We start from the raw sequence: 288,358 nt of genomic DNA, 5'->3' as shown, positions 1-288,358 counted from the left end.
CCCCTTCTCTGGGACAATTTTGGCCCCAGGGACCTGTAGGAAAGTAGGACCTTCTTCTTATCTGTCCCCTCTGCTTTCAGGTACTCTTCACCAAGAATGCACCTTTGGATTTCAACAGACACTTTTCTTCTTTCCTGCAGTGGCCTTTCCTTGAAGTCCTTCATTGAGATCGACGGTGGTTTCCGACACTACTTCAGCCCTATGCACTCGGCTTCCCTGGGATAGGTAATTCTGGTACTACAGTATCCACGCGTGGTGTGGCTCTTCAACCTCCTATGATCCAAAGGGCTTCTTTGTAATCCAGTGGGAAGGGTCCTTAAACATTAAAACTGCAACAGCGACTCTCCCATAGAGTTGTACAGAACACGCGGTCGTGTTCCCACATTGCACCGTCCTCCTTGGGGTCCCTACGTACTCACCATGGGTGGTTCCTTGGTGTCCCAGCGATTATACATCCTCTAGACACTGTCTTGACTCGAGTCGTGGTTCTTATACCACTATTTTAGTATATGGTTTGGTCTCCCCCTGGAGTCCACTGTGTATTAGTGCTACTTACGCTTGTTTCTGTGCTACAGTACTGTGTGCTTTGTGTTTATCTGCGTTTAGCAGATACTGTGAAGTATTTAGAGTGTGTTCTAATAATAAATACATATTTTTATAACTACTGTGTGGTTCTCCTTTCATTTACGCAATTCAATAAGGTTGCATTCTGGTAAAACAAGCTGCTTAACATTCCTTCAAGACTAAGCCTGAAGACTGCTCTCCACAGTTATCACTTGGATAGTTTTCTAAGGTTATCTTTGACCTCTAAAATCACTAAAAGGGTTGTTTGGACTAGTCCAGTGTGCCCACTTTAATTAGTGGACAGCATATACCAGGCCAACTTCTCACAGGACCCTATACCAGGGGCCTGGCACAATTTTCAGGGGGAGGGGTCATGTGCCCCCTTCCCGGGCCAATTTTGGCCCTAGGGACCCCATCATCCAGGGCATTGTACCATTAAGAAGGGGGAAGGAGTCACGTGGCTCCCCTCCCTGGGCCATTTTCGTCCCTGGGGACCCCATCACCTAGGGCCCAACACTGTATTGAAGGGGGAGGGAGGCGTGTGACCCCATCCCCAGGCCAATTTCGGCCCCGGGGCCTGCATCCCCCACGGCTCTGCATAAATATTAGGGGGAGGGGGGCACGAAGCTCCTTTCCCTGGGCCGATTTCAGCACCGGTGACCCCATTCCCTGGGGCTCAGCATTAATATTTGGGGGAGAGGGCTGGGCCAATTTTGTCCCTGGGGACCTCATCCTCTGGGACTCAGTGCCAGAGCACCCACCATATCCTCAATGAGGGCTGATGGAGGACCCCCTGTTCCCTGCGGCCCCAGGCGGCTTCCTGCATCCAGCAGGTGCCGTCATTGCTCCCGCCGACAGGGAGCAGCTAATAATGTTGCTCCCTGCAGGCGGCAGAAATATTTAGATCTATTTCCCTGCCTTTTGTGATGTGGGCAGGAAAGTAGATCTAAAGTCCGCTCCCAGCAGGCGGGAGAATTTTTGAAGTTCCCTCCAGCTGGGAGCACACTTGGTGTTTGCTACCGCTTGGCGGGAGATTTAAAAATGCTCGCGCCAAGTGAAAGCAAATACAGATTTCCCTGCCCACACTGCTGCGGGCAGCGAAACCGATATGTCCTGGGGGTGGGCACCCTGGGACATAGTTTGTAAGTTGGCTCCGGGGGATGGGGTCCCCATGGGCATTTACGGCTTGGGGAGGGTGGACCACATGACCTCCTCCCATTTTAGTGACATTTTGGCCCAGGGTGAGCTCCCAGGGGCCTTTTGAGGCTCTGGCAGGGGGGAGGTCATACAAACCCCTCACATAAAAATTAATGTTGGTCCCAGGGGTGGGCTCCCCAGGGCATCTCAGGAAGGGGAGTGTAAGGAGCCGGAGGACGCGGAAAGGCGGAAGTGTGGCAGCCCGACAAACCGGAAGTGTGGCAGCCCGACAAACGATGGATTAAACAGACCGGAAACGGCCCGCGGTCTAGTGGTGCGTGGGAGGCGTGGTGACGGCAGCCAGGAACCTGAAATAGGGGAGAGCGGAACCAGGAAGATGAGCAGCAGCAGCATGGAGGAGGAGCCCGGCGGAGGAGAGAAGACGGCGAAAGTACAAGCGACCAGGAGGGAGGAGGACAGCGAGCGCGGAAGGAGAGATGGAGGCGGCGAGGACGAAACCAGGAGAAGAGCGAGATCCGAGACGGCAGGCGCCCCCGGAGAGAGCCACGGAGGAAGCGGTCTCGAGAGAGAGAGAGAGTGCACTGCATCCAAGCCCGGCGGCCTAGAAAGAGAAGAGGACGCCCCGGGTCCGACTGCCGCGGCCCGCTTCACGGGTCGTGGCCTCAGGCAAGTGCCATTGCGGGGGTCTTTTTGGTGGGGCTGCTGGGGAACCAGAGTATAAAAACACGGAGACGGTAGCACAAAGTCCGATCCCTCACCATCACTTCCTTCCTACCCTAGCCTTTTTCCCCCCCGTTTCCCTCACGAACGACCGGTGAAGGTGGCACAAAACCCTTATAATAGACCTCAGAACCTAACCCAGACGTACCTTTCTTTTTCTTTCTTTTGGCTTCCCGGTTCTTGGACCTCCCGAGAGAGAGAGAGCACACCCCGCAGAAAGAGAGAGGAAGACCAAAACCACTGCAAGGAAAGGAAGAAGTTCTAGGGACGCCTATTCCCCTTCCCAGGCGGTGAACTGTTGATTTCCGTGGAGACTAAAATCCGTTTTTCTTTAACTACAACCCTTGTCAGATCATGCCTCCCTGCCTGGGTGACACGCAATAAAACGGTCTATAAGTAGCAACTTCCTGACACTGCCTGGTTTCTGTTCCGAGCCATAGGCCACTAGAAAGGAGTTCCCTACAGGGAGGCTCCCCATATATAATAAGAGTGGCCACAGGGTGGGCTTCCTGGGGCCTCGAATGGCTCTGGGAGGGGGGTGCCTCTCCCCTTTTAGTTAAAAGTTGTGGGCTCCCTTGGGCCTTTTGAGGTTAGGGAAGGGGGGCAGGCATCCCCCCTCCCTATACAATTAAAGGAATCAGCCCCCTGGGGGTGGGCTCCCCTGAACCTTTTCTGTCTTGGCTCACGCCCCCCCCCATAAATATAAATGTTGGCCCCAGGGGTGGCCTCCCTGGGGCCTCTCAAAGCACGGAGAGGGACAATGCGACCCTCCTTCCCATGAAAATTGTCAGCCCTGGGCCTCTAATGGCTCAGGGACGGGGTTGGGAGGGGATGGGCGCATGTCACCCCTTCCCATGCAAATTGTTTTTAGCCCCGAGAGTTGGTTCCCCATGGCCCTTGGAGGCTCGGGGAGGGGGGGGGCACACAAACCACCTACCCTTTATGTACATAGCCTCGAGGTTAGGCTTCCTGAGGCTTATTATGAATATATGTGGCCCGGCTGAGTACAGTAAAACACATGAGAGGGTCCCTAAGAGAAACAATTCAAAGGGGAAGAAACCAGGGTAAACACAATAATAATCAACAAAAACACTTCCCCCACTTAATATTTTCGGTAATATATCCAGAATAATATGCCCCACAAGACTTGTAATTTAAATAATTTCTTATCAAAAAATGTATATATCATTCTTTTTGTTAAGATTTTCTTTATCCTGTAAAAAAATACATATTCAGACATTATACATATAGTAAACAATCAGTAGCATTGTGCATAAATAGAAGAAGAAAAAGAGCGCCAAAAATATGATTAAAAAAACCATACAATAGCCTCCTGGCTCCCACCCTGCCATAGCAAACTGCTTTGCTATCTGGAAGAGAGAGCAGGGAAACCTGCTCTCTCTTCCAAATAGAAAAGCAGATTGCTTTTCCACAGGGGGAGCAGCATGCTAGCTACTCCCCATGTGGAAAAGCAGTGCCGGCTCCCGCAGGAGGCGCGGAGCTGGTGGGACCGTGGGGGGATTGGGGACCCCCCACGGTCCCCAACGGAGAGGGCCAACCCCGGGGGATGGGGTCCCTGGGCCTATTAGTGACCCTGGAGGGGGGCCACGCGGCCCCCTCCTCAAATTATATATATATTTTTTTAAAACAAAGGCTGGCCCCGGGGGATGGGGTCCCTGGGGCCATAAGGAGGGGGGCAAGGCAGCCCCCCTCCTAAAATATAATATAAAAAAAGGGCCATGCCCCGGGGGATGGTGTCCCGGGAGGAGGGCCACGCGGCCCCCTTCCCAATTTTTTTTAATTTTTTAAAAAAAAATAGAGGGCAGGCCCTGTGGGATGGGGTCCCCAGGGCCCAAAAATGAGAAAAAGAAGGGGGGCTACGTAGCCCCCTTCTTAAAAAAAGAAAAAAGAAATACCGGTATCGCGCCGGAGGCCACGCACCCTCCTTGCTGCACTCTGCAAACGCGCCCCCTGGCGCGTTTGCAGGTGGGGAACGAATTCCCCTTGAATACTGGGGGTCCCTGGGGGCCAACTAGCCCACCAGGAACCCCGAGTATGCGCCAGGGGGCTGCATTGCAGAGAGGTGTTCTGAGGCCACACCCCTTTTTACACCTCTCTGCAACGCATCTCTGTGGCGCTTAGTGGAGGTAGCTGGTGGGTTAGTTGGACTCCAGGGACCCTCAGTATTCAAGGGGAGTTAATCTCCCAACTTAAAACGCGCCACGGGGTGCGTTTGCACAGCGGTGAAGGGAGGGGGCGGGGACTGAGTTCACATGTGTGCAAACACACCCTGTGCCACGGTTTAAGTTGGGGAATTAATTCCTTGTCAATTCTGAGGGTCCCTGGGGGCCAACTAGCCCACCAGGTACCTCCAGTAAGTGCCACGGAGCTGCGTTGCAGAGTTTTGTAAAAAAGGGCTTGGCCGCTGAAAACCTTTCTGCAACGCAGCCTCCTGGCGCATACTGGAGATACCTGGTGGGCTAGTTGGCCCCTAGGGACCCACAGGATTGAGGAGAAATTAATTATCTAACTTAAAACGCGCCACAGGGCGTGTTTGCATACATGTCACCTCAGGCCACGCCCCCTTCCTTCACCACTGTGCAAACACGCACCGTGGCGCGTTTAAAGTTGGGGAATTAATTCTCTTTCAATACTGAGGGTCCCTGAGGGCCAAATAGTCCAACAGGTATCTTGAGTATGCGCCAGGGAGCTGCATTGCAGACAGGTGTTCAGAGGCCACGCCCCTTTTTACACCTCTGTGCAACGCAGCTCTGTGGCGCTTACTGGAGGTACCTAGTGGGCTAGTTTGACCCTAGGGACCCTTAGGATTGAAGGGGACTTAATCTCTCAACTTAGAACGGTGACAGGGAGCGTTTACACAGTGGTGAAGGGAGGGGACGGGGCCTGACGTGATGTGTGCAAACACACCCTGTGGCGCGTTTGAAGTTGGGGAAAAAATTCTACTTCAAACCTGAGGGACCATGGGGACCAAGTAGCTCACCAGGTGCTTCCAGGAAGCGCCACTGCACTGCGTTGCAGAGAGGTGGTGCAGGCCGTGCCCCTTTTTACATCTCTCTGCTACGCAGCTTTGTGGTGCTTACTGGATGTACTACGAATTCCGATTTACTCACCTGTCATGAGGAGAGACCTCAGTGCTGCATGTTTGAGCCCAGTACTGATCCTAAAAAGTAATTCTAACCATACTTACCAGTAACTTGAATTTCCTTCCATAGGCTAACATTGACTGGTTTCACTTGGAAATTCTTCGAAGTGTGGAGTTTGGGAAATTTTAAATATTTACATAAAATCATCCGAACAACGAATTCCGATTTACTCACCTGTTATCAGGAGAGAACCCAGTGCTGCATCTTTTAGCACAGCACTGATCCTGAAAAGTAATTGTAACCGTACTTACCAGTAACTTGTATTTCCTTCCATAGGAATCCATTGTCTGGTTTTCACCTGAAAAGTTTCTAAGTGTCTATTTTCACAAACTAAAAATATTCCTATAAAATCGCCTGTATGACTTAAACGCATTCTTTCAACTGTTTACAGGAGATGCACCAGTGCTGGAGCCAGGATCCACCACTGAGTAAGAAAAAGTAACGATAACACTACTTACCTGGTAAGTGAATTTCCTTCCATAGGGTAAGATTGACTGGTTTCACTTGGAAATTCTTTTAAGTGTGGAGTATTTGGAACTTTAAAATATGCCTATAAAATCAGCAGAACTACGAATTCCGATTTACTCACCTGTTATCAGGAGAGACCTCAGTGCTGCATCTTTGAGCCCAGTACTGATCCTAAAAAGTAATTCTAACCGTACTTACCAGTAACTTGAATTTCCTTCCATAGGCTAACATTGACTGGTTTCACTTGGAAATTCTTTTAAGTGTGGAGTTTTGGAACATGAAAATATTCCTATAAAATCAGCAGAACTACGAATTCCGATTTACTCACCTGTTATCAGGAGAGACCTCAGTGCTGCATCTTTGAGGCCAGTACTGACCCTGAAAAGTAATTCTAACCGTACTTAAGAGGAACTTGTATTTCCTTCCATAGGAATCCATTGTCTAGTTTTCAGCTGAAAAGTTTGTCTATTTTCACAAACTAAAAATATTCCTAAAAAAATCGCCTGTATGACTTAAAAGCATTCTTTCAACTGTTTACAGGAGATGCACCAGTGCTGGATCCAGGATCCACCACTGAGTAAGGAAAAGTAATGGTAACACTACTTACCTGCTACGTGAATTTGCTTTCATGGGTTAACATTGACTGGTTTCACTTGGAAATTCTTCTAAGTGTGGAGTTTTGGAACTTTTAAATATTCACCTAAAATCATCCGAACAACGAATTCCGTTTTACTCACCTGTTATCAGAAAAGAACCCAGTGCTGCATCTTTTAGCCCAGTACTGACACTGAAACGTAATTCTAATCGTACTTACCAGTAACTTGAATTTCCTTCCATAGGCTAACATTGACTGGTTTCACTTGGAAATTCTTCTGTGTGTGGAGTTTTGGAAATTTAAAATATTCACCTAAAATCATCTGAACAACGAATTCCGATTTACTCACCTGTTATCAGGAGAGAACCCAGTGCTGCATCTTTTAGCCCAGCACTGACCCTGAAAAGTAATTCTAACCATACTTACCAGTAACTTGTATTTCCTTCCATAGGAATCCATTGTCTGGTTTTCACCAGAAGAGTTTCGAAAGTGTCTATTTTCACAAACTAAAATTATTCTGAAAAAAGCGCCTGTATGACTTAAACGCATTCTTTCAACTGTTTGCAGGAGATGCACCAGTGCTGGATCCAGGATCCACCACTGAGTAAGGAAAAGTAAAGATAACACTACTTACCTGCTAAGTGAATTTTCTGCCATAGGATAACATTGGTGATTCTATGTGAAAAAAAGTGTCAACTTTTAAAATACAATAATATTCCTTAAAAATCACTACTGTAACCAAAACGCTTTTACTCAACAGTTTATAGGAGATGTCCAAGGACTGAATCTAGGATCCAGTCCTGTGGTTAGAAAAGTAATCCATAAAGTAACTAATTGCATTTAACTAGAAATTCACATTGAGCTCAATGTTGCATTGTGTTTGAAATTGTGTTGCCCATTGCAACAACTGTAACTACTGTACTTAAAAGTCTATTGCCTATTTGCAAAGTATTTAAACTAAAGTAATTCATTCTGAGAAAGTATATTTTGTAATGTATAATGTAATTATAATGTAATTAAAAAAATAAAATATCTAAAAATAAATAGTTTAAAAATTGTAGTAAATCAGTATCAAAAAAATAAGTATAACAATTAATACATTTAAAAATTGTATTCAGTATTCAGTATTCAATAGCATTATTTCGATAAACAAATATCATAAAAGCAGAATTATCATGAAGACGATAAAAGTGGAACAATTATATACAATGGATCCAAAAGGAGTTTAAAAGGATGTAATTGTTTTGTTAGTAAAGTAACAATTTCATACCCAGAAAAATACCATTTATATACTTAGTTAGTTAGTTAGTTAATGACATTTGTTAAGCGCTTGGTTGCACAGAGAACAGTGCGTCCCCGCGCTGACAATCCTACCAACATCTCTTCAACTTAGCTCACAGAGGGTGAGCACTAGGGCCAGGGACATACTATGCTGAATTTGTCTTGGGGAAAAGATGGGTTTTCAGCCTCTGTCTGAACCTGGTTTCAGACGGCTCCATCCTCAATTCGATGGATAGGTCATTCCAATCTTTGCTGGCATGGTGTCTAAAGGAACGTCCTCCCATCCTTGCTCTGTGTATCCGTGGCACCACTAATAGCATGCTGCCCATCGACCTCAGAGGGCGTGAGGGGCGATAGACTGGAAGCAAGTCCTGGAGATATGGAGGTGCTTTTTTGTGAGCTATACGGTGGGTGATGCACATAGTTTTAAATTTGATTCGTTCCTTTATTGGGAGCCAGTGCAGGGAACGTAATGCATGTTTCCCAGAGGCTCTCCTAGGGAGGTTAAGGACCAGCCTTGCAGCTGCGTTCTGGACGCGTTGTAGCTGTGTTAGGCCTTTTTTGCTGAGTCCACATACGAGGGAGTTCCCATAGTCTAAATGGGAGGTGACCAAGGCATGTACCATAGTTTTTCTGGAGCTGGGGGGCAATAGGTCCAGGATTTTCCTCAGGACCTTCAAGAGGCCATAGCATTTTCCGGCAACCTTACCAACATGATTGGTAAAGGCTAGATTAGAGTCCAGAAGAAAGCCAAGGTTTTTAACTGTGTCTACCGGGGCCGGGACAGGGCCCAGTTCAATGGGCCACCAGGCAGAAGTCCAGATGGAAGGACAGGGACCTACGATAAGAACTTCCGTCTTATTACCATTAAGGCGGAGATAGTTCTGTTTCATCCAGCCGTCAAGTGCCACCAAGCAGGCCGAGAAATTCTCAGCATCCACAACTGGATCACGGGACAGATTGATCACCAGTTGTGTATCGTCTGCATAGGAGACTATTGCAACACCATATGACTCCACCAATTTGGCAAGGGGTTCCATGTACAGGTTAAATAATGTGGGGCTCAAAATCGAGCCCTGTGGAACCCCTTGCCTGAGACATCTTACACTGGATTTACATGGTGGACAATGCACTTGAAATCTCCTGTTCTTAAGGAAGGAAACCAACCACTCATGTGCAGGTCCGGTTATTCCCTTTTCATTCAGGCGGTCCAGTAATACGGGTGTGATACGGTGTCAAACGCCGCACTTAAGTCCAGTAGGACCAGTGCGGCCGTGTGACCCTTATCCGCCTTACCCCGCAGCAGTTCTGTCGATAGGAAGAGGGCGGTCTCTGTCGAGTGTTTGGCTCTGAATCCCGACTGAGACGTGTGGAGGAGCTTGTTTTCCTCCACAAAGCTCACCAGCTGTCGGTTAACCAATTTTTCTACTACCTTCGCACAGTAGGGAAGGAGGGAGATTGGTCTCAGGTTGTCTAATTGCGTTATGCTTATGTGGGCTTTCTTTTTTATTGGGACGACTTGGGCCAGTTTCCAGCTATCCGGAACAAGACATTCCTGGAAGGAAATCGAGGCCATGTCACCTATATGCTTCGCTACCTGGGGAAGATGACTGCGAAGAATCCTCGCTGGTACCGCATCTAAGGGAGAGCCCGAGTGAATGTCCGATAGGATGTTGATAAGCTCCTCTGCTTGGGGAACCACAAATTTCCTAAGTTCTTCCCTGACCTTATTTCCGCAGTTGGGGTCGGGCAGATTTGTAGCTTCAGAGTTAGTCTGAAACGATGCATAGATCTTTTCTACCTTCCCTATAAAGAAGTCTGCGATCTCATTGCATGACTCAGTTGAGGGGGGGGCTTCCCCTGAACTCGCTAGAGGGGCGGAGAGTTCCTTCAGAATCATAAAGAGCTCTTTAGATGTGTTCTCTGCACAGTCAATCCTTTTATTACAGTACTCTCTTTTAGATTTCCTGATCTGGCTGTGGTAGGACCTTAGTTCACTCTTATAGACTTCACGTAGTGAGGGGGCATATTCCACTCTCCATCTACGCTCCAAGGTTTTACATTTGGTTTTAGCGGCGCGCAGCTCAGCGGTGAACCACGGAGCGGATTTCGTGCTCCGTGTCATGGCTTTATGAGTCCAAGGGGCTACATTATCCAGCGCACCTTGAACCCATTCTTCATACATCCTGTACGCCTCAACCAAATTGTCGCTGAGCTTTGGGGGTTCCTGTCCTAGGGCTTGACTGAAGGCGTCGTGACTGAATTTCCTCCAGTCCCTGCGCCTAATAACGGGAGGTTTCTGTAAAGGCCCCCTGTTGGGCAGTCTTCTGAGTTTAAAAGGGATCAAATAATGATCTGACCACAGGATCTTAATCGGAACAGAGACACTTATATCTTCCCAGTTTGTAAAAATTGGGTCCAGCAGATGTCCTGCTTGATGGGTGGCTCTGTTGTCAGCTAAAACAAACATGAGAGCTCTAAGTTCATTAATTAGGGAAACAGCCTCTCTACAGTTGACATCATCCAAATGCACGTTGAGGTCTCCTACAATCATAAACTTATTATGGCGTAAAGCAGATTAACAATTTTTAACAGATTATAATAAATAGATTTGGTTAAAATGAGAATAAAAAAGACGTACATCATATACAGCTATTAGATGTCATTTAAAAGAATAAAAATATGGGAAAAGCCAACATAAGGAGCACAATCTCATTTCCAATTTCATTTTACACCTCCCTGCGCAGAAATTTGGTTCTGATAAACCAAATACAACCAAGATACTTCGCCACACCACATACAAAGAGAGCTCTAGAGTCTGATTTCAAAATCCGCAGGGCAGAGGTGTGAGCTGTAGTGCCCAATTGTCTACAAATTGGTTTGAGCCACTTTGATCTAGCTCTTAAATACGCTGGACACACAAACATGAGGTGAGCCACACTCTCTTTTGGTGCCTCGCAACAAGGGCAGTCCGCAAATGTCTGGCGCGGGGGGTTCCATTTTGCAGTAAGCTCACGTACCAAAAGAGAGCCTACTCTAAACTGTATATAGAGTGCCCTATCTCTTGGGATTTTGATAAAATCAAGGTACGGCTCTAGGGAAATATGTTGTTTGAACTGGTAGAATTCATCTGCCATCCTCCCCAGATTTGGATTGCTAAATTCCTGCATATCAACCCAAAGCCAGTATGCCTTTTTGAGCTCATCCTTACTAGGCGGGTTCTGGCCTTCCCAACAGCTTCTGAGACCCAGAGTGAACACAAGATTTTTGACGTTGTTGAGCCAGCTGACCCTATGATTACAATCCAGGCCAATTACCTCCTTAAGTGCGGTGGTATAGCAAGCAAGTTCAGGGGTTCGTAACAAACGGGCCCAGAAAAGCAATGGCCTTAATCTAGCAATGTCTTTAAAAGAACGTCTTCCTATATTGCTCATCAAGGGCTTGAGTGGAACATTGCAGGGGAGGGACACAAGCTCTCTCAAGAACTTATGTTCCGACCTGCTGATCTCTGGCATATTGTCAAACCCCCAAAGTTCCGCACCATACAGGGCGGAACTTACTGCCCTTGCTGCATAGCTCGTGAGCGCTGGGGCAACAGACGATGTTCCCTACCTATTGCCCCAGTCACACGCCTATGATTCAAAAGCATCTTATTGATGTGGGGTTTCCAATGCATTGTATCGGAAAGGCGAATACCCAAATAGTCAAAAGTGCTAACTCTTTCTAAAGATGCTCCACCCAAAGAAAAGATGTGCCTAAAGGGCTTATAGGGGTTGAATGTCATTAATTTAGTCTTTGTGGTGTTAATAGCCAACCCTCTTAATGAGCAGAAAATATGATACCTATCTAAGAGCTTCTGCAACCCGATCGCGGTCTTAGAGATCAACAAGGTATCATCAGCGAAGAGGAGTGTAGGTATCCTATCTCCTGCCAGGGCTGGGGCATCAGATGAAATTTTCTGAAGAAAACTAACCACCCCATTCACATATAAAGAGAACAGGGTGGGGGCCATAACACAGCCCTGGCACACTCCTCTATTCACTGAGATTCTTTCAGTTTTCTGTTATTGTGACCCCCATCTCACTTGGGCATAATTGTCCTCATGCAGTCGGACAAGCAGATTCAAAATAAACACAGGCATACCCATTTCGGCCAAGACTTCCCATAGTTGGTCCTGTGGGACCAAGTCTAAGGCTGTCTTTAGATCGATGAAGGCAAGATAGAGGCTGCCTCCACCTATCACGACTACCTTCCAGTAAATAAGAAGGAGCCTAAACACCTGGTCCATTGTTCCAGTTTTGGACCTAAAGCCCGCCTGAAATTGGGAGAGAATGGTCTCATCGTCGGCCCAGGAATGAATCCTCTGGAGTAATACCCTGCCAACTACTTTTTGAATAGCATCTATCCGGCTAATTGGTCGATAGTTGGCAGGGTCCTCCCTGGCCCCCTTCTTGAAGATAGGCACCACTTCAGCTCCCTTCCATGACTCAGGTATGGGGCAGCCATTAGCAATAGAGTTAATTAGGAGCATGATGTACTTCTCCCAGTTACTAAGACTTGCAGGGAATAAGTCCCCTGGAAGACCCTCCGGTCCTGGGGCTTTTAAAGGTGTTATTTTATTAATTGCTGCTGTCACTTCATTTAAGTTAAAATAATCTGTGATACTAGGAGTTAGGCGAGTAATTAACTTTACACAAGCTCCACCCTTATGTGTCGTGACTGTCCGAGTGTATAAATTCCTAAAGTGATCAAACCAGACTTGGCTAGATATATGGTTGGGAATTACATCTGGATCATTCCTATTAGCCCCCTTAACAAGATTCCAGAAAGAGTAGGCATTGTTTTCTAGACTCGCGTCTTTTAGGTTCTGCCAATGCGATTCGTCCCAATCTAGTTTAGCACGTCGCAACATCGCCTTATACTCCTTCCTGGCACGTTGGACACGGGAGATGTTTTTACTTTTAATAGCTATGACTAAAGCCTTCCTTTTCTGTCTGCAAATTTTCGAAAACCAGGCGTGACTGCTTTTTGGGCAAGCTTTTGCAGATCTGTGGTTAGCAGCAGTCATAAACAGGGATCCCAGCTGTTCTACCGTTCTTGTGTAGACATCTAGCACTTTCTGTGGGGCACCAAGGTTAATGGATGCTTCTTGTAGGTCTATTAAATTTTTGACCAGTAGGCGATTACTTTCGGCCATCTTGGCTTCGTTGACGACTATTTTAGACCACTTAAGATGTCTCCTACTGTTTGAGGGAACTATTTCCATGGTCATTAGGTTATTAATTGCCTCAGAAACTGGGCCAGGAGAGGACCAAAGGAGTTTAGTACTCAAACAAAGAGGATTGTGGTCGCTGTCGTTAGATGGGACAACTTCCATATCAATTATATTTCTCCATAGTCGTATATCTATTAAAATATAGTCAATACAGGATGGGCAACTAATTCTATTGTACGTGCAAGCCCCGCCAGAATCTGATATTGTTCTACCATTTGCAGCCCTAAGCCCATATTCCAAGACAAGTGCATTCAGCTGTTAAAAATTGTCATTTATAAAACCTTTGAAATTCACTGAAAAAACCATAGGTTTCAGGCCTGATATAGTTAGGTATTAGCATTTTAAAAACTTTAGAAATTCACTGAAAAAACCATAGGTTTCAGGTTTGATATAGTTAGGTATTAGCATTTAAAAAACCTTTGAACTTGTATTGGTGTGTCAATGGTTTCAAATATGGCACTCTGTATTTTACAGTGAGTGATGAAAGGTTATACTAGTGTACGATGAGGTGTATCTGATTCTATTACAGGACCGGAGGCTTCGTATTATGCTTCTCTTTCTATTTATTGCTACCCACAGCAGCCAATGAAAACTTTTGTTACATGAAAAAACAACACTTTTCTCATGATGCATATGTCACATCACTTCCTGCAGGGCCCCATAAGAGCCAGCCATACCGGAACTAGTCCTCTTTCTTTGCTGCTCACGCAGACAGTTAAGTTGAGAGCTACGATTGGGATTGTTTTAATGTACATGTGGTTTTTGCTAGCGATAGCTATTGTTGATACTAAGTGCTTATGCTATAATACTGTCTATGTTCCGGCGCGCGCGCCCTGATTTGTGTGCAACCTTTGGTTTGCCGGGGGTCTAAATCGCGCTGCGGCGCTTTGTGGACACCGCGGTGGAGCGCGGTTTTGATCGGCGGCATAGTTTGCCGGTGAGCGGGCCGAGGCGCGAAAGCGCATACTTTCAAATGTAACTGCCTTGCGCGCGGCGCTCGGCCGCTTCGCATGTCCCTGTTAGCGCGTTGCGCTTTACCGTTGTCAGCACCAGGTACCGCCCCGCCTTCGGTGGGTTTAACATTGATTGATGGGCGCTGGGCTTCCCTTGTACGCCGCTGACGCCAGGAGCCGGATAGTTGTAGTTTCGTTTGTGTTTCCACGTGCGTAGCCCAATCTGGTAGGTTTAGTAGGATTTGGGCTACGCACATCAAAACGACCCGATTAGTTTCGTTTTTTAGGCATTTTAGCTGTAGTTTTACTCGAAGGGCACTGCTGACGCCTGGCTGGCTGTAATAACGACCTGGGCCTGGAGGGAGCACACCTCCTTGTACTTGATATTTGCTCTTGGCTCCACTACGCCCTGTGGGCTGGAATAATTGTTCCACAGCTGTAGCTGAGGAGCTAGGTACCGGTGCTGCTGTGCTGTGGGTTGGCTCCCCCCTTGGATTTCCTGCTTGATATTACCTTATGAGTAATTACCGTTACAAGTGTGGTTCCACTATGGATACGTGGGTGCACTATGAGGAGGACGATACCCTTTATGAAGAGGAGGTAGGAGGACCTGCCATTGAGGACAATATTGTTGAGGCCCTGGATGCTTCTGTCCAGGAGTCGGTCAGCAAGGCCCTAGAAAAAGCAGTTCCTGGAACTGTGCAACAGGCTCTGGCGACGGCTTTAAAGCCCATCACTAAGCAACTGGAGAGGTTTGCAAAGAAGCATGGCTTCCCTAAACAAACAGAGGGGACGTCAGGGGACTCCCGGGGTCAGCCTTGGCCGCATTCAGAGTCCTACGAGGCGCTTCCGCGCCCAAATCGAGAGCGTGAGAAGGTTCAGGACACTGACACAGAGTCTACGTCCACTTCCTCGGACACCCCGGATGACTCCCCTCCTAAAAAGAAGTCCAGGAAGACTAAGCATGCGGAACCTCCAGAGGTTCCTACACCCTTTACTTTCAATCCCGCAGATATTGTGCATCCCCGATCATCGGACTGGTTACCGGCTCCGGAGGTGGCTGCGTACCTGCACGAGAACTTGCGAAAGGGATTTGACAAGGAGGTGCGCAGTAGGCTAAAATCAGAATGCCCAAGACCGGACCTCTCGGACAAAGTGGCGGAGACTCCGGACATTGACCCCAGCATGCTAACGTTTCTAAAAAAGTTCGCCAAGGATCCCAAGAAAGGGATTGATCGCGCTTGGCGGGGTTGCCAAGACAAGCTCCTAGACGTGGTCGGGCCCCTGGCAAAAATTTTGGAAATGGCCCTGGAGGCGCAGGAATCAGGGAGTGCGATCGACCCCCACATGCTAGCAGGCTGGACCCAACGAGCTATCTGCTTGTTAGGGAATGCCAACTGCGCGATATCGACAGAACGCAGGAAATCGATACTAATGCGGATGGACGCCAACCTTACTGAGCTGGCCGCGTCGGAACCTGGGCCGTTGGCGGACGGGAACCTCTTTGGGGACCGGTTTGTTAAGGATGTCGCGAAGTATGTGGGCACGTTCACTACCCTGGACAAGGCTCAAGCAGGAATCAAGCGCGTGTTTCACGCCGGTGTTTTCAATAGGGCCGGACGTGGGCGGGGACGCTCGTTTGGCCGTCAGCACTCTCAAGGTCCCCAGCGAGGTGATTTCGGACGCGGCAGGGGTGACTGGGACTCCACCCGTGGTGGCACTTTCTACCCCACCAGACAGCGCTTCAACAAGCGGCGCTTCAACAAAGGCTCCTACCGTGGAGGATTCCAAGCCGCCGATTCCTCAGGTGAGCGCTCCAGATTTATTTCCTCTTCCCTTGGGGGGGCGTACTCGGTATTTCTTTCACAATTGGGCTCAGATATCACAAGACGCTTGGGTACTACAGACTGTTCAAGGGTTCCAACTAGAGTTTTTTCAGACGCCCCGTCAGGTACAGCGTCCCAGGCAGCTTACTTTTTCCCAACTCGAGTGCGATTTTATAGATTCCGAAATAGACGCATTGCTGCAGAAACACGCGATAGCTCCTTGCAAAAGGGGCCCTCGCGGTTTCTGCAGCAATATTTTTCTGGTGCAGAAGAAAGGAGGCGGTTACAGGTTGGTACTCAATTTGAGGGATTTCAACCACTTTCTGACTTACAAACATTTCAAGATGGAGGGCATCCATCTGTTGGCGGATTTACTGAAACAAGGGGATTGGTTGGTCCGTCTGGACCTGAAGGACGCTTATCTGTCCGTTCCCATATACCGTCCCCACCGCAGGTTTCTTCAGTTTCAATGGCGGAACCGGTGGTACGAGTATTTGGTCCTTCCTTTTGGACTTTCCTCAGCACCGTGGTGCTGAAGCCGGTCGTGGCCTACCTCAGAGAACAAGGGGTTCGCATGATTGTCTATTTGGATGACATGCTCATTATGGCGCAATCTCCGGAGCTAGTGGCTCGGCATCTGCGCATGACCATTCATATTTTGCAGAACCTGGGGTTCGTGGTCAACGAACCAAAATCAGTCCTCTCTCCCACGCAGACAATAGACTTTCTGGGGTTCGTCATAAATTCTCAGACGGCCCAGCTCTGTCTCCCGAGCTCCAAGTTACGAGATATCAAGAAGGAGCTACGCTCGTTCCTGTCCAAGCAAATGGTCTCGCTCAGGGGGATTGCCCGCATAGTGGGCCTCCTTGCGTCATCCATTCAAGCGATATTCCCGGGCCCCCTGCACTACAGGGCCCTTCAACGCCTTAAGATCCAGCACTTACAGAAGGGCCTTTCTTACACAGACGTAGTCCCCCTCACCCAGGAGGTGAGGGAGGAGATGCAATGGTGGTTGGCCCACGTCGAGGCGTGGAACGGCAGAGCAATCTTCGGCTCGTTGCCAGAGGTGGTCATAGAGTCCGACGCCAGCCGTTGGGGTTGGGGAGCGCGCTGCGGAAATATTTCCACAGGGGGACGGTGGTCCCTAGACGAGTTAAATCTTCACATAAATTGTCTGGAGCTCCTCGCAGGATCCTTTGCGATCCGGACGTTGGCCCCTCGGCAGATCTCATGTTGCATCCTTCTTCGGATGGACAACGTGTCGGCAGTCCGATACATCAACAAATTGGGGGGCACGAGGTCTTCGATGCTGGTGGAGATAGCGAAAGCCTTTTGGCATTACTGCCTAACCAACCAGATATCGGTGGTAGCGGAGTACATTCCGGGTCAGTCCAACGTGGTGGCGGATTGGAACTCTCGCCACCTCAGGGACTACAGCGACTGGCAACTTTGCCCGCGAGTGGTTCACTGGTTACAGGTGATCTGGGGACGCTGCGAGATCGACCTATTTGCTTCCAGGCTGAACCGTCAAATGACGCAGTTTTTCAGCTGGAGGCCGGACCCTCTGGCGCTGGCGACAGATGCCTTGGCACAGGAGTGGACTCAGCAGTTGAACTACGCGTTTCCACCGTTCATCCTCATTCCCCGAGTGTTCACTCAAGTGATGCGTCAGAGAGCGGAGGTGATACTGGTGACTCCCCTGTGGAAGTCGCAGCCTTGGTTCCCGTTGCTGATGGAGGCGAGTTGCGACTTCCCCAGGCGGATCCCTTGGTCCTCGACCATGCTCCAGGGCCCTCAGGGGGAGACACACCCGATGGTGCTATCGGGGCACCTGACCCTGATGGCCTGGAGACTTTCAGGCAGCGTTGGCAAATGCCAGGATTTTCGGACCAGGCTGCAAGCTTTATCAATCAGGCATGGGCCCCCTCTACCAAGAAACGATATTCTTCAGCCTGGGGAGGCTGGGTTCGTTGGTGCGTGGGACAACATGTGGATCCCGTGGGGGCAGGATTACCCTATGTTGTAAATTTTCTTTCGGAGAAGGCGTCGCAGGGTTTAGCCTACCGCTCGGTTAATAACTTCCGCTCCGCCATCTCGGCAGGCCACTCTCAGATCGAGGGCAAGCCTGTCGGGATGCATCCTCTCATCTGTAAACTCCTAAAGGGCATTAGAGTAGCCAATCCTCCCAAACCAAAGTATTCCTCTTTGTGGGATGTCTCGCTGGTTCTGTCCCTCTTCAATAGTTGGCCGGACAACAATAGGTTGTCCAGGAAGCAGTTGTCGGCCAAACTGGCCATGTTACTTTGCCTAGCGGCTTGCAGACGCTCCTCGGATGTCAAAGCGCTCGATATTACAGGTAGAGTATTTACTCCAGAGGGCGTTTCGTTTAATATTACGTCTAGAACAAAAACCTTGTCACGTAGTGTGGATTATCATGCTTTTCCTGATAATGCTAAACTTTGTGTGGTTCAATGTCTCAAGGCTTACGAGGAATGTACCAGGTCTCTCAGGCCTGATGGTGTGGTACAACTGTTAATTGCTCTGCAAAAACCGTATAAACCTGTTACTGCGGCTACCATAGCCAGATGGCTGAAAGGTGTTATGCAAGAGGCAGGGGTAGATACCCAAGTGTTTGGTGCACATTCTGTTCGAGGCGCCATGGCCTCCAAGACTTTCATGCTGGGTTCTACGGTGCAAGATATCATGCGTTCTGCAGACTGGTCGTCTGAATCCACGTTTAAACAATTTTATTATAAACCGGTGGGTGATATATCCTCTGTTGTTTTTAATCAGTGTTAAACTAGCATAATACGAAGCCTCCGGTCCTGTAATAGAATCAAAAATTAGCTAGCATTCGCGCCAAGAATTTTCAATTCTATTAAGGACACAGAGGCGAGGATTATCCCACCCGGTTAAATTACTGTAATGTAATTTTTGCCCACCCGTGTTGTATATACTCTGTTTTGACAGAAGTTACGGGTTGTTCATTTCTATTCTTTCAGGATCTGACAAGAAGATGGATTGATCCGCTGTACGGAGTGGCCTGTTTCCCAGCTGGTCTGGTGTTCTTCCACGTTGGAAGCTGTTGTTGTTGAACTTTAATACTTTTGAACTTTAATACTTATTGGACTTCTGTTCGGAGCAAAGAAAGAGGACTAGTTCCGGTATGGCTGGCTCTTATGGGGCCCTGCAGGAAGTGATGTGACATATGCATCATGAGAAAAGTGTTGTTTTTTCATGTAACAAACGTTTTCATTGGCTGCTGTGGGTAGCAATAAATAGAAAGAGAAGCATAATCCTCGCCTCCGTGTCCTTAATAGAATTGAAAATTCTTGGCGCGAATGCTAGCTAATTTTTGATTGTCACGTGGATGATGTCATCAGTGATGTCATCAGTGATGTCATTTGAGATGTCATCAGTGATGTCACTGACCATGTCAGGAATGATGTAATATGTGACATCATCAGCAGTGGGTTGCGGGCACGCGAGATGCAGTTAGTACAACTAACTATATCGGAGGAATTTCAATGGTTTTGTACGAGTGAAATGTCCAGCTAACTATAACACCCCTAAAACCTATGGTTTTTTCAGTGAATTTCTAAGGTTTTTTAAATGCTAATTACTAACTATATCAGGCCTGAAACCTATGGTTTTTTCAGTGAATATATATATATATATATATCCTGATTACCGCATTTGCCAGCCTCGGTTATCCTCCGGACGCTCACAAAATACAGGTACACAAACCAAATAAAGTGCAAAGTCAATTTTATTTGCCCAGAGCGACGGCCATAACGTTTCGGCTCCTCAGAGCCTTGCTCCCATGACAGCGTCATTTACAAAGTGCCGGATTTTTAAAGTGCCAGTGCAGATTAACAATTGCATCACGTGGGGGAGACATCGTTGCCACTGAAGAAATACTACCACAGCAAACATATTTGGACCATACAAACACGTAAATGGCCCCACATAGTATATTTCACACTGTTATATCATATATAATATATACAATACTGAAATCCAATAATGGCGTAAATGCCAATTCACTCAACATGGAGTACATATAAAATAACAATATGTACAGTAACTGATTGCTGTTGACTAATGATACTGCCATCTATATGGAAATGAACACAGCATGAAATCAATAACTAGTGGTAATAGTAGTCCTCCACCTATCTGATGAGATAAAAACAGTTACCGTGCAATTTAAAGTGTAATAGTGCTTGTACTGATGGTTGAGAGAATAAAAGTATCAGAAATGTGCATCATCAAGAAAATCATGTATTCCGGTGCATCACTAAATATCTATTTTGCTAAAAACAATATCATTTCATTCATGTTCGTAAATTAAATATAGTCTATAGAGTCAGAGTTAAGTCGGGAGTCATTAATCCTCATAATGAAGGCAAATTTGGTAAGCTCCTAGGCTGCTAGTGTCAGAGTCATCACAGTATACCCCAAGATCTGATCCAGAGTATAAGGGCGGATACAAATGTGCAAATATATATATATATATATATATATATATATATATATATATATATATATATCACGTTGTAGCCGTTTGAAGATTCGTTGCTTAGTCTCTCCAAAGTAACGGACACGGACCCAAACTGGTGCTTAGAAGGTCTTTATTTCACCGTCGCCATTACGCGTTTCAGCTCCGTAGAGCCTTGATCACATGACGTGGTCGCTACCAATCATACCTTAAATACCGTAATACACAACTACTACAAGAGGTCACATGGTCATGAACATAGAAGACAAACGTCAGTATATTTTTTAAAACCAAATGTAAACATAGTTAAATAACTTTTACATTGTGACGTTTGTTAAAAAATATTTCACAATTGGTGATACATTTTTGTTTGTTCTGTTCAATTGATTTGAGGAAAAAATTATGGTAAAATACCACATGTTCTCTATCACAATTTTGGGTATCAGGTTAAATCCCTATGAACATAATGCTTCCTTGACCAATATCATTTTCTTGTATTTGTGTTGTGCAAAGTAAATGCTGTGCAAAACCGTGCTTAAAGTGCAAACTATAAATACATGAAAAAAGTAATGAGAGTTTTGGGCGTCAGTGCAAAATTTATATGACATCTAAAATATCGTTGGTTTGATCTGATATATTTATAACAATTTTAATCTTGGCATGTATTGATTTGATTTTGCCATTTGTCAAATCTGATTAGATTTAGTTTAGAGCATGGTTACATAGTGAATAGGGTTTTAAGATGTAGACATTTAAAAGACTCTAAAATCTCTAAAATCTCTAAAATATCTTAAAAGTATATATATATTAATATACCCATATATTCAGGAGTGGGCGATCTCACTGGAGAAATTACAGATGATATTACAGTGCCCTGTGCAAATTTGAACATGGTAGGTACAAAGTTAATAGTAATAAAAGACAACAACATCATTTGTATATCATCAAGTCTATAAATATATAAATATATAAATATATAAATACATAAATATATAAATATATAAATATAAACATAAATACTTTGTTAAAATTCCATACAATCGACATATAAACAACTAAATGTCTGCACATCTATCCTGCCGGAATTTAGTATGCTCATTGATTGATATGCTTTGTATAATCTGTACAGCTACGGTATTCCTTCAGTTGTTTTCTTAGCTTAAACATGTATGAAGATCTTCTGTGATGTTTAACCCTGATGGTACCTTTGAATCTAATTGTAGTATGTACCTTGTTTCAAGTTTTCTTAGTTTAGTGACCCTGTCACCCCCCCGTCTACTGGGCGGTACAGAGTCTATAACAAAATACTTGAGGGCAGTGTTATCAGAGTTATGCTTATCTTTGAAGTGACGTGCCACAGGGTATGTATTGTCCTGATTTGTTATGGCACGTAGGTGTTGAAGAATACGTTTGTGTACCTGTAGCACAGTACTTCCAACATATTGTAGATCACAGGTACATTGCAATACATACACCGCAAACTCTGTTTTGCATGTTAGCAATTTATCTATTTTAAACTCCCTATCACTGAAGGGGGTTTTGTACATGTTTTTATTAATACCATGTGTACATGCCTTGCACGTTTTACATTTATAAAAACCCTTTCTCATTTGTAACCAATTACTTCTCTCTAAAATTTCAGGATTTGTTTTGACAATTTTATCCTTAGTTGATGGTGCTCTGCTGTAGGTAATAGGGACTTTTACAGGGACCAGGGGACCAATTATGGGGTCACAACGTACCATTGCCCAATTTTTGTGGATGATTTTCCTAATTTCTTTATGTTGATTATTGAATTTAAGAATCATGCGATAGTCACTAGCCCCTTGTGTCCCCTTATCTTTCTCTACTCTGATTTCTTTAGGTTTTAAGATTTCATTCCTACTTTTTTCACCTGCTCTTTTGATTGCTCTATCGATTGTTATTTCTTGATACCCTCTCTGCAGAAATCTCATTTTACTTTCTGTCTGGGCTTTCTTTAGCTCATTGTCATTACTACATATCCTTCGTAGTCTTAACATTTCCCCGTAGGGTATGCTATTTACTAAGTGCTTTGGATGCATACTGCTTGCATGTAATGTTGAGTTCCCAGCCGTATGTTTCCTAAACAGTTTGGTTTGGATTTTGCAGTTTTCAACATATACCTGAGTATCTAAGAATTCTACTGAGTTTGAGCTTATAGTGGCCGTGAATTTGAGATTAATGTCATTGGCATTAAGGCTGGTCACAAAATCCTCAGCTTCTCTTTTTGTACCCTGCCAGATCACAAACAGGTCATCTATGTACCTTCTCCACATTTTTACATTATTCAACATGCTAAGTTTGTGTACATCCATGAGAACCAGTTCCTCCCACTTGCCCATATGTAAGCATGCATAACTAGGAGAGAAACTGGCTCCCATGGCGACTCCTCTTACCTGCCGGTACAATTGACTATTGAACATAAATATGTTATTATATAGACAGAATGTAATCATATCTATTAGCATCTTACTGTGACATTTCATGGCAATAGATCTTCTAGATAAGTAATGTCTAATAGCTGTTATTCCATCTAAATGTTCAATGCATGTATATAATGAGGTCACATCCAATGTCATTAATAAATAGTTGTCTTGCCACTCAAATTCAGAGATTTGTCTTAAAAAATCGCTTGTATCGCGCACATAACTAGGTAGATTTTGTACAAAGTCCTGAAGAAAAAAGTCAATATATCTGGTAGTATGTTCCAATAAACCGTCCATAGCTGAGATGATGGGTCTGCCAGGGGGATTGTCTCGGTTTTTATGTATTTTAGGAATAAAGTAAATTAGAGGTGTAATCGGATGCTCGTTTCTCAAATATTTATGTTCTTCTCCTGTAATTAGATTCTCTTGTCTCCACCCAGATAATTTTGCATAGAACTCTTTGTATGAACTGGTCAGTTTTGCTTGGTTGCTGCGTTCATAACATAGTCTTTCGTTTAATTGGCTGTATGCTTCTTTCTCATAGAGATTTCTAGGCCATAGAACTATATTACCACCTTTATCGCTGCCACGTATTATCACATCCTCATTGTCTTTCAATTTTTTGATTAAATTGTGATATTGTTGGTCTTTGTTGTTGGTAGCCCTTCTTTTGCTAACAATATTTTTATTCAGCTTTTTTATATCAGCTATTGTAGATTCATGAAACAAGTCTATTGCATCTCTGATCATAATGGGGTTAAAGGTAGATTTAGTTCTAAATGGCGTAGATATGATGTCTCTTGTGTTTTCCGTTGGTCTAATATCCGGTTCTGAAGTGTTTGCCAAACCACTAGCATTCTCGTTCCACAATTCTTCCATTGTTCGTAATAATTCTTGGTCTGCCTGTGATGCATTTGAACTTTTGCTGCCATCATTAGATACTGTATTGACTTCTGTCAACTTTTTTTTGGTATTATCATCATCTTTGTTGGATTTCATAAGACAGTGATATTTTTTTAATTTTAATTTTCTGACACCCTTGTAGATGTCTAATCTTGTTGAGGCATAATCAAAGTTCACTTTGTGGGCATATGATAGACCTAGATTTAGCATATTCATTTCTTGATTTGTCAAGCTGATATTTGACAGATTAATGATAGTATTGTTATCGTTTAATGATTGTTGCAATGGTGTTACCAGTTTTTCCTGCCACCTCTTCTGTAAGGTCTGCGCATGCCTCTTGTTTGCTTTGCGCCTCTGCCTCCGCTTGTAGTTGGCACGTCTTCTGTGTTGTTCATTTGTTGAATCCGTGGCCTTAGAGTTTGTCTTCTCTCTTGGCAGATAAAATTTAGCTCTTCCCCCGGGGAGGGTTTGGATATTGAGTTTAGGTCATTACTTTTACGCATTTCTGACTCTGATTCACTCTCTCCCAAGGAGCTCAAATCCGACACTGATGAGTTAGTTGCGTTTTTCTGGCTACGCACCATTTTTTTAGGCACCTCAACTTGATTAAATTTTGATGTTCTAATTGAGTCGTACCTTTTGGCAAAAGTAAAAATCTGTCCTAGTTCATAATCTTGCTTATCTCTCAAGAATTTGAATGCTTTTCTTTCTTTTATCTGGTCCTCATCTTTCTTAATTCTGGTCAGCATTTCTTTGCGTAACTTTGTTTGCTCTTCCTTGTCATCCATTTTGTCTAAAGCATCGTTAATTTCCTCTATTTCTTTCAGCAATTTCGCTCTGTCTATATCTGCATATTTAATGAGTATCATAGTTAACTTTCTTGATGACTCTAAATTGCAGTCCGCCCATTCTCTCATCAAATCTGGGTTGGGATCTTCGTAACTCGGAGCTGTGAGGATCCTTAGCCCCCTCGGTATTCTCCCAACCTCTATATACCTCTGAAGGGAACATGACTCCCACCATTTGTGCTGCTCCGCCTTCATCTTTTTCTCCAATAGTTTAAATTTGTCTTTCAATGTGTTTGAGGTATTCGATGTTGTTGCTGCCATTGTCGCGGCTCCCGTAGTTGCCGGGCTTGCATCAGAAAACATTTGCATGGCGGCTTGTTGCCTCTTGCGTACCATGTCAGCCGACATGTTGGTGGATATTTAACTGGAATTTTTATACGTATTGTGGTTTGTATTACTTGCCGCCCACTAATACGAAACGCACTCCTCCTCACCCCTTGTGTGGACAGTGTAGCCTACCTGAAACCCGCAGCCGCCACCGAGTCCTCCGACTCTGCACTCGTTGCGATGTGCCAGGTCCTGGCTTCTTCCTTCCGTCAGGGGGGTCCAGCGTTGTATGCTCCTTGCCGAGCTCTTACGTATGCTTTCAGGGAAACCCGGAAACAAAGCTCTCATTTGGATACGCCGACCGTTGCCGAGGAGGGGGTCCGTGAAGGATCGGTTTGAGAGCAGTCCGACCGATAATATCACGTTGTAGCCGTTTGAAGATTCGTTGCTTAGTCTCTCCAAAGTAACGGACACGGACCCAAACTGGTGCTTAGAAGGTCTTTATTTCACCGTCGCCATTACGCGTTTCAGCTCCGTAGAGCCTTGATCACATGACGTGGTCGCTACCAATCATACCTTAAATACCGTAATACACAACTACTACAAGAGGTCACATGGTCATGAACATAGAAGACAAACGTCAGTATATTTTTTAAAACCAAATGTAAACATAGTTAAATAACTTTTACATTGTGACGTTTGTTAAAAAATATTTCACAATTGGTGATACATTTTTGTTTGTTCTGTTCAATTGATTTGAGGAAAAAATTATGGTAAAATACCACATGTTCTCTATCACAATTTTGGGTATCAGGTTAAATCCCTATGAACATAATGCTTCCTTGACCAATATCATTTTCTTGTATTTGTGTTGTGCAAAGTAAATGCTGTGCAAAACCGTGCTTAAAGTGCAAACTATAAATACATGAAAAAAGTGCCTAGTGCTGAGTGCAATGAGAGTTTTGGGCGTCAGTGCAAAATTTATATGACATCTAAAATATCGTTGGTTTGATCTGATATATTTATAACAATTTTAATCTTGGCATGTATTGATTTGATTTTGCCATTTGTCAAATCTGATTAGATTTAGTTTAGAGCATGGTTACATAGTGAATAGGGTTTTAAGATGTAGACATTTAAAAGACTCTAAAATCTCTAAAATCTCTAAAATATCTTAAAAGTATATATATATTAATATACCCATATATTCAGGAGTGGGCGATCTCACTGGAGAAATTACAGATGATATTACAGTGCCCTGTGCAAATTTGAACATGGTAGGTACAAAGTTAATAGTAATAAAAGACAACAACATCATTTGTATATCATCAAGTCTATAAATATATATATATATATATATATATATATATATATATATATGCGGAGAGAGGGAGAGAGGGGTAGAGAGTAGTAGATAGAGAGAGTAGTAGAGAGAGAGGTAGAGAGAGAGGTAGAAGAGTAGAAAGTAGAGAGTAGTAGAGAGTGAGTAGTAGAGAGTGAGTAGTAGAGTAGTAGAGAGAGGAGTCGAGAGTGAGTAGTAGAGAGTTAGAGAGTGAGTAGTAGAGAGTGAGTAGTAGAGAGTGAGTAGTAGAAAGTAGCGAGTGTGAGTATCAGAGAGTGAGTAGTAGAGTAGTAGAGAGAGGAGTAGAGAGAGGAGTAGAGAGTTGTAGAGAGTAGTAGTGAGTGAGTAGTAGAGAGTGAGTAGTAGAGAGTAGTAGAGAGTGAGTAGTAGAGAGTGAGTAGTAGAGTGAATAGTAGAGTTAGTAGTAGAGAGTGAGTAGTAGAGTAGAGAGTTGTAGAGAGTGAGTAGTAGAGAGTAGTAGAGAGTGAAAAGTAGAGAGTGTAGTAGAGAGAGTAGTAGAGTGAGTAGTAGAGTGAGTAGTAGAGAGTGAGCAGTATAGTGGAAGAGAGTGAGTAGTAGAGAGTAGAGTAGAGAGTGGTAGTGAGTAGTAGAAAGTTGAGTAGTAGTAGAGAGTGAGTAGTAGAGAGTGAGGAGTAGAGAGTGAGTAGTAGAGAGCGAGGAGTAGAGAGTGAGTAGTAGAGAGTGAGTAGTAGGAAGTAGTAGAGAGTGAGGAGTAGAGAGAAGTAGAGAGTGAGGAGTAGAGAGTGAGTAGTAGAGAGTAGTAGAGAGAGAGTAGAGAGTAGTAGAGAGTGAGTAGTAGAGAGTGAGTAGTAGTGAGTGAGTAGTAGAGTGCGTAGTAGAGAGTAGTAGAGTGAGTAGTGAGTAGTAGAGAGTGAGTAGAGAGTGAGTAGTAGAGAGTGAGTAGTAGAGAGTGAGTAGTAGAGAATAGTAGAGAGTAGTAGAGAGTGAGTAGTAGAGAGTAGAGAGTAGTAGAGAGTAGTAGAGTAGTGAGTAGTAGAGAGTAGTAGAGCATAGTAGAGAGTGAGTAGAGAGTGAGTAGTAGAGAGTGAGTAGTAGAGAATAGTAGAGAGTAGTAGAGAGTGAGTAGTAGAGAGTAGTAGAGTAGTGAGTTGTAGAGAGTGAGTAGTAGAGAGTAGTAGAGAATGATGAGTATAGAGTTGTAGAGAGTGAGTAGTAGAGAGTGAGTAGTAGAGAGTGAGGAGTAGAGAGTGAGGAGTAGAGAGTAGTAGAGAGTGAGGACTAGAGAGTGAGTAGTAGAGAGTGAGTAGTAGAGAGTAGTAGAGAGTGAGTTGGTGAGAGTGAGAAGTAGCGAGTGAGGAGTAGAGAGTAGTAAAGAGTGAGTAGTAGAGAGTGAGTAGTAGAGTGAGTAGTAGAGAGTGAGTAGTAGAGAGTAGTAGATAGTAGTAGAGAGCAGAGAGTAGTAGAGAGTCGAGAGCAGAGAGTAGTAGAGAGTAGAGAGTAGTAGAGAGTGAATAGTAGAGTAGAGAGTAGTAGAGAGTGAATAGTAGAGTAGAGAGTTGTAGAGAGTGAATAGTAGAGAGCAGTAGAGAGTAGTAGAGAGTGAGTAGTAGAGTGAGTAGTAGAGTGAGTAGTAGAGAGTAGAGTAGAGAGTAGTAGAGAGTAGTAGAGAGTGAGTAGCAGTAGAGAGTGAGTAGTAGAGTGAGTAGTAGAGAGTGAGTAGTAGAGAGTAGTAGAGAGTGAGGAGTAGAGAGTAGTAGAGAGGTAGGAGTAGAGAGTGAGGAGTAGAGAGTGAGTAGTAAAGAGTAGTAGAGAGAGAGTAGAGAGTAGTAGAGAGTGAGTAGTAGAGTGCGTAGTAGAGAGTAGTAAAGTGAGTAGTAGAGAGTAGTGAGTAGTAGAGAGTAGTAGAGAGTGAGTACTAGAGAGTAGTAGAGAGTGAGAAGTAGAGAGTGAGAAGTAGAGAGTGTAGTAGAGAGAGTAGTAGAGTGAGTAGTAGAGAGTGAGTAGTAGAGTGAGTAGTAGAGAGTAGAGTAGAGAGTAGTAGAGAGTAGTAGATAGTGAGTAGCAGAAGAGAGTGAGTAGTAGAGTGAGTAGTAGAGAGTGAGCAGTAGAGAGTAGTAGAGAGTGAGGAGTAGAGAGTAGTAGAGAGTTAGGAGTAGAGAGTGAGGAGTAGAGAGTGAGTGGTAGAGAGTGAGTAGTAGACAGTATAGTAGAGTAGTAGAGAGTAGTAGAGAGTGATAGCAGTAGAAAGTGAGTAGTAGACTGAGTATTAGAGAGTGAGGAGTATAGAGTGAGGAGTAGAGAGTAGTAGAGAGTTAGGACTAGAGAATTCGGAGTAGAGAGTGAGGAGTAGAGAGTGAGTAGTAGAGTAGTAGAGAGTGAGTAGTAGAGTGAGTAGTAGAGAGTGAGCAGTAGAGAGTAGTAGAGAGTGAAGAGTAGAGAGTAGTAGAGAGTTAGGAGTAGAGAGTTAGGAGTAGAGAGTGAGTAGTAGAGAGTAGTAGAGAGTGAGTCGTAGAGAGTAGTAGAGAGTGAGTAGTAGAGAGTGAGTAGTAGAGAGTAGAGTAGAGTAGTAGAGAGTAGTAGAGAGTGATAGCAGTAGAAAGTGAGTAGTAGAGTGAGTAGTAGAGAGTGAGGAGTAGAGAGTGAGGAGTAGAGAGTAGTAGAGAGTTAGGAGTAGAGAGTTAAGAGTAGAGAGTGAGGAGTAGAGAGTGAGTAGTAGAGTAGTAGAGAGTGAGTAGTAGAGTGAGTAGTAGAGAGTGGGCAGTAGAGAGTAGTAGAGAGTGAAGAGTAGAGAGTAGTAGAGAGTGAGGAGTAGAGAGTGAGTAGTAGAGAGTGAGTAGTAGAGAATAGTAGAGAGTAGTAGAGAGTGAGTAGTTAGTAGAGAGTAGAGAGTAGTAGAGAGTAGTAGAGTAGTGAGTACAGAGTAGTGAGTAGTAGAGAGTAGTAGAGCATAGTAGAGAGTGAGTAGAGAGTGAGTAGTAGAGAGTGAGTAGTAGAGTAGTGAGTTGTAGAGAGTGAGTAGTAGAGAGTAGTAGAGAATGATGAGTAGAGTAGTAGAGAGTGAGGAGTAGAGAGTAGTAGAGTATAGAGTTGTAGAGAGTGAGTAGTAGAGAGTAGTAGAGAGTGAGGAGTAGAGAGTAGTAGAGAGTGAGGAGTAGAGAGTAGTAGAGAGTGAGTAGTAGAGAGTAGTAGAGAGTGGGTTGTGAGAGTGAGGAGTAGTGAGTGAGGAGTAGAGAGTAGTAGAGAGTGAGTTGTAGAGAGTAGTAGAGAGAAAGTAGTAGAGAGTGAGTAGTAGAGAGTGAGTAGTAGAGTGAGTAGTAGAGAGTGAGTAGTAGAGAGTAGTAGATAGTAGTAGAGAGCAGAGAGTAGTAGAGAGTAGAGAGTAGTAGAGAGTGAATAGTAGAGTAGAGAGTAGTAGAGAGTGAATAGTAGAGTAGAGAGTTGTAGAGAGTGAGTAGTAGAGAGCAGTAGAGAGTAGTAGAGAGTGTGTAGCAGTAGAGAGTGAGTAGTAGAGTGAGTAGTAGAGAGTGAGTAGTATAGAGTAGTAGAGAGTGAGGAGTAGAGAGTAGTAGAGAGGTAGGAGTAGAGAGTGAGGAGTAGAGAGTGAGGAGTAGAGAGTAGTAGAGAGAGAGTAGAGAGTAGTAGAGAGTGAGTAGTAGAGAGTGAGTAGTAGAGTGCGTAGTAGAGAGTAGTAAAGTGAGTAGTAGAGAGTAGTGAGTAGTAGAGAGTAGTAGAGAGTGAGTAGTAGAGAGTAGTAGAGAGTGAGTAGTAGAGAGTGAGTAGTAGAGAGTAGTAGAGTGAGTAGTCGAGAGTGAGTAGTAGAGAGTAGTAGAGAGTGAGTAGTAGAGAGTGAGTAGTAGAGAGTAGTAGAGTGAGTAGTAGAGAGTGAGTAGTAGAGAGTGAGTAGTAGAGAGTGTAGTAGAGAGAGTAGTAGAGTGAGTAGTAGAGAGTGAGTAGTAGAGTGAGTAGTAGAGAGTAGAGTAGAGAGTAGTAGAGAGTAGTAGAGAGTGAGTAGCAGAGTAGTAGAGAGTGAGTAGTAGAGAGTAGTAGAGAGTGAGTAGCAGAGTAGTAGAGAGTGAGGAGTAGAGAGGAGTAGAGAGTTAGGAGTAGAGAGTTAGGAGTAGAAAGTTAGGAGTAGAGAGTGAGGAGTAGAGAGTGAGTAGTAGAGTAGTAGAGAGTGAGTAGTAGAGTGAGTAGTAGAGAGTGAGCAGTAGAGAGTAGTAGAGAGTGAAGAGTAGAGAGTAGTAGAGAGTTAGGAGTAGAGAGTGAGGAGTAGAGAGTGAGTAGTAGAGAGTAGTAGAGAGAGAGTAGAGAGTAGTAGAGAGTGAGCAGTAGAGAGTAGTAGAGAGTGAAGAGTAGAGAGTAGTAGAGAGTTAGGAGTAGAGAGTGTAGTAGAGAGAGTAGTAGAGTGAGTAGTAGAGAGTGAGTAGTAGAGTGAGTAGTAGAGAGTGAGCAGTAGAGAGTACTAGAGAGTGAGTAGTAGAGAGTGAGGAGTAGAGAGTGAGTAGTAGAGAGTAGTAGAGAGAGAGTAGAAAGTAGTAGAGAGTGAGTAGTAGAGAGTGCTAGAGAGTGAGTAGTAGAGAGTGAGTAGTAGAGAGTAGTAGAGTGAGTAGTAGATAGAGAGTAGTAGAGTGAGTAGTAGAGAGTGAGTAGTAGAGAGTAGAGTAGAGAGTAGTAGAGAGTAGTAGAGAGTGATAGCAGTAGAAAGTGAGTAGCAGAGTGAGTAGTAGAGAGTGAGGAGTAGAGAGTGAGGAGTAGAGAGTTAGGAGTAGAGAGTGAGGAGTAGAGAGTGAGTAGTAGAGTAGTAGAGAGTGAGTAGTAGAGAGTGAGCAGTAGAGAGTAGTAAAGAGTGAAGAGTAGAAAGTAGTAGAGAGTTAGGAGTAGAGAGTGAGGAGTAGAGAGTGAGTAGTTGAGAGTAGTAGAGAGAGAGTAGAGAGTAGTAGAGAGTGAGTAGTAGATAGTAGTAGAGAGTGAGTAGTAGAGAGTGAGTAGTAGAGAGTAGAGTAGAGTAGTAGGGAGTAGTAGAGAGTGATAGCAGTAGAAAGTGAGTAGTAGAGTGAGTAGTAGAGAGTGAGGAGTAAAGAGTGAGGAGTAGAGAGTAGTAGAGAGTTAGGAGTAGAGAGTTAGGAGTAGAGAGTGAGGAGTAGAGAGTGAGTAGTAGAGAGTGAATAGTAGAGTGAGTAGTAGAGAGTGAGCAGTAGAGAGTAGTAGAGAGTGAAGAGTAGAGAGTAGTAGAGAGTTAGGAGTAGAGAGTGAGGAGTAGAGAGTGAGTAGTAGAGAGTGAGTAGTAGAGAATAGTAGAGAGTAGTAGAGAGTAGTAGAGTAGTGAGTACAGAGTAGTGAGTAGTAGAGCATAGTAGAGAGTGAGTAGAGAGTGAGTAGTAGAGAGTGAGTAGTAGAGAATAGTAGAGAGTAGTAGAGAGTGAGTAGTAGTAGAGTAGTGAGTTGTAGAGAGTGAGTAGTAGAGAGTAGTAGAGAATGATGAGTAGAGAGTAGTAGAGAGTGAGGAGTAGAGAGTAGAGAGTAGTAGAGAGTAGTTGAGTATAGAGTTGTAGAGAGTGAGTAGTAGAGAGTAGTAGAGCGTCAGGAGTAGAGAGTGAGGAGTAGAGAGTAGTAGAAAGTGAGGAGTAGAGAGTAGTGATAAGTGATAAGTTCAATTGGCTTTATTTCGATATAATGAATATCTTAAAAAGCAGTACATAGACTAATGAACAATAAAACAATAAAACAATAAAAGGAGCCAATACATAGGAAAATAAACATACATTTCATACTACAAGTGGCACCAATAAATTAAATAAAAGCAGTTAAAAATACAGATTAAACGAGATACGAAAGCCTAGTTGATCTAATACGCCAAGCCCATCCTAGGAACTTTGCTAAGCCACAAGCAAAGAGGGGCCGTGGGTCAGTTTTTCAATATACGTAGTGCCTCCTTGTAATGTCTAATTCCAAGTTCTCTACAGAGTGGCTTTAACCATCTACTGCGGGGGTCTACATAAGCCGGGCATTCGAACAACAAATGGGGAACTGACTCTGTCCTATTTTCACAGAATGGGCAGGAAGAAATTGTTTGGGCCGGAGCCTTCCACCTAGAGGTCAGTTCCCCAACGGGAAGTAGACCTACCCTGAATTGGAAATATAGAGCCCTGTCCCTGCGGTTTGTAATAACATCCAAGTATGGTTCGCAGAAAGACACGTCCTTTACCAAAAGGAAATCCAAGGTGGTCCTGCACAAATTGGCATTACTACTTCTGCCATCAGCTACCCATCTCCAATATATCTTCTTCAGGACAGACTTCGGGGGGGGCAGTTCTGTTATTCCAAGCGTCGCCAAGGCCAAAATTGGCGAGAAGACGCTTGACTTCCCTCAACCAACAGATCTTAGGCCAGCCTGGCAACCCCAACACATCAGTTAAGCCATCCGCGTAGCTAGACATTTCTGGAACTCTCCAGATTCGCGCCCATAAAAGAAGAGGGCGGAGCCTAGCCTGGTCACTAATTGACCGAGTACCCATATCTAAAGCAGTGGAAGGGTTGGGGTACTATGAGGGAGGCCCATTAGATCTTTATGGAATTTACTTTCTGAGCGGGATAACTGATCCACATTATGTACCCCCCAAAGTTCGGCCCCATAAAGTGCTGCACTAACACCCCTTGCCCTGTAGATATCTAGTATAGGCACAATGGGTTTGAGGGTTGAGGGACGTTGTTCCTTAAGAAGGGCGCCCACCACCCTCTTGTGGGTCAGCAGCATCATTTGGTGGTGACATTTCCAACTCATAGAGTCGCAGAGACGAATACTGAGGTAATCGAACTCCGTAACCCTCTCGAGGGAAACAGAATCTAAGGTCGGTGGTTTAGCTATCTTTTTCGGGGGGTTAAGGACCAGGTACTTGGTTTTCCCTGTATTAATAACTAATCCCCTGGCATCACAAAAGGATTTGAAGCTAGATAGCAGACTCTGCAGGCCTACCGGGGTTTTAGAGATCAGGAGGGTATCATCTGCAAATAGGAGGGTAGGTATTCTTCGGCCAGCCAGGGATGGTGCGTCTGCAGGATGTTGCAGCAGGTGCTCCACCACTCCATTGACATACAATGAAAACAGAGTGGGGGCTAAAACACATCCCTGGCGTACCCCTCTATTTACAGGTATTCGTGCTGTTTTTTGCCCCTGATTACCCCACCTGATCTGTGCAAAATTTTCAGCATGCAGTTTTATCAGCATGCTTAGTAAATATGGTGGAATACCCTGTTCATCGAGCACACTCCAGAGTTGGCTGCGTGGGACCAGGTCAAAGGCAGTCCGCAAGTCTATGAAAGCGAGATACAGACTGCCTTTGCCCAGTACAACCACTTTCCAATACATCATCATAAGCCGGAAAGATTGCTCTATCGTCCCCATACCCGATCTAAAACCGGCCTGGAAGTCAGAAAGAATACCCTTTTCCTCAACCCACTGCAGTACCCTGCCCAAGACCACTTTTCCCACCACCTTCTGTGAAGAGTCTAAAAGGCTTATGGGGCGGTAATTGGCTGGGTCGTTCCGGCTCCCTTTAAAATAGGGACGACCTCAGCACCCTTCCATGAGACCGGGAAAGTTGCCCCATCAAAACTAGCATTCAGTAGGGCAGCGATAAGTTTTACCCACTCCTCCGGATTAATGCGTAGCAGATCCCCTGGTATGCCATCCGGGCCTGCTGCTTTATTGGGGACAAGACATTTAATCGCCCCTACCACTTCCTTGGCTGTGAACAGGAGCTCATCATTAAACTCGCAGGACACTAAGGGATGCTGTTCTGGCAAACTTGCCCCCTTACCCGGGACCATTGTATAGAGCTGGGAAAAATGGTCAAACCACGCACCCTCCGGTATGTTACATGTTATCATTGTATCCACGGGTTTATCCCTAGCTCTTAATAGGTCCCAGAAACCCTTCGGGTCCTTCCTTAGGCTTGCGACCTTCAAGTCGTACCAAAACTGGTTCTCCCATTCTACCTTTGCCTTAAATATAACCCTCCTGTAGTTGCCCCTTGCAACACTTATCAGGGCTCCATTCTTGGATTTCACTGCCTTTATTAATTCCCTTTTGGTATCGCGACAAGCAGGTGAAAACCCCCCAGCATTGCCCTTCGTGGCGCCTCTTTTGTTATCCCTTCTTCCCGCATTATGGACTAAGAACAGTTCGCCTAGTGCATTCGTGGTTTGGGCAAACAGTGTGGGTACCTCCTGCGCACTGATAGTGGGGGAATCTAAACGAGGTACGATATTAGCCATTATGGATTTTACCTCCAAAATCTTTCCCTCATTACCAACAATGTTCTTCCATTTCAGGCGCCTACCACAATTAGAGGGACACACTTTATGTGTTGTTCTCCACACATGGGGGATTGGGGGTAGGGAACATCCCATCCACAGAGGGGACAAAGACAGAGACAGAGGGTTGTGGTCACTGTCAATAGACGGCAGGACCACCATATCCACCAGGTGAGCCCACAAACGATAGTTCAGCAGAATATAGTCAATCCGTGAGGAATGCCCTACTCTGTTGAACGTATGGGCCCCCATTTGATCTGAATTAGATCTGCCATTAGTTGCTCTAAGGCCATGCTCCAGGCAGAGGGCATTTAGATCGATGGCACTTTGGGTCCATCTTCTAATTGGCGTGATTTGCAACAGTGGGATACCTCTCCTTACATCATCATCTCTGGTGCCTAGCACATCGTCCACAGCAAGGGGTTCAAATGTACAGTTAAGGTCCCCCGCTAGCATGACGAGGGAATCAGCGCTACAAGTTCTGAGTTCCTCGTCAATGCCAGTTGAGGGCAGAGTGGACGAGCCGCCCCGTGTGCCTCTAACATAAATATTAAAGATTTCAAGCACTCTCCCTCCACATGGCCCTCTCACTGTTAGCCTCTGGAGGTCAGGTGACTTGGTAGCTGTACATTTAATGGAGTACCGCAGGGAGATGCTTACCCAGATTAATAACCCTCCCGAGGGGCGCCCCTTCCCTCCACTCGGTCGTATGGCAGGGACAAAATAGGTGGTATAACCCATCTTATGTAGGGGTTCCAAGCACCAGGTTTCCTGGAACAAGCAAATCCCAAACGGTTCTATAAATACATTCCAATCTGGTATGCTTATGTTCCGTGCAAGGCCCGCTATATTCCAGCTAGCTACCTTCAAGGACACACTGCCAGCCCCTCCCCACCCCATTGCTAATTCACTTGCAGGAGGGGCATTAGCGGTGGCAGTAGCCACCTCAATGATAGGCAATGCCACAGCATCCGAAGTTAAAATGTCCCCCTCAATTGACTCCCTACTGAGCAGAGACAGCGCAAGTGCTTCGGGGCAAGCCACCGGTGAGTGCCCCCTAGAGAAAGTTGGTGGAAAAAGGGTGCTAGTGAGAGGCCTCACCAACTCCTCTCCAAATGTTAGACTATTAATTGATGTCTCCCCAGATGCCGCGTTATGCAACTCCCGTATTGGGCAGATTGCATGTCAATAGCCTTTCCAAAAACGACCATGCGGCTGGCAAGGGATATTACTGAATAGGCTAGATTGGGAGAGGTTTACACGAGTCTGTCTGCCGTCCCAGTCCTCCCACATAGGGGTTCCGGCTGGCCTCACTGGCAAATTTGGGGGATTAAAGTAACTAAGGTCGCGAATGCCAATTGGTACCCCGCTACCCATTAGGCTATGCTCCCTCACAGGTCCACTGCATACATAGCTAGCAACCCTTGGATCCTCAAAGTTTACTATGATGCAATCCCCACTTATAGTTTTTTGCTTAGTGCCAATCCAGCCAACTCTCCTTACGTGAATGATCCGTCCCTCCCAAAATTTGGGCAAGGGTCTGTTTTCTTTAAGCCAAAATAGGGTCTTATTATACAGTTCAGCAAATGTCTCACGCTTACCCGAGCTAAGCACAGGCACCCCAGTCAACACAGCTACAAAGGGCTGACAGTCAGGGGGGAGATTAACATTGTGGGCCCTCCCACCCTTAAGACCCTCGCCTGTCTGCTGTACATGAGCCTTTGCAGGTTTAGCTGGTTTAGATATTAAAATCTCAGGTGTACTAGGGGCTAATGGAATGGCGGCTGGGGTGATAGGATTTGCTTTACCAGGGATGCCAGAAGCTGTGGCACATGCCGTCTTTTTATCTGAGATGTTATTAGCGGCCTTAGAGGGCTTTAATTTCTCTACAGGCTTAATTAGTGACGGCCCATGTTTCCTCGCTATCCCTGCAGCCGTAACGGTAGGGTGCGAGTTACGGTCAGTCACCTCGGGTGCAACTGGTATAATGCCTGCTGTGGTAGCTGTGCCTTGTTGAACTATAGGGGTCTCCCTGCTGTCGGTTCCCCCCCCCTGGCCCATCCTCCCTAATTCTTAACTGTAATTTAATAAATGATTTTAGGGAGAAAAAATTGTCTAGAGTTGCCTGCTCCATTTTATCCACCCGCTCTGATAGCCCCCTGATTTTATCTAACACCGGGAGGAGTAAAGATTGCATCATTTTCTCCATGTTTACAATTAGGAGAGAATCTGGGGGTAAAGGCGCTGCAAGGCCACCAGTCTGTTCTTTACAGACACTAGCCACTGGCCCTCCAGATGTACCCTCCCCCTTCTCTCCCTGTAGCGGGCTGGGATCCCGCCCCACTGCCTTATGTGAGCCACCCGTCCTGACGCCAACCCACCTAGGTCTCTTGTGGTCTTTAACCAATCTACCTTTCCGTGGGGTGGACAATCTTTTCCTTTTAGTGGGGACTGGATGTATTTCCGCCTGCACCACAAGGGCCGATGGTGGGGGCGACATCGGGTGAGTAGAAGGATTAGCCAGGGGCAACAAGGAGATGGCTGCCTCGCTAGCCATTAAATCTGAGGCCACATTGTTTTCAGCGTGAAGTACCGTGGCCGTCAAAATTTCCAACCCGTCTATACGAGCTCTTAGGGCGGCCACACGGGGGTGGTCCAGGGGAGAAGGGACAGGGACAGGTGGGTCCAGTGTTAGCTCTGGGGAGGGCACCAAGGCTATCGGGCCCAACGAAGACCGTCTATATCCAGAGGGACCTCGAGATAACCGCCGCTCAGCCATGGCGATTTCTTTGTCAATAACATTGGCCACACGGGTAATAAACTTGTCCATAGTGCCAACCATACCCCCCCCATCCCCCTCCCCTCCCCCCCCCGCCCCTCCTCAGGCTTTTGCCTGAGCGGGTTGACATCGCTAAGACAAAACCAGCCCAGATGTAGAAACAGAACCCCTAGCAATGACCTAAGACAGCTAGGGACAACTAATAATATGGGCTACCTGATGGCAACAGTCACGATTTCAAGGGGGTGGCCCAGTCCAACCACGTGCAGCCCCGAACGGCCACAACACTTTGCTCGGGCTCCCGCACAGCGGGGATCAAGGTCACTAAAATATTGCGTATTACAGTCTGTGGGCGTGGCCCCGAGGCAGCGCGGACCAGGTGTACGTCTAGGGCAGGGACTCCTGGGAGAGCGAGTCCCTGCTGTTGCGCCGTTCCCTCTGACCGCCTCCGGCACCACAGGGTGGCCCCACAGAGCTCAATGTACCAGGGCTGTGAGCAACTCCTGCTCCCAATAGCCTTCCAAAATCAGGGACGGGCGACGCGGCACCCAGAGAGCAGGTGCTACTGAAAGGAAATATAGAATCGATTTGGGGCCAGAGTCTGCACGCTCAGGGTGGCTACACGAGCGAACGAGGATTTATACAAACTTACAACGGCTATACAAGTTACGTAAGATAACTAGCAATAGTCTTACCCTCAACGTGCCAAATGTTTGCAGATGCAAGAGGGGGGGCCCAGCCTCCTCCGGCCTCTGACGGCCACGGACAGCCCGCGCGCGTCCCGCGACGCGAAGGAAGCAGTTTCTTTTAAAGTGCCTCCGGGCGCGCTGGAATGAGGAAGCTGTCTGGCCCCCAAGGGATCACGGGAGCTGTAGTCTCCCCCAACAGTGGCCAATGGAATGGTGTGGCGGCGGGGGAGACGTGCAGCGTAGGCACCCCGTCGATATTGCGCTGTCCTAGTCCCAGGAGCGAAGAGCGAGGAGTCCAAGTAGGTTTTGCTGCTGTGCTGCAAACTGAAGAAAAATGCGGCCCCCGCTCTGCCAAGGAAGCAGTTTCTTTTAAAGCGTCTCCGGGCGCGCTGGAATGAGGAAGCTGTCTGGCCCCCAAGGGATCACGGGAGCTGTAGTCTCCCCCAACAGCGGCCAATGGAATTGTGTGGCGGCGGGGGAGACGTGCAGCGTAGGCACCCCGTCGATATTGCGCTGTCCTAGTCCCAGGAGCGAAGAGCGAGGAGTCCAGGTAGGTTTTGCTGCTGTGCTGCAAACTGAAGAAAACTCACTCTCTACTACTCACTCTCTACTACTCACTCTCTACTACTCACTCTCTATTTGAGTAGTAGAGAGAGTAATAGAGAGTGAGCAGTAGAGAGTAGTAGAGAGTGAAGAGTAGAGAGAAGTAGAGAGTTAGGAGTAGAGAGTGAGGAGTAGAGAGTGAGTAGTAGAGAGTAGTAGAGAGAGAGTAGAGAGTAGTAGAGAGTGAGTAGTAGAGAGTAGTAGAGAGTGAGTAGTAGAGCGTGAGTAGTAGAGAGTAGTAGAGTGAGTAGTAGAGAGTAGTAGAGTGAGTAGTAGAGAGTGAGTAGTAGAGAGTAGTAGAGAGTGAGTAGTAGAGAGTGAGTATTAGAGAGTAGTAGAGAGAGAGTAGTAGAGAGTGAGTAGTAGAGAGTGAGTAGTAGAGAGTGAGTAGTAGAGGGTAGTAGAGAGTAGTAGAGAGTGAGGAGTAGAGAGTGAGCAGTAGAGAGTGAGTATTAGAGAGTGAGTAGTAGATAATGAGTAGTAGAGCGTGAGTAGTAGAGGGTAAGTAGTAGAGAGTAAGTAGTAGAGAGAGAGGAGTATAGAGTGAGGAGTAGAGAGTGAGTAGTAGAGAGTACACATATACGAAAAACATATCACACCACTTACATTACACTCCAAGCATAAACACCACACAGGCACATAAACCACCGATAAAAGACAAAATCCACACACGCACAATAAACACTCAAACACACATATACCAAAGACATGCCACACCACTTACATTACACGCCAAGCATAAACACCACACAGGTACATAAACCACCGATAAAGACCAAAACCACACACACCCAACAAACACACACTGACACATAACAAGCCCACAGACAGATGCTCATGCACATATACTACCATACAAACACACAACAGACATGCTCGCAGCCATTACACCAACTACTCGACATACGATTATCCAATAATAAAGGCCTTTGCAGTTTGACATTCCTGTGCAGTGGAAGGCGGACTGTTTCTTACGCTATCGGATGAAACCGCTTAAATTATAGAACGCAGTCCCTCAAGGGCAGATTAAAAACCAGAGTAAGGCGCTGAAAAAAAAACGGAAGACTGGATTCAGACCAGAAAATGGGTTGACGTAGAACCAGGGCTTTGAGTGGAATTAATCAATCGGGATGTCCCTTAAAAGGGCTGTAGCCGATGTAATTATGGGCGTGGCTTAAAATAAACTAAAAAAACTGCTTAGCATAGTGTGCTGCCCGACTGGTATTTTGCTGCCTCTGTCATTGCAACCAGATATATAATACAACAAATATCGTTAGACCTACAAATAGCCAGAACTATGAGCTTTGTCAACGGTTGTTAGTTGTATAAGTTAAATAAGCAACAACTACAGCTTCGGTGTATAGAATATAGAAAATGGTTCTGTTCTGAAATGATGAAACTGTGAAACAACTATAACGAGTCTCTTTGAAATTACATCAAAGACATAGGGCTGGCACTGCTGCAGAGTTAAGAGGTTTTTTTCACCCTGAGGGTGAATGCAAAAAGGGAGAGCCCGCTAGAGACCAGTCTCAGCACCTGCTTGCACCGACAGGACCTGGCCCTGCGTAGAACAACATTGTGGAAAATACAAGCAAATAAATAACGACTCCCGTCCATCCACTGACCCGTTTAAAGCACCGAATGCAGATGGCTAATAGAAAATCGGACATTTTGCTTGTTTGGAGTGTGGAATTTAGTCCAATGAGGGTGGGTTGAGAAGTCCAAGCAGACAGGGCTTTTGTGTTGACCCACCTTGGGTAAATCGGAGGACCGAGTACCTTCAAATGTAAAAAGGCAGAACAAACATTTGAAGGTACTCGGTCCTCCGATTTACCCAAGGTGGGTCAACACAAAAGCCCTGTCTGCTTGGACTTCTCAACCCACCCTCATTGGACTAAATTCCACACTCCAAACAAGCAAAATGTCCGATTTTCTATTAGCCATCTGCATTCAGTGCTTTAAATTGAAATACAGAAGCGTTGGCACTCACTCTACACAGTAACTGTTTGCTCCTGTAGCGTGAAGATACCCTGGAAATAGGATCTCCAGCCAAAACCTGAGTTGCAATTTTCCCGGAAACTCAAAAGGTTGGGAGGTGCGCTGAATGGACAGTGTGACTAGTATGAGTTGTAAAATCAATGTACGGGGAAGGTGCATTGGGCGATGTGACGATGGTCCGTGCAAAAGGAGCGGGGGAGTTACAAACATAAATTCCAAAATGTAGAATGCTGGCACAACCCATCCTGGGTGGAGGGAGTCTGAGGATAAAGCGACAGCAGTGGGCGAGTTGAGCTCGTCATTCTGCCTGGATTGGTACGTTTTTTGGTGTTACACTGTTTCAAACTGGTCTGCTTTGCTGTGGCTGCTGGAAGATGCAAATCAACACTCTTTGTTGACAAACAAACGCCTATTGTTTGGATACACTTTTCCCTACACTGGCAGCAATTGCTCTGTGCCAATCGGGCGTGCAGCAATGGCGAGGGCACTGCCATGCCGATCATGTACCTACCACCAGTGAAAAGCGCTCACATTATTTGGCGACGTGGCAACAACAAACATTCCTGTATACACACCCCCTGCAAGTCCCTGGGGACCAGAATATATTTCACGCCAAGTTGGAGATTTTGGCAGCGTACTGCGAGGCTGGAAGATTCCGCGCAATGAGGCACGTCTGCGTTAGCAAAAGAGGGAAAAGTACGCACATTCACTCGAAAAAAATGTGACTAGCTGCGCGCTTACAGAGGAGCTGTGCCCTGGTGCCGTGCTCATTGCCCTCACCAATAATCGTATGTCCGACAGACTTCTGGACGGACTTTTATCAGTAAACTCACTTCGCTGCGAGCGTGACGCAGTCGCCGATAAACAGGTACATGGACTTTGGAACAAAGCTCCAGGTACCATCGGCGACAGACCCGAGGACGCCAGGTACATAGAATCCAGTAGGGGAACACCCGTAAGAGAGGCAGCCTACACCTCCCATTTCAGGCAGCATTATATGATAAGCAAGGTCCCGAAAGCGAAAGAGGACCATGCTGCAGCCGATCTCTTGTCTTTATGGGGCCATGCGTTTAAACACATGCCCCATAAAGATAAGAAATCTTTTGTGACGCACAGAAAACAGGCGAGCCCGTCCAAGTGGGCCGTCTGAAAAAGCCAAAGGGAGGCAACCGCCACAGCTCTTTTCCAATGGCTGTCCACCGTTTAGCATAAACGGTGACGCCAGCCAATGGAAAAGAGGGGCGGGGCTTAAAGCCCTTTACTCAAACCCCTCAAAATCATTAAATCTCACCGAGCAAGCTGTGCATGTGCGCACCCACGCTAGCCGAGACCTAATTATGTCAAGAAAAAAAAGAAGGCACTAATAAAAATCTCTCTTCATTTTAAAATGCCATAAAGGTGGGTTGCACCTGCTCTCTGCCCTTCAGTGGCAAATATTTACTCAGCACATTGAGAGCCCCATACAACTGCTGATTGGGTGGCATCAGGACAGACATTTATGGTTTTACCTTTCTACGCTCACCAGTGTGTGGATTGCCACTACCACTCTCTCCTTCCCACCCTCCAACGCAAAACCACAAATGCATTTTTTTCTCTTTGTTTATTATATTTATCTGTGCTTGTTAAGTATTTTAGCTATTTGAATGCATAACCACCAACACTAACAACATGATGCTGTCTAGCTCGGTTTTCAAGAAATAGAGTGTGGATGAATACTTGCTTCGCTCCCTGGCTCCTCATTAATTGGAAACGCCAGCTTTTCTATTGTTTCTTTAGAGCAATCCTTTTACAAAGGGCCTGTGATACTGTGGGTGCAGCTGATTAATGGGAATAATGTGTTTCTACTTCATATTATTATTAGAAAGTAAATACGCTGTAAATGTGTGTTGAAGGTTTATTGAGCTTGAGCTCTTTCAAACAAGGGTGTTTTTGTTTGTCACTGGCATGACTTTTAATGTCTCGTTTAGAGGCCGCTTTAGTTAAATTGCTCCAGCATGGATGACGTGTGCTTGTGTGATATTTACTGTTCAACAATTGCCAACAGCTATTTTAGGATGGTAAAATAAAATAAAAAGCATTGACAAAGCCAGTAAGTTGTCAAGTGCCTTTTAAAGGCAAGACCTATTGGCTTTGCCAATGCTTGTCCCCCCGCTCTGATCCCGCGAGAGTCTCACAGGATTGTGGCATTATTTGCCATTTTTGCCTCTTTTGGCCCGGGGACGGAGTTCCCCTCCCTTGGGGCCTCGGGGTACCTACCTTTACCCTGCCCCAATATATCTTTTTTTTTTTTTAAAAGAACTTCAGGACAGGGGACTAAGTCCCGGAGTCCTATAATGGCTGCCAGCAACACTTTTCTTATGTTGCTGACAGCCAATCGGAGCTCTTGCAGGAGTCTGACTTTTGCGGGAGCGAGATAGCCCAAGGGAAATAAAGCACCCTAGGCCAATCAGAACGTTCTTGTTTGTAAATTGGCGCTCCGTGAGTCTCGGGTACTATCTTGAGTCCAAATATCTATGTTTTCTTTTACCCTTCATATCTAAACAAATATTGAATCCAATTACACCAAATCACAAAAAGCATAATCTGCGGACCAAGATGTAACTCTCTATCCAATTTGGTGTAATTCCATTCAGCAGTTTTTGCTGTAGCCTATCTTTAAGAAGTCTATGGAAAATGCTTGGGGATTTTGCATTCTGCCCCCCCCCCCCCCTTTTATTGGCCCCTGCTCGACAGATCTCTCCAAAACTTTCCAGGAAGAAGCTGAGGTGGATAAACATTTATTTAGGAAAGTTTAGTGAAGAATCATCAAATGGAGCAAAGTTATTAGAAAATCAAATAACACTCCTAACAAAGGGTAACTAGTGGCATTTGCCTCTAGGTTTTTAATATATATATACATATATATATTATCTACTGGCGGTCGCCAGTAGATAGTTATAGTTAGGACCTATTTTACATGGAAAATCCGCAACATTCTATTCCCAATAAGTCTGGTGCCGGTTGATGAATCCTCGAGAAATTTTCTAAACGTTTGGTCAGCTCCGCTCCTACCCTGAAAGTTTCGTGGTGATTCGTAAAGCGGGGGCCGAGAAAAAAGGGGGGTCCCAAAACACGTTTCCCCCATGCAATTTCCCATAGGATCTGTTGTCGCAGCTACAGCCCGAACCGCTGAACGGAATGACACCAAATTTGGCAAAGAGGTAGTCCTCAGTTCAGACTCGTGCCTTTTGCATAAATGGTGTGAATCCGTTGATTAGTTCCTGAGAAAATTAGGGTAAAAAAGTTAGTGATATCTATGGCCGGGGAGGATCCGCGGACCCTACCCGCACCGTAAGCGCACCCTCCCCGAATCGAGCGCGCACCCTCCCGATCGCGCGCTGAATGCTAATTGGCTGTTGAGTGTCTGTCTACATTCGAAACCAGGAACTGTTGGCGGCCATTTTCTGCCTCGGTAGAAGCGAGGCTGAAGAAGCAAGGGGAATAAGTGTGTAAAACATATAAAGGGGGCAGAGTGGAAATACTCTGACCCTCTAGAGGTGCTTAGGGGGTCCCAAAAGGACCCCCTGGGGCCCCCTTTAAAAAACAAAACGGCGAAATGCGCGCAGGGTGCGCGCATCCTATCGCGTTTGGTTCACGAATCCTCTCGCGTTGGGTGCGCGGATCCAAGGTAAAAAAATTGAAAAAAGACAAGAAATCATTGGTTGTATGACAACTTTCTACACTGAAAGGTAGGGTGTATATTTCTGTTTTTTAAACACATGATTCTTATTGGTTAACAAAAACTGATTGTAAGGAACATTATATATGATAAGCTGATATGTTGAAAAGTCAAGCACACTTGCTGTCTTGTTTAGCAACATTGTGTGCTGAACTTGTGACCTGTGTGCTCAGTACAGTGTTCCATGACGTGTTTCTATGGTAACAGGCACAAGGCAGATTGGGGGAAGGGTTGAAATGTATTTCATTTGGAAAGGGTTGAAATGTTTAACCAATAGAAATGTGTGTTTGCTTTTGAATTTATGCGTGAAGGATTGTGAATTGATGTTTACATGTATATGTGTGGAAAATGAAAGGGAAACTTTGCCATTCTTTGTTTTTGCTGAGAGGTGCTCAGTGCAGAGATTCTGTATAAGAAAATCTGGTGTGTGACTGATATCTGGTGTGTGACTGATATACTTCTTAATCTACAAAACAACTTGAAAGGTGAGTTATTTAATTGTGAGGGGATGTATGTAGACTATTTTGATTTTAATCAGACTAATGTATTTCTCCTGCTAAAGTGTAGGGTGTACTTTTTTTCTCTACAATCTTATTGACAGTGTGTGTGCATGTAGAAACCATTCTGTGATAAGTATTTGTGTTTTTCATGTCTTTGCAGACAGATAACTGTGCTGTTTTTATATTTTGGTAGAATTAGAAACCAGTCATTGTTTATGAATTTGTGAAATGAGTTATGTTTCTATACTAAAATGTAGTACTCCTTCTAGATGAAAAAATGTGTTTTGGTATAGTGCAAGGGATAGTGTTGTTTGTCTAGAATCACACAGTGAGTATGTGTGCATTTGGGAACCACTGTGAGAGAAGCATTTGGTAACATCGTGTATTTGCTGACAGATAACGGTTTTAAAACCTGTCATGTTGTCAAGTTTTAGTAGCATTAGAAGCCAGTCTTTGCTTATGCATTGATAAAATAAGTCATGCTTTGACATTAATGTGCTGTACTTTAATATGTAGATTGTGTGTAGTCTCCTTACCCCTTGCACAGTAGTGAATGAGTTTTTGTAAGCTGCTAGGGATAGTGTTGCTTGTCTAGAATCACACTGTGAGTCTGTGTACATTTGGGAACCACTGTGAGAGAAGTATTTGGTAACATCGTGTATTTGCTGACAGATAACTGTTTTAAAACCTGTCTTGTTGTCAAGTTTTAGTAGCATTAGAAGGCAGTTTTTGTTTATGCTTTGATTAAATGAGTCAGGCTTTAACACAGAAGTGCAGTCCTGAAATATGTAGATTGTGTGCAGTTCCCTTATCACTTCCACTGTAGTGAATGAGTTTTGGGAAACTCCTAGGGATAGTGGTGCTTGTCTAGAATCACACTGTGAGTCTGTGTGCATTTGGGAACCACTGTGAGAGAAGCATTTGGTAACATTGTGTATTTTCTGACAGATAACTTTTTTTAAACCTGTCATGTTGTCAAGTTTTAGTAGCATTAGAAGCCAGTGTTTGCTTATGCGTTGATTAAATGAGTTAGGCTTTGACACAAAAGTGCAGTCCTGAAATATGTAGATTGTGTGCAGTTCCCTTACCACTTCCACAGTAGTGAATGATTTTTGGTAAACTCCTAGGTATAGTGGTTGTTGTCTAGAATCACACTGAGTCTGTGTGCATTTGAGAACCACTGTGAGAGAAGCATTTGGTAACATTGTGTATTTTCTGGCAGATAACTCTTTTAAAACCTGTCATGTTGTCAAGTTTTAGTTGCATTAGAAGCCAGTCTTTGCTTATGCGTTGATTAAATGAGTCATGCTTTGACACTAATGTGCTGTACTTAAATATGTAGATTGTGTGCAGTACCCTTACCTCTTCTAGACTAGTGAATGAGTTTTGGTAAACTCCTAGGATAGTGTTGCTTGTCTAAAATCACGCTGTGAGTCTGTGTGCATTTGGGTAAGGATTGTGATAGAAGCATTTGGTAACATCGTGTATTTGCTGACAGATAACTGTTTTAAAACCGGTCATGTTGTCAAGTTTTAGTAGCTTTAGAAGCTATTCTTTGCTTATGCATTGATAAAATGAGTCAGGGTTTGACACTAAAGTGCATTACCATGTACTATTCTCTTCACTGTGCCAGAACAGAAAATTTAAAAGTTTTACCCAGGCACTGTCCTAGCAGTAGTCTGATGATTTAGTCAGTTTCCAAGTACTCATGTTGTGAACCATACATTACCACATAGACTGCTTCAAATGTCTATGCAGTATGCATGCAGTCTTCTAACATACTATACACTTGTCTTTCACACCTTCAATTCCCTAGTCAGTATCCATACAGTCCAGCAAACATCCTGTCACTCCCTTTGCACTCCTCTAGTGACCCATTCAGTACCAAGTACTAATCCATTCACTGTGTCAAAAGCCAACCACTTATAAATTCACCCAGGCAATCTCCTTGCTGTACTCTAATCATTCCGTCAGTACCCAAGTACTCATGCAGTGAGCCAGGCCTTAGCACATAGACTGCTTCAAATGCCTATTCACTATGGATGCAGTCCTCTAATCACCTACACAGTTTTCTTTCACACCTTCAATTCCCCAATCAGTATTCATACACTTCTAGCAAACACCCTGTCACTCACCCAGTGTGTCTCCTTATAGTACTGTAATCATTCAGTCAGTTAGCATGTAGTCTTTTAGTGAGGTAGGCTTTAGGGCATGAACTGCTTCAAAGTAGTATGCACTATGCATGTAGTGTTTTAACCATCGTCACACTTGTGGTTCAGGGCTATAGTTTCTAAGTCAGTTTTTATATAAAATGTGTTTGTACAGTAATGGAATAGTATACATTTGAAAGTTATTAATATACATTTATTTGTGATTCTTTTTTACAGATACTGTTTTTCAACGTAAAAATAGAGAAATCATGCCAGAAAAAAAAGAAAACGAAAAAGAAAAGAAACTCAGAAAGGCTCAGGAGCAGGAGTGTTTCTCGTCCGTTTGCACTCTTCTCGTGCAAGATTGTTCGGATGAAGGGTCCTTAGGTGTTTCATCATACTTGCCGTGCCGTACGAGTATTTCTTGTTAGGATCCCCTCGTGACAGAACTCTTTTGCAAATCTTGCACGTGATCAAGGTGGCATTGGTCTTTGTTTGCCCCTTGGGAAAAGTAAAAAATTCCCTCACCACTGAAGAAAAACGTTGTGGGCGTGATGCCTTCTGCAAAAAAATTTCCTCAGATTCAGTAAATATTTTAAGGCGGCAACATTTACAGTTTTTGTAAGTTACACTTATAAAATTTTGTTAGCTGTATGCATTTTATATATCTGTGAATTTGTTTCTTGTGGTATTTTGTTGAGAATACCATGTTGTTTTTTTTTAACAATCTTTCTGATTTTCCAGGTCTGTCGTCGACATCCATGGTCCCCACAGGAGTGTTCCGCCTTGTTGTTTTGTATTATTGTTGTTACATGTTGTTTATTAGTTTATCGTTCATATATATGTTAATAAAAAAATAAAGTTTGAAAATAGTTTATCGTTTACATATTTATGATTATATAAAAAATAAAGTGTGAAAAAAAAAATAATAACGTTTTTGGTTGTTCTCCGAACTGCTGTGTGACTCTTTCTTGTTCTTATTACTGTTATTTGATTGAGTCCACCATGGTGTTAAATTTTGGGGCACTTATCGCTGGAATACTGGTGATATCTGCAGTTTGCACCAACTTCTGAATAGTGTGTTAGATTTATCTCAACTTTCTTCCGTTAAAGTGCTGATAATGAAATGGAGACTAGCCGTTCTCGTGCAAAAAGACACGAGGTGCACCTTTCCCATTTATTCTAAATACTAATATTCTGTATTGAATTGCACTGAGGTATTGGCTGCACTTACAGTGTACACACAAAATCTATTAAGAAATCTCATTGTATTTATATTGATTGGGAATAGTGCGTCAGGTGCTGGATCTTGACGAGATACACTGCTCAGTTCGTATATTGTTCTGCATACGAAAAAAATCACATCACAACTTTGACACCAATTGCAATGCGAAACAAATTCCGGAGATAAGACACGTTAGCACCAGGGATTTTACACCTGCTTTCTGCTGGTGTTAAGCAGGACAACTACCTGCACCATTAAAGGGAACACAGCCAAGAGCCACACCAGAACACCCACAGGTTCCATAGAGTCAATGAGCATAATACAGGGATACCCATGAGGGCCAGAAGACTCATCTCAACAACTCCAGGACCGCCAATGCCCCCCAAACCCACATCTTAGCAAGTGTGTCCCTGTGGTCATTGTCTTAGCATGATAGGCACGAGCCCTGCAACATCACAGTGTGCTGTCACCTCAGCGTTGGCAGTGAGCCTGGACGTGTAGCTACGCACGCATCCTCCTGCATGCACAACTGGCGTGTGCTGGTCTGGGGTTCACAGGTCAGTGCAGGGGTGTGCCTATCCGGCAAGGGGAACGGGGTGTCTTGGACATGTCCGTGTACAGGAAGTGCGGTAAGTGTGTCTCTGTGTTCTGGTGTGGCCTGCTACAAGAGCCGCAGCAGTCGATGTTGTAAAGTGGCATGCACCACCTCCAAACGGCACTGTGATGGTGTAGTTGGAATGTAGCAGGACATGCGCAAATAGGCATTACAATGGTGTACCGTACGAGTGCACGAGATACAACAGCGCACCGTACAAAAGTGTGGGGGCTCGTGGCAGGGAGGAGCAGCCGTTTGGCAACATAACACACAGTGAACTTGACCATGTGTCACATGCTGGGCATCTCATCCATGATGACCACGGTCGCAGACATCCCACAACACCAACGACTGGCCTTTGTACACATCCTGTAATAATGCAGCGTGGTTTTCACTTCTATGCTCGTTCAGTGGTGTGATGTTGGCGGGTTGTGTGACTTGTGCTCCTTGTTTGTGTGTTTCATTTTGGCCATTGTTAGTCTATATGTGTGTTGTACTTAATTGTGCATGTGTGCCATTCTGCCCATCTCCCCCCTCCCCCCACTCCCTGCTTCTTCCTCTTCCTAGTGCTGTTGTGTCTATAATTTTGTTGCTGCACACATAAATACATGTAAAGAATAAATTAGAATAGTTCCTTGATTCTTTTAGGTTTCAAAACTTCAAATGTTATCCTATGATATGTACTCCACGTTGAAACTGCTTTTTCTTAACCAATCACAAAGATGCTTTTCAACAAAACTAATGTGCACCCTACTTTTAAAAAAGAATGCTTTTCATGATCTCTTTAGAGATAAGTTATAGATAGGAATTGGCATTTAAAAAACCTTAGAAATTCACTGAAAAAACCATAGGTTTCAGGGGCGTTATAGTTAGCTGGACATTTCCCTCGTACAAAACCCTAGAAATTCCCCTGTTATAGTTAGTTCAGCTAACTATAACTCGCGCCCCCGCAATGCACTGCTGATGACGTCACATATTACATCACTCATGACATGGTCAGTGACATCACTGATGACATCACTGATGACATCTCAAATGACATCACTGATTACATCACTGATGACATCATCCATTGAGTATGTGTTTCTGAACAGTTTTAATATGTTTAATATATATAGGGAAAGGCCTGTTGAAGAATAAATGGGTGTACAAGTGTGTGAATGGATGATTTTCTAGGTGCGTAACTGACTCTATATGTGAGTCATTAAATGTATCTTACTGCAGACTAGTGACTAAACTGTGTGAAAGTCTGTATGTGTCTGTGTGTTGGTGTATAAGTGGCTGCATGGTTTTGTGAATAGCTATATGAGTGTCTATATGGGTTATTGATTGGTTGTCTGAGTATCTGTATGGGTGCCTGAGTGTTTGTGTGGGTAGGGTGTGTGTCACTCTGTGACTAGATGTGTGAGTGGGTGATTCAGTGGGTGCATGGTTTTAAGAGTGCATCTGTGATGGACTGTATGGTTGGGTGAGTGTATGTATGGGTGTGTTAGTGATTGAATGTATATCTCAGTTGTACATGTGTCAGTAACTACATATGTGAAACGCAGTGTATATGTGTGTAAGAGTATATAACTATCTATATGTGAGAGTGTGTGATTTGGGGAGTGGCTGTATGCGCCATAGTGCAAGGATATCTGTGTCATGTGCTGTTTGTTTTTCTGCAGGAAGACACAGAATTTGTTAGTATTTTTATGAGTAAGTGAACTTGAGTGTGTTTAACTGTATAGGTGAGTAAATTGGACTGTGATTAATTATTTGCATGACTGACTAGATGTGTCAGTACCTCAATGGATGATTGGCGTTGTGCGAGTGTCTATATAGGTGTATAAATTCACAGAGTGACTGTAAGTATGAGTGACTGTACAGGTGAGTGAGTGGATATGTATGTAGACCTAAAAGTCAATGAGTGGGTGTGTAGTTATTGGTATTGGAGTATCTATGGTTGTCAAAATGGCAGTTTGAAATTTTGAGTCGGTGTATCAAAGGATATATTAGGGTGTGAGAAGATGCACTAATTTATCTCATGGATAACGTCATCAGTGATGTCATCAGTGATGTCATTTGAGATGTCATCAGTGATGTCATCAGTTATGTCACTGACCATGTCATGAGTGATGTAATATGTGACGTCATCAGCAGTGCATTGCGGGGGCGCAAGTTATAGTTAGCTGAACTAACTATAACAGGGGAATTTCTAGGGTTTTGTATGAGGGAAATGTCCAGCTAACTATAACGCCCCTGAAACCTGTGGTTTTTTCAGTGAAAATATATATATATATATGTATATGTATATATATATATATATATATATATATATATATATATATATATATATATATATATATATATATATATATATACGGAGGTGCGGGCGTTTCTGGAATAAACCTGCATTGCACTTACATTGGGTCTGCTTTTCGTCCTTTGGATGGTTGGCGTGGAGAAAAACTTAAGGATATATATATATATATATATATATATATTACCTTTTCACTTCCTCGTGCTAGCCGGGACACTCTGTAGCAGTGCGCGTCAGGGTCCGAGGCGTCCCTGTTTTTGATTCCAAACCACAACATGCACGGATGCACTCGCACACTCTTTCTGCAAAAGATGTAACTCGAACTCAAAAGCGCTTGGGAATCCTTTTTATTTTCATGGCATCAAGACAAGAAAAACCCAACGCATTTCGGCTTCAATACACCTTGCTCACGGGTGAATTCAAAGTGTTTGCTCTTAACATATATACAAATTGATCACGTAGAACGTGACCTCACCATTAACATAAAAAGTGGACAAACAGTGAAAGCGTAGCACCAAACAATGGAGAAACATCGGCCATTTTGTAATGTGTTCATAAATACATGATTAATGTTTTCAGCATTTTGAATATTTTCAATATTGTAAATATTGTTTCTCTTCTAATGATTTTCTACATGGTAGATGAAAATAAATGTAACAATCTACACATACCCCTATGGCATTCAATACAAGAATATGTGACATGCATAAAATTAAAACTCCAAAAAATGAATTAACCATATTGTGCTTCACCACAATATTCCTGGAAGATTGGTTGTACCAATTATAGTAATCTTCCCCTAATTATTAGAACCAATCATTCTAACAAACTTTCAATGAAACATCAATGTATTCATTAAATATTCCTCAAACTACTCCATATTAGTTGTATGACGGTCATAATGTATCTTTTATTTATCATCCATAATTTATACTTCTTTATTATTTCTAGAAACACAATCTGCCAAGTGCTATTATCTGATTATCCCTCTATACATCCTTATATAGAAAATTACACAAATTCATTTAACCCAAGTGGGACCCTAAATTATATAAAGGAATAATCAAAATGACCAAATATAGCAGAGAAGAGGAAATAACAAGGGAAAGATAGAGTGAGAGAAACAATAGAAAAAGAGATAAAGAAAGAAAAAAAAGAAGAGAAAGAAAGAAAGAGAAAAAAGAACAAAAGAAGAAAAAAAAACCGGACATGTTATTTTCACTGACACCCAAGTGGGAATATCAGTCAGTCATTATACACTGATAAAGGCAAGTTCCGTTTCTTTTCTTTCCACATAATTATTAAAAATTCTTTCAGATACAACCACACTTCTTCGTGAAGTATATTATCTTAATCATAATTAACAGTCAAGAAAAAAATCTTCATACTGTGTCCATATCACTACTGTCTCATCACCTAGGAAAGAAGAGATCAAACAATTTTCTAATTCATATATCGAGGCCTATTCTACCCAAATCAAATTTGCTAAGCTAAGTAATACATATGTGACAAATATAAAGTGAAAGTGCAAGTCAAAAAACTTTAGAATTAAATACATAAACACTATTTACGGATACAGATCGCACAAGCTTATAATCTCTGAAGTCAATGTAACGAGGAGAGATAAACCGTCAGATTGTTGAAATCTAAATGGAAGCCTTATTCTTGTTCTTCTTTTAATGTTAATCACCCAAGAACCAGGACAATTCTCCCTCCGAGTTCAAGCCTTGCGGGATTTTTGTATCTAGTTCCATGGTATATTTGGACTCAAGTTGGCAGAGACGGCGAATCCTATCCTCACCCCTGATATTAACCGGGATTTGGTCAATCACAAAAAAGTTTAAAAGATTGCGGTTGCTTTTATGGGATTCCTCAAAGTGGCGCGCCACTTGGGATCCTTTGTCCTTATTCTGAATTGCCCGCATGTGCTCCAACACACGTTTCTTTGCTGGAAACATTGTGCTGCCCACATATTGTTTAGGGCATGGGCATCTCAACACATACGCAAAATTCAGAAAGAGAAGTCAGATGTTTTTCTATGTATTTCTCGGTGTTGGTAATAGGATACAAGACTTTCTTTATGTTAGAGCTATGTTTACACGCCTTCCACGCCATACAGGTGAAAAAGCCCTGGATTCCTTTTTTTCAAAGTTTTAGTCAGTGAAACTTCATTCCTACAGAGCCTATCTTAGAGAGAATTAGCTTTTCTAAATGAGATGTTAGGAGATTCCTTCAACACCTCCTCCAAAGTAGACTCAGTTTTCAAAATCTTGTACAGTCAACTGTTGGCTGTACAAATTAAAATAATCGATAATAGCAAAGACCCCTGTGAGTGCTTTCTTGAAATTGAAGAGGGAAAGGGAGTGAGGGCACACATATATATATATATACAGGTATATATATATGTCCAAACAAATGCCCGAAAGCTTAAGGACGCACACAACAGCAAATGTAAACCAACCGGTTTATTTTTCAAAAGGAAACTTGCATCTTCATTCCAGCGTAATTAATCCTTTAGCCTGACGCGTTTCGAGGCTCCAGCCTCTTACTCATAGGCAGCTATGACTGTCTCACAGAGAGCTCTGATTAAATAATTAATTGCATGCTTGACCCCCAGTGGGCCTCGCTGAGTGCGCTTGCCATTAACTGCATGCTGGGGCTTGTGGTCCCATTCAGAGCGAATCTCACCCTCCAGTGGGTTCTGTTAGCACATTCATGTCTTAAAAGCATAATATTTCCTCCAGTAGGCCCCAGAACGATGTGCAGGTTTAATTTACCTCATTTGCTGTGCTGCTAAAAAGGGTGTAGACACAGTTCATACCACACAGCCTCTCCATTAAATTCCTGGGATGGTGCTGTCCTCCACGGCAGGGCAGCCGTGTCAATTGATGTCCAAACAAATGCCCGAAAGCTTAAGAACGCACACAACAGCAAATGTAAACCAACCGGTTTATTTTTCAAAAGGAAACTTGCATCTTCATTCCAGCGTAATTAATCCTTTAGCCTGACGCGTTTTGAGGCTCCAGCCTCTTACTCATAGGCAGCCATGAATGTCTCACAGAGAGCTCTGATTAAATAATTAATTGCATGCTTGACCCCCAGTGGGCCTCGCTGAGTGCGCTTGCCATTAACTGCATGCTGGGGCTTGTGGTCCCATTCAGAGCGAATCTCACCCTCCAGTGGGTTCTGTTAGCACATTCATGACTTAAAAGCATAATATTTCCTCCAGTAGGCCCCAGAACGATGTGCAGGTTTAATTTACCTCATTTGCTGTGCTGCAAAAACGGGTGTAGACACAGTTCATACCACACAGCCTCTCCATTAAATTCCTGGGATGGTGCTGTCCTCCACGGCAGGGCAGCCGTGTCAATTGATGTCCAAACAAATGCCCGAAAGCTTAAGGACGCACACAACAGCAAATGTAAACCAACCGGTTTATTTTTCAAAAGGAAACTTGCATCTTCATTCCAGCGTAATTAATCCTTTAGCCTGACGCGTTTCGAGGCTCCAGCCTCTTACTCATAGGCAGCTATGAATGTCTCACAGAGAGCTCTGATTAAATAATTAATTGCATGCTTGACCCCCAGTGGGCCTCGCTGAGTGCGCTTGCCATTAACTGCATGCTGGGGCTTGTGGTCCCATTCAGAGCGAATCTCACCCTCCAGTGGGTTCTGTTAGCACGTTCATGTCTTAAAAGCAATATATATATATATTCACTTAAAAAACCATAGGTTTCACACATGTTATAGTTAGGTGGATATTTCACTCGTAAAAAACCAATGAAATTCCCCCGTTATAGTTACTTCAGATAACTATAACTCGCGCACCCGCAATCCTCTGCTCATGACGTCACATATTACATCACTCATGACATGGTCAGTGGCATCACTCTTGACATCACTGATGACATCATCCTTGTGATAGAGTGGCGGTCGCGCGAGTTATAGTTATCTGAAGGAATTTGCAAGGTTTTTTAAATGCTAATTCCTAACTATAACGTGTGTGAAACCTATGGTTTTTTCAGTGAATTTGTATGGTTTTTTAAATGCTAAGTTATGTATGTATTATTATTTTTTTCATACATTTATTTTTCAATAAACTACGTATTAAAATTGTTTTTTTTTTTTTATGGTTTTTTACAGTTTTTAATGTTTTTTTCTGCCTTCGGGGTCCATCAGGGACCCCCTGACAAAGGCTAGGGGGTCAGGAACTCTCTACCCTGCCCCCTTTTCACGTTCGCCACCTTCCTTTTCCACTCTTGCACTGAAAACAAACAAAATGGCGGCCGACACTTCCTGATTTCGACCGATTCGAACGTTGACTGACATGTAACAACCAATCAGAATTACGCTCGCGCACGTTAGGGTGCGCGCACGGTGCGCGCACGGTGCGCGGCTATAGATATGTATGTGCTTTTTACTGCAATTTTCTCTGGAACTACTGAACAGATTGACTCCATATATGCAAAAGGCACATCCCTGACCTGAGGACTACCTCTCTGCCAAATTTCAAGTAATTCTGTTCAGCCGTTCGGGCTGTACCTTCGACTAAAGGTCCTATGGGAAAATGCATGGGGAAAACGCGTTTTGGGACCCCCCTTTTTTCTCGGCCCCCGCTTGACGAATCCCCCCAAGACTTTCAGGGTAGGAGCTGAGCGGAGCGCCCCATTCGTTTTGAAAATTTCGCGAAGATTCGTCAACCGGCGCCAAAGTTATTCAAAATAGAATTTTGAAATTTCCTATGGAAACACGGTCCTAACTATAACTATCTACTTGGCGACAAATATAAGCTAGAGTATTAGACAAAACGCAAGGACAGCTCTTGCAGTTCATTTTTTCTAATTTTAATAAAACTTTATGTAACCACTGAAATCACACGCACTCTCCTTATTAAGTCGACCGTATGTATCATTTCAACCCTAGTGGGTATAACATGATCAATTTTCTATCTAACCATCAGTAAAACTGTTACTAACTCGTAACAAAATATCTTTCAGTTAATTCCGCCCCTGTGGGCACGAGTTAATTTTGCACGATTTATTTAGCAACTTTTATCCGACTGTCAATATGTGTGTGTCCCTTATTGTATCACAGTGGTATCTGTTGTAAATATACTTATTTGTTTCTACTATGTCTAGCAATGACCTCTATATCTTAGAGAAGGTTCTAGAAACAATACAGCCCCAGTGGGCAAATATCGTTCTTAAACTGTACCTAACAAGTTAATAGCTTTTCAATTTATAATGTGTGTATCTCCCCATGAACTAACTGGATAATGTGCAATAAAACTCTAAATAAAAATAAAATGAAAAAATAGTTAAAACCAGAATCTAAGAGAGGTGCAGCTTCTATCTTTTTTGCTTAATAGCATATCTTGTACCCACAATTTTACAGGTGTGTTATCAAATCCTCTTCCATATTTAAGCCCATGGGGGCTTTTGTATTCAGTTCTATAATGTAGCGCAATTCTAATCTTCTGAGCTTCTTTTCACGATTGACAGCATTCCCAGGTAGGAAGAGCCTGATAACACAGTACGGGAAACGGGGAAGCCAGCAATAATACATAACTCTACATTAACATTGAGTTCGTAGAGACTGGCGGTTTTTGGCCATAGGCATCAGTGCCTAGGTTTATAATATACAATGTCAGCGGCGGAATTAAAAGAAAGAGAGGAGGCTGCACTTTCTATTTTTGATGACACAAATGTACCTATCAATAAAACAGGACCTCAAAAAGCCACTCAAGTAGTTTCAGATACCTTAACGCAATTGAGGCGTTTAGAGAAACTGAAGCGGAGTGAACTTTCGAAGTGGTGGGAGGCGAAGTCCCGCCAATGCTACCTTGAGGTGAAACGAATCCCCCGGGGATTGCGTATTTTAGTAGCACCAATGTATGAAGACCCGAACCCTAACATGTTACTGGAGTGGGCAGAAAACAACCAGGATGCATCACGGAAAATGCTAGCAATTTTAATCAAATATGCAGATATTGACCGGCAGAAAATCTTGGAAGAAATAGCCCAGATTTCAGAGATGCTGTCTAAAGAAGGAGATCAAAACCCTATCAATAAATTCACAAAGGAAATGTCGGAACGCTTAAAGAAACTGGAAACAACGATTAAGGAAAGGAAAGCGCAAAAATTTATAAGAGACAAGAACGATTACGACCGAGGCCAGATCTATACGTTTGCCAAAAAATTTGATACTTTGAGAAAACAGAGAATGAACCCGATGTCCCAGGCAAGAGCAGAGGTGCAATCAGAGTTGAGTAGTGTACAGAGCTCAGAAATTGATACAGATCTAGAGGAAGGACAAAGTCGACAACCAATGAAAGCTGCACCCTCTGTTATCGAAGAGTTCAGTTTTTTAGAACAAGAGAGAAAGTTCAATCTTCGACCAAGACCCAAACCTCAGTACGAAAGCAAACCAAGAGGAAGAGGCAGAGGCAACAGAGGCGCAAAGGGGCCAAACAACGCCAGCATATCCAGTGCCAAAGGGAACAAATAGAAAGTACCGACTTGATGGACAATGAAAGTTCCATAATAAATTTAACAGACGTTAGTTTAACACCAAAAGAAGAGAAGATTTTGCGACTGGGATTGTCATACTGCCCTCCACAAGATTTCAACTATGTGACAACCAGGGTAGACACTTTCACTTGAGGAAATATTTTGTACAGAGTCAAACCAAAAAAGATGTTCAAATTAAATTGATGCAAGATCCATCTATACAAACGAGCAGTCTGTCAGTAGCCGACATGGATTTGATGTTCAATTTAGGAACTATGGATCGAGAACCCGAAGTGATACAGAAACTTCAGAGGACCCAATGAACCCAAGTCAGGACCAGATTTGTTCTCTGTCTAACAGTCAAGCAATGCAATTGGCGAAAGAACAAGAACTAGACATTGAAGGAACTATAGCTACCAACTTTCGTCCCAATTCGAAATTCCTGCCTATTACTGCGAGAGACTCAGTTGATGTGTATAACGAGTTAGTCATAAATGACTGGAAAAATGCACCAGTGTTCAACATAAAAATTTCACCCAGCATGAGAAAGAGTACTCTGCATTAATTACTAAATTGAAATCTAAAGGTAACTGTATTGTGAGGAATGCAGATAAAGGTGGGAATGTTGTCCTCTGGGACAGATCCAAATATCTAAACGAAGCTCACAAACAGCTTAACAACCGTACCAATTATGTCAAAATAACTCAGTCTGTGATGCAAAGTAGTTTTGATGCATATAATGAACAACTTGATGAATGGTACAACAAATGTTTAATTACAAAAGAAGAGAAGTTGTTTCTAAAAGTGGTAAATCCAACAACACCAGTATTTTATTTAATACCAAAAGTACATAAAAATGTAGAAAACCCGCCAGGGCGACCTATTATTTCTGCAATTGGCGGGGCACTAGAAAACACTTCCAAATACATTGATTCTTTTCTTTGCCCACTGACCAAACTTTTGCCCTCATATATTCAGGACTCTGGAGATTTCCTAAAAATAATATATGACATACCCTGGGAAAATGACATGCTGTTGGTTACTATTGATGTAACCACGCTTTATACAAGCATCAGGCATGATGATGGCCTAAAGGCTATAAACATTTCCTGAGTGGACGACCAATTAAATTCTGGTCACATACCCAAATGCTACTCCAAATGATTTTGATGTGCCTGAAAAACAACTACTTCCTCTTCAACAATGATCTATACCATCAAATATGTGGAACCGCGATGGGCACCTGCTTTGCCCCCAGCTATGCTAATTTGCATATGGGCTGGTGGGAGGAGCAGGCGGTCCGGGTCGAGTTCCAACAAGAATGGGAAGAAAATGTATTGCACTGGAGTCGTTTTTATTGACGACCTGTTTATTATTTGGAAACGCACGGAGGAGTCTGTAAAGAGTTTTATTAAGAGAATACAAATAAACTCTTTAAATTTGAAATTTACCAGTTCAATCAGCAGCAATTCAGTCAACTTTTTAGATCTAACAGTCTACATAAAAGATTCCAAAGTACATACAAAGATGTATCGGAAGCCGACAGCGGGCAACACGTTGCTGCATGCAACGAGTTTCCATCCGCAAAAATCAAAAGCATTCCGTATGGTGAGTGCCTCAGGACTATTCGTAACTGTAGTGACCAACAAATCCTAGATAACGAACTTGTGAATTTGGAACGACGATTCCAATCACGGGGTTACAAAAGGGAATACATTCAGGCTTCCATTGAACATGCAAAAAAGAGAACAAGGGAAGACATTCTGTTTCATGACAGTCAGAGTAAGATCAAAAGAAACAGTACACAGAATAATCAAGTAAGAATGATCACCTCTTTTAATCGACAGCATGGCCAAGTAAGGAACATCTTCAGTAAGCACTGGCACCTTTTATTCGGAATGATGCAGTGTTAGGTAAGCTAGTGCAGCCTAGACCAGCAATTACCTTTAGAAGAGCTCGTTCTTTCAAGCAGATGCTAGTCAGTAATGTGGTTCCCCAAAAGCAAGATGTAAAGATGCATACATGGCTAAGAAGGAAGGAAGGATTTCTAAAATGTACAAAATGTAAAGCATGTAGTCATGGGAAGAACACTTCTTCTTACAAACCTGGACTCTCCAAAAGAGAGAAAAAGATCAAAGGCATGTTATCATGAAAGACAGAATATGCTGTCTACGTTTTGCAGTGCCCATGTGGCCTGCAATACGTGGGCAGCACAATCCACCCAGCACGTTAGAGTACTACAACACCTGAGAGCTATCAGGAATGGCGATAAGACATATCCAGTGGCACGGCACTTTGATTTACACCATGCTAAAAGTGTACAAGGGTTAAGCTACTTTGTGATAGACTGCGTGCCTTCTAATATTAGAGGCGGCAATCGTGAAAAGAAGCTCAGAAGATTAGAATCGCGCTACATTATAGAACTGAATACAAAAGCCCCTATGGGCTTAAATATGGAAGAGGATTTGATAACACACCTGTAAAATTGTGGGTACAAGATATGCTATGAAGCAAAAAAGATAGAAGCTGCACCTCTCTTAGATTCTGGTTTTAACTATTTTTTCATTTTATTTTTATTTAGAGTTTTATTGCACATTTTCCAGTTACTTCACGGGGAGATACACACATTATAAATTGAAAAGCTATTAACTTGTTAGGTACAGTTTAAGAACGGTATTTGCCCACTGGGGCTGTATTGTTTCTAGAACCTTCTCTAAGATATAGAGGTCATTGCTAGACATAGGAGAAACAAATAAGTATATTTACAACAGATACCACTGTGATACAATAAGGGACACACACATATTGACAGTCGGATAAAAGTTGCTAAATAAATCGTGCAAAATTAACTCGTGCCCACAGGGGCGGAATTAACTGAAAGATATTTTGTTACGAGTTAGTAACAGTTTTACTGATGGTTAGATAGAAAATTGATCATGTTATACCCACTAGGGTTGAAATGATACATACGGTCGACTTAATAAGTAGAGTGCGTGTGATTTCAGTGGTTACATAAAGTTTTATTGAAATTAGAAAAAATGAACTGCAAGAGCTGTCCTTGCGTTTTTTCTAATACTCTAGCTTATATTTGTTTCTGTTAGAACATCTACCTATTACAATGTATTAATGTATGCAATTTTTTATGAAACGATTGAAGGTGTCTAGATAAGTTCGATGCCAAAGAACTACTAGTCTTTCGTTTAATACACTGAAATTGTAGTTGTATCACGTGACAAGGTATTCATGCACTGCGGTTATAATGGCCGATTTCAAAATGGTTAAACTATTGGTGAACAAGCCTGCTGGGCAGGCGAAACGCGTCCTTCCAAGCTGTTCCAATAAAATATTTGGCCAGAACAGAGTGTTGTTGGGCGAAAGAAAGAGAATATATATATATATATATATATATATATTCTAAAGAAATAGCTATGAATATATAAAATACACAATACATTACCTAGAACAGTTTCATTTCCCTTTCAGCAAAGTGTAACTAAAAAAATTGAATATCATCTTAGATTTGTTTATAAGTGTTTAGCCCTTGGTTATATGTCTATGTTTTATTTGTTTGTGATTCACTTGGAGAGCAAAATAACTCAATCTCCCATAAATGATTTGTAACATACAGCTGTGTGAACCCTTTTTTAATGTATTATGATTTAAGTAAAAATTATGTGATACTTTTGAATTCTGGTAAACGATAGAACATACCTAATGTTATGGCTGAGAGTGTAAACAGTCTCAGGACCCTGAATTCTTGAGATACAGAATAAGTTGTGGTTACGCATACCATCCATCCCAAGGCATAAGACCTGTCACTTCTCTCAACATCTTTTCCAAATGACTGGGCTAAAACAACTCCTCCTGGAACATATATAAAATTGTTTTGACTCTTTCACTCTTTGGCTTTTTTGCAGTGATCCGAGCAAAAGCCATCATGAGCAAAGAGGTGGAGTCTGGAAATGACATCTACGGCAACCCAATCAAAAGGATCCAATATGAGATCAAGCAGATCAAGGTACCAAGACTGTCTTAACTGCAACACAATATACATGTTTGTTTCGCCAGTGTGTGTGCGTTTACCTAGTGGTGAATATTTATGAAAGGATGTCCGTGGCAGTGCTACAGGGCCCAGCACTTGGAGCTTTCTTTAGCCTTGTCTTCTCAGCTCTAGATCTCAGCCAGTGACTTTCCTCCAGAAACACCGTCCTTGATGCAGGCATCTAGCTGCATAAGCTTCCCCCAGCAATGCCCTGACAGTGCTATAGGACACTAGTAGCTTGAGCTTTGGTCAACAATGGTGGATACTTCCCACAGAGTGTGATCTCCACAGCAGTGTTACTTTCCTCTAACAGATATGCGAGTGTCTTCCTGACAGAACTGAAGGACTTCAGCAGTATCACTTGTAGTGTGAGTTCCCTCTAGTAGTATGAGGTTCCGCCGTCAGTGCCTTGTCGGGCATTGTGAGCCTCCTCAACAGTCTCAGCTTGCTTCATTCCAGCATTGCTATGCCAGTGCTGTAATATGCTCTGTCTGTAACAGTCTCTTTAGCAACAAAAGTTTCCTTCAGAAGTTTGAACTTCCACTTGTGAGGTCCCCCAGAGGTTCAAGATTTCTCCAGCTGTGGGAACCTCTCTCTCTGTAGTGTGAATTTTTCTCCTCGGCTTGAATACCCTTTCTCACTCAACAGTGCCCTTATAGGGCCCGTTCCTAATTTTGTTCTGGAGCTGTATCCTCAGGCAATATATATCTCTCCTCCCAATTATAACTAGCACAGGGTTCCTGCAAACAAGACTACCAAAGTGCAACAAGACTGAACCCAATTTTACCTGCCAGAAAATCCAGACAGTAAAATCAACATAAGGTTTGGGCTGCAAGAGCAGCCTAACCTCAGCCCCCGGCTGACCCCCTTCCACAGAACAGCAAGAACAGGCAATGCTCCCCCTTGCCAGACCACTAGTTCCTCTGTCACCTGACACTGTCCTCACATCCTCTCTGTGGTACATGGGAGCACTAATCCCCAAGGTATTGTGGATTCTGTGTGGAACTTTGCCTGTATAAAACTGATGTGCACAGTTTTTCTCCATTATGTGTGGATTAACTTCTATTAACTGTATTTATGTGAGGGGATTCTGTCTGTAAATGTTATTTCTGGTCACATAGTATCTCCTCATATAAAGCTGTCTAATTTATAATGAGGTCAATAGTGCACTAGGACGCCGGAAGGGTGAGCTTCTCTCAGCAGTGCCTAGTTGATGCTATAAATCCAAGCTTGGCAGATGCCTCCAGTATGCAATGACAGCACAATAAGATCACACGTGTGTGAGTTTTATCTAGAACTGCCCTTTCATTGCTACATAGCCCAAGCAGTGTGGATTGCCTCTGACAGAACGAAGGACGTCAGCAATGGGCGCTCCAATCTCAAGCACTGCAGTGTCATCTAGTAGGGCACTGTTAAACAGCAATATGACTCCAGTGCAATTGGACCCCCAACATATAGGGTATCTCAGTGTACTGCCAATGCAAGAGTCCTTGTAAGTACCAAATGACACCATGAGTGTAACTCCCTCACTAAAATGACCTGTGAGTGCTATCCTACTCAGCACCATCAATACTTTGTCTATGCTACAGAACTCACCTCAGTGCGAACTTCCTCCAGACATGCCTGTCAGTGCTTTAGGACTCCTGTGTGCCCTTCCAGGGACCCATACAATAATTAAAGCTTGGATATGGGTAAATAATGGGCCGATTCATGGAGCCTAGTAACAGGTCTCTTGGGCTTCTTGATTCTAGCGCATGAGATGAATATCCAGAGGATTTACCCAAAAAGGGTGGGTTTACAGAAATGTCTGCAGCTCTCCCCACAAGTCATTAGTTGTTTTTTCATTAGGTCAAGCTAGACAGCGCATGCGCTGTCTATTCGAGAACTGCTGTAATCAGTCAATGGGCATCAAGTCCATCCCCTTTTTGCCATTGCTTTTTATTTGTCAATGCCAGTGACCTTTAAAAATCCTTACTTGCTAGTCGTCAGTCCTACTCTTTGTTCCTCCTTTCTCTTTTCTGTTCCTCCCACATAGCAGGGACTTAGTACTGTCTCATTCCACTGTGGTTCTTTATCTGTTCCCTGGGGGATTCTTTTTTCCTTGGTTTCCTGCTCTGTTACTGTTTGCCTGTGTTTATCTTCAGCATCCTCTCTGCTTACATTCAAGTATACCATTCTTCCTCCCATCACAGTTTTGCTAATGCTGCCTCTTTTACTACTGCTTGCCCCACCAAGACTCCTACTCCATTGTTGGTATGTTTTTTAATCAGGCGTTTTGCACTTTTTGATCTCCACTGTCATTTGAGCTTTTTCTAGTAGGAGATTTTCTTGGTTTGGGCATATTTTAAAGGGGGTTTGGGCTTGTTTTTAGGTATGGCCTGCAAAGGCTTAACATGCCACCCCCAGTCTTTCCTTGCTTTTCATTGGTTCCTAAACGGGCCACCTACTTTTCCTGCAGTTGTACTGGCTGTAGCATATTTTCTTGCATTGACCAATGCTTGTTCGTTGCACGAGGGACTCTCCTTTTTGAAGGCACAACCTTCCTGTGACAACACGTGGGGATAAATCCCGCAGCAAGTTGAGTGCCCTTCTCTTCACAGGTAGAGGCAGCGCAGACAGAGCCAGGGGTCCACCTAGCTGGATAACCAGTAGGGAGGAGAGGAGCAGCTGCTCCCAGCCTCTGTCACTCACGGTTATGTTCGCTCACATGCTGTTCGACAGCTAATCAGCGAGGATTGTATAAACCTGGGATTTGTAAATGCAATTAAAAGATAGTGTAAATTTGTTGGGATCACCGGCGCATGATCTTGCTTCTGCCATGCACCACTGTCTCAGATGCGTGCTCGCTGTAGAACAGGGCAAAGCAGGGCTTCTGGTGTCGCATCATCACGTCTTTTTGCACTTTCAGCTTCTACCCTTACGGCCGATGTATTGACTTGCTGAGAGGAAGGGTTTTGAAAATGGGTTGACTGTGTTGGAGGCGGCTAGCGAAGGGGTTAGGTTCTTCACTGAGAAGCATTTCCCCAGTAATGTTAGGCGTATGTCAGAGGTTGCATTGTATCTGGAACAGAGAGGGGCAGCAAAATGTTACTCAGGCAGCACCCACCTAGGCACTGATGTTTAGCTTCGCGTTTAAGTTACGCCTCTTTGAGAGCTCACCTAGTTTTCTCATCCCACTTAAAGCCCTGCTGGGAACCATTGTGAATTGACAAAAGCTGATATATAAAGCATAGTGTGCTAGACCTATGGCATATACACTTCAGTTCAGTCCAATTCTGAGGCCCACAAAAAAGATTACAGCTGTGCGGCACATTACCGATAGAGATACGATGTGCCAGCAATAAAATCAAGCTATCCTGGCTGAAGAGGGGTGAAACCCCGAAACCGGTCCTAGGATGCTTGTTTCCAGTCCAGGGAGGACCTGGCTTGGCAGTTCGGGCTGGACTGTTCCCATGAGGCACAGGGTCAAGACTGATTTGCATATGGCTGGGTTCAAACTGGAATGGCATGGTGAGCAAAAAAACGATGGATTTAGGCCCAGATCTCTGTACTGGGGTGAATGTATGACATTGTTCTGCATTCTGTCCATCAATTGTTGATTTTGCATTTTGTCACCCCGAATGTGACGGGTATGCTCAGACGTGAGTCCCGTGCTCTCCATGCCACTGGAATTAAGCTATCCTGGCTGGAGAGGGGTGAAACCCCGAAACCGGTCCTAGGATGCTTGTTTCCAGTCCAGGGAGGACCTGGCTTGGCAGTTCGGGCTGGACTGTTCCCCTGAGGCACAGGGTCAAGACTGATTTGCATATGGCTGGGTTCAAACTGGAATGGCATGGTGAGCAAAAAAACGATGGATTTAGGCCCAGATCTCTGTACTGGGGTGAATGTATGACATTGCACAGGGCCAAGACTGATTTGCATATGGCTGGGTTCAAACTGGAATGGCATGGTGAGCAAAAAAACGATGGATTTAGGCCCAGATCTCTGTACTGGGGTGAATGTATGACATTGTTCTGCATTCTGTCCATCAATTGTTGATTTTGCATTTTATCAATTACAGATGCACAGCATGCAGTCTCTCTTCCCTCCAAGCTAAAGTCAATGGTGCAGCAGTGGAAATATGAGGAATCGCTCCACGCAAACCATCTATAATGCAAGGTGAGACATACGTTGGACAGAGCCTTCCAGGGGAAAGTATTATCTTAAAGGCTCCACCACCACAGGCACTTACTAGTTAGTTGATTCCATAAAGAAAAGTGTGGCAAATCCAGAACTATACAGAAAACACAGCTGCCGCAGAATCGCATTAACACAGTTCCTGCTTGTGGCCAATATGCTTTTATTTTGGCGGGAGGTTCTGGAAATGACCACGAGATGGAGGCAAAGCATGGTGAAAACAACAAAGCCCCATAGTCACACTTCAGAAGCTAAAGTAAATCACATTTCTGCATGCAACAGTGTGGGCTGCGATGAACTTGGAAGAAGACCATTTCGTACAAAGATGCAGCCATTTAGCGAACCAGCACCAGAGAATTAAATGGCGCAGGTCGCAAGTTATTTTTATGGAGTAAAGTCACGCTTTCACTTTCCGCCAAAGAAAATGCAGCTAAGTGCACATAAGGTGTTAGCTCATTTAAAAAACAACACTATATAAAAAGATTTTCTCCCATGAAATGCATCTTGTAGAAGGGCTGGTAGAGTCCTGTTGAAAATGTAAACAGTTGGCAACCAAATTTATGACTTGATTGTTATATTTATTTCCCCCTTCAGTGTTCAGCCCCATTCTCTCTGTACAGTGAGCTTTTGCTCCATGAAAAGCATTGGTAGCAAGGGATGAAGGAAAGAGCTCCCTGACAAGCATTACAGGAGTGGACAGGATGTGGTGCAGAGGTCAGAGCTGGGAAGCCCGGTTTGAGTCTGAGGGGTGCAAAATCCTGTGATTCTGGGCAAATCACTTAATCTCTCCCAAGTTGCGCTATATAAATCTGCTGCAAGACGAAAAAGCAGAAAGAGGCAAAACTTTATGAAAAAATAGTTCCACCAAAGCGGATGTTGACAATATTCCAGCTACAGGAAACTGATAAGAGAAGCAGCCTTGGAACAAGCATTGGGAAATGCAGGAAGATATGCTACAGCCAATAGAAATGGAGGAAGCGTAAGTGGCAAGCACAAGACCCAATGAAAAGCCAAGAAAGAGAGGGGGCGAGATATAAGCCCCTTTTAAGTTTATATTGAGTCCCTTTTAAGTTTATATTTAAAAAAATAATAGGCAAATTCTAATCACAAGCAAAACCTAACAACACACTTCCAACCACACGCCTACAACTTGTAGCATGCAGCTCATGTAGGCAAACGCTTAAAAGCCTCACAACACAGCAGTGCGCGCTATATGAATGTTGGACAACTGGAATAATAAGACGATTAGTACGAGGTAGTTTTCATGTAGGTTTATTTAAGTATTACGTTGTACAAAGAATGAGCCCCACCAGGAGCAGCCTCTATGCTGCTCAGCCTGTAACCAACTGACTCAAACACTCCAACATCCCACACGCCAACATTCTCACACACAGTCATCCAGGCTGAGAAGCATACTACAACATCTCCCTCCTTTACAATGGGAAGGAAAAAACTCTCAGGAGGCATAATAAAAGTTGCAAGAAATGAATTAGGCGAAAACATCTTGAAACATGGCATGAGAAATTAATACTGAAACATGGCATAAAAATTGAAGGCGGGAAAGTAGGAAATACAGATGGAAAATGAATAAGTGGGTAGGGAGTAACAGGAAAGACAGGAAGCACAAAAGACTCACTCATGCACCATCTCCCTTTCTCCCAAAAACACAACCTACACACTCCCACACCACAAGCAACAAACTAACCCAGGTACTAGGATCATGCAAGCTGGCCAGGCGAACACGAAGAAAGTACAAGAGTACCAGCAACAAGATGAAGGAGAGTACAAAGCAATGAAGGCGAGAACAAAGCAATGAAGTAAAGAGAACAGTAAATGGATGGAAGACAGCCGCAGACAGAAACAGCGAGATGATGACTGTCGTTCACACAAGCAGTATCATTGGGAAAAGTCCCCAGAACACAGCAAATAAAAAGGTTTCGAGCTCACAGAGGTAGGAAAGGGGTGTAAATGGAGAGGTGAGCTACACCATAGAACTTCCCCAGAGCAGGTTGGGGTGGAAGGTGTGGTTAAGCACCACACGAAGAAGGCAACGTATAGGAAAAACAACATTGGATATGGCAGAAAATACCACATGGTAAAATGCAATATGTAGGAACAGCACAACTAGGTGTGGTGGAAGATAGCACATGGTACAATGCAATATGTAGAAACAGTAGAACTAGCTGTGATGGAAGATACCACACGGTACAATGCAAGATATTGAAACAGTAGAACTAGGTGTGGTGGAGGATACCACATGGTACAATGCAATATGTAGAAACAGCTTAAGTAATAAGTACAATGCAATATGTAGAAACAGAAGATGTGGTAACGCAAGACATGACACTTATGTGACGTAAAAGCAGATGTGGGAAAACACCACATGGCGCTATGCAAAATAAAAGAAGATGTAGAAATGCACAACATTACACAATGCCATATGTGTAAACAGTAGAACTTACCCCAAAGCAGGTTGGGATTGAAGGTGTGGACAGGCACCACACGAAAGAAACATGCAAACAAATACAGGTTAGCAATGTGGATTACATGAAACACATTTCAAACTTATGTAAAAAAATTAAATAAACTTTGACGATAATGTCACCACATAAAAATGAAAGACAGGTACTTTAACTGCGCCAATTTGATACGTTGAAAAAGGCCCGAGTTTCATTATGCACACACAATACTTGATTTTCCATAGTGAAAGGAGATAAATTAATGAAAATTCCCTTCCGGAAACATGTAAACAAATTAATTCCCTAAGAGGAGAAATGCATGTTAGAAATAAATAACTTTGTTGTTGAATAACATGCCCAGTAGATGGTGGTCTAAGCACAGTATAAAGAACAAAGGTGACTATAACAGGAAAACTCTCACGACATTGAATGAGAAACCACTTTGTAGAAAATTTTAAATATAGCTCTCTTAACTTCGCCGCACAGATGACTGTATAAAGCCTTGATGTATGACCCAGTTATAAAGTACTCCTTCAGTATTGCCGTTTTATGGAGTGTTCAACCTTTGTTTATTTCGTTTGCTGGCTAACAATAGAATGTACCTCCAACAGATCAGGCACAAGGTGAAATGGCAGTAACGTCTTGGTGCTGCATGACGACGATGTTCAAATTAACTTTATTGTAAGGCAGAAGGAAACGTGGATGGCATAGAGAGTCATCGTACAGGGAGCTGAACAAGACTTGATGGAAAGCGCCAAACACAAGATGGCGGCAAGCACTGGTGACGCCGCGCCGGATGGCTCCCGGCATCACTGTGCACAGAACACACCCCACAGCAAGAAACAAGACTCGCAGACGTCACAGTGGAGTGAAAGGAGGCATTACAGGACAGAAGGAAGAAGGTGAGAGCGCACGAGCTCTGTGAGCGCACGAGGCATGTTTGAATAATTGGCAGCGGCTTAACTGCAATGGAGGAAAATGCAGATAAAAATAAAAAATTACTCACAGTTGCAGCCAGAAGTGTTTGTAAACGCAAACAAAAGCACAACATTAGCGAATGTGTCAACATCCTTGTCAATTCTGGGGTGTCAGCAAGATATTGCGGTAAAACAGCCCCACAGCTCAATGTTAATGTGAAAGCGTTCTTTAAGACCCCAAATATTTAAAACACAGATAGAACCATGTTAAGCAAAAGGAATGTGGAAATCCAAACAGCTGACGAAGTCCGTTGAAGCAAGGCAAAATAGGGCCAGTAGGCCTGGTATGTTGCTGTGCAGTAGTGGCAGGTCACGCTGGCTCAAAGAAAATCAAAGGCTAAAGGCAGGCAACAAGGCAGATCTGACAGAAAAACTGGTCTTTTCTGTTATGAAGGTCCTTAAGTAAAGCAGCACAGGACAGTGGCACTTCAGCAACCCAATCAGCAGAATACAGCAGGGACTGGCACACAGCAGGTCAGGGAGGCAGAAGGATCTGTAGGCAGGAACTGGCACACTTCAGTTGTGGGCGACCGATGAAAAATTCACTGGTGGGGCTCACGGGTGCCAGGTTTCTTTAATACGCAGGTTACAATTTCAAAGCAGGTACTTTACCTTAAAGTAGTTTAAGCTTTGTGAGTAAGGTAGCACAGGCAGGTTCTTCCAGATCGTCGCCAAATGTAATAATATGAGTAGTCCAGCTGAGGTCGTTTTCATGTATGTTTATTTAAGTAATAAGTTGTACAAAGAATGATCCCCACCAGGAGCATTCTCTATGCTGCTCAGCCCGTAACCAACTGACTCAAATACGCCAACATTCTCACACACAGTCATACAGGCTGAGAAGCATACTACAACAACATTAGAGACTTTTGACAATGCTAGAAAGTAACATTGCAACGATCAAGTCATGGACATAAAAGCAGGACAAATTGTGAGATGATGGTTGAAGCGGTGGCCTGGGGATGGAACTGTAATAAATAGAATTAAGTAGTGCTGTGGCGTGAAACAAATATGAAAACGAAACTTTTACGAAGGTTACCAACGAAACAACGTGTAAGTAGAAGACTATGCTACCGTTACTAATGTTTAAAAGGTGCTCTAAACAGTAATTAAATATCTCATGTTTTTAAGTTTTCGATTATTGATAGACACACATTATTTGACTAGACTCTCAAAATGAAAATAAAATTAATATGTAGTAAATTCAAACCTTACCGGGCTATAAGAAAACCGACTGTGGTTATTAAAAGATGGCCGCCATGTTCACTAGTAGTCAGGAAGCTGTTCTTTATCAGACGGGTGAGAGGTCAGACTGACTCCACCAACGAGAACTCGAACTTCAGAGGTCAAAGGTTTAGCGTCTGCGCAAATGCTACTGGCCGAGTATTACACGTGTGTTGCAAACATGGTGTCGGAGGCTGGTGAAAAGCTGGACCAGGCTCAGGCAAGTGGGGTGTTTAAGCTTGTTGAGGGTGGTAACAGAGTCAATATTGAGTATTCCCCGAACATTCTACACCCCCCCCCCTGCCGCGATTGACTCTATAAGCGCTAGGGCTACTGTTGGTTGAACGAACAGAGTTTCTCTTTGATGCAGGTAAGTCGACAATAAAAGTAGAACATAAAAGAAGAGATCTCTGAGATCCCGGTGTAGGACATTTGGACCTGGTGTCGTTTTTAATGCAACGATGGGGAACTGTTTAAATCTACCAAGGCATGCAACTAGACCGTGATCATTAATCCTACCGACCTTGATGCATTTCAAGCGAAGGGTCGTTTACGAAAATACGTTTTTGGACACGCCTCCTCCAAGACGAACGTAATTCGCGGCCAGTTGTAGAGATTTACTCCAGTCGGTTGCAATTCCAAATCTTTTTATTTCCCAAGGCACCGAGCTAGGTTAACACGATCCATACAGCCCAGTGCCAGCAATCATCTCCCCCCCCCCCCCCCCCCATCAAGAATCCCACCAACATTATAGGAATACCGAACGTATACAAATGCTATCAATACCCGATCCCATAGCAACCCATACACGAACCCACAACATCCCCCCCTCCTTTACATGTCCGTCCAACGCATACCTATTTACACAACACCCCTGACCCCCTTTTCAGAATTATTTTTAATTACTTTAGAAACTTGCAAACCTAAATGCCTAAGGGGAAAAACACAAATGAAGAGAGAAAAAAGCAGAAAGAAAAAACAAAACCATATTTTACCTATAACCTTCATAGATAAAGTCCTTTAACCATGTAGATGGTTTCCTAACTCTTTTCTCCGCTGTACTCTTCAGCACTGGAATGTGACTCCTTCCCATTCTGAACATTGCTAGAGTTACACTCCAATACATTTGTAGCTTTACCAGAAGGGGAATCTGATACTTCTATAGAACTACCTGACGAGTGAGGCCCAGACGCATCTGCTATTGGACTCTCAACCCTCTACACTGCATTATCCTGTGTACTCAAATCAATCATAATGTCAGGCCCAGGCGCATCTGCTACTGAACTCTCAACCCTCTCCACTGCATTATCCTGTGTACTCTAATCATAATGTCCTCCATATCCAACTGTTTTCTGTTCACCATTCTGTCTTCCCATTCATTCTTGTTGCAGAAAGCCACACGCTTGAGATTCCATACTTTAGCATTGTTCAAACGACCCGCATTATGCAAAACTTCCCATACTTTTTCAGTTTTGTAAAATACTATCACCTTTAGTTACAAAACCTGGTTTCCTTATGTGAACTCAGTCCCCAACTTGGACATTCACATGTTTGGTACTATTTTTGAAATCCTAGTGAGCTTTGCTTTTTCATGCCTCTAAGCCATGGTGTCGCTGACCATTTCCATTGACCAAGATTCAACACGTGCTAAACAACCATCAAGGTTTGTATTTCGTCCTAGGATTTCTCCCTCTCATTATCAATAAAGGTGATAACCCAGTGGCCTCATTCCTACTAATTCTATAAGCCCATACAGCTCTCAGCAACTTGACCACCCAATCCATATTACTAGCACAAGCAGCTTGAATTATTCCCTTAATGACACAGTTGAATCTCTCCATCATGCCATTCCCACTTGGGCTGTAAAGAGAAGTGTTCTTTAACTTAATTCTCGTTCTGTACCAGTATTGTTTAAATGCACTAGACTGGAATTGCCCCACGTTGTTGGTCAAAATAGTGGCAGGAATCCCTTCCAAGCTTAAAACATGGACAGAAACATAAAAACGGCACGAGTGTCTGCCTTCTGCACTACTTTGACTACTGGCCATCTTGAGAAAAGATCCATAATCACTTTTGAACTTAAATGTTAACCACCGGAAACCCAGCATCACAATTCTTTTCGCCACCAAAACCTTCTGGGATTATGTGGGACTCCATTAAGAATTAACCAATCTTCACAACCAAACTCTCTTTCCAGACACCCTCGTTGACAATGGTGTATGGAGTACCAGAATCCCCATATATGGTTATCCACACACCACTAATTGTCATCCTAAACTCCAGTTTACCTTTGCATGCTGTCACTCGCATTCCAAATTTAATTCACTTTGGCATCTATACCAATGTTTAAATCATCACCCTCCGAGTCCTGGTCTGATTCACCCTCCTCCACATTTTTGTGGCCCTCATGCACACACTTAACACATTTCCTCTTTCTACACATTTTGGAATAATGGCCTTTGATTCAACAATTGCTACATTTTTTTATTCAAAGCATGACACCTTTTGCTATAAGCAAGGCGACCCTTGCTATCACACGTGCAACACCTGCCTTTTTCTGCTTTTGTTTTCACTTTACTATTCTCCTTACACTGCAGAGCACTACCCATAGTGCTATAACTTTTAAAAGCTCTAATCACTGATGTACATTCTTTATCATTTTGTTTCAATGCTAAAGCACTCTTTTCTGAGATTTCAACTTTCCTTTCTAGTGCTAAATATTTTCCTATTGAAAGTCCCCATTAATCCATAACCACTCTTGTATGGCAGGGTTACTGGCGTGCATCATAACTTGATCACTTATTAAATCATCCAGTAATGCATCAAATTTACAATCAGTTTTTGGAAATCTGACACCTACTCGTCAGCCTTTTCCACTTTGGTTTGTTTAAGTTGAAAATATTTGTATCTACTAATGCCGACGCATAATTTAGGTGCAAAATGCTTATCCAAATCACTCACAGCTGCCAAAAATACATTTATTTCCCCCACAACAGGTATTTTTGTATTGCGAGAATACAATTTTAAGCCAATGGGACCCAAAGAATGTAACAAAAGTAGCGTCTGAACAGCAGACATTTCTCTTGATTCATTGATAGTATGTGTGTATGTGTATATGTGTATATATATATATATATATATATATATCTCAGTAATGTACTCCTTTCGTTCCAAGCATCTTAAAGGTGGGTCAGAGCCTGTTGACCAAAAAGGATGAAGCGGACTAATGGTGAAGGTTTTGTTACTCATGTCTGAATGGACTAGTTCAGTGGTACTTATGTACTGTAACCGCTGCCACCGTCCAATCTTAACCATTCACTACAGTAACCCAGATCCAACACTTACTTGCATGTATTTACATAAGCACTGACCTACGAGTAGCTGAAAAGCACCAAAAACTATTTTCCTCAGAAGACGGCTGCACTTCACATGTCGAAAACAAGCAGCATGGTAAACACAGGATGGCGCCTGTGTCGAGTCACGTACGGTGGCCTTGCAGGATATGTTGCAGCGCATCTTTAACAACGCGTTACCCGGCAACAAGTAGTGCACCAGCCACGACGAGTTACCAGGCAACCAAGGTGCACAAAGGCAATCGGCACCACACGCATGCAGCATGGCTGTGTTCATGACTCTTCACGCGGCAGGCAACGGCTGAGGTAAACCGAAATTGTAATTCACCTACTAGGGATCTGTATGTGTCTCCCTAGACGCTTACCTTTGTCAACGCTTGTCACCATTAGAAAGGCAGCAGCAGCACTCGTTGTTCAATCAATAGGAAAGGCAGCACTCCTCATAATTCGGACCTCCACTTGGCAATGGCGATGGGTCCAAGTTGCACCTTAGGATTCTCGTCGTCAAATTGTAGAGATTACTCTGCTTGGTTTCAATTCCAAATCCATTTACTAAGGTACAGAGCTAAGGAAACATGATCCATACAGATAGGTGGCGGCAATCAAGTGCCCACTCTCTAGAATCCCCCAACATTCTAGGAGTACAAAACATATACAAATTATAGCAATACATGAGCTCATAGCAACCCATACACAAGTCCACATCAACAGTGTTTCCAGATGTCCTCACAACTCCTAGTTTCTGGTCCTGGGCTAACATTTAACAGACCAGTGCATTCTGGATGTTCTAGTCTCTGCTTGCGTATATTGAGCCATTAGGACTTTGCCAAAAATTAAATCCACTGACCGGGATTGCTCTAGTAAACTTAGATAGTTTATGCGTTGTCTGACATTTCAATGGTTTCAGTGTGTTAATGAGGGACAATCTACTGTGAAACGTGGGACACTTTGAGTGACACTTCCTCACGAGTAAATCAAAATCATGACATGTAATTGGGTGCCTCTCCATGAGTCTTCTATTCTTTCATTAAGACGTTATAACAACAATGAACAGAACTTTTGGCAGTGTCAGTGGTTGTTAGCAGTATTGGCTAAATGAATAACAATTTTGTTACAAATGATTAGACTTGAAAATGTTTAAAGTCTGAAAATATTGGATGGTGAATTAAACATTAAGGTATGTGGAAAGTATTTTGATCTTATGAGTTTCTCAGTCACTCAAGGTCTCCCTGTCATACTTCATGTTCACCACTCCCAATAACAATCTATATTTTCCCTCTACTAATCCACCTGGAGTCCAGAGTAGTGTGCTACTCGCCAAAAAGCATTTCAGCATCTCGTCAAGGGTAGTAAGCGCTATATGAATACAATTGCAGTTCATTACTTTCCTCTACAGTCTCTCACAGTTAACCACTTATAACCTTTTTCTCCTTTCATCTTTCTGAAATATTCTTTCTTTGGCACTGTCAATATTTCGACACACATGTGCTTCCTTCACACACTTTCCTCTAAAACAATAATTACAATTGGCAAAAATGGGTCCACCACTGTTCCGTGTGATGAGATCACAGGACTTTTGTCAAACCATGTGGAAAAGCCATCCTTTATGGAAGAGGAAGCCTCACACATCTGATAGTGTCATGCTTCATCATTGGCATCCTCTTCCCCCACCTTAGTAAGATAATACCATCAGGGTGGATTCAGACCTCCCCGGAGACTTGGCGGTAGGAGGGAGTTCTTGAATAAAACTGCTGGACAAAGCGGTTTCCAGATAGTAAAAATGCCTCGGTGTGTCACCTTTATTATTGAGGACTCTAGGTATATCTAAAAACACTAATAGGCGGTTAAACCTGTGGTCGAAGTGGGCGGGATCGGCAGGGCACTGTGTGCCCCTGCTACTTAAATTTCATAGTCTGTTCCCCTACTTTCTTATTTTAAACATGCCTCCCGGATGGCATTCGGCAAGGCCAATAGTTAAGGCCCAGTGTTGCACTTGGCCCTTTTTGCAGGGTCATCCCTGAACTTTTTGCCTTCGACCTGTTGTTGGCTGTTTTAAGACTCTGGGCACTTTATCACTGCTGATCAGTGCTAAAGTGCATATGCTCTCCCTATGGTAAATGAATGTATTGATTAGTGATTCCATGATTGACTGATTTGGTTTACTTGTCAGACCCTAGTATAGTGCACTGAGTGTGCCCAGGGCTTGGAAATCCACATGCTGCTGGTGGGCTTGCAGCACTGGTTGTGCCACCCACAGAAGCAGCCTTGTAAAATGTGTCTAAGGTCTGCCATTGCAGAGCCTGTGTGCAGTCTGGTACTGTCATGCTGTCTGGGCAAGTGCACCCACTTGCCAGTCCATAAACCTTCCCTTTTCTTCATATCAGACACCCCTATGGTAGGCCCAAGGGCAGGGTGCATTGTAAGTATAAGGTAGGACATGCCCTGATGTGTGTGGCATGCCCTGATAGTGAATTACAGCCATTTTAGTTTTTCACTATTGCAAGGCTACCTGTTCTCCATAGGCCAGAATGGGCTGTTAGATTATTACATGTTTATAATCTTAACTGACTCAGAGAACATGGTAGAAATTCGAGTTTAGTATGCCTGAACTCAGAATGGTAAAATACATCTTTTAGTGAAGGTTGTTTTAACATTCTGTGTTTGAAAATACCACTTTTAGAAAGTAGGTATTTTCTTGTCTAACCATTCAAACCTGCCTCTGCTAGGCTGTGTATTTCTTGTCTGGAGTTTGAGTGACAGGGGCTGGGGAATTCCAGGGGGCTGGGAAATTCCCAGAGACAAGGTGAGTCCGCCCAGTGGTGAATAGAGAGATCTGCATCTAGATGGGAGGGAGGAGTTGCACCTGGGACCTGAATAGGACAGTGCCTGCCCCCCACAGTGCTGGCTCCACCCCCTGTGGTGTGTCTGATGTCTCTGCCCTGCACTGTGAAAGGAGAGAAGGAATCATGTCAACAAAGTGCTCCAGGGCTGTGCTTTCCCTCCACAATGCTGGCTCCACCTCCTGTGGGGCGTCTGATGTTTCTGCCCTGCACTGTGAAAGGAAAGAAGGAGTCATGTAAACAGAGTGCTCCAGAACTGGTTTGGACTGGGCAAAGGCCCCTCTGCCCTCAGAGGACAAAGGATTTTGGGGTACAAGTAGTGGGACCTTGATCCCAAGAATTTAGATCACTTTTGGAACAAGAAGAAACCTTTACTGAGGAGCGGAACCTGAAGAAACTGAGGAGAGACTATCCCTAAGCTGAAGTGCTGCTTGGGGGATTGGCCTGCAGTGGTTTGCCTGACTGCCAAAGGAAGGAGAAGAGACTTTGTGTGCTTATTCCAACTTGTAAGGATCTCCAAGGGCTTGGAACAGAGCTTGCCTCCTGCTGAAGTCTCCGGGACAACAGACTTCAACCCCCAGCTCCCCTGAGTTCTTTACAAGTGCCTGCTGCTGTTTTGGGCCTTCTGAGGGACTGCATGTCGCAAGGAGCTGGAAGCGCGACTCGCCGAAGCGTGTCGCTGCTGCTGCCGTCACACTTCTGAACAAGGGTGTCGCCACTGGAGTTGTCGCACTGCACCGCATCGAGGAAAGCGCCTCGCATCCCAAGAGAAGCGCGCGCCGCCGTCGGAGCTGCTGCCGTCGCATTTCTGAAAAAGGATGTCACCGCTGTAATTGTAGCATTGTGCGGAAGCTTCACACAAACTGGGAGTTGAGTGTCGCAGCTGAAGCTGTTGCAGTCGCACTTCTGAACAAGGGTGTCGTCGCTGCAGTCCACGCATCGAACCGAGAACTTCTCGCATCCCCGGAGAAGCGTGCCACATCTGGAAGATCTTCACGTGTTTATTTCTTTGCACCAGAACTTTGCTGCATTTCCATCACTGCGACATTGCTTTTCGTGGAAGCACAACGCATCGTAAGGTACATTGACGCAAAGTGTTGCATCTTAAGAACTGAACTAAGCTAAAAACTACCATCTTAAAGTAATAGTATTGTGTATTTTTGTCGTTTATGGTCTTGTGGTAAATCTATATAAAGTATACTTATTTTTGATATAAAACCTGTGTGGTGTCCATTTGTAGTGTTGTCACTGGATTACTGTATGTGGTCACAAATGCTTTACACACTGCCTCTGAGATGAGCCTGTCTGCTCGTGCCAAGCTACCAAGGGGGTGAGCAGGGGTTATTTTGGGAGTGTACCCCCTTACCCTGAGTAGTAAGTAAGTAATTGTTTATTTGTACATGATTAATTAAAATCTTTACAAAATATCATAAAACATCGAAATAATAAGTGTTTTAAAATTCGTTGATACATTGCCTTAAGCTAAAAATTTACTTAAGATCTGTTAAGTAACCGTAAAATGTTTTTTTTAGTTGTCATCAGGTGCTCTTAAGTCTTTTACACATTAAATCAAATTTTTTTTACGACCTGGCAGTTCAGTTTGGTGTATTTCGGATTAAAACACAGTATTACAGCTTGTCTACAAGTCCGTGTGCCATACTGCTTAAAGAAAGGGCGTAGTAAGTTATGCCTTAAGTCATTCAATTTAGTGCAAATACAGATCACGTGAACAATGTCCTCCTTGTCAGTTTTGCACAGTCGGCACTGCTCTGAGGAGCTATTCCTCTCCCACAGTGGCAAATGTGGGAGTATAGGAATTACTCCGAGACGTAATTTCAGAAACCTTTCTTTGATTTTTATTTTCATGCCAGTACTAAGATATACTTGTGGTTGTACTGGCCCGTAATCACCCAGCGTTGTCCAACCGTGCGCTCTTTTCGCTAGATCATTCTTGTCTTCAATTACTGAGATAATGCGCGCCGATTTTTTTTGCTATATTTTTAAAGGACAGTTGGTCTGTTGGAGTTTCCCATAAGTCTTTCAGGCCCAAGGCTTGAAGTGATTCACATAGATAGTCTCTGGCCAATGATTTTTGATGTCGAAGTAGCTCCCCCCCCATACGTTGGAACTTGTGTATTTTTGTCGTTTATGGTCTTGTGGTAAATCTATATAAAGTATACTTATTTTTGATATAAAACCTGTGTGGTGTCCATTTGTAGTGTTGTCACTGGATTACTGTTTGTGGTCACAAATGCTTTACACACTGCCTCTGAGATGAGCCTGTCTGCTCGTGCCAAGCTACCAAGGGGGTGAGCAGGGGTTATTTTGGGAGTGTACCCCCTTACCCTGACTAGAGTCAAGGGTCCCTATTTGTCACAAGTACCTACTTGTGCCAACTAGAGACCCCCAAATCTAACACCCGGCTTTTGGGGATGGGCGGAACGGGCAGAGCAGGAAAAGGTCTCGGTCTTTTCCTTCGTGTTTAGTTCTCATGCTGCTGGCAGCAGCCCCCCCCCCCCCCCCTTTCTTCGTTCCCCCATCTTCCTTTCTTGCTCCTCTTTATTTATTGAAAACAGAGACTTCAAGAAACAGATAATTTTTCTTTCCTCCTTTCGTTTATTTGCTCCCCTGTGGAATGGATCCAGAAGAGAAAAACACTTTTGATGGAAACGTCTCTTTTTCTGACATTTTTCTATTTCTAAGTGCAGTTTCGGGGTGGAGAGAAATAAAACATTCAAAATATGAAAAACAACGAACTAAAGCAAGGTAGAGTGGTTGCAAGGTGTCCAGATTGATTTATTCACACCTAAACACATTAGCGCCCCTTTAGTGTTTGCCAGTGAAGCGCTACTTTTGTTTTCTCGTCTCTTTGAACAACATTGCTTTCCCTGGGTGGGAAAGTGCACTATTACTGGAGGTACTGAAATAACTGCTTGATGGGTGAATTGGAAAACAAAGTCGTGTGTACCGTGGCTCTGTGCTCAGTGATGTGGTCTTTTAAAACCATACTGCTTATGTTTTGTACGGGTATAAGCAATGGGCATTGAAACAGGTTCCTTCTGGGCCCTGTAGTCATGGCCTTACATTTTCAGGCAAAAGCACTCGCTAATTTCTGAATAATGAGTGTAAAAATAAAAAGGTAACCATGTTGTTCCTGCTTACATTTCTTATGCCTTACTTAATCTTGCATTCCCTTTGAGTGTTTGCTTTTTCTAGGATGTTGTTACATTTTTTTAAAGTAGCATATTGTTCTTGTCTAGTGTGTAATTTCAAATGAGTCACATCCAGGTGTTTATAGCGGGTCAGTGAAGTGCAAGCTTCTCTCAGTGGGGCAGTATTGTGTTCAGTGGGGGAGATGTTGTGGCACTATGGTCAGAGCTGCTGTATTTGGAACTGGGGAATCAGGTTCAGCCTTCATGACCAGTCCACCAGACCATTTCCCCTCAGGGAGCACATTCCCATGCTAGACCTTAGAAGGCCCGCAAGAGCTTAAAAGCCCTGGTGTCTTGGCACCAGCAGGTGGACCCTAGCAGTGGCAAGTGTAGGTTAACCTTGAAGGCCTGTCCAACACAACTCATTCTAAAGTTCACCTCCAGTCTTGCAGGCCGGCCTATGAAGCAGCACACCATAGAGTGACAGTGAGTCACAGGACCCTTGAGCAGGGTGGCTCTAGGGCAGTGCGACTGCGCCAGGCGCTGACCAGCCGTGGTCCATGCAAGTAACAGCGGTGGTGCAGAGGGGCCGGGTAAGGAGGGATTTCGAGGGACGATGCCGAGGGAGAATTAAATAATTTTCCCTCTGAATCGTGTCTTCCCCCCCCCCCCCCCCCCCCCCCCCCTCTGTTATCAGCACGGACCACGGCTGGCACTAACTTCAGGTGGGGGCATAGTATTTGCAAGTATAATACGGTTTAAAAAGCACTTGCGGCCTCCTTCCTGGCCTCCAACAATTCTGGGCAACAATAAAAATGTCATGATAACTCCAGTGATTAATGTTCTTAGTAGAGCGAGATGGTGTTTTGTCTAGTGGACGTTTTGACTAATGGAAAGGAAGCGCAGAGGGTTAATGTGCCTGCTGCTAAGAACATGTACCATGTAGACCACAAAGTGCACATCATGTAAATAGGTCAGTGGATTACTGCATTGTCAGAGAGATCCTATTGTTACTTGCAGTTAATAAGTTAAAATCCTAACATAGAACAGTGAGCTATTAACTGTCATGTAAGAGCTGCAGGCAAACTGCAAGGTATAAATTAGAGCATTTTTATTTTTTTACCCAGTCTTTGATTATCTTAATGTTGCAAAAAAGGGTTCATTTGGGTAGAAAACAATTCTGATTATTAAAGAGAACCCCCAACCATGATATTACGTTTTAAATTCTGAGTTTGTGTTTCTTCAGACCATTGCCTATTAAACTATGCTGCCTACTAGTATGGTTGTCATGTGACTCCTACACCTTGTAGTCCTTTCTTATGTAACATTTCCTATACAGTGATTTACACACGTATGATTGATTGTCTCTGTGTAATATGTGTGATGTAAAGTGCTCTGACACCCTACACTGGTATTAGCGGTGCTGTAAATTTTCTGATACTTTATTATTTTGATATTTTTACACATGCTAACTGTCTCTGCAAAGATGTTTCCTTATTAGTACCCGTGAAACATACAACTGCAGCAGCGAGAAATGTATTAGTTAAAATTGTCAGATTATGCAGCAGATGATGTAGTATGTGGCAAATATGGCAGAGCCATAATTATGTGGAAAACATTTGCAAACTAGAATATTTTGCCATTCATGTTTGAACTGCTCTTGTGGGAAAAGGGAGGAGACGTGCTTATGACAGAAACTCCGTGGCTCGGAGACAAATGGCTTGCGATTCCACTTTTAAGGACATCTGGGACATTCTGTGATTGGAAACGTATCCCACTTTGTGAATGTATTTTAATGTCAATAACTCATATTAGACCTTAAATAAACGTGTATCCATTGGTTAAATTTAAATAACGTAATAAGCTGTAACCGGTTAGACATGGGAAACAAATCCTAAAAATTGGAATATTTTGCACTTTCTGCCATACCTCTGACTCCACCCACTGACCCAATCCACGGATTATTCCCACCCGCTGATTCTCCGCCCACAGTTCCCCTACTCCCCTACGTCGACCCCCGACCCCCCCCCCCCCCCCCCCCACCCACTTTGACCACTGGGTTAAACAGACCAATGGCTCAAACCCGTCTAATATTAAAAACAAAACTACCAAACACCCAGGTGATTCCAGCATGGTGACGGCAGCGAGAAGCAGGAACAACTAGGTTCCAGGCGTGGTGGATCTTAAGACGAATGTTTGATTACATAGGACACAACCCCTCCTTGACCAGACAATCGGTATCCCCTACAATTTACACTTGATGAACTGATTTGGGTTGAATCTCTGGGAGGAATCACCTGGGTGTTTGCTAGTTTTGTTTTTAATACTTTTTTTAGACTATTACTTTATTGATATTTGGAGTGACAAAATATTTGACAGCGAAGAGTATAGTCCTATATTTAAGCATTGCTACCGAAAAGATATCTGTATATTTGTTGAAGGGGTTTGTATGCGTGCACTGTACATAGCTCGCATACATTTCTGCAATATGTATGAGGTCGGGTCATAGCGACAAAAAGAACAATTACTTATTATAAAACCCATAACTAAACAGTGTAAGAACAATTCAAAATGTGAATAAATAATCATGTGACAGCTGGTAGCGGTGTTATGGTGTTATGGTGTCAGGAGGGTAGGAGGTTGATTTCTCAGGGTCCTTGATTAGTACTTTTTGTCGTTGTATATGGGGAGTATTTACCTGTCGTGTGGGGCCCGAGACGGCCATGCCGCTGTTCCCTGGGCCAGACCATTACCCCAAACACTCCCAGGGTGGAGCGTCCACAGATCTAGACTCCACTACCTCCAGATATCTTTGGCCTTCTGGGGGGTGAGACGAAGTTGGTCGGCCTGTCGCTTCAGTGTGTAGAGCTTCCTGTTCTGCCAGCACTCCGATCAGAGAGCCACAATCAAATGGGGCGGGGGGGGCAGAGTAGCACGTTGCTATTCTTCGCTTGGCCGAGACCAGTGCAATGTCATGACAATTTTTTGTGGCTTTACGCGCTTCTGTGTGGGAGTTTATCCCTAAGAGATAATGAAGACCATCTGTGTAGTGTCAAAGGCCTCAAAGTACTTCATTTATCATATCCCAGTAAGGAATCAACTGGTAACATGTCTATACTATGTAGATAAAATTTGCCACAGTGTCATGGCAGCCTGGGCAGTAGTCCGAAGCCCCTCGATCTATATTCCCTAGTCAGTGGGGAGTTAAGCAAGTATGGTGAAGGTAGTTAAACTGAGTGTATTAAAGTCTGGCGTTTATGTAGATGCACTTCTGGACCTGTAAACATTGTGTCAATTGTTTATCTGTTAATGTAGTGGATAGTGTCTCGTCCCATTAGGCACGGAGAGCAGTGAGAGACGTTTCTCTCTCCACTCGTAGGGAGTTGTATAGTAGTGTAACAGTGTGGTGGCCAACCCCGTGTGTAAGCACTACCTGAAGGAGTTTGGATGTGTCTGGTAAGACATGTGTTCTATGCTAAACCGTATGTAAGTAATGGGTTAGTGAGGCGTAAAGGAGGAAAGAACCCAGTGGTATACTATAGTCCTCCACTAGATTTTCAAACGTGCAGACTTTTGTCAGTGAAGCAGCTCTCCATGTTGTAAGACTCAAGTTTATCCATGCGGTGGCCTCCAGTCTGGAGATAAATTCAGTGCAGCCTGGCCTCGCCCAGAGAGACAGTTCAGGGACACATTGAGGGTGAGGGTGAGGCCGCTTCTTAAGCAGATAGGTATTCCAGCACACACGGGCTGTGTGCAGAAGAATATTTCCAGCCCTTCTAGGGACCACACCCTCTGAACCCAGCAACCACTCCAGTGCCGCAGGCTGGCGTATCTCATCTGACCAGCGGCCCAGTTACAACATATTTTGGCAAGCCAACCAACGAGTAGGCCATTGTATCTGAGCGGCTGCATAATATTCGTAGTATGGGGCACCCAGGCCATCTTTTGATGGACATACAGTTTAATAATCATAACTCCCTTTATACCATTACCTCATATTAGAGAGTCAGGTTTGTTTGCAAGTCTTCAGAAGTTTTTTGGGGCAAATGATTGAGAAGAGTCAAAAGAAAGGATAGCAATCTGGGAAGAAGTATCATTTTTGAGATAGCTAAGCGGCCCATAGGGCAGAGCGGCCATGTGGTCCAGAATGGAAGGGAAGATCTTGCACTAGTGAACTAGTGATGGCCTTACTTGTGTTCTGCAGATCCCTTTCGGAATGATAGACCTGGATCCCCAACTAATTAAACATGTTGCAAGTCCCAACGGATTATGGTGTTCGGGAGTACCCGTCGTGGAGCTGGGGAAAGAAATGTCAGTGGGAATAATTGGGATTCATCCCAAGTCACCTTCAATCCCGAGGAGTCTCCGAACTGATCCAGTAGCTTCATGATACTCTGAAGTACCGTGGCACGCTCACGAAGATACACCAGGGCGTCGTCTGTATATGTTATGTTGTATGCCAATGATTGCCTGCCTGTATCCTCCAGCTTGAGGCGTGTTGTCGAAGTGCGCAAGCAGGTGACTTTGTTGCAAATGTGAAAATAATTGTGGATAGTGCCATGCCCGATGCTTGTTTTTTGTTCTTAATAGTGTAATTTGCGCGTACATTGTAGAATTCGGGATCCTCGAGCCCTGATGAATGCCCCAGACTATGTGGGCTAGTTACTGTGGGCAGAAACATGATGGCTAGTAATAGACGGGTTTGAGCCATTGGTCTCAGTTTAACCACTCATTATAGTGTTTTTAGATCTACATTGAGCCTCAGTTATGAAGGTGACACGCCGAGAAACCCGAAGATATTTTTACTATCTAGATCCAGCTTTATCCAGTAGTTTTATTCAAGAAGTATATATATTCACAAGAGTAAATTAAAAAGTAGAAAAAAATCCAAACATGCCGATTGCTGCAGTAACTTAATACCAGAGTGAGTGTTTTAGCGGTCTGCCAACTTTCATTGGGCTGGTTGTGACATGCTTACTGTTTTCTCTGTTTCTTTTAGCTCCATGTTGAACCTAGCTGATGTTTCCTATTTATTTTTCTTTCAGGTTAAGAAGGCAGTACAGGCTTTGCTAGCTTACACAAAAAAGAAGGGCGATGGTGATTCCCTGTTGCTAAATGAACATGACAACATCCTTTTGATGGTGACTGTATGGAAAATTCCAGAACAGGATCAATGCATCAAAATGTAATTGCTCATTTCTTTAATGTTTTTTTCTTTGTTTGAAGTTTCCGGAGCAACATTAATGTCTTTTTTTTCAGGGCCACCTGGGTCGTAGCTAAAAAAGGAAAAAAATAACGACGCTGTTAATCCTACAGTTGTTGCTGGATGGGTTTTCATGGTCTGTACAGTCTTTCTGTATGGAGGTGCTAGATAGATATTCAAATAGAAAGCACTAGTAATCATCTTTGCCTGCAATCTAACCACAAGATTAGTGACTGTCGGACTGGCTAAACCGAAAATAGTGGTGCCATTTTCTACTTAATCCACAGTTGTTGGATACAAGGCAATCGTTTCAAAACTCTTGTTGTTCCCTTTCACTTGCACTGTGCCATAATAGTATGTGATAACGATTGTGTGATAAGCCTGTTAGGTAATTAAATAACTCCCCTGTAGTTGGCAGTTGCTCAAAGGTTGGTTTAATAATGCCGTTCCCTCTTCATTTTTTGTGGTTTTAATAAAGCTGCATTCAGTCCTTTAATAGCTCTTATCACATTGATACAATATGGCACAGTAATCTACTATTGCTTTAGGACTGATTGCACTTTTGCAAGTGATTTCATGGGTACTGTGCCTTAATGTTTAAAAAAATCTATTTATAGTTTAACATAACACCAATCCGGCCCCTAGGGCGTCCTCATTTAAACAGTTTGTGTTAGCCAGTTACAGCAAAACATTCAGAAAGTCTAGACCTAAAATAAAAATATATACATAGAATAGCAATTGGCCTCCATGAGTTGCATATGAAACAATTAAAGACCGCATCATAATATAACCTAAAGTTAATAGGACAGAGACAAGATGACTACACGTAAAATACATACAACTATTAAGTGAAGAACAGGACAGATTTGAGACCTTCATCAGAGAAGATGAATCTTAATGTGGAATTGGGAGTGTTCCTGCATGAGAAGGAGGTTGAGAGAGCAAGATGATGGCTGGCATGTGTCATGTCACACTTGGAAGTGATGTTCAAAGTGTAGACTTTTAATGTATTTTTGAAAGAGGAGTAGGATAATTTATCCAGGATAACAAGACGATAACATTTCTGGATTTAGTAAGCGCATCAACCCTCCCAGAATAGGGTTGCATTGCAGGTTTATACTGCAGCATCCAGGCATGCCTCATCCATTCTTCCCTGCACAGTCTAAACATATGATATATAGGAATTGCTATTTTACATGCTATTGACTTAAGTTTAACTGAGAACATGAAGGAAGAGAACCAATCATGACAAATGTTCTGTATCTATTTCAGTCCTCTTCCTCATGGAATTCGACCAGAGACATCGGATGTTTGCCTTTTCACGAGGGATGAGCCCAACATGACTGCAGAGCAGACTGAAGCATTCTATAAAAAGCTCCTAAATCAACATGGCATCAAACAGATTACACAGGTAAGGGAGAATCGACTGTTTCTGTGGTGCATAGCTCTCTTCTAGTAGAGAGGTTATCCATTCAGACTCCTTGTCACTTGAACGTTCAACATCCTTCTGTATAAGCCCTGTTTCAAGTAGTTTGGCTTACGATCTTGCGTAGAAAATAAACAATCTATGCATGCTCTTCTTTCTTGCACTGGTTATTCCTCATTTAGATCACATTAAGTGACAGCAGGGTGCTGGGTAAGCAGAGTAATGAATAGCAATGTAACAAGTGGAGAGCTAGAAGGGTTTAGGGTGATTGATTGAGGCAATGGGAATGCCTCATCCATGCTTTCCTGCACAGACTAAATGTATGAGATATTTGGCCTTTGATCCTGTCTCCACATTCAGATTTTTGAGAAGGACCCTCTATGATCTAATTTCAACAATGTAAAGGGCCATCTTAAGTTTTTCTCTTATTCACTCAGTGCATTCTTCAACTTGAACCTTCACTTCTGTTGGCCCTAATTCCTTTTGAAGTAGAATTGGTGAGGAGCATGTGATTTTCCCCTTTGTCGAGGATCTTCCTGATGTCATCCCTTTGCTGCAATGTGGGTGGTTTCCATGATGTGGTTGGGTCTGAATCCTGATAAAGTGGTGTCGAGAAGCTGGTATTTGGTGAGGTGGCCAGAGAGGCGCTTGTTGATGGCTTTTTCCAGGACTTTGTAGAGTACGTAAGGAGGGATATCGGTTGGTAGTTTGCTCCGGTTGGCCGAGGGATTCTTTTGGAGGCTTTTGACCGCTGCTTAATTCCATGGTTCAGGAAAGGTTGCTGTACTGAGGGAGGTGTTGAGGATGGTAATAAATACCTCACTGATGGGGGTCGATTCTTTGTTTGAAGGTGTGATGGGATCGGGGGTGGCCTTGGAACACAAACTGACCCTGGAAATTACGTTGAGCCAGGGGTGGGGAGGAAGTGGTCAAAAATTGATGAGAAACAGTATGCTGCGCTTTTGTTACAGGGGGACGATATTGGAGCACTGATGCAAAACCGGCCCCTAGTAACAAAAACAGCCCCCACCGACTCAAAACTGTCTCCCACCCTTCCGGCCCACCTGGAAAATGCCTGGTGCCCGCTATGGTCAGTCCGGCCCTGGAGTGTATAGTCTTCATGATTGCTGTGATTTTGCTCTGTGCTGATGGCATCCAATGTGGTTATTGCGTTGTCTTCGTTCATCACTGGGAGGCTTCTGGTGAGGTTCAAGGGGTCTGGTTGTTGGGCAAAGTTTCACTATATGGTTGTGATCTTGCTGCAGAAAAAGTATGCAAGGTTGTTGCACAGGTCTTGTGATGGGGTAATATTGTCTGTGGCTGCTGTGGGTGAGGTGAAATCTTTGATTGCTAAGATTTTTTTGCTGTTGGAGTGGACATTTATTAGTATGACTAGGGCTTTTGGACTTGGCACACTTGTGTCCAAGAGGTTTTTAGGAAGAACCATATTGATTATAGTACAATAATCCATGCATGTAATGACCAATTGTCTGGTTGGTTCCATTCATTGATTTATTTGGAGCAACGATAAGGCTTTTAAGAATTGGCATGTTTGACGGTCCGTTCCTTTTAACCACTGTATTTACTTGTGGGTGAAGGGCAAGTGTGTACCTATAGTCTTTATTTTATTTGTTAGAGAATGGTTTGGGCCCAAAAGTCAGGGGTCTTGATGAGTAGATGCAACAACCCTAATAATTTGACCACCCTCCGTCTGAGTGAAAGGGGAATTTTAACCGGCTGACAGAGTTCGTCCTGCTGAAATAAACATTGTTTAAATCCGCAGATTATTCTACCGGACTTTCTAGATATGATCGATGCAACTTTGACAAGTCCCAATGAAAAAGATTAAGCTTCTATTCTGGCTTTAAAAGACACTTATGAGCTTCCATACGTCGCCTCTAAACATTTCCTCAGTAATGTTATTAAGGAACTTTTGGCGTACAATTGTTGGCATGTAATGCATATAATGTACACTTTTGAGAAGATTATATAGGCTATGATATTGCTATAGCAGCACAAACTACTTCCCAAAAGTTTAACAGACAGCAATATTCACTGCTTTGCTGTTCGACATCTTTTTTTGTCTTGCGCACGTCACCACCAATAACAATCTCAGACTGCATCATAATATTTGCTGGTTCTACTCTTGTCTGCGCTGCTGCGAAACGTTGTTCTATGCATGTTGTTGTTTTTCCCTCCCAGATACATAACCTATTTCGGCAGTTGTCTAAACCATATTGTTGTTTGCTAAATTGTTACTATGCTTTGACATTCATGTACCTCAGATGCTTTTTGTTTAACTGTATAGTCCTTGGATGACCATAATTGTCCTTCATATTAGTCATCTGTAATTCAGACTGCAATTACTTTTGTTAGTAACCTCTACATTTGAAAATGACCAGCTGATCGTATTTGATAATTTTAAGGTGTGATCAGATGAATTGCCACTATCCCATAAATATTTGGCTTTAAGGAAGTCAATCTTGCCTACAATGCAGCAGGTCAGTCATGAGATTTTTTGTTGTTGTTGCTCCACATTCAAATGTATAACTAAAAAGATATAGACTATTGAGGTATGTACTTCACAAATATCAACCCTAATGCTTTAAATTCAACTATATAAGCAGGTGACCAAATTCACTATTGAGTGCCAAGCACGGACTTGATAATACATAGCCCTAACATGAGTAGGCAATGTTTTTGACTAAGGTTTGTGGATTTTCTACCTGTCAACATTGGAGGAGGGTGATGTTATTATATGGTTTACATTTTTATTGACAGTCTCCTACAATAAAGTTATTACTGATGAATGAAAACCTGCCAAAATGAACTTAATGTGTTTAAAGATGGTCACTCGGATGAACATTAATTCTTCATTTTGCATTATACATTAATGTATCAAAGCCCAGAAAAGCAATGTGTTCTGTAAGCCTGGTGTCTTGCAGAAACACACTTACCATCATTGAAAATAACAATGCTCTCGTGATATATAACTACTTAGATTGCTCTTGGTAAACATTTGTGTGGTTTTTAAAGCTTGAACAATGGGAAACCTATGTAAAGGGTTTAGCAAAAGCATAGGCACATCATTGTTCATATATTGAAGGGAGAAAACTAGGTTTAGAATAAGGAGAAGACATGGGTTCTTCCTGTAGTTGAAGATCTCGTCAAACAGAAGGGATTTTCTAGCTCCGTATATAAACACGTGCCAACATTCAAGAAATTTTGTCAGAGGTAAGTAGCTTTCCTGGAATTTGTATTCTTGGCTTTCTAACGTTCATGTGTCAGATTACAGTTTGTTGACTGTTTCTAAGAGAGGTTGGTGTGTGTATCTGTTCTTGAGAGGGAGAGAACTTGAAATATCAGACAATTAACTCTTAATAACTTTAAAGACCACTCTCTTCATAGATTGCTTGCAGAATGGTAACTGGAGTCCATTATGGCTTGTGTAAAACTGTGCCTGAATTGTACAACCGTTAGTCGTCCTGGGAGCAGGCATTACAAAGTGTTTATACTTGGCCATTTACCAGCCTAGTAACACACTTTTGGGGTTACAGTTTGGGGTCTATTGATAATGGCATTATACACAGTTTTTCAGCACGCCCTCATTAAGAATGGTGCCTTTCTTCAAACAAACACTGAGGTCAGAACCACTGAGATCAGGTGTAATGGCCTTTGGCTTTCACATACTGGCTTTTAGTTGAGGGGCCACTGCAGAAGGTAGACCTCGTACATTCAAAAAGAGTTCCGTCTGAAGGACACCTCACGTCCATTTTGGAAACTTACCATCTAAATAGCCTACAGCATTGAATGCCAATGTAGATTTATCTATATAACCAGCATATAGCATAATACTTGTTTTGTTAGAAAAGTGAAACTCTTTCCTTAACTGAACTCAGCAGAGTCTGGCAGTGTACCATTTTGTGCCCAATAACCGTCAAGCTATACAATAACACATTTGTCATTCCCAGTGCTGAGCATTTATGAAACTGTAAATGAACCTTCTGTTTAGGGAAAGGTAGTAATGATAGATTTCTTTGTTAGCAGCGGAAAGTTTCCATGGCAGGAGTTGCCAAGCTTGAGCAAAATATAAGAGATCTGATAGCAGGATAACTGACTCAACTGTCCTGCAAAAAAATTCTGATGCAAATGCTGTTAGACAGAATTTGTTTATCGTGATAACTGTTAAAGTATCTACTTAAACAGAGTCAGTATTATTTTTATCAATGCTGTGTAAAGACACTATTAAATGCCTTTTGTTCCTGTTAAATGGGGACACAGAGCTTATTTTTAACCTTTAAAATGATAGTTGCGTATGGGTGTTATTTGCAGACTGTATTACTGTAAACTTGCTACTATGAATTGCAGAGAAGTGGGAGTCTGTCTCCTAAGAGCCCCACTAGTATGATGGTGAACAATGTTTTCAGAGATGGACACTCCATTTGCATTTGAAAGACCGTGCTGCAAAATAAGTAAAGTATTTTTTATTGTGAAAGGTAGTGAAACGGGTGAACTAAGATATCTTGTGGCTAGACACATCATTTGCCGCCTTGGCTTTTAGTAATGCATCGCAATATGTGCTCTTGCTTCATAGGTTACTGTACACAGTAACTCTATGTAAGCATTCAACTTATTTTCTCATTCTATGCCCTCTGTCCCGCCATCTCTCTCTAGCTGTAGGGCTGAAGGTAAATGTATCGATTTGACAGAGTCTGCATGAAAGATGTGACAGGAGCCACTGTAGCCCCGTTTTTAATGCTCTCTGGCTGCCACCGTGTCCCTTCTACACTGTACTATGATTTCCAACTCTGTGAGACTGTTGTTATAACTATACCCGCATCAGATGTTTGTCCACCGCTCACTTGCCTGATTTCTCCATCACACTGTTGTTCCCTCCTAGTCTCTCCTGCTTCAGTGTTCTCGACAACAGCACCTAATTGCACTGTCCTGTAAAATGCAAGCGTTTTGGGAAAGTTCATCCTGTCACGCCTCCTTCTCCTTTCATTTCCAGTTCCCTCCTGTTTTCCTAAGCACAGTGAAGATGTTGTTAGTTTAGTATAAAGCATTATACATATGACCAGTTTGAAATGTAACAATTTTTAATTTTGTTGTCACTGTTTTCAGCTTCTCAGTCTACTTAAGGATTTTATGTATAACTGTTTTATAAAGAATGCACTGAACGTATATGGGCTTCATAGTGATATATAGTGAAAAAAACAAAGTTTACAGTGACGTTATATTAGGTTGACATTTCACTCGTACAAAACCAGAGAAATTAAGCAGTTCTAGTTAGCTGAGCTAACTAGAACTCGCGCCCCCACAATGCAGATATTGCCTCACTCATGACATGGTCACTGACCTCACGATGACATCACTTAATGTTTCTGAAGAAATTATGAGTGTTAAATATATATTCACCAATGTGTATTGATGAATCGGTGGGTGTATGAGTGCCTGTACAGATGAGTGGATGCGTGATAAACAATATAAATGAGTGATTATACGTGTCTCAGTGAATGTATAGGTGAATGATTAATTTGTGTAAATGTCTATCTGTCTGTCAGTTGGTGTGTAAGTGGCTGTCTGGGTTGGTGAGTAGGTACATGAGTGGCTGTATGGGTTTTTATTGGTTGTCTGAGTGCCTGTATAGGTGTATGAGTGTCTGTGTAGGTGGGTGAGGGTGTGTGTGACTGACTGCCTCATGGATGAGTGAGTCAGTGGCTGTATGGGTTTGTGAGTGCATCTGTGAGGGGCTGTAGGGATGAGTGAGTGTGCGTATCAATGTCGGTGAGTGAATGTTTGTATCAGTGGTATATGGATGAGTAACTGCATAAGTGAAAGGCAGTATAGGTGAGATTTGGAGTATATAAGTGAATGTATGTGTGAGTGATTGTGTGTGCTTGTGTCAGTGACTGTATAGGGGAGTATGTGTTAGTATCTGTATGAATAAATGATTTGGTGTGGTATGCACCTGTATAGGTGAGTAAGTGGCTGTGTGATTGACCATTGCTGAGTGAGTAGGTGTAGGAGTAGCTCTATGGATGACTGACAGTGTGAGTGGCTGTATGGGTTTTTGATGCGAGGCAGGTGCTTACCCCAGTGTATTTCAACTTAACGTTTGGCCAGGAGCAACACCACATCGGTGAACCATCTAGTGCTTTTGGGGAAATCCTGAATGTACCCCAGCAGGGTATTTAGGAGATCAACGTCCAGGTCAGTCTCCAGCATTTGAGATAATTGGGGAAAAAATCTCACCCCAATAGTGTGCTATGTATCTACAAGTCCATGTCATGTGGTGAAAGTCTGCTCCTGGGGTGTGGCATTTAGGACAATCTGAGGAGCGAGATTGGTCATTGTGGATTTTTTCTAGGCATGGCGTAGCAATTTAAAAAGAAGTTTTTGGAGATGGTTGAGTGACATCATTTGAGTTTAGGCACCGTGTGCTGCCCACATTTTATCGGTTATAGTTCGCCCCAGATTACGTTCCCAATAGGATCTGAGTTTTACATCATGAGTTGGGAGCAGTGCAATACTGGCACGATACAGTTTGGATACTAATTGATCCCCATTGGAATCATTAATCACTAACGTTTGTTAAGGGAACTCATCTGGCGTTATCAGATGTCAGTATAATAGTCCTCCGTGCATTGTGTATGTGGTCATAATGAAACGATCCATGAGTGAAGCATCATTAATGCATGGATCTGTGGCGTGTGGTAGTGCATGTCCCTCTGGGAAGAGGTCGCCAAAAGTGTGGAGAACATATCATGACCACGTGCATTTCACCAGAGTTTCACAGGTTATGGGAAGTGGCAGGTTATTTGCCAATTTTAAGGCAGGAGAATAGAGGAGGGTCCCTCCCAAGAGTTGTTGAAGTTTCCTCCATGCCTAACTGGTGGTTGAAAGCATTTGAACATCCTTGGTGTCCAACGGGATCCCTTTTGGAAGTATGGAGGTAAGTGGCGTGGGCGCAGCAAGGTCCACCCTGAGTTTTGGTATATAGCAGTCAAGCATCAGCATGGTACCAATGATGGGAGTATTGGCATTGTGCATCCAGGTAATTAAGCTGGAAATTAGGTACTCTAAACCTGCATCTCTTCTATGGGAGCGAGGTTGCCGACTCGCCCAAATAAGTTTGAGGAGTAAGCTGCGTAGAGTAAGGAAGAATTTATTGATTGTTAAGTGGTATGGGAATGTAAAGGAACAGATGGAAGCATCTGGGAAGGATCACCATTTTTAGGTCTCGGTCTTTTTCGGATTCGGGGGTGTGTTTTTTCGCTTCTTTCTCTTTTTTAAGCCCCGTCCCTTTTACATTGGTGGGCGTGTCTTTTCTTTTTTTTTTTTTTTTTTTTTTTTTTTTTTTTTTTTTTTACAGGTACGTTCTTGTGTTTATTAGGTCTCGGCTACCGAAGGCTGCGCTTGTTGATCCTTCGGGTCGAGTTTGCGCTATATAAATATGCACAAAAAAAAATAGGTGGCTTTGGAGAATGCTATTCGTGTCCTTTTGTTGGCGGGGAGTGCTTTGGTTCAGGTCTCACGGCTTCTCCCTCGGTCACAGGACGGGCGCACAGTTGATCGAGCCGAAGCCCACTGTGGACTTTGTTCCTGTTTCTGGTCGCGGTATTGTGCATGTCCGCCCAGGATCCTGAGTCTACTAAGTGTAAGACGAGGCTTAAACACGCAGTGGGGGTTAGATGGGTTCTGAATCCACCTCCTAAGTAGCTACTTTTAGCTAAACTCGTCCACTGTGCACCGACCTGCACGCATCGGCTTTCCACAGACCGGGAAGTCGACACACATCTCGCCCTCGTGGCAGTTGCCCAGCAACCCGCGAAAATGGGAAGGGTCCCTGCTCCTCTGATGCGCACCTTACGATTCCGTATTGCGGTGAACCTCCGCCCTTGTAAGCGTCCTGTCCAGCTAAACCTTGCGCGTGATCATCAGCCGTCTGTGAACCCGGAAGCTTCTAGATTTCAGTGGAACGCTGAAAATGGCGGTTTAGAATCTTCATCCGAGGTGAGTAGTTCTGAGAGCAGCAGCTGCTGACGCGTCACTTTTTTGGGCAGTTTCTATATAGCGCTAACTTGACTTAAACAATAATATCATGAGCAATGCCAATAGCTCTAACTTTAACAATGCCGAGACCATTGCATTGTAAATGCTTGTTATTATTGCGATCCTGCCAGCCATCGAAAGAGGCAGGTGAATCTATCGATCAATTTGTGTTGCTAGTGTGTTGATGGCAAGACCTTAATTTAGCCACACAACCTGTTCCTTGTCGGGGTGAAGTAGGATGCCTAGATATTTAACTGACCTATCGCACCAGGTTAATGGGAAGGCACAAAGGGTCTGTGTGGAAGTGGGGGTCATGGGAAGAAAGGCCGATGTGGACCAGTTGATCAAAAGACTGGAATGGATCCCAAATTGTGGACTTTTGTGTAAAATTAGGGTTACGTTTTCCTCCAGGTGACTGATGAAGAGTAAGATGTCAATGCATGGAATGAGATGAGGAAGGGGCCAGTTTTAAGTTCAAAGCCGCAGTGGCGGTGGTGCATATGAAGATGTCGGACCAGTGGGTCCATTGCAATTATAGAAAGTGAGGTTGACAATGGGCAGCCCTGACCGGTACCCCTCGTAATTTTATCATTCAAATTTAGGAGCGACAAAGGTCTATAAGAGCCACAGTGTAAGGGATGTTTGCTCTGTTTAGGAAGTAGGGTTTTGACAGCTCTGCGCATAGATGGTGGCAAGAACGCCCGATTTAGGAGGGATTCCTCATAGACCGTGAGCAGATGCAGCATAAGTATATGTTTGAAATGCTTATAGAATTCGCTTGTATAGCCATCAAGGCCAGGGATCTTGGAGCCGTCTAGGGACTTGATTGCCTGTATAATTTCCTCACAGGATAAAGATTCGCTAAGGAATTGACGCTGGGTGATTGTGGAGCCAGATTATAGACACCTTGTCAAGGTAAACCGCTTGGGCAGAGGTATCCCTTGATAGATAGGTAGTGTAAAGGTGACAAATATAATGGAGTAGGGTATCAAGGATACCCTCATTGGAGGTAATCTGTGCATCCCTGCTCAGTTCGGATATGTACGAGTTGCCAGTCTGTGGGTACGGACCATAAGCTAGTACAATTGGAAATGGAAAATATGGATGGGCAGCGACCAGTGTTCACATTAGGGCAATGAGGAGAACAAGCAGCGTGTCAGACTTTCGCAATAACCACTCACCACCCCCACCAGGTTCAGTAATGCCCGGCACTGACCCAAAGAAATCACACCATTTAAACACAACAACAATTCAGTGAACATATTTGTGTGCACCACTAGGGATTGACAATGCTACAGCATACACCCATGTAAAATGGGATCAGTATACAGGGGGGTGAGCAAGATCCTGCTAGACTGCCAAGTAAAGTCGGAGAGTGCATATGAGCATGACTAAAGGCTGAGGTGAAGTTCGTAGACATCTGTGTAAAACGGGTAGAGGATGAGGGGTAACATAGCTGTCAGCCCATGAGCAAGAGATCAGCACTGGCGCTCGAACGAATATCCAGAGGGGACCTGTCCCAGGTGGAGTGACAGGAGGATGATCGTTCACCAGATTGTTGTTTGCAGAAGGCCTGCGCTGCAGCTGGGGTGTCATAGAATTGCGGCCAACCGTTGACTTCGACCCTGAGGATTGCTGGGTAGACCATTCCATAGCGGAATCTCAGTTTTCAGAGAGTGTATTTGACATTTGTAACCTTCCGGCATGGCTCTTGGACCACAGTGGTTAAGTCAGGGAGATGGTGGAACCTTGCCATTGTAAGGGACCATTTTGAGGGCCAGTCACAAGTAGACATCGCTGTCTCCAGAGTTCAGTAGGTGAGCAATTATAGGCTTTGGAAGGCAGCCTGGTTTTGGGCGAGGCCCGAGTGAGCGAATGTGGAAGCAAAGTTTTGCTTGCCCAAGAGGTCCGTCAGCAGCCCTTCGACAGAGATCGTGGCAACCAATATTAGTGGATTCAGGCAGCCCCAATATGTCTCGGTTATTGTGCTTGTCCCTCGCCTCTAAATCCTTGTTCTTCATGGCTACGGATTTGAATAGCTTTTCCATGCGCTCCAATCGCTTCATAGTTTGCGCGGCCCCATTCCCCAAGTCTGACACACTCCCCTCGGCGGCCTGTAGTCTATTTTCGTTGCAGTCGAGGGGTTTGGCCTTTATGTCAAGTCTTCTCGCAAGTGTTTCAAACTGACCATCAATGGCCCAAAAGCCTGCTCTAAGTTCAGCCATAATTGCTTCTGTGCCAGCCAGCTGGTCCGGACCAGAACCGCCTGTGACTATACGTTCTGCCATAGATGGAGGTTGTGCGGCTTCAGAGGTTTTCGGCTTTTCAAAATTGAGACCTCTCTATTTAGGATCCCCATGAACCATAGCCTGTAAAATGGAGTTGTGGGGAGTCTGACCCCAGGTTTGGATGGAGAGCGGGTTAGTGTCACCCAGAGGAGCCTTCAGTGCTGGGCAGTATGTGCGAACGCCTCCGAGACGATAAGGATGGCCTGGAAGGTAAATGGGGGAGGACTCCCGGTGGGATGGGGGATTGAAGAATTATGTTCCAGATGGTGTCGGCAAAGACTTTCCAGAGTCCACGGTGACGGAGCGGGCCACAGGGCAACGCGTAGCCCTCAGGAGCTAAACTAATACGTACCATATGGTTGTGTGCCCCTAAGAAGTCTCTCCACAACTGCTGCTGCAAGGGCACAAATCAAGGCACCAGCGATGCATATCACCCCAAATGATGTAGTGTAATATGGAGGTGGACAGTCTGGGCAGCAGCTGAGGAGGGCAGCAAGAAGAGTCCAGTACTGAGCCCCCAGATGGAGAGGTGGAGCGATGCGGCAAGAACAGCCTAAGCAACCTAAACAGGTAGGGGAAATCGTGTTGTAGGAGTAAGGTGATGGTGTCAGAGAGTGGCGTTGAATCAAAGGTTCAGACAGGAGAGGTTGGTGGGGATGGGGGACGCAACACTCAGGCTCGCACTAGTCCATCGGGTGCCAAATGAGACAGGCGAGGGCTCATAAGTCCCAGAAAGTGAGCGATGGTTTAACACATGTAGGCCCAGACATCCAGCATTAGAATGAAGTAAGGTCCTCAAATTGCTGCATGGTGGCTGACACAGAGAGGGCAGGGACAGAGTGAAAGTGCTAGTCACAGAATTGAGCAGTGTCTGGAGTGTCTACCTCACATCCCGCTGACCCCAGAGGATCGTAGTAATATGCCAGGCCATAAGAGAGGGGAAGAGGGGGAATTAGGCAGTTTGAGTGAAGAAGGCAACTAGGTCGAACCAACACTGCCCAGCGGCCGGCTCCGCAGGCTCATCCACAGCCCCTGTCACCGCTGGGCCTCCGGGGACACCTCAGGCCGACTGTTACCTTAATAGGCTGAAGGTGTTAATGACGGGCAGCGCCCTCTCTGCTCTCAGCAGTCCTGGCCACCGATGGTGTCCCAGGTGCAGCCCCAATAGGTGTATGAGGCCTCACTGCACTGCTGTTCGGCCAGGAGGGGCGCCGACCCTGTGTAAGGAGGAAAGCCCACACGACTTTGGTCACCTGCAGGTGAATCGCAGGAGAGAGGCAGACTGCTACCCCGCAGTCTGGTCGGAGCCGGCAGCAGATGGTGCGGTCAAGTCGCCAATGGTTAACCCCAAGGAGGATAGTCGCTGACTGTTATTGGGCAGGGTTGCAGGTCGGGCAGTGTGCCTTCTGCAGGCAAGGCTGTGGAAGTGCCAGCGTAGGCTGCAGATAAAGGCCGGTCAGCGCTTCTCCGGGCTACAGCTCCTCCCCGCCTCGCTAGAGCTCCCTCTGTTGGGGCAGAGAGCGCTTGCCTATGATGTCTGGGGAATCTTCCCATATAATGGGAAATAATTGTTCCCGTGGACTCATAAAAAATGATTCAAGCAATATAATTTGCACAATCGCAATAAAAAGAGGGTAGAATAATGTCAGAGGGCAAGGAACCACCAACACATTTGTACAATTATGACTTGTTTTATAAACACAACAGACTTATTATATACATTGTTTAAATTTAAAATAGAACAGATATTTGTGCACTGTGTCCCAAAGTGAAAAATGGAACCTAATTGCTTAATGCGCAGCCTTGTGAACTAGTGATGTGCCACAAATGAGAAGTGAAAGGGTATTACTCACGAGGACCCGTCCAGGTACTCAGTGTGAGGAAAGGCTGGCAGTCAGGGGTACGGTTTGGCAACCGGCTCTTTACATCAACTCGCTATAGCCATAGCGGTATGGTTAATCCCTGGTAAGTTCTGGAAACAGTGACAATGCACTGTGTAGGTCTGGATGATTTCTGTGTGCGATGAATCACAGCATCTGTATTCCCCAGCTGCGCGAGTCGGCTTCAAGGACGGTACAATGACCTTGAAGCTGACTCACGCAGCTTGGGAATACAGATGCTGTGATTCTTTGCGCACAGAATATCATCCAGACCTACACAGTGCATTGTGGCACATCACTAGTTCACAAGGCTGTGCATTAAGCAATCCAGATGTCCCTGCATCACTAGTCCTGAGGAGACCCCGTACTGATAGAGGGTGGAAACGCCGTCGACAAGCTGAAAGAGCGAACCATTGCCCAGCGCATATTATATACAGTTACTGTTTACAAAGAAATTATACAAGAATGGTCGCCTTTTAAGATTTATGGAAACCTTGTTTATAAATATACACCCTGTCACTTACGATTAGGTTCCATTTTTCACTTTGGGACACAGTGCACCAATATCTGTTCTATTGTAAATTTAAACAATGTATATAATCTGTTGTGTTTATAAAACAAGTCATAATTGTACAAATGTGTTGGTTCCTTGCCCTCTGACATTATTCTACCCTCTTTTTATTGCGATTGTGCAAATTATATTGCTTGAATCATTTTTTATGAGTCCACAGGAACTGTTGTTTCCCCTTATATAACCATTACCCTGGTTCCGTTAGTGTGTAGGGTTCCCCTGACCTTTCTCTTTTGGGGAATCTTCCCAGCACCGATGGTGACGGATAGTGGCATGGACCTCATCTTAGAAGTAGGTTAGGGCAACGTCTGTCTGAGCTTCCACGCTGCGCAGCCACCTCATTCTGCGCCGCGGCCACCAGGTAGTTAGGTCTGTTTTACATAGACTGAGCAATTTTTGGTTTGCTAATGCCTTTGGGCCCCGGTTGATGAAACTCCACAAAACCTTCCCAGAAAAAAATATCATTCACCTCAGTTCCTTCCTGGAAAGTGTTGGGGTGATCCATCCTGCAGGGGCCAAGAAGAAAGGGGGGGGGGTCCCAAAACGTAAAATCTCCATGCGTTTTCCATAGACTTCTTTAGACACAGCTACAGCAAAAACTGCTGAAATGAATTGAACCATAATTGCATATTTGCAATGATGTAATTTGAGATGTTATCAGCGATGTGATTGAACTTGTCAATGAGTGATGTCATGTCTGAGTTCATAAGCAGTGTGTGGTCGGGGCACAAATTGGAGTTGGCGCTGCTAACTATATAACTGGCGAGTATCTGTGTTACTTTTTTTTTTTTTAGTTCAAAACTTTAATGTGGTCACTGACGAATTCACCTAACTATATTATTACTTTAACCTTTGTTTTTTTCCAGTGGGAAAAAAAACACACATGTATGTATATATACACGTCTGTGTGTATATGTATATGTGTGTGTGTGTATATATATATATATATCACAATATAAATGCTGGATCCATTTTAGAAATTGTTCTTAGGAAGGTCTAATATTCCATGTCAGATACGAGGCACACATCTAGAAGGAGGACTTGAACTTAAGAGAGAATAGTACTTGCAAAACATTTTCACTTATTAGAGTACTTTATCTGAACGTTTTGAATGTTTTATTTTGTAGGGTCCGAAAGCTAGAGAGACCACAGCGTTTAAAATGTTACTATGCCTCCCTCCACCATGTGAATTCTTTGTTACATGTGTGAGCAGAAATCAATCAATTACACACACACAAACCGTTGTGTTGCCATGCAGTTTTTATTTTGAAATCTTTTAAATTTGTTATAAAGTTGACGCCTAAAAATATCCATTGATTTGTTGAAGAAATGGTAAAACAGATGTCCCCATAGTTCATTAAAGCTGTGTGGCAAGCTCTTGACCGAAACATACTTAGCCCAGTACTTTATTTAGTCTTCGCCCTTGCCCTCCTTTCTGTTTAGTAGTTGGAATGATTGTGCTCCTACATTCACTCAATCCTAACCCCTGGTCTTCATGCCAAACCCTGTGAATACTGGAAATGATCTTTTTCATTCAAATGAAATAGGAACACATTTTAAGATTGATGCTGTGTTGCTGCTGCCATACATTCCCTTCACATGTGTTTTGTGTGTGCACGCACATGCCACGTGTATTCCACCACATTAAAGGCCTGCTTTTGAGATGAGAGGTGCGATATCTCCATAAGAGGTGCCTCCTTAACTATTTTGCCTGAGTTTATTGGGTTTAAACGCTAGAGGAATCTGTGTGCGAAAACACAGTTGAATACATGATTAAAAATGCGAGAAGGAGCCAGCTTTATGTGGATCATTCATGTTAATTCACATTCCAGCCACCCAAATTCCGATTTAACTTGGTCTGAGGGTGGTAATGCCTGCTTGAAATAGTAATTATGGCACCAGTATTCCCATAATCCCATGTACCGTGCATATTGGAGTAGGGTACTTACAATACAAATTGAGAGCTCTTGGTAATGGAATACTCAAGTCTCACAAGCCACTAAATATGGAGATGTTTACCCTCTGCAGTCCACCTCTTTAGTAATGGAATGCTTTGTGCCTTGTCCTGTGTAAGGCACAATGCAAATTTGTGTTTCTGTAGCATTTAAACCCAAGGAGTTTTAAAATACACAAATCATTTCAAAGTATAATGAGGAACAAAAGACTCCATATTATAGGTGTTAGACATTGGGTTGTTTGTTGACTTTGGTGTTAGCTGTGGTCAAGCAGCAACCATAATCCTGGTCAGGATGAGACACAAGCCAACCTCTCAAATTTCTCGTTTGAGGAGCGTTGCGAGGGTCTGTGTCAGTTATGTCGCACAGGTGAAGCAATGTGTCTGTTTTGAGATACAGCGAGACTGCAGTGCAAGGGGATGTGTCGTCGTCGAGGATCCTGCTGATGACTGCTTGAGATGCGAAGTCTGGCATCGAGGATGTGTTGTGCAGTTGGGGCGCTGTGTCGGTTCTGAGGTCGTCAAGGCTGCTCTCATCGGAGGGATGCAAAGGCCTGCGCCAAATATTCGTCATGCTGTATTTCTTTGTGACCGATCCACGCAGCAGTGGCAATGCGTCTGTTCAGTTGGGGGTTGGGCTACGTAGCAGGGGAGATGCTGGTACTGGTTGGTACTGCTAGATCCACAGGTGCTTGTAAAGCACCTTGGGCCCACCTCCAGGGGTCCAGCACTAGGGTTGCATGACTTGGCAGGGTAGCCTTACAGATGGCTGAGCCCAGGTGCTGGGTTCAAGGTTATTGGAGCCTTCTGTCCCTGAGGTTCAAGTGAGGAGGCCAGCCAACTAGCCCTTGGAGTCACTCTGAGGTCCTGGGTGGTTCAGCATATGCAGGTTTAGTCCTTCTCATCCAGGAAAGAAGGCTCCTTCAGCTTATGATTCCAGCAGAGTGGCAGTCCTTTCAGCAGCACAGCAGTCCTCTTTCCTGGCAGAGTATCCACAGGTTTAAAAGAGTACTGAAGTGGTGGTGTCTGAGGCCCAGTATTGATACCTGTTGTGCCTTTTGAAGTGGGGGGGGGGGGGGAAGGGCTTCTGGAGGTTTCCCTTTGAAGTCCCCAGGTATCCTCCTACCTTTCCTGTTCTGTGGAGACAGGACGCAGCCTATTCAAGTGCAAGTAGGGCTGTGCCCAGCTCCTTCCTCCTATCCTGCTTGTGATGGCACAACCAGGCATACCTAAGTTCTATATTGTGTGTGGTTCTCTAGGAGGAATACACAAAGCTAAACTGCCAACTACAGCCAGTCATGTGACCCAGAGACAGGCCACAGGCACTAAATGGATAAGGCCGGAAAATACCAACTTTCTAAAAGTGACATTTTCAAAATTCTAATTTAAAATCTGACTTTACCATAAGAGAAGATGTTTAATTACAATTCCAAAGACCCCAAATATGAACTGGTTACTGTAGGAAAGTGCCCTATTTTGTTATGTTCACTCCCACTTTTTGCATGGTATTTGCTGCAATTTTGACAAAGTGCACTGCACTCCTGCTAACCAGGTCCCCAGTGCCAGATCTATTTCCCTAAACTGTGCAATTGTACCCTAATTGGCAATACCTTTAGCACCCTCTTTAAGCCCCTAGTAAATGGTACCATTGGTACCTAGGGCGTGGGGTACTAAAGAGGGCTCCTAAAGGCTGCCCCATGAGTTGTGCCACTCTAAGGGATCCCTCACTGAACCTATGCAGACTACAATTGCAGGCTGCATGTCTTGGTGCTGACAAAAGTGAAAACACTAACTGGCACACAACCCTGTATGCCATGCCTGAAGACATTGCAGTATAGGTAAGTCACCCCTACAGCAGGCCTTACAGCCCCAAGGTAGGGTGCACTATACTGCATGTGTAGGACTAACTGCATGAGCAGATATTCCCTGTGCTGGGCAATTCAGTTAGTCAGTAGAAGTGACCAGGGTATCCATTTTAGAAGAGGATGTAGCCTAACGGCTAGGGCGGTTGATCTCAAATCTGGGAAACCTGGTTTGAGTCTCGGCAATGGCGCTCAACATCCTGTGATTCTGGGCAAATCACTTAATGTCCCCGTACCTACATGTCCTTGTGTAACGCAACTGGTGCTCATGTAAAGCGCTCTGATATCTTCTGATCAAGTTTGCGCTATATAAAACTATGGGGGGGGGGGGGGGGAGTACATTTGTTGGACACTGAAACAAGTTCTCCAGCTACATAATGGCTTTGCTGTTATCAAAGATGTTTTGTATCAAATATCTTTAATTAATAAGCCCACACTGATTCCATGGATGGACTTATTAATACATTCACCCAGAGGGCACCTCAGAAGTGCCCCCTGAAAACCTACCGGCTACTAGTGTGCTGGCTGATTGATTCTTACCAGCCTACCACCAAAGAGGAGTTCCTGTCCCGCAGAGGTGAAGGCCTACAGTCTCGGGAGGTCAGGAACAAAATCTGTTCTGGCAGGAGACCTGCGGCATGGGTCCCACTGGTGGTGCCTGGAGGCCTTGGACCGGCACCGGAGCTCGGGTGGCGGCCCATGCTCCTGGTGCCGAAGCTGCATCACCTTCCTGTGACACATCGTCATTGAGGCCTAAACGGACGACTGAAGCCGGGTCCTCGATTAATGAGGAGGCCCGGCGAGACTGCGAGGCACTCGGCGATGATGAGGCACTGAGGCGGGGCGCATGTTTGGGCGAACGGGCGCTGATCGCCATCAGCAGATAACCCCAGCACATAGTGAGCGGTTCTGGAGCGGGGGCACATCGGGAGGGCCCCGGTGAGGATTTAAGGTATTGGATGGACACTGTTGACGGTCGGGCTGGGCAGCAGCTGCAGTGTCATTGGTAAAATAACTCGTCTGCTTGGGGCGGATGGAGTGCGGCACTGTATTGGTCCTGTGACCCCATCAAAGGTGCCTGCGGCTGCGATACACTCAGAGGGTCAGGAGCAGGGAAGTGAGGAGACTGGAGTCCCGTGGACCCTCAAACGGTATCGGGGGCAGAAATCGGCGGCGCACACATCTCCCTGTGGCTGGGCGACCTGCGCCTGACGCGGCGGACCTCCTTTCCGGCCACCCATCACGAAGACACGGCGGGGAAAACAGACAGGCCGCATGTGGCACGAAGACAGGCGGCGGGGAGTACCTGCTTATGACCTGATTGTTGGCTACAAATGGGGGGGGCAAAGGTCCACCTACGACCCCCCCCCCCCAGGTCAAGCTCGACAAATATGCATATACTAAGGACTTCCCAGCCCTGCCAGAACGACAAACTCGCCGCCAGAGGGTCAGGCCAAGATTACACTGGAAGATCTCATGTCTGCCCTTAACAAGGTCCAAACAACGGCGGGGTCAATTTCATCTGACGTTTCCTTCCTCAGGGCAGACTTTCAAAAAATGACCGCCAGGGTTATAGAGGTCGAGAAAGTAACGACATCCCTCACTAATGATACCACTACCCTGCTAAAGAAGGTCAGTCAATTGGAGGCCGAGAATAAGAGCATGGCGGCCAAACTAGACGATCAGGAGGGGCGCTCCCGGTGCAATAACGTGAGAATTACGGGTGTTCCGGAGAGCGAGGGTGGCCCGGCAATGGATCTCTACATTGAAGACCTTATAAAAAATAGAATTCAGCCCAGGGGGCTTTCAACCTTTTTCTCAGTGTAAAGAGCGCATAGTGGCCGGAGGTAGACCTAAGCCGGGGGTCTGGCCTGCATCTTTAATTTCCGGGATAGAGACGCTATACTACAGACGGTGCGGGTGGCCCCACCGCTACGCATACAGAACTCGGTGGTCTCATTCTTTCCAGATTACACAGCAGCAGTCTCAAAACGGTGCCACAGCTTCCTCGAGATTAAAAAAGAACTCCGAAGCAGGGAGTTGCCACACTCCATGCTGTTTCCTGCTAAACTACGTGTGGTAGCAGACGGGAAAACATGTTTTTTTGACGCACCGGAGGAGGCCCAGGAATGACTCGAGGGCTGGAGACGTGTGGGGGGGACCACGACGGATAGCGAGAGCTCGACAGAGGCTCGGAGAAGACTGCGATCGAGACAACAGGCGAGAGGACGAAGAAGGGGCTTCCTCAAGTACAGCGGCTGCAATGTAACATCTAAGCCACCTCGCACAGTTGGGTTGGCATTGGCGAGCTGACGCCGCTCTGGGTAAAGTCTACTTAAAGGGAGTCTAAGGACCCAGGCAAATGGTCGTCCAGGACGCCAACCTGAAACGGCGCACCACAGCTCTACATCTGCTCCGATGAGCTAAAATTTGTACTTTTTCAATTTCATTGTCTTCAGGCAGGGGAACGACAGAGGCGCTTCCCGGACTTCCTCCCTTCGCACGCAAGTACTGGTTAATGGGAATGAAGCACTCTGCAATGTTGGGGTGGCGGGTAGTTGGGGTTCCATCTGGCAGGGGAGCAGGGAGGGGGGTGGTGGGGGGAATTTGTTCTTTTTTTTGGTTTTTGTTCATGAATGTTTCTTTCGCTATATACACACACAAGTGCAAATACAACAGGTAGAGTTAGTCACACGACCGGTACCCCATACGCTTACTAATCCGCAGTTTCAAGCCCACTATCCAGCTACGCCAACGCAATTCTTTAGACTATGCCATCTGGGACCACAAGCTCCCAATTAGATCACGCACGTGCGCAGGGCATGCCATTGACCATAATATCCTGGAATGTGAATGGGCTCTGGAATAAGATAAAACGGGGTCTAGTGTTGCAATATCTCAGGAGGCGCGGCCCGTTAGTCTGCCTTTTACAAGAAACCCACCTGGTGGGCACTGCTGTTAAAGCACTGGATAGATGGGGGTTTAAGATGGTGACTCACTCTGAGTTTACATCTGGATCTCGAGGAGTCGGGACTCTGATCAGAAAGAGCTGCCCTGTAATAGTGAATGGGTCATGGACGGATGACCAGGGGCGCTTTGCGGCGGCCTCATGTCCGCGGAAGGGGAAGGTGTATAATTTTGTTTCAGTGTACATACTGCCGGCACTTTACACACTTGCTTTCCCAGCTCTGGGCAAATTTCTGCTAGACCTGCCCCCCGGAGAACTTGTAATAGGGGGAGATTTTAACGCCACAATGGATGATGTAACGGACAGACGCCCATCAAGGGGGACGGTAGCATGCACATCGATCCTACGAGACTTCACTGAGGCGATGGGCTTGGTGGATATCTGGTGCATGCGACACCCAACAGACCATCAGTATACGTACCACTCAGGCGCACAAAACAGTCTCTCATGGATAGATCTATTCCTCACAACACCGACAGGCCTGGGCGCTATACGAGACATTACACCCCTCCCTAGGGGAATCTCGAATCACTCCCCTATACTACTATTGTATGCACCACACCTCATGGGACGGAAACGTATTTTCCCCATTCACCCCGGGGACCTCAAGGTACCAATCCTTCGTAAGGGTATACATAGGACCACAAACCAATACTTTCAGGAGAATTAATATTCAGTGGCCTCCCCAGTCACACTCTGGGAGGCGTACAAGACGGTCATACGCGGCCAGGCCGTCTCTGTGGTCACGGCCCACAAACGTGACATGACTCAGCAGGTATTGACATTAGAACAGGCGGTGGATCTTGTGGAGGGCGCCCACACTGCGAATCCCAACGAGGACACTACCCACACCCTTAGTCTCGCTAAGCAAGCCTACAGGGATCATGTATGTGAGGAAGCTAAGGCATGCATCACGAAGACTCAGCACAAGATGTATGAAGTGGGTGACAAGGCTGTCAAATTGCTAGCGTGGTTACAAAAAAAAAGAAGGGGCCAGCCGGTGGGTTGCACAACTCCAATCAGATAGTGGGGAAACGATAACAGACCCTAATGACATCGTTAAGGCGTTTGCACGCCACTATGAAGCCGTATACACTTTTGTGGCCACTACAACGGTAGAGGAAAACTTGAATTTTCTAAGGGACATACTTATCCCTAAACTTACACCGCAGGATGTACAATTACTAGAGGCGGACCTCACAAGAGAAGAAATCGCGGCTGCTATTAGGGGACTGAAATCAGGGAAAGCACTGGGGCCCAATGGTATCCCAGTGGAGTTGTTCAAAGGGGAGGCGGACACTCTGGTACCACACCTGCTACGAATGTACCAGGCCAGCCTAGTGGCGGGCTCTCTCCCCTGTGATCAAAGGGTGGCGACGATTATTACAACAGCCTGGTAAACCCCCCCCCCCCAGGAGTGCAACTCATATTGACCAATTTCACTCCTTAACGTGGAGGTGAAAATACTGGCCAAGGCATTAGCAACTAGGATGCAGCCCCACCTCGTGACACTCATACACCCAGACCAATCCGGTTTTATGCCTCAGAAGATTACACTGGGTTTTGGCTAGGGGGCCATATATCCAAGAGGAAGTGGTGATACTCTCCCTAGATGCCATTATGGCCTTTGACCTTTGCGGTGTTGCGACACTTGGGCTTTGGACCCAAATTTTGTGCCTGGATACAGCTGCTCTACGCACAGCCACTGGCGCAGGTGACGGTCAATGGGCGCCTGTCAGAGTACTTTTTGTTGGGGCGGGGAACCAGACAGGGCTGTCCCCTCTCCCCGCTTCTGTTCGCCCTGGCATTGGAGCCGCTAGTGGCGTGGATAAGGAGAGACCCAGTGATTCAGGGACTGAGGTGGGCAGAGGGATGGGAGGACCGTATCTCCCTTTACGCCGACGACATTTTATTATACCTGACACATCCCAGACGGTCCATTAATTGTTTACTCGACATTTGCGCGTCCTATGGAAGGGTCTCCGGCTACACCATCAACTGGGCCAAATCTATGTTGTATACACTTCAGGGCCCTCCCCCAATCCTACCCCGGGGAGTGGAGATACAGATAACACAGACCGGTTTTAAATATCTGGGTATATATATCACGCCCCACCACGAACAATTCATGGAATGTAATCTGCTCCCACCGCTGCGGAGGCTGAAGAATGATGTTAAAAACTGGCAATCACTCACATTGACATTACTGGGGAGAGCGGCATTGTTCAAGATGATGGCCCTCCCTAGGTTCCTATATGTATTACAAAATACCCCCACACCGGTTCCTGACTCATATTTTAAAGCCATCGAGGCGGAGGTGGGCCATCTCCTATGGGAGGAAAAACCTAATCGAATAGCTTTGAGTAAACTAACTCGCAGTTGGTACGATAGCGGCATCGCCCTGCCCAACATAGTTATATTACTGGGCATCCCAGCTTATAGTGATCAATATGTGGCTGCACGCCCCACAGGATGAACCAGCTCTGCGCCTGGACAGGCTCATGTTAGGTGTGAATGGTACCCTGGAGGCACTGTACGATAAGCACAAGAAAAACATGCTAGACCCACGGCCCACACTGTGCAAATCTGGTACACAGCGCAGCGAGCACTGGGATGAGAGGGGGTAATAACTCGGCACACACCACTGTGGGACTCCCTGAGACTCGTCAAATTGCGCATGTGCAAGGGTTTCACAGGGTGGGATCTCATAGGCATTTCCAAAGTTGGCGTCTTATGGAAAAAGTATGGTGGTTTCCTTTGCACAGCTACAAGAAATGTATCAGATGGCGGGAATGGAGCAGTATCGCTACACTCAAATAAGACATGCCTTACAAAGAACATACCTCCTGGAGCAGATCTGCCGGAGTCCTCCCCGCTTGAGGACCGTCTACTCACAGACACACTATCCAAAAAGGCAATCCCTCTCACTTATCGGAAGCTGATAAATAATCAGAAAGATCCCACACAGACATTAAAAGAGAGATGGCAGGCAGATGTGGGGGAATTGGATGAACAGGAGTGGCAGGAGGCGCTGGCGTCCCCACGGGAGGTGGCAACCCCTTCCAGGTTAAAACTCGTGCAAATCAAAATATTGCACAGAACTTACTATACACGATCGGTATTGCATAAAATAGGGAGGGCTGACACGCCACTTTGCTTCAGGGGTTGCGGGCTTGTTGGGTCCTTCCATCACACGATATGGGACTGCCATCACATCACACACTACTGGAGAGCTGTTATGACGACGATCAACCAGGTATGTGGGTTTGAGGTCCCTCTCGAGCCCCGAATGTGCTTACTTAATGTGTGGGAACCCACTGATCTAAACCATGCGGTGCAGAGCTGGGTCACACTCAGCATCACTCTATCTAAAAGGAACATTGCAAGACACTGGGGTGCCTGAATTGCACCGACCCATCAACAGTGGTGTCGAGATCTAGACAGCGCCATGTTGGCAGAAAAGTCTTTATTAACAGGGGATGCCCCTGAAAATGGGCACGAGTGTGGGGGAAATGGAACAACTTTCCGGGAAACATATGTACCCCCCCCCCCTGGCATGAGTCACTGATTTCTCAAAATATGGATATGCTATGAGGAAGTATCAAATGTGGCTCAAAGAAACTTGGTAATTATGTGGCAATGGGGGGACGCACCTGTATTTACATGTCCTTTAAACTTTGTACGAACTTACTTTGTGTTGCAGCATATGGGTTACTAACTGTATACGGTCAAATCCATGAACTGCTCTACTCGATGTGTATTGAATTGTCAATAAAATGTTTAAAAAAAAAAACAAAGACCCAGGAGCTCCTGTGAAGCAGCAGAGCAGCTTCAAAAGAACTGTGAGGAATCTGGACCACCACAAATTCGACACCAGAACGCACCACTGCACCCAGTCCCTCTAGCCTGAGTTGAAGTGGGCCAACTATTGCCAGCATGGTCCCCCGATCCTCCAAGGCCACCTTGGGTTTGTCCACAGTGAACTCACTGACTCTGCCCCCATCCTCTTTGTGCAGGCCCCCTCTACTGTGTGTATCTCTGGTGATGAAAACCCAACGCCTCAGAACACCTCTACACTCTGCCGCCCTGGCCCGAGGAGAAAAGGACCAAAGGTGTTCCCCTATCCCTAGCATTGAGAGACCTCAGCCCCCTTGATGGTTCATCCAATCTGGTCTCCCAGCCTCAGCTGGCCACCTCATTGCAATTGGACCGTTCCTCATTTAAGTGAATGGGACATCCGACGTCCTAACCTACCTCTGCACCAGGACACCCCAGAGTCTCCCGAGGTGATCAGTTGGTGTGGCCTTGGACCTTGCCCCATACTCGCCTTAAGTTTAGGACATTAGTCCCTTAAGTTGCCTTCAAGTGTCCGAATGTAGTACATGTTTTCCCCTCTTAGGATAACGTGGGGCACCCAATGTTGAAAAGCAGAGCCCTTAAACAGTTCTGTAGCTAGTTACTGATGTCCGATTCAAGCCCCAGTAAGCGAACCGTTCATATATCTCGGAAGTCGAACTTGAAGCCGCTCGATTTATGCGGATTACTTTCTTTTATATGTTTAGCACCCAGATATGAATCTATCTCCCATCATCTGTGACGGTGTCCGTTTTGGTGGGTATTCTGGGTTGCAAATCAACTGGTCTAAGTTGGAGATATTTCAGCTCTCGGCTCCCCTGCTTCGAGTAACTGCTAATTTGGAGTCCTGCTGGTGTCTGTTATCTTGGGGGTCTGGGTTTCCCGTGATCACAGCAACCTGATCCGTAGCAGCTTTAGCACTGCCATAGACCAGCTGTCTGTTTGAATAGATCGGTAGATTCAGTTGCCATTATCGTTAATGGGAAGGATTTCGTTCATCAAGATAGTGGTGTCCCCTAAATTTGGATATTTTCTAATATTCCTGTTCTCCCATTGCTCTTTTTTGTTCTGCTGAAGTAGATCCCTTCCCATCTGATATAGGGGGTGTCAGCCAAGAATCTATTGGGAGGTTCTCATATGTCCGCTGTAGGAAGGTGGATATCTGACTATGGTTACCCCCAACTGTTTGCCTAGTGTCTAGCTGGTTTTTCAACTTAGTTGGCCTGAGATCCTGCCATTCAGGGTCTCAGGCTGTCTGCTCTCTCTTTACAATGGACTCCATGTACCCTAGGTACATACCCAATTGGTAAGGATCACCTTATTGGACCCTGTACAGTGTACCTTAGGTACCCAGGGCATAGGTGTACCCTAGGCCTCCCAGGGGCTGCAGCATGTATTATGCCACGCCTGGCCTGGCCTTCCAATCAGACACAACTGGCTGATCACTCAGCTGGGGCAAGGTCGTGTAATCACCCCTTGCTCAGATATAGTATACCTATATCTACCCTTAAAATAGACACATGTGTACCTATCAGCCACTCCTATGGCAGGCCTTAACAATCCTGGAGGCAGAGTGCTTGGTAACATGTGAGATGGTGCTCTAGCATGAGCTGAGCCTGTCTGCAGCTTTCGGAACCATGTCCTTATAGCTGTTCTATGATATAGCCTACCATATACTCTTAAAGTGCCTTATAATCTTAAACGGTTATGGTAACTATGGCTTGGCTTTATCAAAACATGTTGTGTAAGGTGTCTAACACTTTGGAATTATACCCCCATACCATTTCTGGTGATGAGGATATTATTCCACCCTTCTAGAGGGAGAGACATGTTAAAATCCTACTTTGCTGTTAACTCTGACCAAAGCCTCAGCATCACAAAATGGATGCTGCTGCCACAGACACGAGTCTGACCTCCTGCAGCTGGGAGCCCTCCCAGCCAGGGAGGCCTGGACAATAGGTTTCCTGCTTGGGGAGGTGCTAGCACCTCCCCAGACAGACTTTAGTGTATTGGGGCAGGGAGGGCTGAAAGGAATGAGACCTGCCTGGGGCACACAAGGTGCTCCATGCATAGTCCAGTTCAAACACTCCAGCCCCAGCTCTGGCGCGAAACTGGACAAAGGAAAGGGGGTGTAGCCACTCCCCTTCCTGGCCCCACCCATAGGAGGGACCTTGCAGGTAGCCCAGCCCACTAGCCCAGTATATCAGTAGGTAGCTGAGCCGTGCTAAATTAGATTATCCTGAACCTGCAACTTGAACAGAAACTCTGGACCTTCGACATTCAACGAAAGAAGAAGGCTGAAGAATCTCCCTTGTGGCCAAGGAGTGGCCACCCTGTGCGAACAGGCACCATCAAGAGACTTACCCTTTGCTTTGCTGAAGTTCTACGAGGGACCGACTGCAGAGCCTGACCAGAGCCTTGACCTCCAGACTTCTCCGACCCTGATCCACATCCACAGCCGAGCTGAGATCCGTGGAGGCGACGAGAGACGTGGGACCAGCTACCTGTGAAAAGTGGCGAGTATCTTCCAGCGCAGCTTCTGAGGCACCCTCGAGGTTGTGCACCGGGGATTGAGAAGCCCCAAGCACCATCTGCACCGAAGATCAGCCCCCCACACTCCACGAGTCCTGCGTGGGGCCTTTCTGCATTTTCCTGCTTGCCGCGTCTGTCCGGTTGCTTGCCCGGTGGCTAGTAACCTTTGCGACGACACTCCTTCAATTTTCCACTGCTGGTTTGGCTCCTCCAGACTGGCTCCTGCTCCTCTGTAAAAGAGGAGCACCCCAGACCTTCCTGGTCTGCACCAGAAGCAAGTCCTCCATTCTTCGTGGGTTCCGCTTGCCAAGGCTTGGTGAGTCCTAGTTCGACTTCGCCGCCGCCGACAGCACGAGCCTTCGTGGGACAGCTCGCCTCCTGGTCGTCCTCGACGTCTCCTGGTACCCGTGGCTGCTGCGACAAGCTTCACCTCTTCACCTGCAATCTCCCGACATCGCCTGGTTCCTTCCTGGTTCCACGTGGTCACTGGCTAGTGACCCAGACTCTGTTCCTTCTGCTTGCAGGTATCCTTCCTTCATGATCCCGGCCTTGGGATCCACCGGACACTCTTCACTGACTGCCTGTCAGCATCTTTCCTTCAGGCATCCATAGGAGTAGACGACGAAACCCGACACAAGTTCACACCTATGCACCCGCAGCCCGTGGGCTAGGTAACTTGGGTACTCCAGTGCTCATCAGGGTATTGACTATCCTAGTGTCTAGTTCTCAAGTCTCGACTTCCTAGCTACTCCAGAAGTGTCCTAAATCTTATTAATTCTAAACTGTACTATTTCTGTCGATTATACGCATTACGCGTGAGTGTTTCCACTCTGCACCTGAATCCCGTGGGCCTCCCACTTCCTAACTGTTGGTAGGGTAGTGTAGCCCCAGCGATGGCCTAGGCCTATCCTATTTCCGTGACAGTGGTCTTTATCCCACTTACTTAGTATATGGTTTGCCTGGCCCCTAGGGCCTAACTGTATTACTTACCTGTGTGACTTAATGTATGCTTGAATAAGACTGTGTTGTACTTACCTCGAATCTCCTAAAGAGTGCTGAGGGTTTGACTAGAATAAATACACTTTATTTTATATATATATATCTGTTGTGATGTCCTTTCATTTGGTATTCAAGGGATTACATATGGTATAACAGCTTGCTTCACATGCCATTCAGAGTTTAGCCTAAGACTGCTCTTGTCCATGCTACCACTAGGATAGCTGGTCTTTAAGGTTGACTGTACAACCAATCACCATAAGGGTTGTTTGGAGTGATACAAGGTGTACACTAGAATTAGTGACCTCATATATCAGGCCAACTTCTCACATCCGCTGCACTACGGAGGACTCGTGCTGCCGGACTTTCCTACCTATTACTTAGCAGTGCAGACTCATTACTTTAAATACTGGGTTGAGTCCTGGACTACACACACTGGCTATAATCTCACAATTTAGCAATGACTCTACCAGTAGATGTCGCAGATGTGGTCTTATTAATGCTGTTTTTATTCACATGCCATGGCTTTGTCCTGTCCTTGCTGTTTTCTGCCACGACTCGTACCAATCTGTTTCTGAGGCTCTTAACATCCCACTTTCTCCATCCCCTCAGACTGCCTTGTTGGGTGACCAGTAGACCTGCCATTCTTAGGGTGGTCTCCCCCCAACTGTTTGCCTGTCTACCTCCACTTTTTGTTGGCCTTAGGACTCTGAGAACATTACCACTGCTAACCAGTGTTAAAGTGCTTGTGCTTCTCAACTAAACATGTTACATTGGTTTATACCGGATTGCCATATCTAGTTTACTGGTAAGTCCCTTGTAATGTGGTATACCTTATACCAGGACCTGTAATCTAAACGCTATTAGTGGGCCTGCATCACTGTTTATGCCACCCATGCAAGTAGCCTTTCAAACCTGTCTCAGGCCTGTCCTTGCAAGGTCTATGTGTGCAGTTTACTGCCACTTCGACTTAGCATTTAAAATCACTTGTCAAGCCTTAAACGACCTGTTTATTACACATAAGTCACCCCTAAGGCAGGCCCTAGGTACCCCTAAGGGCAGGGTGCTGTGCAACTAAAAGGTAGGACATGTACTGTTAAGTTTTACATGCCCTAGTAGTGACAAACAGCTACATTCATTTTTCACTACTGTGATGCCTACTCCTCTAATAGGCTAGCATTGGGAATTCCTTAAAACACTTTAAAGCTGTAATTGCTGATCTGAAAGAAGTAGCTACATCATCATGTTTTACATCTTTGCAATAGTAATGAGAAATCCTCTTTCGTGGCAAAGTTGGATTCACCACTACTGTTTTAGAAATGCCACTTTGAGAAAGTGGAAATTTCTCTGCACTTAACTTAGCTCTGTGTGCCTACAGACTGTTTCCAATACACTTCTGGGGTGGGTGACAGCTATGCTTTGTGCATTCCCTCTAGACAGCCACAAACACAGGAAGGGTGGGTGTGACAAAACTCATCTGAATTTATCTGCTGTTGCAGGGATTCTGCACATTCACAAAACTATGCACAGGATTATGGTACCTTGGTGTATAGGTACTGTGCTTCCTACCACCTTAGTGCCCACGAGCCCAGGACCGACTAGCTATAATATCTAATTTGCTCTCCTACACACTCCCGAAGAAGCAAATGATTAGACACCCCATAACACAACACTCCCGGATCTCTCAGGAATCACAGTAACAAGACACCTTTTCGCTCACTCTCTCGTACATGTCCACAAAAAGATCTGACCAAGACATGAATATAGTTTAAAATGTTTATTTTAACTATCGTCCTCTAACATGCAGTATACTGGCCACAACTAAGAGAAAAATGCATAGCAGGAATATAGTTAGCATTGCAGCTAGGCCATATATCATAAAAGTAAATGTCCTCATATAAAGACAATAGAGAGAACGAAAGATCCTAACCTCCCTCCCCTTGGTAAGAAGAAGTATTACATAATAGAAGATCTCTGGGCTTTGTCAGCAGACCCCATACCTTAGAACATAGTTGGTATTTCTACATCGTAGGTGTGTGTTGCTCTTCTCCCTGGAAAGGTCCCTCTCCAAGTGTCTGTTACATAGACCTGTATCTCCATAATTTCAAAGTACGAGTCTCCAGCATCAGCTGCATTAGTATGTTTTGTGTAGGTGCTAGGGACTGACCAGAACAGAATAACAAGGGGCATGGTTTATCAACCTTGCTCACAATGTTCAGACAAAACACCAGGAACAGGCAGAGAACGAACACAGCAGACAGTTCTTATGTGAAAGGCATAAACCGAGTCTTGCAAAAACAAAGCCATGTAGTAAGGTGCCCAAAAGCTGAATCGTGGCTGTAGGGCTCATGCTAACTTAGTGATGTTGACAATGTCCCCATCAGCCATGTGACACTGCATTGTGATAGCTCTTTCTGGCCAGGGAGAGGGAGCTGACTCTGGCATCTGACTTGTCAGTCTCGGGTGTCTCAAACAAAGAGCTGATTACCCTCCACAGATAGCCTGGCAGACAGGACAGGGATGAAAGGGGACCTGTGCACTTTAAGGGCTTGCTTTGAAGTCACCCCCACTTCAAAGGCACATCTGGGTATAAGTACTGGAATTCTGACCCTGTCAAGACAATGCACTACTGGACCGGTGAAGAACTCTGCCAGAAGATTGCTGTGCTACAAGGATTGCCATTCTGCTTGACTGACTGTTCTGAAGGAACTGCTTGTCTGCTTTGCTGAGCTGCCCTGCTGCCTGCTGATTTCTGCACTGCTGAGGACAAGGACATTACCCATCTCACTTGAACCCATAGTGACTCCAAGGGCTTGCTGACTTGCCCCCAGTTCTGAAGTTTCAGGGCCATCGAAGACTTCCTTTAAACTCTGCAATAGTACATTGACGCTGCAGTCTGTGAGTCCTGCCCTGCCAAGTGGTGCCAATCGAGTCCTGGGCACTTAAAAGGTGAGTGTTGCTGCCCAGAACTATCTACGTCAACATGCCAATTGCAACCGACGCATTGCCCTTCGCCCCTGACGCAGGAGCCGATCGACACAGCACCTCCATCGTGAAGGGGTTTGACACCAAAACCTTCATCAACTGCGCGGATCGGCATGGACTCTTCGCCTTCATCCACCGTATCGATGAAAATGTGGTGCCTCCTCAACTGCTAGCAGAAAGTATTTGAAGGATCGAGCATCGATGTCAAAGGTACTTTGTCAGTGGGACCTGTCTGAATCCTGTAGCCGGTCTGCCCTTCACCGCAGTCTGTCTCAACATTGGATCTACCACGGTCTAGCACGACCTCAAGTAACCTTTTAGCGCTATTGACTTTTAAGCACTATTTTGGCTTACTCTTTAAAATTTCATAACTCTGTTTCTACTTATTAGGTTTTTGTCATTTTGGTCTTGTTTTATTCATAAAACTATTCTTTTTTGTTTCCTGTTCTATTTATTGGGAGTGTTTTTAGTGTTTTCATTGTGTTACACTGTGTGTGTTTCACAAATACTTATATATTGCCTCTTAAGATTGAGCCTGGCTACTCTGCACCAAGCTACCAGAAGGTGAGCACAGGTTAATTTAAAATTTGTATCCAAGACCGGACTGCGATCGCAAACCGGCCCTGGCAATTGAGTCAGGCCGGCCGAGGGGGGAGGCAGTGCGGGACGAGCAGGTGGAGGGTTGGGTGGGTTGGTGGGTGGGTGAGTGGCTGGGTGGCACGCACTTGCGTGTGAAAAACACTGCAGCTGCATTTGTTACAGGGGAATGATATTGTAGCTATGCTGCAAAACCGCCCCCCTGTTTCAAAACAGCCCCCAGGGGTCCAAAACCGGCCCCCACTCACATGACCCACCGGGGAAACGCCTGGTGCCACCTACGGCCAGTCTGGCCCTATGTGTATCCAGCTTACCCTGACTAGGATTGGGGTCTCTATTTGGACAGGGCCCATCCCTCTGCCAACTAGACACCAGATATCGAACAGTGACACTTCAGCGTGGCCCTCTCCCTGCAGACGCCTCGCTTCCATCTTATTTGTCTTGGCTAAGCGATGAGTTGCTAAGGTCTGGAGGCCGAGGACTGCTCCACTACGCTCACAATGATTACAAGATGCCTTCCACTGCCAGAATATGATTAATCAATACGTCGAGATGGTTCACCCTTCTTGCCCGTCCCTTAAATTTCTAGGTCCCTTTCAGGGCGTTTTCTCTATGCGCCATTGATCCTGAGCCCCTCTCCTCGCAACTGGAGAGTGCCTCTGCCTCCTCATCTTAAAAGGCCTCCACCTCAGGGTCTAGCTTCCAGTTCGCTGCCATTTACTGCAATCTGACGTGCGCTGGTATTTTTATACTGTATCCCATGTGTTTATTTAGGTTTTTTTGTAGTTTGGTGGTTCTGTATTGAATGTGTTTTTGAGTCACGTCAAAATTTTCAATGCACAAAATATTAATTTTTTTTAAAAGCTACCACTTCAGTAGGTCTATTGATTGATCAGTTCCTGCTCTGAGTTGTGAGAAAGTGACTGGAATTGCAGAAGTGCTGAACATCTTACTTTCTGGTCCGATCAGTTGAACGTTGGTAATAAATAAGGTTCCAGATGCAATCCAAACTTATCAATCAACATTGTTTTTAAAGCAGCAACATTTGCTATTCCATACAACAACAACTGAAGTGTCATTCTAAAAGCAACATGCCATTGTTAAATGTTGCAAAAACCGCTTCTGTACCACTGCATGCAAACTTGGGAAGTGTGATGCTTGTCATACTGTCAGCCCTGCCGCAGACTCGTAAAAGTAATTACTATGTCACCAATTGTGCAGTGCTGTTGCGCCCAAGTGTGTTTTCCACAGTAAGAGAATACCAAGTAAATGAAAAAATGAGTTTTTAATTGAATTGTAAATTAAAAGCACCTACTATTGCTCTTTTAGACTGTTCCAGGCAGACATTAGAATGATGCTCAACCACCTGGAGAGGGTGTGCCTTAATGGCCAGAGCAGCCAACTTGTAGAGTTGCAGGTATGGGACAGGACTCATTCCAATTAAATTGGGTCGAAATCCAATAACTGTTGAACCGAGAATGGAGCAGAATATTGCTTAGTTCTCAGTAAGATTTGTGTTGTAGTTTTGATGAGGTTGCTGTGCCCACCACCCAGAGGTGGTTATACAATCCAGTTTGGAAGATGGTTGCATGCCAATAGAAATGATTGCAAAGAATCTCTGCTCCGCCGACGCCCTTTTGATACTGCTGTAGGGTTTTTTTTATTATGGATGTGGTGCATACCTCTCTCAATGGGATAAAGTGGTTGCAGTGTCCTTGTTTACTGTCATTTAGAAATTAACATTACAACATCCATAATCTGCACGAACATACGACCTGAGGAAAAAAATAAAATGCAAAAAACCAGGAAGCTCCAAGGATAGATCTTAAAATGGGAGCAGCAAGTGGTGCCAAAATACCAGTGCCTTCAGTTGTTAAGATGTTGATATTCCAGCCTCAGTTGACCAGGTTTTAGTCATTGAACAAGATATATCTGGGACAGTCTGTCGCATTGGGTTGGATGTGGTGGCAGTTGATGACTGTCTGGTGCATTAAATAGGTAAATATTCCATTGCTGATGCAGTTGGCGATGGGGAGAGTGGACTTAAGACATTAGGTTATTTTAAAGTGTAGCAAGGATTCTGCACTCTGCTGCAGCGTATCATTTTAGCACAAACACATTTAGAAAATTGTACCAACGACCTAAGCTGAAAAGATTTTGACAGTCCGAATGAAAAGCAGCAAATAAATACTGATTAACAGTTATATACTTTTTAATCTGGATACAGTTTAATATTTCTTAGCTTCTTCTGAGATCTCAATCCAGCACAGTCTTTAAAATGGTTACTATAACATTGGAAGCAGTGTGATGTTTGCACAGTATTCAGACAACCCTCCCAGACCACAGATGCAGCATCATTTAGTCTCCTCCGCCTTGCCCTGGAAGGCTGAATTTGAGAGTTGCTGGGCTTGGCGAGCATGTTGCAAGGTTTTGTGAGGAGCTGTTCATATCGAGCCCGACATGACTAGATCACCTTGGTATAATGTGCACAGAGAACTGTAAAGAGCAGAAAATCAATAAAATGTGATTAAAAAAAAAAAAGACATGACTAGATCACCTGTTACTAAGTTAAAACCAATATGCTTCAGAGAAAGAGAAAGCATGACAGTTCCATCCTCTGGCACCATCTAGTGATCTGTCCTTTTTAGTAGCCTTATCATTAATAAGCTGGGCAACCTTGCTTCTCAATCTACAGATGGGACCTGAAAAACGCATGAGGTCTGAGGAATAATGCCTGCCCCGTCCTCTGCCCATTTTGGCTACTCATGGGCTTTGTTTTTGTGCTGCCGGCTCTCTGAGGTCTCCCACTCGTGCCCGATCAGCCTTCAGATGGCCAAACACTTTTCAAAGGAACTCAAAATCAGTAGAATATTATGATTGGAAAAATGCGTATATATAATTATTGTAATATTCTTTGCAGTCTTCTAATCGGTGAAAGTGGGAGCTGGCTTTGTTTTTATCACATATCTGTACATAAGTGGGTCAGGGAGCGGAAACTGCTTCCATTGTTATAGTGCAGCAGGAAGTCTTTTTATTTTAGTCTATGTAAACTCTGATTTGTTTTTATTGTATTGATTTTTAGTGGCTAATCTCAAGGTCTTTTAATAAAAGTTTCATGTGATTTCTTTTTTGCTCCCCTTATTTCTGTAGCAATAACAGTTTTGTTTTGTCATTACTTGAAGGTGTGGATTCATCTGTCGGATAAAATAGTTTATTTGAGTTTTGTTTATTCTGAACCTTTAATGATTTCAAAGAGCTGAGAGCGCTCTGCATGTTGGGAGTGATGACTGTATGTGTTTGTGCATGTCCTACCTTGCACAACATTCTGTAAAAGTAAAAATTTTGTTTACATATATCATTCTTTGCAGATCATACCATACAAGACCTTGAAAAAAGAATATAAACCTTATGAAGCAAAACTTCGTCTATTGAAAAATTTCGACCTGTTCCTTTCTGATGACCGAATACGGCGGCTTTTGCCATCTCACATTGGCAAACACTTCTACAAGTCAAAAAAGTGAGTCCACCCTGATTTCCAGGTAGACATTCTTGCAAGGTTGGGAGACTGGAAGCATTGTACATGCTGAATGCAAACTACTGAAGACGGTTGTTTCAAAGTATTGATTAGGCACTTCCTTCACCCTGGTGTTAAGAGTTGATAACTTAGCTGCTTTTATATTTCTCATGCATTAATTTTTGTTTCACATCCATCATGTTGAAAACATTTGTTGGGATACTTGGGCTTCTTCTCAGATCACTATGGGCCTTAGTACAAGTTGAGGTTGTTTCTTATTTCTCCTGATAAATAATACTAGAGGATAGGTTGTTTATCACGTACGATAAATAACACCTGTTATGAGCTTATGGGGATTAACATGCAGATTTTGCTTAATGTACCAAAATCCGCATGCTATGGTAAATACCGTAGGTGTTCCCCCTGTTAAATTTCGTCAGGTTTGACCGGCAGATAATTAACGAAGTTTGGGTTATTTAATGCAACCAATAATTATTGGACGGTTTAAATAAACCAAACTCATAATTCCATCCCATGTTTAAACGGGGGTTTACGCACAGACGGAATTGGCACCCAACTAGTAATAAGGCCCTATATGTCCTCTTGTTCTTTGAATTAGTAATCCTCATTATATAGGGAATAGGCTTTGCCACGTACATTTTTTCATATTTTATCATGCCATGCAGTGCCCAGAGTGTTCATGCCCACCATCATCACCCTGCCAGAGATGTCTGCTAAATGTCTTACGGACCATTCCGTTCTGCACCTGCTTTTATAACAAGCGGCCTCATCAAAATTGTGTTATTTGATTTCCGACCACTACAGTCTCGTGATCCTCTGTAATTCCAAGATACCATACAGCTCATCCTTGGGCAAGAGTTCTTCTGATCCTCTCCTTTCAGTATCAATATACTTTATATAAAATGCAAATAGTGAAGCAGAGCACAGGAAGGAGCCTGTTCTCCAACACCCAATTGCCAGTTTGGGAATCCCCAAGATTTTAGCATAGTGCTAAAGATAGGCAAAACATTGCACTTGTTTTGTGAGGGGGTCCCTGAAAAGAGCTATGATCTGTCTTCATTTCAGATGAGAAATTCTATTTTCTACAAATTTTTTTACCTGAGAATATCCGCTGCATGTGCTGCAGAAATGTTTTCTGGACTTTCAAGGCCAGGTGAGATTTTCTCATTCTACCATGTCTTTAATGACCATGAAGGAGCTATACAAATCCCTATTAAGGCTTTGCTGCACCTGACTCCTAACTAAAATGTATTTGTCATCACATTTCCAATGCCTCTACTGACTAGTCTCAATATAAGCCAAAAGATTGTAAAATCTGGTTGATCCAGCGGCGGTTCCTCTGTTAAGGCAGAGGAACGTTGCCCCACTGCTTTCCAGCAGTGCAAAAAAGGAAAATAAAAAGATAACGCAATGTTATTATTTTATTTTTCAGTACTGGCTCAGTTGTAGGGGGCGGGGCAGGGGGAGGAGTGGTGGGCACTCGAGCAGGGGCAGAAGTGGTGGGCACTCTAAGTGCGAATGACTGTTTGGCCAGCTGTCTTGATCCGGCCAAACAGTCATGCACATTTGGCTGTGCAATACAGCCTGGTGGAGAACGTGCACATGCTCCCAGGCCCTGTCTGAGTGCCCACCTACGGCGCTCGAACTAATCACTACGTTGCTGACAGCAATGCCGTGATTGGCTTTGGGGAGCCTATGTGCTTCCTGCTTCCGGGACTCGTTAGGAAGAGAAATAACGACCGGGGAGAAATGGCGGCTGTGAAGAGGTAAGTTTTTCACTGCCTGCCACCCCTGATCCGCTGCCAGCCGCAACTGGGATCAATCAATCAATAATTTGTAAGGGCACTACATACCTGTGAGGGTTTCAAGGCGCTGGTGGGGGGGGGGGGGGGGGGGGGGGAGGTTGATGCTGCAGCTATTGGTCGAAGAACCAGGTCTTGAGTTGCCTCCTGAAGGTCAGCAAGTCTTCGGTTTGTCGCAGGTAGAGGGGGAAGGAGTTCCAGGTTCTGGCGGCTCGATGGGAGAAGGCTCCGCCTCCGGAAGTGGCTCTCCGGATGCGTGGTACCGTGGCCAGGGCGTGGTCAGCGGAGCAGAGTTTTATGTTTGGTACGTAGAAGGAGAGCCGACTGCTGAGATAGGATGGGCCGGTTTTGTGGAGAGTCTTGTGTGCGTGGATCAGAAGCTTGAAGGAGATTCTTTTGTCGACTGGGAGCCAGTGCAGGTTCCTCAGGTGGGGGGTGATGTGGTCGCGGCATGGGACGTCGAGGATCCGGCGTGCAGAGGCGTTCTGGATTCTCTGTAGTCTGTTGATGAGCTTGGCCGAGGCTCTGGCGTAGAGGGCGTTTCCGTAGTCAAGTCTGTTGCTGACTAGGGCCTGGGTGACAGTTTTCCTTGTGTTTGTCGGGATCCATCTGTAGATCTTGCGGAGCATGCGGAGGGTGTTGAAGCAGGTGGAGGAGACTGCGTAGACTTGTTTGGTCATGGAGAGTTTCGAGTCGAGGATGACTCCCAGGTTGCGTGCGTAGTCGGTGGGTGCCAGGGGGGACCCCAGTGACGTGGGCCACCAGGAGTCGTCCCAAACGGAGGGGTTGGACCCGAGGATGAGGATTTCCGTCTTGTCTGTGTTCAGTTTGAGGCAGCTGTCCTCCATCCAGTCTGCGACGGCCTTCATTCCCAGGTGGAGGTTGGATTTGGCGGTGAGGGGGTCCTTGGTGAGGGAGATGATCAGCTGAGTGTCGCCGGTATAGGAGATAATGTTGAGGTCGTGTTGTCGGGCGATGTGTGCCAGTGGAGCCATGTAGACGTTGAACAACGTCGGGCTGAGGGAAGATCCCTGAGGGACGCTGCAGATGATCTTGGAGGCATCGGATCGGTATGGGGGAGGCGGACTCTCTGAGTTCTGCCAGAGATGAAGGAGGTGGTCCAGTCCAGGGCCTTGTCTCGGATCCCTGCGTCGTGGAGGCGCGAGCGTGGTGTGCGGTGGCAGACGGTGTCGAAGGCGGCGGAGAGGTCCAGGAGGATGAGGGCCGCCGTCTCGCAGTTGTCTAGCAGGATCCTGATGTCTGTGGCGGCGATGAGGGCGGTCTCGGTGCTGTGGTTGCTGCGGAATCCTGATTGGGACGGGTCCAGGATGTTGTTGTCTTCGAGGTGACGGGTGAGCTGGGTGTTTACTATCTTCTCGATGACCTTTGCTGGGAACGGAAGCAGGGAGATGGGCCGGAAGTTCTTGAGGTTGCTCGAATCCGCCTTGGGTATCTTCAGTAGGGAGTTGATCTCTGCGTGCTTCCAGTTCTCAGGGAAGGTGGTGGTCTCGATGGAGAGGTTGATGATTTTGTGCAGGTTGGGTGCGATGGAATTGCTGGCTTTGTTGAAGATGTGGTGCGGGAGAGGGTCGGACGGGGATCCGGAGTGGATTGTTTCCATGGTCTTGATTGTGTCCTCGATGCTCACGTTGGCCCAGGTTGTCAGGGTGTCGTGGGCGGTGGGTTTGGTGCGGTATGGTTGGCAGGGGCCGTCCGGGGTCTGAAGCTGTCATGGATGTTGGTGATTTTCCGGTGGAAGAAGGCGGCGAGGGAGTCGCACAGGGCTTGCGAGGGTGGGATGCCGTTGGCGTTCGAGCTGGGGTTGGAGAGTTCCTTAATGATGTTGAAGAGCTCCTTGCTGTTGTGTGCGTTGTTGTCAAGGCGGTCTGAGTAGAAGGTCCTTTTGGCAGTCCTGATGAGGTGGTGGTGGTTGCGGATGGCGTCTTTGTGGGCAGCGCGGCTGTCTGGCATCTTGTCGCTGTGCCATATGTTTTCCAGTTTCCGGCAGGTGCGTTTTGAGTCGAGGAGTTCCGGGGTGAACCAGCTGACTCTCCTGCTGGTGTCTCTGCTGGGGTTTTTCAGCGGGGCGACTGTGTTGGCGCAGTCGTTCATCCAGCATTCGAGGATGAGTGCACCTTCATCGGGGTTGTTGGGGTTCGTCGGAGGGTTGAGTGCGAGGTTTGTCTGTAGTTGTTCTTGGGAGACTTTGCTCCAGCAGCGGCGGGGTGTCTGTAGGGTGCGGTGGTGTGTGAGGGGTTTCCGGAAGGAGAAGTGAATGCAGTGGTGGTCTGTCCAGGTGAGTTCGGAGGCGTGGCTGAAGGTGACGTGAGGGCTTGAGGAGAAGATGACATCTAGCGTGTGGCCGGCGATGTGGGTCGGCGTCGTGACGAGCTGTTTCAGTCCGAGGTTGGCGAGATTGTCGATCAGGGTGGAGGAGTTGTTGTTGTTCTCCAGGTGGTAGTTCAGGTCTCCGAGGAGGATGTAGTCGGTGGAGGTCAGCGCATGCGTGCTGATTAGGTCGGCAATGGAGCCCCTGGAGGGGTGTGGTTGGCAGAGGTCGGCACACCTTCTAAGGTGGTCTACTTTTTCCAGCCTGTCTTCCAGCCAAAAAGGGGGGTGAGACAGGAAGTGGGCCTCCTCCTGATAGCATTAGAGGCTGGGGGTGGCTTTATAAAGGCGGCAAGGCCTTTCAAGCTCCCCTGCCACAGATTGCTCTTCGTGACCTGGGGGAGGTGTGACACCTCTGCCCATGAAAGTCTTTGTTTCTTGGCCCGGGGAGCGAATGCTCCCACCCCAGGGGTCCTGAAACATGTCTTGTGGTGGCAGGCTGGTGTTCACCAATCAGAAACCCACCAGCAGTTGGTTTGGTTCAGGGGTCCTCTCTAGAGGGGACCCCTAAGTACAGGGAATAAAAAATCTGAAACTGGGATCAGTGCAGGTTTATTAGTCAGATGTTTGATACCAAATGTCTCCTGGATTCAGTAAAGCTATTATGGAGCTAGGAAACACATAATGACCAGTTTCCGCTACCATATACTCAGGAGGACTTTACTGAGCACTCATAATATCTAAGAATGGCCTTAAATATTATAGGGGCCTGTCTGCTCATGCACATAGGCCCTCACATGACAGTGTACCCTACGTTAAGGGTGACATACCTAGGCCTCATGCTGTGCTGGGCGGGCATGGCACACCGGGATGTGTGCCATGTTGACTCTTCACTTTTAGCTGCACCAAATCGTGCAGGCTGCAATGGCAATGGTGCTTGTTTGTGGTGAGAGGTCTCTAAGGGTGGCATAATACATGCTGCAGCCCTCAGAGGCTCTTAATTGGCTACCATGCCCCTTTGTACCATAGATACTTCTTACAAAAGGCTTACAGGTAGGCCAGAGCTGTGCCAATTGTGAAAACAATGGTGCAGGTTTAGGGAAAGACCACAGGCCCTGGAAACCTGATTGGCAGGGGCCCTCAGAAAAAGCAGCCTCCTCCCCCTCCTCCTCAGCAGCTTCCTCTTCAGAAAATACCTGCAATGCTTTTGAAACTACCAGAATTCAAGTTGACTTGAAAAGTCTCCTCGGAGCTATGGCGGTCTTTGCACACTAATGTCTAATAAAGAATATGCTTGAGATGGATTCCTCCAGAAGTTTCATCCTTTCAGATAACACCTGAAAATGGAAATTGCCAGTAATTTATCCACAGACTATAATAGAAAAGGGTATGCATTACATTTGATGACACAAGTAGGCTAACCTGGTCAAAGAGCATTGGAGTACTTCAACAGAGCCAGTCTACATTACACATTTATTTCCTACTGGTAGATTTGCCCAGAATCGCAGGATATTGAGCAAATGTTAGGTTTTGAACTTGGTTCCCCGTTATAGCTGCTCTTGGCATTAGACCACATCTCCTTTTATTGTTCTTCATAAAGAAAACAAAATGGTTTTGAGATGGTGAAACAATTATTTTGAACACAACGATTAGAGTACTGCCGTTACTGGAGCTGGTTTTGCCAGATGTAGTTGGCAATGTAATAGAGTTCTGTTGAAAAGAAATGGCTAGACAACTGCATGGAAAACAAAAGGAAATTGACTGAGTTGTTATTGTTAGAAATACAATCAATACAACCAGTGGCAAAGCCATTGGGTCTCGTCTTTCAGTGGTGTTACCAGACCTTTTGGCTTTGTCAGTGCATTTTCCCTTATGCTGTTCTGCATTTGCAAAAAGAAAAATACATGTTGCTAATATAGAACACTGAAGTAGATTAAGTGATGGATGAAATACCCTCCGCCACTGATAATTACTCTGGCTGCATCCCAGTCAATCATTATTTTGCAAACTATGCCACCTTAGTTTGGACACAGCCAACATGTGACAGGCATACCCTGACGTGGGTCTCATTCTCAGTGTTCCATAGGACTCAAGCTATACCTCCATGATGAGATCGAAGTAGTTGAAACCGGTTTGAAGTGGCTTGTTGGCTGTTTTGTAGAGTCCTTTCCTGGCAGTTTTGGACAGACTGTTACCATGCGGAGGAGGTTCTCTACTGATTTGCATGAGGCAAGCCTTTGTCTAGAGTGGCATGGTGGGTGAAAAATGAATGGCTGGAACGCCGCCTGAGCGACTGTCAATGGCTGAGACTAATTGCATTCCCATCCATCACCTTACCGGTGCAGTTCATACCCTAAGGTCGACTGGTATGCCCAGACATTGGTGCCCGAGGTCAGTGTGCTATAGGACTCGAGCTATACTTCATTGTTGAGACCGAAGTAGGTTGAAACCATTTTGGGGTGCTTGTGGGTCGTTCTGGAGGGAACCTAGTGGCTGAATAGCTGAGATTATTTCAAGCATTTCATTCACCACTTTTATTGTTGCTAATGTGGAACAGCAAAAAATGGTGGGGCATGATTACTTTTACGTGCACATGCATCATACGAATACGCACACTTATGCATCATGAAGCAGTGGCCATGAAATTTTCTTGTTTTACTTTACTGTTCTAAGATGGTGGACGCCAAAATTGAAGTGACAAAATAAAATAAGTTTGAAAGTTCATTAAAGATGAAGGAATGCAGCTACCAGCACTCTCATCCGGGTAGCAGAATAATAATGAAGAGGTCATCTATATAACGTGCCAGAGAACAACATGCTTTTCCCAAATATTAGTGTAGTGTTCATGGAGCACCTGCTCCTCCCACCAGCCCATATGCAAATTAGTATAACTGGAGGAAAGCAGGTGCCCATCGCAGTACCACCTATTTGCTCGCAGTACTCATTGTCTCAAATAGAACATTTTTACTGTACAGACACAAACACATCATTGTTAAAAGCGTGGTACCTTTTATTATCTGGAGAGGCACTATAGAAAGTGCAGGATCCAGTGTTTAGGCTGGTCAACCACCTTCTGTAAGGAGGAAGGTACAATGGGCAGGATACTGGCATTTGAGAACTAACGACCAGGTGCTAGAGCAACTCTTCTCAAGGAAACAAAGGTTCACTTCTAGGAGAGCAAAATAAGTATAAGACATACTGGTAAAAAGCAGTCCGGAGATGATATGTAGTACCAATTGGCTTCATAGGAGTGAAGCTTTCTGATATACAGTAAATGCTAAGCTTGCTACTATGGGGTCAATAGAACTGAGCTCTTCTCCCCATTTGATAAGAGGCCCCCATAAAATCAAAGTATTTTTATAGCAAAAGTGAATGTCATTTATGTGTTGACATGTTTGTGTGAATTGATGTATGTCGGTTAGCACCACTATGCAAGTACACAAGAGGGTGCTGAAATATGTGAGTGCTATTAGCAATAAAGACAAAACTTATCCTGTGGCCAGGCATTTTCAAGAGTTACACAATAGTAACCGAGTACTGACATACTATGTGATTAATGCAGTCCCTAGAAACATCAGGGTAGGAGATAGAAGAGAACAGTAGTTGAGTAGACTGAAGTCCTATTACATAATTTAACTCTATACAAACATTCCAGGTTGATTAAATGCAGAAGAGAATTGCAACAGGATACAATCATGAGTTATTTGATTTTATGCATCAAACAATTGGGTTGTTAGTAGTAAACCACCAATTATGTAAGATGTAATAAAGGGACATCTTTACAATACATACTGTATAAAAAGAAAGTGCAGTTTAAACCTAAAAGATTTAAGGGACACTTGCCCACTGAAGCAAAATTGACAGACATTGGTGCAGAATTAGACTGTTTGGTATGGCTAACAAGGCTGTTTTTCTTTTCAATCTAATAAGTAATGTGAATGTTTTTCTTTTTAATGTAATATTAATCAAAAAGAAATTTACATTTTTGATTTGGAAATGGATTTGAAATATGTAAAAAAAAAATAAAAAAATTTGCTATAGTACAATGGTGAGGGAAAAGTTTTTTGTTTTTTAAGTTTATGATTTTACCTGCACTTGAACACTTTAAATACTGAGTACAATAAGGCGCTCGTTTGTGTGAACAAGGCTGTGGATACAGCCGAAGCGCATCACTTCAGACTCTGTGATATGTAATTAAAGTGGCAAACACAACTCATGGTGTCTGAACCTTTTTGGCAAAATTCTGTGTGGATTTGTACACGTTGAAGGAAGTGGACCGACTCCTATGCTGCCATAGCGATTTTGGACATGATTACAGCCTGAACTGCTGGACAGAATTACACCAAATTTAGCAGAAAGGTAGCTTTTGGTCGATAGTGTTTTTTTTGTTATTTAGTGTAAAGTTGTTCAGTAGTTTTTGAGATTTTAAAGGAAAACCAAATTTGTATATCCAGGGACGCGGAGCTCTGATTGGCTGCCAACACTTCAACCAGGAAGTGTTGGCAGCTTTTTAGGACTCTGCCTAAGCCAAGTCCTCCAAAAAGACACAAAAACAAAGAAAAGGGGACAAGGTAGGAATACCCTTATCCCCTGGTGATGGGGTCTCCCGCGGACCCCACCATGGCCAGAAAGCATTATTATTTTTTTTGCCACAGAGGCTGCATTACTACCCCACCCACACCGGGGGCCGTTTTCGAACCCAAAGACCACGCCCCCGGCTAGCCCTGTGCAGTGGAAAAGAGGGACCGCAACCCCCAGGGCCGGCTGCTTATCTCCCAAGGTGCCCATCCATGGAAGACCGCAGTTTGCTTTTGTGGAAAGTGCCCTTTTTTGCATGGTTTCCCCCCACCTTTTGCCTTATGTTGATGCTCTTTGACGAAGTGTGCCCTGGGTTCCTGCCAACCAGGTACCCAGGGCCTATGTTCCTTCCTTAAAACTGTACTGTTGCAACCCCAATTTGCAACTCTCTGGCCACATGCAAGTCCCTTGTAAAAGGTACCATGGTTACCAAGGGCACTGGGACCATGGTAGGCCTCTAAGGACTGCATCACATATTGTGCCAGTGCCACCCTTAGAGGCCCTGTACCTTAACACACTCAGCCCTTACCGGCTGCGTGTTTTGGTGCAGAGAAAATTGAAGTCGATATAGCACACATCCCTGTGTGCCATGCCTACAATCCACTGCCTATGGCATAGTGTAGGAAGCTGGCTATGTATATACTATACCAAAGTAAGGTATAGTGTATCCAGTGGCTCCCCAAAGGCTTACAGAGGTAAAAGTAGACAATACCTTACTCTTTATTTGTGGTAGTGTGGGCCAGCAGGAAGGCTTTATCAGAGGGTAGTGTTAAGCATTTATTGTACACACTCTGGCAAGAAATGATGTCACACACTCAAAGCCTGAACTCAAACCTCTTGTTTGTATCAAAAATATTTTTGTTCTATTTGTATTTATACAATCCAGCAGCACTTTGTACAGGTAAAATATGATTGTACTTTTCAAGACAGATTGTTAAAAAGCAAGCTGGATGAAGAATGACTTTTCTTACAGGTTTGTAAAAATGTGCAAATACAGTTGTAATTTCTTTTGATTACTTTTCAGGATTACTTTTTCTATTGTGTGATATGCCTGGATATCACACTGGGACATTTCCTGGATAAAGGAGAAGTAATTCAATTTTTGTCAAAACACAGTTTCTTAGGTTCTCATACAATTTTCAATTCTATAGAGGAACGGTCAATGCAGTCCTATGGGAGAAAATCAGATAAACTGTTTAAAGAGGAGTAACCTGTCTTGGGAGTTGGATTTCTTGGGTTAAAACAAGGGTTTCTCCAGGGTCAAGGATGCACTCAAAGAACACCCTCAGCCGCACTAGGGCGGCCAGGAGTAAAGTGCTGAGGCCCAATGGTTTTCAATCGAGGATAGTGGGCCTCCGGCTGGTGGCTGCTCACGTGCATGCCACTAGGATGTGGGAGCAAAGCTTCTAGGGTTTAGCTCAGGGCAGAGGAAGTTCCAAGATAGCATACAAGGTGCACCCACAGCAGGGGTGTGGAATTTAATAAAATATCTACTTGTCCATGGGGCAGGTTGCTTCATAAATCTACTTGTCCTGTAGCAAAATCCACTTGTCCCTTTTGTGCCATGTAATGTGGCGACAGATTACGGCAGCAATCTCATTCTGCAAGAGTTCTGATACCATAGCAGGGTTTGAATACTAGCAATTCCCTTATGTTGCTACGTTTCTGCAGGTCTACATACTGGGGCTGAAGGTAGTGGTACGCAATAGTTCAAGGGTTGGAATGCCCTTTTGAGTCTGTGCAAACCGACTAACTTGCATGTTTTAAGGGTTTTCACCAACTCTTTTTTAATCTTTTCCCATTCTGAAAAAGGTTGGAAATGCACTCCTGGCAGTGGCAGACCGACGTAAAACTTCAGGGTTGGGGAAAAAAGTGGTTGGAGGAAAAATGAACTTGAAACATTCAGATTTTCACATGAGCAAATCTACACATGCACATTTGCTCATGCTAAAGTGCAGTTGACCAATATTTTCTAGGAGTACTATTTCTTGGCCTACTTCTGTAAATTCTTGTGAATTCACAGAGACTGTATATATGCACTTAATGCAAGGATATATACCATGGATGCACTCTTGAGACTTTCTTTAATAATTGGGCCTCTAATTAGGCCTGGGGTTAACCATGACATTTTGTGTTTAGTAAAATGATGTCTCTCTCTCTCTCTCCTTCTCTCGGTCTATCAGCTGGCTTCACTGTGAGTGACAGTATTCTGCTCTATTACAAGGAGCATATTGGCAAACAAAGTAGTTTTGTTCAGTGCCTGGAACTGCTGTGCTAATGTGTGCTTTTTGACACCAAAAACAGTTTTTTGCTTTTGCCAATGCTTGTTAGAATGGCGAGGGCCCCACAGATAAGGTTTAACAAAAACCATACCTTAAAGTCACGCATTGACAAAACCAAAAGCCTGACCACCAATTTCAGACCTACTGGCTTTGCCAATGCTTGTTTATTTTTGTTTCCAACAATCGTATTTTAACTGGTTACACTGATTTTCCATTATGAATATTTTTGGGAAATACAAGCATACGTCAACATGTTACTAAATGATGCTGCAAACATATGGTACCTAAAATCTTACAGTAGTTTAGCAAAATATTTTTTTCCTACTTGCATTTTTTTGCGAACGTTTTATTTTGAAAGCAAGAATCATCACTGTTGCTTTCAAGCTTCTGCAAATATTTGCATATAATCTGAGCATTCTGGGAGCATTATACATAACCTCATATTACTAAACGTTGAAAACTTGTGTACACGTTTATACTGGAACCATCGTCAGTAGATTACGCAAAGCTGACATTTACTTTTCGTGCTCACCCTAATAATAAAGGCTTTGCATTAATGAACCATAAATACAAGTTTGAACAGTGTTAACACATGGACACACATTACCTTAACTGTAGACAATGTCCTTCCTTGATCCATAATGTGGTACTGTAAACTGGCAGCTAAAGGGTTTGTGCTGTAGGGGGTTGGGCCTATTTGTCCCAAGGACAAAATAGACATTAAAACTTGTTGCCCTTGACCCCAAACAATATGTCCCGGGTGTCGGGCTATAGGAATTCCACATCCCTGGCCCACAGTGACGGCCAGGTGCAGGATCGACGTCGAGAGCCCTGTTGGTTTCAATGGGGAATCTCCGGTCAGAACAAACATTCAGGCTCGGGCACGAATATCTTCTGGAGGCGACCACTGGTTGAAGAGGTAAGTTGGGATGTTGCGGGATGATGGGACACCATCGGTTAGGCCACCCAAGGCTGTAGGGTGTCAGGTGCAGGGGTGTCTTGTTGGGTTTTCCTTACCGGCTCAGGTCGGGGGGGATCCTCGAGAGAGACTGCAGGCATCATCAGGTGACTTGAGGTAGGTCAGGGATCACCAGATCAGGATTGCCGGGGAGACCTCCTTGTGGTGTTGGGCTACTCAGACCGTGGGCGTTGGGTGCAGAGCGGTGCACTCGCAGACTTGGCCAGAGTCTGCTGATGAGCACATCCAGTGCTCACCAGAGACCAAATCTTTTAAAGGAAGGCAGTTAAGGTCCTCCGGGTTTTGGGGATGGGTGTTGGCTGCAGGACACACCGGGATTCCGCAGGAGCAGGTCGAGGTCCGAACAGATAGTTGAGGCTGGGTTTGAAGTTAAGTCAGTTAGTGTCCTCCTTTTAATTCTTCAGCATGGCACTTCGGTCTTCCTTCTTTTCTGCAGAGGCAATGTTCGGGGTTGCCCCTAAATACAAAATTTATGGACGTTTCAGGTAGATACAGGTCGGGACCAATGGATGCCTACCTTGGGGTGGGTACACCCCCTATTATGCCACCATCCAGTGGGAGGGGGGCATAAGCGTCACTCTTGTTGGCTAGGTCCCCCCCATCTTGAAGATGGCGGGGGCTTAGAGGTGTGCTTCACCTCGCCTCCCCCACCTGAGGAGTGGGATTGGCAAAGGTGAGCACACCTCTCCTCCTATCTTGGTTGTCCGACTGATTCTCCTCCCCAATGTGGGGGTCAGAACCAGTGGGCGCCAGTTGCTGCGACCAGCAAATGGCTGGGTCAGCTCACAAAGGCGACAAGTCTTTGAAGCTTCCCCCTTCGTGGACCCTGCCCATCCTGTGGTTGGAGTCTTGGCACCTCTGCCCAGGATGTGCTTTGTTTCATGACCCCAAGAGCGGGATGCTGTCGACCCAGGGTTCCAGAAACCTGTCTGGGGTTGGCAGCTGGCGAGCAGCCAGTCACCCAGGACACTACAGTTTGGTAGTTTGTCAGGAGGCAACTCTAAGATGCCCTCCGTGTGCATTTGGTGTTAAATCCCACACTGGCATCAGTGTGGGTTTAATGTTCTGAGAAGTTTGATACCAAACTTCCCAGTTTTCAGTTAAGCCATTATGGTGCTGTGGAGTTCATAATGACAAACTCCCAGCACCATATACTCTTTATGGCTTTACCTTACCTACAGTGTCTAAAAATGGACTTGGAGACTGTAGGGGTACAGGGCTCATGCATCTGTACCCTCACCAGTGGTATAGTGCACCCAGGTGTGTGTGTGTGTGTGTGTGTGTGTGTGTGTGCTCGTGTGTGCGTGCGTGTTCACTCGCTCGCGTGTTTACTCGCGTGTTCGCTCTAAGGGTGGCCCAATATGTGCTGCAGCCCTTAGAGGCATACCATGGTACCTTTTACAAGAGAATTGCCAATTGGATTTGCAACAGTACAGTCATTTGGAAAGAACATAGGCCCTGGGTACCTGGTTGGCAGGAACCCTGGGCACACTTAGTCAAAGAGCATCAACATCAGGCAAAAATTGGGGTCAACCAAGCAAAAAGGGTCTCTTTGCTATACATAGGTAAGCCACCCCTCTACTGGGTGCACTATACCATTGCTGAGGGTACAGGTGCATGAGCCCTGTACCCCTACAGTGTCCAAGTTCATTCTTCGACATTGTAAGGGCTGTAAAGCCATAAAGAGTATTTGGTCTGGGAGTTTGTCACCCCGAACTCCACAGCACCATAGTGGCTTTACTGAAATCGGTGAAGTTTGATATCAAACTTATCAGCGCATTAAACCCACACTGATGCCAGTGTGAGATTTAATCTTCGAGATGCCCCTGAAAATCTACCTAACTCTAGTGTCCTGGCTGACTAGCTGCTCGCCAGGTGCCACCCCAGACATTTTTCTGGACCCCTGGGTCAAGAGCATCCCACTCTCCGGGACCTGAAACAAAGCACATCCTGGGCAGAGGTGCCAAGCCTCCTCCCCAGGATGGGCAGGGTCCACGAAGGCAAAGCTTCAAAGGCTTGCCGTCTTTCTGAGCTGACCCAGCCATTTGCTGCTCCCAGCAACTGACCCCCACCAGTTCTGATCCCCACTTTAAGCAGGAGAATCAGTGGGAAAACCAAGATAGGAGGAGAGGCGTGCCCACCTTTGCCAACCCCACCCCTCAGATGGGGGAGGCGATGCTCAGCACAACTCTCCGTCCCCGCCATCTTGAAGATGTGGGGACCCAGCCAACCAGAGTTAGGCTTATGCCCCTTTCCCACTGGAGGGTAGCATAATAGGGGGTGTACCCACCCCAAGGTAGGGACCCATTGGTCCCAACCTGTACCTAGCAGAAATGCCCATAAACTTAGTATTATGGGGCAACTCCGAACCTTGCATCCTCCGAGAAGAAAGAAGGACCCAAGAACCGTGCTAAAAGGAAGAAGAGGAGGAGACCAACTGACTTTGGTCCCAGTCCTACCTGCCTGTCCCAAACTCTACCTGCCCCAGCGGAATCCTGGTGTGTGCTGCAGCCAGCAGCCCCCCAAAACCGGGAGGACCTGCCCTGCCGTCCCTAAAAAGACTTGGTCTCCAATGAGCTCCGGATTTGCTCCCCATCTGACTGGCTTCGGCCAAATCTGCCAGTCTACACCAGTACACTCTATGCCCAGGGCCCGAGTTTGAGTAGCCCAACACCACAAGGAGGTCTCCCCAGCGATCCTGACCAGGGATCTTGTGATCCCTGAACAGCCTCAAGCCCCCGGTAACGCTTGCAGCCCCTATATGCAGGATTCCCCCCCCCCCTCCCCCAACCGCGACTGGAGCCTGTAAGGAAGACCCAACACCAATAGACACCCCTGCACATGATGCCCCACGGGCTTGGGTGGCCCAACAGTCGTGTGTCCCGGCATCCCTCGACATCTCAATTTACCTCTCCAACTGGTGGTCGCCTCCAGAAGATGCCCGAGCCTGCAGTTTGTTCTTACCGGAACTTCCCCATTGGAACCAACAGGGCTCCTCACCTCGATCCTTCACCCTGCTGCCTCTGTGGGTGCACCTTGTATGCTATCTTGGACCCCCCTTTGCCCTGAGCTAAACCCTAGGAGCTCTGCTCCCACATCACAGTGGCGTGCCCGTGAGCAGCCCCCGACCGGAGGCCCCCTATCGCCCATTGGATAACATTGGGCCTCAGCACTCTACACCCAGCCACCCTAGTACTGCTGAGGGTGCTCTTTGAGTGCATACTTGACCTCCCAACTCCCAAGACCAATTATTCAAACGTTAAACTGATAACCTGATTTTCTCCCATAGAATTGCATTGACTCTCTATGGAAAAAGTTCGAAGTGTGGAGTTGAAAACTGTATGGAAATCTAAAACTGTGTTTTGACAAAAACTGACTTACCTTTTATCCAGGAAATGTCCCAGTTTGCTATCTAGGCATATCACATGGAATAGAAAAAGTAATACTGGAAAAGTAATCCTAAAATGTAATCAAAAGAAATCCAAAAGCATTTGCACATTTTTACAAACCTGTAAGAAAAGTCATTATTCATCCAGCTTGCTTTTTAACAATCAGTCTTGAAAAATACTATAATATTTTACCTTACCAAGTCCTGCTTGGTTCTATAAATAAAATACAACAAAGAAATATTTTTTATACAAACAATTGGTCCAAATTCAGTTTTTGATTGTGTGACATCATATCTTGCCTGAGTGTACAACAAACGGTTAACACTATCCTCTGATAAAGCCTTATTGCTCGCCCACACTGCCACAAATAGAGAGTGATGTATTATCATCTTTTACCTCTGTAAGCCTTTGGGCATTCACTGGAATCTGTGCACACTATACCTTACTTTGGTATAGTACATACAGAGCCAGCTTCCTACGCTGGTGGATCTGGGGTGGGATCTACAACTTTACATCTGTTGGACTGACTCAGTCTACACCTGATCATACGACAGAACTCCTAAATTGTCTTTAGAATTCTGAATTTTTTGAATTGACAATTTTTCCAAATCTCATTCTTGATAGGGCATTGGTTTAGTCTCTTTAGAATTTTTTTAGAGAAATAAAAACTCACCATAGCTGGGGATAAGAATTTATATTTTTTATGAAATATCTCTTCACAAGAACCCAACTATTAGTGAAAATATGCCAAATGGCATAGAGAACATGGTTGAGGAGCAGGTCCTCACCCCTAACCTCCATCTAGAATTTAGGGAGTTAAAGTCTCTATGCAAACTTAAAAACGTTGTCACAGGGTTCCATCCCGCAAAAAAAAACCTCAAGGAGCTGTTGGCAGTGTATGCTAAGGACCACCCCTCTGAGCAAGGTGAGGACCTCTCAGATGGGAAAGAAGATGGGGATAACTTCCAACCCCCCTCACTTCCTAGAGAGAACAGGGCCCCTGTGCCCCTGACTCCAAGAATACTATTTGCAGCACCTAGATCCCACACAGGTGAGTCGGGTACTTCTGAGACAATTGAGCACAGCTTCAATGAGGGGACCATCCTTTTAGTAAGGTTGACCAAAAGATTAGACCTGAAGACCAGACTCCTGGCTCTAGAAAAAGAAGAGCAGAAATGGGCCTAGCTCCCATCAATGGTGGCAGCAACATTCTAAATAAAGACATAGAGCATTCTTATGATCCTAAAATCTCCAAAGGGATTGTCCCCAAATTTGAGGAAGGTGATAGCATCACCAAATGGTTCACAGCTTTTGAGAGGTCTTGTGAAATGAGAAGTTAAGTCACACGGGGGGCACTCCTTTGGGAACTGTTCACTGGTAACTGCAGGGACAGACTCCCGACCCATACTGGGCCAGATGCTGGGTCTTATGACCTCATGAACAACACTCTGAGGGCTTTAGGCTCGCAACTGAGGAATATCGAAGTAGATTTAGGGGGGCGCTCACAAAACCCAAAGCTAGTCCTGGATTGACTTCCTAGACTAATCAGTTAAGACACTAGATGAATGGTTAACTGGAAATAATGTGCATGATTTCAGTGGACTTCAGTCTTTTTTTATGAAAGAATATATTTTAAGTAATTGCACTAATGGAAAGTTGCATCAACATCTGGTAGACCTAGGTCTAATTTCTCACCAAGAATTAGGGAAGACAGACCGACCACTGGGTGAAGACTAGGGTAACACAAACAGCCACTGGGGGTGACCAAAAGAAAGTGGTTACCAAACCTCCCCAGGGAAAAGGGGGTAAGAACCCCAAAGACAAAGACCAAGAGTCTTCAAAAAGGACCCAAAAACCTGCTCAGGGGTGAGTCCTAAAACTCATCCCAGTCCAATGCAAAGTGTATAACTTTGATCCCAGGAAGGCCTGGGATACTTAACAGGAGGTGTTACATGTCGTAGCAAGAAGCCCCCTAGTCTGCCTTCAGTTAGTACTGGTGTAGCCAATCCCCAGATAGGATCAACCGTGTGCCCAGAGCAAATCAGGGTTCTCACTGAACCAGTTTTAGTCACAGAAGGGAGAGTTAAGTTTTCCACTTTAGCTGTATTGCCACCCAACTTGAAAAAGTATTTACAGCACCCCTGAATCAATGGGACTAGAATAGAAGCACTGAGGGATACAGGTGCCAGTTTCACCATGGTGAGAGAGACACTGGTTTCCCCTGAGCAATACCTGATTTGAAAGTCATATCCATTCACCAACGTTGATAGTGTTGCTACCAACTATGCTATTGATATGGCTATGGTAACATTAGACTTGGGACTTGTGGGGAGTGGTGTTGCTGCCCTAAAACAGGTAGTGGTCTCTCCAAAACATCCAGCTGCCTGTCTGCTTGGAAACCTCAGCATGGGCTGAGGTAGACTTGAAAACCCATGCAGTAACGCTGGACATATCTGAGATTGAGTGTGTCAAGACTAGAGCCAGAGCCGGGCCCAGGGTGAAATAGAAGTGTTGGAGCCTGGAAGAATGGCCCAACCTTCCAATAGAAAAGGCAAGAAGCCTGGGGAACCAGCTTCTGGAGAGGAAGAGATTCAGGACCCCTCTACCCAGGGAGAGTACTTGTCAGCCCCTGAGGGAATTGAGCCCATCGAACTTGACCCTTACCAGGTTGAGCTCTTGGGCACAGGGCGACCCACTAGGAAACAGCTGTGCCTTGGACAGCAGACCTGTCCAACTCTTTAAAGCCTGAGCCAGCAAGCTGCTGCACAGGAGAAGGGATATGTTAGTGGATCCCACAAAGCCTATTCTGAGGAGAGACAACTGTATACTGAGGCCAGAGACCCCAACTATGGTGCCGCTAGGAGAGTGGTAGTGCCTCAGATGTACAGAGTTTTTACTCACATAGGCTCATGACCAGACCAAAACTTGGGACTGGTTAATTAGCTATTTATACTGGCACCAGATGTCCCAGAAAGTAATGAGTTTGTCAGCTACTGTGTCACCTGCCAAGCCAGTGGAGAGACAGGTTGGCACCCAATGCCCCATTAATTCCACTACCAGTGGTGTGGGTTCCCTTTGAAAGGTATGTGTGAACATAGTGGGCCCACCTGAACCTCCCACAGCCTCAGGAAACACATTTATACTGGTGCTACCAGATATGCTGAAACAGTTCCCCTTAGGACTTCTACAGCTCCTGTAGTAGCCAAGGCCCTCATTGGTGTCTTCACCAGGGTAGGATTTCCTAATGAGATGGTGTCAGCCAGAGGGTCATACTTCATATCTGCATACCTCAAACACTTGGAATGAGTGTGAAGTGTAGTACAAGTTGACTACAACCTATCGTCCACAAACCAATGGTCTTATTGAAAGGTTTAACAAGACATTGAAAGGCATGATCATGGGACTCCCTGAAAAACTCAAAAGGAGATGGGATGTCCTTTTGCCATGCTTCCTTTTCGCCTACAGGGAGGGGCATCAGAAGAGAGGTGGGTTTCCCTCTTTGAGCTTCTGTTTGGCCTTCCTGTTAGGGGACCACTTTATCTGGTTAAAGAGGGTCAGGCGAAGCCTCTCCAAGAACCCAAACAGGATATTGTGGACAATGTACTAGGCATAAGGTCCAGAATGGCAGAGTACACGGTAAAAGCTTCCAAAAATCTTGAGGCCAGCCAGGAGTTCCAGAGCACAAGTATGACCAAAAAGTTGCAGTGGTGGAATTCCAACCAGGGCATAAGGTGTGGATTCTGGAGCTGTGACACCAAGGGCGATCCAGGAAAAATGGAGTGGACCTTACCCATCTTGGAAAAGAAAAGTGAGGTCACCTACTTGGTGGAAATGGGCACAAGCAGGACACCCTAAAGGGCGATCCATGTGAACCGCTTCAAGCTTTTTCATGACAGGGCTGCAATAACCATGCTGATGGTTACTGATGAGGACCAGGAGCAGGGGTGGGGAATTTGTATCGCCCGACGCCCTGGACATGAGGATTCTTGTTGCGGACAAGACCTTTTATTGTCTACTTAGTCCTCCGGACAAGTAGACATTCTCTTTAACCCTTGTGCATCTAATATAATCGCAAACCAGTTATTTCAGATTGGAATCGGAAATCTTTGTAAATGTAAATGCGCCTTTTTTGGGTAATTACGGTAACCAAGCTAAGCGGGGCTGCAGCTGTGAGAAAGTTTGTGCTCACTGTCCATCCGAGAGGTCACACTTCAAGGATGCCAATTAGCTATGCTGGCTCCCATATTAGTTATGCTTCCGGGTGCTAAAAGTTGCAGCACGTGCGCTCATTGTTAAACAATAAAGATATGCCAATAGCGGTGCTGGGCAGATTCCCCTGCAGTGGTAGAGGCCTACGTGAGCGGGGTCAGGGAATGTGCATGTCGTACGTTACGAGTCCTTGAGAGGACAGGAATGCTGTGTATGCAAATTTTCGGAAAGAGTTAGAAGTCAGAGGAGCCCTGCGAGCTGAAGTTGAAGGGAAGCTGAACAAGGAGGATGTGGTGACACTGGACGCCCTCAATTACATAATGGGTTACGGATACAAGATGTACTTGTTTGATAACCTACACCAATTGCTCACTGCTTAAAAGCCCCTCAAGTCAGCTGTGTGTGAAATAGCACCAGAGAGCCTTAAAACCAATAATGCAGGAAGTATTTGATACACTTGAATAGCGTTCCGAAGTCCCTGATTCAAGGAACTGCTGGGATATTCCTCGATTTTTGTGCAGAAAGTTGCATGCTGCCATCTGAAGGCGGCAAAAACCAAAGGAAATGATGGACGGAGTGTTGAACATTTCAAGCACTCACCCCCAGTCAACTGATCTGGGTTTAATCCATCACCGTTCTTTAGCCCACTCTGCCACCCCAGTTCAGACATGGCCATATGCAAATCAGTCTGACCCTGTGCCTCATGGGAACAGTCCAGCCCGAACTGCCAAGCCATGTCTTCCCTGGAGCGGAAACAAGCTTCCTAGGACCGGTTTCTGGCATTTCAGCCGTCTTCAGCCAGGCTTGCTTGAATCCAGTGGCAAAGTGAGCAAGGGACTCACGTCTGAGCATACCCTGCCAACTTATGGCGAACAAAGCAAAAACCTACCAGGTTTTTGCTTTGTTCGCCATAAGTTGGCAGGGTATGCTCCGACGTGAGTCCCTTGCTCACTTTGCCACTGGATTCAAGCAAGCCTGGCTGAAGACGGCTGAAATGCCAGAAACCGGTCCTAGGAAGCTTGTTTCCGCTCCAGGGAAGACATGGCTTGGCAGTTCGGGCTGGACTGTTCCCATGAGGCACAGGGTCAGACTGATTTGCATATGGCCATGTCTGAACTGGGGTGGCAGATTGGACTAAAGAACGGTGATGGATTAAACCCAGATCAGTTGACTGGGGGTGAATGCTTGCAATGTTCAACAATCCATCCATCATTTCCTTTAGTTTTTGCCATCTGAAGGCATGCGTGATGCCATTTTCCACAGGACAGCCCTTTCTGTCCAGGGGAATAGATCTATTCATTTGCGTAGTAGGCTCTGAAGACCGACAGAAAATAACGGGCTTGTTGGAAATATATGGTGGAGATAAGAGAGGTGGGAGAACTGCTGGCGTACGAAGCCTAGGCCAAAAAACAGGGGAATAGAATAAGGAGCACAAGAGGCCCCTCATTCTTCACCTACCCCTGCTGGCACAACGATGAGCCGATAGTAAGCACCGCACAGGATTTAATTATTTGAAATCCTCACCGTGGCTTCGACCATATATGCTAACAATCTGAAATTATAAAGAGGGTGATTTTAAAATAAATAAATAAAAGATTGTGTGACTATATTTTATTCATAGACCTTTACTGAAGCAGAGGCATTTTCAGATGGCAGACTGCTAAAATAAAACTGTTTTAAACAAAGAGTCTTCTGTCTGAATCGGGTCTTTTGGCATCTATGGCTCCAACAATTTTCAGGGGCATCCAGCTTGGCTCATACGGAGCAGCAGGGATAAAGTGATGTGTTGGAGGATGAGGGCCGCCAACTCAGGCAGCTAGATATTAACAGTGTCATGGTTGATAAATATGACATGCCCACTGCGCGGCAGGAGCTCCCAGGAGGCACTTACTGAAAGCGCAAAAAAACTCAACTAGTGGGAACCTAGTCCCAACCAAGAGGCAGGCAGCATGCAACGGAGTGGGACATTGGGCGTGTTTCAAAATGCTCAATGCTTCTTTTACTACATTGTCTTAAAGGCATGTGTTTCCCAATGGAGGTGGTACTGACCTTTCTTCACTGAGAGCTAGCTGTTGGTGGTTAGTGCACCCACTGTGTCCCCTAAGCTGCCTATTCCTCCTTCTTCTCCCTGTCTTCTCCAGTTTCCTAACTTCACTGTATTCTGTTCCCGTTCAAGTAACCAAACTTTTCAGCTGCTACAATTTGTGTTTCACCATACCTGGCTCGCTTACCCTGAGCACGAGCCTAGACTATAATGGGGATTATCAGGCTCCCCGGGCCAAACGCTAGTAGTCTGACCAGCGCTCTCTCCTCCACTTTCCTCAGGTATTTGGATCCTTTTCTCTAAATACATCCTCTGCTTAATGCCGCACCATAATCATCAATGCCCGCCTAAAGCTGTTCTCTAGTGCCCCCATATCAGCTTTGAATCCTTCAGTTGCTTGTGCCCAGCCTCTCTTCCTCCCACACCAGCGGCGTAGCAAGGGGGGTGCGGTGGGTGCGGGCCGCTCCGGATGTCATCACTGAGGGAGGTGACAAAACGGCAAAAATAACACTTGCGACTAAGTATCTTATTGTTCCTTCTTTTAATAACTTCAATGTGTGTGTGTGTGGGGGGGGGGTGACAAGAAATGTTCTGCACCGGGTACCACCTGACCTTGCTACCCCACTGCCCACCACTCACTGAACTTTTAGCACCACATTCTACAGTGCTGTATCCCAGACGTTCACAAGTTCTCCCCTATTAGCCAGTACTTGTTGTTGATATTATAGTGCTTCACACTTCACTCGTGTTCTTTTCAAGCACTATAAAAACAGACTTTATCACTACTTTATAGAATGCTATTCAGCGACCTCAGAAGGATAAATGACGGAGATTGCCCTGCCAGGGTTTTGTAATATTCTCTTCCAGCTTGAGCACAAAACTAAGAGAACATTTAAAGTGCCATCATCCCTCCTTCTGTTCGAGTATAATCCTGGGTGGAAGCTATCTAGATCCTAACACCTAAAAGCCAAAGTAATGGGGAAACAAAGGCACACATCTTATCACTTACGTAAAAAAAGCTACGATTTGGAGGCTGGTTTTTTATTTTCTGCAGCTCCTATATGTAACACATATGCATGCACTGTAAAAAAAATTCAGCTGTATCAGTACGTATGAGTATTAACAGGAATAACAAAAAAATAGCAATTCCTAAAAAAATGTATTTAATACTTTCATAGTGCTACTCCTCCCACTGTATGGTGTCAGAGCGCTGTAGATCACACACACATTATACACCAACTATTAATCATACAAGTGTGTAGTGTCACAAACAGTCTTTACTGGTAGGGATTATATGCCACGATTGTATAGCTGGTAGAAATTGAAAGTTGGGGTTTAAAATATAACAGTGCCTGGGATGGTGCATTATTAATGCTCAAAAAAACTTTTTAGCAGCCTTATAATAACAGATTGAGAGCAAACAAGGTTCTAAACCCATGTCTTGCATTTTACATGCAGGTGCTTGATACCCGTTTATAGCTCACTGTACTATATTAGAAAGAATACAAATTATGAGATGCAAGTAATAAAACAGTGTCCCACTTCCCTGTCTACATACCATAATAATCTGTCGTCTGCATGTGACCTGATGTGCCTTGCAGGACACACATTAACACTCTATGCTACTTTAACAAAGCACAGATCTCTCCAGCAAGTGCTTTAACCACCAGTTTCCTTACAGTTATTATTATTATTATTCCCTGAGATTTATTAGGCACACAGAGCTCGCAGCAGCACATGCTTTAACCCCACAAAATATTTTAAAATGCAGACGTTGCAACCAATTAAGCCAGAACAGATTTTCTGTCATGTTTCCTCTTGGTGCCAATTTTTTGTGACCGTTTAAAAAAAAAAGTACAAGTTGACCGCTTTTCAGGACTCAGCCCCGTGTGACTTAATCTTTTTGTTGGCCACTTTGACCCCCTAGTGTATGGGTTCCCAAAGTAAAGTTTTGCCAATTCCAGAACTGCTCATGACCTTACAAGTTAAGAGCAGAGAGTTGGGGCTCACAAAGACCTCTCGCTTTCGTTAATTTGCCTCCTCTATAGACTACCTCTCCTCACTGGATCACAAGCAAAAGCTCTCATCGCTCCCTTTGCCCTCCAGGCTATATAGCTGCTCTTCATCTGGCTAAGATTATTATATTTAGGGTTTGTTTGTACAGCGCTGTTAATCACCAGAGGTGATTTCCAGGTGCTTATCTGACCTATGTCCTCTGGCACTTCTCCCTCTGATCTGGACACTGCTCTTCCAACAAAGTTTCCACTTTATTTTGTACCACTGATGAATTTTCCTATACCTATTCCTCTGCAGTCCATCCCTCCCTATAATTTGGTTTTATTTATAGTGCTTAATAATCTTTCTGTTTTTAGCACTATAAATGATAGCGCTTATTATTGTTTATGTAATAGTACTCAATTTGATATCCTTAAATGGAGGGAAAGCAAAAAATGTATTGCCAAAACCTGAACTCAGTGTGCTGCCCACAGCAGTTGTATGGAGTACATCTTAACCCACTGAGCCATCTAGCCAATTTGCTGATTCTGCCTAAACCACTCTGTTTTCTTTCTTTGTGCTGTCATCTCGTCACCTTCTCTCACTCTGTTCTAAGATTATCTGACCTTCTATTTACTGGACTCCATGGTTTGGCTGACTTTGTTTCTGTTGCCAGCCTCGTTGCCCTACAACATCCTCTGGTGTTTCTACCATTGAATTCCCTAAGGTTTTCTCCAGAACCTGTGTGTCTTTTCCTAGTACTAGATCCCTCCTGTCTTAGTTCTTCTTCAATTTAGTACCTGGATCTTGCTGCAGGCATCTCCAGGTATCCCTACCTTAATACCTAGCCAGCCCTCCTCTCTTGAATATTGCCTGGTGATTCTTTCAACAATTCACAGCGCGGGTGTCTGTTCTATCCACCTCAATACAGCCTGGCCCCTTGAGGTCTGCCTCAGTGCCATCTGTGAGTCTCATAACATTCCCTTCATTGAGTCGGGTATTATGCTATTGAAATATCCACTCTCAGAGCTGTATTGTCCAGGCTTCTCAATTTTGACTCCTTCCTCCATGGCCAGTCATCGAGCTCCTTGCCACTCCCTTCTATTGCCCTTACTGCACAAATCTGAAACGCACATTTCTTTGCCATCACTGCGTTGCCATCAATACACTGGTCACAATAAGTGTCTACATGTAAATGCCTCGACCTGTGCTGCTCTTTACATGTCTTTACTACTAGGGTTACTGTGGAGGCAGATAGCAGGGCTGCTGGAAGGCAGGAAGCTAAGTGAGCTGGTTAAGGTAAAGGGGTTGCTCAGAGCGCTTAGATGAGATCGCAGAGGGGGGGTAAAGAAGGCGGAGCAGCCTGTGATAAGCTGAGGCAAGGTAGCAACAGTAGACAAGAGAGGGGTTTGGAAGGGATGAAGCCTATTGTGAAACTGGAGAGGGAATAAAACCTCTTCTAAGAGGGGAGGAGAACCTGTAGTGAAATGTGCAAGGGGTACAGAGCCTGTGATGAGGGAGTGGGGAGAAGTTTGAGATGGGTAGTGAGATGGATATCCATTCCAATGAATATAGTGGGAGGGTATATTTGTAGTAAGGGAGTAGTGTAGTTTAACAGTTAGTGTGTGACGCCCTTGTTGTGAGCAAAGAGAACAGACGGGTGATGAACCCTATGATGAAGATGTGGAATTGGTATGGGCCCTATGGCAAGTTAGTGTACAGGCAAATGTTTTACTGCTGATGGCAACAAAACAGTGTGGAAGGTAATACTTTATGATAAGAGTTTGCAAGAGCAAAGAGGCAGAGAGGGTCAAGTTTACTTTGGGTTTTATAGTTGACTAGAAATGAGTCCTTGCTAGTCTGTATAGCTTTTAGTTTTATAGAGTACATGGGACTAGTGGATTTCTTTACAGGGCTAGCAGATTATTGTATCTCTTTGTCCCTTGGACAAGTACAGTTTTAAAAAAATTCCACACCCCTGAGGAGACAGTGAACCTCTCCCTGACCCCCTCTCTTATAGCCCCAAAGATTGGTCAGTGGATGGAGTGGTCTATTCAGAAAGCAGCAGGTTGACTGTAGTCTGGTCTTACAGCATTATTCTCAGCTCTTCTCCTTAACCCCTGGTCAGACACACTGGTGTACCCATGATGTGGACACCATGGACAGTGTCCCTGTCAAAAACAAAATCTATCGGCAGTCTGATCAAGTAAAAGAGAGCATCAAAGCTGAAGTCAGCAAGATGCTGGAGTTCGGGGTTATTGAACCATCAGAGAGCCCCTCGGCCTGCCCATTTGTCTGCCAAACCTCATCCACAGGGTGGAAGGAGAGAAATTAGGTTTTGTGTGGACTACAGAAGTCTCAACTCTGTCACTAAGACGGATGCTCACCCCCATACCCATGGGCTGATTACCTGATCGATAAATTGGGTGTAGCCAAATTCCTTAGTACATTTGACTTAACTGCAGGGTCCTGGCAATTTGGCATGGCCCCAGGAGCCAAACCGAAAACTGAAGTCTCAACACCTGATGGGCATTATCAGTTTACTGTTATACCCTTTGGTTTAAAGAATGCCCCTGCCACCTTCCAAAGGTTGGTGAATCAAGACTTTGCTGGATTGCAGACCTTGATGATATTGCTGTCTTTAGCACCACCTGGTCCACCTAGGGAAGGTTTTTACAGGCCCTGCAAACTGCAGGCCTAAATGTCAAGGCATCCACATGCCAGATAGGGCAGGGCACAGTTGTATACTTGGGCCACCTTGGTGGTGGTGGCCAAGTGCAACCCCTACAGCCCAAGATCCAGGCTATTCTGGACTGGGAGGCTCCAACAACCCAAACCCAAATCGGGGCATTCCTTGGCTTGACTTGGTACTACAGGAGGATTGTGAAAGGGTATGGCTCCATTGTGACACCCCTCACAGAACTCGCCTCCAAGAAGATAAGCTGGACAGTTAGCTGATGTGCTCAGCACCAATCCTAAAAGCACCAGATTATGCCAAGCAGTTTATAGTGCAGACTGATGCCTCTGAGCTAGGGATAGGGGCGGTCCTATCCCAGACCAATGATGATTGCCAAGACCCGCCTGTTGCTTTTATAAGCAGAAGGTTACTCCCCAGGGAGCAGCATTTGAGTGCTATTGAGAGGGAGGCCTTTGCTGTGGTTTGGTCCCTGAAAAATGTAAGACCATAGTTCTTTGGTACTCACTTCACTGTTCAAACTGACCTCTCAAATGGCAAATGCAAATGAAAGGTGAAAATCGCAAACTTTTGAGGTGATCCATCTCCCTACAGGGAATGGACTTTTTATAGTGGAATATATACCTGGGACTGCCCATGCCAATACAGATGTACTTTCCAGTTTCTTCCACTTAGACAATGAAGACTCTCTAGGCAAAGGTTAGTCTCATCCTCTTTTCTTGGGAGAGTTGTGTAGGAAAGTGCCCCTTTTTGTAAGGTTGCCCCCCCCCCCCCCACACCTCCCCACACTTTTTGCCTGATGATGCTCTTTGACTAAGTGTGCCCTGGGTTCCTGATAACCAGGAACCCAGGGCCAATGTTCTTTCCCTAAATCTGTACTGTTGCAACCCCAATTGGCAGCTCTCTGGCCACATGCAAATCCCTTGTAAAAGGTGTCCATGGGTACCAAGGGCACTGTAACCAGGGAAGGCCTCTAAGGACTGCCGCACATATTGTGCCACCCTTATAGGCCCTGTACCATAACATACACACACACTACCCTTGGAGGCTGTGTGTTTGGTTGCAGAGCAAATTGAAGAGCCATCATGGCTCACATCTGTGTGCCATGCCTACAATCCACTGCCTATGGCATAGTGTAGGAAGCTGGCTCTCTATATACTACACCAAAGTAAGGTATATTGGCCACCGAGTCCAGTGGATTCCCAAAGGGATCCAAGATAGCACACAATGTGCACCCACAGGGGCGGCCGGGTGCAGGGTGCTGGATCGACATTTGGAGTCCTGTTGGTTTCATTGAGGAAGCTTTGATCAGAACAAACACTGCAGGCTCTGGCACGAAAATCTTCTAGAGGCAACCACCGAGTGGAGATGTAAGTTGGGGTGTCGAGGGATGCTGGGACACTGTCTGTTGGGCCACCCAAGGCCGTGGGGCGTCTGGTGCAGGGGTGTCTTTTGGCTTTCTGCTCCGGATGCGGTCGTGGGGAATCCTTCAGATAGAGACTACAGGCATCTTGAGACTCTAGGTAGGCCAGGGATCACCAGATCCCAGGTTAGGATCGCCGGGGAGACCGCCTTGTGTTGGGCTACTCTAACTCGGGCTATTGGTGTCTGGTTCAGAATCGCGGATTTAGCTGGGGCCAGAGTCTGTTGGTGAGCAAATTCGGTGCTCATGGGAGAGTCTTTTTAGGGAAGGCAAGGCATGTCCTCTGGGTTCTGGGGGGGCTGTTGGCTGCAGGACACATCGGGATTCCGCTTGCAGGTAGAGGTCTTGACAGGCCAGTAGGGCTGGGCCAAATCAGTTGGTGTCCTCCTTCTTCCTTCATCACTGCTCTTCTGTCCTTCTTTCTTCTTCTGTATGGAGGCAAGGTTCGAGGTTGCCCCTAAATGCTAAATTTAGGGGCATTTCATGTAGGTACAGGTTGGGACCAATGGGTCCCTTTCTTGGGGTGGGTACACCGCCTATTATGTCACCCTCCGCAAGTTCCATGACCTCGGTTCCCTATGGGGCTTACAAGTCCTCTCCCTGGGGAGAGGGTTCCTGTATCTTTTGCTGTCCAGAAGCCTCAGTCATCTTGCCTTTTCTCTTGGAAGGTTGGGCCATTCTTTCAGGCGCCAATACTTTTTTGTTTTTTCCACCCTGTGCCCGGCCCTGTGCTCTAGTCTTGACAGTCCGTCTAAGGGATGTCCAGCGTTGCTGCATGAGATTTGAATTCTACCTCAGCCCATGCTGATGTCTTCAGGTCGTTTCCAAGCAGACAGGCAGCTGGAAGTTTGGAGATACCACTACCTGTTTCAGGCCAGTAACCCCTCCCCAGTGTAATGTTACCATAGCCATTGCATGGTTGGTAGTAATACTGTCAGAGTTGGTGACTTGATATGACTTTCCAATCAGGTATTGCTCTGGGGAAACCAGTGTGTGTCTCACTATGGTGACACTGGCACCTGTATCCCACAGTGCTTCTATTGTAGTCCCATTGATCGAGGGATACTGTAAATACTTTTTCAAGATTGATGGCCACAGAACTAAAGTGGCAAACTCAACTTCTCCGTCTGTGACTAAAACTGCTTCAGTGTTCAGTGATTTGCTCTGGACACAGTGTTGATACTGTCTGGAGATTGGCTACACCAGTACTAACTGAAGGACGGCTAGGGGGCTTCTTGTTGGGACAAGTAGTATCTCCAGTTTAGTGTCCCAACTTCTTACAGTTGAAACACCAGGCCTTTTGGGAATCAATGTGTTTCCCTTTGTACCTACCATTGGACTGGGAATAGTTTTGGGACCCACCTCCCTGAGCAGGTTTTTGGATCCCTTTTGAAGACTCTTGGTTTTTGGCTTTAGGGTTCTCACCCCGTTTCCCCAGGGGAGGTTTGGTAAACACTTTCTTTTGGTCACCCCCAGTGGCTGTTTTTATTACCCTAGTCTTCACCCAGTGGTCTGTCTTCTTCCCTAATTCTTGGTGAGAAATTAGACCTATGTCTACCAGATATTGATGCAACTTTTCATTAGTGCAATTACTTAAAATATATTCTTTCATAAAACGATTTAAAAGTACATTGAAATCATACACATTATTTACAGTTAACCATCCAGCCAATGTCTTAACTGAGTAGTCTACGAAGTCAATCTAGGACTGGTTTTGAGTTTTGTGAGCCCTCCTGAATCCAATTTGATATTCCTCAGTTGTGAGCCCAAAGCCCTCAATCATTGTTGTTTATGAGGTCATAAGACTCAGCATCTGCCCCAGTAAGGGTCAGGAGTCTGTCGCGCAGTTAGCAGTGAACTGTTCCCATAGGAGAGCCCCCAGTGTGACCTTTTCACCTTTCTCATTTCACAAGCCCTCTCAAAAGCTGTGAACCATTTGGTGACGCTATCGCCTTCCTCAAATTTGTGGAGAATCCCTTTGGGGATTTTAGGATCATAAGATTGCTCTCTGTCCTTTTTAGGTCTCGGCTAGCGAAGGCTGCGCTTGCGCAGTCTCGCTCGCGAGAGATAATGACTTGGAGAAGAGGGGCTTGAACCCGCCCCTCTTCTCCCCTGTTCTCCATTGGCTGGCCTCGTAAATGCTGGCCAGCCACTGGAGAAGAGGTCAGTCACTCCGATTAGGCCCCGTCCTTTTCGGATCGGGGGGCGTGTTTTTTGCGAAAAGTCTCAGGGAGGAGACAACAGCAAATCCGAAAAGGACGCTGCCTTTCTCCGAGGCATTCTGCTCTGCCTCGGAGAAAGGCGGTGGTGTCCCGGCGTTGCTCCCTTACCTGATCTCCTTGTTCAAGAGGCCTGTGGCTTCTCTACCGAGGCATGTAGAGTCTCCAATCACCGGAAAAACCCCAGTCGCTGCGGAACCCGTATTTTTCCCGCCGAGGCTGCGAGAGTAGATGTTTTTCTTTCCTCAGAGAGTGGCCCCGGAGGAAGAGTCCTTTATACTCCGCTTTGGCGCCACGTGTCTTTTCTATCTCACAAAGGCACCTATGGGAGAGCGGCGTCAAGGAATAATGTTTCCTGCAGATAACCAAAGCAAGAGCTGATAATCGCCCTGCAGACCCACCGCTTGATCACTTTTAGAAAGGCCAAAGCATGGTGCTGAATTTCCAATCGGGTAGGGAGAGAGAGAGGGAAGAAACACTCGGCGCCAAATCCTGCTGCGCGGGTTTGCTTTTGAACAAAAGTGTTGTTAATTACCTGATTGACGTTTATGAATGGCGGCCATGTTGCGGGATTTTCACATGTGTCTGACTGAGCCTTGTTTTGCTGCGGCGGCCCCTCGGCTGATTGTCGCGCTTGGTTTGGACAAATCTTTCACCTTCTCCTCGTTCTCCTGCTCTTTCATTCCCTCCCCATTCACTTCTCCCTCCTCTCTCTTGTCTCCTTATCGCAGTCTCTCTTTTTCTCTTGCTTCCCTTGCTCGATCCATTTGATTCTTTTCCTCCTCTCCTTTTCTCTCCCTCTCCTCCTCTATTTCCCTTCTCTTTCTCTGTCTCTCTCCCCCCTCCTCCCAGCGAGCCTGTTATTTTCATTATTGTTTTTTTAGCTCTGTGAAGTCGCACCGAATAATGAGCGATTTTATACCCTCCGTATCTCCAGTGAAACCGAGCGCGCGCGGCGTTGTGCTTTCTCGCCCCTCTCGTTCAGCCGTGTCATCGTTTTTCACTACAAACAGCCGTAATGAGTCTGCCCGGGACATAAAAAGGCAGCGTAAGCTTTATTCACCCGGTTATCGAAAGTGAATGGCATTGTTCAAACAGCGGTGGGCACCAGGGATTATAAATAAACAAGTCTCACGCATCTTTCGAGAGCATTTGCTCTGGGCGTGAGCGTACTTATAGAACTAATAGCCCTTTACTTGCTTCAGGTATTTCATATAAAGATGACAGGCCTCGAGGGGCAGCGCGGGGCTGCAGAGAGAACATTTTTATTGGAGCAGGATGGTGTGTGGGGGTACCCCGGGAGACCTGTTTAGTTGGGACACAGAAGAGACGAGGAGCTGAAACACTACTAGACAGCACATTGTCGTTTTTCACATTTAGAATTTCAAGCAGGGCACAGAGTGATGTGCCCCAGATCACACGACTGGTTGGTCTAGTGCCGGAGCTGGGATTGTTACGCAGGGCGCCAAATTGAAACTGAGGTCCGGGCAGTAGTTTTGCCAGAGAACACATGTTTTCCCTGGGAAGGAGATTCTCAGTGACACATTGTTAAATCCCTTATCACATCACCAGTCTTCACGTTTCCCCTCTTTTAATATGTTCCTCAGAACGTGTTCCCTTTTTGTGGCGAGGGCTCATTGCGTGCTTCAGGGCGCCTCGTCGCGTTACCCCAATCCAGCAATCCTGTAATGTCTGGCATTGTTCAGGAATCTTAAACTCGAAGCTGCCACCAGGAAGCCATTTAACCCTCACTTCTTATGCGTGTCTCGCAGGCGCGCAACACCCATTGGACTCAAAGGGCTTCAGCCCCCCCGTCGTGTGTGGCAGCCCGGGAGGAGACAGATTCCCGGCGCACACACAGCCGCACCCGAGCACTTCACAGGTCTTTAAAAGACCATTTGGATGTTAATGAGCCCTCGCTGATGTTTCACCCCTTCTAAGAGCCCCTGCAGCTCCATTCTGACTATTGCTTAAGGATTCAGCGCCCCCCCGAAATTTTTTCTTAGCCCCCCCCCCCCCCGAAATTTGGCTCTAGTTGCGCCTCTGGTGTCTCGTGTATATGTTTACTAAGAAGTCTTGTATAGCGCTGAGTTCAGGTATGCAGTCATTTTAGAGCGCTAAATTCGGCCACACATGCGCTAAGCAGTCCTCCCAATTTGGCTCTAGTTGCGCCTCTGGTGTCTCGTGTATATGTTTACTAATAAGTCTTGTATAGCGCTGAGTTCAGGTATGCAGTCATTTTAGAGCACTAAATTCGGCCACACATGCGCTAAGCAGTCCTCCCACCCGCCAAACAGACTAGTAAACACACAGCCGTGTAACATGGCTACGTTTATTGAACACACATATGCTTGTTAAAGCTGAAAATGGAGTTGATATTATCATTAAGAACTTAATTTACAATGCAACGGTCTCGGCATTGTTAAAGTTAGAGCTATTGGCATTGCTCACGACAATGCCGTTTCTTTAAATGTTTTAAAAACAAAAAACATAAGGAAAAATAATGTCATGAACAATGCCAATAGCTCTAACTTTACCAATGCCGAGACCATTGCATTGTAAATGCTTGTTTAGTATGTTGCTGCCACCATTGATGGGAGCTAGTCCCATCTCTGCTCTTTCTTTTTCTAGAGCCAGGAGTCTGGTTTCTAGGTCTAATATTTTGTTCAACCTTACTAAAAGCGTCGTATCCTCAGGTGTTCTCCTCATTGAGGCTGTCCTCAATGGTCTTAGAAGTACCTGACCCACCTGTGTCGGATCTGGGTGCTGTGAGTAGTATTCTGGGAGTCAAGGGCACAGAGGCCCTGTTCTCCCTGGGAAGTAAGGGGGGGTTGAAATTTATCTTCATTCCCTACATCTCCTTCCCCATCTGAGAGGTCCTAACCTTGCTCAGAAGGGTGGTCCTTAGCATACCCTGCCAACAGCTCCTCGAGAATTTGTTTGGAGCGATGGGACCCCGTGACAATGTTTTCAAGTTTGCATCAAGGCATTCACTCCCTAAATTCTAGATGGAGGTAATGGGTTGAGGTTGAGCTCCTCAAACATGTTCTCTATTCCATTTGGCATATTTTCATTAATAGTTGGGTTCTTGTTAAGAGACATTTCATAAAAAGATCTAAATTCCTATCCACAACTATGGTGAGGTTTTTTGTCTCTAAAAAATTCTAAAGAGCCCTAACCAAGTCTCTATCAAGACTTTTCGAAATTTAAGAAAATTGTCAATTCACACAATTCAGAATTCTAAAGTCAATTTAGGAGTTTTGTTGTGTGATCAGGTGTTGACCAAGTCAGTCCAACAAATGCAAAGTTGTAGATCCCAGTGCTGCCGCCAATGTAGGAAGCTGGCTCTATATATACTATACCAAAGTAAGGTGTAGTGTGCACCGAGTCCAGTAGATCCCCAAAGGCTTATATAGGTAAAAGAAGATAATACCTTACTCTTTATTTGTGGTCGTGTGGGCGAGCAGTAAGGCTTTATCAGAGGGTAGTCTGAAACATTTATTGTTCACACTCTGGCAAGAAATTATGTCAAACACTCAAAGACTGAAGTCAGACCAATTGTTTGTATCACAAATATTTATTTGTTGCATTTCTATTTATAGAACCAAGCAGGACTTGGTACAGGTAAAATATGATTGTACTTTTAAAGACATATTGTTAAAAAGCAAGCTGGATGAAGAATTACTTTTCTTTCAGGTTTGTAAAAATGTGCAAATACAGTTGGAATTACTTTTGAATTACTTTTAATTACTTTCCAGGATTTCTTTTTCAGGATTACTTTTTCTACTGTGTGATATGCCTAGATATGACACTGGGACTTTTCCTGGGTAAAAGGTAAGTAATTCAGTTGTTGTCAAAACAGTTTAAGTTCTCATACAATTTTTAACTCCACAGAGAAACAGTCAATGTAGTCCTATGGGAGAAAATCAGGTTATCGGTTTAAAGATGAGTAATCGGTATTGGGAGTTGGGTTTCTGGGGTTCTCCCAGGGTCAATGATGCACTCAAAGAAAACCCTCATGGCCTATAGGGCCGCAGGTGCAGTGCTGAGACCCAATGGGGATATGGGGCCTCCGGTTGGTGGCTGCTCACAGGCACGCCACTTGGATGTGGGAGCAAAGCTCCTAAGGTTTAGCTCAGGGTAAATGGGAATCCAAGATAGCACACAAGGTGCACCCACAGCGGCACAGGGGCAGCCAGGTGCTGGATCGACTTCGGGAGCCCTATTGGTTTCAATGGGGATGCTCCGATCAGAACAAACATTGCAGGCTTTGGCACGAAGATCTTCTGGAGGTGACCACTGGTTAAAGAGGTAAGTTGGGATGCCGGGACACTGTCTGTTAGGCCACCCACATCTGTGGTGCATCAGGTGCAGGGGTGTCTAATTAGGGTTTCCTTACTGGCTCCGTTCGCAGTGAGGGCGATACTACAGAGAAAGACTGCAGGCGTGGTGGGGAGACTTGAGGTAGGACAGGGATCACCAGATCCCAGGTCAGGATCACCGGGGAGACCTCCTTGTGGTGTTGGGCAGCTCTAACTCGGGCCGTGGGCATCTGGTGCAGAGCGGTGCAGACTTGCAGATTTGGCCAGAGCCAGAGTCTGTTGGTGAGCAGATCCAGTGCTCATCGGAGACAGTCTTTTTAGGGAAGGCTGGGCAGGTCCTCTGTGTTCTGGGGGGGGCTGCTCACTGCAGGACACACCTGGATTCTGCTGGAGCAGGTCTAGGTTGGGGCAGGCCGCTAGGGCTGGGTCAAAGTCAGTTGGTCTCCTCCTTTTCTTCCTTCAGCATGGTTCTTCTGTCCTTCTTCCTCTTTTTCTTTTCTTCAGAGGCAAGGATTGGGGTTGCGCCTAATTTCCCAATTTAGGGGCGTTACAGGTAGGTACAGGTTGGGACCAATGGGTCCCTTCCTTTGGGTGAGTACACCCCCTATTATGCCACCATCCATTGGGACAGGGGCATAAGCCCCACTCTGGTTGGCTGGGTTCCCCCATCTTGAAGATGGCGAGGACTGAGAGTTGTGCTTTGCCTCCCTCGCCTGAGGGGTGGGATTGCCAAAGGTGGGTACACCTCTCCTTCTGTCTTGGTTTTTTCCGCCGATTCTCCTCCCCAAAGTGGGGGTCAGAACCGGTGGGGACCAGTTGCTGGGACCAGCAAATGGCTGGGTCAGCTTGCAACAGCGGCAAGTCATTGAAGCATATCTGGGGGTGACAGCTGGCAAGCAGCCAGTCAGCCAGGACACTAGTCGTTTGTCAGGGGTCATCTCTAAGATGTCCTCTGAGTGCATTTGGCGTTTAAACCCACACTGATGCCAGTGTGGGATATATGTGCTGAGAAGTTTGATACCAAACTTCACAGTTTTCATTAAAGACATTATGGTGCTGTGGAGTTCATAACGACAAACTCCGAGCACCATATACTCTTTATGGCTTTATTGCACTTACGATGTCTAAGAATGGACTTTGGCACTGTAGGAGTACAGGCCTCAGGCACCTGTACCCTCACCAGTGGTATAGTGCACCCAGGTAGAGGGCTGGCTTATCTATGCCATAGGCAGTAGATTGTAGGCATGGCACACAGGGATGTGTGCCATGTCGACTCTTCACTTTTCCCTGCACCAAACATGCAGCCTGCACTGGCAGTGTGTGTTAGTTTACTGGGCCTCTAAGGGTGGCCCCAAAAGTACTGTAGCCCTTCGAGGCATTCCCTGGTCACAATGCCCTTGGTACCTATGGTACCTTTTACAAGGGACTTGCATGTGGCCAGAGAATTGCCAATTGAGTTTGCCACAGTATAGTTCCAGGGAAAGAACATAGGCCCCGGGTACCTGGTTGACAGTAACCCAGGGCACACTTAGTCAAAGAGCATCAACATCAGGCAATAATTTGGGGGGGGGGGGGGCAAATATGCAAAAAGGTGCACTTTCCTACACATAGGTAAGCCACCCCTCTAGCTGAGTGCACTATACCACTGGTGAGGGTACATGTGCATGAGCCCTGTACCCCTACAGTGTCTAAGTCCATTCTTAGATATTGTGAGTGCAGTAAAGCCATAAGCACTATATGGCCTGGGAGCTTGTCATCACAAACTCATCATACCCTAATTTACTGAAATCTGGGAAGTTTGATATCAAACTTCTCAGCACATTAAAACCCACACTGGTGCACTCAGAGGGCATCTTAGAGATGCCCCGTAAAAACTAACGAACTCTAGTGTCCTGGCTGCTCACCAGCTGCCACCCCCTGACATGTTTCTGGACCCTTGGGTCAAGAGCCTTCCACTCTTGGTGTCCTGAAACAAAGCACATACTGGGCAGTGGTGCCAAGCCTCCTCCCCCTGGATGGGAAGGGTCCACAAAGGTGAAGTTTCAAAGGCTAGCTGCCTTTGTGAGCTCACCCAGCCATTTCCTGCTCCCAGCAACTGACCCCCACCTGTTCTGACCCCCACTTTGGGTGGGAGAATTAGCGGGAAAACCAAGAGAGGAGAGGTGTGCTCACCTTTGCCAACCCCACCCCTCAGTTGGGGGAGGCGAGGAGAAGCACAACTTTCAGTCCTCACCATCTTGAAGAAGAGGGACCCAGCCAAACAGTGAGGCTTATGCCCCCTCCCACTGGAGGGTGGCATAATAGGGGGTGTACCCATCCCAAGGAAGGGACCCATTGGTCCTAACCTGTACCTACCTGAAACGCCTCTAAATTTAGTATTTAGGGGCAACCAGAACCTTGCCTCCTCAGACAAGAAGAAAGATGAAAGACCGAAGAGCTGTGCTGAAGGGAGAATAGGACACCAACTGACTTGACCCCAGCCCTAGAGGCCTGTCCCAACCTTGACCTGCTCCAGCGGAATCCCATTGTGTCCTGCAGCCAGCATCCCCCCAGAACCCAGAGGATCTGCCCTGCCTTCCCCAAAAAGACTGTCTCCTGTGAGCCCCAGATTCGCTCAGCAACAGACTCTGGCTCCGGGCAAATCCGTGAGTCTGCACCCGAAGCCCACGGCCCGAGTTAGTGGCCCAACATCACGAGGAGGTCTACCCTGCGATCCTGACCTGGGATCAGGTGATCCCTGACCTGCCTTAAGCCTCCCAATGACACCTGCAGCCCATGTCTGGAGGATTGCCCCCCCCCCCCCCCCCCGAACAGAGCCGGTAAGGAAAACCCGACGCCAAAAAGACACCCCTGCTCACGATGCCCCAAGGCCTTAGGTGGCCCAACAGACTGTGTCCCCGCATCCCTTGACATCCCAACTTGCCTCTCTAACCGGTTGTCGCTGCCAGAAGATCTTCAGTCTCGAGCCTGCAATGTTTGTTCTGACCGGAGTTTCATTGTTGAAACCAACAGGGCTCCCAACGTAGATTCAGCACCCTGCACCCGGCCGCCCCTGTGCCGCTGTGGGTGCACTTTTTGTGCTGACTTGGATCCCCCTTTGCCCTAAGCTAAAGCCGAAGAGCTTTGCTCCCACATCCAAGTGGCGTGCCCGTGAACAGCTACCAATGTGAGGGCCCCTATTCCCCATTGGATAACATTGTGTCTCAGCACTCTGCACCCGGCAGCCCTACTGCAGCTGAGGGTGCTATTTAAGTGCATGGTTGACCATGGAGGAACCTTGGTTCTAAACCCAGAACCCCAGCTCCCAAGAACGATTTCTCACCTTTAAACCGATAACCTGATTTTCTCCCATAGAACTGCATTGACCGTTTTTCTGTTAGAAAAAGTTCCAAGTGTGGTGTTGAAAATATTATGAAAACCTAAAACTGTGTTTTGACTGATTTACTTACCTTTTTATCCAGGAAGTGTTATCTAGGCTTATCAGACTGAGTAGAAAAAGTAATCCTGAAAAGTAATCCAAACGTAATTACAACTTTTTGCACATTTTTACAAACCTGTAAGAAGAACTTGTTTATCCTGCTTTCTTTTTAACAATCTGTCTTGAAACGTACAATCATATTTTACCTGTACCAAGTCCTGCTTGGTTCTATAGATAAAATAGAACAATGAAATATTTTTTATACACACAATTGAGTGTGTGACATTTCTTGACTGAGTGTGCACAATAAATGCTTAACACTACCCTCTGATAAAGCCTTATTGCTTGCCTATAGTACCACAAATAGAGAGTAAGGTATTATCTACTTTTACCTCGGTAAGCCTTTGGGATCCACTGGACTCTGGGCACACTATACCTCACTTTGATATAGTATATATGTGAGAAAGTGCCATCTTTCTTGCATGGTATGCCCCCACTTTTTGCTGAATTGCTACTGTACTTTGAGTGTGCCCTGGGCTCCTGCCAATCAGGTACCCAGGGCCTATGTTCCTTCCCTAAAACTGTGTTGAAGCCTAAACCCAATTGACTTCTCTGGCCACATGTCAGCCCCTGGTAAATGGTACACTAGGTACCCAGGGCCATGTGACCAGAGAAGGCCTCTAAGGGGCTGCACATACACACACACACACACACACACACACACACACACACACAGACCCCCCCCCCCCCTTGCAAGCTGAGTGTATTGGTGCAGAACCAAACAGTCGATATGGCACACATCCCTGTGTGCCATGCCCACAACACACACTGCCCTGGCATACCTCAGTCACTCCTCTAGCTGGGTGCCGTATGCCAGTGGTGTATGTGTATGAGCCCTGTGCCCCTACAGTACCCAGGTCCATTCCTTGGCACTGTAGTGCAGTACTGCCATTAAGAGTATATGGTGCTTGGAGGTCGTCAACACGAACTCCACAGCACCATGATGGCAACACTGAAGACCGAGAAGTTTGGTATCAAACTTCTCAGCACATTAAACCCGTACTGATGCCAGTGTGGGATTTAATGTACAATGCACGACAGAGGGCAACTTAGAGTTGCCCCCTGAACGTAACCTATAATCCACGTCTTGTCTGAGGGGCTGCCTAGGCTGCTACACAGCAGACATGTTGCTGGACCCTTGGGTAGAGAGCCATCCGCTCTCCTGGTTCTGCAACAATGCACTTACTGGGCGAGGTGCTAGGTCTCGTTCCCCAGGATGGGCAGGGGAAGCTTCAAAGGCATGCCGCCTTTGTGAGCTTCTCCAGGCCACTTGCTGTACTCAGCAACTGGCCCCTACCGGCTCTGACTCCCACCCTGGCGGGAAACCCCAAGGAAGGAAAGGGGGTGTGCCAGCCTCTGCTAACCCCACCCCTCAGGTGGGGGAGGCGAGGTGAAGCACATCTCCGGGCTCTCGCCATCTTGAAGATTGGGAGCCCTGCCCAATCAGGACTAGGCTACTGGCCCCCTCCCACAGGAGAGTGGCAGGATAGGGGGTGTACCCACCCCAGGGAAGGGACCCATTGGTCCCTGCCCTTTACCTACCTCTAACGCCCCTAAATTTAATATTTAGAGGCACCCTGAACCTTCTTTCCTCAGATCCAGATTTTGAAACAAGCAAGATGATCAAGAAACAAGACGACCTGCTGTGCAGCTGCTAACAAGAGGAAGACACCAACTGATTTGGCCCCAGCCCTACAGGCCTGTCGACCCTCGAACCTGCTCCTGCTAAACCCCAGCGTCTCCAGTGGTCAGCAACCTCAAAAACCCCGGAGGACCTGACTGCCTTGTGACTCTAACTGGGACTCCACGAGCAGTGGTACTGCTCAAAGCAAGTAACAAGCCCCTGGCATCAGCCAGGAACCGCGACTCCTGCACACTCTGCACCCGCCAAGCGTGGCATGTGCCGGAGTGAACAAAGACCACGAGGACGTCCCCCCGGCGACTGTGACCCCGAATCCAGCATCCAAGAACCCACCTCGACACTCCTGACGACACCTGCAGCCTCAGAACCAGGGACCCCTCCAACCGCGACCAGCAGAGGGTATGATTTCCCGACACCAAAAGGCACCTCTGTGCCCTGCGGCCCCCTGTGCCCAACTCCTGGGTGCCTACCTATCCTCCAACTACCCAACTACCCAACTTACCTCTTAAAGTGGTGGTCGCACCTGAAGAATCTTCATCCCCGAGCTTGCAGCCTTTGTTAGTCACTGAGCTTCTCCATTGAAATCCATTGAGCGCCCGACTGCTCAAAAGCACCCTGCACCCAGCTGCCCGAGTGCCCCTGGCAGTGCAACCTCTACCCTACTCTACTTCCCCACTTGCCCTGAGTAAGTGACCAGGAGCCCAGCTCCCACAGCCACTTGGCCTGCTAGACATCATCCACCAACCAAAGGCCCTCTGCCTCCCATAGGATAACATTGGGTCTAACTCTCTCTGCACCCGGCTGCCCCTGTGCCGCTGAGGGTGTAACAACTGTACCTATCTGACCCTGGGAGACGCCCGAGTCTATGCCCAGAACCTTAACTCTGCCAGTCGAGTACTTACCCAAAAGCCGATAACTCACTTTTCTTCCATAGGGTAACATTGACTGGTTTCACATGGCAATTTTTCTAAGTGTCGAGTTTTGAAACTATAAAATATTAATCTAAAATCAGCCGAATAACGAAAACGAATTTACTCGCCTGGTATCAGGAGCGATCCCAGTGCTGGATCTTGGTGCCCAGCACTGACCCTGCAAAGTAATTACAACCGTGCTTACCGCTAATTTGATTTTCCTCCATAGGATAACATTGCCTGGTTTTTGCCAGAAGTTCTTCTAAGCGTCGATTTTCCAAACTTACAAATATTAGTTAAAAATTGCTGTATAACCAAAACGCATTCTTTCAACTGTTCACAGGAGATGCACCAGTGCTGGGTCCAGAATCCAACACTGAGTAAGAAAAAGTAACGATAACCCTACTTACCTGCTAAGTGAATTTCCTCCCATAGGATAACTTTGGTGATTCTATGTGAAAAAGTTTGTAAACTTTTAAAATACAATAATATTCCTTAAAAATCACAATTGTAATCAAAACGTTTTTACTCAACTGTTTACAGGAGATGCCACAGGACTGAATCTAGGATCCAGTCCTGTGGTAAGAAAAGTGATCCAAAAAGTAATCAATTGCATTTAACTAGAAAGTCCCATTGAGCTCAATGTATAATTGTTTGAAATTGTGTTGCCAATTGCAATAACTGTATCTATTGCATTCAATTGTCTATTGCCTATTGAAAGTATTCATCTAAAGCATCTCATTCTGAGAAAGTATATTTTGATACCTATTGTTGGTTCTAAAATAAAACATCTATATATTTTTATACAAAACCATTGGCCTAGAGTTAAGTTCTTGAGTGTGTGAGACCATTTGCTGACTGAGTGTGTACAACAAATGCTTTACACTGTCCTCTGATACTGCCTTATTGCTCGACCAAGCTACCACTTTAGAGAGTAAGGTTATATCCAACATTAGCCTCTGCCAATCCTCTGGGGACTGTAGACTCTGCACACTGTACCTATTTGGGAACAGTATATACAGAACCAGCTTCCTACAGCTTTCACTTTGCTGGAGTTTGCTACCTCCTGCCAAGTGAGAGCAGACTGTAAGTCCGCATCCAGCGGGCGTGAGCAGGAAAACGTTGGGAGCGACTTCATCTGTTTTCCTGCCCACTGTCAAGTGGTTAGGAAAATTGATGGAAGAATTGCTCCTGCATGCAGGGAGCTGCATTTTTGGCTGCTCCCTACATGAAGGAGCAATACCGGCTCCTGCTGGAGGTGTGGAGCCGAAAGGGGCCAAATGGGCATTTAGGCTTCCCCCTGCGGTCCCCAGTGTTGCACACTGGGTACCCTGGGAGGGCTCCCAGCCTATGTTTGCCGAGCCCTGTGGACTGTGGGCTCCGGGGCAAAAACCGTCCCCTCTAAATTTCGATGAGTAGGCAAATGTGCAAGGTCGCCTGGAAGCTCCCCCCCATTTGGCTGTGCCCCATGCACCTTCGTAGTATGCAAAAGTCTTCTCGCCTTTTCCCAGGATGATGGACAGCTTACCAAAAGGCTCCTCCGCCGGTTTCCCATTGATTTTTGTGAAGTGTTCTTGATGTCGAGAAATATGAGGCTATCCCCACCCAGCAAAGAAGCACTTGTTTTAAATAGTTAAGAGAAAGTTCCCTCGTTTGGTGGGGATTCAACTCTTTGAAGTCTTTTCTATAGAAACATTCCTGTTATATCAGATTTCTGGATAAAGAGCCACTAGGAACAATCACATTCCCGAAACTCACACAAAGTCGCCAGAGACATTTCCTTGTTGTCCATTTCACAGGTGTAGTGTAGACACTAGACTTTTACCCAACGATATAGCATTTACTAATCGACCAGTAGAAATTACCCCGGTTGGTAAGACCTTGTGTGCAAAACTGCGGACTCTTGTTGGAGAAAGCAGCAGATGAGGTTCTTTTCTGGGCCTGATGCTCATTTTACAGAAATTAAATCTCAACGGGAAGCACTCACAAATGTAAACATAGCAAGTGCTCCACTTGAAGCTCCACTTCTGTAAAGGACAAATGATCCAAACTTTCTGGGCTTAGTGAAGGCAAACAAGTTTGTTTTCTCTGCTATTCCAGATTGAAAAACTATCTGAAATCCTTGGTGAACGTGAATGCTTTGTTGATCTATTGGAGCACAATATGTAGTGACTATGACGAGATGATTATTTATTTGCCTTTCCTGGTGAGAGCTGAGTCCATTGTACTCCCTTTAAATGACTAAGAGTATGCAAAAGTGCTAAATCACCTGGAGGCATTGCCTGTTTGACCCTACCCTGTCCACCTTAACAGTATGCAACTCTCACACCCATACAGCCACTAACACACCCATACAGCCACTAACACACCCATACAGCCACTAACACACCCATACAGCCACTAACACACCCATACAGCCCCTAACACACCCATACAGCCCCTAACACACCCATACAGCCCCTAACACACCCATACAGCCCCTAACACACCCATACAGCCCCTAACACACCCATACAGCCCCTAACACACCCATACAGCCCCTAACACACCCATACAGCCCCTAACACACCCATACAGCCCCTAACACACCCATACAGCCCCTAACACACCCATACAGCCCCTAACACACCCATACAGCCCCTAACACACCCATACAGCCCCTAACACACCCATACAGCCCCTAACACACCCATACAGCCCCTAACACACCCATACAGCCCCTAACACACCCATACAGCCCCTAACACACCCATACAGCCCCTAACACACCCATACAGCCCCTAACACACCCATACAGCCCCTAACACACCCATACAGCCCCTAACACACCCATACAGCCCCTAACACACCCATACAGCCCCTAACACACCCATACAGCCCCTAACACACCCATACAGCCCCTAACACACCCATACAGCCCCTAACACACCCATACAGCCCCTAACACACCCATACAGCCCCTAACACACCCATACAGCCCCTAACACACCCATACAGCCCCTAACACACCCATACAGCCCCTAACACACCCATACAGCCCCTAACACACCCATACAGCCCCTAACACACCCATACAGCCCCTAACACACCCATACAGCCCCTAACACACCCATACAGCCCCTAACACACCCATACAGCCCCTAACACACCCATACAGCCCCTAACACACCCATACAGCCCCTAACACACCCATACAGCCCCTAACACACCCATACAGCCCCTAACACACCCATACAGCCCCTAACACACCCATACAGCCCCTAACACACCCATACAGCCCCTAACACACCCATACAGCCCCTAACACACCCATACAGCCCCTAACACACCCATACAGCCCCTAACACACCCATACAGCCCCTAACACACCCATACAGCCCCTAACACACCCATACAGCCCCTAACACACCCATACAGCCCCTAACACACCCATACAGCCCCTAACACACCCATACAGCCCCTAACACACCCACACAGCCCCTAACACACCCACACAGCCCCTAACACACCCACACAGCCCCTAACACACCCACACAGCCCCTAACACACCCACACAGCCCCTAACACACCCACACAGCCCCTAACACACCCACACAGCCCCTAACACACCCACACAGCCCCTAACACACCCACACAGCCCCTAACACACCCACACAGCCCCTAACACACCCACACAGCCCCTAACACACCCACACAGCCCCTAACACACCCACACAGCCCCTAACACACCCACACAGCCCCTAACACACCCACACAGCCCCTAACACACCCACACAGCCCCTAACACACCCACACAGCCCCTAACACACCCACACAGCCCCTAACACACCCACACAGCCCCTAACACACCCACACAGCCCCTAACACACCCACACAGCCCCTAACACACCCACACAGCCCCTAACACACCCACACAGCCCCTAACACACCCACACAGCCCCTAACACACCCACACAGCCACTAACACACCCATACAGCCACTAACCCACCCATACAGCACTCGCACACACCCACTAACAGATCCATATAGACCCTCACAAGCCCACTTACACGCCCCTACTCGCAGACCCATACAGCCACTCACACACAAACTCACAAATCCACTCACACACCCTCAACTACTCACACACCCACTTTTACACCCATACAGACACACACCCCCACTTAAACCCATACAGCCACACACAGACTTACATACCCATGCAGCAATCCACACACCCACTCAGTGACCTATGCACCCCCTCGCTGACCTATATAGCCCCTCGCAGACCCACTCGCTGACCTATATAGCCCCTCGCAGACCCACTCGCTGACCTATACAGCCCCTCGCAGACCCACTTGCTGACCTATACAGCCCCTCACACACCAACTCGCTGACATATACAGCCCCTCACACACCATCTCTCAAAGGTTACAGTTAAGAAATATTTTTTTTTTAAACGTTCAAAATTCACAAAAAAAAGCAGGTTACAGGGGTTATACTTAAGAAATAGGTTTAAAAAAACGTAGAAATTCACAAAAAAAGAGGGGGAAATGTTAGAGGGTCGTTTTAGTTAGGCTCAGATTTCACTCATCCAAAACCATTGACATTCAGCATTGTTACCTGAGCTAATTATAACTCATGCCCCTGCAATGCATTGCTTATGACCTCACATATTACATAACTAATGACATTGAGCCTAACTATAACGACCTTGTAACCTTTGTGTTTTTAGTAAAACAAAGTGTATATATACGAGTGTGCGTTTGTATCTATATGTATGTATGTGTGTATATGTGTATATATATACACACACATATGATAGTAAATACGTACATCTTTTTAATAGTATGCAGGAGGGACAATGACGTAACAGTTGTGGGTACAAAAGTAAACGCTGGGGGTGTGGAATTGCAAGCAAGAGGGAAGCGGGAGTAACAAGTCTATTTTGAGGGCGAGGGGATTTAAAAATGAAAAAATAACATGGCTTCTGGAGTGCTGAACTAAAGAAAAAAGGTTGTGCACAGAATGTAGGTGGTGGAAGGATACACGTTACCCAATCAAAAGGATGGTAAAAAAGGTATGATCCAGTGATGGGACAAACACAAGAAGAGGAAGACAAGCTATCAAATAACAAGCAGGCAAATGGGATGGACAAGAAAGCCAATATGTGGACTGTCCCCAATCACGCTGTAAGTTTTGGTATTATCTACAGTAGATCTTCGACAACGGACAGCTAAACAGTGCCTGTATGCGAGACACTAAAAAGTAACAACATAGACTTCTGCAACAATTTTACAAAACACTATTGCGTCGACTCTCATTGAAGGGCAGATAAAGTGTAAAAAGGTGTGCTCTCTTAAGTGCTCGTCCAACCTCATGACCATGTGCATAGAGAAGGATTCATGCACTGTATATGAATCTGGAATTGATTCTAGCTGCAAAAGCAGGGTATGTATCTGTAACAATTGCCTTGCAGCATATTACTTGTTCTATATTCAGAAGGGGTTTTTAAAAATAGAAATAAAATGAATTGCACACTAGCTCCATAATGTTTGTGAATATTGTGAGGGTCTCATTCCAGACACCTATGAATGGAGCTAATTTTTTAGGTCTCGGCTAGCGAAGGCTGCGCTTGCGCAGTCTCGCTCGCGAGAGATAATGACTTGGAGTAGAGGGGCTTGAACCCGCCCCTCTTCTCCCCTGTTCTCCATTGGCTGGCCTCTTGAATGCTGGCCAGCCATTGGAGAAGAGGTCCGTCACTCCGAACAGGCCCCGTCCTTTTCGGATTCGGGGGCGTGTTTTTTTCAACTTTTCTCATTATCTCCTCCAGCCAATGGCAAGAGGAGAGAAAAGCAAAACACGCCCCCGAATCCGGAAACGCCGCTGCCTTTCTCCGAGGCATTTCTGCTTCGCCGCGGAGAAAGGCGGTGGTGTGCTTGTCAAGAAAAGAACGTTTTCAAACTCTTGCAGGCTATTTGTTTTTGCTGGCTTCTCAGGTGTGTGCGTAATGAGGTCCAGAGGTTGGCACTCGTGCGCCAAATGAAATGTTTAACTTTTATGGGTAATCTTCTGCGATCAGCTTTGGTTGTCTGTGCTCCCTGCTATGTAGAATGTGACAGATTCTGAAATCGAATAGGCTTCGTCCATTTTATATTCACACGAGTTTCCATGATATTTTTGGTCAGTGCTGTGGTTGTTTTGAGTTGTTACCGTGCAACATTTTTTTTTTTTTTTTATACTTGAGTGCTTGATCTTTCAATCACGCGGTAATGAATACGCATATATTCATGAGGACTGATTCCACACCTGTTTAGTATTTGATATTTAGATGTGGTGCTGAAAGCTTCCAGTAATTGGTAGTGGTTGAAGAGAACACCTTGACTTCTAACTGGCACAAAAGTGGAGGACGGAAGACAATAAGACCTTATTTTTTAAGAAGAAGGGCCGGGAGCGACAATGAAAAAGCAACCGCGAGGCGCAGCGCGAGATCCATATCTGCGGCCGCCATCGATCTGTCCGGGCGAGCTTTTAGTTACAGCACAGTCGGCTGGAGCGGCAAACGGAGACGGAGCGCTCGAGCCCTCGGCTGTGTGCGGCTGCGCAGGGTCATCCCTCATGACACCCTGCGATCAGAGCGGTCACAGGCTTTACTGCCACTGATGGCTCTCCCCGCGCGGGCATCGCTCACCGAGAGGACCCGGGCTTAGCCGCGGGCCTGAAGAGGAAACGAACGAGGTAAACAGGTGGTAGGGCACACTCAGCTAAGTGTAGGGCCTAAAGTTCGCCTTAGGAGCAGCAGCTGACCTCGGACGCCGGAGCAGCTTACTACCAGACCTGCCTTCTCTTGAGTTGATCCCACCCATCACCTCTTTCTTTGCCCAGCCCCGGCTTTTTGACGCAGAACTGAGCCCTATGACTTTTCCAATGGATAGTATATCGGGACTCGAGTGGGGCTCAGATGCAGGGCTAGAGGGGGAGTAAGCCGAAGACGGGTCAGGTCAGATGCCAGAGGTGATCTCCAGTGAAGGTAAGGGTACGTTGACAGAGGTGTGAAGCGGTGGCCATGGGCAGGAGCACCTGGGGAGGAAGGACATGTGTAAAGGAGGTACAGTGGAAGTACAGGAGAAAGGAAAAGTGCTTCTCCTCTAAACAACTGAGAGTATCATATAGTCTACAAAATTTAGATTCAGATATATTTTTGCACAATATTTATTTGCATAATGGTTTCAACAATAATTATATCATACAAAATATTGCTTTCGAAATATTAATTTAGTTTCCTACAGAAGATCTTTTAAGTACAAATATGGTTTCTAAATTCCGATCTTTTCAACTAGAGTTTTAATATCATTTTGAAAATAAATGTCTGTATTTGGGCCCAAACCAACAAACGCTTTCTTTAATGCCATTATTATCGCACATTGTAATGAGTATCAGAAAGCCCTACTCACCGAAGGACAACTAAACACACCTCTCAGGCGCCTCTTTCATATCAGGAGCGGAGTTCCACTAATCAGTGGTGGCTGGTATGGAACGGTGGTGGTGTGGGTATGGTGGGGAGGGGTCAGGAAAGAAAAAAAAAAACTTAGCTGGGGTCGCCGTTGCCAGCCACCGCCTCTCCTTCAAGCAGGAACCAGGAAGAACCCAGCCTCTGAGAATCACCTGACCAATCAGAACACTGCCTTACAGCTGCATTGTGATTGGTCTGGCTTTGTGTGTGTGTGTGGGTGGCTTTGTGTGTGTGGGTGGCTTTGTGTGTGTGTGGCCCTGTGTGTGGCTGCAAATGCAATAGGTCTCGCATTTCAGAGTGATTAAGCTATTGACATTGTAAATAACAATGCCGTTTCTTTAAATGTTTTAAAAACATAAACAAAAATAATGTCATGAGCAATGCCAATAGCTCTAACTTTAACAATGCCGAGACCGTTGTATTGTAAATGCTTGTTTTAGTTTATTTAGAGAAAGGCAAAACGGAATCACTAGCGGTCTTGAATATGCACTGCATGTTAATCTAAAATAGATTGCAAATGCAAAATTATTTATGATTATTTTGATGAGGTATTTCAGACTTAAGCAGTCGAAGTACTCCCAAACGCTAGAGTGTATGTGTTTAAAGTTTACTCTGACTTGCTTCTGGTTTTTCTGCACAAGTGTAAGATACAATGCAGATCTCCTAGATTAGTTTTATTGTCTTTTGTATCCTGTAGTTTGATAAATTGTTCGCCCACATGTAGGTTGATAAATCACTTGCCTACATCCGCATATGTTTAACATGCACATGGGCATTTTTGATTTTGATAAGGAAATTGGTTTGAGATGCATACATGCTCCAAAACATAGAACAAAAGGTGCGTTGAGTCTTCCTAATGCCAAACCGGTTCACTGAATTTTCTGTGATGTAAGCAATCTGAGTTGAGCTTTTATGCATGATGAACTGTGCTAAGTATTACAATGAAGTGTCTGAAACGGTCCTGCATAGATGTGTATAATTTTGTACAACCTTTTTTTATTTGCCTTATTGAAACTGTTTTTGTTTTATTTTAGAGCGCCTCTATCTGTAAGCCTGAAAGAAAAGAATCTTGCTCAGACACTCAACAAAATTATCCAGGGAACAACTCTTTCTGTGAACAGTAAAGGCTGCTGCTAGTAAGTGTCATGAGTGGAACTGAACTTGTATTCCCCTTCAAATAGGTGCCCCGCGTGAAAGCACAGCAGGAGCTATATTTTTGCTGTGGTCTGACTTTAAGGGTTCTTTTTAGCTCTTGCTTACAGCATATTGCATGAAGGCCTATACCTTGGCACACTAGACTTTTATGGTACTGGGGAACAGGTTGTCTGCTGTGCTGAGCTGGTATTTGAGGACGTACCCATGACTGAAAAGTAGATGCCTCTACTCCTGGAGGACCCAATGGCTAGAGCTTCTATTTCATTTATGAGTCCTGCAGAAATTAAATCAACCTCCACAAGCATTTACCTTTAATATCTGACGCTACCTTTTTATTCTTTTTAAATTCTGTTCATATTTTCCAGAGTAAAAGGTATTTGAAAAATTAACAATGACGAACATAAAGATTGAAAATATTGAATTCAGTGTACAGTTATGAGATATCTTAAGATGTTAGCCTTTCCTCCAGTATTTTGAAATGTTTGTAATTTACTATTTCTTAAAAAATGCCTTGATAACAAGCATTGGCAAAGCTCAAAGCTTAACACTTGAGTTTTGCAGCGTGAATCTTTCTGGATTCACTATGCTGTGCATTATTCCGCGATCTTGTGGTTGGGTCCGGATTCGTAGTCTTTTCTTTGTTATTTTTGTTTTTGTTTTTTGTAGCCCAGGTGGGCGGCGATGACCCACCATTTGGTGCACCTCCCGTGACGTCGTCGTGCTTCCTGCGGAAGTCCCACCTTTGGGGCGCCATCTTCAGATTATTTTTTCCGCCGTTGGGTCTGGATCGTCATCGGGAAGCTCCAGAGTTACAATCGAAGGAAGAAGAAAGAAAAGCGAGTTTCGTTGATAACTACTACGAAGATATCACAGGAAAGGAATAGATTACATCAGGAGCGCGAAGAAAGGAAGTTTTGCGACTTTTTCTTCGACGCCCTTGGAGAATGCTCACTCAGAGGCCCTGAGCGCAATGGACAAGACGCCATTCAAGTTCTGCCCTAACTGCCACCACAAGTTCGCGCAGAAGGACCAGCATCCGGTCTGCAACCTCTGCCTACCGGTCGACCACCAGAGTAAGGACTGCAACGCCTGCTCAGCCTTCGTGCCGAAGACGCTCCGGGTGAGAGATCGGCAGAGAAGAGCCAACGCCAGCATGGATGGCAAGGGTAAGGCCCCGTCGCTCTACGATCTGGGCCTATCCACGGACTATGAGGACAACGTCGCCGAGGGACCCGAAAACTTCACGGTCGTAGAGACCGACAAGAAAAATGAAGACGAGGTAAGAGAATCGTCGAGCTCAAAACAGAAAATACCTCTCAAACCCGAGGGTGACTCGAGAAAATCAGAGTCAAAGTCCACGAAGGGAGCCCCGGCGCCGAAAAGTTCGACGACCAAGGGGGGGAACCATGGACAAGAGGCCGAGCGTATCCTTCGAAAAGGACTCCCTGGTGCCGAAAGACGCCGAAAGGCAAGGATCGTCGAAGTCAACCCATGAAACGGGACGCTCGACGCAGAAAGAGCGGTCGACGCAAGTTCCGTCAAAGGCCCGCGGTCGACGCCGAAAGCATCTCCGAGATGGAGAAAAAGAAGAGGCGGCTCGAGGCCGAAATGGAGAACATCCTTCAAAGGAAGAAGGAGTTTGACGCCAAGATGAAGGAATTCAAGATTCTAACGGCTCCACTGACGAACGTCGTCGAAGTCTAGAACGAATTCGACACCGAGGGGCTGACAAGAGATCTCGAAGAGGAAGACGAGACCTACTATGAAGGCGAAGCCGAGGAAGAAGACCAGCAGTCGTTCTACAGCTCGTCGCCATCTACCAGCCACGACATCGAATGGCAGGATCTCGACACCGAAAACCCGGAGGAGCCCGTGGACACGTATCCTTCGAGGCCTTTGCCACCCGACGACATCGGGGTGTACAATATGGTGGTCAGGAGCGCAGCAACAGCCTTCGGCGTCAAACTCGACGAAGAGAGGCTGAAAGCAGATTTCCTCCTCGAGACCCTGCTCCCCATCCAGACGAGGAGCCAATTCCTCCCCATGCTACAAAGTGTGATGAATCGGGGGAGAGAAGCCTTCAAGGAACCAGCGACCTGCCGTTCGATCATGCCCAGGACGGAGAAGAAGTATAAGCACTCTTCTCTGGACCCCCCTTACATCAAGGGTAGCATCACTGTCGACTCCATCATAGCTTCAACGGCCAGGAGAAGGGCCAACATACCAGCAACTTCGGGGCCACCACCTGATAAAGAAAGCAGGAGGATAGACCTCACAGGAAGAAAGGTCGAGCGGAACGCCGCAATGCACTGGCGCATGGCAAATTCCAATGCACTTCTCAATAGGCACTAGTACCAGCACTGGGACGAGATGGGGGAGCTAGTAAAGCACCTCCCCGAAGAATACAATGCTCAAAGCTTAACACTTGAGTTTTTAAAAGAAGAGACCTTTTAGCTTTTACAATGCTTGTTTCTGGGAGTGTTCAACTATTGTTTGAGGATCTGAGCAAAGCATTTGGTGTGAAAGAGATTTAAGTGCCTGAGGTTGAAGAGGACATTTCTCAGACTGCTTTACATTTGAAGCGCAGGGTTCCAAAGTGAAGTCTACGTTTTGGTGTCCCAATTGACAGTTTAATGAGGCCTGTTTTTGGCTTGTTGGCATTAGTCTTGAGGAAGTCAGTTTTTTTAGTACATTGGATGAAAATCTTAAAGTAGGTAAGGATAGAGTGGTCAGGTAGTGCGCCACAGCTTTTCAAAACTACACATAAAACTCTGTGCTAACAGTCGTTTCATGGCAAACCTGCTACAGTATGTAAACGTATGTAATAACTTAAACACACACAAACATTTGAGCGAAATTTCACGAGTCTCTAAGATTATAGAGAACACCTCAACACTGGTCCATGGGATAACATTGCAGAAGGGTCTCAATGCTTATCTTGAACTAATACGCTGTGTGGTTGAAGGTTGCATAATGGCCCCAGAAGTTGCTCACACTTTGCTTATCCACATTTCTCAGTAATTCTAAATGCCAATACCAGTTAGTAAATGTCATATTTTTCTTTAAAAATTGTAGCAGTGGTAGGTCCTGGAGTTTGTGATACTGTGTCATGCAGTGTCTAAGTTTCTAACCCCTTCTACTTTATAGAGTAATCATTGCCTGCTGAACCTCACTGCCCTTGTAGGGACAAGTGCCCAAAGGGAGAGACTTGGTAATGCAGTTGGAGGTCTGTAATATTACTGGTGAACACCAGTACTCACACATTTTGTGCCCCAAAAACTGATTGCCCTAATATCTGAAGGAATGTTCTCAGCCTACGTTTAAATGTGATTACTCCAGTATTGGAACCTTCATAGATTCACATGCTTTAATCATTCCCCGTCGTCATGATGGGAGTTCCCGGTACTTAAAATAGTAGTAGTAGTAGACTTTTTAACTAGTCAAAATACACTAATGAGTATAGACTAAAGAAGGCCTAGGCCTCTTAGTTGAATAACCTATCATAGTCCTTATAATAAAAAGGACCAAAATGTTGCCCCAACCAATCAGCATCAATCACCCTCTAGAACACTCATGAGGGAAGCTCAGAGCCTCAGATTTTCTACTGCACGTTGTGCTACGGAGTCTCCTCTGAGCTCTGATCAGCTTTCTCATGTGATGAAGGATTTTGGACTTTTTCTACCGAGGAAATTACAATGTTATGATTTTTTTTTCTTAAACATCATCTTCCTGTTTCCTACTTTTGGTGGGTCTTCATTCTATCTGGACTATGTCTGACAAGGCTAAGAAGGCTCTCTTCAGAGAATGTGCCACTTTCCTGAAGAAAAGACTTTGTTAATGATCCTCACAAAAATTGCATTTACTGCCTTTATCCATCTCATAAGGCGTCGGAATGCAAGATTTGTCGTACTTTTTCAAATGAAACCCTTAGAGACAGGGAAGGACGTCTTCTGATCTGGCTTCAGAAATTGAAAACTAGATCAGGCCCTATGCCAGACTTCGAGAGTGACCAGTCTACCTCTACAGAAATATCTGTGAAAAGGGCAAGAGATTAATCATAGTCTCATAAGAAGCCTGCTAAGAAATGCGCCAAGAAGTCCTCTTTTGAATCTTCCTCTGAGCGCAAAGGTTGACATAAAAAAGAATAGCCATCTAAGACTATTTCTGAACCAAAAACACCTCCTGCGGAATTTAAACTGACTTTTAAAAAGCCTACTTCTGACATTCCCTCAGGGAGTTCCGTCAGTGAAGAAAAGTACCCCAGCTCTGTCGACGACAAGAGGATGCACAAGGAAGTTGACACATCATCGACGAAAATACAGTGACAAGGTCATCGTCGACATAGTCACCGCCGACCGAAAAAAGGTCGACGCAGCAGCAGTTGGCGAGGTCGCCGTCATCGAGTGCACCACTGTCGACTGACACGTTGCCTTCGACGAAGATAGTCACCGACGTCGACTAAGTCTCTACCGTCGACGACTCCACAGGCGTCGACGAAGTCCCCTCCATCGATAAAATCGTCGTCTACATCACCTACAGCAATTACATTAAAAGCTGTGAAAGGGAAGATACCATTTTCGACTCATCCGTCGACGCAATCGTCGACGAAGGTCATATCTGTAAAGCTGGCTGCGTCAAAAAAGATTCTGGCATTGGAAATCACGCCTGAACACACCTCACCCAGTAAAATTACTACTCTTTTACCCACTCTCCTTTTGGAGGAAGGAGATTCTGAAGAAGAGGAAGAAGGTGGTCTCTTTGGGGATGCATATAGCCCGTCAGAATTGCACGTAAAGTGCCAGCCGGATGATGATGATGATGATGACCAGCAATACGATAGTCAAGCCTATTTTACCCAGCCTGAACAACATCAACAGTATCATGAAGAAACGGTCACAATGCCATCTGCATGACTAGCTAATTTGTAGTTTATGCTGCAGGACTATAGGCAGCGCTTCAACCTTCAGACCCGTCTAATATACCTCCTCCTCAGGTGACATCGCCAGCAAGAGTTAGTGCTCCTTTGGTCCTTTCGGTGCTGAATACTCCACAATCTGTTCCCCTCCAGGAACCAGCCTCTTCGGATGAGGAAGGGAAACTTCATGATACAGCTTCCTAATGGGATGACTACAGGATGTTTTCACCATCCTTACCAATACCTCCTCCGGTAGATTCCCCACCAGAAAATATTGGGGAATTTCACACTTTGTTGGAGCGTGTAGCTAAAAGGTTTGCCATACCAACACATTCCAAACAACCGGCCTGCTTCTTATATGACTTGAAAGAACCATTTTGTAAGTCAGTCAGAGCTATTCCCATAATTGATTATATCTGGGAGGAGGGTGTTGGAATAATGAAGAACCCAGCCTCTGTGCCAGCGGTGCTTCCACGTCTGGATAAAAAATATAAGACCACTGATGATGCCCCAGCGTGCTTCACAGGGCACCCAAAACCGGACTCAGACGTCTAGATTCTATTGGGAAAAGATTCTCTTCGATGTCATCCTTAACAGTAAAGGCAGCAAACTCCCTGGTGATCTTAGGGCGCTATGATGGCCAAATGTGGTCTGACATTGCTTCTTACATTGATCAACTGCCGGAAGATGTTAAAGAGAAGGCAAAAAAGATATTGCATGAAGGAGAGAGAACATCAAACGAAATAATAGATTGAGCGATGGATGTTGATGTAACCGGTTTCAGACAACTAGCTGGAGCAGCAGTTCTACAAAGACAGGGCTGACTTAAAGCCACCTCTTTTTGTCCTGAGGTTCAAAACAAAATATTGGACCTCACATATGATGGAGAGGCTCTTTTTGGAAGCCATGTAGAGGAAGCCCTTAAATGTAAATGTATGTGTCTTGTAAAGCGCACTGCTGCCCTGAGGCGTCCTGGCGCTGTAGACCGCTAAACCATCAAGGCAGACACACACTGCAAAGTCTTTGGGGATGCTGCAGTTCAGAAAAGCTCCCTTTCGGGGGTTAAAGGGTAGAGGCCAACCTTCCTATAGAAGAGGATATCAGCAATACCATTATCCGGTAAATTCTTCCATGTCACAGTCATACAGCCCTCAGTTTCAACAAAAACAACCGCCACAGACATCCTATGTCAGAGCAAATAGAGGAAAGACATCATGGGCCGGCAAGGATACTAACCGCCACCAATGATATAGAGGAAAGACGACATGGGCCGGCAAGGATACTAACCGCCACCAATGATATACCTTTGGCTCCGGCTCCACCACCAAGCCAATCTTTTCCGTCTCATCCTACCCGCCTGGGAGGCAACATTTCATACTTCCTTCACCAGTGGCAAACCATTACTACAGGCCAGTGGGTTTTGCGCCTAGTTCTATTTTGACACACTTTAGAATTCACCCAAAACCCGCCTCAAACTCATTCCCCCCCCCCCTCCCCACCCCCTCCCCACAAGCCTTCCACCACGAGCATCTCAGGGCTCTTCAGCAAGAGGTAAAAAACATGCTGAACAAATGGGCAATGGAGAAAGTACCTTTCTCAAGCAGGGGCACGGGTTTTTACTCTTGTTTCTTCTTAATCACAAAGAAGCTAAAGCAGTGGAGGCCAATTTTCGGCATTCGAAATCTCAATCTCTATCTGAAAAAACAATCTTTCAGAATGAAAACCTTGTAAGAGGTACTGAAGCTCCTGAACCAACACTATTTCATGACAACATTAGACCTCCAAGACTCCTATTTCCATGTACCTATTCACCCAAAACAAGGAAAATACCCGGCATTTGTGTTGGCTGGATGCCACTACCAGTTCAGAGTGCTCAATCACAAAAGACTGTCTTCCTAGGAGCGCAACTGGAGACGGTCTGCTTAAAAGCATACCTTGCAGTGGAACGTCAGTGGCGATTTCTCGTTCTGGCAAATTAAAAGAAGAAAGTCTCTTTCGGTCCAGCTTTTGAAATCCCTTTTAGGGATGATGATGTCATGCATAACACTGATCCCTTTTTGTCTTCTCAGGAAGCGCCCATTTCAGGAGGAGCTGGACAAACAGTGGGTATATTTAGTAGACTCCTCAGAGTAACTCCACGTATGGGGAAGGCCCTAGAGTGGTGGTTAGACACAGACCATTTATCGGTAGGAATGTCCTTGCATTAAGAAAGCCGCACCATTAGTGATCACAACAGATGCGTCCTTAGAGGGATGGGGAGCTTACCTTCAAGAGCACCAAGTACGCGAAAAGTGGCATAAAGATCAAACTCAATCTCACACAAATTTGCTAGAGCTGAAGGCTGTGCATCTAGCCTTCTTGGCTTTTCTTCCCAGGATCAGAATTCAGCAGTGCTAGTCCAAACAGACAATACCACGACTATGCACTATATAAACAATAAAGGTGACATGAAATCTCGCCAAGCCCAAAAGTTGTGGAAATGGGCCATAGATCAATGAATCTGCCTCCGGGCAGAACATGTTCCAGGACGACAGAACACGATTGCGGACACGCTAAGCAGACTGACCTCTTCTTGTCACGAATGGCAGCTGCACCACCAAACCCTTAGAAACGTATTCCTGCTCTGGGGCACACTGGACTTGGACTTGTTCGCTACTCCCCAGAACCGCAAATGCCGGTTGTGAGAAAGTGGCTCTGTATATACTGTTCCTTAATAGGTACAGGTGTACAGAGTCCACAGACACCCAGGGTTTAACAGAGGTTAAAGTTCAATATAACCTTACTCTCTAAAGTGGTAGCTTGGTCGAGCAGTAAGGCAGTATCAGAGGACAGTGTAAAGCAGTGGTTCCCAAACTTTTGACTCCTGAGGACCCCACTGAGTCACCACTGGAACTCGGGGACCCCCAAGCAATTTGTATGATTTAAATTTCAAACGTTAAAACAGTAATTCGAAAAAAATAAACACGTGTGCACACAAAACAAATACTCGAAATACTAAGGATTTTAGGCGCATATTTAGAAACCCTTACCACCTTGGAAACATCACTTTTTGCAACGTTCACGTGTCGATAGGGGCTTTGCCTTATTTACAAGGCAGCGGTAAACCACTTAATATGGCTTAACGCTGCCTTGTAAATAAGGCCCCCTTTCGCGCAATGCTTAGCGTGAAAGGGGTGGGTAGTGGGTTTTGCAGTGGGCATTCCACCGCAAAACCCATTGATTTTGATGCTGCCCCCTATTCACAGGGGCAGTGTAAATAGGAGGCAGCGCCAACATTAACACCAGGGAAAACCAGGTCTTAACTTGGCGAAACAAGGAGAAATGCTTTATTTCTCCTAATGTTTATTTTTTTCATGTGTGCTGCCTTGTGGAGCACACATGGAAAAAGCAAAACACCTTGGATTATTTATGTTCAGGAAGGTGACCCTTCCTGTACATAAACAATCATTAAAAAAATGCATTTTGTAACTTCCATGTGTGCTGCATTAAGCAGCACACATACAAGTGACAAAACCCAATTTCAAGATTGTTTATGTGCAGGAAGGGGCGACCTTCCTTTACATAAACAATCTTCCCCTGCACGCAGACACCCTTGCACTGTGTTGCAAGGGTGCCTGCGTTGGCGCTACACTGCTAAGTGTAGCACCACCACAGGGTAAAATGTAGGGCTGCACCATATTCTTGTAAATATGGTGCAGCCCTGCGTTTCTGAAGTGGCGGCACGTGTCGTTAAGCCACAGAGGCTAGCGACACGCTCCACCACTTCTTTTGTAAATATCGCCCTTAGTATTTTATATTGAAAGAATTTGCATAAAACTAAAATTTTAATGGGAAGGTGGGTGTTGCATCTCTGTGACTAACTTTTAAATTGTTGGTTTTATTTCGCAGTACGAGGTTCCTACTCCTGCCAGGGCCAGACTGGAAACCCAAAGCAGCCCTGGCAAATTTTTTCAGACCAGTCCCCATACGGTGCACACCAAGAGCATTGAGTGTGCCTGACCACTACAAAGGGGGCTTTGGGAGGCTCTCCCCCCAAAGAAATTTAGAAAACAATGGTGCAGTCTACAACACGTTTATCACTTTACATCACACACATATAGAGACAATTAATCATAAGTGTAAATCAGTGTATAGAAAATGTTACATAAGGCAAAGGGGACTACAAGGTGTAGGATTCACATGTCATTTATACTGGTAGGCATTTTTAAAGAGTGCTTGGTCTGGAGAAGCACAAAAAACTCGGGATTCAGAACATAAGACAGTGGTTCGCATTGACTTTAACAATAAAAATCTATTTCCACCCTAATAAACCTTTTTAGCAGCATCGGGATAATGAAAGACAGGGAAAAAACATAAGTTACTAACTTGTACCAAGCAGTTTGCAAGCAGCTCTTTGATGACAGTTTATAGGTCACTGTGCTAGATTACGGTTGTCACTTATGTATTGCACAGTAAGAAAATAATCTTTGTAACAAAAGCAGTAACCCACTCGCCTATGCACATAAAATACTTTTATTTAAAATGCACAGTACACGTTCTTTGCAATAGGCATATTAACCCTCTGTGCTATATTAGATAACTCAAAGCTGCCACAGGACAAAGCTCTCATCTCTCTCCAGCAGGTACATTAATCACTGGTGTTATCTTGACACTTTTATTGTTGCTGGAAAACTGCTAATTATACAAGTGCAGTGCTTTTTAAACTGCTGCCTGCGGACCCCCTGGGAAAGTGTCAGGGACCCCTGGGGGTCCCCGGACCACAGTTTGGGAAACACTGGTGTAAAGCATTTGTTGTACACACTCAGTCAGCAAATGGTTCCACACACTCAATAACTGAACTCTAGGCCAATGGTTTATATATAAAAAATATATGCTTATTTTATTTTAAAACCAACACTTGGATTTAAAATATACTTTCTCGACAGGAGATGTTTCATATAAATACTTTTGTATATGCAATATACTTTAGTAAACAGTTACAAGTGGTTGCAGTAGGCAACTCTATTTCTAAACACAACAACACATTGAGCTCAATGGTAAATTCAAGTTATTTGCAACAGATTACTTTTTAGATTACTTTTGTAATTCCAGGACTGGATCCTAGATTTAGTCCTGGGTCAGTTCTCAGAATCAAGTGATGAAAGTCGACTTAATTACTGTAATGATTTTTAAACAATATTTAGTTATTTAAAAGTTGACACTTAGAAAATATTTCAAAGGAAAAATGCAATGATTCTCTATGGAAGAAAATTCAGGTTACAAGTACAGTAGGTTCGGGGCGTGGCTTGGACGGCAGTCGGGATGGCCGCCTGATTCCGACGCTCCGTTGGTCCGGGGGAAGATGCTGCCCTTCCCGTATCCTGTGGGGATTGTTTGTGGCTCAGGTTGAGCTTATCCCGCCGCGCATGATGCCGGGCACAAGAGGAGCCCTTTGACGCCAGCCGCGGTCCCTGCATTGGCGAGTTGTGGATCATCCTGCCTCGCGGTGAAATCCGAGGGGAAGCAGACAAGATGGCGCCTCCCCGCTGAACCGAGTGAAATCTCCTCGATCATAGTCTCGTGGTCTGCCGCAAGTACCCTGCTTGTTTCTTTGACTGTATGGCTGTGTGCTCTCACTGCTGGTGCCTTGCTGGCACGATTTTATAGGCGCCTTTGTCTCTACGGCGGATCGTCTCTAGTCGACATGCCTGACCTTAAAATGGCGGCGGATGTGACGACGAGACGGAGCGAACCCAATAACCACAAGCAGTCCTAGCATGGATTTTACCACCTCAGCCAATGTTATCCTGACAAAACATGCCATAGAGTGGGTTGCTCACAGAATTGCCAGTGTGACCCCGGTGCCAGTCTACCCCAGGCCACGATAGATGTCTGTCTGTCCAGTTTTGCTTCAGACAGCAGTGCACAACAACGGAAGTAGACTCCAACTGCTCCCACTCCTGGATTCATGAGCTGGGAAACGCTCTTGGGCTGGAGACTGGGGGAATGCAGGACCTGTGAGTCGGCCTTTGCAGCGCTGGGTCCCGTGTCCAATGCGCACTGGGGGAGACTCAATCACACTACATCGGAGGGTAGGATTGGGTCACCGGACTGGGTGCGACTTTGGCCCTGTTGCTAAGGGTAGTTGGCCACCTCATTAAGGCTCCTGCTGCCTCAGAGGCTTCGTCATACGGCCTTTTGGTAGCTTACCCTCCAACACTCCTGTCTCTGGTTGACCGTCTGCAGAGTTGTGGTCATTTGGTCTGCAGGTTTCACGGATAGCATGCGTCTTCCTCAAAATCAGCCTTTCTATTCTCCAGTGCTCGACGCTGTTGGAAGTCGACAGTCACCTTTGTCAAAATAGCCAACACTGTTAATATTGCTATATCGCAGACCGGGTTCACAAGCCAGCTACACAGTTTCTCCTCCACTTATTGCCACGGCCTCCAGAATGGCTGACCGCGAATCTAAACTGGTGCATAAGAGAAACAAAGGTGAACCTTCTCAGTCAGACTCTCCTGTCAAAATGAAACCAGATATTAATAGCACCTTGGAACTAATTCTGAAAAAGCTGGCCGACGTCCATGACTTAGCCAAGTCGACCAAACAAACTACTGACACTATACAACTGGAGATAACAGCCATCAGAGCAGACATGAACGCAGTAAATAACGGACTTTCCGCTGCTGAACAGAGAATCAGTGATGTCGAGGACATTGTTTCCAAATCAAGTAAGGAGATGAAAGCCTTCTCGAACACATCTTCCATGCTCCTGAGACAGACGGCCGAGTTGGAGGATCGCAATCGTAGGGGCAATATTCGAATTCTTGGGATTCCGGAGGGTTCAGAGGATCCTCTGGGCTCCTGTTTATCCTTTCTGGAAGACTGGATTCCTAAGTTCACTGGCATATCGTTCGACCAGCCCTTTGAATTGGACAGAGCACACAGAATCCCTGCATTCAAATCTTCCTCTAGGCAGGGTGTCCGCCCAATCATTTGTAAGCCCCTCCGTTTTCGCCACGTAGAAGCATTACTTGCCCATGCCACGAAAAATCACAACCTCAGCTGGAAGGGTAACAAAATCATCTTCACCCAAGACTTTTCGAAACCTACTGTAGACACTCGTAGGGGGTTCCTAAGCTTGAGAGACAAACTAAAATCCAGAGGCATTCTGTTCTCCTTTGTAGGCCCAGCTAGGTTCAGGATCACCGAGGGGGGGAGACACCTCTTTTTCACTGACCCTGGTGCTCTGGCCTCCTACTTGGAAGGCCCTCCTACTCAGGACATGGACTCGTCGCAACTTATGGCCAGCAAGAGAAAATCCTCACCGGGCCCGGCGTGACGCATGTACTGTCTCCTCTGTTCCTCTTGCCTGATCTAGACGGTCCGAAGGGATATATTGGCTCTTTTGGTATTTGTGTTCTATGGGTGGTATGGATCTTTCTTTGTGGGATTTGCCATGCTGATATGTCAATAGTTATTTGTACTTGAGCTGCATTCTTACCAACGACTCATTGAAAGTGGGATACTGGGAAGGTATGCTTATGTTTATGTATATATTTCGACATGTTGTTTCCCCTGGGGGGCGGGTGGACGCTTCTGTCGTCGCACCTCTCACATGCTAGGTTTTGAGGGTGGGGTGGGGTGGGTGGGTGTGGGGGGAAATGGGGTTGAGAGCGCCCATGTTTATACGACCATTTTGTTGGTCTCCACAGTTGCTTCCTCAATTGCTCTCTTTCTACTTTTCTGTTGTTTTCTTTTCTCTTCCCTTTTCTCCTTCCGCCTGTCTCCTCTTTCTGCCTGGCGCCTCCTACTCTATAGTTATGACAAGTGGCCTATGTACCTTATGCTTTGCTCGGGTTGGGGATGTCCGTTCTCCAGATGTGGAATACAGTCATGGTTGTATGTTTATATTGGCGTCTACATTGGGCCTGCGCCGGTGTCATTAGTACCTTCACATTTGTTCTTATGTTACGATCCATACTTGTTGAATTCACCATGTAGACACATTACTCATGACCAATAACAAGCAGGGGATCCTTCTGAATGATCTGAAGATAGCTTCCCTGAATGTCAAGGGCCTTAACCACCCGGTGAAGAGACGTAAGGTTCTGGAGTACTTAGCCAAAACCAAAAGTGATATAGTTCTCCTACAGGAGACTAAGCTCTCCGATGTAGACAATAATCTGGTAAAGGGCAGCTGGATTTCGCAATTGGCATGCTCATCGGCAATTAAGAAGAAGCGAGGGGTTTTAACCTTAATCTCGAGATCTGCTAACATCACGCTAGAATCCTCCCAACACGATGATGAGGGCCGTTTCTTGCTTACTCACTTGAGAAGGGGCGAAGACGTATTCCACGTGATCAATATTTACGGGCCCAACACAGATGATCCCACCTTTTGGTCAGGCGTCTCCGACAAGCTAGATGGTCTCCCTCGAGAAGATTTGATAATAATGGCAGGCGATTTCAATCTTCCCCTGGACCCGATAATTGACAGACAGTCCACTTGCCAATATCACCCCACAAGCGCGCATGCTGAGCTCACCTCTATTTGCTCAAAATTTAACCTTAAAGATCCCTGGAGACTCCAACACCCAGATTCAAGGGATTATACTTTCTATTCGCCCCCCCACAACTCTTATTCCAGGATCGACTATATCCTTATCTCCGGTGCATACACCAGCCTTATTGATTCCTCTAATATTGCTCCACGATTGATTTCCGACCACTCATGCATCTCTCTGACCCTGACAGGTAGCCACAGAGAACAAACTCCCAAACGGTGGCGGTTTAACAATGATGTCCTATCGGACCCTGAAGATAAAAAAAGGATTACGGAGGCCATCTCAGAATATCTGGAACACAATAAGGTATCTGACACTGATATAAACACACACTGGGACGCTCTTAAGGCCACTATACGGGGTACAATCATAGCGATAAAAACTAAAATAAATAAACAATTGAACCAGGGACTCCTTCAATTGGAACGGGAAATTAGAGACTTGGAGTCCGCACATATTGCCTCCTTGAATGACTCCAATCTACTCCTGACTTTGACACAGAAGAAGTATGAGTACAATAAGATACTGAGTGAACGGGCGGGGGTGTGGATTAATAAATTTAAAGCACTGAATCTCTGCGAGGCCAACAGGGCGGGGAAACTCTTGGCTTCATACCTCAAGCATAGACCAAATCAACACGTAATCTCTTCCATCAAGGACGCTAATAACCGGACCCACACTTCTCACAAGGCCATTCTTGACACTTTCAAACAATTCTATCAGGACCTATACTCAAATAACCAGATTTTCGACATTGAGAAGTGCTCTGCCTTTCTCCGTGACCTTAATCTCCCATGCCTTTCAGACGATGACTCTGCCATGCTTGCAATGAAAATCAGTAGTTCGGAACTGGATAAGACGGTCAGGTCTTTGAAGGAAAATAAAGCCCCAGGGCCGGATGGCTTCACGGCATCCTTTTATAAGTCTTTCTTAACCCAGCTAGGTCCTGTGATGTTGCAGGTTTTTAACCATATGGCCGATTCTGGACATACACCCGACTCCATGACTGAAGCAAACATTGTAGTTATCCCCAAGGAGGGGAAGGACCCGGTTCTTCCAAAAAACTATAGGCCAATATCGCTTATAAATGCTGACTGCAAAATCTATGCCAAAATTCTCGCAGTCAGACTCAATTCGGTCCTCCACAAATTGATAAGTAACTCCCAGGTGGGGTTCCTCCGTAACCGTTTATCTAATGATAACACACGACTGTTATGCCACGTACTAGAAAACGCTGCAACCAAAACTGTGCCCTCGATTGCCATCACATTAGATGCCGAGAAGGCCTTTGATAGAGTCTCCTGGCCATTCTTGGAGCGCTGTCTGCACTCTTTTAAGCTGGGTAACGACTTTATTAAAATGATTATGTCACTCTACCTAAAACCGACTGGGCGTATAGCTGTCAATGGGGCTCTCTCGGAACCCTTTCCCCTATATCAGGGTACCAGACAGGGATGCCCTCTGTCTCCATCACTTTTCCTTCTAGCGTTAGAACCCCTTCTTCAGGCTATCAAACTGAATAGGGATATTGCGGGTGTGGATATCAATGGCATCCGGGTTAAACTGGCTGCGTACGCGGACGACATCTTGATTGTTACAGAGCGTCCAGACTCCTCCATTACTGCTCTAATGGAGACGATTGCAGAGTATTCTCTGCACTCTGGTTACAAACTTAACAGAGATAAATCGGAGGTTAAACCATTGAACATTTTTTGTACTAGCAACATACTGGGGGACTCTGGGTTAGCTTGGCAACCGAGTTCCATCAAATACCTGGGGATTGAATTTGGTAATAACGTCTTGGAAACCCTGTATCAGAATGAGAAGGTACTCTTGCAGAAAATTAAAACACTCCTGGAAACCTGGTCCCCTAAATTTATCACATGGTGGGGAAGAATTGAGACTATTAAGATGATGGTTACTCCTTTAGTCAATTATCTCATCAGTATGTTGCCACTGCTACTTACCGACTCCTTTCACCATAAACTAGATACTCTCCTAACGTCCTTTTTATGGCGTGGTAAAAAAGCCAGGATCGGCATCCGTAAACTGAGGCTTGACAAGTCTATGGGCGGTGTGAACCTTGCAGACTTTCGTTTATACCAACATGCTTTCCTGGCGAGACAGGGTTTGCTCTGGGTCTCTCCTCCTGCTCACTATACACCGGTGTGGCTAGAGGTAGAAAGGGCTCTCTTACAGAACATACGTCCTCTGTCGGTTCTCACGGCCAACCGCCTCACTGCCACCCACTCCAGATCCATCTTTAGGAACACTAAACTGGCTCTCTTAAAAGTGGACAGGTCCTTGGAGGTTAGTATGAGGGGATCCGATATGGAGTCACTCTGGCTTAACTCCAAGTTCCTTTATAATGGCGAACCTTTACTCCTTGATTCTTGGTGCAGAGGAGGTATCTTTTTTCCACAACAATTGATGGAGGGCACATATCCTCTGACGTTTAGGGAGCTCCAAAACCGCTCCCCTTCGCTTCCCAACTTTGTAGCAAAAATTAATAGGCTTGGTCACCATGTCTCCCAAATCTACCGACTCCTGCGCCCCAAATCATCCAATATCAATTCTAAGGTGGTAAGCTACTGGAACGATCTGTCCAATACTCAGTTATCTGACGCTGCCTGGCCCCAGATATGGAGATCAGTCACACGTAATAAGATTTCCCCAGTCCTCTCCCAAACGAAATTTTGGCTATTACACAAGGCCTTTTGGACACCAGCCAGGCTATTTTCCGTGGGGATCCGGGATGACGATATGTGCTGGAATTGTAAGCAAGACAAAGGGGATTTGGCTCACCTTATTCTACACTGCCCTATTGTGAAACCCTTCTGGGATAAAGTTTATCTGTTTTTGTATACATTATTTAACTGTCTTCTTCCTAGGTCCTTGTCATCCGTAGTAACTGCTTTTTTACAGGAGGATTTGCATTCAGAGGGGGATCGTGATCTCCTTGATCTACTGTTGATTTCTGCAGTTAAAATGATACTCACCAACTGGAAGGACACTAGCAAGGTCTTGTATAAGTGCTGGATGAACTGGGTCATTCATCTCAGGGGAGCAGATAATATTGTCCTACAACAGTCACCCTGGAAATCACCCACGAGGAACATTTGGTCTACCCTGGATAACTACTTTGCTTCCCATAAGCCGCCATGACTTTATTTTCTAGAAGAAAAGTCGCAAATTGTCATCACACCAAGGTTACTGTTAAGATGGTTACTTGTTGTTGCTTCACGGTATTTTATTGTGTAGCTAGAGGCGCCGGACATCTCTCCTGTTCTTCTCTTCCCCTCTTCTTTGTTTCTTCACTCACCCTCTCTCCTTTCTCTCTCCTTCTTTTCCTTTCCTCCCCCTCTCCGGGAGTTGGAGCTTCGGGAGGGCATCTTTGGTATGTTGATCGTCTAATGTGGACAAATATCCGCTGATCCGGTGAAACACAGTCATGGATATTGGGGGCCCGCGACCTGAGTCCAACTCCTGTACTGTTTCTATGTTTTTGTTTCATAAAACTTTTCAATAAAGATATTTTGAAATGAAAAAAAAAAACAAGTACAGTAGGTTCTCGTTACTTTTGTAATCCAGTACTGGGTGCCTAGACTCACTACTGGGACCTTTATCCAAAACAGGTAAGCAATTACGTTTTCAGATATTATACGATTTTTGAAGAATATTTAAAGATTGCAGAAATCGACACTTAGAAGAAATTTCACAGAAAAACAGTCAATGGTTTCCTGTGGAAGAAAATTGAGTTAAGGGTAAGTACAGTTGTGGGTTTTTTTCAGAGTCAGTGCTGGGCACCAAGATCCAGCACTGGGAGCTCACCTAAGAGCAGGTGAGTAAATTCGTTTTTGTCACTCGTCTGATTTTTGGTGAATATTTGAAGATTTGCAAAATCCACACTTAGAAGAAATTTCAGGAAAAAGCCAGTCAGTGTTACCCTATGAGGAAAATAGAGTTTGCGGTTTAAGGGTAAGTACTCGACTGGCAGAGTTGAGGTTCTGGACACAGACTCCGGGGTCTCCCAGGGTCAGGTAGGTACAGTTGGTTCACCCTCAGCGGCTCTAGGGCGGCCGTGTGCAGAGAGAGTTAGGCCCAATGTTATCCTATGAGGGATAGGGGGGCCTTGTTTGGTGGCTGCTGTCTGGCAAGCCACGCGGCTGTGGGAGCTGGGCTCCTGGTCACTTACTCAGGGCAAGCGGGGAAGTAGGTAGGTGTAGAGTTTTCACTGCCAGGGCCACTCGGGCGGCTGGGTGCAGAGGGCTTTTGAGCCTTCGGGCGCCCAATGGATTTCAATGGGAAATCTCCGGTTTGGAAAAAGACTGCAAGCTTGGGGACGAGGACTCTTCAGGTGCCACCACCACTTCGAGAGGTAAGTTGGGTAGTTGGAGGATGGGTAGGTACCCCGGGATTGGGCACATGGGTCCGTGGGGCGCCGCGTGCAGGGGTGCCTTTAGGTGTTGGGAAATCTTACCCTCTGTTGATCGCGGTTGGGGGGGCACCTTGTTCTGAGGCTGCAGGCTTCTTCAGGAGTGTCGAGGGAGGTCCTTGGGTGCCGGACTCTGGGTTACAGTCGCCGTGGGGTCGTCCTCAGGGTCTTTGTTCACTCCGGCACTGGCCAGGCTTGGCTGGTGCAGAGTGTGCTGGGTTCGATGTTCCGGGCTGCTGCCAGGGATTAGAGATAGGTTTTCGAGTAGAGCCTCTACTCATGGGAGTCCCAGGGGCTTAGAGCCAAAAGGTAGCCAGGTCCTCCGGCTATGGTGAGGTTGCTGGCCACAAGAGGTGCCGGGTTGGAGCAGGAGCAGGTTCGAGGGTCAACAGGCCGGTAGGGCTGGGGCCAAAGCAGTTGGTATCTTCCTCTTTTCAGCAGCTGCAGGGCAGATCTTCTTTCTTCTCGCTCTTTGTAGTTTCGAATCTGGAATCTGGGGAAGGAAGGTTCAGGGTGCCCCTAAATACTAGATTTAGGGGCGTTACAGGTAGGTGAAGGACAGGGACCAATGGGTCCCCGTCCTGGGGTGGGTACACCCCCTATCCTGCCTCTCTCCTGTGGGATGGGGGCAGTAGCCTAGTCCTGATAGGGTAGGGCTCCCCATCTTCAAGATGGCGAGAGCCCGGAGATGTGCTTCACCTTGCCTCCCCCACCTGAGGGGTGGGGTTGGCAGGCTGGCACATCCCCTGTCTTTATTTGGGGTTTCCGGCCAAAGCTTCCCGCCAGAGTGGGGGGTTGTAGGGGCCTGGGGAAGCTCACAGAGGCGGCATGCCTTTGAAGCCTCCCCCTGCCCACCCTGGGGGAGGAGATTTAGCACCTCGCCCAGGATGTGCATTGTTGCAGGACCAGGAGAGCAGGGGCTCTCCTACCCAGGGGTCCAGCAACATGTCTGCTGGGTGGCAGCCTAGGCAGCCTCAGAGCAGACGTGGATTTGTAGGTTAGGTTTCAGGGGGCACCTCTAAGATGCCCTCTGGGGTGCTGGGTACATTAAACCCACACTGATGCCAGTGTGGGATTTAATGTGCTGAGAAGTTTGATACCAAACTTCCCAGTCTTTAGTGTTGCCATTATGGTGCTGTGGAGCTCGTGTTTGACGAGCTCTCAGCACCATGTACTCTTACATGGCAGCACTGCACTTGCAGGGCTCAGGAATTGACCTGGGCACTGTAGGGGCACAGGGCTCCTGCTCCTGTGCCCACACCATTGGCATAAGGCACCCAGCTAGAGGGGTGACTGATGTATGCCATGGCAGTGCAGGTGATGGGCATGGCACACAGGGATGTGTGCCATGTCGACTTGGTTTTGGTTTTGCACCCAAACACTCAGCCTACAAAGGCAGTGTGTGTGTGTGTGTGTAAGGGTACAGGGCCTCTACGGGTGGCACAAGGTGTGCTGCAGCTCTTAGAGGTCCTCCTTGGTCACAAAGCCCTGGGTACTTAGGGTACCATTTACTAGGGGCTGACATGTGGCCAGGGTTTGCCAATTTGGGTTTGGTTTGTTTTAGGGAAGGAACATAGGCCCTGGGCACCTGATTGGCAGGAGTCCAGGGCACACTCAGTCAAAGTACATTCAGCAATTCAGCAAAAAGTGGGGGCATACCATGCAAGAAAGATGAAGATGGCACTTTCTCACACAACCCCCCCCCCCCCCAAACGAAAGGTGATGAGACTAACCTTGTCCTATGGAGTCTTCATTGTCTAAGTGGAAGAACCTGGAAAGTCCATCTGCATTGGCATGGGCAGTCCCTGGTCTATGTTCCACTTCAAAGTCCATTCCCTGTAGGGAGATGGACCACCTTAATAGTTTTGGATTTTCCCCTTTCATCTGCATTAGCCATCTGAGAGGTCTGTGGTCAGTTTGAACCAGGAAGTGAGTACCAAACTGGTATGGCCTCAACTTCTTCAGGGACCAAACCACAGCATAGGCCTCCCTCTCAATTGCACTCCAACGCTGCTCTCTGGGGGAGTAGCCTCCTGCTTATAAAAGCAACAGGTTGGTCTTGGCCTTCATCATTGGTCTGGGATAGGACCGCTCCTATCCCTAGCTCAGAGGCATCAGTCTGCACAATGAACTGCTTGGCATAATCTCGAGCTTTTAGAATTGGTGCTGAGCACATTGCTTCTTTTAGGGTGTCAAAAGCCTTTTGGCAACTAACTGTCCAGTTCACCTTCTTGGGCATTTTCTTGGAGGTGAGTTCTGTGAGGGGGGTCACAATGGACCCATACCCCTTCACAAACCTCCTGTAGTACCCAGTCAAGCCAAGGAATGCCCTGACTTGGGTCTGGGTTGGTGGAGCTATCCAGTCCATGATGGCCTGGATCTTAGGTTGTAAGGGCTGTACCTGGCCTCCACCTACAAGGTGGCCCAAGTACACCACAGTGCCCTGCCCTATCTGGCATTTGGATGCCTTGATAGTGAGACCTGCATTGTGCAGAGCCTCTAAAACTTTTCCAAGGTGGATCAGGTGATTCTGCCAGGTGGAGCTAAAGACAGCAATATCATCAAGATAAGCTGCACTAAAGGACTCCAGCCCAGCCACGAAATGGTTCACCAGCCTCTGGAAAGTGGCAGGGGCATTCTTTAACCCAAAGGGCATCACAGTAAACCGGTAATGCCCATCAGGGGTGGAGAATGCTGTCTTCTCTTTTGCTCCTGGGGCCATGCCAATCTGCCAGTACCCTGCAGTTAAGTCAAAGGTACTGAGGAATTGGGCAGCCCCTAATTTATCTATCAGTTCATCTGCTCTTGGGATAGGGTGAGCATCTGTCTTAGTGACAGAGTTGAGCCCTCTATAGTCCACACAGAACCTCATCTCTCGCTTTTCACCCTTTTGATGAGGTTTGGGGACTAGAACAACTGGGCTGGCCCAGGGGCTCTCTGAAGGCTCAATGACCCCTAACTCCAGCATCTTGCTGACCTCAGCTTTGATGCTCTCCTTGACTTGGTCTGACGGTCGATAGATTTTGTTTTTGACAAGTGCACTGTCACCAGTGTCCACATCATGGGTACACCAGTTTGTCAGACCAGGGGTCAGGGAGAAGAGGCTAGCATACTGCTGCAAGACTTGCTTGCAGTCAGTTTGCTGTTGGGCAGTGAGGGTGTCTGAGAGGATCACACCATCTACTGACCCATCCTTTGGGCTGTAGGAGAGGAGGTCAGGGAGAGGTTCACTCTCTGCATCCTGCTCCTCATCAGTCTCCATAAGCATGGTGATGTCAGCCCTGTCATTTTAGAGCTTGAGGCGGTTCACATGGATGACCCTCTTGGGTGTCCTGCTAGTGCCCAGGTCAACTAGATAGGTGACCTCACTCTTTCTTTCTTTCTAGGATAGGGTACGGGCCACTCCATTTATCTTGGAGAGCCCTTGGTGCCACTGGCTCCAAAACCCACACCTGTTGCCCAGGTTGAAATTCAACCAGTGCAGCTTTTTAGTCATACCAGTGCTTCTGGAGCTCCTGGCTGGCCTCAAGGTTCTTGGATGCTTTTTCCATGTACTCAGCCATTCTGGACCTTAGGCCAAGCACATAGTCCACTATGTCTTGTTTGGGTTCTTGAAGAGGCCTCTCCCAGCCCTCTTTTACAAGACAAAGTGGTCCCCTTACAGGATGACCAAACAGAAGTTCAAAGGGTGAGAAACCTACTCCCTTCTGTGGTACTTCCCTGTAAACGAAAAGCAGGCATGGTAACAGGACATCCCATCTCCTTTTGAGTTTTTCAGGGAGCCCCATGATCATACCTTTCAATGTCTTGTTGAATCTCTCAACAAGGCCATTGGTTTGTGGGTGGTAGGGGGTAGTAAATTTATACTGCACCCCACACTCCTTCCACATGTGTGTTAGGTAAGCAGACATGAAGTTGGAACCTCTGTCTGAAACCACCTCCTTAGGAAAACCCACCCTGGTGAAGACACCCAGGAGGGCCTTGGCTACTGCAGGAGCTGTAGTAGTCCTAAGGGGAATTGCTTCAGGGTACCTAGTGGCATGATCCACTACCACTAGAATGAATTTGTTCCCTGAGGCTGTGGGAGGTTCAAGTGGACCCACAATGTCCACTCCTACCCTTTCAAAGGGGACCCCTACCACTGGTAGTGGGATGAGGGGGGCCTTTGGGTGGCCACCTGTCTTGCCACTGGCTTGACAGGTGACACAGGAGCTGACAAACTCCTTCACCTTTTGGTGCATCTGGGGCCAGTAAAAGTGACTCACTAGCATTTCCCAAGTTTTGGATTGCCCCAGATTTCCAGCTAGGGGGATGTCATGAGCCAAAGTTAGGAGGAACTCGCTGTACTTCTGTGGCACTACCACCCTCCTGGTGGCTCCAGGAGTGGGGTTTCTTGCCTCAGCATACAGTAATCCCTCTTCCCAATAAGCTCTGTGAGTACCACTGACCTCTCCCCTTGCTTCTGGGACAGTCTCACAGACCCTGGCACAGCTCTTCCCTAGAGGGTCCCCCTGGGCCCAAGAGTTCAACCTGGTAAGGGTCAAGCTCCATGGACTCAGTTCCCTCAGGGGTATCCAAATCCTCTCCCTGTGGAGAGGGGTCCTGAATGTTTTGCTGTGTAGAAGCTGGTTCCCCAGTCTTCTTTCCTTTTCTCTTGGTTGGCTGGGCCATTATTGCAGGCTCCAGACCTACTTTTTCACCCTTCCTCTTGCTCTGTGCTCTGGTTTGCACACACACCAATTCAGGGATGCCCAGCATGGCTGCATGGGCCTTTAGTTCAACCTCAGCCCAGGCTGAGGTTTCCAGATCATTTCCAAGCAGACAGGCAGCTGGCAACTTTGGAGAGACCACCACCTGTTTCAGGCCAGTAACCCCCCCCCCCCCCCCCCCCCCAAGCCTAATGTTACCATGGCCATGGGATGACTAGTGGTGACACTGTCAGCGTTGGTGACTGGGTAAGACTTCCCAATCAAGTATTGCTCAGGGGAAACCAGTGTGTCTTTCACCATAGTGACACTGGCACCTGTATCCCTCAGAGCTTCTACCCTAGTTCCATTCACCCAGGGGTATTGTAAGTATTTCTTTAAGTTGGGGGGGCCACACAGCTACAGTGGCAAACTCCACTTCTCCCAAGGAGACTAGACTTCAGTGTGTTCCCAGATTTGCTCAGGGTACACCTCTGATCCCATTTGTAGGCTTGCTGCCCCAGGAGTAGCTGTACTGGTTGCCTTAGGGGCTTTGTTTTGGGGGCAAGCTACAGTTAGGTGTCCTTGCTTTTTGCAGGTATTGCACCAGGCCTTTAAGGGATCAAAGTTCTTCCCCCTATATGGTTGGGGCACATAGGGAGTAGTTTGGGTCCCACCCACCTGAACAGGTTTGTGGGGCCCTTTGGAATGTGGAAATATGGATTTTTATGGTCGGTTATGTCCCCTATCTTGGACCCCAACGGTTTCATGTATAAGTCACAAGTACATGTATGTTCCCTCCAGTTCCAGTTATGAAGACGCAAATACATGTGCGTCCACCGTCAACATGTCCTCTTTCAGATCCGCCATGAATGGGCCGGATATTCTATTCCTAAGTATGAAAGGCCACCGACTTTATGTGGTTCACTTTCCACATTTCTACAGATTCAGGCAAGTAGGCCCTGATTCTGCCACCAAGCCTTTTCTTGCCTTCTGCCTCTGTAAGCTCCAGTCTGAGCCTGCATCTGTGACCATGAACTTTGTCTTACTCCCTGCGCGGCTAACGGTGCCTGATCCAGCCCGTAGCCTGCCAGAAAACTGTATTTCACCTTCAAGATTATCTCCTCCGCCCCTCATCCGATGCATTCCTGTCTAGCAGTTTAGGTAAACATTCCTCCAGCTACCGTGCAAAGGGGCCAGGCCTCGCTGTCCTCATGCAAGTAATTCATAGCCCTGTTACCATGGAATATTCCTACCCCCTCGCATCTAGTGTAGACACTTAGACGCTTGTACACGCACTAACAGTCAGTATAGTCAGTATAGAATAAGATTCTATCCTAAGAGACCTCTTTTTGGATAACACAGTTCTTTAAACATAGGATATTAGATATGATTTGGGATTAGGTTGACATAACCCCAGACTTCTGTCTCCACATGTAGAGCTAAATGTCAAGTCTCATTCTCTCCCCCTAGTTGCACGTCAAATCACACGTCATGCTGCTGCGCGCACATCTCTGCCAAGTATTTTTGCTGACATTGCGAAATTCTTTCATGGAACCACCCATTTGTGACATCATACCTACTGACGTTCTTTAGTTACGCCTAGTTACACCCATTTTAGTTACGCATGTATGTCTTTATCTCTGTTATCAACTGTTACGCCTCCTGCATCTGTTTCACTGTAATGCCTCTTCTATAAAAATGATTACCTGTCAATAATGTATTGTTCCTTCCTTCCTGAACTTTCGTGGTGATGGAATAGAAGGCCCATAATTCGAATTATGTTCCTTTGTATAGGAATAAAGCCCGTTCCGAATCTCTAAATACCACGGATTCTGCCTCTTATTTTACTGAGCTATTCTTATTAATTTTCCGCATCAAATTAAGTACCGGTAATTAAATTATTTACCACAGGAAGACTCAGACTTTTTATCTTGGGGATTCTCACCACCTTTCCCCTGGGGAGGTTTTGGGACCACTTTCTTTTGGTCACCCCCAGTGGTTGTCTTGGTCACCCTAGTCTTGACCCAGTGGTCTGCCTTCTTTCCCAATTCTTGGGGAGAAATTAGACCTAGGTCTACCAAATGCTGATGCAACTTTTCATTTGTGCAGTTACTCAATATATGTTCCTTCATGAATAAATTATACAATCAAGTAAAATCCTGCACACCATGTCCAGCTAACCAACCATCCAGTGTCTTCACTGAGAAGTCTACAAAATCAATCCAGGACTGGGTCTGGGTTTTGTGAGACCCCTGAGTCTAATTCTATACTCCTCAGTGGTGAATCCAAATCCCTCAATCAGAGCTCTCTTCATGAGGTCATAGGATCCTGCCTCTGGCCCAGAAAGGGTCAGAAGCCTGTCTCTGCAGTTACCAGAGAACAGTTCCCACAGGAGTGCCCCCCCAGAGAGGTTTCTTTACTTTTCTGATATCACAAGCCCTCTCAAAGGCTGTGAACCATTTGGTGATATCATCACCTTCCTCAAATTTAGGGACAATCCCTGTGGGGATTTTAAGGTCAGAAGTTTCCTCCCTATCCTTATTTTTATTATTGCTGCCACCATTGATGGGTGCTAAACCCATCTCTCTCCTTTCTTTTTCTAGAGCCAGGAGCCTGGACTCTAGCTCTAATCTTTTGGCCAGCCTCACAAGGCTGTCCTCTTCACTGGTGGGTCCCCCAGTGTTCTCTCTGGTACCAGAGCCACCTGTGTAGTCTCTAGGTGCCCAGATGCTAATCCTTGGATTGGAGGGTATGGGTGCCCTCTCCTCCCTAGGGAATAGCATGGGGGGGTGTAAGAAAGTGGGTTTCTGTTGCAGTAACCCCCCCTCCTTTTTTTGCCTAATAGCTGATGCACTTTTCCTTGTTGTGCCCTGGGCTCCTGCCAACCAGGTGCCCAGGGCCTGTGTTCCTTCTTAAAACTGCCTAACAGCCAAAACCCAAATTGGCAAACCCTGGCCACATGTCAGCCCCTGGTAAATGGTACCCTAGGTACCCAGGGCCTTGTGACCAGGGAAGGCCTCTAAAGGCTGCAGCACTCATTGTGCCACCCTTAGAGGCCCTGTACCCTAACACACACTGCTCTTGCAGGCTGAGTGTCTGGATACAAGACAAAACAGAGAGTCGACATGGCACACATCCCTGTGTGCCATGCCCACAACCTACACTGCCCTGGCATACATCAGCCACCGCTCTAGCTGGGTGCCCTATGCCAGTGGTGTGGGCACAGAGGCAGGAGCCCCTGTGCCCCTACAGTACCCAGGTCCATTCCTGGGTCCTATAAGTGCAGTGCTGCCAGCTAAGAGTATATGGTGCTGGGAGCTTGTCAAACACCAACTCCACAGCACCATAATGGCAGCACTGAAGCCTGAGAAGTTTGGTATCAAACTGCTCAGCACATTAAATCCACATTTAATGTACAAAGCACCACAGAGGGCATCTTAGAGAGGCCCCCTGAAACCTAAACCTACAATCCACATCCGTTCTGAGGCTGCCTAGGCTGCCACACAGCAGACATGTTGCTGGACCCCTGGGTAGGAGAGCCCTGCTCTCCTGGGTCTGCAACAATGCACATCCTGGGCGAGGTGCTAAATCTCCTCCCCCAGGATGAGCAGGGGGAAGCTTCAAAGGCATGCCGCCTCTGTGAGCTTCCAAAGGCCACTGCAACCCCCCCACTCTGGCGGGAAGCTTGGCCGGAAACCCCAAATAAGGACAGTTGATGTGCCAGCCTGCCAACCCCACCCCTCAGGTGGAGGAGGCGAGGTGAAGCACATCTCCGGGCTCTCGCCATCTTGAAGATGGGAAGCCCTGCCCAATCAGGACTAGGCTCCTGCCCCCCTCCCACAGGAGAGAGGCAGGATAGGGGGTGTACCCTCACCAGGACAGGGACCCATTGGCCCCTGCCCTTCACCTACCTGTAATGCCCCTAAATCTAGTATTTAGGGGCACCCTGAACCTTCCTTCCCCAGATTTCAGATTCCAAACTACAAAGAAGAGCAAGAAGAAAGACAACCTGCCCTGCAGCTGCTAAAAAGAGGAAGACCCCAACTGCTTTGGCCCCAGCCCTACCGGCCTGTCGACCCTCGAACCTGCTCCTGCTCCAACCCGGCATCTCTTGTGGCCAGCAACCTCACAAACCTCGGAGGACCTGGCTACCTCTTGGCTCTAAGCCCCTGGGACTCCCATGAGTAGAGGCTCTACTCAAAAACCTATCTCTAACCCCTGGCAGCAGCCCGGAACCTCGAACCCAGCACACTCTGCACCAGCCAAGCCTGCCCAGTGCCGGAGTGAACAAAGACCCTGAGGACGACCCCATGGCGACTGTGACCCCGAATCCGGCACCCAAGGACCCCCCTCGACACTCCTGAAGAAGCCTGCAGCCTCAGAACAAGGTGCCCCCCCAACCGCAATCAACGGATGGTACGATTTCCCGACACCAAAAGGCACCCCTGCACGCGGTACCCCACGGCCCCCTGTGCCCAATCCCGGGGTACCTACCTATCCTCCAACTACCCAACTTACCTCTCGAAGTGGTGGTGGCACCTGAAGAGTCCTCGTCCCCGAGCTTGCAGTCTTTTTCTAAACCGGAGATTTTCCATTGCAATCAATTGAGCGCCCGAAGGTTCAAAAGCACTCTGCACCCAGCCGCCCAAGTGGCCCTGGCAGTGAAAACTCTACACCTACCCACTTCCCCTGAGTAAGTGACCAGAAGCCCAGCTCCCACAGCCGCGTGGCTTGCCAGTCAGCAGCCACCAACCAAGGCCCCCCTATCCCTCATAGGATAACATTGGGCCTAACTCTCTCTGCACCCGACCGCCCTAGAGCCGCTGAGGGTGAACCAACTGTACCTACCTGACCCTGGGGGACCCCTGAGTCTATGCCCAGAACCTCAACTCTGCCAGTCGAGTACTTACCCTTAAACCGCAAACTCTATTTTCCTCATAGGGTAACATTGACTGGCTTTTTCCTGAAATTTCTTCTAAGTGTAGACTTTTCAAATCTTAAAATATTCACCAAAAATCAGCCAAGTAACGAAAACGAAATTACTCACCTGCTCTTAGGTGGGCTCCCAGTGCTGGATCTTGGTGCCCAGCACTGACTCCGAAAAATACTTACAACTGTACTTACCTTTAACTCAATTTTCTTCCATAGGAAACCATTGACTGTTTTTCTGTGAAATTTCTTCTAAGTGTCGATTTCTGCAATCTTTAAATATTCTTCAAAAATCGTATTATATCTGAAAACGTAATTGCTTACCTGTTTTGGATAAAGGTCCCAGTACTGAGTCTAGGCACCCAGTACTGGATTACAAAAGTAACAAGAACCTACTGTACCTGTAACCTGAATTTTCTTCCCTAGAGAATCATTGCATGTTTCCTTTGAAATATTTTCTAAGTGTCAACTTATAAAATAGCTAAATATTGTTTAAAAATCATTACAGTAATTAAGTCGACTCATCACTTGATTCTGAGTACTAACCCAGGACTGAATCTAGGATCCAGTCCTGGAATTCCAAAAGTAATCTAAAAAGTAATCTGTTACAAATAACCTGCATTTACCATTGAGCTCAATGCATTGTTGTGTTTAAGAAATAGAGTTGCCTACTGCAACCACTTGTAACTGTTTACAAAAGTTTATTGGATTTTGCAAAAGTATTTATATGAAACATCTCATGCTGAGAAAGTATATGTTCGAGGCATATGAGCTGCAGATTATACACTTTGCATAGATCGCCATCTGGTGTTGGGCTCGGATGTTTGCAGTTTGTTTTTCCTCTTGGAAAGTGTTTGGAAGTCACGAGGTCGGTGACTCCTCCTTTGGTTCGTATTGCCCATGGGCTTCGGCTCCATCCTCAGATTGTTTTTTTCCGCCATCGGGCTCGGATGTAATACTTCACGCTCCGGTTCCGAACTTTTCCAGTTCACCAATCGACGCAAAATCCTTGCTCATCGAGATTCTTCAGATAAATAAATCCTCTTCATCACCCTCCCTTCGGCACTTCTTCGATTCCGGTCGTCGACGGCGGCCTTCGGGCCTATCCCGGCTCCGGTCTCGGCTGATGGAAAGAACTCCCTTCAAGAAGTGCCCTCGATGTGGGTTCAAATTCCCCCACACCGATCTTCATGAGGTGTGCAACCTCTGCCTCTCCCCTGAACACGAGGCTCGAGACTGTCCCGCCTGCAAGTCTTTTAGATCCAAAAGGACTATTCGAGTTCGAAGGGCCCCGACGCAACATGGCGCACTCCTCGACCTCCGCTCCAGTCGACATCTTCGGGGACGACGTCGAAGCTCCGGGACAGCAGAAAATCGAAGAAGATGACGACGATCTCGTCAGTGCTTCCGAGGCCGACTAATCCGATGTGGCGGACATCACCCTGGCGCAGAGGGTCGTGAGTACTATACCCCCTCCCACAACCACGCCGATACCCAAAAAGGCTTCGGTCACGCCTTCGCGCCTAGGCAAGACCAAGGACACTGCTTCTAACACCCCACCTTCGGGCCCGGTGAAGAAGCCAAATAAGCCTTCCGGCGGCTTGGGCTCGAGCCAGCCTGCCAGCGGTGCCGAAAAACACCCTTCGGCACCGAAGAAAAAATCGGCCTCCACCTCCACACCGAGCTCAGCAAAGCCCTCGGTGTCGAAACCCGCCCTCTCGGTGCCGACCAAACATCATAAGGCCCTCGGCACTGACACTCCCGTGCCGAAGCCTCTCTCGGCACCGAACAAAAAATCGGAGGAAAAAGCACGGCACAGACAAGCCTAAAAAGCCATCGGCCCCGAAAAGCAGGGCGCCGACCGAACAACCAGTGTCGCAAGAACTTTTTACACCGGATCCTCTACAAAAGACACTTACCAAGGATCCAAAGACTGGACATTTGACACTGTCTTCAAAAAAGACATTTGGAAAAACCAGCTCCACCTCCAAAGAGGAAGGACGCTGCTACCTCCCCTTTCAGAGTGCCTTCCCCACCTCCCCACCTCCACCCTCTCCACCCCTGCCTCATCGCTCTCCGACCCTGTCTCCAGACCATGATGATCAAGGGGACCCTTACTATTATCCAGCAGATGTGCCACAAGACCCCACCCCTACTGGATCCCCAGACCCATGGAATGACTTTAACAATCCGGACATCCCAGATGTCCCACAGGATGACCTTTATCCTTCTAGGCCATCCCCACCAGAAGACTCGTTAGGTTTTCACCACCTACTACAGAGGGCAGCACATTATCACGGGGTAGAGCTGCATACTGACCCAGTGGAGGAAGATTTTCTCCTAGACACCTTCGATTCTGCACATAGGTCCACTGCAATACTACCTATGCTAAAAGGAGTAATCAAACGTGCACCGGAGGTTTTTAAAGACCCAGTCAGGGCTAGGGTCCTAAACCCTCGAATAGAGAAAAAATATAAAGTCGCCCCCACAGATCCTTCATACATTAAAGACCCTGCACCACTGGATTCCTTAGTGGTATCTACAGCTAGGAAGCGTTCAAATTCTCAGGCGTCGGGCAAAGCACCACCACCTGACAAAGAGTCCAAGCTCCTAGACGCGTCAGGGAAGCGCACTGCGTCACAAGCCACCAATATATGGCGTATCGCCAACACTCAAGCGCTATTGGCCAGATACGACAGAGCGCATTATGATGAGTTAGAGGCCATCATGCACCATCTCCCTGAAAAATATAAGAATAGGGCTAATTAATTGATCCAAGAGGGAAAAACTATAACTAATACCTCTATACGCTGTGCCCTAGATGCAGCAGATACAGCCTCCAGGGCCATAAACACCAGTGTCCTCCTTCGTCGCCACGCCTGGCTAAGAGTTTCAGGTTTTAAACCTGAGGTGCAAGCCTCCATATTAAACCACCCATTCGATCAACAACATTTAGTTGGCCCAAAAGTTGATGAAGCCCTCAAAGATGAAAAAAGATACTGATACGGCGAAATCCATGGGAGCCCTACAGACACACACTGCTAGGCGCTCCTTTCGCCGCTCCTCCTTTCGGGGCACTGGTAGAGGCTACTCCTCAGATGGCGCATCCACGTCATATAAATCCCCTCCTCAGTCTACCTTCACAAAGGGTTATCAAAGAAGTGGCTACAGAGGCAATAATAATAAAGGCAGAGGCAAGACAAACACCGCCCGCTCTGCCACACCACCTACCCAATAACTTTCCCCCGCTCCCTCCAGACCATTCCACTCCTGTCGGGGGCAGAATACAAGATTTCCTTCACGTCTGGGAGACAATCACCTCAGACAGATGGGTGACCCAAATTATTCATTCAGGGTACTGCCTAGAATTAACATCTACCCCCCCAAACATTCCACCCAGGCAACGCCCAATGTCTCAAGAACATGCCACGTTACTAAAACAGGAGGTAATCTCCCTCCTGCAAAAACAATCCATAGAGCAAGTCCCCATCAATCAACAAAATGTAGGGGTCTACTCTCTGTACTTTCTGATTCCAAAACGAGACGAGACTCTACGACCTATTCTAGATCTCAGGCCTCTAAACACTTATATACATTCAGACCATTTTCACATGGTGACCCTTCAACAGGTTCTCCCAGAACGACTTTCTCACCAGACTGGACTTGAAAGACGCATACTTTCACATCCCAGTACACCATGCTCAGAGAACGTACCTCAGATTTGTAGTGGACAGGCAACACTACCAGTTCAAGGTGCTCCCGTTCGGGGTCACAACAGCACCAAGGGTATTCACCCAGTGCCTAGCAGTAGTGGCGGCACACCTCAGAAGACAGCACATTCACGTCTTCCCATATTTGGACGACTGGCTAATAAAAGCCACGTCCTACGACCAATGTGTGCGCCATACCGCCGCTACAATCCAACGACTTCACCAGCTAGGTTTCACGGTGAACCACCAAAAGTCTCACCTGGTACCATCACACACAAAACAATACCTCGGTGCCACCATAGACACCTCAAAAGCCATAGCCTATCCCAATCCTGCCAGGATTGCAAACGTACAGGCTCTGCGTCAAAAATTCATACTTCAACACTCTCTCCCAGCAAGAGTGTTTATGCAACTGATAGGGATGATGGCCTCTTGCATTTTCATAGTGCCTCACCGAAGACTCCAGATGCGTCCACTCCAAGAGTGTTTAGCGCGCCAGTGGAACCAGGCCCAGGGGCAACTGACAGATCTGGTGTTGGTAGACGGTCGCACCCATCGCTCTCTGCAGTGGTGGAACACCACAAACCTTTCCAAAGGTCGACCGTTCCTGGACCCGGTCCCACAAATAATCCTAACAGACGCATCGCTCTCCGGCAGGGTAGCTCATCTACTACACCTCACAGTGCAGGGCACATGGACGCCGCAACAAAAGTTACTCCACATCAACCATTTGGAGTTACTGGCAATCTTCCTAGCCCTAAAATCCTTCCAGACGCAGATTTCAGGCAAGGCAGTCCTCATTCGCACAGACAACATGACTGCCATGTACTATATTAAAAAACAGGTGGGCCACACACTCTCCACAGCTCTCTCAATTAGCACAGAGCATATGGAGATGGGCAATTCCGCAGAAAATCTTTCTCCTGGCCCAACACGTCCCAGGAGTCCAAAACACTGTGGCAGATCTACTCAGCAGACAGACGCAGCAGATCCACGAGTGGGAACTTCACCCACAGGTTCTTCACCCGTTCTTTCAGAAGTGGGGGCATCCACAAATAGACCTATTCGCCACCCACGAAAACAAAAAATGCCCAAGCTTCGCCGCCAGATATCCACACCCATTGTCCAAAGGCAATGCAATATGGATGAACTGGTCAAACAAATTTGCATACGCTTTTCCACCTCTCCCACTAATTCCATTAGTGGTGCGAAAGCTACAACAGCATTCCCTCACACTAATCCTAGTAGTTCCAACATGGGCCAGACAACCGTGGTACACCACACTGCTGGAACTCTCGGTAGTACCACACCAAATGCTGCACCTCTCACCATGCCTCCTAACCCAGAACCATGGAGAAATCAGGCACCCGGACCCAGCTCAGCTCAACCTTGCGATCTGGCTCCTGAGGTCCTAGAATTCGGCTACCTTAACCTTCCCCCTGATTGCATGAATATTATCAGGGAAGCTAGACGCCCTACGACTAGGGCATGCTATGCTGCAAAGTGGAAAAGATTTGTTGTTTACTGCCACAACAACACAATCAACCCTCTAAGTGCGTCCATACAGCACATCATATGTTACTTGCTCCATCTACAAAGGTGTAACCTAGCATATACATCCATCCGGTTACACCTCGCAGCAATTGCTGCTTACTTACAAAACAGGCAGCACTTATCACTCTTCAGGGTGCCTGCCATCAAAGCATTTATGGAAGGCCTCAATAGAGGAATTCCACCCCGGGTACCACCCTCACCTGTCTGGAACTTAAATATAGTTCTCACAAGGCTAATGGGACCTCCTTTCGAACCATTACATAAATGTGAGCTGCAGTTTCTCACATGGAAAACAGCCTTTCTAGTGGCTATCACTTCCCTTAGAAGGGTTAGTGAAATACAAGCACTCACAATACAGGAACCTTTTCTTCAAATGCATCAGAACAAGGTTGTACTCTGCACCAATCCAAAATTTCTACCCAAAGTCATTTCTCCCTTGAATCTAAACCAGTCGGTAGAATTACCAGTCTTTTTCTCACAACCTCAAACTGTTGCGGAAAGGGCTTTACACACACTGGATGTTAAAAGGGCCTTGCTTTACTACATCCAAAGAACACAACCTTTCAGAAAAACCAAACAACTATTTGTCTCCTTCTCTCCACCACATAAAGGCAACCCTATTTCTAAATCAGGGATAGCTAGGTGGATTGTAAAATGCATACAGATTTGCTACCACAAAGCAAAGCGAACACTATCTGTTCCCCCCAAAGCCCACTCTACAAGGAAGAAAGGGGCTTCTATGGCCTTTTTAGGCAACATACCATTAGATGACATCTGCAAAGCAGCCACATGGTCAACACCGCACACTTTCACAAAACATTACTGTGTAGATGTGCAAACCAAGCAACAAGTTAGTGTGGGCCAGGCTGTACTAAAAACACTATTTCAAACCACTGCAACAGATAACTGGTGGTCGCCACTAAGGTTGGGAACTGCTATATAGTCAATGCAAAAGTGTGTAATCTGCAGCTCATCTGCCTCCAACGGAATATGCTACTTACCAGTATGCATCTGTTCTTGGCATGTAGAGCTGCAGATCTACACACGCCCACCCACCTCCCCGGCTACCTGTATCTGTCCCAGTCTATCTTATTTAGATACAACACACATGGGTTTCTTTACTGTTACTACTACGCTCCATCTTTCCCTGCTGGCGAAAACCAATCTGAGTATGGAGCCGAAGTCCATGCGCAATACGAACCAAAGGAGGAGTCACCAACCTCGTGACTTCCAAAGACTTTCCAAGAGGAAAAACAAACTGCAAACATCCGGGCCCAACACCAGATGGCGATCTATGCACAGTGTATAGATCTGCAGCTCTACATGCCAAGAACAGATGCATACTGGTAAGTAGCATATTCCTTTAAATCCAAGTGTTGGTTCTAAAATAAAACAAGCAATCAATCAATCAATGACATATATAGAGCGCACTACATACCCGTAGGGTCTCAAGGCGCTGGGGGGGGGGGGGGGGGGGGCCGCTACTGCTCGAACAGCCAGGTCTTCAGCTTCTTCCTGAAGGAGAGGTGGTCTTGGGTCAGGCGCAGGTCGGTCGGGAGGGAGTTCCAGGTCTTGGCGGCCAGGTAGGAGAAGGATCTTCCTCCTGTAGTCGCTCTTCGGATGCGGGGGACGGCGGCGAGGGCGTGGTTGGCTGATCGGAGGTGGCGTTTGGGAGCGTAGAAGTTGATTCGGCTGTTGAGGTAGCTCGGGCCTTGGTCGTGTAGGGCTTTGTGTGCGTGGGTGAGGAGGCGGAAGGTGATTCTTTTGTTGACGGGGAGCCAGTGAAGGTCTCTCAGATGTCCGGAGATGTGGCTGGTTCGTGGGATGTCGAGGATGAGTCTGGCTGAGGCGTTCTGGATCCGCTGGAGTCTCTTCTGGAGCTTGGCGGTGGTACCGGCGTAGAGGGCGTTGCCGTAGTCCAGTCGGCTAGTGACGAGGGCCTGGGTGACGGTCTTCCTGGTCTCGGTGGGGATCCACCAGAAGATCTTCCGTAGCATGCGTAGGATGTTGAAGCACGCCGAGGAGACGTTGTTGACTTGCCTGGTCATGGAGAGGGAGGAGTCCAAGATGAAGCCCAGGTTGCGTGCATGGTCTGTCGGTTTGGGTGCGGTGCCCAGGGCGGGAGGCCACCAGGAGTCGTCCCAGGCGGAGGGTGAAGAGCCCAGGATGAGGACCTCCGTCTTGTCCGAGTTCAGTTTCAGGCGGCTGGTCGTCATCCACTCGGCTACCTCTTTCATCCCTTCGTGCAGGTTAGCTCTGGCGGCGGCGGGGTCGTTGGTCAGGGAGAGGATCAGCTGGGTGTCGTCGGCGTAGGAGATTATGTTGAGGTTGTGTTGGCGTGCGATGGCCGCGAGGGGGCTCATGTAGACGTTGAAGAGGGTGGGGCTCAGTGAGGATCCTTGAGGGACGCCGCAGATGACTTCGGTGGCCTCTGACTTGTACGGTGGTAGGCGGACTCTCTGTGTTCTTCCGTCTAGGAAGGAGATGATCCATTCCAGCGCCTTGTCCAGGATTCCGACGTTGCTGAGGCGCTGTACTAGGGTGCGGTGGCAGACAGTGTCGAATGCCGCGGAGAGGTCTAGGAGGATGAGGGCCGCTGTTTCTCCGTTGTCCATCAGGGCTCGGATGTCATCGGTGGCGGCGATGAGGGCGGTCTCGGTGCTGTGATTGGCTTGGAAGCCGGACTGTGAGGGGTCGAGGGATCCATTCGTCTCGAGGAAGGCGGCCATCTGCTTGTTGACGGTCTTCTCGATGACTTTGGCAGGAAATGGGAGGAGCGAGATGGGGCGGTAATTCTTGAGCATATTTTTTATATATAAATCATTGGCCTAGAGTTCAGTTATTGAGTGTTTGAGACCATTTGCTGACTGAGTGTGTACAACAAATGCTTTACACTGTCGTCTGATACTGCCTTACTGCTCGACCAAGCTACCACTTTAGAGAGTAAGGTTATATCTAGATTTAACCTCTGTCAACCCCTGGGGAACTGTGGACTCTGTACACCCTGTACCCATTAGGGAACAGTGTATACAGAGCCACTTTCTCACATTGGTGGATCAGCGGTGGGATACAAACTTGCATTTGTTGGACTACTTGGTTACCATCTGATCACACGACAGAACTCTTAAAAATTGCCTTTAGAATTCTGATTGGTCTTTTCCAAAATTACTAAAAGTCTTGCTAGGGCCTTGCTTAAGTCCCATTAGAATTTTAGAAAAATAAAAGTCACTATAGTCAGGGTAGAGGATTAGAACTGTCAGGTTAGAATGTCGCAAACAAACCCAGCTGTTAGTGACAATAATAACATGGACCCGGTGGAGGAGCTCGACCTCACACCTTACTTACACTTGTCTTTCAAGGAATTGAGGTCCTTATGCAAACTTAAAAATTTACCAATGGGTCTGCATCCAACCAAACTAAGGCTCCTGGAGCTCTTGGCCGAGTATGCTAAGGACCACCCATCTGAACATGGTGATGACCAGTCAGATGAGGAAGGGGAAGCAGGGGAGGTTGACAATAACCCCCCCCCCCCCCCCCCATACTATTCCCTAGGGAGGAGAGGGCACCCACACCCTCCAATCAAAGGATTAGCATCTGGGCACCTAGAGACTACACAGGTGGCTGTGGTACCAGAGAGAACACTGGGGGGCCCACCAGTGAAGAGGACAGCCTTTTAGCAAGGCTGGCCAAATGAGTAGAGCTAGAGTCCAGGTTCCTGGCTCTAGAAAAAGAAAGGAGAGAGATGGATTTAGCACCCATCAATGGTGGCAGAATTAATTAAAACAAGGATAGGGAGGAAACTTCTGAACCTAAAATCCCCAAAGGGATTGTTACCAAGTTTGAGGAAGGTGATGACATCACCAAATGGTTCACAGCCTTTGAGAGGGCTTGTGAAATAAGAAGAGTAAAGAAACCTCTCTGCGGGGCACTCCTGTGGGAACTGTTCTCTGGTAACTGCAGAGACAGGCTTCTGACCCTCTCTGGGCCAGAGGCAGGATCCTATGACCTCATGAGGAAGGCTCTGATTGAGGGATTTGGATTCACTACTGAGGAGTATAGAATTAGATTCAGGGGGGCTCACAAAACCCAGACCCAGTCCTGGATTGACTTTGTAGACTTCTCAGTAAAGACACTGGATGGTTGGTTAGCTGGACATGGTGTGCAGGATTTTACTGGATTGTACAATTTATTCATGAAGGAACATATATTAAGTAACTGCACAATGAAAAGTTGCATCAGCATTTGGTAGACCTAGGTCTAATTTCTCCCCAAGAATTGGGAAAAAAGGCGGACCACTGGGTCAGGACTAGGGTGACTAGGACGTCCACTGGGAGGTCCCAAAGCCTTCCCAGAAGAAAGCGAGTGAGCCCCCCAAAAACCTGACCAAAAGGGTGGGCCCAAAGACACCTCACAAACTAAACCAGGGTACCAAGGTAAGAGTTGGGATCCCAACAGAATATGGTGTTTCAACTGTCAGAAGGCTGGACACCACACCCAGGACTCTAGCTGTCCTAAAAATAAGGTTCCTAGTACAGCTCCAGGGGTGACTAGTGTAGCTCCAGGGGTTGCCAGTGTAGCTTGGGAGGGAGAGTCCTCAGATGAGGAAGTCCTCCTAGCTTTCAACTGGGGAATGGGCCCAAGAAGCAAGCTGGAGATCCCAGAGGGGAGTAGACACTTCCACCACCTACTGGTGAATGGAATCCCAGCCACTGCCCTGAGAGATACCTGTGCCAGTCACACTGTGGTACATGACAGGTTGGTATTCCCACACCAGTATATAACCCAGGGGAAACAAGAAGGGTAAGGACTGTCCCAGGGGGAGTCACTGTTAGGCCTGTGGCTATAGTGCCCCTAGCCACAGCTGGGTCCCTTAGATGGAGAAAAGTGATAGTCAGTAAAAACCTTCCCCTTGATTGTCTCTTGGGGAATGACCACTTACATGTGGAACTGAGCCAAAGAGAGGTGCTGGCCCAATGCCAGGCCTCGCCCAAAGAACCTGTAGGGGCTCAACCTGCAGTCAGTGCAGCTGAGTCCCAAAAGAGTGAGAAGAAACAGGGTAGGAAAGGTGGGCAACTGTTAGCCACAGTTCCAGAGAGCCAGGGAGATTCTATCCCAGTAAGGGTAAACTCCAACAATGGCACTGGTACAGCCCCCTCTAACCAACAAGACCTGACTAGTCAGGCAACTGTCCAGCCTGAGTTAGTGGCTCCTCAGATGGTAGAACAAAGGGTGGAGAAGGGGTGTTCCCTACAAAGAGTAGTGACCCCACATCCTCCAACAGACCAACAGCCAGGACCCAAGGAGACCTATAAGATAGCTTCCTCACTTACCAGTCAGGAGCTAAGGGTGTGGTTCTGGACACTGACAGCTGTCAGCAGCCTCTGCTGGGTGTTAGCCTTCATGGCAGCCCTATCCTTGGCATGGTGGCCTAACCCCCTGCCAAATAGCAAGTCAGGCCCCCTGACCTTATTGGTCATGGTGGGGTTGCTCAAGCTGTGGGTAACCTCTGTGGGTAAGCTGGGCCTAGCCCTGGCGAAGTTAGAAATTACAGAGGTATGCACCTCTAAACCCAAAATAAAAAGATGGGACAAGGAAACTAAAAGACAAGGAGAGGAGCTAGGGAGTTAGGTCCTGAAACTGATAAGACAGGCCAGCTCCCCAAAGGGACTAGCCTGGACAGAAGGATATAAGGCATAGTAGGCCCTGCAACTTTCAAACCACTTGCCCAACTCTTCCTCGCCTGAACGACTAGGTAGACTCTCCCAGCATTGGCAGAAGTCTCCTGGCCTTTGGGCTGGGGGGGGGGCTTGTGTAAGAAAGTGGGTTTCTGTTGCAGTAACCCCCCCCCCCCCCTTTTTTGCCTAATAGCTGATGCACTTTTCCTTGTTGTGCCCTGGGCTCCTGCCAACCAGGTGCCCAGGGCCTGTGTTCCTTCTTAAAACTGCCTAACAGCCAAAACCCAAATTGGCAAACCCTGGCCACATGTCAGCCCCTGGTAAATGGTACCCTAGGTACCCAGGGCCTTGTGACCAGGGAAGGCCTCTAAAGGCTGCAGCACTCATTGTGCCACCCTTAGAGGCCCTGTACCCTAACACACACACACACTGATCTTGCAGGCTGAGTGTCTGGATACAAGACAAAACAGTCGACATGGCACACATCCCTGTGTGCCATGCCCACAACCTACACTGCCCTGGCATACATCAGCCACCCCTCTAGCTGGGTGCCCTATGCCAGTGGTGTGGGCACAGAGGCAGGAGCCCTGTGCCCCTACAGTACCCAGGTCCATTCCTGGGTCCTGTAAGTGCAGTGCCAGGCCACTGCAACCCCCCACTCTGGCAGGAAGCTTGACCGGAAACCCCAAATAAGGACAGGGGATGTGCCAGCCTGCCAACCCCACCACTCAGGTGGGGGAGGCGAGGTGAAGCACATCTCCGGGCTCTCGCCAACTTGAAGATGGGAAGCCCTGCCCAATCAGGACTAGGCTCCTGCCCCCCTCCCACAGGAGAGAGGCAGGATAGGGGGTGTACCCACCCCAGGACAGGGACCCATTGGCCCCTGCCCTTCACCTACCTGTAACGCCCCTAAATCTAGTATTTAGGGGCACCCTGAACCTTCCTTCCCCAGATTCCAGATTCCAAACTACAAAGAAGAGCAAGAAGAAAGACGACCTGCCCTGCAGCTGCTAAAAAGAGGAAGACACCAACTGCTTTGGCCCCAGCCCTACCGGCCTGTCGACCCTCGAACCTGCTCCTGCTCCAACCCGGCATCTCTTGTGGCCAGCAACCTCACAAACCTCGGAGTACCTGGCTACCTCTTGGCTCTAAGCCCCTGGGACTCCCATGAGTAGAGGCTCTACTCAAAAACCTATCTCTAACCCTTGGCAGCAGACCGGAACCGCGAACCCAGCACACACTGCACCAGCCAAGCCTGGCCAGTGCCGGAGTGAACAAAGACCCCGAGGACGACCCCATGGCGACTGTGACCCCGAGTCTGGCACCCAAGGACCCCCCTCGACACTCCTGAAGAAGCCTGCAGCCTCAGAACAAGGTGCCCCCCCAACCGCGAACAACAGAGGGTAAGATTTCCCGACACCAAAAGGCACCCCTGCACGCGGCGCCCCACGGCCCCCTGTGCCCAATCCTACCTATCCTCCAACTACCCAACTTACCTCTCGAAGTGGTGGTGGCACCTGAAGAGTCCTTGTCCCCGAGCTTGCAGTCTTTTTCTAAACCGGAGATTTCCCATTGAAATCAATTGAGCGCCCGAAGGCTCAAAAGCACTCTGCACCCAGCCGCCCGAGTGGCCCTGGCAGTGAAAACTCTACACCTACCCACTTCCCCTGAGTAAGTGACCAGGAGCCCAGCTCCCACAGCCGCGTGGGTTGCCAGTCAGCAGCCACCAACCAAGGCCCCCTTATCCCTCATAGGATAACATTGGGCCTAACTCTCTCTGCACCCGGCCGCCCTAGAGCCGCTGAGGGTGAACCAACTGTACCTACCTGACCCTGGGGGACCCCTGAGTCCATGCCCGGAATTTCAACTCTGCCAGTCGAGTACTTACCTTTAAACCGCAAACTCTATTTTCCTCATAGGGCAACATTGACTGGCTTTTTCCTGAAATTTCTTCTAAGTGTGGACTTTTCAAATCTTAAAATATTCACCAAAAATCAGCCAAGTAACGAAAACGAAATTACTCACCTGCTCTTAGGTGAGCTCCCAGTGCTGGATCTTGGTGCCCAGCACTGACTCTGAAAAATACTTACAACTGTACTTACCTTTAACTCCTTTTTCTTCCATAGGAAACTATTGACTGTTTTTCTGTGAAATTTCTTCTAAGTGTCGATTTCTGCAATCTTTAAATATTCTTCAAAAATCGTATAATATCTGAAAACTTAATTGCTTACCTGTTTTGAAAAAAGGTCCCAGTACTGAGTCTAGGCACCCAGTACTGGATTACAAAAGTAACGAGAACCTACTGTACTTGTAACCTGAATTTTCTTCCATAGAGAATCATTGCATTTTTCCTTTGAAATATTTTCTAAGTGTCAACTTTTAAATAACTAAATATTGTTTAAAAATCATTACAGTAATTAAGTCGACTTTCATCACTTGATTCTGAGTACTGACCCAGGACTGAATCTAGGATCCAGTCCTGGAATTCCAAAAGTAATCTAAAAAGTAATCTGTTACAAATAACCTGAATTTACCATTGAGCTCAATGCATTGTTGTGTTTAAGAAATAGAGTTGCCTACTGCAACCATTGTAACTGTTTACAAAAGTTTATTGTTTTTTGCAAAAGTATTTATATGAAACATCTCATGCTGAGAAAGTATATTTTAAATCCAAGTGTTGGTTCTAAAATAAAACAAGCATATATTTTTTATATATAAATCATTGGCCTAGAGTTCAGTTATTGAGTGTGTGAGACCATTTGCTGACTGAGTGTGTACAACAAATGCTTTACACTGTCCTCTGATACTGGCTTACTGCTCGACCAAGCTACCACTTTAGAGAGTAAGGTTATACCTAACTTTAACCTCTGTCAACCCCTGGGGGACTGTGGACTCTGTACACCCTGTACCCATTAGGGAACAGTATATACAGAGCCACTTTCTCACAGTTGGTTATTGTCAACCTCCTCTGCTTCCCTTTCCTCATCTGACTGGCCATCACCATGTTCAGATGGGTGGTCTTTAGCATACTCCGCCAAGAGCTCCTGGAGCCCTAGTTTGGTTGGATGCAGGCCCATTGGTAATTTTTTAAGTTTGCATAAGGACCTCAATTCCTTGAAAGACAAGTGTAAGTAAGGTGTGAGGTCGAGCTCCTCCACCAGGTCCATGTTATTATCACTAACAGCTGGGTTTGTTTGAGACATTCTAACCTGACAGTTCTAACCCTCTACCCTGACTATAGTGACTTTTATTTTTCTAAAATTCTAATGGGACTTAAGCAAGGCCCTAGCAAGACTTTTAGTAATTTTGCAAAGACCAATCAGAATTCTTAAGGCAATTTTTAAGAGTTCTGTTGTGTGATCAGATGGTAACCAAGTAGTCCAACAAATGCAAGTTTGTATCCCACCGCTGATCCACCAATGTGAGAAAGTGGCTCTGTATATACTGTTCCTTAATAGGTACAGGGTGTACAGAGTCCACAGACCCCCAGGGTTTAACAGAGGTTAAAGTTAGATATAACCTTACTCTCTAAAGTGGTAGCTTGGTCGAGCAGTAAGACAGTATCATAGGACAGTGTAAACCATTTGTTGTACACACTCAGTCAGCAAATGGTTCCACACACTCAATAACTGAACTCTAGGCCAATGGTTTATATATATAAAAAATATATGCTTGTTTTATTTGAGAACCAACACTTGGATTTAAAATATACTTTCTCGACCGGAGATGTTTCATATAAATACTTTTGTATATGCAATAGACTTTAGTAAACAGTTACAAGTGGTTGCAGTAGGCAACTCTATTTCTAAACACAACAATAGATTGAGCTCAATGGTAAATTCAAGTTATTTGCAACAGATTATTTTTTAGATTACTTTTGTAATTCCAGGACTGGATCCTAGATTTAGTTCTGGGTCAGTTCTCCGAATCAAGTGATGAAAGTCGACTTAAGTACTGTAATGATTTTTAACTAATATTTAGCTATTTTAAAAGTTGACACTTAGAAAATATTTCAGAGAAAACAGTCAATGATTCCCTATGGAAGAAAATTCAGGTTATAGGTACAGTATGTTCTTGTTACTTTTGTAATCCAGTACTGGGTGCCTAGACTCAGTACTGGGACCTTTATCCAAAACAGGTAAGTAATTACGTTTTCAGATATTATACGATTTTTGAAGAATATTTAAAGATTGCAGAAATCGACACTTAGAAGAAATTTCACAGAAAAACAGTCAATGGTTTCCTATGGAAGAAAATTGAGTTAAGGGTAAGTACAGTTGTGGGTATTTTTCAGAGTCAGTGCTGGGCACCAAGATCCAGCACTGGGAGCTCACCTAAGAGCAGGTGAGAAAATTTGTTTTTGTCACTCGGCTGATTTTTGGTGAATATTTGAAGATTTGAAAAGTTCACACTTAGAAGATATTTCAGGAAAAAGCCAGTCAATGTTACCCTATGAGGAAAATAGAGTTTGCGGTTTAAGGGTAAGTACTCGACTGGCAGAGTTGAGGTTCTGGGCACAGACTCAGGAGTCTCCCAGGGTCAGGTAGGTACAGTTGGTTCACCCTCAGCGGCTCTAGGGCGGCCGGGTGCAGAGAGAGTTAGGCCCAATGTTATCCTATGAGGGATAGGGGGGCCCTGTTTGGTGGCTGCTGACTGGCAAGCCACGCGGCTGTGGGAGCTGGGTTCCTTGTCACTTACTCAGGGCAAGTGGGGAAGTAGGTAGGTGTAGAGTTTTCACTGCCAGGGCCAATCGGGCGGCTGGGTGCAGAGGGCTTTTGAGCCTTCGGGCGCTTAATGGATTTCAATGGGAAATCTCTGGTTTGGAAAAAGACTGCAAGCTCGGGGACGAGGACTCTTCAGGTGCCACCACCACTTCGAGGGGTAAGTTGGGTAGTTGGAGGATAGGTAGGTACCCCGGGATTGGGCACAGGGGGCCGTGGGGCGCCGCGTGCAGGGGTGCCTTTTGGTGTCGGGAAATCTTACCCTCTGTTGATCGCGGTTGGGGGGGCACCTTGTTCTGAGGCTGCAGGCTTCTTCAGGAGTGTCGAGGGAGGTCCTTGGGTGCCGGACTCTGGGTCACAGTCTCCGTGGGGTCTTCCTCAGGGTCTTTGGTAACTCCGGCACTGGCCAGGCTTGGCTGGTGCAGAGTGTGCTGGGTTCGCAGTTCCGGGCTGCTGCCAGGGATTAGAGATCGGTTTTCGAGTAGAGCCTCTACTCATGGGAGTCCCAGGGGCTTAGAGCCAAAGGTAGCCAGGTCCTCCAGGTTTGGTGAGGTTGCTGGCCACAAGAGGTGCCGGGTTGGAGCAGGAGCAGGTTCGAGGGTCGACAGGCCGGTAGGGCTGGGGCCAAAGCAGTTGGTGTCTTCCTCTTTTCAGCAGCTGCAGGGCAGATCTTCTTTCTTCTCGCTCTTTGTAGTTTCGAATCTGGAATCTGGGAAAGGAAGGTTCAGGGTGCCCCTAAATACTAGATTTAGGGGCGTTACAGGTAGGTGAAGGGCAGGGACCAATGGGTCCCCGTCCTGGGGTGGGTACACCCCCTATCCTGCCTCTCTCCTGTGGGAGGGGGGCAGTAGCCTAGTCCTGATAGGGTAGGGCTCCCCATCTTCAAGATGGCGAGAGCCCGGAGATGTGCTTCACCTCGCCTCCCCCACCTGAGGGATGGGGTTGGCAGGCTGGCACATCCCCTGTCCTTATTTGGGGTTTCCGGCCAAAGCTTTCCGCCAGAGTGGGGGGTTGCAGGGGCCTGGGGAAGCTCACAAAGGCGGCATGCCTTTGAAGCTTCCCCCTGCCCATCCTGGGGGAGGAGATCTAGCACCTCGCCCAGGATGTGCATTGTTGCAGGACCAGGAGAGCAGGGGCTCTCCTACCCAGGGGTCCAGCAACATGTCTGCTGGGTGGCAGCCTAGGCAGCCTCAGAGCAGACGTGGATTTGTAGGTTAGGTTAAAGGGGGCACCTCTAAGATGCCCTCTGGGGGTGCTGGGTACATTAAATCCCACACTGGCATCAGTGTGGGTTTAATGTGCTGAGAAGTTTGATACCAAACTTCTCAGTCTTTAGTGTTGCCATTATGGTGCTGTGGAGCTCGTTTTTGACGAGCTCTCAGCACCATGTACTCTTAAATGGCAGCACTGCACTTACAGGGCTCAGGAATGGACCTGGGCACTGTAGGGGCACAGGGCTCCTGCTCCTGTGCCCACACCATTGGCATAAGGCACCCAGCTAGAGGGGTGACTGATGTATGCCATGGCAGTGTAGGTGATTAGCATGGCACACAGGGATGTGTGCCGTGTCGACTTTGTTTTTGTCTTGCACCCAAACACTTAGCCTGCAAAGGAAGTGTGTGTTTGTAAGGGTACAGGGCCTCTAAGGGTGGCACAAGGTGTGCTGCAGCTCTTGGAGGCCTTCATTGGTCACAAAGCACTGGGTACTTAGGGTACCATTTACTAGGGGCTGACATGTGGCCAGGGTTTGCCAATTTGGGTTTGGTTTGTTTTAGGGAAGGAACATAGGCCCTGGGCACCTGATTGGCAGGAGTCCAGGGCACACTCAGTCAAAGTACATTCAGCAATTCAGCAAGAAGTGGGGGCATACCATGCAAGAAAGATGGCACTTTCTCACACCGGTACTATGCAAGTTGGCATCCCCAACAGGGGTCATGGGGGAATGCCTTTTCAATTGCATGGTCCGGCATCCTTGCTTACGCTTTTCCTCCCATTCCTCCTCTTCCAAGAGTCCTGAGAAAGATGAAGATCGAACCATGCAAACTGATCCTCATCGCTCCGGCATGGCCACGTCAACACTGGTACATGGAACTGCTTCTCCTATCGCAGATCCCACACTTCAAACTTCCAGTTATTCCTGATCTCCTGACCATGAACCAGGGGCAGATAGTACACCCGGACCCCAAGAGCTTGCATTTGTAAGCTTGGCTCCTGAATACACTTAAACATTTCTAGTGAATGCCACGCAATTCTAGCCAAAGCGAGGGCAGACTATACCAACAAGACTTACCGCCTCAAGTGGAAGCGTTTCTGCACCTAGTGCCGTCGGGAGAGTTTACATCCACTGTCTTCCTCTCCAGATCCTACCTTACCTTCTGCTTCTCGCAAAATCAAGTTTGGCACATAGTTCAATAAAAGTTCACTTAACGGCCATTTCCCATTACAGAAGATCATAGTCCTCTTCACCTCTATGGTCATCTAGAGTAATTAAAAAGTTCCTCAAAGGGCTCTTTTGAATGTTTCCTCTTGTAAGTCCTCCACCGCCAGCCTGGCAATGGAACACGGTTCTTTCGCAATTAATAAACACCTTTTGAACCGATTCACACTGCAGAAATCCAGTTCCTATCATGGAAGTTGGCTTTACTACTTTCTTTGATCTCAGCCAGCCGGGTCAGTGAAATACAGGATTTTGTAATAAAGGAACATGTGTTGCAGTTTAGGTTCGATGGCGTTCTGCTCCAAACCAGTCTCAAGTTCATTCCCAAGGTGCCATCTGTGATCCACCTTAACGAACCGGGGGTACTAAAAGCGTTCTTCCCAAATCCTTTTCTTGCAGTTTAGGTTGGATGGAGTTCTGCTCCAAACAAATCCGAAGTTCATTCCCAAGGTGCCATCTGATTTCCACCTTAATGAACTGGTGGTACTAAAAGCGTTCTTCCCAAATCCTACGACATCGGCGGGGAGAACTTTACATTCATTAGACGTCAAACATTGCCTAAAGTTTTATTTAGAGAGGACAAATCTTTCTGTATGACCTCTCAACTATTTGTGGTATACAGTGCACCAAGGAAAGGTTTCCCGCTCTCCAAACAGTATTTCTAGGTGGATCGCAAGTGCAATACTATTTTGTCATCAAAAGGCAGGCAGACCTCTGTCTGCAAGAGTCCGAGCCCATTCCACGAGGTCAGTGGCAACATCCACAGCTTTATTTGCGTGAGTGTCACTTCCGGAAATTTTCCGGTTAGCAACTTGGAAGAATAGACACATTTTCACCCGGCACTACTATTTCGATTCAACAGTTCTCAATGACACAGCAGTGGGTCAGGCAGTACTTCAGCATTTGTTCCATTAAGGTGAGCCACCCCTGTCTACCCTCCTAACTATTTTCAACTTTATCACATTTCCATATAGTAATTTCGTTATTGTCTTTAACGCTTATGGAAGTTTTTTCCTTTTACTGTTTGGTGATTGCTTGCAGGTTACACTGTTCAGATTCCTGTTAAGCTTCAACACTATGGTAATTGTGCTACCAAACTGCTTCCTATTCTGATTCAAGCATGTGAATCTATGAAAGTTCCAAAACTGGAGTAAGAAATAAATTACTCTACTGTAACTGTAGGTCTCCAGTATTGGAAGCTTTCATAGATTCAAATGCGACCCACCCTCCTCCCCAGGGGGAAGCTCACCTTGTATGTCTCAACAAGTTATATATAGCACACTTTTGCTCGAAAATCTGAGGCTCTGAACTTCCCTCAGGAGTGTTCTAGAGGGTGATTGATGCTGATTGGTTGGGGCAAAATTGTGATCCTTTTTCTTATAAGGACTGTGATAGGTTATTAAACTAAGGGGCCTAGTCCTTCTCTAGTCTATTCCTATTAGTGTATTATGACCAGTTAAGTCTAATACTACTACTACTACTACTACTTTAAGTACCGGGGACTCCCATCTGACGACCGGAATGATTGAAGCATGTGGATCTATGAAAGCTTCCAATACTGGAGAACTTCAGTTACAGGAGAGTAACTTATTTCTTCTAAAACTGATGAAACAGAAAATTTGCAGAATCTTTCATAGGTAACTCTAATAAGGGGTGAGATGGCTATAAGAAGCTGGCTCTTTATATGATGTATCAAAATGAATACAGAGTTCAGGAGTTCCCTTATAAGTGGACAGGAGCTTGCTATGGCAATCCCAATATGCTCTTTAAGGGGTTGTGTGGTCGAACAGCCTCAGGCTTATCACGGAGGAGTGCAAGACATCTGAAAATACACACAATGGTAGATAAATGAGTCACACGACTCAAGAAGGAGGTGGACAGTAATTTATAAAAATAGCAAGTATCTTTATATATGTTTAGGCATCAGAAGAAAATTGTTCAGGTAAGTACGTTTTTAAATAGGAATTCTTTTCAGTCAAGAAGTCAATGTGGCATTGAGCTATAGTACAGCGACTCACTGGACCAATCTCCTGGAGTTAAGGTGAGTGGTAGGTAAGGTTCAAGGCAGCACCAGCAAAACACCGGCAGCGGCATTAGGGCGGCTGCGTGCAGAGGTTTCAAAACTGTGTTGAGTTACTCTATGGGGATCGGTCTTCGCCTAAAGAGGTTGCAGGCTGGACTGGGAGGCCAATTGGGTTAAACCAACAGGGGGGCTCAGGCCTCACAATGCTCCCGGGCATAGGGACACCTATGGTCTTTTTCTCCATGGCCCAGGGGCGACGGGTGCAGAGGTGTCTTTAGGCATTGGGTATTCCTCATCGGGAGCAGTCGCGGTAGAGGGGGGTGCCTGTGTGCAGAGGATGCAGGTGACGTCAAAGAGTTCATAAGGGGGCGACTCTGGTAGACTCGGTCGTTGGGGGACCACAATGTCATAGTTGGCCCACTTCAACTCAGGCTTGGAACGACAGGGGCAGTGGTGTCTTCATGCATTAGGTTTCTGCGGTTACAGAGTCCTCACATGAGTCTTTGGATGTCTGCAGGTTTGCAGGGAAGCAGGTCTGCAACTTCTGGGGGGGGGGGGAGGGGGGGGAGGGGGGGGGGGGTCCTGGGTGAAGTGCTGGCAGGTCTCCGGGTGTTTGGGGACTCGGCATCTGCAGGACAAGTCAACTTTTTGGGCAATTGTCGGTCAGAAGGCAGGCCAGTAGGGCAGGTGCCAGGTCTGTTTGTGGATCTTCAGTTCTTGCAGGATGCAACTTTTCACGTCCTTTGTCTTTCAGGTCATCAGGAATTGCTGTTCTCATTCCAGCGGCTCCCCTAAATACTGACTTTATGGGCGTTACAGGAGTGTAGGGTAGTAACCAATGGGCTACTTACTCTTTGGGTCACTACGCCTCCTATATAGCCACTTCCTGTGGGAAGTGGGCATAACCCTGTCTCAGAATTCCAAAATATGCCATCAGTTTATGGCTACTTCTGAAAAGTTGTGTCCACCTCAGTTTAGCTCACCTTAGGAGTGGTACAAGCCTGGGGTGGCACGCCTACCTGACTAGCTAATTTTCCCACCTGTCTAGGTGCCAAAGGGGCTCTGGACAAAGGGGGTCGGTTTCCTCTCCTGTGAGGGGAGCCAGATTCACATTTGAAAGGCAGCAGCTCTCTGAAGCTTGCCTGCCTAGGATGGTTAATCAGCAGGTCATCTTGTGGGAGGGAGTGTTACACCCTCTTCCTGGACAGGCTTTTGTTCTGGATCTCCTCAGAGCAGAAGGCTCTCACCCTAGAAGGGCAGAACAATGTCTCGGTTGGCAGGCTGGCCGAATCCATTCAGCGAGCACACTAAAGGCTGGTAGGTTTTCAGGGGGCACGTCTAAGGTGCTCTCTGTGTAACTGTGTTGGTAAAACTGGTATCCGTGTGGTTTTATCAATACGAGATGTGTGATACCAAACATCCGTATTTTAAATGAAGCCATCATGTAGCTGGGTAACTCCTTTTCACCAATGTCCAGCACAATTTCTAGAATGGCTTTCCTGTCACTTGCAGTAATGGAACGGACCAGCACAAGGGCATCTCTGCTCATGCAGGTATGCCCTCATATGTAATACCAAGTACCCTGCCTTAGTGGTATAAGGCCTGCTGTAGGGGTGTCTTACAAGTACTACATGCAGTGTTAGGGGGCCTGGCACACAGGGATGTGTGTCAGGTCGTGTTTTCACTATTGTGGGGAGTACTGCAACAAAAACCCAGTTTCATACAATGGCTAATTAAGCATTACAAATTAGGGTAAGCTGACTCCTCTAAAGGTCAGAAGGGAATGGGTTTTGCGACCCAATCAAGTAATGCTTGTTGGTTGAGAGCATTACTTTCTAGTTTAGTATTTGTGTCTGCTAAGCTGCTACACTGCTCAGCATGAAGTGACTAAATAGTAATGGACCCTGGTGACTGAGCATATGCTATGTGTTCCATTCTGGTAGAGCTAAATATATTTACATAAATAGATTATGACCTGTACATATGTAGACAATCTTAGTTGCCAATTAGAAGTCCCACACTTTTTTGTTTATTTTTCAGTGCAGCACGAGTTGGCCACACTGGAATGAAAGTAGAGGAGCTTGTAGAAAACATTAAATCTGCTGCCACTGTAATTGGAGAAAAGTTACCAAAGGTTAGTTTTTCTACATCTTATGAAGTTTGTATATTTTTGTATACTTTCTCTTTAAAAAATGTGAAGATGTATCCTTCCTTATTCAATCTCATTGTGTCATTTATTTCTTTGACAGAAATGGAAGAATGTAAAACTTCTGCACTTAAAAACCACATCATCTGTTGCTCTGCCATTATTTACATCAAACATTACCAACGTGGATGACCTTGACACGCTCAGCGCAATTGCTTCAAAAGAAAAGAAGCCAGAAAAGGTTTGCCATGAAGTTATTTTCAAAATATTATTTTGCTGTAATGTCATTGTTCATCTTCTAACGCAATGCAAAAAGTTTCCCTTTTGTATTAGTCCTAGGAGATAGAATTTCCAAGGCTGAATTTTTCATAGCTTCACATCTAATTATTTTCCAGTGTTAGACAGTTGATATCTGGTACAGTTCAGGTAGTATTATAAATCTCTTAAGTACAGATGTCAGTCAGTGGCCAACATCCGCACTACTTCCCAGTGTGTCTGCCGGCTATTGTCCGACACTGGGGAGGCATATAAAGGAAGTCTGGTTGATTCCTTTATTCTATTTGAACCTCTGCTGCTTAGGACAAGCTTCTCAAGCAGCCGGAGTATTCATTTTCTATACTGTAATGACCATCAGCGCTCAGAGCAGGGGCTAATAAGCCCACTAGACACCAGGGGATTAAAAAAACATGAGGTGAGGCTAACCGTAATGGGCATGTTCCTACGCAGAAAGGGCACATGCAAGTCTTTCTGCACCACCTTGGATGCCCCCACGCCCCCGGAGGGGGGAGGAGGGCAGAAAACCTACTAGACACCAGGAGGAAAACAAGGGTGGGTGCGGCACAAAAAATGGCTCAACAGTCTTCTACCCCGTCCCCCCCCCCCCGAGGCAGACAGGGTTATAGATCCCCCTTGCCCCCAACCAGCACAGAAGGGTAGAAAGCCCTCTCGACACCAGAGATTGCATTTATGTGCTAATTGTTTTGCTGGAGTGGCCCCACTTGGCTGGGCCCATGCTCTCATTCATACCATAGTCCAAAACACTTACTGCCCCCTCCCCCGACGGATGGATAGGGGTATTTACCTCAATGTGCGCCTCCGGCGTGAAGTGTCACCCCACCTCAGCTTATCAAATAGCCGTGACTGAAATAAACTCCGTGTAAAAAAGCTACCTAAATTAAGTCAGTAAGGTGCCTAATTGGAGTCAACATTCACACAACTACATACACTTGAATCAAAAAGGTTGAATTAAGGACATTGTTTTAGGACTTGCATGTTTACTTTACGTACACCCAAATCTTCATTGCCTCTGCATGGGAGTATCAGAACACTGCCCTTTTGACATGGTTGTCCCCCACTTTTTGTCCGGTTTTGATGTGGATTGCGGTTGTAGTGCACAGGGTCTCTGCCAACCAGGTCCCCTGTGCCAGTGCTTCTTCCCTAAAAACAAATCCATAAGTGGTACTTCTGCCCTCTGTGGGTACCTAGGGACTGGGAGCTAAGGAGGGTCCCCTCACATCCCTCACTAGGACAATGCTGCTGCCCTTACAGCTTGCATGCCCCTTTAAGGTGAAAAACGACAAAAAAATATATGGCTCCATGCCTGGGTGCCATGCAAACCAGCACTGCCTGAAGGTATGGGTAAGTCACCACTCTAGCAGGCCTTATAGCCCTAAGGCAGGGTGCACTATACCACAGATGAGGGCATATCTGCATGAATATATATGCCCCTCAATATACGAGTCAATTCTTAAATATTGTAAGTGCCAGGGAAGCCATTAGGAGTACATGGGCTGGAAACTCGACAACTTGAGTTCCCCAGCACCATGATGTTTTCACTGAAACCAAGAGTGTTTGGTACCAAACATCTTGTAGTAATGAATAACCACTGATGCCAGTGTGAGATTTATTACACCATGTACTCCAGGCACCTCAGTGGTGGCCCCTGAAAACCTACCAACCCTGGTGTGGTAACTGATTGTGTTTTTGGCAGCCTGCCTCACACAGACATGCTTCTGGACCCCTGGGTGGAGAGCCGCCTCTACTCACTGGGACCAGAATAAATGCACATCCTGGGTGGAGGGGTCTCACCACTCCCCCCCCCCCCCCCCCCCCCCCCACCCCCCCCCCCCCCCACACACACACCCCCCAGGATGGGCCAGTGGTTGAAGGGGAAACTTTAAAGGGCTGCTGCCTTTGTAATGTGATCCGCAGCCTCTTCTGCTAGCTGCAAATGGCAGCCCCAGTTTACACCCCTCACTTTGGACGTGAAAACCTTGAATAGGAGGTGTGCCCACCTTTACTAACTCAACCACTAAGGTGGGGGAGGCGATGCGGAGCTCATCTTTCAGTCCCTGCCATCTTGAAGATGGAGAGACCCTCTTCAATCGGGACATGGTCTATGCTCCCTCCCACAGGAGGGGGCATAATTGAGGGTGTAGTCGCCCCAGGTAAGGTGTCCATTGGCCCTACCTGCTACTCCCTTAAAATGCCCCTAAATGTTGTATTTATGTGGCTCCCCAGACCTGTAAATTAGATCTGCGACGACCTAAGAAGACATCCCTGAAGCCGACCTTGTAGAGAAGCCTGAAGACGACTGCCTTGGCCCCAGCCCTACTGGCCTGTCTCCAGTCTTGCAGCCAGCGACCTCTGAAAACACTGGAAGGATTACTGGCTTCGAAAAAGACTCCAATCTCCCATTGACAGTGGAACTTTCCAGAAGAAATCCACTCCAAGGACTCCTGTGCCATCTGGAACCGTGAGTCCTAACCACTCTGCACCTCACGCCTGTGGCCTGCGTCCAGGTGGCCCAACAGTCCAGTGAAGGTCCCCCAGTAATCCTGACCCTGAGTTCAGCATTGGCTGAGCTTCTTCAACCTCCTAGACTGCGCCTGCAGTGTGAATCCGAAGGGTCCCCCCATCCGGCCTGGTAAAAAGAAACCGGACGTCTAAAGGCACCCCTGCCTCGCAACCCCTGGACTATGAGCTAGACCAACGGTGCCCATGTGACCCCCAGAATCCCAACTTAACTGTGCTGTCGCTGGTGTTCTGCCTGCACCCTCCGGTTCGACGCCTGCAGCCTGTTTCCAAAAAGAAAAATCTCTGTTGAAACGCATTTGGTGTCCGATGCTAAAATTGCACCCTACACACAGCCGCCCCTGTGTCCCTGGTGGTGTGTGCTTGGTGCTGCTTTGTGGCCCCCAATACCTACTCTAACCCACCCAAAGCTTTGCCCCTGCAACCGATCTACTGACCTGCAAGCAGTGTGGCTTCGATCACCCCCAGTCTTCATTAAAATGCATGGGGCTGAACTCAGATTGTGACCTCTGCACCCGGCTGCCCCTGGTGGTGCAGTGTTGGTACTCACCTGACCCTTACTCCTTGCTATTCTTTGGGCCTCAATTCTGGAATTGCATGTTGCGTACTTAACCTGTGTAACCACATTGAGGTTTTCCTCCATTGCGCGGGGACACTCCTTGGAGTAACCAGGCACTCTACAAATCCTTTAACATAACATTACATTGAACTGTTCAAAAATTGCACTGTCTACTTTTAAAAGGGAAAAGTATTTTTATCTAAGAATGCACTTACCTTATTGCAAAGATCTTGGTCTTAAAATAAAGTACAAACAAAGCTGGTTTATATAAAATTAGTGTGCGTTCCCTTTTTGAGTTGTATCCATTATTGGTCAGTGCTGTGCAATAAATGTCATACTCTCCTCTGTGTTAGGGCTAAGGCTACTCACCCACACTACCACTAAAAGAGCACTTTGGGTTTTACCTTGAGCCCTGTACACTTTTTGGGAACCCCTGGACACTGTGCACGGTATAACCACCTAGTGGCAGACCATATACAGAACCAGTGTCCTACACTGAGTATGTTCCCTTAAGGCATGTCACCACACTGGGTATCGCACTCACTAGATGTTAACTCCAATTAGGCACCATGCAGACTTAATTTTGGAGAGATCACTAATCACACAGTAGGTTTACCTCAATTTGGGAACCTTTTTATACAGTGAGTTTATTTTAGTCACAGCTGTTTTTTGATAAACTGACTCCGTTTCTTAGGACCTTGAATGAACACGATCTAATTACCCGATATGGGGCGAGTTTTTCACAAGGTGAACCATCATGATTCCGCAACGTGATATTTTAAACACGTCTTGGATCTCCCTCTTGAACGGTTTTTAATAGTTAAAATCTCTATATTCATAGTTAAAATCTCTATTCTGTATCCGGTCACTATGGATTAAACATCATTTAATGATGGCGCTGAAACATTAGATAGAACATTGCCTGAGAGTATAGTCCTTTCTTAGTGTCAACTCTGGCACATTTAGAACAGTTTACATTGCAGACCGTTCCAGATGCCTTCAGAGATTGGTTATGCGCCATGAAAGCACATTGCGGTGAGGGTCTACACGACCGTCTGGATCCTGATGTTTATCTTCTTTCTTCGTCGTTCATTCACATGTGGCATAATGCCATGCTAATATTTAATGGTGATGTTTTTCACAATTTTCCTTTTTTTTCACGGTTTTTCACGCATCGGTAAGGCACTGGATTAGGTCAGTACATGGACCAGGCCGGGGGTTAAGACACGCATTTGAATTTACACTGGAGACTTGAAAGCCTGTATGCATGTGAGTTTTCACGACCATCCGAGTGACACCTTCCCTATTTTTCATTTACTGTCTTTCACATTTGGGTATCAGCACACTGGTTAGGATTACCAACCGGACCACGATCCTGAGCACACTTGTTGTAATTCACCTTGGATGTACCAATTTGCTAAGTGCACGATATGGTCATTGACCGCTCCACAATGGTTGCCACTATGATAGAGCGCGCATGACGTTTTACAACTTCCCAATTTCAATGCAGGCACTTGGGCATCACATATGAACCTTTCCTTCTAAGAAAGGAATATATTTCACTTATTAAATAGGCCAACATTTTGTACCACTAAATCCATGTACTCCTCTTCTGTTTGGTTTTTTCCTTTTTAGGATAACATGGCCCCTGAAAAAGGGCATAGCCCGAAATGCATTGGGACAATTTAATGTATTGATTATGATGGATATACCAGTGTGAACCTTGTCAGGCTCCCACTGAGCCTCTGTTGTCTTTTAATGAGGCGCCTCCTGATGCACTTCTGTATAATTCAGCCAATCTCTATTTGGGACTGCCTGTTAAATTGACAAGTTACCCGTTGCCATTGCCCTGCTCCTGACGACCCTGCTTTTCTCACTCTGCCTCCCACTCTGGAGTGCTTGGTGCTCCAGACTTCTAGCAGTAGGGTCAGTCCAAATGCTTTTCTTACTACTTGTCCTAATCGTGAATCCAAGCAAATCAAGACTTTTGGCAAAAGTTAATTTTCTTCCCAAGCTTTCCTCTCAGATCGGTCAATGCCAGCTGTCTTCTAGGCTGATATTCCCATTTCCTTTGGTATACAGTAGCTCACTTTTTACAGGACGTTCCAGTGCTTTCCTTTGGGCTCACCAGCACACTGTGGTGATCACAAAAGTGATGGTAGTAGTCGTAGCACATCTATGGATGTCACGGTTGTGAGAAAGTGCCATCTTTCTTGCATGGTATGCCCCCACTTTTTGCTGAATTGCTGAATGTACTTTAACTGAGTGTGCCCTGGACTCCTGCCAATCAGGTGCCCAGGGCCTATGTTCCTTTCCTAAAACCTAAAACCCAAATTGGCAAACCCGTGTCCACATGTCAGCCCCTGGTAAATGGTACCCTAGGTACCCAGGGCATTGTGACCAGGAAAGGCCTCTAAGTGCTGTAGCACTTATTGTGCCACCCTTAGAAACTCTGTACCCTAACACAAACACACTGATTTTGCAGGCTGAGTGTTTGGGTACAAGACAAAACAGAGTCGACATGGCACACATCCCTGCGTGTCATGCCCACAACCTACACTGCCCTGGCAAACATCAGCCACCCCTCTAGCTGGGTGCCATATGCCAGTAGTGTGGGCACAGGAGCATAAGCCCTGTGCCCCTACAGTGCCCAGGTCCATTCTTGGGCACTGTAAGTGCAGTGCTGCCATTTAAGAGTATATGGTGCTGGGAGCTCTTCAAACACGAACTTTACAGCACCATAATGGCAACACTGAAGACTGAGAAGTTTGGTATCCAACTTCTCAGCTGTGAGAAAGTACCATCTTTCTTGCATGGCATACCCCCACTTTTTGCTGAAATGCTGAATGTACTTTGACTGAGTGTGCCCTGGACTCCTGCCAATCAGGTGCCCAGGGCCTATGTTACTTCCCTAGACAAAAACCTCAAAACCAAATTGGCAAACCCTGGCCACATGTCAGCCCCTGGTAAATGGTACCCTAGGTACCCAGGGCCTTGTGGCCAGGGAAGGCCTCTAAAGGCTGCAGCACTCATTGTGCCACCCTTAGAGGCCCTGTACCCTAACACCCATACACTGCCCTGGCAGGCTGAGTGTCTGGGTACAAGACGAAACAGAGTCGACATGGCACACATCCCTGTGTGCCATGCCCACAACTTACACTGCCCTGGCATACATCAGCCACCCCTCTAGCTAGGTGCCCTATGCCAGTGGTGTGGGCACAGAGGCAGGAGCCCTGTGCCCCTACAGTACCCAGGTCCATTCCTGGGCCCTGTAAGTGCAGTGCTGCCATTTAAGAGTACATGGTGCTCGGAGCTTGTCAAACACGAACTCCACAGCACCATAATGGCAGCACTGAAGCCTGAGAAGTTTGGTATCAAACTGCTCAGCACATTAAATCCACACTGATGCCAGTGTGGGCTTTAATGTACCAAGCACCACAGAGGGCATCTTAGAGAGGCCCCCTGAAACCTAACCCACAATCCACGTCTGTTCTGAGGCTGCCTAGGCTGCCATACAGCAGACATGTTGCTGGGCCGCTGGGTAGGAGAGCCCCTGCTCTCCTGGGCCTGCAACAATGCACATCCTGGGCGAGGTGCTAAATCTCCTCCCCCAGGATGGGCAGGGGGAAGCTTCAAAGGCATGCCGCCTCTGTGAGCTTCCCCAGGCCACTGCAACCCCCCACTCTGGCGGGAAGCTTGGCCGGAAACCCCAAATAAGGACAGGGGATGTGCCAGCCTGCCAACCCCACCCCTCAGGTGGGGGAGGCGAGGTGAAGCATATCCCCGGGCTCTCGCCATCTTGAAGATTGGAAGCCCTACCCAATCAGGACTAGGCTACTGCCCCCCCCTCCCACAGGAGAGAGGCAGGATAGGGGATGTACCCATTGGTCCCTGCCCTTCACCTACCTGTAACGCCCCTAAATCTAGTATTTAGGGGCACCCTGAACCTTCCTTCACCAGATTCCAAAATCCGAAGAAGAGCTAGAAGAAAGACGACCTGCCCTGCAGCTGCTAAGAAGAGGAAGACACAAACTGCTTTGGCCCCAGCCCTACCGGCCTGTCGACCCTCGAACCTGCTCCTGCTCCAACCCGGCATCTCTTGTGGCCAGCAACCTCTCAAACCCCGGAGGACCTGGCTACCTTTTGACTCTAAACCCCTGGGACTCCTATGAATAGAGGCTCTATTCAAAACCTACTTCTAATCCCTGGCAGCAGCCCGGAACCGCGAACCCAGCGCACTCTGCACCAGCCAAGCCTGGCCTGTCCCGGAGCGAACAAAGACCATAAGGACGACCCCACGGCGACTGTGACCCCGAGTCCGGCACCCTCGACACTCCTGAAGAAGCCTGCAGCCTCAGAACAAGGTGCCCCCCAACCGCGATCAACAGAGGGTAAGATTTCCCGACACCAAAAGGCACCCCTGCACCCTGCGCCCCACGGCCCCCTGTGCCCAATCCCAGGGTACCTACCTATCTTCCAACTACCCAACTTACCTCTCGAAGTGGTGGTGGCACCTGAAGAATCTTCGTCCCCAAGCTTGCAGTCTTTTTCTAAACCGGAGATTTCACATTGAAATCAATTGAGCGCCCGAAGGCTCAAAAGCACCCTACACCCAGCCGCCCGAGTGGCCCTGGCAGTGCAACCTCTACACCTATCTACTTCCCCACTTGCCCTGAGTAAGTGACCAGGAGCCCAGCTCCCACAGCCGCATGGCCTGCTAGTCAGCAGCCACCAACCAAGGCCCCCCTATCGCTCATAGGATAACATTGGGCCTAACTCTCTCTGCATCCGGCCGCCCTAGTGCCGCTGGGGGTGAACTAACTGTACCTACCTGACCCTGGGGGACCCCTGAGTCTATGCCCAGGACCCTAACTCTGCCAGAAGTGTGGAGTTTCTAAAACTTAAAATACTCACCAAAAATCAGCCAAGTGACAAAAAACGAAAATACTCACCTGCTCTTAGGTGAGCTCCCAGAGCTGGATCTTGGTGCCCAGCACTGACTCTGAAAAATACTTACAACTGTACTTACCCTTAACCCAATTTTCTCCCATAGGAAATCATTGACTGTTTTTCTGTGAAATTTCTTCTAAGTGTCAATTTCTGCAAACTTTAAATATTCTTTACAAATCGTATAATTTCTGAAAACGTAATTGCTTACCTGTTTTGGATAAAGGTCCCAGTACTGTGTCTAGGTACCCAGGACTGGAATACAAAAGTAACAAGAACATACTATACCTGCAACTTGAATTTTCTCCCATAGGAAATCATTGACTGTTTTTCTGTGAAATTTCTTTTAAGTGTCGATTTGTGCAAACTACAAATATTATTTAAAAATCGTACCAACTGTGAAAACGCAATTACTTGCCTGTTTTAGATAGATGCCCCAGTAATGAGCCTAGGAGCCCAGCTCTGGATTACAAAAGTAACAAGAACATACTTGACCCGTTAAAGTAATCCTGAAAGTAATCAATTGCACATAACTTAAAATTCCCATTCAGCTCAATGTATTATTGTGTTTGAAATTGTGTGGCCTATTGCAACAAAACTGTAACTATTCTCTACAAAAGTCAATTGCCTATTGCAGAGTATTTAACTAAAGCATCTCATTCTGAGAAAGTATATTTTGATACCTATTGTTGGTGCCAAAATAAAACAACCATATATTTTTTAGATAAACCATTGGCCTAGAGTTCAGTTACTGAGTGTGTGAGACCCTTTGCTGACTGAGTGTGTGCAACAAATGCTTTACACTGTCCTCTGATACTGCCTTACTGCTTGACCAAGATACCTCTTTAGAGAGTAAGGTTATATCTAACTTTAGCCTCGGCCAAACCAATGGGGACTGTGGACTCTGTACACACTGTACCTATTTGGGAACAGTATATACAGAGCCACTTTCCAACACCCAGTGTTCCCCCAGGTCTCCCGATAAAAACGGTACCTCACTCGTGTGGTTTGCCGAAGTACCCGCGACAGGCAAGCACCCAAAACGTATTGTGGAGACATCAAAATGTGGAGGCTGCCCCTCAGACAAGACGTGGATTGTAGGTTAGGTTCAGGGGGCATCTCTAAGATGCCCTCTGTCGTGCATTGTACATTAAATCCCACACTGGCACCAGTGCGGTTTTAATGTGCTGAGAAGTTTGATATCAAACTTCTCAGTCTTCAGTGCAGCCATCTACTTTTAAATGGCAGCACTGCACTTAGTGCCTAGGAATGGACCTGGGTACTGTAGGGGCACAGGGCTCATGCACCTGTGCCCACACCACTGGCATAGGACACCCAGCTAGAGGGGTGGCTGATGTATGTCAGGGCAGTGTGTGTTGTGGGAATGGCACACAGGGATGTGTGCCCTGTCGACTCTGCTTGGTTCTGCCCCCAGACACTCAACCTGCAAAGCGGTGGTGTGTGTGTGTGTGTGTGTGTGTGTGTGTGTGTGTGTGTGTGTGTGTGTGTGTGTGTGTGTGTGTGTGTGTGTGTGTGTGTGTGTGTGTGTGTGTGTGTGTGTGTGTGTGTGTGTGTGTGTGTGTGTGTGTGTGTGTGTGTGTGTGTGTGTGTGTGTGTGTGTGTGTGTGTGTGTGTGTGTGTGTGTGTGTGTGTGTGTGTGTGTGTGTGTGTGTGTGTGTGTGTGTGTGTGTGTGTGTGTGTGTGTGTGTGTGTGTGTGTGTGCCCGTGTGTGCCCGTGTGTGCCCGTGTGTGCCCGTGTGTGCCCGTGTGCCCGCCCGTGTGTGTGCCCGTGTGTGTGCCCGTGTGTGTGCCTGTGTGTGTGTGCCCGTGTGTGTGCCCGAAGGGTGGCACAATAAGTGCTGCAGCCCTTAGGGGCCTTCTCTGCTCACAGTGCCCTGGGGCCTGTGGCCAGAGATGCCAATTGGGTTTAGGTTGTCATGCAGTTTTAGGGAAGGAAAACAGGCCCTGGGTACCTGATTGGCAGGAGCCCAGGGCACACTGTCAACGTACATCAGCAAAAAGTGGGGGGCATACCATGCAAGAAAGATGTCACTTTCTCACACAGGGTGGTAGAAATTTGGGTCAGCCCAGTAATCCCAAAACTTTCCCACACAGGAAATTTAGCTTTTTGTTTTTTCCTTTCTCCTGCTAAATTTGAGGTTTGCAGGGGATTCTGGGTAAGAAAACTTTGGGCGGCTCCACGTAAGCCATACCTCCCTGAACTCCCCTGGGTGTCTAGTTTTCAGAAATGTGTGGGTTTGGTAGGTTTCCCTAGCATTGTGAGTAAAAAAATGTGTTGGGATCCATGAGGCACACCACCCAGTACTCATAAATGTTTTGGGGTTTACAAAAATATCTAAAGTTGGCACATTTTCCGTAGAGACAAACTACACCTTAGCACAGAAAGACAGATACGACAAATATGACTGCCTATCCAGCTGTTCCTCAAGCACACACACATACTGTTTGGATTTGGCACGAGGGTGAGTGAAAGGTTCAAAATGTATGTTATTAACAAGAGATTTCACAAAAAGGAAATGCTGTTAATAATTAAAAGTCTAAAAACCTGAACCAATGACTCCCAGCTCGTGAGCTGTAAGGCCACAACAAGGCACCAACCTCTTTACAGGCCATTCACACACCTTTCATACTTGACACATGTTCACACCACCAGCTTTGGCCCCAGTACATTACAACACTCACATCAACAGACAATGTATATCCAGGCAGAGAAAGACGGAAAAGACCAATATTACTTCAAAAGAGCTATTCCTTAAGTACACACACACATACTGGTTGGATTTGGCACGAGGGTGAGTGAAAGTTCAGAGCGTAAAATTTTATTAAGAAGAGATTTCACAAAAAGGAAATGGACTGTCAATTGAAAGGTTAAAAACCTGAACCAATGACACTCAGCTCGTGAGTTGTAAAGCCACTGCAAGGCACCAACCTCTTTATAGGCCATTCACACACCTTTCACACGTGAAACACAAGACCATTCACACCGTCCGCCACGGGAGCCGTTGTTTAAACAGGTCCTGCACACAAGACTCCTAGTGAACTGTGCTACAAGAGGTGTGCAGTTCCTAAGGGGGGCAGGGGAAGGACAGGTCTTTCTTCGTGATGCCCTCACACACCCCGAAGGATGTCATGCTTCATCATAGGGCGTTATTCCTCGTTGGGCTGGCGCTGCAATGCCCGACGGGCTCACTGTAAATGGGGCTCTTTGCCGGAGATCTTTTTGAAGAAGCCGTGGGGTGCGTGCGGGAAAGAGGGCAAGGATAGTGTAGTGCACAGGAAGTGGATATTAAAGACTGGATCAGTCCTATTCAAAAACTATTTTTAATGGTTCAGGTAGTTCCAGCTTAATTAAAAGGTGTATGGATGCCCTATGTGGATGCAATGTTCCTAGAGGGCGATCGCTGTGTGGTGGGTCAACATGTTTCGTGCCCTTGTTGCTCCTAACGATACGTATGGCACTTCATCAGGATCTAAGTGGATAAATGGTGCACTACTAGAGGTCTGGTTCCTGAGGTATGGGGAGGTGACCAGACACAATAGAGTGAAGCCCTAGTAGACCTATCCTGGCAATCGACCCCCAGAATAGTGATCTACGGCCTGACGGGGTGTACAGAGCACGTTGTTGCTCTGATTTTCTACCCTCGCTCTGGGACCCAGAGCGAGGGTACAATTTCAGCTAGTTGCCGTCCACCCTGCAAATCAGAGCAACGACGTGCTCTGTACACCCCGATGGCTTCCTTATCAAGCCCATCAAAAAAGTCAATACCAAAAACGTCTTCATCTCATCCAGATTTGTGGGAGTACACCGGGTAGCTCTAGAGCGGGGCCTAAGACTGGCACTGTTGTCCCTCAAAAACTGTTCAGCATACAAACTAGTCTACTCAACAATCTCAGCCCAAAATGCAACATCCATAAACAACTGAAAAACCTGTTGGGACAAAAAACAAAATGACATTCCACTCTACACCCTGCATTACCACTAAAGGCAGGCAACACCGGCTGCACCATTTTGGATCAACCCCAGTGGGAAGCATTGCATCCCCAGGCTGCAATCCAAATGCCTCATGCTGCACCATCGATACATCAGTGTCCTGCTCTAAAACAGGCACTTCATCCGCACTGAGAGTAGCTTCATCCGAACTGAGAGTAGCTTCATCATCGGATCATTCCTTGTCGATAGAAAACTCACTGCCAGAATCTTGCACTCCCTCCTCTCCCTCAGACGCACTCTGCCTCATGATCATGGTCGGAGGAAGATTCAAGAAGCATACCAACCACCTACTGAGCAGTATTCTGCGGCTAGCCATAATCCTTACTAATAAAGGTATCTGTTCAAACAAGTCAACCACAACAAACACTTTGTGAAATAAGTAATAAACAAAATGTGGCTTTATCACAAAGACCTATATACTCCAAAACTATACCACTCACTGGCAAGAAGCTGCTAGACTCACCACCACCTACTTTGCACAGACACAGTAAGGACCAACAATATCCCACTAGAAAAGAAAACTGCACATAAGACAACGCGAAACACATCGCAAAGAATTTCATGCTCAAAACACTTACTAAATATGCTGCTATTATGACACCACTTACAAAAAATTAATTCATGCATGACAATAATACTCATTTGTAGTAACCACAACAAAAATGTTTTTCTTACCAAATAAATGCAACTACGCAAAACTGCAGATCAACCACTGCTGAAACTGCAAACCAGAATCAAAAGCTTTGCACTAGAATAAAAAGAAGAAAAACAACATTGCAATCACATATGCACTAGCCCACACACAATACACCAGCCAAGCTGGGGGGTAGGTGGGCCTAAAAGTATAAGGCCGATCTGCCCACAAGGGGGGTAGAAACAGCCAAAATTCACCCACATAAAAGGGCAGCGACTCTTGCCCAAAGGGTCACTCCCCAACACCAGCATTTAAGAAACCCTGGTGTCTAGTGGCTTCTGCCCCTCTTGGGCACAGATGACCCTGAAAACCTATACAATAAACACTCTATAAAGGGGAGTGACCCTTGCCCAAGGGGTCACTCCCCAACAACACAAACACAATCCCTGGTGTCTTATGGGTTCTGCTCCCCTTGGGGGGCAGATGGGCCTAAAAACATAAAGCCGATCTGCACCCAAGTGGGGGCAGAAACAGCCATAATAAATGCTCCACAATGAGGAGCAACTCTTGTCTAAGGTGCCGCTCCCCACATACATATTTAAAAAAATGTAAATAAATCCCTAGTGGGCACACAATAAAATTCTTTATTTATTTGGGCCAATCTGACCTACCAGAGGGGCAGAAATGGCCCAAATAATTGCTCCCCAAAGGGGACTTACCCTTGCCTTAGGGGCACTCCCCAAACACAAAAAAAATCCCTGTTGAACTAGTGGGCACGCTACTAAATATTTTTATCTTTTTAATCCGATCTGCCCCCGCCAAGGAGGAAAGAAACAGCCAAACAAATTGCTCCCCAAAGAAGAGCGACCCTTGCCCAAGGGGCTGCTCCCCGACACAAAGGGCATAAAAGAAAAATCACAACAACAAGAGAGAGAGGGTTGAGACACACTCTTAATCCCCCTATATCGTAGTTATAACAACAAAAGAGAAAAACCAGTAATCCTACTGAAAAAAACAAAGAAAGTGCCTCAAAACAAATCAATCATATATGAAAAATAGAACCCTCACTCACCAACATAGTTGGTGACATGCTTCATCATAGGGTTCCACCAGGGGTGCCTACTGCACCTCTGGTGAGCTTCGACGCTTTATTAAAGCGGAGCGCAAAAATCAGGCTAAAGGAATGCAAGTGAATGAGTGCAAAAAAAATGGGAATTTAAAAAGTCAAGATTCGCCCACAAGCAATTTTAATGGTGAGGAAACTAGAACAGATTAAAAACAGTGAAGGATGATAAATGCTGACTTAAATTGGTCAGATACATCCTATATTGGTCGACATGTTTCAGCTTATGTTCGTCTTTTACAAAGCTTTCTTCAGGACCTCATGAAAAAACAAAAATAACGCACCTTGTTGGTATAAGCTCACTAAGGCTTACCCTAACCTCAGGTGCAAGAAATACCAGGCACACTCACGGTTTCAGTAAAGGCCTTCCACACCTTCAAAAAGGCCTCAGGGTATCTGTAAAAAAATATACATATGTTGCATCAACGTATATATTAGTCTATATATTGTTCTTTCAAAATACAGATTGAATGAAAAGCTGGGCACAGAATAATTTGACTGCAAGGTCATTACGCTAGCATTACCATCAACAGTGTTGAGCAATTCCCCACATTTACAGGGAACCACGAGTGAAACTACTAATTGTTTAATTTAAATCAAACTGGTAGATAAGCTCAATTGAACCATTAGATCAATGAGCAAGTATGAAATAATTCTACGAAATAAGTGTAATCACGTTAAAACTAGGCACTACTTATAAAATCAATAGAGCTATACTAAAGTAACAAAGACTGCCCTATAGAAAAACAGATGAAACAGGGCTTACGAGTACAGGAAAAACAGCAGGCTCCTTGGGCAAGTAGGAGGGTGGCGGGACTACAGAACAAGTAGTGGGAAAAGATACAAAAACGGGAAAAATACACTTAGTGCTTATCCCGCTATCCCGTTACCCACAATAAACCGCTGAACGAAAATTTTCATAAATGTAGATGTTAAGCGGTACTCACATCATCCAAGTCCACTGCCAGGTCATTTAACCTAAATATACCACCGAGCCCGGAGTCAGCAAAGTGTAGAATGTTCGTGTTTTAATGGAATCAACACAAGCCGATCCACGCAACACGTCATCGGCATAAACAGGGAGAAAGGACCAAGCCGCTGAGTATCAAAAAGAGACTAGAACGCAACCTTCTCTTTCCGTATAGACAGAACTTTACTCATATATCAATTCAAGCGCAGACAATTCACAACGGACAAAAACGTGGCCGTGAATAGAGAACAGAGCCACATAAAAAACAATGCAGCCAATGACTGAGTACAAATAACAAATAAACATCGCAGTACAGGATGTAAGTAAACAGGAAAAAATATAATTATAACATCCTATTTAAATCCATCAGGGCATACAATTATAAATCCCATTTAAATCCATCAGGGTATACAAAAACCTTCATTGTTGTCAGGATGGAACTGAACAGATAAGGTTCAGAGGGTCTTTTTCTCAAGCTCAGTTTTGAAATTGCACTTAGAAGGGAGGAATTATCAGGAATAGTCAATACCATTAATTGTTACGCCTCAAGACTGTACCCCAAGGGATATTATCGTTCAGACCCACCAAATGTGTTGATAAACGATAAATCCAACGTTGTTCTTTTTCAAACAGTAGAGTTGGTTTGACTTGTTCAATGATAGTCCAATGTAGATCATCCACAGTGTGATTAGAACGCAAAAAATGCTCAGTAAGTTTGGTAATACTTTTTTTGCAACGGATATTACTCCGATGCTCTCCAATACGTTGTTTGACCTTTCGTGTGGTCATCCCCACATATTTCAGATCGCAGGGACAGGTGATCAGATAGACCACATTGATGGTGTTACAATTTGTATGGCCCCGTTGTGTCCAAATTTTGTCAGTTTCCAGTACCAATGTCTTAGTAGTAGAAGTTAAGTGGCAGACACTACATGACCCACAAGGATAGTGACCCAAAATAGGTGGTAAGCCCCATGCATTAAGAACAGAGGTTTCAATGGAACTCCTGTAATTCCTTGGTCTAGTGTGAACCAATGAGTCTTTCAAACTCATAGCCTTTTTATATGAAAATAATGGTTTCTCCCATTTGATGTTATTGCTCTCCAAAATCCGCCAGTGTCTTTTAATAGATTTTGAAATGGCGTTTGAGGCAACGTTATAAGTGGTCACACATGTGAGTGGAATGTTCGTTGCTTGTTTAAGAAAATCTTGCAAGAGAATCTCTCTAGGCTGGTTTCTAGCCCTCTTGCAACTCTTGGTCAGAATTCCTTCAGGATAGCCCCTCTGTCTCCATTTCTGTGTAAATTCCTTGGACTGTGTACGAAAATCATCCACCCTGCTACAATTGCGTAGAATACGCAAAAATTGACCATAGGGTAGATTTTCCCATAGCGGTCGTGGGTGAAAGCTGGAAAAAGTCAAAAGGTTATTTTTAGCAGTGGGTTTGTAGCATGTTTTCGTCAATAGCAACCCATCTGTTTTGGTAACGACCACATCCAAAAATACCATCTCCTCCCTATTGAAGGTATGGGTAAACAGCAGATTTGGATCACAGGTGTTGATCCAGGACAAAAATTCAAGTAAGACATTTTCAGGGCCCTGCCAGATGATAAAAATATCATCTATGATATCTCTTCCAAAAAGAAAGATAAGAGGAAAAGGGATTCGACGGACTCAAAATGTACTTGCGTTCAAAGTCATAGACATAGAGCCCCGCCACACTCTGCGCAAAAGTGCTGCCCATCGAAGTGCCCGTGGACTGAAGGTACAACGTACCCTGATATTCAAATTTTTTTTTTCTTAAGTGCTAAAGTAGCGCACTCAATAATGAATTGTTTCGGTGTTTGAAATGACCAAATTAGAGTCCAAAGCTTCCCCAATGACCTTGATGGTATTGTCCTGGGGAATACTGGTATAGAGACTCTCAATATCCAGCGACACAAGAATGGTATTGTCATTGTCTACCCTCAAGTCTTGTAAAGATGCCAAAAAACGTTTGGTGTCTTTCAGATAAGTAGGGGTATTTTGGATTATAGGTTTCAAAAAGAAATCCCAATAGATGGAAAGAGGCTCTAAAAGAGACCCTATACCCGACACTATTGGGCGACCCGGGGGTGGTAACTTGTTTTTTTGCAGCGTGAATCTTTCTGGATTCACTATGCTGTGCATTATTCCGCGATCTTGTGGTTGGGTCCGGATTCGTAGTCTTTTCTTTGTTTTTTTTTTTTTTTGTAGCCCAGGTGGGCGTCGACGTCCACCATTTGGTGCACCTCCCGTGACGTCGTCGTGCTTCCTGCGGAAGTCCCACCTTTGGGGCGCCATCTTCAGATTCTTTTTTCCGCCGTTGGGTCTGGATCGTCATCGGGAAGCTCCAGAAATTCACTCGGAGGAAGAAGGAGGAAAAGCGAGTTTCATCGATAGAATCAAGAGAAGACATCAGGAATAGAACAGATTTCATCAGGAGCGCGAAGAAAGAGGACCAGCGAGCTTTTTTCTTCGACAGCCTTGGAGAATGCACGCTCAGAGACCCTGAGCGAAATGGACAAGACGCCATTCAAGTTCTGCCCAAACTGCCACCACAAGTTCGCGCAGAAAGACCAGCATCCGGTCTGCAACCTCTGCCTACCGGTGGATCACCAGAGTATCGACTGCAACGCCTGCTCAGCCTTCGCGCCGAAGACACTCAGGGTGAGAGAGAGGCAGAGAAGAGCCAACGCCAACATGGATGGCAAAGGGAAACCCCCGACACTCTACGAGCTGGGCCTCGACACGGACGACGAGGACAACGTCGCCGAGACAGCCGAAAACTTCACGGTCGTAGAGACCGACAAGAAAAAAGAAGACGAGGTAAGAGAATCGTCGAGCGCAAATCAAAAAACACCTCAAACACGAGGGTGACTCGAGGAAAACTGAGTCAAGGTCCACGAAGGGAGCCCCGGCGCCGAAAACTTCGACGTCCAAAGGGGGAACTTCGGACAAAAGGCCCAGCGGATCCTTACAAAAGGACTCCCTGGTGCAGAAAGACGCCGAAAGGCAAGGGTCGTCGAAATCATCCCATGAAACGGGCCGATCGACGCAGAAAGAACGTTCGACGTCGACGCAAGTTTCATCGAAAAGACCCGCGGTCGACGCCGAAAGCATCTCCGAAATGGAGAAAAAGAAGAGGCGGCTCGAGGCCGAAATGGAGAACATCCTTCAAAGGAAGAAGGAGTTCGACGCCAGGATGAAGGAATTCAAGATTCCAACGGTTTCATCGGCGGACGTCGTCGAGGTCGAAGACGAGTTCGACGCCGAAGGGCTGACAAGGGATCTCGAAGAAGAAGAGGAGCCCTATTATGAGGAAGAAGCCGAGGAAGAAGACCAACAGTCGTTCTTCGAATCGGCGGCATCTACCAGCAACGACGTCGAATGGCACGATCTCGACACCGAAAACCCGGAGGAGCCCGTTGACACGTACCCCTCGAGGCCTTCGCCACCCGACGACATCGGGGTATACAATATGGTGGTGAAGAGCGCAGCACTGGCCTTCGGCGTCAAACTCGACGATGAGAGGCCGAAAGCCGACTTTCTCGTCGAAACACTGCTCCCCATCCAGACTAGGAGTCCGTTCCTCCCCATGCTACAAAGCGTGATGAACCAGGGGAGAGAAGCCTTCAAGGAGCCTGCCACCTGCCGGTCGATCACGCCCAGGACAGAGAAGAAATATAAGCACTCCTCCCTGGACCCACCTTACATCAAGGGTAGCGTCACCGCAGACTCCATCATAGCCTCCACGGCCAGGAGAAGGGCCAACGTTCCAGCAACTTCGGGCCCACCTCCGGACAAAGAGAGCAGGAGGATCGACCTCACAGGCAGAAAGGTCGAGAGGAACGCCGCAATGCACTGGCGCATGGCGAATTCGAATGCACTCCTCAATAGACACCAATACCAACACTGGGATGAGATGGGGGAGCTAGTAAAGCACCTCCCCGAAGAATACCGCCAGAGAGCCTCTCACCTGGTGGATGAAGGCAAGAACATCGCCAACTCCTGTATAAAGACGGCGTTGGATGGGGCAGAGACTTCAGCAAGACTCATGGCCATAGGGGTCACAGAGAGGAGGCATGCATGGCTAAGAATCTCGGGATTCAAACCGGAAGTGCAGAACAACATCCTCGGCACCCCCTTCAACGGAGAGACACTGTTCGGAGCAACGGTGGACGAAAAGCTCACCCAGCTCAAGAAGGAAAACGAGACAGCGAGGTCCATGGGGGCCCTACAGCTGAGGGGAATGAGACGAGGTAATCCCTCGAGGAGACCCTACGGTAGGGGTGCAAGCCAACAAGGGACATCGCACCAGGCGTTCCAACAAGGCCAGCAGGGCGAAGGTCACGGACAAAGTCAGCAGAAGCAAAGCTGGCAATATCAACCTCGGGGCCAGTCCTTTCGCGGGAGAGGGAACGGACGTGGCCAAAGGAGGAGAGGGGGCGATCAGCCCTCCTCGAAGTGACTCAGCACGCAAGAAGACGCCTACCCTCGTCCGGTCCCCAAGGGTGAGGCGCAAAAAAGTGTCATCAGGGGGAAGAGAAGATTCAAGAGCCTACGAGCATACGTCACCAGTAGGCGGAAGGCTGAGGTTCTACCTTCAGGAGTGGCGGCGTATAACCACAGACAAGTGGATACGGAACATCGTGCAGTACGGATACTGCGTAGACTTGGAGAAAAGACCTCCAAACAGGAAACCGAAGGGAAGACCGAGATCGGCCCAAGAACTGGCAATACTCAGAGAAGAAACGCGGAAACTCCTACAAAAGGGAGCCATAGAGGCAGTGCCGTTCGGGGAACGCAACAAAGGGGTCTACTCAAACTACTTCGTGGTTCCGAAGGTAGACGGAGACCTCAGACCCATACTGGACCTCCGTTACCTAAACAAGTTCATAAGAACGCAAAGGTTCAAAATGACTTCACTGCAGGAGGTACTGCCACAGATAAGAGAAGGGGACTTCATGGTCACCGTGGACCTCAAGGATGCCTACCTTCACATCCCAACAAACAGAAGGCACAAGGGCCTTCTAAGATTCAACATCGAACAGGAACACTACCAGTTCACAACCCTGGCCTTCGGATTAAAATCAGCGCCAAGGGTCTTTACAAAATGCCTGTCGGCGGTAGCGGCACACCTACGAAAGCAGGGCATACACGTATACCCATACTTGGACGACTGGCTGGTCAAGGCAAACTCACGCGAGAAGTGCGAGAGGCACGCAAAACGCGTAACAGACACCCTCACAAATCTGGGATTTTCCATCCACTGGGGAAAATCATCGCTGGAACCGGAACAGGTAAAGATTTTCCTGGGGGCAAAGATCAACTCCCTCAACAGTACAGTAGTGCCCAGCGACAGGAGGACAGATGCCCTACTGAAGGAGACGCAGCTCTACCAGAAGGGGCGAGCTCTGACAGTGAGGGTGGTGAGCAAGATGATGGGGATGATGGCGTCCTGTATCCAGCTGGTGCCGAATGTACGCCTGCACATGAGACCATTCCAGGAATGGCTGCAACAGCAATGGTCACAAGCAAACGGAAGTTGGGAGGATCTAGTGGTTGTTACGCACGCAGTGCAGGAGGAGATAACTTGGTGGAACAGACACAACATAACAACGGGGAGAAGCCTGACACCACCAAGCCCAACAGTGACCATTACCACGGACGCATCGCAGAAGGGATGGGGAGCGCACATGGACAACCTCAGAGTGAGGGGTCTATGGGCTCCAGCAGACGCGGTCCGCCACATCAACTACCTCGAGTTGAAAACGATACTGCTAGCCCTGAAGGCATTCCAGAGACACCTGTGCGGCCAGAGGGTGTTGGTACAGACAGACAACACCACGGCGATGTTCTACATCAACAAACAAGGGGGGACACAGTCGTTTCCCCTCTCATCCCTAGCTCAGGAGATTTGGAGATGGGCCATACCTCTCAAGATAGATCTACTAGCAATTCACCTACCAGGGAAGGACAATGTGGAGGCAGACTGGCTGAGCAGGCAGACGTCAGCATCGCACGAGTGGGAGCTCAATGGCCAGGAAACGGAGAAAATCTTCCGGAGATGGGGGACTCCCACAATAGACCTATTTGCAACACGCCACAATGCAAAATGCCAAAGCTTCGCGTCCAGGCAACCAGATCAGCAATCCAAGGGAAATGCCCTATGGATAAGCTGGTGGAGGACATTTGCCTACGCCTTTCCACCGATACCCCTGTTGCACAGAGTGCTCGACAAGTGCAGAACCAGCAACATGACTCTGATCCTGGTGGCCCCACAGTGGGCGAGGCAGACATGGTTCTCACAGATTCAAGAAATGGCGCAAGGCAATCCGTACAGGTTCGAGAGGAGAAAAGACCTGCTCTCAATGCAAAACGGGGAGGTCCTGCACCCAGAGCCAGAGACCCTCAACCTAGCAGCATGGCTCCTGAAGACCTAGAGTTCGCACACCTAAGATTACCTCAGAGCACTATGCGAGTGCTACGGGAGGCAAGGAAACCTACTACAAGAAAGTGCTACAGCGCAAAGTGGAAGAGATTCACGGTGTGGTGCAGGAAAAAGGGCCTGCAAAACAGAATGACAAGAGACTCAACTGTGCTGAGGTACCTCACACACCTTCTAAAGAGTAACCTCTGCTCGAGCTCCCTAAGGGTGCACCTAGCAGCGATCGTTGCCTACACCAGAGGTGAGAAGGGTGGAAGTTTCTTCAGCTCGCAGGTGGTGAAGAGATTCATGGAGGGAGCCAAAAGAATGGCACCCCCGAAAAGGTTGCCGCCGCCGGCATGGAATTTAAACGTGGTTCTGACAGAGCTCATGAAGGCGCCGTTTGAACCCATTCACAAGGCCAATCTACAAATGTTGACGATGAAAACTGCCTTTCTAGTGGCCATAACCTCACTACGCAGGGTGAGCGAGCTTCAAGCACTAACGCTACAGGAGCCCTACATTCAAATTCACAAGGACAGGGTAGTCCTGAGGACGGACCCACACTTCATGCCCAAGGTAGTGTCGGCGTTCCACATGAATCAGAGTATCCAGATACCGAGTTTCTTCCAAAACCCGACTACAAACGCAGAAAAGGCCCTGCACACCCTCGATGCCAGAAGAGCGGTGATGCACTACATTGAAAGAACCAAGGAACTCAGGAAGTCGAAGCAGCTGTTTGTGTCCTTTGCTACTAGCTTCATGGGTAGACCAGTGACCAAGGGCACCATCGCTAGGTGGATTGCCCTCACTATTCAATTCTGTCACAAACAGGCTGGACAGGAGCTAACGGAGGGGCCCCAAGCTCACTCCACAAGGAAGAAGGGGGCCACAGTTGCCTTCCTGGCAAACACGCCCTTCCAAGACATTTGTCTCGCAGCAACTTGGGCATCTGTGCACACGTTCACAAAGCACTACTGCGTGGACATTCAAATGAATAAGGAAGCACAGGTCGGACAGAAGGTGCTACAACACATTTTCAACGACCAGCGATCATCTTCCACCCAGCCACCACAAAAATAGGAAAACCGCTACAAAGTCTATGCACAGCATAGTGAATCCAGAAAGATTCACGCTGCAAAACGAAAAGTTTCTTACCTGTCGGTGTAGTTTTGCAGCTTGAAGATCTTTCTGGATTCACTAGCGAACCCACCCACCTCCGCCAGGAAGATGAGGCTGGAGGAAGAGGGGGTGAAATGGATAGGATCAAATAAGTGGATACGTACAGAAATATGGACAAAAGGATTAATCAATCGCCTAGGGTTAAAAAAAAAAAAAAAAAAAACAGGGAAAAAAGAACCCGAAGATGGCGCCCCAAAGGTGGGACTTCCGCAGGAAGCACGACGACGTCACGGGAGGTGCACCAAATGGTGGACGTCGACGCCCACCTGGGCTACAAAAAAAAAAAAAAAACAAAGAAAAGACTACGAATCCGGACCCAACCACAAGATCGCGGAATAATGCACAGCATAGTGAATCCAGAAAGATCTTCAAGCTGCAAAACTACACCGACAGGTAAGAAACTTTTCGTTATGAGTTTTGGGCAGGGTATTAAAGTATGGAATTACACCTTTTCCTTTTGTCAAAAAATCTGCTTCATGTTTGGTAATATACCTGCTCATCTCAGCATGTTCGACAAGATTACATATGGTTGCCTTCAGATGTGGGGAAGGGTCAACAGTTAAAGGTATGTAGTTCTGAGAATTGTTCAAAAGACGTCTGCATTCAAGATCATAATCTTTGACGTTTTGGCTCACAATCCCTCCCCCCTTATCTGCTGGTTTAATCACAATAGAAGAGTTGGATTGTAATGATTGAAGAGCCTGAAAATCTGCAGAACTCATATTTTTGTAAGTTCCTTGATCCTGAAATGACTCAACATCATTAAAAACTGCTTGCTCGAACGCAGTTATTTCTGCTGGAATCAAATGAGGGGGGGGGGTGTAAATGTTGATTTTAAGCGTAAACCAGTATCACTAGGATGATCTACAAGGATATCAGATTTGTTTTTCTCAAAAAAGAACTTCAATTTCAATTTTCTGAAGAATTCAGAAGGTTCACAGTGCAGACGAAAACGGTCCAAACGTGCAGTGGGGACGAACCCTAATCCCCTTTCGAGAACCTCACTTTCAGTCTGAGTCAGAACTGCTGAGGATAGATTCGTAACTAGACTTTGGTTGCTGGTCCCGGCCTTGCTGCGCGTATGGTTCCCTATCCCTTCCTCCTGTTCCCAGTGGACCTGGTTGTTTCCTCTTCTCCTCCCTCGTCCACGCCGGCCCCTGTCTAAAAAAGGGGGGCGGAAAGAATTCTGTGGACAAGGAGGTAACTGGACAGAACCAGGGTTCCAGCACATCATAGGGAACAGTAACGACCAAGTTGACACAACTGATGATAATGATTCTTTTTCAAGTGGTTCAAGCAATGAGAGTATGACATCTAGACAGCGGGATAGAGGCAGGAATAGCCCTTACCAATATCAACCGTACTGGCAACCCCTCCCCAATCAAGGGGGTTTAGGTTATCATAACCAATTCCAACCTCCCCAGTTCCCTATGATGGGCTGGAACCCTGGTTTTGTCCAGTTACCTCCTTTTCCACAGAATTCTTTCCGCCCCCCTTTTTTAGACAGGGGCCGGCGTGGACGAGGGAAGAGAAGAGGAAACAACCAGGTCCACTGGGAACAGGAGGAAGGGATAGGGAACCATACGCGCAGCAAGGCCGGGACCAGCAACCAAAGAGTCTAGTTACGAATCTATCCTCAGCAGTTCTGACTCAGGCTGAAAGTGAGGTTCTCGAAAGGGGATTAGGGTTCGTCCCCACTGCACGTTTGGACCGTTTTCGTCTGCACTGTGAACCTTCTGAATTCTTCAGAAAATTGAAATTTAAGTTCTTTTTTGAGAAAAACAAATCTGATATCCTTGTAGATCATCCCAGTGGTACTGGTTTACGCTTGAAATCAACATTTACACACCCCCCCGCCCCCCCCTCATTTGATTCCAGCAGAGATAACTGCGTTCGAGCAAGCAGTTTTTAATGATGTTGAGTCATTTCAGGATCAAGGAACTTACAGAAATGAGTTCTGCAGATTTTCAGGCTCTTCAATCATTACAATCTAACTCTTCTATTGTGATTAAACCAGCAGATAAAGGGGGAGGGATTGTGATCCAAAATGTCAAAGATTATGATCTTGAATGCAGACGTCTTTTGAACAATTCTCAGAACCACATACCTTTAACTGTTGACCCTTCCCCACATCTGAAGGCAACCATATGTAATCTTGTCGAACATGCTGAGATGAGCAGGTATATTACCAAACATGAAGCAGATTTTTTGACAAAAGGAAAAGGTGTAATTCCATATTTTTATACCCTGCCCAAAACTCATAAAAACAAGTTACCACCCTCGGGTCGCCCAATAGTGTCGGGTATAGGGTCTCTTTTAGAGCCTCTTTCCATCTATTGTGATTTCTTTTTTAAACCTATAAGCCAAAATACCCCTACTTATCTGAAAGACACCAAAAGTTTTTTGGCATCTTTACAAGACTTGAGGGTAGACAATGACAATACCATTCTTGTGTCGCTGGATATTGAGAGTCTCTATACCAGTATTCCCCAGGACGATACCATCAAGGTCATTGGGGAAGCTTTGGACTCTATAATTTGGTCATTTCAAACACCGAAACAATTCATTATTGAGTGCGCTACTTTGGCACTTAAGAAAAAAAAAATTGAATATCAGGGTACGTTGTACCTTCAGTCCACGGGCACTTCGATGGGCAGCACTTTTGCGCCGAGTGTGGCGGGGCTCTATGTCTATGACTTTGAACGCAAGTACATTTTGAGTCAGTCTAATCCCTTTTCTTCTTATCTTTCTTTTTGGAAGAGGTATATAGATGATATTTTTATCATCTGGCAGGGCCCTGAAAATGTCTTACTTGAATTTTTGTCCTGGATCAACACCTGTGATCCAAATCTGCTGTTTACCCATGCCTTCAATAGAGAGGAGATGGTATTTTTGGATGTGGTCGTTACCAAAACAGATGGGTTGCTATTGACGACCACATACTACAAACCCACTGCTAAAAATAACCTTTTGACTTTTTTCAGCTTTCACCCACGACCGCTACGGGAAAATCTACCCTATGGTCAATGTTTGCATATTCGACGCAATTGTAGCAGGGTGGATGATTTTCGTACACAGTCCAAGTAATTAACCCAGAAATTGAGACAGAGGGGCTATCCTGAAGGAATTCTGACCAAGAGTTGCAAGAGGGCTAGAAACCAGCCTAGAGAGATTCTCTTGCAAGATTTTCCTAAACAAGCAACGAACATTCCACTCACATGTGTGACCACTTATAACGTTGCCTCAAACGCCATTTCAAAATCTATTAAAAGACATTGGCGGATTTTGGAGAGCAATAACCTCAAATGGGAGAAACCATTATTTTCGTATAAAAAGGCTATGAGTTTGAAAGACTCATTGGTTCACACTAGACCAAGGAATTACAGGAGTTCCATTGAAACCTCTGTTCTTAATGCATGGGGCTTACCACCGATTGTGGGTCACTATCCTTGTGGGTCATGTAGTGTCTGCCACTTAACTTCTACTACTAAGACATTGGTACTGGAAACTGACAAAATTTGGACACAACGGGGCCATACAAATTGTAACACCATCAATGTGGTCTATCTGATCACCTGTCCCTGCGATCTGAAATATGTGGGGATGACCACACGAAAGGTCAAACAACGTATTGGAGAGCATCGGAGTAATATCCGTTGCAAAAAAAGTATTACCAAACTTACTGAGCATTTTTTGCGTTCTAATCGCACTGTGGATGATCTACATTGGACTATCATTGAACAAGTCAAACCAACTCTACTGTTTGAAAAAGAACAATGTTGGATTTATCGTTTATCAACACATTTGGTGGGTTTGAACGATAATATCCCTTGGGGTACAGTCTTGAGGCGTAACAATTAATGTTATTGACTATTCCTGATAATTCCTCCCTTCTAAGTGCAATTTCAAAACTGAGCTTGAGAAAAAGACCCTCTGAACCTTATCTGTTCAGTTCCATCCTGACTACAATGAAGGTTTTTGTATACCCTGATGGATTTAAATGGGATTCATAATTGTATGCTCTGATGGATTTAAATAGGATTTATTATAGTTATTTTTTCCTGTTTACTTGCATCCTGTACTGCGATGTTTATTTGTTATTTGTACTCAGGCATTGGCTGCATTGTTTATGTGGCTCTGTTCTCTATTCACTGACACGTTTTTGTCCGTTGTGAATTGTCTGCGCTTGAATTGATTTGAGTAAAGTTCTGTCTATACGGAAAGAGAAGGTTGCGTTCTAGTCTCTTTTTGATACTCAGCGGCTTGGTCCTTTCTCCCTGTTTATGCCGATGACGTGTTGCGTGGAACGGCTTGCAGGGAGTGCCATTGATTTCCCGCCATTACGTGTGTTGATTCCATTTAAACACGAACGTTCTACACTTTGCTGACTCGGGGCTCGGTGGTATATTTAGGTTAAATGACCTGGCAGTGGACTTGGATAATGTGAGTACCGCTTAACATCTACATTTATGAAAATTTTCGTTCAGCGGTTTATTATGGGTAACGGGATAGCGGGATAAGCACGAAGTGTATTTCTCCAGTTTTCGTATCTTTTCCCACTACAGTTGTTCTGTAGTCCCGCCACCCACCTACTTGCCAAAGGAGCCTGCTGTTTTTCCTGTACACGTAAGCCCTGTTTCACCTGTAGTTTTTCTGTAGGGCAGTCTTTGTTACTTTAATATAGCTCTATTGATTTTATAAGTAGTGCCTAGCTTTAACGTGATTACACTTATTTCGTAGAATTATTTCATACTTGCTCATTGATCTAATGGTTCAATTGAGCTTATCTACCAGTTTGGTTTAAATTAAACAATTAGTAGTTTCACTCGTGGTTCCCTGTAAATGTGGGGAATTGCCCAACACTGTTGATGGTAATGCTAGCGTAATGACCTTGCAGTAAAATTATTCTGTGCCCAGCTTTTCATTCAATCTGTATTTTGAAAGAACAGTATATAGACTAATATATACGTTGATGCAACATATGTATATTTTTTTACAGATACCCTGAGGCCTTTTTGAAGGTGTGGAAGGCCTTTACTGAAACCGTGAGTGTGCCCGGTTTTTCTTGCACCTGAGGTTAGGGTAAGCCTTAGTGAGCTTATACCGCCAAGGTGCGTTATTTTTGTTTTTTCATGAGGTCCTGAAGAAAGCTTTGTAAAAGACGAACATAAGCTGAAACATGTCGACCAATATAGGATGTATCTGACCAATTTAAGTCAGCATTTATCATCCTTCACTGTTTTTAATCTGTTCTAGTTTCGTCACCATTAAAATTGCTTGTGTGCGAATCATGACTTTTTAAAATCCCATTTTTTTGCACTCATTATTCACTTGCATTCCTTTAGCCTGATTTTTGCGCTTCGCTTTAATAAAGCGTCGAAGCTCACCAGAGGTGCAGTAGGCACCCATGGTGGAACCCTATGATGAAGCATGTCACCAACTATGTTGGTGAGTGAGGGTTCTATTTTTCATATATGATTGATTTGTTTTGAGGCACTTTCTTTGTTTTTTTTCAGTAGGATTACTGTTTTTTCTCTTCATCACACTCTTTTGTTATAACCATAAAAGAAAAATCTCTAGTGTCTAGTGGGCATTCCTGCTGCACAATCGCGCCCCATGTGCGATCGTGCGGCAGGAATGCTGAAAAGAGACATCATAGGAAAGGAAAACCCTTTCCTTTCCTCTGATGCCTTTTTAACGCCCCCCCCCCCCCCCCCCCCCCACTGTCCCGAGGAGAAACTTACCTTCTCCTCCTTGGATGCGCTGGAAGCAAATGACTTCCAGCGCGTCCGGTTTCACCTAGTGACGTTAGATGATGTGGCAGGGTGCACTAAAATGTCTCTTCCCCCAAGAAAGGCAGCGCCAGTGCTTCCCCTGTGGTGGGGTGCTAGGGCGGCCGGGAGCCGTCCAACGCACACGCCTACCGTGACGCCCGCAAAGGGTTAAGCCTCAGATGGAGTTCACATTTCATGTTCGCAAAGGATAAACGTAGGCATATCCCTAAACAAAGGGAAATGAGATAAGTATGTGTATAGTGCTACGTATCACATGCTGCTGCTGGTGATGATGTGCCCTCCTCTGCTACTCAGTTGCCCTATCGGGGATGCTATTGTTTTACTGAAATTATCCTTTAGACTTCTGTGGAAACATAGACCTATTATTGCCTGAATGTGCCTTGCCAAATATAAGGGGATGCTCAAAGTGAGGATACTGATTACCATATATGGTTTAACTGCATTATTTTATATTACCATTAATGGCAATAAAACTACCTCGAATTTCATTAGGTAGCTAAATTAAGACACTGCAGTATTTATTTCATCTTTGACCTAAATTTATTTTTCGCGTCATTAGAAAAAAATTGTGAGGAAACGCCGAAGAAACCCTGCGTCTAAAGCCACACCTGAGGCAACAGAAACAAATGATGGTCCTGCCCCAATTAAATCAAAGAAGAAACGGAAGGAGAAAATGGGGAAATCTACAACCAGTGGACAAGCCCCTGTTCAAGATGATGATGAAGAGATTCCACAGTTGGTTCCTATTGCTAGCCCAAAAGCACAGAAGAGTCAAGGCAAAAAGGTAATTATGTGTTAAGTGCAAGACATTTTTCGAATAAAAAATGGGAACCTGGCATGGGAAAGTACTGGGCAGACTGAGGACCAAAGTTAGTTTTGAGTTTAGTAGTGCTTAATGTGTATAGTCGTGCCATGATTCTTTGGTGGAACTAGAGCAGGGCATGATTCTAATAGCAAAATGATGAAAACCTTTTGTGTTTCTGGTGGATATGGAAAGTATTCAATATGAAACGATTTTAAAGAAAACTTCACATCTTGAGAGCAATTCATTTATGTTCAAGTATCTAAATGAAGTGTGGGTTGGGAAGACCTAATACACCACCGAGTTTTGAAGGAAAAAGCAAGATGGTAATTGCTGCTTACTTGCGAGTCCTTTCTTCTTAGAGACCTCAGACAGTTGAAAATTCTTCTCGGATGGACCAAGTTTAATTTGTCGTTTTTAGGAGTGCCCCATGATCATGGATAAAAGGTGTTTATTACAGTTTATTGAAAGGTAAGCACCATGTATGTCCCTTGATGATGATTCAGGTAATTTAACTTCAAAAGTGCCTGATCTTTCACATCTTAGGGTTTGAAAACAAATACTTGGGTGAAGACTCTCAACTTAGCCCTAACATGGAGCCTGGACGCTGTTTAATTTTTTCAGAGACTCCCAAAAAGCTCCAACCCGAGCCTGACATTTTTTTAAGGGCACAAACATATGCCTGGAGCTTTAATCGTGCGACATGCATTAGAACCTGCCAACTTTAGGTGTATCTGAACACTGGTTGCGTGGTGAGGATTCTTACCCAGAATTTTGTACGCTGGTTAAAGAAATTTTTCTCACATTTCTTTGTCAAAGTTCTGGAATGCATAGGGAAAATCAAAACTTCTACCACTGAATGGTCCCAATTGAACTTATAACTGCAGTACCGTACGTATGTGGGTGGGCCTATTGTAACTGACAGGGATAGTCCAAATATGTGACAGTGTGAAGTAAATATAGTTTTAATTTAATCTTGATGTAGTGTCAAGTTTGGTCAGTCCTGTGTAGTAAACCCACCCACACATCTAGGGTACGGTCTTCATCAAATGTTTTGGGAACATTGGATGATAGGACGTTTGCCACTTGCCTGAAGATCTGAATTTTTCTGTCACAGGAAAAGGGAAGAATTGTGTTTTTGGTTTAGCTATATTTTGACAATTGCATAGGATTCTGGTAGCAAAATGTTTTGGGTTTCATGCAAGCAACATTGCAGTGGATTCTCTTGGTTCTCGAGAAGGTGTTTGTCAACCCTGCTCCCAAATACTGCAAAAGCCCTCACCCTACCTCATTGAATCTCCCCTATCAAAAACATTCCGCGGTGTCTAGTGTATGGATCCCAGCTCAAACATACAGAAAACCCACATATGTCTGGTAACCCCATGCTCAGAAGACCCAGGGGCACACAGATTTCAGTCAAGCCTTTAGTGGCCTATCCTCCCAATTGTGGAAGACTGGTGGAAAGTACCATATTTTGTGTGGGGAAACTGAAAATCTACCGAATATCTTGCTCCACACATTGTCTCTGCATACTAATCCGAGAGTGGCCAGTTTGGCACCCAGCGATGTGCTGATTGTAGTATGTTTCCATACAGTCCAAGGGTTATATCTGAGGCAAAAAGACAGGTATCTTAAACCGGCACTTCCCTTGCAGCTGATTTCCACATTTTCAAAATGCAATGCAGTCATTGTGGCCACCCTGAAACTATAGAATACCCATACATACCTGCTACCCAAGTGCAAGAGACCCAGAGGAGCAAAGTTGGCATACAGTCCTACCAGGATTATGTTCCTGCACAAGGGAGACTATGGGAAATTACCATGTTTTGTTAAATGTTTTTAAAAGGAGGTGTGGCCAAACCTGAGAGCACGCATCCTTGCTGAGCTGTTGGTCGGGGGCCTGCAGGGTGCTCTGAAATGAATTGCTGTACGCTGGGGGTTGCATTTGAGGTACTCTATTCCCACGTGCCTGGCAAAAGCCACAACATCTGCAGAAATGTGTAACAGAGGCACTTGACTTGGATGGTGGCCTGGAAGCAGCGATGAGACAAAAGGAGCCTCCTGATTGTGGCTCTGTCTTTCTAAAGGAACTAGTGATGAGGCTGGTGGCACAACATGCCAGGTGAGGAAGGAATGACAAAGACTGGTTGGAAGAATCCTCCATAGATTTAATTTCGAGCATGCCTTTAGCTACCTCTAGCCCACCTGAGCTGTGATTGCAATTATTTCTCTTATGTATCTCCTCCTGTACAGCTTCTAGAGTCTTTGTGATGCGGCTCTTGGGAGACATTGTGGCTAGCTTGGAGGCCTGCCCGCAGCGATTAGAAGGGAGATGCCCACTTACGCTTGGAATGAGGGGTACTGGACTCTCATGCAATGACTAGGAAGATTGTAGCTGATCTTGCACTAAGTGTAATTACGAGTCGCTTCAGCTAGAAATACGAGGTAACAGTCCAGGACTGGCTATACAACCCCCCTGAATGCCGAAACTTTTCATGACAATCTCCAAACAGAAGGCACCTAAGACGCTGTCCGTTGAAGACCTAATTCAAAACCAGACGGAGAGAGCAGACCAAAATGAGCTGTCCATTGATGTCCAACGATTAAATTCAGTGTTAGATTCCTCCGAGGCCCAGGCTGTGGTCACCAAGGGTGATATCCTGCTCCTTATCATAGCTTTGAAAGTTGAAATGTTTGCCCTTCGCCAGGGTTTGTATAAATCAATATATGACCGGGTCTGGAACTTACAATGTGCTGAGATGAGATTGGGTCAAGTTGAAACCTTCATGGCAGAGCAAGCTCTAAAACAGAATGCCCTCGCCAATAGGGTCGTAGCATGAGAAGCACAATAAACTGTGATCTTGGAAGAACTTGACGACGGAGAAAGATGGTATAGGAGAAACAATATCCAGATCCGGGGTATCAACCTGGAACTTCCTAATGCAGACCTAGAACAGCAGGTTAAAGAACTTTCTCCAGGTTCTCTCAGAAGACACCTCAGTAGATATTGTACTTGACCAAACACACACAGATTCTGCACAGCGTATGCAACACTCCAAAAGTTACCTCTCAATGTACTCCCCAGAGAATTTTTACAAACGGAAAACATGCATCATGAAAATCACTCTTTCACTCTTAGAAATGACTCGATCTCTTTCTTTCAGGATGTGCCTGCAGCTAGAGCATACTGATAAAGTGCAAAACCTTCAATTATATTACGTCTGTTCTATGCCAGAAAGCAATGTCCTATAGGTGTGGATACCTGCTTAGACTAGCTTCACCAGCAGGGGTAAGGAGAACACGGTTCACCACCGAAAGCGGCCATGAGATACTGGCCATTCCCGACCCCTATGCAAATATTGGAAACTCAGATGATGTACCTAATAACTGTTTGAGGGAGAAACCCCTAACACGTAGGGCCTGAAAGGAAGCTCATCAGTCCAATTGGAAGACAGCGGCGTGATAAAGACCGAAGCTCATTTAGCACTATCCGGTGACTATTGATTTCTTGACTTGATAATACTATCCTCACTTCCTGGATATTGGAGCGAATTCCTGTAACCCTCTCAGGGTCCCTTTCTTTCTTCGATAGTCCTTTCTTGTACTCTATTGAGCACCCACTCTTCTTTGTTGACGTTTATTTGCAATGGCTCCTGATTGTCATGGTGCCCTTCAGGTTCTCTGGCTTTGGCTACTAGGCCCCCAACCATCCCCCAATCTCCAATAACCCCTCCCACCCCGTTCTTGGGCGTGAATGGTTACCCAAACCGACCAGATATTCTGGTCTTGAACCTCATGATTGTATTTCACGGTTTCTGTTTGGTGTTATAAATTGGTTTTATGTTCTTGTCGACAATGTGCTTTGGGGGGGCGACGGATGGGGTGTGGAGGGTGGGAGGGGGTAGTGGCAGAAGAGAAAGGAGATGACTAATCTTTGGTTTTCTGCTTGATTTTGTGACTGCGTTGTGAGGAGGGTTGGGTGCTATTAAGGAGATGACCACAACAATCATGACCAATATGGATTGGGGCCTAGCCCTAGTGCTGACTGGATAAATCCCACCATCTTCAATATGACGGGCACTGGAAAATGTGCTTCACTTCGCCTCCAGCACCTGAGGGTTGGAATTGGCGGGGGCACGCCTCCTTTTCTCACTGTGAGAAAGTGCCTATTTTGACATGGTTAGATCCCGCTTTTTGTCTGGAACATGATGTAGTTTCGATTGAAAGAGCACAGGATCCCTGCCAACCAGGTGTCCTGTGCCAGAGCTCCTTCCCTAAAACTGTGCCATGATTGGCACAGCGTCAGATCCCCCTGTAAGTCTCTAGTAAATGTTAGCCCTAGTACCCAGGGCATGAACACTGAAGAGAGTCCCCCAGGATCCCTCAACATGGCCATGCAAACTGCCACTGCAGCCTCTCGGTTAGTTTTCCTGTCGGTTCTCCCGCCAAAAGTGGAGGTTTGAACCAGGGGCTATCATCTGTTTCTAGCGGTATGCCCCGGGGCAGTATCTGCGAGTAGAGTAATCCATCTGTCTGGGCGTGTATATGGGATCCATGTGTCTGGATTATATCAATGGTATGTATGACGCTCGGCGGCAAGGTAATAAAAGAAGAAGTCTGGGACCCCAAGGCGTACACGCTCATAAGGGAGGGTCAACCTTTCCCAGCGTATCCATGGGCGGCCCCCCGCCCAGATTAAACATAAGAGTATGCCTCGGAGGTTACAGAAGGAGGACTGTGGTAGCCGAATGAGGATATTGGTAAACCAATACAGAAAACATGGTAGTACCCCAATTTTAATAATGGCCACTCGCCCCGCATGTGAGAGAGGTACCTTTATCCATCTGTCCACCTGTGCAGCCAGGGCTTCCATTACAGACCCATATTTACGCTGGAGAACCCGGTCTTTATTCTTGTGCAGTTGGATACCCAAATTTTTGGTGCCATTGGCGGCCCATCTGAGAGGTTACTCCACCTATAGTGACTGGGCAGCATCCGTGAGTGGGAAGAGCTCTGATTTTGTCCAGTTAATGCGGAGCCCTGTGATATGGCCTGCGTCACCTCCTCTAATGTTAGGTGTTCACTGAGAAACTCCTGTTTACCCCTTGATAGTCACACCACTGCCAAGTCTTTGAGATAGGTGGTGATCTCTGAGGGTTGTATATGTGGCGTTGGAGCAGTATAATTCCTTGTAGTACTTTTGGAACTCTTGCAGGATATTGTCACTGCTTGTAATTATGGCTCCTGAGTCTGAGCGCAGTCCAGCTATATAGTTTTGCTGTCTGTTAGGGCGAGCCAAGGTGCGGCCGGGTCACTCCCCTTCCCCATAAAGATGAGCTCTGGCATGCTTCCCCATGTATTTTATCTCCCTCTCTGCTAAATCACAGAATTCCGCCAGGAGGGTAGATCCCTGATGTAGCTGACTCGGACCCTCATCTCCAAATTGAGGTCACGTAATGCATTTTCGGTTCGTTGTAGTTTGGTGCAAATGTCACTGAGTATTCCCACGTGTTTTGAAATGCACACTCCACGGATATATGCCTTGAAGGCCTCGCAAAGGGTGGCCTGGGTGGACACCATGCCTGTGATTAATTCTAAATAACTCTGGAGTGGAGGTTAATAATTTGTTACGAAATACAGGATCTAGTAGGGCTTTTCCTTGGAATCTCCAGCTATAGGCCACAGGACAGTTAGACGGAATTGTTAGTTGGAGTAAGACTGGGCTTTGGTCAGAAAACGACCGGGGGAGGACTGTAATGTGTCTAATCGACTGATGGACAGTTGTTGAGAACCAGTAGTCCAATCTGGTCCAGATGGCATGGGGGGGGGGGGTTAGAATGTGAATCCCGTAGTGTGTGGGTGGCAGATGTGCCACACATATAATAAAGGATATTAATCAGTATTTTGTCTAAATACTTCCCGTGCGCAGGGTTTGCCAGTGGGCTGTGCGCTGGTTGCATCTTTCTGTAGACAGTGTGGGATGTTCAGTTCACCCCCTAGTATCAAGTAGTTGATCTCCAGTCCATCGAGGTGGGTATACATCTCCTAGATAATTCAGGATCGTCCATATTGGGTGCATATATGTTTACTATTAGGATCGCCTTGGCGCTGTCTCCATGTGGCAGGCTCATAGTTATTCCGTAATGAGTCTGAAAACTCTACGGGGCTTCAGGTTGTAGGGGACAAATGTTTCGAATGTACTGGCACTGGATGTGCAGGTAGGGATTGTCTATGGTTGGGAGACCCAGTGCGGATCATCTTGCAGAAGGCGGCCACCTCCACTGTGGTGTCCAACATTTTGGGGTGCCCTTTATATTCCACCTGCAGGCGTGCCAGGTATAGCATTGAATATTAACTGCCCATCTTATGGAGCGTGTTTTTGATGTTGCTGAATTTCCATGTGGCTTCCTGAACCATGGGCATAAAGTTGGGGAATATCAAGATGTTGGTGCCTTGATGTCTTAGGGGGCTCTTTTCGCTCCCCAGCCTGAGTGTGTTGTCTCAGTCCCTGTAATTGAGGAGACTAGCCATTATATACTGTGGTGCGACCTCCAGGGGTCATGGACCCAGCAATCGATGTGCCCGCCCCACCGAGTATGTGGCAGAAAAGCTGGTGCAGTAGAATAGATCTATTACAAGTTGCTCAACGAAGACCTCTGGGCCTCCCATATTTGTGATCTCTGCTATTCCATTGGCCTCCCATATTTGTGGTCTCTGCTATGCCTGAGATGCGTATGTTATTGCGCCGTGACCTTCCTTCAAGGTCTTCATTTTTTTAGTTCGAGCCTAAGCAGCGCTTGCACTGTAAGGCGATCTGTTGTAGGTACTTTGTGGCGGTCTGACTCCTCCCACGCTTTGGATAGGCTATTTGTGTGTGTCCATAGAAAATCGTAGCCTGCAAATGGCTACTGGTGGGTGCATGTTCCGCCTTTTCTGGAGACTTTAACCTCTCCCAGCCCAGCACACACTGCAGCTTCATCCCATTCTATAGCTTTTTTTTTTCCCTTCACAAATGTTAACTTTATCGTTTAAAAAAAAAAAAAGTATGTTCGAGGCATATGAGCTGCAGATTGTACACTTAGCATAGATCGCCATCTGGTGTTGGGCCCGGATGTTTGCAGTTTGTTTTTCTTCTTGGACAGTCTTTGGAAGTCACGAGTTTGGTGACTCCTCCTTCGGTCCGTACTGCGCATGGGCTTCGGCTCCATCCTCAGATTGTTTTTTTCCGCCATCGGGCTCGGATGTGATACTTCGTGCTCCGGCTTCGAACTTCTACGGTTCCAGCCTCGACGGAAAATCCTCGATTCTTCGAGTTCCTTCATCATCTTCATCTCTCGAAGCGGCACTTTCTCCATCCCGTACATCGACACCGGCCTTCGGGCCCTCCGCGACTCCGGTCCCGGCCGATGGAAAGGACTCCGTTCAAAAAGTGCCCAAAATGTGGGTCTAAATTTCCCCACACCGACCTCCATCAGGTGTGTAACCTTTGCCTCTCTCCGGAACACGAGGCCAGAGACTGCCCCGCCTGCAAGTCTTTTCGATCGAAGAAGACCATCCGAGATCGAAGAGCTCGACGCACCATGGCGCACTCATCCTCTGCAGCTCAACCGGACATCTTCGGAGACGACGCCGAAGCTTCGGGGCAAACACACACCGAGCAGGAGGAAGACGTCGTCAGCGCTTCCGAGGCCGACGACTCCGACGTGGAGGACATTACACCAGCGCAGCGGGCCGTGAGTAATATGCCCCCTCCCACCCCCACGCCGAAAACCAAAGAGACTCAGGTTACTCCCTCGCCTGCCGGCCTGGGCAAAACCAAAACCAAAACTTCGATCACCCCACCTTCGGGCCCGGTGTCGAAGCTCCCAAAGTCTCATGGCAGCTCGGGATCGAGCCAGCCAACACCCGGTGCCGAAAAACAGCATCCGGCACCGAAGACTGCAAAATCCAGCTCGACTCCGAAACCACCGGTGCCGAAGCCTGGACACTCGGTGCCGACCAAACACAAACATAAATCTGTCGGCACCGATGCTCCGGCGCCGAAACATCATTCGACGCCGAAACACCCGGAGACCTCAAAAAAGCATGGCGCACACAGACCATCGAAGCCCCCGGTTCCGAAATCACCGGTGCCGACAGACGACTCGACACCATTGGCTCTGTTTACACCAGACCCTTTACAAAAGACTTTGTCCAAAGATCCAAAGACTGGGCTTTTGACTTTAACTACCAAGAAAAGACGCCTTGATGCTCCGGCTCCTCCTCTTCCACCCAAAAGGAAGGACTCTGCTACTTCTCCCCTCAGAGTGCCCTCCCCACCTCCGCCTCCCCTACCCCCTCCACCTCCTCCACCGCCTCCACCTCACAGGTCTCCGCCACCTGTACCTCACTACGATCCGACCCCATCCCCAGATCCGGATGATGGGGATCCGGACAATTACCCGGCGGACGCCCCAATGGATCCCACTCCACCAGGGACCCCAGATCCATGGGAGGATTACAATAACCCTGATATACCCAACGTACCTCAGGACGACCTATACCCATCAAGACCGTCTCCTCCAGAGGACTCCTTAGGGTTTCACCATTTAGTGCAGAGAGCAGCACACTACCACGGGGTGGACATGCACAATGAACCAGTAGAAGAAGACTTCCTACTGGATACATTTGATATACAAGACAAATCCACTTCCATTTTACCCATGCTTAAGGGTGTCACCAAGCACGCTACAGAGGTGTTCAAAGACCCTGTCAGAGCCAGAGTACTGAACCCTAGAATAGAGAAGAAGTATAAGGCGGCACCCACAGACCCTGCTTACATCAAGGGCCCTGCTCCCCTAGATTCCCTAGTTGTCTCCACAGCTAGAAAGCGGGCTAACTCCCAATCCTCAGGAGATGCCCCACCGCCAGACAAAGAATCTAAACTTCAGGACGCGTCTGGTAAACGCACCGCCTCCCAAGCTGCAAACATGTGGCGCATTGCAAACACACAAGCACTGCTTGCGCGATATGATAGAGCACACTATGACGAACTAGAGGCTCTTATGCAGCACCTTCCAGAAAAATACAAGCACAAGGCTCATGACCTGATACAGGAGGGTAAACTAATTACAAACACCTCCATTAAGTGTGCCCTCGATGCAGCCGACACTGCTTCTAGGGCCATAAATACCAGTGTCCTGCTTCGCCGCCACGCCTGGCTCAGGATCTCAGGGTTCAAGCCTGAAGTCCAGGCATCCATACTCAATCACCCCTTTGACCAGGAAACACTCTTTGGGCCAAAGGTAGACGAAGCGCTCGAAAAGATGAAGAAAGACACAGACACAGCAAAGTCTATGGGGGCACTCCAAACACAAGCATCCAAACGTTCCTTTCGACGCTCGTCCTTTCGTGGCACAGGCAGAGGCTCCTCCACCGATAACGCCTCTACCTCCTACAAGTCCCCTCCTCAAAATACCTTTTCAAAGGGCAATCAGAGAGGTGGTTACAGGGGTAACAACAATAAGGGCAGGGGCAAAACCAACAACACCCGTTCTGCCACCCCCCCCCCCCGCACAATGACTCCCCTCCGCTCCCCCCAGACCATTCCACTCCGGTCGGGGGCAGACTACAAAACTTTATCCACGTATGGGAGTCCATAACATCGGACAAATGGGTGACCCAAATCATTCGGTCAGGGTACTGTCTCGAACTAACATCTACCCCACCCAATATCCCACCAAGGCACCGTCCAATGTCTCAAGAACATTCCACACTGCTCAAACAAGAGGTACTCTCACTCCTCCAAAAACACGCTATAGAGCAGGTCCCCGTCAATCAACAAAATCTAGGGGTCTACTCCCTATATTTCTTAATACCAAAGAAAGACGGGACCCTCAGACCCATTCTCGACCTCCGGCCTCTAAATGCCTACATACATTCAGACCATTTTCACATGGTCACCCTACAGCAAGTCCTCCCACTCCTCTGCCAGGGAGACTTTCTCACAACCTTGGATCTGAAAGACGCATACTTTCACATTCCAATACACCCCTCTCACAGGAAATACCTCAGGTTCGTGGTGGACGGGCAACATTACCAATTCACGGTTCTCCCCTTCGGGGTCACCACCGCACCACGGGTGTTTACCAAATGCCTAGCAGTGGTAGCAGCACACCTCAGACGTCAACACATTCACGTCTTCCCTTACCTGGACGACTGGCTGATAAAAGCCGCGTCCTACGACCAATGTGTGCAGCATACAAACAGCACCATCCAACTGCTCCACCAGCTAGGCTTCACGGTGAACTACCAAAAGTCCCACCTCATACCATCTCACACAAAGCAATATCTCGGGGCCACTATAGACACCTCCAAGGGTATTGCCTATCCAAACTCAGCCAGAATCACAAGCATTCAAGCCTTACGCAAAACATTCCTTCCTCAACACTCTCTTCCAGCAAGAGTGTTTATGAAGCTCATAGGAATGATGGCGTCTTGCATCTTCATAGTGCCCCATGCAAGACTCCACATGCGTCCACTTCAAGAGTGCCTAGCACAACAGTGGAACCAGGCCCAGGGTCAGCTGACGGATCTGGTGTTGGTGGACGGCCGCACACATCACTCTCTGCAGTGGTGGAACACCACAAACCTTTCCAAAGGGCGGCCGTTCCTGGACCCGGTTCCTCAGGTGATTCTAACAGCGGACGCATCGCTCTCCGGCTGGGGAGCGCACCTCCTACACCTCACCATGCAAGGTCTATGGACGCCACAGCAAAAATCGCTCCACATCAACCACCTGGAGCTCTTGGCGATCTTTCTAGCCCTAAAATCTTTCCAAAAACAGATTTCGGGCAAAGCAGTCCTCATTCGCACAGACAATATGACTGCGATGTATTATATACAAAAACAGGGGGGGACACACTCTCCCCAGCTCTCCCGCTTAGCCCAGAGCATATGGAGATGGGCAATTCCCCAAAACATCTTTCTCCTGGCACAGCACGTTCCAGGCGTACAAAACACCATGGCAGATCTGCTCAGCAGACAAACACAACAACTACACGAATGGGAACTGCATCCACAAGTTCTTCACCCATTCTTCCAACAGTGGGGGCATCCTCAGATAGACCTCTTCGCCACCCACGAAAACAAAAAATGCCCAAGCTTCGCCGCCAGATACCCACACCCATTGTCCAAGGGCAATGCGATATGGATGAACTGGTCAGGCAGATTTGCATACGCCTTTCCACCTCTCCCACTAATTCCATTAGTGGTCAGGAAGCTACAACAGCACTCCCTCACACTCATTCTGGTAGCTCCGACGTGGGCCAGGCAGCCGTGGTACACCACGCTACTACAACTGTCAGTGGTACCACATCAAAAACTGCATCTATCCCCATGCCTCCTAACCCAGAACCATGGAGAAATCAGGCACCCGGACCCAGCTCAGCTCAACCTGGCGATCTGGCTCCTGAAATCCTAGAATTCGGATACCTTAACCTTCCCTCTGATTGCATGAACATCATCATGGAAGCCAGACGTCCTACCACTAGAGCATGCTATGCCGCAAAGTGGAAAAGATTTGTAATTTACTGCCGTAACAATACAATCAACCCTCTAGATGCATCCATACAGCACATCATATGCTATCTGCTCCATCTTCACAGGTGTAACCTGGCATATTCATCCATACGCCTACACCTAGCAGCGATCGCTGCCTATCTACAAAACAGACAGCATTTATCACTCTTCAGAGTGCCCGCTATTAAAGCCTTCATGGAAGGCCTTAAACGAGTAATTCCTCCCAGGGCACCACCTTCCCCTGTATGGAATCTAAATTTAGTTCTTACACGTCTAATGGGTCCGCCCTTCGAACCAATGCACAAATGTGAGCTACAGTTTCTCACCTGGAAAACAGCTTTCCTTGTAGCTATCACTTCCCTTAGAAGGGTCGGTGAAATACAAGCGTTCACCATACAGGAACCCTACATACAAATGCATCACAGCAAGGTCATACTTCGCACAAATCCGAAGTTTCTGCCCAAAGTCATTTCCCCCTTCCACCTCAATCAATCAGTGGAATTACCTGTCTTCTTTTCGCAACCCCAATCTGTTGCAGAAAGAGCCTTACACACACTTGATGTGAAAAGGGCGTTGCTATACTACATACAAAGAACGCAACCCTTCAGGAAGACTAAACAATTGTTCGTTTCCTTCTCTCCACCACATAAAGGCAACCCCATTTCTAAATCAGGGATAGCTAGGTGGATTGTAAAATGCATACAAATTTGCTATCAAAAGGCAAAGAGAACATTATCTGTTCCTCCTAAAGCCCACTCTACAAGAAAGTTAGGGGCTTCTATGGCTTTTCTAGGGAATATACCCTTAGATGACATCTGCAAAGCAGCCACATGGTCTACACCGCACACCTTCACAAAACACTACTGTGTAGATGTGCATTCCAAGCAGCAAGCTAGGGTGGGCCAGGCTGTACTAAAGACACTTTTTCAAACAGCTGCAACGGATACCGGTGGTCGCCGCTAAGGTTGGGTACTGCTATATAATCTATGCTAAGTGTACAATCTGCAGCTCATATGCCTCAACGGAATATGCTACTTACCAGTATGCATCTGTTCTTGGCATGTAGAGCTGCAGAGTTGTACACGCCCACCCGCCTCCCCGGCTACCTGTATCCGTTCCAGTACATCTTATTTAGATACAACACATGGGTTTCTCACTGTTATTACTACGCTCCATCATTTCCCTGTTGGCGAAAAACAATCTGAGGATGGAGCCGAAGCCCATGCGCAGTACGGACCGAAGGAGGAGTCACCAAACTCGTGACTTCCAAAGACTGTCCAAGAAGAAAAACAAACTGCAAACATCCGGGCCCAACACCAGATGGCGATCTATGCTAAGTGTACAACTCTGCAGCTCTACATGCCAAGAACAGATGCATACTGGTAAGTAGCATATTCCTTTCAGCGTGCGCACACCACTGGTTTTACCTTGATCATGGGCCATGCGCATACGTTGTATCTTTTTTTTTCCCCCAGAGGAACTCCGTGAAAGAAATGCCTCAACTGCATCCTTGACAGGACACGTTCACTATTAATTTGGTGCGCGAGGGAAGTCAAAAGCCCGTCGCATGATGCAGGTTTTTCTATACTCGCAAAGTTCCCACAGGAAACTAGATACAAGGGTCTGGACAGGCTTCGTTCGCTGGCAGCCGTCTTATGAAAGAGAATAGGTGTGCGTGCTTGCCGATCTTTTTCACTGAGGAGCTGGCAAGCAAGAACCAGTAGAAGCCATGAGCCCTGCTCAACCCTTGCGCAGCAGGAGTCTTGGCCTACGCGCCTTTGTCCTCTTCCTGCTGCTGTTCACCTGATCTGCAGAGCAGCCTCTGTCCTCCAGAGCAGAACTCGACGAGATGCAGGTGGGTTTGAGTTTCAGGGACGCTTGTTTCTCCACAGGAGCTCGCAGTTCATTGAAGCCAACTGGTCCCTGAGATTTCACAGACTCCAGCAGTGGAATTGGTGATGTTAATTCCATTTCATGCAATCAGTTTGTTTGTTTTTCGTATTTCCCTCCACAACACAGAAGACTGTTCAGCTTTCTCTCATGCATAACGGGCACAGCAACTACAGACTTTCGCGAGGAAAATACGAAAGGCACTGAAAATCAGAAGCCTTTGAAACCAAGTCAACCGTTTTGGTATGTGAAGCTTTGATGTTGTAGTCTTTTCAGGAGATATGCGGGAAGGGTACGGTTGTGAAGGCAGTAACACCAGCAGTAGGCTGTCCAGTAACATGCGTGAGTAGCTCATCCATTGCAACTTTTTCAGTTGCTTGCTTTGATCTGTAGTCCTGTATAACCCATCATACAGCCAGGACTTCAAACCCCAAAATTCATTGGAAGTTCCTGGACTGAACTTACTCATGCCCAATACAAGTAGCTTGAAAGCTCTACAGACAGTTCCTGCGTATTTACATGTTGACTTGGGAAATCAGAGGCATATCCCCTAACCATGTATCAGTTGCAGTCACTGGACCTCAATTATACTTTATTACCAAAATGTGCGTAGAGGGGTCAATAGAACGTGCTCGCCTGGGGTCCTATGGTACACTTGTTACGTCATTGTTTGTTTTTTTTGTTGTTTTTTTCTAATACTTATGTATGTTTTGTTTAAATTGCATTTATATAGCTCTTACTACTCCTGACAAAGCGATTATATGATCCTGTAGAACTTTAAGACTCTAAGATTGTTTTCTCAAATTTTATACATCTTTTTTTAAACCTTTGCATGGTTAGAAAATTTTAAAAAATGAATGTAATATAATCTCACCATCCTGTTGTTTAACAAAAAAGGCATGTAAAATTACCACAAAGTAAGCTTTCCATATGGAAAATCTCGCAACAAAAGAAAGTTTTCGGCTCCCTAAAAATGTATTTATAAAAATGATCCGCAAAAAATATTTTTTTCTCAAACTTCACCAGTGGGCTAATTTTGTCATCTGTCTTTCAGGCCACTTGAAATTAACTTGCTGTTTTCCCTGTGTTGCTCACTCAGATATCCATTTGGATAAAAATGTATCTTTTAATTATGTTTACAAAGCTCCGTGCATTGCAATCATTTGATATTTTTTTTTTCTGTTTGTTTTGAACTTTTTCTTATTTGAAAACTATCGCCCATCTAATGCCATTTGTTCTTTACTATGCTTGTCTTAATTGCTTCCTTTTTATTGGTGCATTTTTGTAGACTGTCTGTGGGAAATGCTGTATTCAGTCAATGGCTGCATGGATAAATACTTATATGGTCCCAAATGCGAGACCAATTGCATTGCAAATGCTTGTTATGGCTACCTGCTCCAGCACATGCTCTATCTTCTCCAGCCGTTTTTGTGTTGTGGTGGAGGTATTTTTCAGATCTGAGACACCCTCTTTTCTGTTTCCTCGAGACGGGCCCCATGTCTGTCGAGCCACTCGCCCAGTCTGTCAATGTGGCCTGCGAGTGTATCGAATCGTGCATCCATAGCACTAAATATGGCCTTGAGTTCAGCCATCTGGGTTGCCATATTGCGGTAGAGATACCGTAGAAGCTTTTGTCTGTAGGCTCATCGGTGTCCGAGTGGGACACGCAACCTTCTGTGGGTTTTGTGCAGTGAAACGTAAGACACCTTTGTTTGGGGTCTGTTCGGCCCGTGTTGGATGTTCCACCACACGCCGCCACCAGCTCGAGGGGATGTGCCACGTTTATCGCTTCTCAGGAGAATGCGGTCTCTTCTGGGCCTGGGATACATGTGGCTAGCAAATGGCAATAGCAGGGTCCCAGCGGGAGTGGGTATCTCCAGTCTCAGCCCAGTGGTCCCTGAGTAACCGGAGCGGCAGGGTCACTTCTCATGCATGGTGTATTCAGTGGAGTGAGTGGATCTCAGATTTCTCTCAGGGTGGCAAGTCTGTATCAGGCCCCCTCTATGGAGCTTATCACTCGCATCGCTGTCTATGCCGTCTGCTCTCCCAGGGACGTGCTTGTGCTGGCTGCAGGTTGTTGTGGGCTTAGTAGGCGGTAGAGGGTGTGTGCAGGAGCGCCGCCCATACTTTATTGGGCACTGATGCATCAAGGAGCTTCTCCCCCGGCCCAGCGGGCCGGCACTGCATGGTCCCCAGGGTTCCACAGTCACCCAGCCCGGGATCCACAGATTCTTCTTCTCCCTCTGAGTCCACCGCCTCCCCCATCGGGGTGGGGCCCCAGGCAGTGCCGCTACCCGGCTAGCTTCGCCAGTCTGTAAATCCCCGAGCCGGGCGCAGAAAAAGTGAAAGGGCAGGGACAGGGAGCTAGTGCCTCAGGCTCTCCCGCTGCCCCTGTCGCCTCGGAGGGGGTGCCGGCAGTGCCTGCTCTCTTGCCATGTTGGCGTCGTTGATTCTCTCGGATCGGGAGCTACACTGTCCTGCAGGTCCGCCGAGATCTCTGCCTGATCCGCATGAGTTCCTCGTTGGTGTATGGACAGGTTCTGCAGTGGTTGATGGTGGATACGGGCAGCCATCTTGGAGGCGATCACGGCCACACCACTGATTTAACCAGACATTGAAAGTCATGAATTAATGGAATCCCTGCAAAACCCATAAGGAGATGTTATGTCTTACTGCCATGCCTGCTTTTTGCATACATGGAGGTGCCACAGAAAGGAGTGGGGTTCTCCCCCTTTAAACTTCTGCTTGGGCATCTTGTTAGGGGTCCTCTGAGTCTTGTGAAGGACGGGTGGGAAAAACCTCAGAGAGCCAAAACAAGACATGGGGCCCGATTCCGATGGACGGACCGGAGTCCGTCCATCATAGGTCAGGAACTGTAACAGACTGATCTCCTGTAGTCTGTTACAGACCTGCAAATAGGATGCGACTGAACCCTGTTCGGTCGCAATCCTATAATTAACAATGAGCGCATGCATTCCGAACAGAATGCCTGCTCGCATTAACTGCAGAGGTGCAGTTCATCCCTGCACCCTGTGGCAGGCACCTCAAGGTGCCTGCCGCCGGGTGTAGGGACCTACAGGGGGGCACCACAGGTGCCCTCCACTGGGGCCCCCCAAAGACAGTTTCCTACTGCCTTTTTGTGCCGGAAAGACCGGCACAAAAAAGCAGTGGGAAACTGCCATCGTACTCCCTAAGGCTGGAAAGAGGTGGCCGGGGGAGTACTGAAGGGTTTCCGGTTGGCGGACGAGCCCTCTGACCCTGTCGTAAGCCATCCGGAAAACCGAGTCAGATTCCTCTCCGACTGAGCACATCAGAAGGGTTCGATCGGAAAGGAATCTGAACGGCACGTTCGTCAGAGCCCTTCCTGCCAACATCGGAATCGGTCCCATTGTGGTTTATGTGCCTTGTCTTTGCTCCAGGTTGGCTAAGCACATGGAAAAGGCAAGCCAAAACTTTCAGGCCAGCCAGGAGCTTCAGAAGCAATTTTATGACCAAAAGGCTGCCATGGTTGAGTTCCAACCAGGAAAAAGGGTATGGGTATTGGAGACTGTGGCACCTAGCACCCTCCAGGACAAGTGGAGTGATCCCCACCCTGTCCTTGAAAGAAAAGGGGAGGTCACCTATTTGGTGGACCTTGGTAGTTGCAAATATCCCAAAAGGGTTATTCATGTCAACTGCCTGAAGCCCTACTATGACAGAACTGATGCAACCATGCTCATGGTTACAGATGTGGGACAGAAAGCTGAGAGTCAACCTCTCCCTGATCTCCTCTCCAGCAATCCAAAAGATGGACCTGTTGATGGGGTGTTCTTGTCAGACACCCTCCATGACAAACAGCAGGTTGATTGCAGGTAAGCACTAAATCAGTATGCTGAGCTCTTCTCTCTGACCCTTGGTTAAACAAGCTGGTATACCCATGATGTGGATACTGGTGACCGTCTACCTGTCAAAAACACAATTTACAGGCAGGGAGAGAGAGACCCTCCAAGCTGAAGTAAGCAAGATGCTGGAATTGGGTGTCTTTGAAACCTCAGAGAGCCCCTGGGCCAGCCTAGTAGTGTTAGTCCCCAAACCTCACTCCAAGGGTGAAAAGGAAACGGAGGTTTGTGTGAACTATAGGGGGTCTCAATGCTGTGACGAAGACTGATGCACATCCAATCCATAGAGCAAATGAGTTTGACAGGTTGGGGGCAGCCAAGTATCTGAGTACCTTAGATCTTGCACCTGGGCAATGGCAGATAGGTCTGACCCCTGAAGCAAAAGAAACATCTGTATTCTCCACTCCCATGTGGGCACTTCCAGTTTGTGATGCCTTTTGGATCACATAAAGCCCCTGCTACCTTCCGGTAGGTTGGTAAATAAAGTCCTTGCTGGATTGGAATCTTTTAGTGCAGCTTATCTGGATGATATTGCTGTCTGTAGCTCCACCTGGCAGGATAACATGATCCAACTTGGGAAGGTCCTTGAGTCTCTGAAAATTGCAGGCCTCACTACCAAGGCAAGCTAGGGTCAGATAGGACAGAGAAAGCTTGTGTGCTCAGGCCACCCGGTAGGTGGAGGCCACGTTCACACACTCCAACCCAAGATCCAGACAATTCTGGACTGGGAAGCTCCAAGAACCCAAACTCAAGTCAGGGCATTCCTTGGCTTGACTGGGTATTACAGGAAGTTTGTGAAGGATTATGGGTCCATGGTAGCCCCCCTCACAAAACTCCCCTCCAAGAAAATGCCCAGGTAAGTGAACTGGACAGTGAGCTGTCTAAGCACTTTTTACATTCTGAAGGATGCAATGTGCTGTGCCCCAGTCCTGTAACCTCCAGATTACTCCAAGCAGTTCATTGTGCAGACAAATGCCTCTGAGCATGGAATAGGTGCAGTCCTAGCCTAATCGAATGATGGACTTGGCCAACCCGTTGCTTTCATAAGCAGGAGACTACTCAGAGAGCAGCGTTGGAGTGCCATAGAGAGGAAAGCCTTTGCTGTGGTCTGGGCCTTGAAGAATTTGAGGCCATACTTGTTTGGTACTCTCTTGCTAGTTCAGACAGGCCGCAGGTCTCTCAGATGGCTACAACAAATGAAAGGTGTAAACCCTAAAATGTTAGGGTGGTCCATATCCCTACAGGGAATGGACTTTACAGTTGAACACAGACCTGGGACTGCCCATGCTAATGCAGATGGCCTTTCCAGGTTCTTCCACTTAGAAGATGAAGACTCTCACGGGGAAGGTTAGTTTCATCCTCTTTTGCAGGGGGGCGTGGGGTGTAGTGTGACAAAGTGCCTCTTTTGACAAGGTTAGCTCCCCACCTTTTGCCTGGAAAATGATGTGATTTAGATTGAAAGTGCACAGGGTCCCTGTCAACAAGGTCCCCTGTGCCAGAGCGCATTCCCTAAAAACCGTACCACGATTGGCATCTTCAGACCCCCCTGTAAGTCCCTAGTAAATGGTACCATGGCACTCGGGTCATTGGGACTAAAGAGGGTGCCCTAGGGACCACTCACCAAGGGCATGCAAACTGCTTCTGCAGGCTGTGTGCCTTGGTGCTTAGAAAAACAGTCAATATGGCACACTGCCTGTTTGCCATGCCAAGCAGCACAGCATAAGGTATAGGTTAGTCACCCGTCTAGCATGCCTTACAAGCCCCAAGGCACAGTGCACTAGATTTCAGTTTTGGGCATATCTGCATGAGTAGAGTACAGTATTCATGTCTGTTCTCAATATTGTATGTGCCAGTGAAGCCATGGGGAGTATGTGGGCTGGAAAGCCGACAACTCGAGTTCCACAGTACCATGATGGCTTTACTGAACCCAGAAGTGTTTGGTGCCAAACAATTCCTCTCAATAAACCCACACTGATGCCAGTGTGGGATTTACTGAAAAGTATACCAAGAGGGCACCTCAGAGGTGCCCCCTGAAAACCTTCCTACTCTGGTGTGGTCTCTTACGGGCTTTAGGCAGCCTGCCACCAACAGATATGTTTCTGGACCCCCGGGTCAAGAGCCGCTGCTCTGACGCAAGAAACCAAGCCCATCCTTGGCAGAGGTGCCACACCTCTTCCCCCAGGATAAACACAGTGTTCAAGAGGGATGCTTCAAAGGCCTTGCCGCCTTTGTAATGTGACCCCAGTCTCTGCTGCTGGTGCCCTCTTTCGCCATCTCCACCCCTCAACTGCTGGAGGCGAATTGACGCACATTTTTTAGTGCCCACCATCTTGAAGATGGTGGGACTTAGTCAATCAGGGCTGGGGCTATGCCTCCCTCCCACAGGAGGGTGGCATAATAGTAGGTGGAGACACTCCAGATAAGACACCCTTTGATCCCTACCTGTCACTCCCCCTCTAACACCCCTAAATCTAGTATTTAGGTGGCACCCCTAGACCCTGAATTCAGATTCCTGACAACCCACGTAAGACACTGCAGCATCTCACCAGCAGAGAACTTCAGACACCGACTAACTTGGCCCCAGCCCTACCGGCCTTTTCTCAATCCTCGACAATCCTGCGCCAAAAGACGACACGCCCTGCAGCCCAGTGACCTTCAAAGCCTTGTGAGGACTGCCTGCCTTTGACAAAGACCAAGATCTCCTGCATACAGCGAACCTGTCCAAAAGAAATCAATTTTAAAGAACAAAGACCTCTGCCCATAGGAACCACAAATCCACCGCTGGACCCACCTCTGCACCAGACGCCCACGGCCCGAGTCCAAGTGGCCCACCAGTCCTTTGAAGGTTCCCCAGCGCTTCTGTGCCAGAGTCCACAGTGGGCTGACCCCTGCCGTACTCCACCTCAATGCCTGCAGCCTCAACTGGAAGACTCCCCCTGACCCGCGACCTACCTGGTATGACTGTTCTAACTCCTAAGGACACCCCTGCATCCGGAGCCCCTGAGCGTTGGGGAGCGCGCCCAGCGATGTCCCTACATCCTCTAGCATCTCTGCTTACCTGGGCAGCTGTGGGTTTTCTTAGTCTGAACCTGCAGCCTTTCTTTAAACCCGATCTCCCCCATTGGTTTGCATTGGGCGTCCAGCGCTGTGTTGGCACTCTCCACCCAGCCATCCCTGTGCCACTGAGGGTATAAGTTTGCCGCTGCGTTGTGCCCTCGTGCTTACTTTAACACTCGGAGACCTGGTTAACATACTGCTTTAATCACCTGTGAACAGCTTCTCTTCGATGACCCCCTTTCTCCATAAAATAACATAGATGCCAGATTCCGAATTTGAACCCTGCACCCAGATGCCCCTGTGCCGCTGGAGATTCAGATTTGCTACTTACCTGAACCTTGCGTGGTGCAGATTATTCACCCTGAAAACCAAGACTGTAAGTTGTATACTTGCCCACAAAACCGCATTCTTTTTTTCCTCCCATATGTTAACATTGCTGAACAGAAAATTGCAATGTCCACTTTTTTAAGTGAATAGTATTTCTTATGAAAAACGTACTTACCTTTTTACGTATTTCTTGGTCTTAAAATAAACCTTGAAAGAAGCTTATTTTTTACAAAATTGGTGTGGATCTCCTTTTTGAGTCGTGTGTTATTAGTCAGGCCTTAGGCTTTTCGACCACAAATAGCACTTTGGGTTTACATTGAGCCATGTGCACCTTCTTGGGGAATCACTGGACTCTTTGTGGTCGATCATATAATGAGCCAGCTTCCTACACAACCCAGGGCAGGTAACCGTGAACTCTAGGTGATTTTGGTGGGCCATGACCCCTACTTACCTTAAGTCCAGAAGAACCGTCATGTAAGTAGTTTGCAAGTGACCCTATTGTATGTTACTCCCATAGAGTAACATTACAGTGTTCGAGGCTCATTCCTCAAATCTGGCCGCTGTATTTTCTGAAAATCGCTGCACGAAAAGTACTTGCCTAATCCTGAAGATCTTGGTGTCTAAAATTATATAAAAATCTGTTTTATTTTTAAAAAATTGTCATCAGATTTCCTTTGTGTGTGTCATTTATTGACTGTGTCCAACAAGTACCTAACACTCGTCTCTGATAAGCCAAAGGATGCTCAGTCACACTACCACAAAAAGAGCACCTTGGGATTGTTAAAGCAAGCCCCTGTACACTAGTAAGGGATACCTGGACACACTGCACAGCGATTCATTTTGGTACACTATATAGAGACTACATACACAAAGGAGAAAAGAGGTAAACCTATTATACACAAAGCACTTGATATGGCACACACATCAAATCATTTTAACATGGGTTTTGGTGTCTACCTCATGTAAATCGAAGATAATGATGTCGCTAGCATACATCTAGAAAATTGTCCCTGTGTGTGTCACCATAAGAAGAAACGGAAACCAGTCCAGTCCCGAGGGATATATATAGTGTAGCTATAGCACACCCTTAGAAGAAAACCTAGGGAGTGCCTCACATAAGCAACCACAAGAGAGCGATTAGCAGGTTCTTGCCAATTTTCTCTCGATATCATCATCGGCACCTCTCCTATGTGTGGGAAGGAACCAACACCCAAACAAGTTTAGAAGAATGGCGTATGTGTTGTTATCTATCTGTATTGTGTTAAAAACAGTACATCTCGGGGCGTGGCTTGGGCAAGATGGCCGAACGGACCTAATCCGAATCGGCTCCCGCACCACCCTGGGCTTACCCCGGCTGCGGTGCTGTTCCTGGGCCCCTGGGCAGGCCGGACGCTTCCTGAATGCCATGGCAAGCTGATGGGCGCTGGTAGAGGTGGGCGAACCCCGCTTGGAGGCTGAATGGAGCGCCCGAAGTCCGCGGCGGCGCCTGCGACTCACAAGATGGCGGCTCCCGGGGACGGATCGGCGCTCCGCGCCTGGCGAAGCTGACGGTCCGGCGCACCCTGACCAGAAACGAGTGCGGCTGACTCTCCCTGGGTGCTTTCGTGGCGGTCCGGGCCCGATGGGGCGGGACGCGGACCAGTCGCCGACTCGCTGAGAACCCCCCTGAGGCTGCAGGCTTAGAGACGACCGGGACCCGCGAGCCAGCAGCCCCGGATGTGGCGGTCACGTTGAGGAGAGACCGGAGCACGAGCGGAGGATGCATGGCGCGGAGCGGAGGTGAGAGCTGACGGATGGGCCCCGGGGGAGCTAACGAGCCTGGAGAGATCGGGAGGTGGAGCCACCGGCGAGCCACTGTGCGAGTCCCTGCGAACCTGGGGCACTGATGGGTGGCCCGTCCCCGCGTGGACACGCCGAGGGCCTTCAGCTGCACGCCATCAGCAACGTGCCTCCCCTCCGGGGGGCAGGTGAGAGACTTTGGCAGAGGTCGCGCGGGTACCGGCCAGGCGTGACGGAGGAGGTCTGGCCAGCAGAGGGAACGGAGGTCGGCCCCTACATGTGCACAGCCTGGCGAGACTTCGGGGAGCCAGCGGCGGCTTTGGCGAGGGGGGCCTAGAGCAGCTGCCACCGGAGTGGTCTGAGAGCCCGGGTGCTTGGCGCAGTGTGATCGCGGCACTCTCGCCGGGGGGCCCCTGCTCGCACTGATCGCACGCTGGGCCGACCGGGGGCGGCCATATGCCTGCTAAGAAGGGTCCGGAAAAACGCACCGCCTCAGTGACTGCCTTCTTCAGCCCAGCGGATAGGGGGACGTCTGGGGCCCCGGCCGACCCATCGGGGGCGATGGCGTTAACCAAGGCGGACCTCCTGGCCTCGTTACAGGACTTTAAAGCTGAGCTGCGGGAGGAGATAGGCCGGGATGTCCAGCGCTCGATCGACCAGTTGCGCTCGGACTTGCGTGACCAGCTGTCCGGCCTCAGGCAAGATGTCGACGCGGTGGGCGCGCGGGTGGTAGAGTTGGAGGCGCAACACCAGGTCTTAGACAGCAGGTCCGCAGACCACTTGCGACGGATTGAGGCCCTCCAAGATCAACTGACACAGACGCAGGTCAAGGCGGAGTACCTGGAGAACCACGCTCGACGCGACATCCGCGTGCGCCACTTGGAGGAGCGGGCGGAGGGCCCTGACCTAGAAGCATTCTTGGAGGACCTCTTCGTGGAAGTGGTGAAGCCGCAAACCCTCAAGATCAAGCTTGACTGGGCACATAGAGTGTGTTCCCTGGCGCCAGGAGACAGACGGCGGCCGAGAGACATACTGGCTAAATTTCACTCCTACAAAATCAAGGAGGCTGTCCTGGCGGCAGCCAGGGCGTCTTCGGAGGTGTCGTTCCAGGGATTTACATGTGCGCTGTTCCAAGATCTGTCACAGGCGACGCTGGTGAGGCGCCAGTCCTTTCGGCCACTGACTGCTAAATTAAGAGCGGAGCACATTAGATACCAATGGACCTTCCCCTTTGGCCTATCATTTGAATACCACAATAAGCAACGGACTGTTGTGGACTTGGCGGCCGGCAGGGCAATTTTGGGACTCTCCTCATCGGGAGATTAGCAGGAGGAGGGGGGGGGGGGCCTCGGCGGCTGGCGGAGCCGGGGCAAAAGCCGGAGAGTGGGCCACGGTGGGTCGTGCTTCTCCCAGATGAATCCACGGGAGACGCCATCTGGAGATTGCTTTGGCCACAGAGGGGGACCCTGTGCACCTGCTGCAGGCCCGCGAGGCCCCGCTTGAACACTGCCCCACCGGGCCTTACCGCCAGTACAGGAGCAGGGGTAGCGCTGGGCAGTGGACTGCAGGATCTGGCCTGTCTGGGACTTGGGTTCAACAGTTGAAGATGTTTCTTCATCTCTTTTGTTCGCATTGGGAATTTTTGCAGCTGGGGTAAGGGTGGGCGGGTTGTCGCGACCCTCCGAGTCTTCTACACTTGGATGTGGTATGGGGTGTGTGGGGTGTGGCGGGAGGGATTATGGGGAGTTGGGGGTGTTTATAAAACGGATTTGCAGTTTCATGGCTCAGTGTCATCGGGATGTTTGGACTTCACCTTTTGAGTCCCTGACCGGCGCCGGACTGTTAGAGCCCGGTTGAAGCCCAATGGAGTTCTCCAGGGCGTAGTTTCGAGGCTTGCTACCCCTCCCTTTTTCAGCTCTACTGTACCCCTCCATTAGCGTATGTTACTACTGGGGACGTTTGCCTCTTCTGTGTATTGTCTAGGGTCGGTACTCTCTTCTTTTCTACATCCTCGCTTGCTGGTCTACTCAGTCATAATGCAAATGTCCTGGTATGTCCTGTTTGTCATTCTCTTTGATGCTAATAAAAACAATTTTGACAAAAAAAAACAGTACATCTCAATAACCTTCCTGAGGTCCCAAAAGGAGGAGGAGACGCTTCTTCCTCTCAAAGTTAAAATGGGTTGCATAGGCAATAAGCACTTGTCTTTAATTATCAATGCCTGCAAACATAATTAAAAACATAGTGCCGTGTTTAGAACATATTAAGTAGAATGGCCGACATGTTTCATTGCTGTAGGAAGCTGGCTCTGTATATACTATACCAAAAAGAGGTATAGTATTCACGGAGTCCAGTGGAACCCCAAAGGTAGGCAGAGGTTAAAGTAGATAGCACCGTACACTCTATTTGTGGTAGTGTGGGCGAGCAGTAAGGCTTTATCAGAGGGTATTTGTTGTACACACACAGTCAGTAAATGATGTCACATACTCAGACTGAACTCAGACCAATTTTGTTTGTATAAAAATATTAAGTTATTTTATTTCTAGAACCAAATCAAGCCTGGTGCAGGTAAGTGAAATAAGTGCTTCGCAAAATCTTATGCAATGTTTTACAAATGAATGCAGGTTAAAATGCAGTTGAATGAATTACAGGTAAGTCACTGTTTTTAAATTACTTTTCAGATTACTTTTGCTAATCGGTGTGATATGCCTAGATATCACACTGAGACATTTCCTAGACAAAAGGAAAGTAAGTAAGTAATTCACTTTTAGTACATAGACAGTTTTTGAATGTTTCATACAAACCAACTTCAGACTTGGAACAACATTTTCAAGGAAAAACAGTCAAACCATCCACAATATGCCTTTCCCTTGTGTTGACATTAGTGCTTGAAACAGAGGCCTGAAGCTATATGTAGCCAGATACTAAAAATAATGGCAAAATTTAAGTAGTAGCCCAAAATGCATATACGTTCAACCATTGGACTCGTCTTAGATTAGGTTTGGGTGTTTTTGTCAGTTCATACTATAGGCCAAGAGCTGGCTTTCTGGTGTATTTTTCAGTTGTAATTGGTGGAGCTCAGAGCACAAGAACATATATTATATTTCTGTGTATTGTTTTTAAAGCATTTCTGTTTTCATATTTTCATCCAGGGAGGTAAATCTAAAAAACCTTCAAACAAAGAATCGCAATCTGAAGTCCCTGCCAAAACTCTCGTCAGTAAGAAATCCAACCAAGAAAACACCAAACAGAAGCGGAAAGCGAGTCAAACTGGTGTGGGATTGACAGCTCCCCCTAAACCAAAGAAATTTAAGAGTAAAAAGCGCATATCTAAAGAAAATGTTTGACTCTTGAGTGGAATGATAGCGACACAAGAATACTGTTTGTCCTATGGTGCTCAATTTTCACCATATGGAAGGACTGTCAAGTGAGAAAGTGGGGTTGTAAATGTGCAAATAAAACCTTTTTAGACCTTTTTATGTACCCGAACTGGCTTTAACAATTTATTGTCTGACTATTTATAATTTTTACATTGTTCGTTTTGTTGGGTTACTCTTTGACCATTTCTAACAATATTTAAATCATTATTTAACCCACTGATTTTATTACAGGAAACCTTAGTTTGACTCCAGTCTTCATAAAAGTGGTGTAGATTGTTTTACTATTTTTGTTTGTCAAAAGACCATTTATAGTCCACAAACCCAAGAGGATTGCAGATCAAATATATTCTATGCTGTACTTTTGTTGGCTCACCCACTATCCTTTTAACTCCATGATGACATTCCCAAATTCTTTCAAGGGCTTATATACAGACCTTTTGCTAATATTTGTTTTTCATCTATCAATTTAATTGGACTTATTATTATTTGTTTTTCTTTCAGGTTTGCTTAACAATATCTGCCACCTTAGCCAGTAAGAAAATATTTGTGTAAAATGGCTGAATGCAACAATTAATCATCCGTGTCCTCAACAGTGTCTGATAATTACCAACTCCTGTAATTAAGGCATAGGGCCTCTGTCCGGTGCCTGTAAAGAGGGAGTTGGTAATTGTTTAATACTGTTCTTGCACAGCTGAGTGCGACAAGTAGTGTTTGCAACATGTGCTGCTGTAGATCATATGTTCTGCACAGTCCTGCCATCTGTCTAGATTAAGGAAATTAGAACAATACATATTGTTTTCCTTTTGAAGAAGTGCTCTCAATGTTGAGGTGCCTAGTTGAGACTTCTGCAAAACCCATATTGCACCAGGACACAGACTCTGGTTGTTCCGCCATCTGGTTCGGACATGTTTATAATAAAACTAAGCCGCAAGTAATCATTTCAACACTAAAGAGCTGAACACCACCTCCATGGCATCAAGCACAGCGACCGACACCAATAAAGAAATTATTGTGTTGAAGAGACTGGGGCCATGTTGTATGGGAATGATTTCTGGAGAGAGGTTATAAAAAAATGTACTTAACATTTTTCCCCATCTTGCATGAACAAGTTACTAAGATATGACCAACCGAGTCTGTAGTGTCTGTCCACCAAAGAGCCACCTTGATGGTGCATATTCAGTGTGGAATGCCTTTTGTTGCAAAAAGAATGTTCAGCACCAAAAGGATCGTGGGTGGGTGCCATTGTGCAGTACCAAAACTACTGAGGGCCCAACAGATGCTGTTGCCAAAGAAGTTAACAGATTTGAATCACACAACAATTTGGGGACAAACTTTACAAATCCTGTATTCCCGAAAGCCGAGCAGGAGCAGAATCCAGTAACTTTCTCCAGCAGACACCCCAAATTTTCTGGTGCCCTCAGCAAAGCCTGCATCCAGGACAAGGCTCAGCATCAGGATCTTGCATCTGGGATCAGCAGTAAAAACTAGCAGAAGCAGCCCAGTCCCAAAGAAACACTATCCACATGCTCTGTCGGGAACACCCCTTCCCCAACTTTTCCTCTGGAAATCTGCTTTAATGAGTCTCGACTCTGAAAAATGGCACCAAAAACAATACAAAGCCTTGGTTGTGGAGAATGCACAGAGGTGAGGCTACAAGTAGAGATGGAAAATACACCTTTTAAATTCTGCCCTAACTGCCATCACACATTCACCCAACCCAGAGAAACACCCAAGAGGTCTGTAACTTGGGCGTCCTGAAGGACCACAGTGCTGAATACTGCAAGGCCTTTGCAGAATTCCTACTGAAGACGCTGAAGGTAAGGCTGAGATAGCATTTAGGACACCAAGCTATGGCTGACACAAAGGAGACTGGAATCTCTAAAGGAATCTGGCCTATTCACGGAGGAAGAAGAGGGTGAGAACACCGAAGAAGTCGTGCTGGCTCATGAAGAGTTGAACGCTGACTGAGGCTGCTGTAAAAGCGGCTGAAGGTAACAAAAACGCCGAAAGGGGTGGACTCCCAAGTCCTCAAAATACACGTCCACGTAACACCCGAAGGTTGAAGGACGGTCCATACTAAAAGAGCTGCATGAGTCCCGATCGAAGGACACTGATGAGGGCAACTTTTTGTACATCCTTCGATGCTGGCAGGTGCATGAGAAGGGGTGTATTAAAAAGAACCACAGGCCATAGTGGTGCTGACCCTCAAATGGAAGGTGACCGATGGCCGATGCCAATCATCAAATGCTCATGGTCAAGTGTAAGAACCTTCAGCTCAAAGCAGAAATGGCAGCACTCTCCCAGAGGAAAACAAAATGAGTTTGAGAAAACCTTGAAGGGTTTTGCATCCCACCAAAACCCTTAGAGCCACTCATGACGCTGGAGACACATGAAGAAGACCAAGAGTTCTTTAACTACGACAGAGTCTCCACTTGAGGGCCAGGAACAACAAAGATATGTGGCAAGACCCCTACGCCAAATCTCACTAGCAAAGCGTTGAAAGCTATCCCATGAGGGACCCACCACAGGACATCCTCTGCATGTAGAATGGTCTAATCAAGAGTACGACAGACACCTATGGAGCATAACTGGAGGAGGAAAGGGAGGACTCCTGTTTTTCTTCTTTTCTAGAAACACTGATGCCATCACAGAAGGTAAACCTATAACTACTGATGCTACCTAGCATTATCAACCAGGGCAAGTAGGCCCACCGGGACCCAGCCACAGCATGGGCTGTGACCCCATGGGTCAGACAGAAATACAATCATTCCAAACAGGACCCACAGTACTTAAAGGGAATGTACCTGCAGATTCCATGGTTGTGCCCAACCCTAGCAGTGGCAGCCCTTTCCCCAAATAACCAAGATGGGGAGGCTAACCCACAAGAGGATAGGACTAAACAAGCAAGTGACTCCCTTTGCACACACCCCAACTCACAACATTAAGGGGAGATATGGGGCATGGATTCCTCCAAGATTGGAAGTGAGTCACCTTAGACAGATTGATACCAAACATAATAAGTGTACTTCCTAGTACGAAAGCAAGACCTAATACTAATATTGAACCTCTGCTACATAAAAATGTTCATTTGTACACCACACTTCAAAAATTATAACACTACAAGAGGTAATCTCACTCCTAAAGAAGGGGACTACATGGCTACCATAGACTATAGGATGCCTACCTTCACGTACCGATGACCCCAAGACATACAGTACCTTAGACTTATCATAGACAAGGTACACTACCAGTTCAAGGTGCTACCATTTGGCATAAAATTATCACCAAGGGTTTCACTAAATTCCTGGTGGCAGTGACCGCACACCTAAAACAAACATACATATCTATACCTGAATGACTGGCTAGTTTGAGACCGAGGTACCAACATGATGTAGTCATTTCCACATTCCACTGTTTAGGATTCAACATAAACCATGAAACCGCATCCCTGCAGCCAGAACAAGATGTGTTCATGGGAATGACACTAAATTCAAGGATGGTACATGCCTACTTGATGGCCAAGAGAGTGAAGGCGATAACAGAGCAAGCTCGTCTTTACCAGAAGTTTCAGTTTCTGACAGTGATGACTCTAATGAAACTGATGGGCATGATGTAATTTTGCATCCCTATCAAGTCGCAAGACTACACATGCGACCCATACAGGAATGACTGTAGATTTCCTCCGTCTAGCCATGTTGGATATATTCAAGGCACCTTCAGTATGCTATGGAGCACTCCCTAACTGCAGACACACTCCTTCAGGCCTGGCAAGTTTAGTGGATCCAACACCTCCTGACTCCTGTTGACATTGTGCCACCACAGGATCTGTCCTCACATACAAAAATTCCATGGACTACGTCGCCCTCCCCTGTCTGGGCTGCCCTCAGGACCAACCACAGCACCGTGCTCCAAGTAATTATTTTCACTCCTTGTGAAGCTGTTAAATTAATCTGGGTGGCAAAAGAGAAAGTCTGAGCTCATCTTGATAAACAGTCTCTCCATAGGGACTAGAAATGTTCCCAGATAGAGGCGTTATTGAGATCTACCTCCCAGGCCACAACCATACTGGATAAAGACTGTTTGCATGGAAGATGATTCTGAGACAGACAATCATCACCTCCTTTCTAGGTACCTGGCCTTTATCTTAACTTAAAAAATGTCAGTGATTAAATGTCTCACCTAAAAGGGACATTGCTGGCTCCTTTGGGCCCAGTACAGAGGAAGTGTCTTTTACAGCAGTAGTACTTGTAACGTACACAGCTCTTGATTTAACTTTGACCTCTGTGGATCCAAAGTCTAACATTTTGACAGAGATTTCTGCATTTACATCAGTTGTAGAGACCTTGCTTCCATTTAATGAAGTGCTTCTGGAACCTCTTTTGGTTGCTTGGGAAAAGCCATTTTCGTTTCCAGCAGCTGATAGACAACTTGCCAGAAACACTAGGCCTGTTCCGGATGGCACCCATTTTTTTTCCCCTCACACCAGATACCAGAAACGCTGGTTCAGGCTTTATCTTTCAAACTGGCAGTTCTGAAACTACCAGAGAGATTAACCATTTTCTGATCTGATAAGGGACTAGTTGAATGCAATGCTTCAAAGCAGATCCTGAAGTTGTGACTGCCACCAGCCTTTCCTTTGTGCACTCCACCTTCTCTGCTGGGAATGCCCTTTGATGGTGAGGAGCGTCTCGAAGAAAGCTTCAAGTGTGGACCTGTGGCTTACTCGTTTGACCTGGCCTTTCCAGAGTCGGTTTCATCAGCAGTACAGACATTTCTAGCCTATTCCACCGATCAGCAGTCCCAGCAGAGGCAACTCTCCAAACCTGTCCAGACTGCTCAGCAAATGTACCACTCTTTTTGTGGCAAGGATAGATCGTCTTTACCAGCAGGGGCAGCAGGTACAGTCCCCTCTGTTTTCAGTAAGCTCTGCTGGTTTAAAGTCTCTGACTCTCCCCAAATCTTTTGCACCATCACCTTCTAGTGGAGCGTCAGTTGTCCCACGTTTCGGACAGCTTGGAGACTGTCATTCCGATCCTCTGTGCCATACACCTTATCCGCAGAGAGTACGTTTTACCCTCCGTGTGTAATTTTAAATTTAAAAATATAATGCCCAAAATATTTTCTTGGAAGGGTGAATGAGAAGAAGGTATATGCCAGGGAGGCAGGCCTTACCTTACTGAAGCACAGCTACTGCCGGAGCCCCTCACCGTCTTTGATATGTTCCTCCTGTCAGCCTTACCATCAGCCAGGGCATGGAGCAGCATGAGCTCCATCTTATTTTCATTATTAGGTTTTAGAAATATAAGACGAGCTGCTGATATACTGAATAGCGATCCTTAACCATTCTATTGGCAATTCTGTATTCTGTTTCCATGGCCTTAGTGGAAATAATAGGGACTGATATTCTGAATCCTGTTGCCATAAGTTAAGGAAGCAGCAGGCCAGGACAGTGAGGGTGCTGATAGAGTCCCAGTACCCTGAAATAAATGCCAGTGGTGCCCACTAGCAACCACCTGGAAAAAGTAAGTATTGCTTATCCTTCCAGCCTCGCATCTGGACTGACTGCCTACCAACTGGAGGCGCTTGTGGGTATATGCCTTGATTCTGGAGACACAGGACCTTGTGCTGATCAAAGGCCCCATTGAGGTAGTGCCTCTGGAAGAAAGAGTTACAGATTCCTTCTCACTTCTTGGTCCCTATGAATGATGAGGGTTTGAGACTCATCTTGAGACTCCAACATCTAACCTTGTTCGTTTGAGCAGGTCAAGTTCAGTATTCTGTCACTGAGCAAGGCCCTGCTGGTCTTGCATGCAAGGGATTGGCTGGTGTACTTGTAACTCAAGGCCACTTACACCATCTTTCACTTTTACCTGCCCGTGGTTGGCAAAGCTTCATAATCTGCAATATATGTGTTTCCATACTTGGGTGACATGAGTCCACGGGGCTGGCTGAGGATAATTTTCGGTGCACAATGACTCTTCCTCTCAGACGTGGGCTTTTGGAACAATGCCTAAAAGTCACACTTCACTCCAAAATGGAGGTTGACCTTCATAGGTGTGGTGGTGGACAAAGCCTGCTTGTAGGTCTTCTCCACCCCCTCCTCCCTTGTAAGAGGGTCGTGGATGTTCATGGTTGAATTCAACGTGTTTGATTCAGACTCCTCTCCTGGTTCTATAGGTTTAGTATCCGTATGGCCTCATAATCTCTGGTTCTAAGCACATGATGGCTGATTTGTGCTCTCCAGCAGCAGTGGCTCCAAAAACAGTGGAGCTTCTTGGTGTAGGTGCAAATATTCCAGTTGGTCCACTCAGACCTGCACTACTGGATGAAATTCTCAAGGTCGGTTGTTCGTTTAGCTGTCTGCAATTGTGGGCTACCATGACCACATACATCTTCTTGCTTGAGTTGGGCACCCATAAATGCAACATGTCGGCACAGTGCTTTTGGGCCATGTCGGAGCAATGTTTGAATATAAATGTACTATAGCTGCAGGCAGTTCGCCTTGCGATGAAGACGTTGCTCCCTTCCATATCGGGGAGCCCCATTCATAGTATATCTGCCAAAACACAGATGCTCTGACACCTCTAACTGAAGGATCATAGGTGGGAACTTCACCCTGCATTGGCATAGGTGATCTCCAGATTGAGGTTTACAAGCATTGATCATTTCACCACGACCCAGAACAGGAAGTGTACTCAGTTTTGTGCTTTACTCTTACCTCTGAATGCTTCCCCGTAGGACACCTTCAGGTCACCTGGTCATAGGGCATCTTGTATGCTATTGGGTCTGGTGAAAACTGCTGTGTAAGAGGACCAGGCACAGCTGATCCTGAATGCCGCAAATTGGAGATCTGGTACGTTGATCTATTGGCACTGAGTTGACAGTTCATCTCCCATGCAGGATAGACTCTATATTGCAGCAATGTAGTCTGGTCCTTTATCCCAATCCCCAACACTATGGCTGCAATCTTGGAGATTCAGTATCATCCGCTCCTTCAGCCTCAGTGGTGAGGTACCAGATGTCATCTTGGCTGTCAAAGAATAAGCAATAAAATCTGCCTATGTGAGTCGATGGAACAAACTTGAGCAGTGGTGTGAGTCAGTATCATAGGATTCTATTAAATTAAGCCTCTCTGATGTTCTGTGGTTATCTCTGTCTCTTGCACGGAAGGTATTGGTACTGGGTATGATGCCCTGTAGTGTTGTACAGCTTCTACTTCCTCAGTAGGAACTGTGGATTTGGTGGACAACATAAACGTTTGGATGGTGTCAGACTGATTCTATGCACCTCCTCAGGATATGTTGGCCTGTAGTCCTGCTAGCTCACAGTGCAACCGATAAGTTCCCCTCTATCTAGGAAGGTAACAAATGGGCTGTGCAACTTCAGAACATGACAACCCTGACTCCCCAAGGAATCGTGGTACCAGATCTAGAACCCTTTCATTCAGTTACTCGTGCATACCAAAATAATATACAACAAGTACGCAATGAGGTGTTTCAATATTTACTGAAAGCATTGTGATTCTTGTATGAAATATATGTGCTACAATGATTAATAGACGAAAAACAAATGAGTTATTAGCATCACGAGAACAGTGAAAAGGAGTAACAATGATACCATTGTGCTAAAGCAGTGTATATAAGTTGGCATTTAAGTAATGTGTATAGTGTACTCCTACTATGCGCTCCCTAACTAGCTGCCTATTGATCTGCCAGAATCTCCTACTGGATGAGCGGACTCCCCAAAGGAGAAGTGTCTTCAGGGGCCCATCTTGGTCACAAATCGGACATCCTTCTGTGCAGAGGGAAACCGGAACAGATGGGCTGGGATTCTGACAAGCAGCGACCTCACAGGTTCGAGCGGAGTGCTGCTTTGATTTTAACACGGAAGTGCTCATGTATATATATATATAAGAAACAGATCCATGCTACTGTGCCAAGACCTCAGCCAGGCTGTCGTTTATCCTCTTATGATAGCTATGTCGCCTACCAGACTATCAACAAACAACATTTGTGCAATGAACTTTATCCCTTATACTAAATGTTTAAGGTGTTGTGATAATGTGCAGACAAAGTTGAAATTTAGGCAAATGTGGTTTCTAAGAACCATATCCTGCACAGTCATGCAAGCAAATGTGTGTCAAAAGTCAAAGTGTATGTAAAATGGCAGTGATTCTCCTCAGACCTAAACCAGCCACACGACATGACTCCTTCATCTTTGTTCAGCCAAGTTAATACTGCATTTAGAGGGCTGCCTCATGAAAGGTGTGCTGTATCTGTTTTCTTCACTTCGTTCATTGTTCCTTAGTGGTGTTCAGAATCTTGGCTGGATTTTTTGAATGGTACTACCTTTTAATCCAGTGCACGATTGGCCAGTTCAACTTCATACTTTAAAGATTGTTTTGCTAGTATCTGTAACTTTAGCTCGTAGGGTTGAAGAACTTCAGTCTCTGAGTTTGTTCTCCAGTTAGTTTTTTACATGGCCAGGTTAGATCTTATACCTGCTTCTTGCTCAAAGTGGTTTCATCTTTTCATTTTGCCCAGTCTATTGCCCTTCCATCTTTCGTCCCTCCACTACACCCAAACAGGGAGGAGGAACGATTGTATAGCCTGGGCCTCAGACTAACCGTATTTTAGTATATTGATGACACTCGTCAGGCCAGCTCTTTGTGAGCTTTGCATGAGCTAAGAAAGGCAGGCAGGTAAACACGCATACCATTTCTAATTAGTTCATCTTTTGTGTCTTGTGTATATATCAGTCATGCCTTTGCCAATGGAGATCCTCATGAGAGCATTAGTGGCACATTACGGTAACGGCTACTTCTACAGCTCTCACCAGCAGTGTTCTGATGCCTGACATCTGCAAGGCCACCACATGGTTATCACTGCTTACGTTTGCTAAACATTACTGACTCCCAGCTGAGTCATGCAGTGACAGGAACCTTGCCCAAACAGGGCTGCAGCACTTCCTTGGTTAATAGGCACTTTTGGATAGAGACTTAACTGGAGATTCCTCACCTTTTGAACAACCATTGTACATGTGCTTTATCGATTACAGCTCAGTATTTGACAATATAAACAGAAACATTCTTTGGCAAAAGCTGAACATTCCACCATTACTCTTAAAACCGTTAATCCTCCTACTCTCCAATACATGGGTGCAAGTAAAATTAGGTGCAGGAAACTATTTAACAAGGAAGATCCCTACGACCTCCGGACTGAAGCAGGGCTGCGTGTTAGCCCCAATAATTTTTAATCTTTTCATGGCAGATTTGTCAGCCAGGCTGGGCAAATGTAACTCACACGCCCGAAGATGGGAGGCTTGTTTTTATCAAATCTATTATACGCAGATGACCTTGTCCTCATTGGCTGGACTCCAATCGGCCTTCAGCGCCTGCTCGATGTAACATCTTGCTACTCAGAAGATAACGGACTGAGCATCAACTGAGAAAAAACAAAGGTCCTGAGCAAGAACACACGTGAGCAAAGATACCCTGTTACTGTTGTGTTGTGATGCTATTACTGGCATCGCAACACCTGGAAGCTGTACAAGAGTGTAAATATCTGGGAGACATTATTGACAGCAAAGGGAATTTTGCTGCCCAAAGAAAGGCCCAAGAGGGGGATAGCGACAGCCGTGGCATTAAGAAATTTAAAATACAAGATCTCAGGCCCAAGTTTCTCTTTGCTGAATCGATGATATATGCGAAACTCATACCGTCCATCACCTATGGAAGAGAGGCCATGAGAGTGAGGGACGCAGACATACTGGATTGCACTATATTGAGAGCAATACGAATGATTTAAAGCCTGCAGAGATACACATCCCCTGTACAACCGAGATTAGTATTTGGTATTCAAAGACAAGAGCCTGCCCGTAAAGATCGTATATTAAAAGCTGGCACAAAATTAGAAAGGGGGATCCAAAAACCCTAAATGCCCACCTATGGAAAGAACTGCAAGCTAAGGAGACCGGCCAAGCCAGAGGCTACCTGGAAGTCTCACTAGAGCAACTAGGTCTACGGGGCCTCTGGGAGACATCAGGGACTTGTGAGAGCTTCAAAAAGCTAGTCAGTAAAACCACCAAAAGAGTCTTCCTAACGGAGGACAAAGCCATCCTTTCAGGGAGAGCACACGGCTGGTTCTCCATTCAGAGCTATACTAAGGCCACACCTCAAACGTACCAGCACATCTGCTTTTCCAAGACCATCAATGAGAAGCTCCTGAAGTTCTGCCTAGGCATATTACTATCTGCGTTCCATCTACCGCCGTGGCTACGCCCCCATGATTCCAGCAAATTGTCAACTCTGGGGAAGGAAAGCAGGACAGTCCACACCTCCTATGCATTTGCAGAGAGCAGGAAAAAAACAATACGGTCATGCAGACAAGCAGTGAAAGAAAGCTTCCAAGGAGAGGATATCCAGCTGAGTTGCCGTCTGGTAAAATTCCTGACTATAGTGGATACAAGGATAAAAGACATATTAATTAACACATGATAATACAGTGGCAGGATCAAAAAAATTCAAGGAAGATTACACGTGAAGGGTGCCTTCACTAAGAGCGCAGAAGATGTGCCAACCCAGCTACGAACCATAAATTAAATTACTGTTAAACATTGCCTTTCAATTCTACAAGATGACTCTTTTAACTCAATCATTGTTATTTTTGCACAATAAACATGCCGCCATTTCTGACTTTATTGACTAGGACTTGGAGTTACAAACCTTAGTGATTCCACATTCCTTAACTTATTTTTAATCCATTTTTTACTATTTTAAACCATACTATTGTAATCTCGCAGGAAATTGTTAATATCTTATTAATTTCTACTTTTATGTAAATGATTGCAACTGTTTAAATAATCATGCAAATAAATGAATTACTCCCCTTTTGAATATTCCCCAGGCATCGGACTGGGTCCAGGAACTTTGGAGCAGTGCCTCTGCTTGCCGGTAGGTGGCACCATGCGGCTCCGCACTGTTGCCATTCTGATTCCAGAAATTGCATGCGCGTACATTGATAGTAGTTTCTTTCTTTCCATGTAACCAGACTCTAATCCGGAGCTAACGCTCATCTGTTTGAGGAAGTTTTTCAACAAAATGTATACAGTGTGCAAGGGAAATGACACCGCCCAATAAGACAGGTTTCAACCCCTGTAAGGGCTACCGCAATTAAATCGCTGTGACCAGTCTTCAACAGGTGTGTCTGTGGTGCTTGGGGTCGAGCCACAACCTTAAAGCCTGCAGTGACTGCACGTCAATGAACCCAAAGGCCATACGGGATCGTGAGGCCAACTTTATCGCCAAGCACTGGAAAGCTCCACGACAATACCAGTCCATGTCGAAGGGTCTGTCGTGGTCTGGAAGTCGCAGTATTCGTTCTCGAGGCCGGTCGTCGTCGCGCTCCAAATCCTCGGGTAAGTGGAAGAGAAAATATAAAAAATCCAAGTTAGACTTCGCCCACTCACATTTTCCTGAGAGTGGTCACCATGTCTTGAGATCTCGTTCCCAAAGTCAGTTGACCTCTGAGCCCATCCTGCTTGTTGTTCCAGCACAACTCAAATTTCTGGGGTGGTCTGCGACTATGAAGCATATCGAAGAGTTCTGTGTTGCCATGAGCTGACCCTTTGAATACTTATGGACTCACTCTGGCGCACCTATGGGCTTCATGGAGCCGAGAGCCCCACCACATCTAGTATATTGCTGGCAGATTCGCCCTCAGCATAAGTTGAACCCTCCACTAGGCCTACCCCGGTTCCTGCACCGACTCCATCTCCGGCTGATTCCCAGGGCCTTGACGGTGATGCTGACTCTCCTAACGCTTGAGGAAGAGGTGCCCATTTGCTCTCCTACTGAGTTGGTGGCGTTATGACCTCAACCAAGGCCACACTCCACTTCCATCGAAGTGTCACCTCCCCCACTTGATTTGCCTCCTCCACAAGGAAGGACTCCTCTGTTGCATTCCTCATTTGATACATATTTCTAACAGTTACAATGTGAGTGAAATAGGGCAGCCATACCACAAAGAAAATTGTTATGATGACCTTTAGGAAGCAAGTGGCTTTGTTACTAACCCCCGAGTCTGAGAGTCTGGTCTTTTCTCACATCCTGGTCTTGCCACTGAATATTTTTTTTTTGTTTAAAAAAAAAAAAAGTGAAAATTGAACAGCATACTGTTTAGACATGAACCTGCCATAACCATGGTTGTAAAAGCTGCATATCAGTGATGCAGTACATTCCTAAGTACTTTTATGGTAGGCATTTGATCATACACATCGATCGAAGTAAGTTAATAACACATCATACCATCGACTGTCGTAGAGATCAGAGCAGAGTGCTTCTTACACAGTGATCATGCCTAGGGCTGAAGTCCTTCACATCCAGCTCCCCACCTTAGTGGTCGAAGCAAATGTCTTGATGAAAGTGCTCCAGACTGGGCCAAACCTCTCCTGAACCGCTCCTGCCCATCGATGAGGCACTTACATATACACTCCTTGGGTCCAGAACCAAACATTGCTAAAGGCCCCCCTTCCTGGTCAATCACCAAATTGCACGACGCCACCGCCCTTAGAAACGCTGCTCTTTTGTCTCAGCACACCTACCTTGAAAGCATGGTGGTGCAGACGTCCACAACTCGGACAAAACCAAATGCCTTTCTGACTACTCCCCCCTGAAAGGGAGCCCAAAAATGTGGACGCTTTTGGGAGAGTATTTTCTTCACCCGGCTTGGCCTTCAGCTCTGTGATAGACAGCTTCTTCCTGGGCTGTTACTACCATGCTCTTTTGAATTTGGTGGCTCAAGTCCTCCTAGGTTTCCCAGAAGCCATAGGATAGTCATGATTCGACTAAGTACGCAATTTGTTATGATTTGGACGCCATACATTCGTTGGCGCCAGCCTTTCCATTTGCCACCATGCTTGGCTGCGGTCCACCCGTTTTTGAGGCAATGCCCAGTTGTCCCTTATAAACATGGCCTTTGACAGGACTCCCCTATTTGGGGGCAAGATTCGCTTGTTTGGGTGCAAGGCAGATTCCACTCTAGAGTGGTTGAAGGAGAACATTGCCACAGCACTCTCCTTGGTTTTATTTGCCCTGCCTCACCAACCCTACCATTTCTTTAACTGATTCAGCAGAGGTACTCTATACCATCAGCTGAGTTAGTCCCAGCAAGGTGCCTACCAGTTTCATGGCCATGACGCCCATCGCCCAAGTTGGGGTCAGCAAGCGTTCAGTCCCCTGCCCTCCTGCAGCCCCACCTGCGAAACCCCTTTAGCATGCTCTTCTGGAGCACAGACATCCGGTTGGAGGCAGGATCTGACAATTCTTGTGGGCTGGCAGATTATCACATGGGACAAGTGGGTCCTGTAGATGGTCTGGAAGGCGTACAGCTTGCACTTCATTGCCACTCTGCCTTACCTTCCATGATCCCCAGTGCAACTGACAGAGGACCTTCTTGTTATGGCAGGAAGTTCAAACCGTTTTAGCCAAAGAGGCTATTGAAAGGATGCCTGCACCAGAAGCCGGATGTGATTGTTAATCACACTACTTTCTAGTGCCCTAGTAAGACATTATACTATTTTAGACCTGCGCCCACTCAAAGTCTTCCTTCAGAAGGAAAAAGTTGGAGAGGCTCACACTGGCCCAGGTCTTGGTGGTCTTGCGTCTGTAAGATGCTTATTTCCATATTCCCATCCAATAGGTCCATCAACTCTACCTTTGGTTTGTGATAGGCCAGGAACATTTTCAGTTCAATATGGTCCCCTTTAGTCTCACCAGCACCCCTCGGATTTTCTCAAAAGTGATGGCTGTGGTAGCAGCACACATTAAGAGGTCAGGAGTGCCAGTCTTCCATTACTTTCATGTCTGCCTGCCGAAGG

General features: G+C 46.3%; 1 protein-coding gene across 1 annotated transcript; it reads left to right on the top strand.

Annotated features, from left to right (window-relative positions):
* The first annotated feature begins 70,640 nt into the window (after positions 1 to 70,640).
* Positions 70,641 to 274,578, top strand: RSL1D1 (ribosomal L1 domain containing 1). The gene is made up of 9 exons (XM_085632100.1): positions 70,641 to 70,772; positions 84,943 to 85,082; positions 86,373 to 86,511; positions 120,438 to 120,586; positions 169,428 to 169,529; positions 219,222 to 219,315; positions 219,431 to 219,568; positions 248,371 to 248,595; positions 274,256 to 274,578. Exons 1-9 carry the CDS (start codon positions 70,698 to 70,700, stop codon positions 274,448 to 274,450), a joined length of 1,257 nt encoding a protein of 418 aa, XP_085488226.1. The 5' UTR covers positions 70,641 to 70,697; the 3' UTR covers positions 274,451 to 274,578.
* Positions 274,579 to 288,358: the final 13,780 nt, after the last annotated feature.

Source organism: Triturus cristatus, chromosome 10, assembly GCF_964204655.1.
Source record: "Triturus cristatus chromosome 10, aTriCri1.1, whole genome shotgun sequence".
NCBI classification, from domain to species: domain Eukaryota; kingdom Metazoa; phylum Chordata; class Amphibia; order Caudata; family Salamandridae; genus Triturus; species Triturus cristatus.
The sequence above is the reverse complement of the archived record's forward strand: the minus strand, read 5'-3'. Positions and strand labels throughout refer to the sequence as shown.

Coding starts and splice junctions, on each gene's coding strand:
- RSL1D1 (XM_085632100.1), top strand. CDS start 70,698: ATGCTACTGGCCGAGTATTACACGTGTGTTGCAAACATGGTGTCGGAG. Junction 120,587..169,427: donor CACTTCTACAAGTCAAAAAA/GTGAGTCCACCC, acceptor GTTTTATTTTAG/AGCGCCTCTATCTGTAAGCC. Junction 248,596..274,255: donor AGAAGAGTCAAGGCAAAAAG/GTAATTATGTGT, acceptor ATTTTCATCCAG/GGAGGTAAATCTAAAAAACC.